Source organism: Phaenicophaeus curvirostris, assembly GCF_032191515.1.
Source record: "Phaenicophaeus curvirostris isolate KB17595 chromosome Z unlocalized genomic scaffold, BPBGC_Pcur_1.0 scaffold_52, whole genome shotgun sequence".
NCBI lineage: Eukaryota > Metazoa > Chordata > Aves > Cuculiformes > Cuculidae > Phaenicophaeus > Phaenicophaeus curvirostris.
The window spans coordinates 480,578-738,629 of NW_027206665.1; the positions used below are offsets into that span (position 1 = coordinate 480,578).

At 43.2% G+C, this 258,052-nt stretch overlaps 1 protein-coding gene across 1 annotated transcript; it reads left to right on the forward strand.

The window, feature by feature from the left end:
- The first annotated feature begins 3,807 nt into the window (after positions 1–3,807).
- On the forward strand, positions 3,808–221,288 carry LOC138733858 (transcription factor RFX3-like). The gene is made up of 17 exons (XM_069881364.1): positions 3,808–3,889; positions 97,522–97,646; positions 119,594–119,691; positions 143,133–143,388; positions 156,030–156,104; positions 162,712–162,893; positions 163,681–163,800; positions 184,963–185,084; positions 186,422–186,534; positions 187,354–187,469; positions 187,963–188,117; positions 213,559–213,656; positions 213,974–214,123; positions 215,978–216,186; positions 217,195–217,348; positions 220,252–220,294; positions 221,050–221,288. Exons 2-17 carry the CDS (start codon positions 97,530–97,532, stop codon positions 221,286–221,288), a joined length of 2,247 nt encoding a protein of 748 aa, XP_069737465.1. The 5' UTR covers positions 3,808–3,889; positions 97,522–97,529.
- The last annotated feature ends 36,764 nt before the right edge of the window (positions 221,289–258,052 follow it).

The following is a 258,052-nucleotide window of genomic DNA, read 5'->3' on the forward strand; positions in this document are numbered from 1 at the left end:
AGCTTGAAGATGAATGATGATTGAAAAAAAACTTGTTATAAAGGATTCTTAAGTCAGAAAACTAGCTAAGGGCTTTAATCAAAATCGCTTTTCTTGCATTAGTATACTTCTGTGTATCTGTAGTAACATATTTCTATGTTTAATCATGTGTCAATCATGTTTTCCATGAAAGGTACAACAAACAACTGATAGTTCAGGATGTGTATAAACAAAAGAAGGGGGAAATGCGGGCATAAAGATTCCAGTATTGCGTGTATGCTGGGGCAAGCGGCCAATGTCTTGGTGTACCTGCAATACTAGCGGCAAGCACAGAACAAAGAGCCAATGTTGTCACGCTTGCTAGCTTGTTGAGACCTTGGAATCTTTATTAAGACCCGTGGGTTAATAGGAAAGGAATGCACTAGGCGGAAAACATGAAGATAAGGGGCACATCTGTGGAAAACAGGGGGTTGCACTCTATCACTGTACTGCGGGATTCTCACGGGTGGAAATTCCCTGGGATAGCTGTTACTGGATACAGAGGCACTATATAAGGTTTGCACCCTCTCAATAAAGTTGATCTTGTTTGTTGCCTCATCGACAGGGTCCATGCCTTAATCACTACAACCAACCACTCCCTCTGTGAAGAACCTTTTCCTAATGTCCAATCTGAACTTCCCCTGATGTAGCTTCATGCCATTTCCTCGTATCCTATGACTGGTCACCAGAGAAAGACGAACAGCACCTTCCCTTACATTGATCTCCTTGAGGAAGTTGTAGACTGTGATGAAGGCACCTCTCAGCCTACTCTTCTCCAAGCTGAACAAACCAAGTTACCTCAGCCGCTCCTCATAAGTCTTGCCCTTGAGTACTTTCACCATTGTGGTCACTCTCCTCTGGACACACTCTAATAGTTCGATGTCCTCCTTATATTCATAGAATCATAGAATCACTAGGTTGGAAAGGACTCACCGGATCATCAAGTTCAACCATTCCCATCAATCACTAAACCATGTCCCTGAGCACCTCATCCACCCGCCTTTTGAACACCTCCAGGGAAGGTGACTCAACCACCTCCCTGGGCAGCCTGTTCCAGTGCCCAATGACCCTTTCGGTGACAAATTTTTTCCTGATGTCAAGCCTAAACCTCCCCTGGCGGAGCTTGAGGCCATTATCCCTCTTGTCCTGTCCCATCACTTGGGAGAAGAGGCCAGCACCCTCCTCTCCACAACTTCCTTTCAGGTAGTTGTAGAGAGCAATGAGGTCTCCCCTCAGCCTCCTCTTCTCCAGGCTAAACAACCCCAGCTCTCTTAGCCGCTCCTCATAAGACTTGTTCTCCAGCCCCTTCACCAGCTTTGTTGCTCTTCTCTGGACTCGCTCCAGAGCCTCAACATCCTTCTTGTGGTGAGGGGCCCAGAACTGAACACAGCATTCAAGGAGCGGTCTCGCCAGTGCCGAGTACAGAGGGAGAATAACCTCCCTGGACCTGCTGGTCACCCCGTTTCTGATACAAGCCAAGATGCCATTGGCCTTCTTGGCCACCTGGGCACACTGCTGGCTCATGTTCAGTCGGCTGTCAACCAGCACCCCCAGGTCCCTCTCCTCCAGGCAGCTTTCCAGCCAGACTTCTCCTAGTCTGTAGCACTGCATAGGGTTGTTGTGTCCCAAGTGCAGGACCCGGCACTTGGCCTAGTTAAACCTCATGCCATTGGACTCTGCCCAGTGGTCCAGCCTGTTCAGATCCCTTTGCAGAGCCTCCCTACCCTCCAGCAGACGCATCCAAAACTGCACATTGTACTTGAGGTGGGGCCACATCAGTGCAGTGTGGAGTAGGTCTTCCTTTACTGACTAGCTATGCTGTGCTTGATGCACCCCAGGACACAGATGGCACTTTTTGGCTGCCAGAGCACACTATTGACTCATACTAAACTTGACATCAACCCAAATCCCCGCATCTCTTTCAAACAGTTGGTGATTGTCCAGCTCTCTTGTCTATCCAGATCTCTGTACGGTCTTTCTACCCTCGAGGGAGTCCACAGCTCCTCCTAGTTTAGTATCATCGGCAAACTTACTTAAGGTACATTCAACTCCTGTGTCCAGTTATTTATAAAAACATTATAGACATTGGCCTTAAAACTGAGCCCTGGGGAACCGCACTGGTGGCCAGCCACCAGCTTGATGTAACCCTATTTCACTTTGAACCTGATCCATCAGCAAATTGTTCAGCCAGCGTATTATATACTTGTCTAGCTGTATGCTGGACATTTTGTCCAGAAGGATATTGTGAGAGACAGTATCAAAAGATTTGCTAAAATAAAAAAAAAAAAAAAAGAAACAAAGCCACATCTACTGGCTTCCCTTGGTCAAGTAGATGGGTGACCTTGGCATAAAAGGAAACTTAATTAGCTAAGCAGGACTTGCCCCTCATGAGCCCGTGCTGTCCATGACCAATATATGTATTACAGCCAAATGTTACTGGTAATGAAGATGGTAGAATGGACTGCATACAACTATATAGTGATTTTATAGGTGCAAAAGGCCTGAAGGTTTGTATCTATCTGAGTTACAGGGATATATGGGATCATAGTGTCCATTAGATGTGGATGCATTGCAGAAAAATAAGTATGATGCTGTGTAAATACTCACATTGTGTATTGCCTCCAATACACAACACCCCTTATATCCCTAAAACAAGCAGTCATCCGTAACACCTTGTAGCCCCATGGCCCTAGAGGAGCAATCACTGGTGATATGGGAGATTAAGGGGAAACAGAATGTGGAAAGAAAATTAAAGAGCATTTCCCTTGTGGCAGCATGCAGAATGAAATGTGTTCAGGGATGGAATAGAAGTGAAGCAGTTTGCATTCTAAGGAAAGGCATATATGGGGAAGGTGGGGAATGGTAGGGGTCTATGAGGAACATTGCTGGAGGCAGCTGGTAATGCACATGTTGGTTCTGCATGTGCCAACTCCAGCAGGCCAAGTATATATAGTAGTCACAGAAAATGTTCAGCTTTGCCAATGAGGCAAAGCTGCTGTCACAGTCTCATCTACTTTCAATGGCAGCAGTTAACAAATATTCCATCCCTCAGCAGCTCTTCACTGCTTTTTTTTCTGATGGAAAAAGGAGTGGAAACGTTGACAAGCAGTGAGCACAAAGCAGAACTTCCTGTTCACTCTAAACTGCTTCCAAGTAGCAGGAAGCAAGCAGGGTTAAAAAGCAAAGCAAACCACTGAACGGAGATCCCTGCACTCCTCCCACCCCCCTTTATCTTAGTTGCTAATCGGATGTGACGGATGTGACGTCAGGATGTCAGTAAGCTAGATCCACGCAGGAGACAGGTATGCAGATGACTACATTCCCCTCTTCTGCCTCCCACTTAGGTTTCGGCCCGGCGGTTGCTATCCATTCAAACAATCAGCCACCACTATAGATTCCCTCTCTTCTCTTTCCGATGTAGTGTGATCATACATCCATGTCATACTACTGCTACTTTTCTTGTTGGGAATAGAATGCGCCCTCACACGCCCTTAGCGAAGTGGAGGAGTTAATATGTCCCTCTCAACCTTCTCTTTCCCCCTTGAGGAAATGGATACCCTTCCCCTCCGGCCCTAGAAGCTGTCCGTCATATGGAAGGCCCTGCCTCTTCCGGGTCTCTTCGGCTGGGCCACTGCCTCCTCCTTTCCCGCTTGCTCTCTCTCTTTTGTGAGTTATAGCAACTGTTGCCTTGTGAATCAAGCGCCATAGTCACCGTAGTCCTGGTGATTGTTACTCATCAACAACAACTGCTTCCTTCAACAACAATTCCTTCAACACGACAACAATCCTTCCTTCCAACAACAATCTCCTTCCTCATCGTCACCTACAACAGCCACCACCAGCAAGAACAACACAGCTTTCCACAGTTCAGGTGAATGTAACTATTCTGTACATGCTTGCAATCCCGCCTTTCTATCTCTTTCTTCTCCTCCTCTACCCCAACCTTTAACTCCTCCCTCCTTGCAGCATCCAGTCTGGGACTGCTCTATTTGGCTTCGCTATTGATTGAGGGGGAGGGGAGAGCGAGAAGCCTCGAGTACTTTCTCTTCCTCAGCCTTTCTTCCCTCCCATTTTATAATGTGGTAAGAAATATTTCCAAAAGGGAAAGAAATGATGTAAATTGTCATGTGGTTGTTTGTTTTGAAGGATATTTATCTCTTTTTATTGGAAGTTGTTATCTGACATGCTGCAATGCTTGTAATGTTCCAAAGTACCTTGTATGTTAATAGGGAAAGGCCAGTGGGTGACACAGCAGAGGGATTAGAGATCCTTTAAAACTGCCTTCACGGTGTGGTTAGTAGTTAATAATAGAGGTTGAAAGGCTGATTGGTATTATTTAAAATCTTTTAGTGTGAATAGCTGTCATTTTCATAAACCAAGCTATCTGGTTGCAAGTGCAATTTAATTTTATAATTTAAGTTTATGGCTTCTGAATTGCCAGCTTTCTGTTTTCACTAACTAACATTTTCATTTTATTTTAAAAACATAGTTGTTCTACGTGGAATATTTGATTGAACTATTTTTCATACGCTGATTCAGAACATTTTTGAATTTTCCAGCTCATACTACTTGTAGAATTTAACCTATTGGTGTAGAAACCACTAAGTTTTCAGTAAACTCGAAGGAGTTGTGCATAGTTAGAGCACATAACGCTGTGTGTCTATCTTGCTTTTTTAGAAACACATTTGTTTCTGAAGAGATAAAGAAGTCTTTAATGTATAGTTCCATAGGAATGGGAACCATGTACCTGGGTATGCTTTCTTAATTAAGGTGGCCCAACCATACCATGTTGTTGATCCATATGGTTTCCTGTTGTCATTCAGTTTCTATATCAAGTTGTATTATTGCAGTAGATTTTCTAAAATAGTTTCATAGTCTATTAACCCTAGCTTATACAGTGTTAGGAAGTGCACCTCTTCTTATAAAAAAAGTACACACTATCTTTCTTATGAACATAGAGTCTTTCTGCTACCTAATAAAAGTGCTATCTAGAAAAACAATGACAATGTATTGTGAGTTTTAAACCTATTTTTAAATTAATTTTAAAGAAAAAAACACTGATACTGTGTAATTATCTAGTTGTTCATAATCCTTTAGCCAGTGGTTTTTTGGGTTTTTTTGTTTGTTTTCTTTTTTTTTTAACTGATTCTTAACAGAAATATTATATAATTGCTTTACTTGGATTTACTCTAGTTTCTCTATCTCTCTCTGTAACATTTAGTGCCATGGTGGAATGCTTAGTTGGAGACTTACGTGGCACAACACAGGGATATTTTTAACTTCAGTTATTCCTTTTTGTTTTGTTTTATCACATTATCAGTCCTTTTGAATTAAACCTATTTCTGAGCTAGCTATAAAGTAATGTTGTATTAGGAAAATAATGATTATTTTCTTTAGAATTGGTTTGCTAACATGCAGATACAAGCCTCTGAAATGGAAGACAAAATGCTAGATTTTTAAAGGGATATTTGGAATTCAGATAATGGGTAAGGCTAAAGAACATCTTTGGAACATTTTTCTCATCTTGCTTCTAGATAAGGAGTTAAACAATTTCAGTCTTTAAATCATTTTTTGTGTCAACATTTTCTTTGCTTTTGCAGTTTGTTTTAGTCCTACTTTGCTTTTTATTATTGCTGATAGTTTTGTCTATTAATGTACATTTTATAATTGTTTTCTGTATTTGCTGGCACTCAGTTTAAATCTTTATTAATCTCCTCAATATGATTCTTTTTTGTTTAATTATTTCCTATCTACTGTTCTCTCCTTTTCCTTGTTAGATGCTTTGTTTCCACATGGTTTAATGTTTCGCAGTTCATTTGAGGTAGCAGGATGTGGCAAAGATGGGGAAGCATTGTGTATCAGTCATCTCTGAAATATATTAAGTTGAGCTGCAGGGATAGCCTACAGTTACTCTTTTGTCAGTCTATTTTCTTTTTGGGGTGTAAATGTTACCTGCTTCATCTCAATATAAACAAAATTGATATTTAAAATTTATTTTGAAGAAGACTCCTTCAACCAATTGCAAATGAGTAGAAAGAATGCTTATTCAGCAGTTCAGGATCTATTTTTCACAGCAGCAACCTGAATATTGGTTAAAACATCTTCAAACGTAATGTAAAAATAATCATGTTGAGGAATTTGCCTTTCTTTCAAGTAGAAGAACCTGAGGAAGTTTTTAAATAATTTTTCCAGATAATTTCCAAATTATCTGTAAGCGTGCTCAGTTGACATCTGCTTAGGTTCTTGCAGAACATATTAATGCCTGCTCCCTTTGTGATATAGTAGTGTTTCTGTGCCTGGCTTGACATCTCTGTTGGTGTGATAACCTTTTACCACATTAAATTTACTATTAAAACAATTGGGGACTTACTAAAACTTAGTATTGGAGTAGCTGTTTTTTGGGGGGTAGTACCTATGTTAATGTATATATTATATATTTTATATATGTGTATCTATGTAGACATTTAAATACAAGTGACTTTTTTTTTTTTTTAACGTGTCCTATTTTTGGAATTGAAGAGAGGTTAATTTTCCTGAAAATTCTGTGTGATTGACACTATGTCTAGCTGTAAAAAGAATAAATTTAGGAAAGATACACCAAAATGAGAACATTTTTCTACTGGAAAATGTTCAAAAAAAATCTTAAGTGTAGATGGCAATATCCATCTCACTTCAGCTAGATCTTTATTGTGTATATGTGAAACAGCTGTTTAGAGAGAATGAGCATCTGTGTATGTGTCAAAGCCTGCTCCGTGTATTTGCATCGAGTACTTAAAAGTTTGATGCTGAGGAGTGATGGAGGGAGAAAGAATTTGAGTGGAAAAGACTAAAGGGAACATTGAACTTGGACAATTTCTACTGTAGAAGCATGCTAGTCTCACAGATGAAGGAGATATTCTGTAATAGTGGAAGGGGGTGTGCTGGTTTAATCTCAGTAGGGCCTGGTTCTGATTGAATTTCTTCATGTGAGGAATACTTATTCAACCAAACTGTCTCACCAAACTTAGATTGAAGCTCTGTCCTGTTTTATGTAAACAAACCTCTGTCTGCAGAAGTTTCATTTACTGTAGTTACATTAAAGGGACCATGTTATTGTATTAATAAAGGGTTACTTATGGAACAACTGAAGTTGGGCAGCAGTGCAACTGGTCTTTGCTAAAGTCCCTCCTGCCTCTAGTACATTTTTGAGCAACACTGAGAACAACACTTGCTCTCGGTAGAGACTAGATCTAACAAATTAAAACACTAAAATGTAGTCCAGATAATCATTAGCTAGTTTATAAGTACAATTACTTTTACAGTATAATATATCTAGATGTCCTTAACTGTAGCTGTATAGGTATAATAATTTTAGACTATTTTCCAAGCTGTTTTCTATCACTTTTGAGATCACAATCAATAGGCTAGCTTTTAACATTGCAGTGATCTGTCCTTGAAAGTATCAATTACTGTACTTAATAAGTCTCTGTATATATCTTTTTGCTTGTGTTGATGGAAAATGGTGCAAGTTTCTGGACTCGGAGTTGTTACTGTGTTTACAAGGCTAAATCCTAAAAATGCAGGAGATAAGGCAGCTTCTCTTTGTTTGTCTTATAAGCCCATTATCCTAATGTAAGCAAAATTTAAAAAAAACCTCTGATTTTTGCTTTAGAAAAAACATTGCAGGCTTATGAATTCTGGAGAAGAAACAAAATACCAGTTACTAAACAGTTGTCATTCATGAATGCTCTTGGGAAGAAATCCCCCCCCAACCTTTTACTTTCAGAGCAGTCTTTATTTGGTTATTATTTTTTGAGGTCCCTGTAGAAAACCTTGAGAAAGTAGTATGAAATGTTTTTAGGTGCACAAACTGGGTATCTAGACTAGTTATCATAGCCTTTCCACTTGCTTCTGAGACATCTTTTTATTCTTGTTTCTAAGGACATAGTTTCTGTAATAGAATAGAATGGTTTGGGTTGGAAGGGCCCTTAAAGACCATCCAGTCCTGACCATCCCTGCCGTGTGCAGGGACACTAGATCAAGTTGCTCAAAGCCCCACCCAACCTAGCCTTGAATGCTTCCAGGGATGGGGCATCCACAACTGCTCTGGGCAACCTGTGCCAGTGCCTAACCACCCTCAGATTAAAAAATTTCTTCCTAATACCTAATCTGAATCTCCCCTCTTTCATCTTAAAATTGTTACTCCTCATCCTAACACTGCATGCCCTGATAAAGAGCCCCTCCCCAACTTTCTTGTAAGCCTTCCAGTACTTAAAGGGGGCTGCTAGAAGGTCTCCCCAGAGCCTTCTCTTCTCTAGGCTGAACAACCCCAACCCTCTCAGCCTGCCCTCATGTGGGAGATGCTCTAGACCTCTGATAGTCTTCATGGCTCTCCTCTGGACTTGCTCTAACAGATCCATGTTCTTTCTGTGCTGAGGACTCCAGAATTGAACACAGGACTCCAGGTGAGGTCTCGCGAGAGCAGAGTAGAGGGGAAGAATTGCTTCTCTTGACCTGCTGACCACACTTCTTTTGATGCAGCCCAGGATATGGTTGGCTTTCTGGGCTGCAAGCGCACATTGCTGGCTCATGTTGAGCTTCTCATCCACCAGCATCTCCAAGTCCTTCTCTCCAGGGTTACTCTGAATCCATTAATTGATACTGCCCTCCATCTTATTTGAAAGAGGGGTAGAGGTTTCAAAAACAGATTTAATCAGAATAATTATCTGGAGAAAGGTAAGACTAAATTTATGCTACTATTGAAGAGAAGGCATTCGGTGCTCAGGTGTTAGATATTCCATTTGGCAGTAGACAGCTGGCAAATATTCACACCCTATACTCCATCTATTGTAATATGGATACATTTAAAGAGCAAAAGTCATAAGCCAGATTTCGTAGTTCCTACAGATGTCATTAATTGTGCTAATATAGAAAAACTTATAGGAGAAAAACCCCATTGTTTTTCTTCTGTGTGCCGTTTCTTAGCTCTTTTCCAATGGATTTGCTAAAATATTATTGAAAACACCAATCCTGTAGAGGTATTTGTAGATATCAAATTTGGCCTATATTTGTAGATATAAAACGTAAATATGAAGCATTATGCTGCCATTCTTAAGGTGTTTTTATTTTGAATTGTTAGTTTATGGTCCAAAATATAGAACTCGATATGTTGTTCTTTGGGAGCATAAAATAAAGTAGCTGCACAACATGCTCTATAGAGATGTTTTAGCTGTTGAAAGATTAACTTTGAGGTTTCTTGGTGTATAAGATTTTTTTAACTGTCCTCCTAAATTACAAATTAGATGAAAATTTTGTTATTTGCTTTCAGTTAGAATGCAGTGATTTATTTTTTTTTCTTTAATATTTATTAAATATTTGCTTGTGTGTACAAGGAAAAGTAAAATACGAAATTAATTCGCTACTTCCCATCTGCAGGCAGGTGTTCAGCCATTCCCAGGAAAGTGGGGCTTTATCATGCATAATGGTTACTTGCCATAACTTTGAACATTCCCCTGTACTCTTCCTTCCCCCACCTTTTGTTGCTGAACATGATGTCATAGGATATGGAGTATCCCATTGGTCAGCTGGGGTCAGCTGTCCCAGCTGTGTCCCCTCCCAACACCACATGCATCTCCAGCCTACTCACTGGTGGGGCAGTGTGAGGAGCAGAGAAGGCCTTGGCTCTGTGCAAGCACTGTTCAGCAATAGCCGAAATACTGGTGTTATCAATGCGGTTTTGGTCTCAATTCCAAAACACAGCCGTATACAAGCTACTATGAAGAAAATTAACTCTATCCCAGCCATAAACCAGTGCAACTGTTAAAATCTGTTAGTATAACTCTTAAAAACGATATCTGGAGGTGTGTGGTGACTATTTGAGAACAGTTTTAAGCGCTTTGAGCAAATTGGTCAGAAATGTGTAAGGAGGCCTACAGATTTATTAATGCTTCTTAACCTGAAAGTACCAGGTACCTTTTAGGTTGCATAGCAACTAACTCCTAGCAACAGTAGTAGATGGAATTTTTAAGAATGACCATGTTGGAAGTAATAATAAAACAAGAGTATAAACAGTTGTTATGGTTTTCTTTTCATAATCTAGTTTGAGGGACAAAAAGTGCCTTGAATTCAAAAATAGGAAGCCCCTTGTAAAACAAAGGTAAATCAGAATGCTTCTGGTACCCAAACTAATAAAGCTGTTTAGAATGATAATGGCTGTAATGTTTTGGGGGATCATAGAATAACCAGGTTGGAAGAGACCCACCGGATCATCGAGTCCAACCATTCCTATCAAACACAAAATCATACCCCTCAGCACCTTGTCCACCCATCCCTTAAACACCTCCAGGGAAGGTGAATCAACCACCTCCCTGGGCAGCCTGTTCCAGTGCCCAATGACCCTTTCTGTGAAAAATTTTTTCCTAACGTCTAGCCTAAACCTCCCCTGGCGGAGCTTGAGGCCATTCCCTCTTGTCCTGTCCCCTGTCACTTGGGAGAAGAGGCCAGCACCCTCCTCTCTACAACCTCCTTTCAGGTAGTTATAGAGAGCAATGAGGTCTCCCCTCAGCCTCCTCTTCTCCAGGCTAAACAACCTCAGCTCTCTCAGCCGCTCCTCATAAGGCCTGTTCTCCAGCCCCTTCACCAGCTTCATTGCTCTTCTCTGGACTCGTTCCAGAGCCTCAACATCCTTCTTGTGGTGAGGGTCCCAGAAATGAACACAGTACTTCTCCTAGTCTGTAGCACTGCATAGGGTTGTTGTGCCCCAAGTGCAGGATCCGGCATTTGGCCTTGTTAAACCTCATGCCATTGGACTCTGCCCAGCGGTCCAGCCTGTTCAGATCCCTTTGCAGAGCCTCCCTACCCTCCAGCAGACAGACACTTCCACCCAGCTTAGTGTCGTCTGCAAACTTGCTAAGGGTGCACTCAATGCCTTCATCCAGGTCATTGATGAAGACATTGAAGAGGGCTGGACCCAGCACTGAGCCCTGGGGAACCCCACTTGTCACTGGCCTCCAGCTGGATTTTGCACCATTTACCACCACTCTCTGGGCCCGGCCATCCAACCAGTTTTCCACCCAGGAGAGTGTGCGCCTGTCCAGGCCAGAGGCTGACAGTTTCTCAAGCAGAATGCAGTGAGAAACTGTGTCAAAGGCTTTACTGAAGTCCAAGAAGACCACATCCACAGCCTTTCCCTAGTCCAGTAGCTGAGTCACTTTGTCATAGAAGGCGATCAGGTTAGTTTGGCAAGACCTGCCTTTCCTGAACCCTTGTTGACTGGGCCTGATCACCCAGTTCTCTTGCATGTGCTTCATGGTAGCACTCAAGATCACCTGCTCCATGACTTTCCCTGGCACTGAGGTCAGACTGACAGGCCTGTAGTTGCCTGGATCCTCCCTGCGACCCTTCTTGTAGATGGGCACAACATCAGCCAGCCTCCAGTCCAGTGGAACTTCCCCAGTCTTCCAGGACTGCTGGAAGATGATGGAAAGGGGTTTGGCCAGCACATCCGCCAGCTCCTTCAATACCCTTGGATGAATCCCATCTGGCCCCATAGACTGAGGCAAAGAAGGCATTAAGTACCTCAGCCTTGTTCTTATCCCCTGTCACTGTTGTTCCTTCTGCGTCCAATAGGGACTGTATGGTCTCCCTAGTCTTCCTTTTATTATTTATATATTTATAGAAGGATTTTTTGTTATCTTTCACAGACTTTGCCATTCTGATTTCTACTTGGGCCTTAGCCCTTCTGATTTTTTCTCTACACAATCTCACTTCCCTCCTGTAGTCCACCCAAGAGGCCTGACCCCTCTTCCAGAGCCCATAAACGTTTCTCTTCTTCTTGATATCACTCAAGATCTCTCTGTTCAACCAAGCTGGCTTTCTCCCCTGCCAGCTTTTTTTCCGGAACATGGGATGGCTTTCTCCTGAGCTGCTAGGATTTCCTTTTTGAAGAGCTCCCAGCCCTCATGGGATCCCTTGCCCTTAAGGACTGTCTTCCATGAGACTTTGCCAACCAGCCTTCTGAAGAGTTCAAAGTCTGCCCTCTGGAAATTTAATGCTACTGTCCTGCTAACCACCCTCTTCACTTCACCTAGAACAGAAAACCCTATCATCTCATGATCACTTAGTCCTAGGCATCCTCCTGCTGCCACATCCCCCACAAGGCCTTCTCTGTTCACAAACAGCAGGTCCAGGAGGGCACCCTCCCTTGTTGGTTCATTCACCAGCTGTGCAAGGAAGTTGTCTTCCACACACTCCAGGAACCTCCTAGACTGCTTCCTTTCTGCTCTATTGTACTTCCAGCAGATATCAGGAAGATTGAAGTCTCCCACAAGAATGAGAGGCATTGATCTAGAGATTAACCCCAGCTGTTTATAGAAGAGCTCATCAGCTGCTTCTCCTTGGCTGGGTGGTCTGTAACAGACTCCCATCACAAAATCTACCTTCTGGTGGGCTCCTCTGATTTTAACCCACAGGCACTCAATCTCCTCATCACCACAATCCATCTCAATGGAGTCCAAGTCCTCCCTTACAAAGAGGGCTACCCCGCCTTCTCTCCTACCATTCCTGTCCCGCCTGAAGAGTTTGTACCCCACAATAGCTGCACTCCAGTTATATGAGTCGTCCCACCACGTTTCTGTGATGGCAATGACACCATAGGCTCCTTGCCCTACAACAGCTTCCAGCTCTTCCTTCTTATTCCCCATGCTGTGTGCATTGGTGTAAATGCACTTCAGCTGAGCTGGTGAGCCTTCAGCCCTCTTAGAGGGAACAGAGTTCATTCCCAATTGCCTGGTAACTGGAGTAGCTAGCTCCAGAGTGCCTGTATCTCCCTTAGCACCCCGAGGTGTGTTCTCCCCCACTTTCTGTGTGGTGAGGTACTGGTGGTCCTTACCAGCACACCCTCTCCGAATCACCAGCGCCCCGTGTCCAGGCTCGCTCCTGTCTAGCCTGGGCTCAACCCCCTCCCCCTTCACATCTAGTTTAAAGCTCGATTTATGAGCTTAGCTAGGTTTTTAGCAAGGGCTTTAGCTCCCCCTAGGAGACACACGTGTCCCATCCTTAGCAACAAAGCCTGGGGGTGCATGAGCCACCCCATGATCAAAGAAGCCAAAGCCCCTCTCCTCACACCAGGCTCGGAGCCAGGCATTAATCGAATTCTTCCTGACTTCCTGCTCCTCTTTATTTAGCCATGGGATGGAACAGAATACTATTTGTGCCCCAGAGCCCTCCATCATTTTCCCAATGGCCCTGAAGTCTTTCTTGATGGCTTTGGTCTTTCTGTTTACTAGATCATCGTTACCAGTTTGGACTACTATCAGAGGATAGTAGTCTGTCTCATGGACCAGGGAAGGAAGTTTTCTAGCTACCTCCTTCACTGATGCCCCCGGTAAGCAGCAGACCTCTCTGTGGAGCGGATCTGGGCTGCAAATGGGCCCCTCCGTTCCTTTTAGGAGGGAGTCCCCTACAACAATCACCCTCCTCTTCTTCTTAATGGAGGATGTTTTTATCTTTTTCTGAGGATGGTGTGGCCTAGGGAAAGATTCTAGGCTATGGGAGCCATCATCCTCATCCTTGGGGGTGGATTCCACCTGCAGTACATGGTATTTGCTCACCAGGGATATCTGGGGTTTTGGTGTCTGGTTGAGGGGAGCAGGGTTATGTTGGGCAAGGTTTTTTTTTTTCTTGTAATTTTTTGGGTTTGTTTTTTTTTGGGGTTTTTTTTTTTTTTGGAAGACATTTACTGCTTGTTTAAGGTCATTTGTAAATTTCAACTTACCTTGTGAATTGGTCCATTGTAGAACTTGCTAAAAGTCATCATCTAAACAGGTAAACAAATGTTTTTGAAGGAATTAAAATTCTTTCACTTTGAGATATAAGTCAAACTAATGGACTTAAAAAGAGACCCTCCCTGAAGAGAGTATTCCATAACTGCCTACTTGTAGGGGTTCTTGTGTCTGCATGAAGTTTGAAGTATCAGCTGATCTCGTTTAGAGAACTTTTATGTTCCAAAATATACATGGTCAGTGTTGCGTTATTTTTGTTTTCTTTTTTTCTTTCTGTTGTCTTCTCTTGATTCAACTCACAAATATTCTGAGGCAATTTTTCTAACTTATTTTGGAGATGGATGTTGGTATAAAATCACATATTTTAAATTTTATTTTTTAAATACAAGAAAATTGGCTATTTTAAATCAAACTCTAAAGTTTTTCAAAGAGGTTTGTGAAGTTCTTGAAGACTTGTATAAAACTGACAAATTTTCTCTGTCATACCAATCTGTCAGTATTTTATCTTTTAAATCTTTTGTGTTTAACATGTGAAAAAGGTAGAAAATTTGTGGGCAGGTAGCTGGTATGGAGGTAGAACGAGATATAGAAATTCTCTCAAATAGTAAAATGCATTACTTTGTGCAACTGCATTCAAGTTTAAAATTTCCCACCTGGCTAACTGACCTAAGAAATAGAGCTTTTTAAAAAAATGATAGTATAATCTAAGTATAAATGAATTAAATACCCAAGTAGTTTCTTGTTTCTGCTTTTAGAACAGTTAAAGCATAGTTCTGCTAAAGGCCAAAAACTATAATAAAAAGCCCAATTAAGTTTTATATTTCATTAAAATAGCGCTTTTTTTTCTGAGTAGTAAAGTGCTGTTCTAACAGCTTAAAGCATATGGTTTCAATTAGTAAAAATGATAGTTCTACCATCATAGTGTAGAACAAGAACGTTGTATGGAAATATAAACTATTTTAGTGTTACTCATTTGACTTGGAATGTTTTAGTGTTGCATTCTGAAGAAGTCTTTTTTTAAGTGGGTCTCTTGAGTCAGACTATGGGAACAGTACCTTCCAGCTCAAATAGTCCTTTTTGTAATGTTTTCTTCTGTGATATCACTAACAGTAGAATTCTTACTCCAAAGCGTATTAGTAGGTGAAGATGCTATATTTGGTGAAACAAATGGTTACATTTATATTTGAATAATCATATTTGTGTGGCTTATTTTTTCCAAACTGGGGTCTTAAAAAGCATTTATAAAACATATTTGAAGCAGGTATTTAGGTCTCTGTCTAGGGAAGTTATTAAGCAAGCACTTAATTTTAAGCATGGGAATTCAGTTAATTTAAGTGGGAGTTAAGCACTTTTGTATGAACCATCTTCTGAATTAGTATGATGTCATTAGACTATCAATTCATTTATCTTTGCAATATGGATGTATTAATGTAATAAGCTAATAACTACCACTAAAACTGGAGAGTTTAGAGGAAAGATGATGAAGCAGAGATGGAAGAGAGAAGATCTGAGACTCAAACTGAAGGTTTGAAATTTGGAAGTTAAAAATCTGTTTTGGTTGTGGTTTTGACTTTTTTTGAATAATGGAAAATAAGTACAAAGCAGAAATTTAAAAAAGACAAACTATAATGTATATATGTTTTATAATGTAGCTGTTCATATTCATAGCCCATGATGTCTTAAAGCTGTTTTTACTGTATAAGCAACCAACAGCTTCTACTTATAGTAGTGACATTTTCAGAGGAGAATTGGAAATTTTCATGTCTTCCCTTATAAAAAATGATAAGTATGAATTCTCAAATCATGTAGATTGCTTTGAGTTTCTGTAAGGATTTCATTTACTTTCCAGAACAATCTTCATTACCTTCATACAACTCCCCTCTCCACCTTCTCCCAAGTAGCTGATTTATGGTATATTCTATATATACTTAACTTCTTATGGACTGTCTTCTTCTAGAATAGCCATTCCCTAAGATAGGTCTTATAGGACAAACCTGAGTAACTGGGTTTGCAGGTTAATGTTTCAACTGTATCCAGAACTTATTATGATGATTCCTCTATGAATTTTTAACTAAATTAAGTTGTGGTGAGTTGACCTTAGCCAGATGCTCACCCAGCTGCTCTCACTACCCCTCCTCAACAGGATGTGGGCACAAAATAAGATGGGGAAGCTTGTTTGTGTATCAAGATAAAGACAGGGAGGTCACTCACCAGTTGCCATCACAGTCAAAACAGCCTCGATTTGGGGAAGATTAATTTAATAAACTGTCAATTAAAAAATAGATTTGGGTGATGATAAACCAAGACTTTCTTCTCTCCCCCCTTTTCCCAGGCTTAAATTCACTGCTTCATTCCCAATTCCTCTACCTCGTCCCACTTTCCCTAGTGGCGCAAGTGGGATGGGGAATGGGAGTTGCAGTCAGTTCGTAAAAGTTTCTCTCTGCTGTTCCTTCCTCCTCATGCTTTTCCCATGCTCTAGCGTGTGTCCTTCTCATGGACTGCAATCCTTCAAGGAAAGTACTGCTGTTGTAGGTTAACCCTGGTAGACACCTAAATACCACACAGTTGCTCACTCACTATCTCCACAATAGGATGAGGAAAGAAGAAGCAAAAGAAAGAAGAGCAAAAGTGAGAAAACTTGTGGGTTAAGATAAAGACAACTTAATGAGTAAAGCAAAGCTGCACGTACGAGCAAAGCAAAATATGGAGTTCATTTCCTACTTCCCATTGGCAGGCAGACATTTAGCCATTTCTGGGAAAGCAGGGCCTCAGCATGGGTAATGGTTGGTTACTTGAGCAGGTAAATGACATAACTCTGGATGCCTCTCCCCCTTTCCTCCAGTTTTTATTGCCGAGCACAACATCCTATAGGATGGTATATCCCTTTGGTCTGTTGGAGCCAGCTGTTCCATCTGTGTCCCCTTACAGCTTGTGGGGAGGGGACGCCAAAACATCCCTGTGTTATCAACACCATTTCCATCACAAATCCAAAGCATGGCACCATACAAGTTACTATGAAGACTATTAACTCTGTTCCAGTCAAAACTAGTACAAGTGTGTGTCTGCCATGGGCTACAGCTCCTGTCCAAAAATCTGTTTCTACATGAGCTCCTCTCCATGAGCTGCAGTTTCTGCCAAGAGCCTGCTCCAGCATGGGCTTTCTATGGGCTGCAGCTTTCTTCAGGATATATATCCCTGTTCTGGTGTGGCCCTCACCATGGGCTGCAGGGGAATCTCTGCTCTGGTGTACCTCCTCCCCCTCCTCCTTCACTGACCTTGGTGTCTGCAGGGTTGTGTCTCACACTTCCCCCCACCTTCTCTCTTGCTCTGCTGCGCAGTGTTTTACCCTTTCTTAAACGTTATCACAGAGGCACTACCAGTTTTGCTGATTGACACGGCTTTGGCCAGTGGGGGGTCTGTTAGGGGCAGCCCCTGATGTTCCTGTTACTTCACAAAGGCCATCCGTGCAACCCCCTGTAGTCTGAACGCTAATGGAGTCTGACAACATGTTATAAACCAAAGCTTTATTGAGGCAGTAAGAAAGATGAACAATGACATGCCCAAATGATGATTCACCCAATCAGTTAGCAAACACAGGATCATAAATGATTCCATGGCTCTGGCAGACTGCCAGGTACACTCGAGGGCTGGGTCATCTGGCAGCAACTGCCAATCATGCAAATATTTTTTCAGTGTGAGTGAGGGTTGTGTCTCCCCTTGGTTTCACCAATGGTAGTGTGATTTGAGAGAATCATATTTTACATGAACTATGTGAGCAGCATCCTCTCTATGCTGCTGTTATTGGTTAAGGGACACAGTGTAAGGAAATAGGGTGTTACCCCCACCCCCCAACTACCAAAACATTGCCACATAAATCCAGTGCTTAAGTTTTCTTTTAAACTGTGCTTTGTTAAATGTAATGAGGAAATCTCATTACTTCGTATGCCCTCAAAGAGGGCTAGTGATATAAATTAAACTAATGCCTTGCATGTCATAAAGCATTATTTTATGACATAAAAGCAAAATGAAAGGTGGGAATTTAAGATAATGGCTAAAAGCAGATGAGAAGAATCATCTATATGAAGAGTTATAACATGTGCTTGCTTTTTTTTTTTTCTTTTTAAATTTTTGGTGTTGTCTGTAGTGGGTTAACCTTGGCTGGCTCAGACACCTATCCAGCTGTTCTCTTACTCCCCCTTCTCAACAGTATTGGGGAGAAAATAAGATGGAAAAGCTCTTGGGTCAAGATAAAGACAGGGAAATTAACTTGGGTAAATTAAGTTAATTTATTGTAAATTAAAATTGATTTGGATAGAGAGAAACAAAGACAACCCCCCCCCCATCTCCTCCCTTTTTTTTTTCCCAGGATCAACTTCACTCCTTCATTCCCAGGTTCCCTGTTGTCCCATTTCCACACACACTCACCCCAGCAGAAAGGGCAGGGATAGAGAATGGGGTAGTTAAGATACATAATAACAGTTCTTCCTTACCACTCCTCCTTCCTCACACTTTTCTCCTGCTCCAATGTGGGTCCTCTATGTGGGCTGCAGTTCCTGTCAGGAAAATCTACTCTAGTGTGGGCTTTCTACAGGCTGCAGCTTGCTCAGTCATGGGGTCCTCCATGGTTTCTTCCATGGGCTGCAAGGGAATATCTGCTTCATCACCTGGAGTACCTCCTTCTCTGAACTTGACATTTGCAGTGTTGTTTCTTACTCCTTCAACTGACTACGCATCCTTTTGCCCTTTCTTAAATATATTATCACAGAGGTGTCACTAGCTTTGCTGATTGGCTCAGCTTTGGCCAGCAGTTGGTCCATTGCCAAATCAGCTGGAAATGGCTGTCCTCAGCACAGGGCAGCCTCCCGCCTCTTCTCACAGAGGCCAAACCTGTGCAGCCCATTGTGCTACTAAAACCTTGCCACGTACACCCAATACGCTGTCCAATGACAAAACTAATAAAAGGCATTTAACTGATGTTAGTGTAAGGTTAAATAATGTCACAAAGTTTAAGAAGGTAGTGTGTTTTGTGTATGAAGGCAATTTTAAAACACGGAAGGTTTATTAGTAAAAATCAACATTGGCACTAATGTAGTTCTGTAAATGAATACAAGATGATTTTCTGGGGCTCATCTGCTATTTCTATACTGCTGCAGTATATATGATAGCCACCCATCTCTTTCCTGGAGATGGCTAAACATCTGCCTGCTGATGGGAAGTAGTGAATAAATTCCTTATTTTGCTTTGCTTGTGTGTGCAGGTTTTGCTTTACCTATTAAACTGTCTTCATCTCAACCCACAAATTTTCCAATTCTCTTCCCCCATCACACTGGAGGTGGTGCTTAGCTGCCTACCTGGGTTAAACCACGACAGAATCACAGAATCACAGAATAACCAGGTTGGAAGAGACCCACCGGATCATCGAGTCCAACCATTCCTATCAAACACTAAACCATATCCCTCAGCACCTTGTCCACCCATCCCTTAAACACCTCCAGGGAAGTACTGTCTCCCATGAGACTTTGCCAACCAGCCTTCTGAAGAGATCAAAGTCTGCCCTCTGGAAATTTAATGCTACTGTCCTGCTAACCACCCTCTTCACTTCACCTAGAACAGAAAACCCTATCATCTCATGATCACTTAGTCCTAGGCGTCCTCCTGCTGCCACATCCCCCACAAGGCCTTCTCTGTTCACAAACAGCAGGTCCAGGAGGGCACCCTCCCTTGTTGGTTCATTCACCAGCTGTGCAAGGAAGTTGTCTTCCACACACTCCAGGAACCTCCTAGACTGCTTCCTTTCTGCTCTATTGTACTCCCAGCAGATATCAGGCAGATTGAAGTCTCCCACAAGAATGAGAGGCATTGATCTAGAGATTGACCGCAGCTGTTTATAGAAGAGCTCATCAGCTGCTTCTCCTTGGCTGGGTGGTCTGTAACAGACTCCCATCACAAACTCTACCTTCTGGTGGGCTCCTCTGATTTTAACCCACAGGCACTCAATCTCCTCATCACCACAATCCATCTCAATGGAGTCCAAGTCCTCCCTTACAAAGAGGGCTACCCCGCCTCCTCTCCTACCCTTCCTGTCCCGCCTGAAAAGCTTATACCCCACCATAGCCGTACTCCAGTTATATGAGTCGTCCCACCACGTTTCTGTGATGGCAACGACATCATAGGCTCCTTAACGACAGTATATTTTAACCTGTTCTTTCAACATAAGTAATAATTTGAACTTTTGGTCTGACTGTTTTAATATCTTTGAGAAAACATGCATTGATGGAAAAATATCATATATGAGGTAATAATGTTCTAAGACATTTCATGTCGACTCTTACATTCTTCATGATTTTTGTTGGTTTTCTTTTTGCCTTCATGTTGCAATTTTTCTAGACATATCAGTTTCATTCAGTATTTCTCCTTCAGTATGTAAGCTGCATGTGTCATAGAATCATAGAATAACCAGGTTGGAAGAGACCCACTGGATCATCGAGTCCAACCATTCCTATCAAACGCTAAACCATGCCCCTCAGCACCTCGTCCACCCATGCCTTAAACACCTCCAGGGAAGGTGAATCAATCACCTCCCTGGGCAGCCTGTACCAGCTCCCAATGACCCTTTCTGTGAAAAATTTTTTCCTAATGTCCAGCCTAAACCTCCCCTGGTGGAGCTTGAGGCCATTCCCTCTCATCCTGTCCCCTGTCACTTGGGAGAAGAGGCCATCACTCTCCTCTCTACAACCTCAGGTCTCCGCTCAGCCTCCTCTTCTCCAGGCTAAACAACCCCAGCTCTCTCAGCCGCTCCTCATAAGGCCTGTTCTCCAGCCCCTTCACCAGCTTTGTTGCTCTTCTCTGGACTCGCTCTTCTCTGGACTCGTTCCAGAGCCTCAACATCCTTCTTGTGGTGAGGGGCCCAGAAATGAACACAGTAGTCAAGGAGTGGTCTCACCAGGGCCGAGTACAGAGGGAGAATAACCTCCCTGGACCTGCTGGTCACCCCGTTTCTGATACAAGCCAAGATGCCATTGGCCTTTTTGGCCACCTGGGCACACTGCTGGCTCATGTTCAGTTGGCTGTCAACCAGCACCCCCAGGTCCCTCTCCTCCAGGCGGCTTTCTAGACAGACTTCTCCTAGTCTGTAGCGCTGCATAGGGTTGTTGTGCCCCAAGTGCAGGACCCGGCATTTGGCCTTGTTAAACCTCATGCCATTGGACTCTGCCCAGTGGTCCAGCCTGTTCAGATCCCTTTGCAGAGCTTCCCGACCCTCCAGCAGATCAACACTTCCACCCAGCTTAGTGTCGTCTGCAAACTTGCTAAGGGTGCACTCAATGCCTTCATCCAGGTCATTGATAAAGACATTGAACAGGGCTGGACCCAGCACTGAGCCCTGGGGAACCCCACTTGTCACTGGCCTCCAGCTGGATTTCACACCATTTACCACCACTCTCTGGGCCCGGCCATCCAACCAGTTTTCCACCCAGGAGAGTGTGCGCCAGTCCAGGCCAGAGGCTGACAGTTTCTCAAGCAGAATGCTGTGAGAAACTGTGTCAAAGGCTTTACTGAAGTCCAGGAAGACCACATCCACAGCCTTTCCCTCATCCAGCAGCCGAGTCACTTCGTCATAGAAGGCGATCAGGTTAGTTTGGCAAGACCTGCCTTTCCTGAACCCATGTTGACTGGGTCTGATGACCTGATTCTCTTCCATGTGCTTCATGATAGGGGTTTGGCCAGCACATCCGCCAGCTCCTTCAATACCCTTGGATGAATCCCATCCGGCCCCATAGACTTGTGGATGTCTAGTCAGGCTAGCAAGGCTCTGACCATCTCCTCTTGGATCATGGGAGCCTCATTTTGCTCCTCTAGCTCCTGGGTTTGTACACAGAGGGAACAACTTTCTTTACAATTAAAGACTGAGGCAAAGAAGGCATTAAGTACCTCAGCCTTGTTCTTATCCCGTCACTGTTGTTCCTTCTGCGTCCAATAGGGACTGTATGGTCTCCCTAGTCCTCCTTTTATTATTTATATATTTATAGAAGGATTTTTTATTATCTTTCACAGACTTTGCCAATCTGATTTCTAGTTGGGCCTTAGCCCTTCTGATTTTTTCTCTACACAATCTCACTTCCCTCCTGTAGTCCACCCAAGAGGCCTGACCCCTCTTCCAGAGCCCATAAACGTTTCTCTTGTTCTTGATATCACTCAAGATCTCTCTGTTCAACCAAGCTGGCTTTCTCCCCTGCCAGCTTTTTTTCCGGAACATGGGATGGCTTTCTCCTGAGCTGCTAGGATTTCCTTTTTGAAGAGCTCCCAGCCCTCATGGGCTCCCTTGCCCTTAAGGACTGTCTCCCATGAGACTTTGCCAACCAGCCTTCTGAAGAGTTCAAAGTCTGCCCTCTGGAAATTTAATGCTACTGTCCTGCTAACCACCCTCTTCACCTAGAACAGAAAACCCTATCATCTCATGATCACTTAGTCCTAGGCATCCTCCTGCTGCCACATCCCCCACAAGGCCTTCTCTGTTCACAAACAGCAGGTCCAGGAGGGCACCTTCCCTTGTTGGTTCATTCACCAGCTGTGCAAGGAAGTTGTCTTCCACGCACTCCAGGAACCTCCTAGACTGCTTCCTTTCTGCTCTATTGTACTTCCAGCAGATATCAGGAAGATTGAAGTCTCCCACAAGAATGAGAGGCATTGATCTAGAGATTAATCCCAGCTGTTTATAGAAGAGCTCTTCAGCTCGTTCTCCTTAAGTCAACTGATTTTGAGCTTAATAATCAAAGCATCCTTCAAATTGTTGCTCTCTTCAGACAATGAATTTAGTGTCATTAATTTGAGAAATGCAATTTACACTAGCTGTTTTAATAGAATTCCAGTACACTGTGGGACAGTTCTCAACTGTGTGAGAAACATTTGTGATATCATAATCTTATCCAACCATAAACTTGGTCACAAGGGGGGGCAGCATATTGTTATAAGGAATAAGTGAGCATAAACAGTCTCTTGATGAGCTGTTAATGGACTGCTTAAATACTGAAAAGTGTAAAGAGAAGAAAGAATGATATGCGTATTCAGTAATCAATGATTTTTTTTGAGTGTAATTTCTGCTTTGAAGAGGGGTGACACTGCTTTCTGCCTCTTTAAGGGTATGATGAGAGCTAAGTTCTACTTATATCTCCTGTATTTGCTCTCATGATGTATCTTTTAATTCTTCTTGAAGAGCTGTTTCTGTATCTATCTGTCTTGTTAGTTGTGCATTTTCAGAGCTGGAGATTGTCTTGCCCTGTTCTCTGCAGTAGACTTTTTCATGTATCTCCTTTCAGTCACTTGAGGAAGGGAGAGACAGGTGTTACTTGGACAGTTAGTCTTAGCCTCATATTTTTTCTGATTTCATACTAGGCATAGATAGAGCAATGTGTATCTGAAACTGAATAATAGTTGTATACTGAAAATAGATCTTTGCTGTAGTTGATTACTGCTGTTAGTTTGTTGTAAAATTAGGATAAATAAGCTCCTTTCTGTTTAACACAGAAGATTTTGAAGAATTTTAATTCCTTTGACATTGAAAGTTCTTATAGTATACACGAGGTCACTTGTCTTTGAAGTGCTCTCCACTTCCTCTATTTTCCTTCTGCTACAAGTGCACTGAGCTCTGTAGATCCTCAGTCTTTCGGTAAACAATACTGATTTTGGATCCTGTAACAGAAATTGGGTCTTCTTACCTCTTTATTAAAAGCAACAGAAGTAAATCCATGTCTCTTAGCAAGTAGAAAAGAAAATCCTTTCTTCTTGGGGAAGTATTCATAAAGTTTCCTCAAGGTGCAAGCATAACAATGCGGTGAACAAACGCCTACTGCTAGCAATACTCCTTACAAGATGTATTCTGATGTAGTCTTCATCACTACTGAGTCCCTTAGCATAAGAAAGAACCAGGTTGTTATTCAGTACTGAGGAACATCAATGCTGCCTTTTATGGTTTAACTTATTAAATGATCTACAGTTCAATAATGATTATTTCTGCTGAGTTAATCTAAAAATGGATACCTAAGCTTAAGTTTAGATAATTGCTATTAGTGTTTTGTATCTAATGTGAGACTGTTTGGGGTTAAGTGACAAGACAAATGGGGTTTGATTTATCACTCCTGTTAACCAGAGCATAGCAAGTTTGCGGACGACACTAAGCTGGGTGGAAGTGTCGATCTGCTGGAGGGTAGGGAGGCTCTGCAAAGGGATCTGAACATGCTGGACCACTGGGCAGAGTCCAATGGCATGAGGTTTAACAAGGCCAAATGCCGGGTCCTGCACTTGGGGCACAACAACCCTATGCAGTGCTACAGACTAGGAGAAGTCTGTCTAGAAAGCTGCCTGGAGGAGAGGGACCTGGGGGTGTTGGTTGACAGCCGACTGAATATGAGCCAGCAGCGTGCCCAGGTGGCCAAGAAGGCCAATGGCATCTTGGCTTGTATCAGAAACGGGGTGACCAGCAGGTCCAGGGAGGTTATTCTCCCTCTGTACTCGGCCCTGGTGAGACCACTCCTTGACTACTGTGTTCATTTCTGGGCCCCTCACCACAAGAAGGATGTTGAGGCTCTGGAGCGAGTCCAGAGAAGAGCAACAAAGCTGGTGAAGGGGCTGGAGAACAGGCCTTATGAGGAGCGGCTGAGAGAGCTGGGGTTGTTTAGCCTGGAGAAGAGGAGGCTGAGGGGTGACCTCATTGCTCTCTACAACTGCCTGAAAGGAGGTTGTAGAGAGGAGGGTGCTGGCCTCTTCTCCCAAGTGACAGGGGACAGGACAAGAGGGAATGGCCTCAAGCTCCACCAGGGGAGGTTTAGGCTGGGCTTTAGGAAAAAATTTTTCACAGAAAGGGTCATTGGGCCCTGGCAGAGGCTGCCCAGGGAGGTGGTTGATTCACCTTCCCTGGAGGTGTTTAAGGCACGGGTGGACGAGGTGCTAAGGGGCATGATTTAGTGTTTGATAGGAATGGTTGGACTCGATGTTCCAGTGGGTCTCTTCCAACCTGGTTATTCTATGATTCTATGATTCTATATGTGGATAGGTAATGAGTTCTGACAGTTTATTTGTTCCAGTTAGTGGTTTCACATATGGAAATCGGAGTACTAATCTGCTTAATGTACTGTATGCTATTATTCTTTTACCTTTGTACCTCAGCAGATCAGAGACTTCAGTGTAGTTCCTCTTATTCCTATAAGGCTGAGAATTAAAATTATCTTGATTTTATAGATTGGAAACTTGGGCAAGCAAAGTGACTTAATCAAGGTAATGAAAGGAAGACTGGGAAATCAGGGTGCTGAATTTAAATCTCCAGATTATTAGACAAGTATCTTCACTGCATAGACCAGTATTCCTCTTAAAAGTAAGATTTTTGGACTTCCTAGCACAAGGAATCTCAGAATTAAGGAATAAAATGTTTTATTTAGTTCGTGGATTTGTAATTCCTTTAAAAAAGGTGAAATTTGTAACATTAGCAGTTAAATATATATGGAAAGGAATATCAGTAGTTATTGTTTATACATTGGAGATTAGCACTTAAGAGTCCTTTCTATTGCAATTTGAATATTTGACCTCCTAGTAAATGATGTATGTTCCATATAGTGATGTTCTGTAAAATGATGAGAAAACGATGTTAATTCTATTAGTTGCGATCTGAACGAAGTGGTTAAAATAATCTGAATCTTTAAGTCAATTGGAACACAGAAAAGCTAAATATTCACAGCATACCCTTATGTTAATGATCCTCAGTCAGCTGGACCAGCAAATCTATGGAAGCAGGTAAACAGCCAGAAGTTGTCTTAACATGAAGTCAGTAAGCAGTCAGCATATATTCTGAAGGAACTAGGACTTGCAGGGCACGCTTAAGCTTGCAATGTATCTGCATTCTTAGAATCATAGAATAGTTAGGGTTGGAAGGGACCTTAAAGATCATCTAGGTCCAACACCTATGCCATGGGCAGGGACATCCCCCTAGATCAGGTTACCCAAGGCCCCATCCAACCTGGCCTTAAAAACCTCCAGGGATGGGGCATCCACAACCTCCCTTGGTAACCTATTCTAGTGTCTCACTACTCTCATGGTGAAGAAATTCTTCCTAATGTTGAGTCTAAATCTGCCCTTTTCCAGTTTATACCTGTTCCCCCTTGACCTATCACCACAAGCCTTTATGAATAGTCCATCTCCAGCTTTCTTGTAGGCCCCTTTGAGGTACTGGAAGGTCGCTATAAGATCACCTTGTAGCCTTCTCTTCTCCAGGCTGAACAACCCCAACTTCTCAGCCTGTCCTTATATGGAAGGTGCACCAGCCCTCCGGTCACCCTTGTAGTGCTCCTCTGGACCCATTCCAACAGCTTCATATCCTTCTTGTGTTGAGGATTCCAGAACTGGACACGGTACTCTAGATGAGGTCGCACAAGAGAGGAATAGATGGGCAGATTCACCTCCCTCGACCTGCTGGCTACGCTTCTTTTGATGCAGCCCAGGATACGGTTGGCCTTCTGGGCTGTGAGCGCACATTGTCGGCTCATGTCGAGCTTCTCATCTACCAGCACTCCCAAGTCCTTCTCTGCAGAGCAGCTCTCAATCACATCATCCCCCATCCTGTACTGAAAACCGGGATTGCCCTGGTCCAGGTGCCGGACCTTGCCCTTGGCCCTGTTGAACCTCATGAGGTTCTCACAGGCCCACTTCTCCAGCCTGTCCAGGCCCTCTGGATGACATCCCATCCTTCCAGTGTGGCAACTGCACCGCTCAGCTTGATGTCATCTGCAAACCTGCTGAGGGTGCACTCAATCTCACTGTCAATATCATTGATGAAGATATTAAACAGCACTGGTCCCAGTACGGACCCCTGAGGGACACCACTTGTCACGGATCTCCATCTGGACTTTGAGCCACTGACCACTACTCCTTGAATAAGACAATCAAACCAGTTTCTTTTCCACTGTACTGTCTACCCATCAAATACATATCTCTCCAATTTAGAGAGGAGGATGTTGTGGGAGACCGTGTCAAACGCTTTCTAGAATTTTTGATAGATCACATCCGTTGGTTTAGCTGTGTCTACTGTGGTTACCCCATCATAGAAAGCCACTAAGTTGGTCATACAGGATTTGCCCCTGGTGAAGCCATAGTGGCTGCCATTAATCACCTCCATGTCCTCCATGTGCTTTAGCATAGCTTCTAGGAGGATCTGTTCCCTGATCTTCCCAGGCACAGAGGTGAGGCTGACAGGTCGGTAGTTCCCAGGATTGTCTTTTCTACCCTTCTGCCAGTCACCAGGGACTTCTCCTGATTGCCATGACTTTTCAAATATCATGGAGAGTGGCTTGGCAACCACATCTGCCAATTCCCTCAGGACTCTGGGATGCATCTCATCAGGTCCCATAGACTTATAAATGTTCAGGTTCCTCAGGTGGTCACAAACCTGATCCTCCTCTACTGTGGGAGGGGGTTTATCCCCCTGGTCACCATCTCGTTGTCCCATAACCCAGGAGGGGTGAGGAGAGTGGTTATCGGTGAAGACTGAGGCAAAAAAGTTGTTACGTACCTTACTTTTCTCCTTATCTGTTGATACGTGACCACCATTTCCAACAATCAGTGGGGCACCTGTAGAAGCCCTTCTTGTTGGTCTTTACTTCCCTTGCCAAGTTCAGCTCTAGCTGTGCCTTGGCCATCCTGACTTCATCTCTACATAACCGGGCAGCATCCCTATACACGTCCCAGGTTACCCTACCTTACTTGCACTGCCTGTGTAGTTCCCTCTTCTTTAGTTTAACCAGCAGGTCTTGACTCAGCCACGCTGGTCTCTTCCCTTCCCTGCCTGATTTTCATATATGAGGACTGAGCGCTCTTGCGCTTTATGGAAAGCATCCTTGAATATTTTCCAGATATGTTCCGCTCCCTTGTCCCCGAGGAGCGTGTCCCAAGGGATCCTACCAAGTAATTCCTTGAAGAGCTGGAAGTCTGCTTTCCTAAAATTTAGGGTCCTGACTATACTCCTCACCTGTCCCATATCCCTCTGGACCTTGAACTCCACCAGTGCATGATCACTGCAGCCCAGGCTGCCTATGATCCTAATATCACTGATGAGTTTGCTCATATTGGTGACCATAAGGTCCAATATTGCTTCTCCTCAGGTGGGGGTCACTGGACTAAGAAGTTATCCTCAATGCACTCCAGAAGTCTCCTGGATTGCCTACAGCTCTCCATGCTACATTTCCAGCATATGTCTGGGTGGTTGAAGTCCCTGAGTAGGATGAGAGCTTGCGATCGTGAAGCTTCCTGTAGCTGGAGGAAGAAGACTTCGTTGGTTGGTTCTCCTTGATTGGGTAGCCTGTAGTACACACCAACCACAAGGTTCCCATTGGTTCTTCTGTCCTTTATTTTAACCCACAAGCTCTCAACCTCTTTGTGGCTACTCTTCAATGACAGCTCTTCACATTCTATTCCTTTCCTGAGACAGAGGGCAACGCCTCCACCCCTCCTTCCTGGTCTGTCCCTTCTGAACAGCCTGTAGCCGTTGATAGCCACATTCCAGTCATGGGATGCATCCCACCACATTTCTGTGATGGCAACTAGATCATAGCTTTCCAATAGCATGGTAGCCTCCAGACCCTCCTGCTTGTTACCCAAGCTTCATGCATTAGTGTAAAGGCACTTCAGCTGAGCTGCCAGATTCATCACCTTCCCAGTGGACCCTTTATTACCTACTAGGTGTTTAAGGGAAATGTCCTCTCTATCATCTGACCCCTGACATGCATCTTCCCACTGCTTGTTACAGGCTAACTTGAAGTTGCTCCCCTCCCCCTTCATGTTCTTGATGTATTTATGTCTATCATACGTCTTAAAACCTGTATGGAGCTACCCATACACCAGCTGTAAGACTGAGGAGAAAAAAGATGGGGAATGGCAGCAAGTTCCTGCCTGGAGCAGGAAGCGTGTTGTCCCCATTCACACAACAAACCCCCAGTTTCCCCTGCAGAATAAATATGAAGCCTTGCAAGTGGAATCAATCCCTGCAGACGAAGAGGATGACTCCCACAGACTAGAAACATTCCCTAGGCTGTGCCATCCTCAAATGAACATCAAAACAACTTCTGAGAAAGAAGAGTGATTGTCTTGGGGATTCCCTTCTGAAGGGAACAGAGGGCCCTATGTGCAGACCGGACCCACTGCACAGGGAGGTCTGCTGCCTGCCTGGAGCCTCAGTGAAAGATATCACTAGAGAACTTCCTTCCCTGGTGAAACCCACAGATTATTACCCTCTGCTAGTGTTACAAATAGGCAGCAATGACATACAGAGGAGGAAGCTGAGGGCAATTAAGAGGGACTTCAGGGCTCTGGGGCACAAGTAGTGTTTACCTCCATTCCAACAGTAAGGAACGAAGAGGGAGAGATCAAGAAAAATTATTCGATTAATACCTGGCTCCAAACCTGGTGAGAGTGGCAAAACTTTGGGTTTGTTGATCATGGACTGTCCCATGCATTTCCAGGCTTCCTTACCAGGGATGGGGCATGCTTGTCTCCTAGGGGTACAAAAATCTTCACCAAAAGTCTAGCAGGGCTCATAAATGGAGTTTTAAACTAGATGTGAAGCGGGAGGGGGATGAAGCCAGTCTAGTCAGGAGTAAGCCTGGAAGCGGAACTCCAGTGCCTGAGAGATGGTATGGTGGCAAGGACCGCGAGTATGTCACCACAGAGCAAGTGGGGCGAGTACATCTAGTGATGGAAAGGATGTAACTGGCACTGATGGATTAGATAATCCAAGTATCAGTCATTTGGGAATGAACACTATTCCCTTTATGAGGGCTGAGGGATTATCAGCCCAGCTGAAGTGCATTTACACCAATGTATGCAGCATGGGCAATAAGCAGGAGGAATTGGAAGGTATGATGATCAGCTAAGCTGATGAGCTCTTCTATAAACAACTGGGAGAAGTCTCAAGATTGCTACCTCTTGTCCATGTGGGAGACTTTAACCTACCAGATGTCTGCTGGAAGTACAATACAGCAGAGAGGAAGCAGTCTAGGAGGTTCCTGGAGTGTGTAGATGACAACTTCATCACACAACTGGTGAGTGGGCTGACAAGGGAAGGTGCCCTCCTGGACCTGCTGTTTGTGAACAGAGAAGGCCTTGTGGGGGATGTGACGGTAGGAGGACACCTGGGACAAAGCAATCATGAGATGGTAGAAATCTCAGTTCTAGGCAAGGTGAGGAGGGGGGTTAGAAAAATGGCCACTTTAAACTTCCAGAGAGCAGACTTTGGTCTGTTCAGAAGGCTGGTTGATAAAGTCCCATGGGAGACAGTCCTTAAGGGCAAGGGAGCCCATGAGGGCTTGGTATTCTTCAAGAAGGAAATCCTGGCGATGCAAGAGCAAGCTGTCCCCATGTTCCGGAAAATGAGCTGTTGGGGTAAAAAAAACCAGCTTGGTTGAGCAGGGAGATCTGGATGGACAACAAAAAGAAGAGGAATGTCTATGAACTTTGGAAGAAGGAACGGGCATCTTGGGTGGACTACAGGGATGAAGTGAGATTGTGCAGGGAAAAAATCAGGAGGGCTAAAGCCCAACTAGAGCTCAGATTGGCCAAGTCATTGAAAGATAACAAAAAATCTTTCTATTAATACATAAACAGTAAAAGGAGGACCGGGGAGAATATCTGGTCCTTATGGGATGCGAAGGGAACAACTGTGACAATGGATTAGGGCAAGGCTGAGGTGCTTAATGCTTCTTTGCCTTAGTCTTTAATAGTAAGGAAAGTTGTTCCCTGTGTGTACATACCCATGAGTTAGAGGAGCAGAACAAAGCTCCAATGTTCCAAGAGGAGGTGGTTAGAGGTTTGCTTGCCCAGCTAGACACCTACAAGTCTATGGGGCCAGATGGGATCAACCCAAGAGTATTGAGGGAGCTGGCAGATGTGCTTGCCCTTTCTATAATCTACCGGCAGTCTTGGCTGACTGGGGAAGTTCCACTGGACTTGGAGGCTGGCTGATGTTGTGCCCATTGAGTTGCAGGGAGGATCCAGGGAACTACAGGCCTGACAGTCACCTCAGTGCCAGGGAAAGTCATGGAGCAGGTGATCTTGAATACTGTCATGCAGCATATGGAAGATAACCGGGTGATCAGGCCCAATCAGCATGAGTTCACGAAAGTCCGGTCCTGCCAAACTAACCGGATCACCTTCTATGATAAAGTGACTTGCCTACAGGACAAGGGAAAGGCTGTGGATGTGGTCTTCCTGGACTTCAGTAAAGCCTTTGACACAGTTTCTCACAGCATTCTGCTTGAGAAACTGTCAGCCTCTGGCCTGGACTGGCGCACGCTCTCCTGGGTGGAAAACTGGTTGGATGGCCGGGCCCAGAGAGTGGTGGTAAATGGAGTTAACTCCAGCTGGAGGCCAGTTACAAGTGATGTTCCCCAGGTCTCAGTGCTGGGTCCAGCCCTGTTCAATGTCTTTATCAATGACTTGGATGAAGGCATCAAGTGCACCTTTAGCAAGTTTGCAGACGACACTAAGCTGGGTGGAAGTGTCAATCTGCTTGAGTGTAGGGAGGCTCTTCAAAGGGGTCTGAACAGGTTGAACTGACATTTATTTATAAGTAAAAGATCAAATTATTTCTGTAATATATTTAGTTAGTATCTCAGCTGTTTTATTTTTTTCTTATTTTTCAGCTTTTACAGCATAAATGATTGAGGGGCTATTTATTTAAATATCTGCTTTTCTTTCTGTGTGCTTCTCCTATAGTTGTAGCACTTAGGTACTATGATCATAGATGTTTTATATATGTGTATCTCTCTCTTTCTCTCTTTACAAATGTTTTATTTAATTTTGCTTGAAACAGACCCCAGTGATTTTAGATATTAGTAAAGTACTGCTAAATTATAGTATTGTATCATTGTTCATTTAAAAAAAAAATCAAACTAGTAGAGTTTAGTAATGGGTGTTACTTACTGTTTAAGGTAAATTAGTATAGAATTTTAAAAGTTATCTATTTTTTAAATAATTAAATTCATAATACTATGTAGAAAGTACACAGGAAATATTTTCAACTGCATGATTACTGTTTTAAATATATGAATAAATCCTAATAGAAAATTATAAGCATACAAAATGAGGTATAGTGGGTGAATTAGTACCTTTAAATGTATCTCTAAGTGTCTTTTGTCATGTTGCTGGGTGAATATTAGTTGGTTTTTTCTGTCTCTTTTCTGCCACCTTGTGGACTTACTTATTTTTATTCTAGAGTGAGTTCTTCCGATGTTTACTGAATACTCTTTTTTTCTTTTTTCATTTTTCTTATTTAACATGTTCTGCCGTGTTTTTCTATTCCCTTCTGTTTTCAGATCTGAAATGTAATTAAACTCTTCCTACTGTTTTAAATTTTGTGATATCCTTAATGGAAAGATTGATTAAGCTTTTTAGGCATTTGTTAACCTTGTCTCTTATGTCTCTGTCTGAATTGTCATATGAGATTCAGGAAGAGGAAAAGAGATAATCTTTAATTGCTATTCTTGCAGTATACATATAAAAATAACAAAATCTATTTTAATTAGTTTTTAGCAGGAACTGATCCATTTAGGAGGAGAAAAAGCATGAGTGTGTATTTCCAGCTACCTACCTATTTTGGAATCAGTATCATTTCCTGTAAAAGCACTGAAGTTCCATTTCAATATATAATTCATATGGACTCCGACTTCTGTACTTAGTATTTATTTGTTGCAAGTTAACTTGAATTTAAATCTGTCAATATAAACTAATATAATGTATGTTTAATACTCACCCAGTTGTTAATTTTAAGAGTATTTGATCATATTTTCTATGTGGATGTCTCAAAGTTTTAATTACCTTTCTGGGGTATTTTTAAATTTTCTGTACTAGCTTTAAGAAGTTTTACAACATTTTGTATATTTGTCATAAAAAATAGCTTTGAATTTGATGTCAGAATGTACATAACAATAGAAAGACAATTCACTATGATCTCACTGAGACTGCATTGATGAGATGGATGAAGAAAAGTAGAGTAGTAGTTAGTGAGAATTTTAGGTAGTTATGCTTCTATAAAAGGCCTTTAGTCAAAAATCTTTGAGTTAAGACCTAGTGGGTGCTAAAAGGGAAAACTTTAAACATGAAGTTCTTTACTTTTGCTGTATTTTTTTTTCACTGTGCATTGTATACCTACATCTGAGGTATTAATGATTTCAAAAGGCTGGAATTTCAAAGAATTCAAGCTCTGAGTTCTCTTCAGCTAACTCTGTAGCAAACAGTGCCAAAATAAAAGTTTTCAAAAGATTAACTGGCAAATTGGTTCATTATCCAGTACTAAGAAATTAATCTTACACTTCCTTTACTGAGCTTGAACAGGGAAGACATTTGTTAGAAAAATAAAATTTGTGTTGAAGAAAAACGGGTGGTGTGTGGAAGCAGATATCAGGGAGGGATAGGACCATCGGACTGACTTTGAATAGAGGGTGAAGATTTGAGTCCTGATAAATACATACCTCAGGTGAAAGTGGAAAAAGAAGAAAGGGAGACAACAGGATCAAAATCTTCAGAACAAGGTTAGGAGGCGGAAGGTACAAGAAATGTTAATTCTATGTAGTATAGAAAGATTATTGCCAAATATAGTAATTATTTTTATTTTTTTTTTACTAAAATGTTAAAAATTAATTTTTTTACATGAAATTTCCTTAATGTTTCTTTAAAACCAGGCATTTATCTCTTTTTTTTCAAGATCGTCATGATGTACAGTAGTTTATTTTTTATGGTTATCTCTAATGTTTCTCACTTTTCTTTTGAAAGGAAAGAAAGTCCAGAAACAAGTGTTAATCTGGAGACCTACAGTCAGTTCCATGCTGTGTTCTGGAGCAAATTATTTGGGTTCAGATAATCAAAGATATTTAGGGACCTATTTCCTCTCAGCTGCTCTTTGGTTGCAGTTTTTAAGTATATGAAAACATGCAAGGTTTTTTCTCTTTGTTAATACCCTTTATATGATTTCACGTTCTGGTTCATCCTCCGATAGCTACATTGGTCAATTTAAAAGGAAAATGACCGGGATTTATATGTATTTTGTCACATCACCTATCCTGTCTCCAACATGTGCAGGGGGAAAAGGATGTTGAGTTTTGTTGGCAATCTCACATTTGAAGAAAATAGTATGTTCATACTAAATTGACCATATTCTAATCAACAATAAATGAAGGATACTAAGTTGATGATTCAAGTCCTTTAGAGTGGATCAGTCTCTGAGAAAAGTTTTGGAACTCAGATGTTGATGTCTTCATCTTTACTTTCAATTCACAGTGATCCTTAACATTACTAATCAGTGCAAGAGAAGAAGTTTTGAACTTCATTGTGAAACCAAGTTGATTTTATCATTGTTTTTAGCACTACAGCCTAGATTTAGTGTGATGTATTAAGCCTGTATTGCATTTTTAGTATAATTCACCTTTTTCTATTGTGGAGATAATTTTTCACTGCTTAATAGCTGGTATTGTATCACCATGGAAAGGTAAATCCTAAAGGTAGTGCAAGAAGATTATTTGGTATATTTTAACCCTATTCTATTCATATCCCTCCCTCATTCTGGGGATCTTTCTCAGAAGAGTCAATTTAAAAAGACTTGCTTCCTGGTGTGGAAGAAGTGTTTAAGAAGTTCAGAGGAATTAACTTGATTCAAGTTGTTTTCTGATTACAAAGAGAGATGGTGGACTGCAGCTCATCTTGACACAATATAGTTCTTTTTCAAGGAGTTTGATTTCTGTAGGTTGACTTTAGTCAAGTCTGTCTCTTTTCTTAAATTGGTTCAGAGGAAAAAGATGCATGCTACAATATGCTTGTCAGTTCTGAGATGTGCACTTCCTGGTTGGAGAAGATGACAAGTAGTACAAGACCCACCTTCTGGTCTTTCTACTTCCCTGTGTGCGTTTACAAAGTGTCTATGACTTGCAGTATATATTTGAGGGTTTATATACCCTGGTTTGGATTGAATGAGTTATAGAAGTTGCATGGTAGACATACCTGCCAAATTCAAACAATATTTATGTTAAATTTGTTCTCATAATGAAATCTACTTATCTCCCAGTGGCAGTTATAGAATATTAGTCTAAAAAACCACCATCAAGGTTTTGCAGAAAAATTAAAGATTATAGCATCAGATACTTCAGGTTGATTTAGAAACTATTTCATAGAATGGTTTCGTTTGGAAGGGACTTTTACAGGTCATCTAGTCCAAACTGCCTGCAATGAGCAGGGACATCTTCAACTAGATCATGTTGCTCAAAGCCCCATCCAGCCTGACCTTGAATACCTCCAGGAATGGGGCATCTACCACCTCTCTGAGCAACCTGTTACAGTGTTTCACCACCCTCAGCATAAAAGAAGCAAAAAAAATTCTTTCTTATATTTAGTCTAAATCTATACTCTTTTATAAAACCACTACCCTTTGTCGTATCTCTACAGGCCCTATGAAAAAGTCTGTCCTCATCTTTCTTATAAACCCTCTTTAAGTATTGAAAGAAAGAAGAAATGTCAGTTGAAATAATTAGAAATATGAAAGTCACACTGGTATTTCTGACTGTTGTTCTCTAACCTGTATCAGAGAAATTATTAATCTTAAATACTAAAGGAAATCATTGTTATTATAGATCTCTGAAGCATCACATAGATCTTTATTCAAATTCATTCTTAAGATTTATAGACTAAATAATGTAATGCTGCTGTTCATTTATTTAGTCCATAGCTGAAAAATACTCTGGTCTCAATAAATTGATGGTACTGATCAATTGTCCTAGAAACTTGATCATAGAACTAGTCTTGAAGCTATTATTTTTTCAAGCTTTTGGCCTTCCCCTATACAAATGAGAGAAATTCCAGGTTCACTTCTGTATCCACCTGGTAGTCTAGAACAGTGGCCTCCAAACTTTTTGGTTGCGCACCCCCATCAGTACAGAAGTTTTTGAGCATGCATCCCCACTATGTGTGTATTTATTTGTTTATAAATTATATATATGTAGTACTCTGCTAATGTTATGTACATTATAAAACATACTATATTGGGTCTGGCTGAGATGGAGTTTGGTTTTTTTTTCACATAGCAACCTTCACAGTTCTGTGCTTCGTATTGATAGCTAGAAAGTTGTTGATAGCACACCAGTGGTTTGGGTACTGCTGAGCGGTGCTCCCACAGCATTAAGGCTGTCCCTCCAACATTCCGCTCCCCGCCAGTGAGCTGGGGGTATGCAAGATCTTAGGAGCATGGACATAGCCAGGGCGCCTGCCCCAAACTGACCAAAGGGATAGTCCATACCATATGATGTTATGCTCAGCAATAAAAGCTAAGAGAAAGTGGGGGGGGGGGCAGACAGGCATTCATTATTTATTATGTTTGTCTTCTGAAGCAACTGATATGTGTACCTGTGGGAGTGGGAGGCGGACCCCGAGTAACGATGAAATCTCAATGCGAGTATAGTCGTTCTCCCCTATTTATAAACACAACACTCCTTATATACTTATTCTAGCAGAGCACAAGCTAATAAAACAACTTACAATTGGTCCTACTGTACTGTCCATGCACCTTAAGTAGTTACAAGATTGGTTAAAAGATGTTAAGCACAGGAAGGGGGCTGGTACAATGGTCTTGAGTGTTTTAGGGACTTTCCAGTGCTGAGTTCTGTGCTTTTGTTATGCACTTTCTTCTATCAACATACCAAGGTCAGTTTTAAGGAGGAACGCCAGGCCGAATGCCAGGCCTAGTCACAAGTGTTAACCCTGGATTGTTCATTGCTATCAAATCATGTCCTCGGTCGTCGAGCCATCCTTTCACAATTCCCCCTTTTTGTTTTTGAACAAGCCAGGCTTCATTCATTATGCGCAACAGCATTTTTCTTACACATGACATTACACAACTAAAAAGTGCTATCCCTGTAACTACAATTATCAACATTAGTCCTGTCTTTAACACGCTTCTTACAAGACCTATAAAGAGGCAATATTTAGCGTTTAAAGAGTCCCCAAGCTCAAGTTCTTGTGGCTCAGGTCCAATTGGAAGTTTATCATCCCACAGGTCATATGAGTTAAATACGTGACTCATGTTACTCCAACTAAAAGGAATTGTGCTAGTAATGTTAAATTGTGATTTGTATCATTTGCATCGATTGATTAAAGTGTGAAATATTTCTCATGGGAACTCCTATGAGGCAGGTCACAAATGGTGAGCTAGGGGTTGCCAAGCTAGCACAAAAACTAGTGGTATTTAATGCCCGTGCAAGAGTAACCCAAACATTTTGTTGTAGATGGAATAAATTAGGGTGATAAACCGCAATGACCAAGTTTAAAAATCCCAAATACAGCCAAAATTGCCTCATTTTCGTTGTTGCTTCCAGTTATATTATTTCTGTTATACCCTACTACCTTTACGCACACACCTTTTTTTTATAAAACAATTAACAGATCAGTATTTTGCTAATGATACTCCTCGCTACAACTACTACAAATACACAAAACCCACGGGTCGCAGTTACTGCGATTGAGACAACAAACTTCTGATCTCTTCATTTATTCACTCGCATTGTCTTCTTGTGTTGACAATCGGTCACGTGCCAAAGATGATTCTTGATAGGGTCGAATACTTCTAGCTGGTATCCATTTAGGACCACCCTCTTGCGGATGCTGTGAATGTATTTTCCCTTCAAATCCTAATAGGGCTTCCTGTATTGTCGTTGCATTTCGTAACCACCATTCCAGGTCTATAGCATTAACTGGAATGCTAATATCTGCAGGCTCTTGTCCACTGAGCTCAATGATTCGAGATCTACCTTTTCGTACCAGTTCTGCTACAGCGTCAGGTCGGGTTTGAATACTTGTTTTTGGTTGCACTCTTAGAAATACCCATTCCAAGACGATAAATCCATCAAGCTTATCTTTGTCAGTGGCATTGCTGTCTAGTAAGTGCGATGATTCTATAGGCAAAGTAGAGAGTATCTCCCCCTTTTTGTTTTGCCACTGACAAATGACGGCATACGGTGATTCTAAACCATTACAGACCACAAGCGAAATAGGTATATCCAACACTTGCCGAGATGACCAAGACATTTGCAATTTGCAAACAATTTTTTGTAACAGTTTATGGTGTTCTGTAGTAAGTTCGATCTCATGAGCTGGATCCGCATTGCGTAATAATGCGGTCAGTGGGGCAATTTCGGTGTTTGAAATCCCCACACAGTTACGTATCCATTGAATATCACCTAACAATGTCTGTTCATCTTTTACTGTTTTTAAACAAGTTGTGAGCTGTATCTTTTGAGGCCGAATCTGAGCATCAGTGATATGCCAACCCAAATATTTCCAGGGGCTTGATCTTTGTACTTTGTCAGGTGCAATAACAAGTCCTCTTGCTGCTAACATGTCTATTAAAGTTTTTAATGCCATATCATCAAAAGGGGCCTCCTGACAACAAAGTATATCATCCATATAATGATAAATGATTGGTTTTGACCATTGTTGACGAATTGGTCGCAAGGCCCATGCAATGTATAGTTGACACAAGGTGAGTGAATTTTTCATACCCTGCAGTAAGACCACTCATAGGATTAAGAGCATCCATAATGTTAACGTCCTCCTCATTCTTGTCGACTGCTTTCATGGTTGGGGCTTAACAGTTGTCACACAGCAACGTGGGCTTGACCCACCTCGCAGGTGCCCAAACTGGTCCTTTATCTGTTAAAACACAAGCAGAACCTCGTTCCCGTGTTAGTAGCTTATATAGACCTGTCCATTGCCCATAATAACTGTTTTTCAATAGCACTTTCAAATTGTCTTATACTTGCTCTAATTTTGATGACATGGTTTGTATATGCTTCAGCTTCGGCACAATTTGATTATCTCCTGCTAATGGCAAAAAATTCATTACATTTTTCTCCTTGGTGTCTCTCCTGATTCCCCCCTTTTTTTTTTTGCTAACAATATTTTTACTACTTGATGGGTATGTTCAATAATGACATGACTTGGTAAATGGATATCAATACTTCCTGAATAATCTGTTAGATCTACTTGTAAATTCAAAATATTTGCCATGCAGCACTTAGCATATGCTTTTGTCATTGGGATATAAATGATTGTCGAGCCTTGGCCTAATAACTGAACACTTCTTTTTCTTCCCTCGGTGATTATCATTGTAATCATTTCAAATTTAGTGACTATGGTTTTTGAGGTAAAATATCCACTCAATAGTTCGTAATGAAGCTTTTGAATTTTCCTCTATCATTGCCTCAATTATCCCTAACGGCTGTCTGCACTAGGACCCAGCAATTGCTGACTAGTTCCAGTGAGACTGGAATGCAGAGTGTTCTCACAAATTGGCATTCCCCTAGAGAGATAACACCATTAACTCCTCTGGACTTCTTCAAAGCTGAAAGAAAAAAAAAACTTAGAAAGGAAGGAGAAGGGTGGGGGGGCGGGGGGTGGGGGGGCACTCACACACATACAGCTGCATGTTTTGCTAGGCATTTTAAAACTTTTCCTTCTGAAGCCTTTCATTCCAAAGATCCCCAGGTAAATCTACCTGTTTGCCGGCTTAGTGGACATTTGAGATTGAAAGGTCCCAGAGATATATTTTCAAGGTTAATCAAAACCAATTTCTGAGTCTTACAAACGTTTGAAGCGCTTCAAACACACACACACGACCACTCATTTCTCAGCTAGCCGAATACATTCATAACATGTTCGTTATCACTATTGGATCCACAATTTTTCCATGCTACGGATATTTAAACTACACACAGTACCGGGAACATACAACACTTAAAATACGTAGATGCATAGTCTAGAAAAGTCACATGAATAATGCCATTTTCCAGACTTCTTTTTTATCACAAATACAGGTGTGTTCCAAGGACTATTAAATAAGGCTGTATGCCCGTGATCTATTTGCTCTTCCAGTAAATTTTTCAATGTACCCAATTTTTCACTCATTCATAATTCCAATGCCTGTTCCCATTGCATTTAGCACATCTCTCCCCCACTAGATTAGTGGAACGTGCACAACTAAGGGTTACACTACACTTCAAGATAAGAGGCTGAGTTTGTAGGGACTAAGCCAAATGTATTTCAGGAATTCTTATGGTCTCAAGTCCTTGTGAGCCATGCTCTACAGAGTCAGCTTGGAACACAGCTGCCTTGGTACGTGCCTCTGAACCATGCTTTACTCCTGGTTTTCTGACAATACTGTCCCGTTCTTATCCCATTTTGATTTACACCAACTGGTAAAATGTTTGCCCTTTCCACACCGAGGGCAGATTTTAGGCCCTCTCTTCTGGTGTTGCGTGTGGCAGTCTCTTTTAAAATGTCTCTCCTTGCCGCATCTCTAAGAGAACGTATTTCTGTCCCAGATTACAGTCAGGGCAGCAGCTACCAGCTGTGCTTGATAGGTAAATGATCCCAGCTGTTGTTGTAGGTAATTGAGCCATTTCTTATTGTATCTGTTAACAGGCCCTTCTGTAATGCTGAAACTGCTTGGTTTGTGCGGCAGCAGTGGTAATGGAGAGCGGCACCCCCCCTCAGCCCAGGGCAGAGGCCCCTCTGCGGCGAGCCGCTCCGCGGGAGCTGGAGGGGTGGGGGGGTGGGGGTGCTGTCCTCGGCCAGGCGGCTTGGTTCTCTTTTTACAGTTTTTGGAATCTCCTTTATCGCTTCATCACTAATTAGTTCCCAGCGCAGACCGCCGTGCCGCGCATGGATCAAAGCTTGCAATATTTCAACTTCTCCCTGCTGCTGTGCCTCCCTCCTGGCTTGCGCCCGTTGGTCTGAGGGACAGTGAGGGGGTGGATTGGGCTCCTTGTCGGTGTCTCTCAGACCCGGATCAAAGAGATTGTTGGCCCTCCCATCGGGGGGTGCAAAGGCTAGCGCAGCCAGTTTAGGGGGGTGGGGAGTTAGTGCAGTTGTTGACGATCTTGCACTCGGCTCAGAATTATCGCTCTGGTTTTTAGAGCTGACATTTTTACAGACAGTTCCTTTCATGCCCTTCATCTCTTTTAATGTCTCTAAAACGAGACGCCAATACCTTATCAGCAGTTTTGCGGGTATATCATGCCCTCTGTTGGAGAGGATTTCCGCAAGTAGTGTGGCTGCAGCTTCTGTTTCCATAGCTGTGCCTAAGGGGTGAGGAGCGACCTCACACGAGTGTCTACCCTGCTTTTGCCCAGGCAGCGCTTCCCTTAGCCGCGGTTTCCCACTCCCCCTCCTCTAGCTGCCTTCACAGAATAACCAGGTTGGAAGAGACCCACCGGATCATCGAGTCCAACCGTTCCTATCAAACACTAAACCATATCCCTCAGCACCTCGTCCACCCGTGCCTTAAACACCTCCAGGGAAGGTGACTCAACCACCTCCCTGGGCAGCCTGTTCCAGTGCCCAATGACTGCCTTACCGCAGTCTCGGAGAAATTAAAAAAGCCGTTAACCATCCTCTGCTACCAGATGTGGGAGTGGGAGGCGGACCCCGAGTAACGATGAAATCTCAATGTGAATATAGTCGTTCTCCCCTATTCATAAACACAACACTCCTTATATACTTATTCTAGCAGAGCACAAGCTAATAAAACAACTTACAATTGGTCCTACTGTACTGTCCCTGCACCTTAAGTAGTTACAAGATTGGTTAAAAGATGTTAAGCACACGAAGGGGGCTGGTACAATGGTCTTGACGTGTTTTAGGGACTTTCCAGTGCTGAGTTCCGTGCTTTTGTTATGTACTTCTTCTATCAACATACCAAGGTCAGTTTTAAGGAGGAACGCCAGGCCTAGTCACAAGTGTTAACCCTGGATTGTTCATTGCTATCAAATCATGTCCTCGGTCGTCGAGCCATCCTTCCACATGTACCGAAGCCCTGCTTCCTAGGAAATGGTTTGATGTTGGCCTGTTCATGGGAAGTAGAAAATAAATCTTTTGGTTTCCTTTGCTTTGTACCTGGCCTTTGTTTTGCTTTATTAAACTGCCTTTATCTTGGCCCAGACAGGGTCAACCCACCGCGGCCCCTTTTTTTGATGCCCAACGTGGGACAGAGAAAAAAGCAGTTCTGAATTAAGCGTGCTATAGATATAGTAGTTATTAAATGGCAAGCTGCTGTGCAGGTCATGGAGTTTGGTGATTGCATTGTTTATCTCTTTATTTTGCAGAGCTTGGGAACATGTTCATGCAAACAATGGGTATGTGCTTTACCCTGGCATTGATGGCCTTTCTGTGCTGGGGGGAGCTGTCTTGTGGAGAAGATGAGGGAATAAACCTCCCTCTCCCTACTCAGGACTGATATGGATAGCTTTATTATGCAGGCTCCAGAGTTCCTTGTTCACCCTTACGTGAACCGTTTAATACTAATTAATACTTATCATATTATGGGGTTTGTGGAATCTGGTCTCATCCTGGTGTAAGAGAAGACAACTTATGGGTGATGCAATATTGAAACGTGCCACCCAAGACAGCCAGTCTGGCCAGACTGCCAGGTGGCAGGGTGTATGGAAGGATTTGGACAGATTTATCACCTCCCATATCCTGGACTTTATATCTGAACAGGCAAGTAATCCTGGCAAACTGATGCACCACTTGATAGAACTTGATAGATGCACCACTTGCCTTGCCCTAGCCCAGTGAAAACCAGCAGCTTCTAGCACTTTACTGGGGCCTGGCCTGTGCCTATCAGGCCACAGTTCAGTACTCTGAGACTGTGGTGGAGACAGGGACCCAAACTGCATTTGAAGACACCATACGTTGAGATAGGGACCCAAACAACAACTACTACAGTAATTGTCACAGTAGTGAAAAAGAAATGGTGGACAAGGAGAACAAGGAGTCCATATCATTGATTATTAAGGGAGGAGGAAAGATCTGATCAAGAAGCCGGTCCTTTGACAAAGAAATTGGAGGAAGGAGCAAGAGAATTTCGACAGGAAGTAGAAACTACTCAGTCCATGACCTCATCAGAACTTTGAGACGTGCAGAAAGATTACAGGTGCCAGCCAGGTGAGTGGATTACTGCTAGGATGACAGGGCTGACAGTAACTGGAAGGTAAGGAAGCCCAACAGCTGGCATCCCTTGCTAGGAACCGGGGAACTGAGAGAGGAAAAGAGGCAGTAGTTTGCGGTCTCTTGAAGTGGCTCCTCTCAAGTGTGAGTGCAAGATATCTATTTAAGGAAGATCTTGTGAACTACCCAGGAAAGTAGACTTCCGCAGATGAAGACATCTGGTACCTGAGAGAATTAACAGTGCTGGAAGTCATCTATAGTGATCTAGATGATTAGGAGACCTCCAAAGATCCAGAGGATGTCCTGTGCACACGGGCCATGTGGAAGAAGGTGATTCAAAATGCCCCAGCATTATATTCTAATTACTCATAGTGATGTATTGTCTGAATATGGATACACCAACTGCGGAGAGAGTTGGAGAGCTCCGAAACTCTGAAGAAAATCTCTGTCCCTCCTCATCCCTATGGGCCAATGCCTTGGTTGTCAGGGGCACCCCAAGAAATCAGTCCTCTCACGCCTCAGTCAGAGGGAAAGGGAGCCCCAAGCGCATGCTGTGTGGTGCACTCTGTTTTTTCCTGCATGACTGGAGGAGGACGTGAGGAAGTGGGATGGTGAGCTCACCTTTAAGCTGGAAGCCCGTGTGTGTGAAGTATATCAAAAAGAAAAGAAATGTCTATGAGCTTTGGAAGAAGGGACAGGTGTCTTGGGCGGACTACAGGAGGGAAGTGATATCGTGCAGGGAAAAAATCAGGAGGGCTAAGGCCCAACTAGAGATCAGATTGGCTAAGTCTGTGAAAGATAATAAAAAATCTTTCTATAAATTCATTAACAATAAAAGGAGGACTAAGGAAAATATACAGTCCCTATTGGATGCAGAAGGAACAAGAGTGACAGGGGATGAGGAAAAAAAGGCTGAGGTACTTAATGCCTTCTTTGCCTCCGTCTTTAATTGTAAAGAAAGTTGTTCCCTCTGTGTACAAACCCAGGAGCTAGAGGAGCAGAATGAGGCTCCCATGATCCATGAGGAGGTGGTTAGAGACTTGCTTGCCCAGCTAGACACCCACAAGTCTATGGGACTGGATGGGATCCACCCAAGAGTATAGCGGGAGCTGGCAGATGTACTTGCCAAACCCCTTTCCATCATCTTCCAACAGTCCTGGAAGACTGGGGAAATTCCACTGGACTTGGAGGCTGGCTGATATTGTGCCCATCTACAAGAAGGGTCGCAGGGAGGATCCAGGAAACTACAGGCCTGTCAGTCTGACCTCTGCCAGGGAAAGTCATGGAGCAGGTGATCTTGAGTGCTATCATGAAGCACATGCAAGAGAACCGGGTGATCAGACCCAGTCAACATGGGTTCACAAAAGGCAGGTCTTGCCAGACTAACCTGATCGCCCTCTATGACAAGGTGACCTGCCTACAGGATGAGGGAAAGGCTGTGGATGTGGTCTTCTTGGACTTCAGTAAAGCCTTTGACACAGTTTCTCACAGCATTCTGCTTAGAAACCTGTCAGCCTCTGGCCTGGACTGGCGCACACTCTCCTGGGTGGAAAACTGGTTGGATGGCCGGGCCCAGAGAGTGGTGGGAAATGGAGTTAACTCCAGCTGGAGGCCAGTGACAAGTGGGGTTCCCCAGGGCTCAGTGCTGTGTCCAGCCCTTTTCAATGTCTTTATCAATGACCTGGATGAAGGCATTGAGTGCACCCTTAGCTAGTTTGCAAACCACACTAAGCTGGGTGGAACTGTTGATCTGCTGGAGGGTCGGGAGGCTCTGCAAAGGGATCTGAACAGGCTGGACCGCTGGGCTGGACTAGGAGAAGTCTGGATGGAAAGCTGCCTGGAGGAGAAGGACCTGGGGTTGTTGGTTGACAGCCGACTGAACACGAGCCAGCAGAGTGCCCAGGTGGCCAAGAAGGCCAATAGCATCTTGGCTTTTATCAGAAACAGCGTGACCAGCAGGTCCAGGGAGGTTATTCTCCCTCTGTACTCGGCACTGGTGAGACCGCTCCTCGAATACTGTGTTCATTTCTGGGCCCCTCACCACAAGAAGGATGTTGAGGCTCTGGAGCGAGTCCAGAGAAGAGCGGCAAAGCTGGTGAAGGGGCTGGAGAACAGGCCTTATGAGGAGCGGCTGAGAGAGCTGGGGTTGTTTAGCCTGGAGAAGAGGAGGCTGAGGGGAGACTTCATTGCTCTCTACAACTACCTGAAAGGAAGTTGTGGGGAGGAGGGTGCTGGCCTCTTCTCCCAAGTGACATGGGACAGGACAAGAGACAATGGCCTCAAGCTCTGCCAGGGGAGGTTTAGTCTGGGCGTTAGGAAAAAAAATTGTCACTGAAGGGGTCACTGGGCCCTGGCAGAGGCTGCCCAGGGAGTTGGTTGAGTCACCTTCCCTGGAGGTGTTTAAGGCACGGGTGGACGAGGTGCTGAGGGGCATGGTTTAGTGTTTGATAGGAATGGTTGGACTCGATGATCCAGTGGGTCTTTTCCAACCTGGTGATTCTTTGATTCTATGAACTGAGAGGGAAGACAACTGTTAAGAAGGAGCCACCCAAGAAGGCTTTCAACATAGTTGCTGTAGAGACACAAGAAGGCAATCGGCAATCTCTCAGGGATAGAAGGACTGAGATCACCTTCCTTGAGGGGACCTCTGGTCTGGCACTGCAAAGGACAAGAACAGGAACCAACCAGAAACAGGGAAGGAGGATCCCTACTTCTGTCCAGGAGGAAGAAAGGGATGATCGAGTAGACTGTGTGGATTCGATGGCCTGGCACATCAGAGCCACAGAAGTATAAGGCTTTGGTAGACAGTGGTGCACCATCAGAGTATAGGGACACAGAACCCATCTGGATCTCTGGAGTGACAGGGGGATGCCAAGAACTGTCTATACTGGAGGCTGAGGTGAGCTTAACAGGGGACAAATGGGAGAAGCGTCCTATTGTGACCAGTCCAGAGGCCCCTTGTATCCTTAGCATAGGCTACCTCAGGACAGGATACTTCAAGGACCCAAAGGGGTACCAATGGGTTTTGGTGTAGTCACTGTGAATACAGAGAAGATCAAACAGCTGTCTATCCTGATTGGCCTCTTGAAAGATTCCTTTGTTGTGGGCTGGCTGTGAGTTGAAAACAGCAGGTGCCAATTACTACCAGGACAGTGCGCCGGCAGCAATATCGCATAAACCAAGGCTGTCTGGCTCCCACCCATGAGCTGATTCATCTACTGGAGAACTAAGGAGTGATTAGCAAGACTCACTCACCATTTAATAGTCCCATACAGTCGGTGCAAAATCTGATGGAGGATGGAGGTTAACAATAGACTGTTGTGGCCTGAACAAAGTCACTTCACCACTGAGTGCTGCTGTACCGGACATGTTAGAGCTCCAATACAAACTGGAGACAAAGGCAGCCAAGTAGTGTGCTACAACTGATATTATCAATGTCTTGTTCCCTTTGGCAGCAAAATATAGGCCACAGTTTGCTTTCACATGGAAAGGTGTCCAATACACCTGGAAACAACTGCCCCAGGGGTGGAAGCACAGCCCTGACATTTGTTGTGGACTGATCCAAACTGCACTGGAACAGAGTGATGCCCCTGAACATCTGCAATACATTGATGACATCATCATGTTTTCAGTAAGGCAGAAGAAGAGTTTGAGAAGGGAAAAAGAGTAATTTAGATTCTTCTGAAGGCCGGTTTCACCATGAAGAAAAGCAAGGTCAAGGGGCCTGCATAGGAGATTCAGTTCTTGGGAATGAAAAGACAGGATGGACATAGTCATGTGCCTATGGATGTCATCAACAAGGTAGCAACTATGTCTCCACTAGCTAACAAGAAGGAAATCCAAGCTTTCCTAGGCCTTGTGGGATTCTGGAGAATGCATACTTCAGGTTATAGTCAGCTTGTGAGCCTTTTTGAGTAACCCAAAAGAACTATTTTATGTGGGGCTTTGAACAACAATGAGCCTTTGAGCATATCAAACAGCAGACGGCTCATGCTGTAGCTCTTGGGTCTATCTGGACAAGAACAGCTGTGCAAAATGTACTCTACGCTGCAGCTGGGGAGCATGGACTTAGCCAGGGCAGCTGACCCGAACTGACCAAAGGGATATTCCATACCATATGATGTTGTGCTCGGCAATAAAATTTAAGAGATAGGAATAGGAAGCGGGGAGCATTTGGTATTTATAATGTTTGTTTTCTGGAGCAACTGCTACCCAGGAAATGGCTGGACATTGCCTGCTGATGGGAAGTAGGGAATAAATCTTTTGTTTTCCTTTGCTTCACGTATGGCCTTTGTTTTGCTTTATTAAAGTGCTTTATCTTGACCCACAATATTCTCCCCCTCAATATCCTGCTGAGGAGGCGAGTGATAGGGCAGCTTTGGTGGGCACCTGGCATCCAGGCAGGATCAACCCACCACACATAAAACCAAAATTTAAGAAGGATGAGAGAAAGATGAAAGGGCCAATATTTAAAACAAATGTTTTAATTTTATTTATTAGTGGCAGAAAAAAAACCTTTTTGCTCTTGCTAAAAAAAATTATTAATAATTTTTTTAGTGAGAGCAATGTGATTTGAATATGTTTCATTATTTTTTAAAGTCTTGGTTTAACACTTTGATGCAGCAGTTGGTCTGGTTCCAAGTTTACTTTATTTTGATACTTGGTTTTACTGGCTATCATAGCCGGAAAAAATACATGGATTTGAATGGAAGAAGTATATTGTTGCCTGCGCTTACTAAATCATGATATTAATTTTTTTCAATCCCATCTGCCAATTATGCAGTGGGATTTTTTTGAAATTCGGTGTTGTGGTTTAACCCTGGAAGACAGCTAAGCACCACACAGCTGCTCGCTCACTCCCCCTCCAGTGGAATGGTGGAAGAGAATAGGAAGGGTAAAAGTTGAGAAAACTTGTGGTTTGAATTAAGGGCAGTTTAATAAGTAATGCAAACAAGGAATTAATTCACTTTACTGCAGATGTTAAGCAGTCTGCAGGAAAGCAGGGATCCATCATGCCATCCCTCTGCCCATCCTCCCTTCCTCCTCCTTTCCCCCAGCTTTTTATTGTTGAGCATGATGTCATATGGTATGGAATATCCCTTTGGTCAGTTGGGGTTAGTTGTCCTGGCTGTATTCTCTTCCAACTTCTTGTGCACTCACAACTGATGTCAATCAGTTGTTCTTGCATATTGATAGTAAAGTGTTACAGTTTTATAGTTTCAACAAATGGGTTCAAAACCTATTGAAACTCTTGGAAGATTTTTTTAAACAGGTTAGAAAATTCTGTCTCCAGATTTTTTATGTGCTTAAATATGAGAGGCTTTATAGGTGCCACACTTGCACTGTTTTCATCAATGAAATCACATAACAATGGAAACATTTCCAAACATCTGTTTTCAAAATGCTCTCTACATAGCACAGGTTTCTTTTGAAAAGCAGTTACTTTCTTGCTCCTTGTTAAAACATCACCTTTATTTTGAAAGGACAGATTGTGTGCATTTGTTTTTGAAAATATCTGCATAAGCAAATAATAAGCCGCAAATGCACTTATTGTTAATTACCTGTATGCACTTATATATATATATTATTCAAAATAGTACTGGTACACTGCTCACCAAACCAGCTCCCAGGAGTGAGGCTTTAAAACTGCTCCCAAGAGTGGGGACTTGAAATCGACAATGAACAAAGTCTTACTTTAAAGATGATATACTTAATGGAGTCTGGAGTTGGCCCCTGCAGGAGTCCAATAACTTGTTTATGAGATATCATAGAAAAGTTCATGCAGGGGGAGTTCTTGGAGAGAGAGGCTCTGTTTTTGGTAGAAAATGAGTAATTTTTATATCCCTGTATGGGGTTTGCATGGGGATTTTGATAGCAGGGTTGGTGGGGTGTGTGTATGTGGGCCCCTACAAGGGTGGCTTTCATGAAAAGCTGATAGAAGATTCCCCCATGTCTGATAGAACCAGTTCCAGATGGCTCCAAGATGGACCTGCCACTGCCCAAAGCTGAGCCAATCAACAATGTTAATAGAGCCTCTGTGATGACATATTTAAGAAAAGGTAAAAGCTGCTGCGCAACAGCAGGTGGAAGAGGGGAGTGAGAATATGTGAGAGAAACAACCCTGCAGACACCAAGGTCAGTGAAGGAGGGGGGAGGAAGTGCTCCAGGCACCAGAACAGGGATTCCCCCCCAGCTCCTGGTAAAGATGAGGGTGACACAGATTGTCTCCCTGCAGCCCATGGAGGACCCCACATCAGAGCAGGTGCATGTGCCCTGAAGGAGGCTGTGACCCTGTGGAGAGCCTGTGCTGGAGCAGGCTCCTGATAGGAACCTGCATCCTGTGGAAAGGACCTACGCTGGAGCAGTTCTTGAACAACTGCAGCCTGTGGGAAGGACCCCCATTGGAGAGATTAATGAAGGAACTGCCTTCTGTGGGAGGGAGGGACCCCACACTGGAGCAGGGGAAGAGTTTGAGGAGGAAGGAGTGGCAGAGATAAAATTGTATGAACTGAATGCAACCTCCATTCCCTGTGCTGTTTAGGGGGAGGAGGTAGGTAAAAGTTGGGAGTGATTGGTCAGTAATTGCTGAGTGATCTCCCTATCCTTATCTCAACCCACAAGCTTTTATTTATATTTATTTTTTTCTCCTCCCTGTCTAGGTGATGATAGAGCTGCTTGGTGGGCACCTGTCAGCCAGCCAAGGTTAACCCACCACAATTGTTCAGACATAAAGGGGCATAGGACACCACCAATTGGAGCAGCCAATAGGTGTTCCTAATTTCTATTTTTCACCTGGGATGGTCAATAAATAATGATGTTTTCCTAATCTCTCATACCAATTTTTTTTTCAGACTGTTTTCCTGTTCTTGCAGTTAGAACAGCCAATGGCAGTTACCAGTTCCTTCTTTTTCAGGATGTTTTTCCTCTTTACCAGACTATTTTTTATCTTTCTAGAAAATAAGTTGTCGTTACATTTTCTTGGTTTTGTGCTTATTAATGGTATCCCAGGATGTCTCCAGTTTCTAGGTACACAGCTGCACTTCAAAGATGCCAGTTGTGCTTCTAAAGGATGCCTCTGGTTCACAGGCCTAAATCCCAGACTAGCATTTCCCAGGCTGGCAGGTATTTTCTCTGTTGATATTTCAGCAGACATCTTCTGTTCAGTGTTTTTCTCTTTATAACCAGATGTAGTATACGTTACACATGACCTGACATATGGACTGAGTGAGGGTACAAGTGTCAATTCATATATTAAGTATTAGTAAAGCTTAATGTTTTTTATTTTTTTTAAATATAAATATGAATTCTGGTATTTTCTTCCCCCACTTCAATGGATCATTTTGTGCACCCCCCCTTTGTAAACCATTGGTCTAGAACACAGGACATTGAATAGATGATATACTTTGTCTTTCCAATTTGAACAGATTTGGACCAACAGCATGGAGGTGAATGATTATGTTTATTACCTACTCTCTGAGTTCTCTTAGTTTGTTTGACACTTGACATCGTGGCACCCTTCACTCTCTGGGCACTCTGTATCTCAGCTCATTTGCTCCGTCTCTCAGCGTGTGCTTGCAATGTGCTCAACATTCTCACTGGACTTGCCTGCCCAGCTCTGCCACCCTCCCCCCCAGACTGATGGATTCTCACTCACAATTCCCCCCTCGCAATTCTCTCCCAGTTCTATCTCAGCCCATGTTCTTCTCTTAGTCCTCTCTCCTCTGTCAACTCTTTCTAGTCCCTCTCACCTCTGTCTCAACACTCTCTCAGTCCTTGACCCTCTCCCAGCTCTGTTGTCCCAAACTCCCCTCTTTGCTCTCTCTTGGCACTTGTTCCTCTCCCAGCTCTCTCATGGTTTTTCAGCCCTTGCCCCTCTATCAGCTCTCTCTCAGCTGTTGCACCCTGGCTCTCCTCTCCCTCTTGTCTCTCTGTCTCTCTAGCCCCTCCCCCCCGCTCCCTCTTGATGCTTGCTTTTCTCAGTACTCTAACCCTCTCTCTCGAAGACCTTGACCCTCTCTTGGCTCTTTTGGCTCTCACTTCTCTCCTGGTTGTCTCTTGGCCCTCTTGTGTTTCAGATGAGCCCCCACTCCTCTTTCCATGATCTTTCTTGGTCCTCACCCCTCTCCAGCTCTCACCTTGCTTTCTTTCAGCCCTGGCTCCTCTTTCATCTCTTTCTTGGCCATCGCTCTTCTTGGCCCTCACTCAGCTATTGACTCTGTCTCCCTCCCATTTGGGATTTCTTGGGTTACTCTCTGCTCGCTCTCAGGTCTCTCTTGTCTTTCTCATGCGTATTCTCACCCCTCATATCTCTCTGAGCCCATGTCCCTCTCTTGGTTCTCTCCCAGCCCTCACCCCTCTTTACCCTTACTCCTTTATGTGTTCTTGCTCCTTCGTATACACAGGGAGAAGACATGAAAGGCCAAAGCTCAATTAGAATTGAAACTGGCCAGTGTTGTGCAAGACAAGATGATCTTTTTAAAGTATGTTAATAGCAAAAGGAGTTGTAAAGAAAACATTGGACCGATACTTATTGAAGATGGTCTCCTGACTAATAGGGATGAAGAAAAAGCAGAGGCATTCAATGCATTGGAGCATCAGGCAATCTTTAATGAAGTAAAGTTTGACAAGAACAAATGGTGGATTCTGCACCTAGGCTGGAGTAAGGCTGAGCACAAATATAAATTGAGAGAGGAGTGGCTGGAGAGCAGCCCTGCAGAAAGGGATCTCGGGGTGCTAGATGACAGCAGGCTCAGTATGAGCCAGCAGTGTGCCCTGGCAGCCAAGAGGGCAAACCACATCCTGGGGTGCACTAAACACAGCATAACCAGCTGGTCAGAAGAGGCGATTATTCCTCTGTATTCAGCGTTGGTGCTGCCTCACTTTGAGTACTGTGTGCAGTTCTGGGCCCCACAATTTAAGAAGGATGTGAAGGTTCTTGAATGCATCCAGAGGAGGGCAGCAAAGCTGGTGAAAGAGTTGGAAGGCATGTCCTATGAGGAGTGGCTGAGGACTCTGGGTTTGTCTAGTTTGGACAGAAGGAGGTTGGGAGGTGACTTCATTGCTCTCTACAGTTTCCTGAGGAGGTGAAGTGGAGAGGGAGGTGCTGAGCTCTTCTTCCTGATCTCCTGTGACAGGATGCGTGAAAAAGGCTCAAAGCTGCACCAGGGGAGTTTTAGACTGGACATGAGGAAGCATTTCATTATCGAGAGAGTGGTCAAACACTAGGGCAGGCTTCTTAGAGAGGTGGTCAATGCCTCAAACTTGTCAGTGTTTCAGAGGCATTTGGACAATGCCCTTAATCATAGAATGGTTTGGATTGGAAGGAACCATGAAGGCCATCTAGTCCAACCCCCCTGCAGTGAACAGGGACATCTTCCACTAGATCAGGTTGGTCGGAGCCCTGTCCAAGCTGACCCTGAATATTTCCAGGGATGGGGCATCTACCACCTCTGGTCAACCTGTTCCAGTGTCTCACCACCCTCAGTGGACAAAATTTTTTCCTAATATCTAGTCTAAATTTCTCCTCTTTTAGTTTAAAACCATTACCCCTTTTCCTATTGCTACAGGCCCTGCTAAAAGTTTTTCCTCATCTTTCTTATAAACCCCCTTTATGTATCGAAAGGCTGCAATAAGACCTCCTTGGTGTTTTCTCTTCTCCAAGCTGAACAACCCCAACTCTCTCAGCCTCTCTTCGTAGGGTGTCACGGTCAGGGCGGCCAACAACACGTGAAAGTTGTGTGCAAAAGGACATCTTTATTGGTTTTACAAGACCTTTTATACCCTTTCTGGGACTGTGTGCCCATATATGATTGGTTTAGCCAAAGACCAACAGTTCATAATTGGATGACTCTTTCTCTGTTGTAACTTCATAATTGGATGATTCCACCTGCGGCCTGGCAGCTTCTTAATCTTGTTTACTCAGGTCTTCTTGGCACTTTCCAGCTTCATCAAGGGTACACGGGTATCTGTTCAAGGCCAATGTTAAGCTTGCATTCTGATCCCTCGGAGCAGCCAAGGTTTCCACAATTCCCCCTTTTTGTATTTGTGCTACTAAAATTGCCCATGCTGTCTGCTCTAGGGCCCTTGCAACAGAGACACAAGACATGGCAATGTTAATAACACAACTACAATGACGGACAAAAATCAACAATCCAGATTTTATCAAAGATAGCAACCCACTCAGCTCAATCGATGTAGCATTGGTTTGCTTACTCAACCTACATCCCAAGTTTGTCAGCTTTTTCAAGGCTGCTGCAGCAGCAACCCCAGGTGCCAATGCTGAGGCTGCTATAATTTCCCCAGGTCCCCAAAAGGTGACTGTATCCTCACAATTGGCCTCAAACTGATGGATATATCTTTTGGTTCGTTTTTTGTTATGAATCATAATAAGGTTGGGTGTTAGTAATGTAAGCCGCCCAAAGCTACATGGCCCACCATTAAGTTTCAATGGAATTCCACCCCCGTGCTCTATCCCCACAAATTAGAAAAATCCCTACAGGCAAAGCAGCTAGAACAGAAAAAGAGTGTGTTATATTAGAAGAGGTGTATCTGCTTCGGTTGTTGGACTATCCGTTCTTCACTTGCGTGAACGATCCATAACACTCCGAATAAGGTGAGCTGGAACTCACCGGGGGCCATCATCTGTAGAAACAAAAGCATATCCTCGACCCCATGTTATGACATGGTCCTTCCCATCGGCCCGATTCCAAAGATTTTAATAATACCTTGGCTCCTTCCTTGTTGAGCTACTGACCCTCTGTTTGTAAATACAAAAAACGCCTTACTATAGGCGATTGTTCTATTCCCTGTTTTTCTCGCTCATTTAAGTAATTCAATACATATAGTGCTTTCCTTAATCTGTTCTATGGTGTTTTACCCTTCATTCCTCCTTTTTATTTTAACAACATATTCTTCAGTGTCTGATAGGCTTGCTCTACTATCACCTGTCCTTGTGTAGAATGCAGTATGCCTGTGACGTGTTATTCCCTAGGTATGAAAAAACTTCTCAAGTTGGTCACTTATATATCCTGGCCCATTATCTGTTTCTACCTGTTTGAAAATTCCCAAGGCTGCAAATGCATTGACATGCTGTAAAAAGTTATTAATTGGGCTTTCCTTTGCTAAAACCCCATTCACAGTTGTCTTGCCAGAGCCCAGCAGTTGCTGATCTGATAAGGGACACTGGAATGTTCTCACAAATTGGCATTCCCCTAGAGAGATAACACAGTTAACTCCTCTGGACTTCGGGAAGAGCTGAAAAGAAAAAAAGTTCACATTCAGGGAGAAAGGAAGGAGGAGGGGGGCACTCACGCGCACAGCTGCAAGGCTGTGTTTTTTCCATTTTTTTTTCTCTCTCTCTTTTTATTTTTTTTCCTTTTTGTTTTGCTAGGTATTTTAAAATTCTACCCGCTGGGGCCTTTAATTACAAAAAGTCCCCAGGTAAATCTGCCTGTTTGCCAGCTTAGTGGACATTTGAGATTGAAAAGTCCCAGAGATGTATTTCTAAGATTAATCAAAACCAATTTGTAAGTCTTAAAAACATTTGAAGTGCTTCAAACACACACACACATGGCCACTCATTTCATAGCTAGCTGAATACATCCATATAATGTTGGTTATGACTAGTCGATAATAACAGCATGGGTTGTTCACTGTTGGATCCACAATTTTTTGATGCTATGGATATTTAAAGTACACACGGTACTGGGCACATACAACACTTAAAATATGCATTATCTAATGAGGCTTGTATCGATAGTCTAACAAGTGTTCCAATTCCAGTAAAATATTGTTTTTCATTGCACTGTGAGTATTGTACATTGCAGGTTAACGTTGGTCATGATTTTTATAGTTTCTGCATCCATAGAATCATGGACTGGTCAGTCGAACCAAAACCTCCATCTCCTCTTATGCGATTTCCTGCATGGGGTACAATTGCTGGAAAACAAAATAGCTGAATAATTCTAGTGCCCTTTGATATAAAGCAAGGAGGCATAGGCATCCAAGTCATTACTTGTATTGCTCTCATAAAGTCGGCATCAGTCAATTCTGGTAAAACAATCTTTGTGAGAGGTGATCGTGCAATTAACTGTGCACTAAGTCCATTTTTGCATTCTCTGAGGCTAATTGTTTAAGCAAAACTTCTCTAGCGGCGATATTGCCTGCCTGCTTATTTAAGGCCTCCTGTAGTTTGTCTAGAAAAGTCATGTAATAAACGCCATTTTCCAGATTTCTTTTTTATCACAAATACAGGTGTGTTCCAAGGACTATTCCTCCACTAACATTTGCAATGCACCCAATTTTCCACTCGTTCATGGTTTCAATGCCTATTCCCGTTGCATTTAGCACATCTCTCCCCCACAAGATTACGGGAACGTGCACAACAAAGGGTTGCACTACAGCCATTTTAAGATGTTCTGACTTTCCCCTTTTTTAAACTTAATGTGCACATCAACATAGTACGCTGAGTTTGTAAGGACTGAACCCAGTGTATTTCAGGGATTCTCGTGGACCCAAAACCTTGTGAGCCACGCTCTATAGAGTCAGCTTGAAACACAGCTGCTTTGAACAAGATTAATTGTGCTATCTGGCTATCCTTTGGTACTAACACTAGTGGAGACAGTGTCCATGCTATTGCTTGAATTATTCCAGTAAAGTCTGCTCTATGACCCCAGGTAAAACAAAGATTCCCAACCGAGTTATTGATGATCATCCTAATAACAAGGCACTAGAGCCACCCCTCAATGGTCCTTTTACATTCAGTGTTATTGTGTGAACTGCAGACGATTGCAGCCCTACTGCGATGGTGGTGGTCACGTCCATCCTGGCGCTGCCGCTGGTTCTTGCTCTGAGGTGAGAGCTGCTGTCGGCACGCGCCTCTGAACCATGCTTTGCTCCTGGTTTACAGTCAGAGCAGCAGCCATTAGCCATGTTTGATAGGTAAATGATCCCAGATGCTGTTGTAGGATTTTTCACACCGCACAATATCTTCCTACATTCGTCATTAGGATTTTCTATTGCTGATTGCAAAATTAAGCCCTCTAGCTGCTCGGTTGTCTACCTGCTTGTCGAGCGCATCCTTCAATCTGTCTATAAATGCCATATACGGGTCATGCCTGTTTCGACTTTCCAACATCTGGTATCTATAGAAGTGTTGGATAAGCAAATGCCACGCCTGTTGTAAAATCACGTTATTTAAACTGGCTTGATTCTTGAACTGCTACAAACATCGTTTAATTGTGTCATTTCTTATTGTGATCTGTTGCAGTCCCTTCGGTCACGAAGGACCATCCTGTGGGCACTGTAAATTACCAGGGGGTGCTCCAGCCACTCCAGGCGGGGCCACGGGAGCTGGGGGGGGGCGCCTCGGCCAGGTGGCTTGGTTCCAGAGCAGTTAGTAGTTTCTCTTTTGCAGCTTTTGGAATCTCCTTTATCACTTTGTAACAAATTGGTTCCCAGCGCGGACCGACGTCCCGCGCATAGATCACAGGAGAAGCTTGCAACAGTTCAAGGTCCCCCCGCTGCTGCGCCTCCCTCCTGGATGTGCCCATTGGTCTGAGAGACAGGGTGGAGATGGATCAGGCTCCTTCTCGGGGTCTCTCGGACCCGAATCGAAAGGGTTGTCAGCATCCCCGTCAGGGGGTGCAGAGGCAAGTGCAGCCAGTTTAGGGGGATGTAGGGTTGATGATCCTGCACTCAGCTCTGAATTATCGCTGTGCTCTTTGGAGCCGACATGCACCTTCAGCACTTCAAAAACATTTCACTAGGGATTGAGCAACTTAGTAGCCATTTTATCCGCCCGAGTTGCTTGATCCCATAGTCGAACTCTGATTTTATCCCAGGTTTCTTGCTCGAATGCTGAGCAAATGTCAAAAGGTGGCTCATGAATTTTAGGGCATACTCTGGAATCTACTTTCTTTTCACCTTCTAACTTTACTTTCTCCCTTGTTCCCTTAATGTCCATAACTTGTTTATTCCTCGGAGTCTGTTCCTCTGAAAGGAGCGGCACGTGAGGTGCGAAACGCTGCATGGTATTAGAAGCAGAGGCGATGCCCTCTGCCTGGTCTCGCTGCAGCTTAAAATCATTCAGAGTCTCATAAAGCAGACGCCATATCGTTAAAAGTGCTGCAGTGTCTTTGGCTCCCCATGTGGCACAGTCCTCTAACTTAAATCCCCGTTTTTGCAAGATCATTTTCCACATATTAATGATCAAGTCTATGGGGCCAGATGGGATTCATCCAAGGGTATTGAAAGAGCTGGTGGATGTGCTGGCCAAACCCCTTTCCATCATCTTCCAGCAGTCCTGGAAGACTGGGGAAGTTCCACTGGACTGGAGGCTGGCTGATGTTGTGCCCATCTACAAGAAGGGTCGCAGGGAGGATCCAGGAAACTACAGGCCTGTCAGTCTGACCTCAGTGCCAGGGAAAGTCATGGAGCAGGTGATCTTGAGTGCTATCATGAAGCACATGCAAGAGAACCGGGTGATCAGGCCCAGTCAACACGGGTTCACAAAAGGCAGGTCTTGCCAAACTAACCTGATCGCCTTCTATGACAAAGTGACTCGGCTGCTGGATGAGGGAAAGGCTGTGGATGTGGTCTTCCTGGACTTCAGTAAAGCCTTTGACACAGTTTCTCACAGCATTCTGCTTGAGAAACTGTCAGCCTCTGGGCTGGACAGGCGCACACTCTCCTGGGTGGAAAGCTGGTTGGATGGCCGGGCCCAGAGAGCGGTGGTAAATGGTGTTAAATCCAGCTGGAGGCCAGTGACAAGTGGGGTTCCCCAGGGCTCAGTGCTGGGTCCAGCCCTGTTCAATGTCTTTATCAATGACCTGGATGAAGGCATTAAGTGCACCCTTAGCAAGTTTGCGGACGACACTAAGCTGGGTGGAAGTGTCTGTCTGCTGGAGGGTAGGGAGGCTCTGCAAAGGGATCTGAACAGGCTGGACCACTGGGCAGAGTCCAATGGCATGAGGTTTAACAAGGCCAAATGCCGGGTCCTGCACTTGGGGCACAACAACCCTATGCAGTGCTACAGACTAGGAGAAGTCTGTCTAGAAAGCTGCCTGGAGGAGAGGGACCTGGGGGGACCTGTCTGATCATGAGCCAGCAGTGTGCCCAGGTGGCCAAGAAGGCCAATGGCATCTTGGCTTGTATCAGAAACGGCGTGACCAGCAGGTCCAGGGAGGTTATTCTCCCTCTGTACTCGGCACTGGCGAGACCGCTCCTCGAATCCTGTGTTCATTTCTGGGCCCCTCACCACAAGAAGGATGTTGAGGCTCTGGAGCGAGTCCAGAGAAGAGCAACAAAGCTGGTGAAGGGGCTGGAGAACAGGCCTTATGAGGAGCGGCTGAGTGAGCTGGGGTTGTTTAGCCTGGAGAAGAGGAGGCTGAGGGGAGACTTCATTGCTCTCTACAACTACCTGAAAGGAAGTTGTGGGGAGGAGGGTGCTGGCCTCTTCTCCCAAGTGACATGGGACAGGACAAGAGACAATGGCCTCTAGCTCTGCCAGGGGAGGTTTAGTCTGGGCGTTAGGAAAAAAAATTGTCACTGAAGGGGTCACTGGGCCCTGGCAGAGGCTGCCCAGGGAGTTGGTTGAGTCACCTTCCCTGGAGGTGTTTAAGGCACGGGTGGACGAGGTGCTAAGGGGCATGGTTTAGTGTTTGATAGGAATGGTTGGACTCGATGATCCGGTGGGTCTTTTCCAACCTGGTGATTCTATGATTCCTTACTTAAGGAAGTACCCATGTTCCCAGCGGCTCACCTTATCCAGGTGTCTCTTCAAAATAGCCGGCTCTGGCAGCTCTCTTACCTGCTGCTCTCTGCTTCACTTGGCGCCGTTTCCATGGCTCTTGAGCTCTGCTGTTCAAAGGTCCAGTTGCTGTGATCACATCGGTATCACGAGATGTCGTGGTTGGGGCAGCCAACGACACGTAAAAGTTGTGCGCAAAAGGACATCTTTATTGGTTTTACAAAACTTTTTATACCCTTTCTGGGACTGTGTGTCCATGTATGATTGGTTTAGCCAAAGACCAACAGTTCATAATTGGATGACTCTTTCTCTGTTGTAACTTTATAACTGGATGATTCCATTTGTGGCCTGGCAGCTTCTTAATCTTGTTTACTCAGGTCTTCTTGGCACTTTCCAGCTTCTTCAAGGATACACGGGTATCTGTTCAAGGCCAATGTTAAGCTTGCATTCTGATCCCTCAGAGCAGCCAAGGTTTCCCACAGTAGGGGAGTTGTTCCAGGCCTTTGATCATTTTGGTGGCCCTCCTCTGGATCTGGTCCAACAGGTCCATGTCCCTCCTGTGCATGAGAGCTCCAGAGTTGGACACAGTATTTCAGGTGTTGTTTCACCAGAGTAGAGGAGCAGAATCACCTCCCTCAATGTGCTGTCCCTTCACAGCCCGTAGCAGTTGTGTTAATTCTGCCACAGAAGCCTGTTGCAATATTGTTTTTGGAATACCTGCACTGACTGCCTGCTAATAAAGATAATTCCGTCCCACACCAGCTTTATTACCATAAGTAACTGCAGGGGCTCTGTGGTGCCACTCACGATTCCCTTGAAGGGATTGATTGGAGCCTCTAGCAACATTAGTATCCAGGAGTTGTATCCTCCGATAAGATTCCCTGGGCTCATGTGGTTGAGGATTAGTGATCGACCACCCCATTCTCCTACCATAATTATGATTTCCTGGATTGCCTCATTCCATGTAGGAATGGCCTGGGCTCGTCGTTGCTGAGCATTCCTACCAAACTCCCTAGCTTGCTTTGCCTGCCGTATCCGATCCTGAATGCCTGCCACGTATGATTTCAGACTATCCGGTAACCCTTTTACCAGTGGGGTCAGTCTATCTGGATCCACTGGGGCCAGCATGGGAGAATTATGTATTAGTCCCCGCTCATACATAGCCTGAATACATGCAGCCTTCTGTACGTATGATGATAAATCAGAGAAACACGGGGTTTTGATTACCAAGGAATCTCCACGTTCCTGTGGATCAATGCCTCCAGCCCAATAAGCTGCACGGGCTGTCAGAGACCTATTTTCCTGCCCTGGAATTAAATTTAGAAACACAACAGGTCCCCAGTATCCACCAACTTTAACCTGGGCACACTGCTGGCTCATGTTCAGTCGGCTGTCAACCAACAACCCCAGGTCCCTCTCCTCCAGGCAGCTTTCTAGACAGACTTCTCCTAGTCTGTAGCACTGCATAGGGTTGTTGTGCCCCAAGTGCAGGACCCGGCATTTGGCCTTGTTAAACCTCATGCCATTGGACTCTGCCCAGTGGTCCAACCTGTTCAGATCCCTTTGCAGAGCCTCCCTACCCTCCAGCAGATCGACACTTCCACCCAGCTTAGTGTCATCCGCAAACTTGCTAAGGGTGCACTCAATGCCTTCATCCAGGTCATTGATAAAAACATTGAACAGGGCTGGACCCAGCACTGAGACCTGGGGAACCCCACTTGTCACTGGCCTCCAGCTGGATTTCACACCATTTACCACCGCTCTCTGGGCCCGGCCATCCAACCAGTTTTCCACCCAGGAGAGTGTGCGCCTGTCCAGGCCAGAGGCTGACAGTTTCTCAAGCAGAATGCTGTGAGAAACTGTGTCAAAGGCTTTACTGAAGTCCAGGAAGACCACATCCACAGCCTTTCCCTCATCCAGCAGCCGAGTCACTTTGTCATAGAAGGCGATCAGGTTAGTCTGGCAAGACCTGCCTTTTGTGAACCCGTGTTGACTGGGCCTGATCACCCGGTTCTCTTGCATGTGCTTCATGATAGCACTCAAGATCACCTGCTCCATGACTTTCCCTGGCACTGAGGTCAGACTGACAGGCCTGTAGTTTCCTGGATCCTCCCTGCGACCCTTCTTGTAGATGGGCACAACATCAGCCAGCCTGCAGTCCAGTGGGACTTCCCCAGTCTTCCAGGACTGCTGGAAGATGATGGAAAGGGGTTTGGCCAGCACATCCGCCAGCTCCTTCAATACCCTTGGGTGAATCCCGTCCGGCCCCATAGACTTGTGGCTTTCAAGTTGGGCTAGCAAGGCTCTGACCACCTCCTCTTGGATCATGGGAGCCTCATTTTGCTCCTCTAGCTCCTGGGTTTGTACACAGACGGAACAACTTTCTTTACAATTAAAGACTGAGGCAAAGAAGGCATTAAGTACCTCAACCTTGTTCACATCCCCTGTCACTCTTGTTCCTTCTGCGTCCAATAGGGACTGTATGGTCTCCCTAGTCCTCCTTTTATCATTTATAGGTTTAAAGAAAGATTTTTTATTATCTTTCACAGACTTTGCCAATCTGATTTCTTGTTGGGCCTTAGCCCTTCTGATTTTTTTCTCTACACAATCTCACTTCCCTCCTGTAGTCCACCCAAGAGGCCTGTCCCCTCTTCCAGAGCCCATAAACGTTTCTCTTCTTCTTGATATCACTCAAGATCTCTCTGTTCAACCATGCTGGCTTTCTCCCCTGCCAGCTTTTTTTCCGGAACATGGGGATGGCTTTCTCCTGAGCTGCTAGGATTTCCTTTTTGAAGAGCTCCCAGCCCTCCTGGGCTCCCTTGCCCTGGAGTACTGTCTCCCATGAGACTTTGCCAACCAGCCTTCTGAAGAGTTCAAAGTCTGCCCTCTGGAAATTTAGTGCTACTGTCCTGCTAACCACCCTCTTCACTTCACCTAGAACAGAAAACCCTATCATCTCACGATCACTTAGTCCTAGGTGTCCACCTACTGCCACATCCCCCACAAGGCCTTCTCTGTTCACAAACAGCAGGTCCAGGAGGGCACCCTCCCTTGTTGGTTCATTCACCAGCTGTGCAAGGAAGTTGTCTTCCACACACTCCAGGAACCTCCTAGACTGCTTCCTTTCTGCTCTATTGTACTTCCAGCAGATATCAGGAAGATTAAAGTCTCCCACAAGAATGAGAGGCATTGATCTAGAGATTACCCCAGCTGTTTATAGAAGAGCTCATCAGCTGCTTCTCCTTGGCTGGGTGAATATGAATATGTAATAGGCATTTATGAATAGGCATGTCTTTACACTATAACTGTCTGCTTGTTAGACCGTTCGGTGTGCGAGTTAGGAGGATTACCCCTTCGCACCCGCTGGTGAATAAACGCATACCTACTTTATAACCCTTAACAGAGTTATAGAGTTTTATTCCGCAAAACAATTTGGTGACCCAGATGGGACACCCTCTCTATCTGGCTGCAGGACCGGTGGGGAGCAGGACGTTCTAGGCGCCACCGGACTGTTTCTCCAGAGAATCTCCCATCCTCATCGGATCGCTGCGGGGAGAGAGACAGCCCATCAGTGGGCGGACAAGGTATGTGACATGTAGTGAGGTGAGCTTTGGGGAGGGATTCCCTATAGCTTGCCAAAACCTTGTAAGGCGTCCGAGGCTGGGGATCGCTATCATCGTATTTCAAGTGTTGTATGTTCCCGGTACCATGTGTGGTTTGGATATCCATAACAAAAGAAATTGTGGATCCAATTCGACTGATTGTAACACTGTGTGAGTTGGGCTGGCTCTGAAATGAATGGCTGTGTGTTTGAGATGCAGCATCGCTGCAAAGCAAGTGAGGAGTTCTGGTTGTTGTGTGTTGTTAATTTGTTCTGTGCTCCGTGAATTGTTTAATGTATGATAGAGTGCTGGAGTTTGGCAGGAATTTAAAACTTTGGATACTGGTGGGGAGAGAAGCGGGTACGCCGGGGTGGGTTCAAGTAGCCGACCTGTGCCACCAAGGAGTTTCAAGTACTATGCAGGTAAAACTAGGCAGGACAGCTTGCTCACTCTGAAAAGCGAGGGGCGCTGCCAGAGACAAAGCGCTTGAAGCTTCAAATATTTATAAAACTTACAAATTAGTTTTGAAAATATCTAGCAGAAAGAAAAAGAAAAAATAAATGGAAAAACCCAGCCTTGTGGCTGGCTGTGTGTGTGTATGGGTGCCCCCTCTTCTGCTTGTTTGCTGAGTCTGCGGGAGTTAAACATGTTATCTCTGTAGGGAGATACTGGGTTTTGAACAATTCTATTTGCATAAGAATAATGAGCAAACCCGCTATTATAGGGATTCCTAAACAGGCTTTATTAAAAAATGGGAGAAATTATCCTTAAAATTTTAAGAGTGCCAACTATTGATTGATCCAAAATTTGTTGTGTGATTATTTCTGCGGACAGTTTTATTGTGTATAATTGGGGAACAATACTTTCAGGTTTGGTATATGTATGTGTATATTATGTTTATCAGTAATGTAAGTAAGGTTGAACTACTGCCTAATTGGCAAGGACAAAGCTTAATGTAATTAAACGGAAAGTATGATCCATAGTGGAAAAGAAAGTTTGGTTTCAGAAATCCGGGACCTTGAGGGGAAAGACCGGGAAGGGGTTAAAGAATAGTGTAAAGAAAGTTTTTGGTGAAATTTGAGAAAGAAAGAGGTGAAACTAAGGAAAAGGCAAACTAAAGAAACTGAAAATGGAAAACAAAAGAGCCCTCTGGGCTGTGTATTAACACATCGGAAGGATGTTGTTTGGAACTGGGAGCACTGAAAACAAAAAGACCTTTATTAAATATTGTAATCAATGGTGGCTGCTTTACAAATTAGATGATGGGGCAAAGTGGCCACTTAATGAGACAATAGATTGTAACACCCTCTTACAATTAATATTGGTTTTGAGGAGAGAAGGGAAGTCGGATGATGTGTCTTATGAGGATATGTTTTTAACCCTCCATAACAATCCGGAGTGATAAAGGGACTGTGGAATTGTGCCCGCACAGGACCCTCTGGCACTCGCCCTTGAGCGAGAAAATAACAAGGAATCTGGAGGTAAACTGAGGCGGTGTTGTTCAGCATGAAGCATCGGACAAAAGTGCACAAAGTTAAACAAAACTCACCAGGCACAATACCAGGATCTAACTGATCTGTTTAAGCCTCCCCCTCAATCACAGGAACAAGATGCGGACTCGGAAAGGACCCCCACTCCTCTGGATAGCCCAGTATCCTCCTGCATCAGAAAAGGTCTGCTCCAGTGGTCCTGCAGGCAGCTCTCTGGGAGGCAGTAGGACCTGATGGAGGGGCAATGCTAATCAAGGTACCTTTTCCACCGCCAATTTAGAAACATGGAAAGGGTTGCCTGAGACTACCGGAATGATCCGGTAAGTGCAGCCAAACATTTTCAGTTTATTATAAGACAGCACAACCCCAATAGGGGCGATCTACAGTTATTATTGGAGTGTTTGACAGAGACAGAGAAACAATGAAACAGTCTTAAAGACTGTGGGGGATTTGGCTGAAGATTATTATAAACAAGAAGGGGTGGATGTTAAAGATTATTTCCCTCTTCAAGACCCAAAGTGGGATGCGAACAGGAATGCACATAAGGAAAGGTTGCAAGCATATCAGGGGTGGATTCTGGAAGGGATAGAGAGCGCCATTCCTAAAACAATAAATTGGTCAGTATTATATGCAGTTAAGCAAGGTCCTTCCGAGTCACCATCTGAATTCCTGGATTGATTAAGGGATGCAATGTACCACAACACACCGCTGGATCCTGGGTCGGAGGTAGGAATACAACAACTAGTTTCTTTGTTCTTGGGTCACTCAGCAGGGGATATCAGGCGTAAATTTCAAAAGCTGAATTCCATAGGAGATAGGAACCTGCAAGTATTGCTGGATGAGGCGAAAAAGAAATGAAAGAGAGCGGAGTAATCAGAAAGGACAGATAGTGGCCCATGTGAAGGAGGATTGATGGACATCTGGGGAATCCACCCTAGCAGATCCTCTGATTATAATGAAGCTAGGGAAAGAGTAAAAGAAGGTAGAATTTTGATTGATGCCGGGGCAACATATTCAGCTTTAAACCAAGCTTTGATACCCCTGGGAAATGACTACATGCTGGTAAAGGGAGCAACTGGCCAAAGAGAAAAGGCATATTTTTGCAAACCTTTGAAATACAAATTGGGGAAACAATGGGGTATACACCAATTCCTGTACATGCCCCACTTCCCCGAAGGCACATTTGGGGAGAGATTTATTAGAACAATTAGGAGCTGTGATTAAATTTGAAAAAGGAGAAATTACTCTGGAGGCAAATGAACAATACATACAAATAATGAGCTTATCTCTAGCTAGTGTGCCCACAGGAGGAAAGGTTGACGAGGAAATTACAAACCAGGTATACCCTGGGGTATGGGCCACTGATGTGCCCAGAAAAGCAAAGAATGCTCCACCTGTTGAGGTCAAATCAAAGAAGGGCGGCAGCCAGTAAGAATTAAATAAGATCCCCTAAAGAGAGAAGGCAGGGAAGAAATTCAGACAATACCTGTCTGTAAGCCTGATGGATCATACCAAGTGGTCCAGGACTAATTCTTGTAAAATGGCAACCTTCTCTTCTGTTAGCGGCCACTGATCTACCCAAACTGGCTTTTCTGTTTTCCACTTCAGTTTGAGTATCGGTCGCCCCTCAGTGGCTGCCGCTACAAATTTTACTGAGTAGTAGCCAATGTACATCCCATTTGTCCCAAAATATCCCTTCCCATTAAATTCATAGGAAGGGGGGCAATGTATGGCCTGATTTGACAGGTAAACCCATCCTCTGTACTTATTTGAATTAGATATTTACTTTGCATAGTTTCTGATACACCCCCAACTCCCATTAGGCCTCCATGGGGGTTAGTCAGTTCCCATGTTTTTGGCCAAAATGTTGAAGAAATAACTGTGACATCTGCACCTGTATCTAACAACATATTCATTAACAAGTGCTGCTGTTCTTGCACATGTGTTACTGTTACTAACATTGTTGGTTTTTGAGCAGTTATTTGTGCCTCTCAAAAAATGTTTTTGTCATTCCCTGTAGAACCAAAACCTCCCTCTCCCCTGTGAACATTTTCTGCTTGATAAATTTGTGCCTTAAAAGGTATTAATTGGGCAATTTGGCTCCTCTTTTCAATAGTTACTGGAGGGCTGGGTGTCCACACCATGGCTTGAATTTGCCCTTCATAATCTGCATCAATCAGCCCTGGTAATAAAAAAATTCCCTGTAATGTGGTACTTGACTGCCCTAACAACAATGCACTCAGTCCAAATCCTAACAGCCCGTGGGCGTCAACTGGAACACGTTTTACACTGTTGTTCCACAAAGTCACTGTCTCTATTGTGGAGATATCCACTCTGGCACTTCCAGTTGCCCTTGCTCGGAGGTGGGCCAGGCACCCTGGAGCCTTGATCTTTGTCCTGGAGAAATTTGTGTCCAGGCGCGGCTCCTGGACGTGCTATGCAGCCCGTTTCCCTGCTGTTTTCTAGGCGGTAAGGGTTTCCCATCCTTGTCGTGCCAGGAACGACACTGATTAGCATAATGGGGTCCTCGCTGGCATCTCGGGCAAATATCAGGGGCTTGTGACTGGGCCGGCTGTTTTGACCCTTGCTCTTTACTTTTGCACTGATAGCTTAAATGACCCAGAGCCCCACAGGTATAACAACGACATTGATTGCTCCCTTCTCTAGGCTTCCAAGCTGTGGACATTGCCATGGCTTGTGTGTGGTATTCTATCATTTGCACTAAGGTTGCACCCCACGGCAGGCGCAGCAAAAGGTCTTTACATACCTCATTAGCATTTTCCACCACAAGTTTCATCATTAACACCTGTTTTGCAGCTTCATTATCTGTCTGTTTGTCAATAGCATCACGCAATCGATCAATTGCGTGATGCATCATGGATAGCATCATGCAATCAATCAATGACAAAGTGACTCGTCTGCTGGATGAGGGAAAGGCTGTGGATGTGGTCTTCCTGGACTTCAGTAAAGCCTTTGACACAATTTCTCACAGCATTCTGCTTGAGAAACTGTCAGCCTCTGGCCTGGACAGGCGCACACTCTCCTGGGTGGAAAACTGGTTGGATGGCCGGGCCCAGAGAGTGGTGGGAAATGGTGTGAAATCAAGCTGGAGGCCAGAGACAAGTGGGGCTCCCCAGGGCTCAGTGCTGGGTCCAGCCCTCTTCAATGTCTTTATCAATGACCTGGATGAAGGCATCGAGTGCACCCTTAGCAAATTTGCGGACGACACTAAGCTGGGTGGAAGTGTTGATCTGCTGGAGGGTCGGGAGGCTCTGCAAAGGGATCTGAACAGGCTGGACCGCTGGGCTGAGTCCAATGGCATGAGGTTTAACAAGGCCAAATGCCGGGTCCTGCACTTGGGGCACAACAACCCTGTGCAGTGCTACAGACTAGGAGAAGTCTGGCTAGAAAGCTGCCTGGAGGAGAGGGACCTGGGGTTGCTGGTTGACAGCCGACTGAACATGAGCCAGCAGTGTGCCCAGGTGGCCAAGAAGGCCAATGGCATCTTGGCTTGTATCAGAAACTGCGTGACCAGCAGGTCCAGGGAGGTTATTCTCCCGCTGTACTCGGCACTGGTGAGACCGCTCCTTGAATCCTGTGTTCACTTCTGGGCCCCTCACCACAAGAAGGATGTTGAGGCTCTGGAACGAGTCCAGAGAAGAGCAACAAAGCTGGTGAAGGGGCTGGAGAACAGGTCTTATGAGGAGTGGCTGAGAGAGCTGGGGTTGTTTAGCCTGGAGAAGAGGAGGCTGAGGGGAGACCTCATTGCTCTCTACAACTACCTGAAAGGAGGTTGTAGAGAGGAGGGTGCTGGCCTCTTCTCCCAAGTGACAGGGGACAGGACAAGAGAGAATGGCCTCAAGCTCCGCCAGGGGAGGTTTAGGCTGGGCATTAGGAAAAAATTCTTTACAGAAAGGGTCATTGGGCACTGGAACAGGCTGCCCAGGGAGGTGGTTGAGTCACCTTCCCTGGAGGTGTTTAAGGCACGGGTGGACGAGGTGCTGGGGGGAATGGTTTAGTGTTTGATAGGAATGGTTGGACTCGATGATCCGGTGGGTCTCTTCCAACCTGGTTATTCTATGATTCGATGATTCAATAAAGGTCATATATGGTTCAGTCATGCCTTGGCGAATACTAGTAAATGATTTCTCAGGCTACCCCGTCTCCAGGATTGTCAGCAAGGCTCTATATGCTGCTTGGGCTGAATCCCGTAAGACATCAGGATGTAAACGTGCTTGCACATTCGGGTCTGACCACTGACATTTTCCTGTTAGCTGTTCCATGGTTATAGCAAACCTGGGGTCTTCTTGCAGTCGCCCAATATTCTCTACCGCTATTTCCTCACAGATCTCTTCCCGCTTTGATGCCCATAACAACTTTTGGGTCGAGCTTAAGACCATAGTCGCTAGCTGATTACAATCCCAGGGGACAAATACTTGTCCTAAAAACACATTCTCCAGCAATGACTGTGTAAACGGGGCTCTCAAACCATTCATTTGTACTGTTTTTTGGACTTCCTTACTGAGGTCCCATTGAAAAGCTCCCCATTGAGGTGGTGCATTTTCACAGAGTTGAACTGGATAAGCCGCTTTAGGCGCACATTTCCCTTCTGCCGCCGTGTTTTTAAACACATCATCCCATCTATGTCTATAATCTTGCGATGAGTGATACCGTGACTCCGTCTCTTTCTCAAATAGGGGAGCAGATGGATGTACAATTATGGTTTCACAAGCAACTTTTTGAGCTTTAAGAGTGGGTCTCTTGGGTCTCACTACACTTTTCTTCTCTACTTCCGCTACTAATTTCTACTCTTCATCTTCCGACCAACTGAAGGAGCTTTCTTCAGAAATGTCCTGACCTTCTTGTTCTTCTGAATAATCATTTTGCATTCTTTCGCTGTCTAATGTTTGTTTTAGTGCCCCAGCTAAGGACTTCTCCGCTTTCAGTGCTTCTAAAGTCTCTAATACTAAGTGCCATGTGGTTGCTACATGCATGGCAATATCATCTCCATGGGAGACATTTCCAAATTAAGTCCCCTGCATGTTCCCAGCTTTTGAGATCAAATGCTTGAGAGGCTTCTGTCAGAGCTCCATGATCTTTGAGCCATCTCAATAATAGGTGCAGGATATTTTTATCATAGTTAACTCCTTGTTTTGCTAAAATATGTATTATCATCTTCACAATAGCTTTATCCTCTGCAGATAGCTGGGCCCCCATATCTACTACTATATCTTCAGTCGCTCACCTGAATTCATGATTTGGTGATTTGCCTGGGGGTAGGTTTGTCCTCTCAGTCCATCTGGCCAGAGATCGTTAGGCTGAAGTTTCACCCCCCCCACCCCCCCTCCAAAAACCTCCACAACATCCCATCCCTCAGGCATGTCAACTGCACCACTCAGCTTGGTGTCATCAACAAACTTTCTGAGGGTGCACTCAATCCCACTATGTCATCGATGGAGATATTAAAAAGTATTAGTCACAGTACAGACCCATGAGGGGGACTACTTTTCTCTCATCTCCATCCAGATATTGAACCGTTGACCACTACCCTCTGGATGCAATCATCCAACCAATTCCTCATCCACTGAACAGTTCACCCATCAAATCCATATCTCTCCAGTTTAGAGAGAAGGATGTTGTGAGGGACCGTGTCAAAGGCAATATAAACTTTTAGCACAGCCCCAAAAGCTAACAAAAAGCAAAAACTTCGGGTTTTTTTTCAAAAAATAACAAATAAATATTTTTCTAGGGTTGATATGATCAGTGTCTGCCTCTCAATTATACTTGACTGAATGTCATGGGTTGACCATGAGCAGCAGCAAAACACCCATTGTCCTTCTTCACAGAATCACAGAATCACAGAATAACCAGGTTGGAAGAGACCCACCGGATCATCGAGTCCAACCGTTCCTATCAAACACTAAACCATATCCCTCAGCACCTCGTCCACCCGTGCCTTAAACACCTCCAGGGAAGGTGACTCAACCACCTCCCTGGGCAGCCTGTTCCAGTGCCCAATGACCCTTTCTGTAAAGAATTTTTTCCTAAAGTCTAGCCTAAACCTCCCCTGGCAGAGCTTGAGGCCATTCCCTCTTGTCCTGTCCCCTGTCACTGGGGAGAAGAGGCCAGCACCCTCCTCTCTACAACCTCCTTTCAGGTAGTTGTAGAGAGCAATGAGGTCTCCCCTCAGCCTCCTCTTCTCCAGGCTAAACAACCCCAGCTCTCTCAGCCACTCCTCATAAGACCTGTTCTCCAGCCCCTTCACCAGCTTTGTTGCTCTTCTCTGGACTCGTTCCAGAGCCTCAACATCCTTCTTGTGGTGAGGGGCCCAGAAGTGAACACAGGATTCAAGGAGCGGTCTCACCAGTGCCGAGTACAGAGGGAGGATAACCTCCCTGGACCTGCTGGTCACGCCGTTTCTGATACAAGCCAAGATGCCACTGGCCTTCTTGGCCACCTGGGCACACTGCTGGCTCATATTCAGTCGGCTGTCAACCAACACACCCAGGTCCCTCTCCTCCAGGCAGCTTTCTAGCCAGACTTCTCCTAGTCTGTAGCACTGCACAGGGTTGTTGTGCCCCAAGTGCAGGACCCGGCATTTGGCCTTGTTAAACCTCATGCCATTGGACTCAGCCCAGCGGTCCAGCCTGTCCAGATCCCATTGCAGAGCCTCCCTACCCTCCAGCAGATCGACACTTCCACCCAGCTTAGTGTCGTCCGCAAACTTGCTAAGGGTGCACTCGATGCCTTCATCCAGGTCATTGATGAAGACATTGAACAGGGCTGGACCCAGCACTGAGACCTGGGGAACCCCACTTGTCACTGGCCTCCAGCTGGATTTCACACCATTTACCACCACTCTCTGGGCCCGGCCATCCAACCAGCTTTCCACCCAGGAGAGTGTGCGCCTGTCCAGGCCAGAGGCTGACAGTTTCTCAAGCAGAATGCTGTGAGAAACTGTGTCAAAGGCTTTACTGAAGTCCAGGAAGACCACATCCACAGCCTTTCCCTCATCCAGCAGCCGAGTCACTTTGTCATAGAAGGCGATCAGGTTAGTCTGGCAAGACCTGCCTTTTGTGAACCCATGTTGACTGGGCCTGATCACCCGGTTCTCTTGCATGTGCTTCATGATAGCACTCAAGATCACCTGCTCCATGACTTTCCCTGGCACTGAGGTCAGACTGACAGGCCTGTAGTTGCCTGGATCCTCCCTGCGACCCTTCTTGTAGATGGGCACAACATCAGCCAGCCTCCAGTCCAGTGGGACTTCCCCAGTCTTCCAGGACTGTTGGAAGATGATGGAAAGGGGTTTGGCCAGCACATCCGCCAGCTCCTTCAGTACCCTTGGGTGAATCCCGTCCGGCCCCATAGACTTGTGGCTTTCAAGTTGGGCTAGCAAGGCTCTGACCACCTCCTCTTGGATCATGGGAGCCTCATTTTGCTCCTCTAGCTCCTGGGTTTGTACACAGACGGAATGACCCTCCTTACAACTAAAGACTGAGGCAAAGAAGGCATTAAGTACCTCAGCCTTTTCCTCATCCCCTGTTACTGTTGTTCCTTCTGTGTCCAATAGGGACTGTATGGTCTCCCTAGTCCTCCTTTTATTATTTATATATTTGTAGAAAGATTTTTTGTTATCTTTCACAGACTTGGCCAATCCAATTTCTAGCTGAGCCTTAGCCCTCCTGATTTTTTCCCTACACAATCTCACTTCCCTCCTGTAGTCCACCCAAGAGGCCTGTCCCTTCTTCCAGAGCCCTTCTTGCTCACTACCTTCTCCCATGGGATGGGGATAAAACTGAAGGAAGGCGAAAGGACTTGTGAATCAAGGCAATGGCAGTTTAGGAAGTAAAACAAAAACTGTGTGTGAAAAAAATCAAAAATAGGAATTCATTCACTACTCCTCATTGTCTAGCCATTTCCTGGAAAGCAGAGCCTCAGCATGCTTAATGATTACTTGCTAAGACAAATGCCACAACCATGAGTGTCCCACCCCTTCCTCCTTGTTTCCATGATCTTTATTTTTTCTGTGCACTATGTCATATGGTATGCAATATCCCTTCGGTCAGTTGGGGTCGGCTGTCATGGCTATGTCCCCTCCCAGCCTCTTGCTTGACCCTTTCCCCTAGGGTGGGGAGTTGGAGAGAAAGCCTTCATGTTGTACAAGTACTGCTCAGTAACAGCCAAAACATTGGTCCGTTATCAATAATGTTCTAGTCACAAATGCAAAGCACAACACCATATGGGCAGCTATGAGGAAAGTTAACTCTATCCCAGACAGGTCCAGTACAAAATGCAATGCTGATTGATAGATGAATTGTCAACAAGAAAGGATTCTAAAAGTACAGAAACAGCAAAAGGAAGATTAGGGGAAATGTTGCCTGCTGCTGAATGGGATGGGAAAACTGGTGACAAATGACATGGATAAGGTTGAGGTACTTATTGCCTTCTTTGCCTCAGTCTTTACTGGTAAGACCAGCCTTTAGGATTCCCAGGTCCCTGAGGCTATAGAGAAAGTCTGGGGTGAGGAAGATTTACCCTTTGTGGAAGAGGACCATGTATAAGAGCAGTTATGCAAACTGAACATACGTATGGTGTCATTGCAAGGCCATTGCTGATTATCTTTGAATGGTTATGGTGATTGGAAGAGGTTCCTGACAAGTAGGAGAGAGCAAATATCACTTATCTTTCAGAAAAGCAAGAAAGAGGATCTGGGAAACTACAGGCTGGTCAGCCTCATCTGTATTCCTGGGAAGATGATGGAGAAAATAATCCTGGAAATTGATGGTGCTTGGTAGGAGTCAGTCCGGATCTATGAATAGGAATTCATGCCTGACTGTCACCGTTTAGCTCCCTTCCCAACTTGGTCGGCAGCTAAATGTAAGCAGTTGTGATCCCACCCACCCCCACCCCCAACAAACATAGGGAAAGGGAAATGAGAAAAACAGACTTGTGGGTTGGAAACTAATAACAACTTTAATGAAACAACAACAATAAAAAGGAAAATAATATTAAGAAGAAAATGATAATAAAATATATTCAAGTATACAAAATTGAACCCCCCAATGACTACACAACACCACTGATGATAAGTATGAGCATTGGTCTTTCTGCATACCAATGCACAGTGTTATTGGTTCTAGAGAAAAACTGTCTGAAAAACATGCAGTTAACTTCCAGAAAATGAAGTTACTTAGACAAGATTTAGCTGAAATCAGAAAACTGATTCTGCTTTAGCTCAAACTACAACATTCCACCACCTTTGCCCGAAGCAGGAGAAACCCAAACAGTTTTCCCCAGCAAATTCCTTTTATGCACAATAGGGACTTTATCCCCTTCTAACGTATATAAAAGGTCTGACTGAGCAGGACCAGCTCGATTAGTAGAGCCTCTGGTGTTGACTAACCAGGTGGCTTCTGCCAAAAGCTTATCCCAGTTTTTAAATGTGCCGCCCCCCATTGCTTTCAGGGTAGTTTTCAGCAGTCCATTGTATCGCTCAATCTTTCTTGAGGCTGGTGCATGGCAGGGAATATGATATATCCATTCAATACCATGTTCTTTGGCCCTGGGATCTATGAGACTGGTTTTGAAATGAGTCCCATTGTCTGACTCAATTCTTTCTGGAGTACCATGCCTCCATGAAACTTGCTTTTCAGGGCCCAGGATAGCGTTGTGGGCAGTGACATGAGGCACAGGATACGTTTCCAGCCATCCGGTGGCTGTTTCCACCACTGTAACCACATACCGCTTATTCTGGCCAGTTTGAGGGAGTGTGATGTAGTCAGTTTGCCAGGCTTCCTCATACTTATATTTCAACCATCATCCCCCATGCCATAAAGGCTTTAACCTTTTAGCTTGCTTTATTGCGATGCACATTTCACAATCGTGGATAACCTGCACAATAGTGTCCATGGTTCAATCCACCCCTCAGTCACACACCCATTTGTATGTTGCATCCCTTCCTTGATGACCTGAAGCGTCATGGGCCCACCGAGCTATAAACAGTTCACCTTTATGTTGCCAGTCCAAATCTGTTTGGAACACTTCAGCAGCCTTGACCACTTGCTGGTTGTTTTGCTGTTCCCGAGTGGCTCGACTCTTGCGTACGTCGCATCTACATGATGTACCTCTATGACTAGTTTCTCTAGCTGGGCTGCAATATCTCACCACGATGTGGCAGCCCAAATAGGGTTACCGCTACACTGCCGGTTGTTCCGTTTCCATTGCTTCGACCATCCCCACAAAGCATTTGCTACCATCCACGTGTCAGTATAAAGTCCTGGCGAGTGTTCTTGTTCAGCAATGTCTAAAGCCATCTGGATGGCTTTTGCTTCTGCAAATCGGCTCGATTCACATTTTCCTTCAGTCATTTCTGTGACTCATCATGTAGAGCTCCATACAGCAGCTTTCCATCATCAGTGATTTCCTGTAGCGATTAAGGCATGGACCCCATCGATGAGGCAACAAACGAGATCAACTTTATTGAGAGGGTGCAAACCTTATATAGTGCCTCTGTGTCCAGTAACAGCTATCCCAGGGAATTTCCACCCGTGAGAATCCCGCAGTACAGCAATAGAGTTCAACCCCCTGTTTTCCACAGATGTGCCCCTTATCTTCATGTTTTCCATCTAATGCATTCTTTTCTTATTAACTCATGGGTCTTAATAAAGATTCCAAGGTCTCAACAAGCTAGCAAGCATGAGAACATTGGCCGTTTGTTCTGTGCTTGCTGCTAATATTGCAGGTACACCAAGGCATCGGCCACTTGACCCAGCATACACGCAATACTGGAATCTTTATGCCCACAATTTCCTACAATACGACAGGATCCATCAGAGAACAGGGCATACTGTTTTTCATTTTTTGATAGCTGATTATATGGTGGGTCTTCTTCAGCATACGTTACTACCTCCTCTGGTGGCATTCCAAAGTTTTTGCTTTCCAGCCAGTCCATAACCACTTCTAAGACCCATGGATGATTAGGGCTTCCTGTACAGGGTTGCTGAGTGATGAATGCAATCCACTTACTCCATGTGGCATTGATGACATGATGAGTAGAAGAGACTTTACCCTTGAACATCCAGCCCAGTACTGGTAATCCGGGTGCTAGGAGGAGCTGTACTTCAGTGCCAATCACTTCTGAAGCAACTTTAACTCCTTCTTATGCTGTTGAGATCTCTTTTTCAGTTGGAGTAAAATTGACCTCTGAATCTTTGTATCCTTGACTCCAGAATCCTAGGGGTCAACCTTGTGTCTCCCCTGGTGCTTTCTTCCAAAGACTTCAAGTAGGACCACTGTCTCCAGCTGCAGTGTAGAGCACGTTTTTGATGGCTTGTCCTGTTTGGACTGGCCGCAGGGCTACTGCATGCACAATCTCTTGTTTAAATTGTTCAAAGGATTGTTGTTGCTCAGGACCCCAGTTAAAACTGGGTTTTTTAGTCATTTAATAGAGAGGTCTCACAATCTGATCATAACCAGGAGTATGCATTCTCCAGAGACTCACAACACCTAAGAAGGCTTATGTTTTGTTTTTGTTAGTTGGTGGAGACTGAAACAAAGAAATTTACGCTTAACAGTTTAATTTAACCATTAAGGCAGGTACACTTTATTCAGCGCTGGAGAAGACTCGGGATTTGTCCTCAGAGTGCTTGTACTGATCAGTGATTTCAGAGAACTTTATATACACAGAATTATTTCCATATCCATATTTTCCCTGAAATAACAAGCGCACATCATTCCTGGAACCGCATTGCATATCCAGGGGGAGATGTGGTCAAACCCACTCTGGGTTCTTAAGGTTTGGCCATATCTCAGTGGTCAATCTCAATGACTCTGGCCAACAAGGAGATAAGGGTCATTATCATTATCTTAGTTGTTAATTTTGTTTCTAACACATTACAGTTGATGTTCCATCCCACCATTTACAAATCACCATTTCAAGACATAGCTGTTATTTTGTTGATCCCTCACCACAAGAATGATGTTGAGGCTCTGGAGCAAGTCCAGAGAAGAGCAACAAAGCTGGTGAAGGGGCTGGAGAACAGGCCTTATGAGGAGCGGCTGAGAGAGCTGGGGTTGTTTAGCCTGGAGAAGAGGAGGCTGAGGGGAGACCTCATTGCTCTCTACAACTACCTGAAAGGAGGTTGTGGAGAGGAGGGTGCTGGCCTCTTCTCCCCAGTGACAGGGGACAGGACAAGAGGGAATGGCCTCAAGCTCCACCAGGGGAGGTTTAGGCTGGTCATTAGGATAAGATTTTTCACAGAAAGGGTCATTGGGCCCTGGCAGAGGCTGCCCAGGGAGGTGGTTGATTCACCTTCCCTGGAGGTGTTTAAGGCACGGGTGGATGAGGTGCTGAGGGACATGGTTTAGTGTTTGATAGGAATGGTTAGACTCGATGATCCGGTGGGTCTCTTCCAACCTGGTTATTCTATGATCCTATGATTCTATGATTCTAATGGGATTTGATGACGCCCATCTTGTCATTTAACTCCTACAAACTAGATCTCTCCTGCAGATCCCTTGACCTTGATTCTCATTATAGGAGAACCAGCTGACAAAAGAATGTGGATCATTTTCTCACCTTTCTCAAAAACTTCCTCTGCTGTGTTACCCCATACAATCATGTCATCAATGTACTGCATGTATTCTGGAGCTCCACCCTTCTCCAGTGCCGTCTGGATCAGTCCATGGCAAATGGTAGGGCTGTGTTTCCACCCCTGGAGCAGTCGATTCCAGGTGTATTGGATGCCCCTCCAGGAAAAGGCAGCCTGCACTCTGCTGCCAATTTCTTTGTTTTCTGTGCATAAACTTCTATCCATAATCTACAGTATCCAATCAAACCTAAAAATTTCCTTAACTCCTTCTTTGTTCTGGGAAGAGGGAATTGCGCAGTTCTCTGAGTTCTTTCAGGGTTAATTTTCCATTCACCCTCATAAATTAGGTGTCCTAGATGTGAAAAACAGGCTATTCAGTGTTTTGGCTTGAATAAAGTAACGTGGGGGAGGGTCATGGGAGGTGGAGATCCAAATGTATTGATCCTGATCACTGTACCTGAGTTTAGGACAAATGCATGGGGTGGAATGCCTTCTTTCTTTGGTGGCGCCGGCTTGTCTGTGGTGCTGGTTTCAGTGGAGGGGCAGTTCTGCAGCAGCAGGTGCTGCTCGCTCCCCCTTCCCCCAACTTCTTCCCGCCCCCCCTCGCCCCCCCTCGCCCCCCCTCCTCCTTTTTCTCCTCCCTCCTTCCTCCACTCGGACTGCCTGGGCCAACCCACATGACAAGAGCACCCCAACACCTGCTGATGGGGGTCGGAGGAGCAACTGCTTTCACGCCAAAAAGAAATGTATAAAACGGGAAGGGAGCCGGGACCAGGTGCGCCTCTGGCTAGACGAGGGCAGCCTCAGCCATGCGCCCAGCGCTGTATCCCAGCGCTGTATACCTTGCTTTTCTGACTTTATTCCATAATAAAAGACTCTCGGAATTTTAGTTTCTAGAGTGTGTTTATAACACTAGATATCTGACTTCTTTTTCCACCTGCTCTAATTTGTTCTTGGACACTTAACCCATGCTCTCCAAGGAAATTTAGGAGTCCGTTGGTGGTTTCTTTTACTTTTGACTTTTCTATTCCAGAAATTAGCACATCATCTACATATTGTAATAGCATTTACCCTTCTTGAGTCTGAAATGTTTCTAAAAGTTTTGACAGCACTTGTTTAAATAAGTTAGGTGAGTGTAAATCCTTGGGGCAAAATAGTCCATCTACATTTCTCTTTTTGTCTTGTTTCTGGGTCTTCCCATTCAAATGCAAAAAGATCCCTACTATCTGGATCCAGGGGGCAAGTCCAAAAGGCATCTTTTAAATCTGTTTCACTGAACTATTTATGTTCATGTGTAATGTTCCTGGTAAGAGTATAAGGATTAGGAACCACAGGGCAACACTTTATCACTATCTCATTAATCTTTCTCAGATCTTGCACTAACCATACGAGCCATCTGATTTCTGTACTGGTAAAATTAGGGTGTTGTATGGTGACATGCAAGGTTCTAAAAGACCGTCCTTAATCAGTGTTTGTACTACAGGCTTTAAACCCATTTTTACTTCTAAAGGGATGGGATATTGTTGCACTATTTCACTCCTCTCTTGAAAAATTATTTTTAAGGCAGTAACATTTCCTTCCCTCACCCACACTTATGGATTTCTTTTTCATCATCCTCTGTTAATAAGTTCTTCGACACTTTTCTTCCTTTTCACAAGTTTTCAATTGCAATCCTAATTCGACTATTAAATCTCTCCCTAACAAATTGCTCCCTGCCTCAGGCACATATAACAATTGTTCACTAACAAGTTTTAGTTTCCCACTTTGATTCAGCAGTTTCAAAAAGTGATGCCATCATTCCCGATCCTTCTACCCCCGTTATTTTTAGAGTATCACTAGTCAAATTAAGTCCTGGTATTTTATAAGCTAAGGATGATCTAGCTGCTCCTGTGTCCGCTAAAAACACTACTTGTACTTTATTAGGCCCCACCTCTAAATTTATCAAGGTCTCTTGGTGGGACCAATCCTCAAAGAACCCCTGACCCCCCTGTTTGGAATCAATAATTGTGAGCAGCCAGTCTTCCCTTTTTAACTCAGGTCATTCTCTTTTAAGGTGGCCCACTTCTCTGCATCAATAACATTTTTTCTGTATCTGTTTTTGTGGTGGTCTGGGAAAGGACCACGTTTTCCCATTTCATTCATTTGAAACAAAGAAATTTATGCCTAGCAGTTTAAGTTAACCATTAAGGCAGGTACACTTTATTCAGCGCTGGAGAAGACTCGGGATTTGTCCTCAGAGTGCTTCTGCCGAGCAGTGATTGCACAGAAAATTTATACACACAATTGTTTTCAAATTCATATTTTTTCCCTGAAATGACAAGTATACTTTGTTCCGGGAACCTCACTGCATATCCAGGGGGAGTGAAATCAGATCAGCTCTGAGTCGTTAAGGTGTGGCCATATCTGAGTGGTCAATCTCAACATCTCTGGGTGACAAGAAGATAAGGGTCGTTGTTTTAGTTATCTTAGTTGTTAATCTTGTTTCTAACACATTACAGTTGATGTTCCATCCCACCATTTACAAATCACCATTTCAATCCCCCCTTTTTCAAGGCCTTTGCAAATTCTTTTGCAAAAGAGTCACAAGAGGTCTTATTGTTTAAAGTTCTCTTAAAATATTTTCCTGACTCTACTGCATGTCTGATCTGATTTCTTTTCCATGTCTAATAACCTTCTACTGTTCACTGACAACACCAAAATGCACATTGAAACACTATACGGGTTAACAAAACTGATAGTCCCAAAGCTATAACACTGAGAAAAGATTGTTTCAACCAGGGCAAGTTTAGGAGCTAGGAATTTAACTAAGAAATATCTATACCCTTCCACTCTTGTATGGAGTTAAGAAGGCCATACTAATTTTTTATAGAAGTTCCTACAGTCTGAGACTGATTGGTCAAATTGGAACAACTCATGCCCTCAAAATCAGAGCATCCTTCATGGTATCTTAATAATAGATAATCAATTGCAGTTTTATTTTCTAAAACTGATGCTGAAGTTGTCTAGTTTCAAGATTTGAGGCCTCCAAGGCTTGGGGTATAATTGAGGTTCCTTGCATACTTACAAATAAATCTCTTTAAAGTATTATAATTCATGGGCACGGTTACTCCTGGTGTTAAAAAGAAGCCAGTGTAGTTTCAGCTTTATACGACAGTTTTGACAACCATGTATAGTTTCCAAAGGTTTGAATGCTTGTGGGGATTCCCAAAATACAAATACAAATAAGGCTTCTCCTAATGGACACATTAACAATAATATTAACAATTTTCCATCTTTCCAGTTCACTTTAGTTAGCCTTAATTTTTAAAGGTGTTAAGCATCCTGTTGTCCACTGGCTGGTAGGTGATTTCTTAACTTGATCCAAGTTCTTTCATCTTGATTGCTGCAAAGGCTGTTAACAGTACTTGACTCGGTCCATTCCACTGTTCTCCCAGTGGTTTTCCTGTAAGATCTTTAACAGAAAACTCATCCCCAGGTGTAAAAGGATGTACAAGTTGATCTTAAACCTCTAGGCTGTGCAGCTTGGTTGTTGTGGGGTTTTTTTTAAAATTTTGTTTTTTGTTTGTTTGGTTGGTTTCTTTTTAGTTTTGCCTTCTGTTGGGTTTTTGTTTGTTTCTCAAGCAAGATCAGCTGGTTTTGTTAGCTGATTAGACAAATTCTCACCTAATTCTGTGAGATCTTCTCCTGTATACTGCAACTGGTATACAGGGCTAATGCTTTCATTGGACCTTGCTTTTGTTCAAAACCTAAGCAAGGCCAAAGGAAGGGCTTGATGCCAATATAGATTGGCTTCTTGACAAATTTTAGCTGATTGCTGTTTTATCAGCAACAATCTGATGATTCATTTTCTCCACCTGGCCACTAGCCTGTGGTCAGTATGGAGAATGTAACTGCCAATCAGTTCTTAAAATTTCACTAATCTTTTTACCAGTTTAGCACAAATGTGTACCTCTACCTGACAATATTACTGCAGGCACTCCAAACGAGGTATAATTTCATTCAACAACACTCTTGTGACTTCTGCTTTATTTGTCCTGCAAGGAAAAGCTTCTGGCCAACCTGAGAAAGTATCTGTTAATGCTAATGAATACCAGTGTGCCCCCATCTTTTTATTGGGAGTTCAGAGAGATCTATTTGCATTCCTATTATTTATACAGAATACCTGTGCCCCAATGGGTTTGTTTTATTTGTTTTGGTTTTATTTGTTATATATCCATATATATCCATAAACGACACCAACCTGTCATTCCCAGAAAGGTTCTGAGCTCCTTTACCATTCCTGGCATGAGTGTGCAGCAAATAGCTTCCTTTTGGGCTGTCTGTGTCCTCTGGAGATCTCGAATCCAAGGTAAGTAAGTCGTCGCTGCATAGGCTGGGCCTGCTGCTGAAAGACCTGATACCTGCTCAGTCCAAAAGTTCAATAGACTTATGGTCTGTTGCTCACAGTTCTCCTCTATTTGTATTATCTCTTCTAATAGCAGAGGGTATTACCTGACATGGGCCAAATTTACCTTTGCATGCTTCACATTTCTAGCCTTCCAGATATCTCAGAAGCCAACATGCCTGGATAAACCTGTTCCAAAATCTCTACTGGTACCGGTGTTTTTTCCACTTGTTTTAAAGACAAGCTCAATACTTTGATTAGTTGATGATCTCTCACTTTGAATTTTGTACCTCCTGCCCCAAATATTATTTCTGTCTCTAACTGCTTTAGTAAATCTCCTCTCATTAACGGTCTAGGGGCTCCTAGCAAACAAATTCATGTGTACCCACTTGTTTTCCAATTCATATTTAGCAGACTGCACAAAGAATGCTTTTTTGGTTTGGCCGGTAGCTCCTATTACAATCACAATATTTTATTTTGATCTGCAGGAATCAGTTGCTGGTTTACACAGAGGCTCCCCTATCTATCAAGAATATAACCTTTTCACTCGTATTCCCCAACTTTATTTTAACCAGTGGATCCTACAGGGTAATTTCCCCATGTCCCAGTCATTCAATCTCAGCTAGAACACCTGGTTCTGATTCCTCTACAGTATGCACATCGACTATTTCTTAATTCCAGACCCCGTTCTCATGCCACGTTCTCTTGCTGCTCCAGGTGATTTTGCAAACTGGAAAACATATCTGCGCACATTGCTTCTCCCAATTCTCCTCACACCTCAAGAACAACATTAAATTGCAACAAGGTGTTATGGCCACTTTTCCCCATAATCGAGCTTATACACCAGCCACCACCGATTATAGCTTTTATTAGGGTTTATCTGTTTGTCCACCACTCGGTGGACCACTGATCCCCTTATGATCTAAGATCTTAATGATCTAAAATATATCCCAGCTGGCTCTTCTTTAAAGCGCAGCCACTCTGCCAGCCTCCCATCTTATGGGTTCTGCATTCTGGCTCCCCAACCACAAATCACTTGCACCGCATAGGTGGATGTTTCCTTGTTGTCCTGGATCTTGCATTCAGGACAACTCATAACCCAACCATATGTTACCCACAATTTCTTGTTACACCACATGCATTATGCCAGGGTGCAATAAACACCCGTCAGTAATCCATATACAATCTGGACAAAATTCATCATTATTTCTACAACAAAACAAATACAATTTTGTACAAATATCTCATTTCACTGAAAGAAGGAATAAATCATGTTAAGGAAATGAATTAGATAGTTTAGCTTGTTTACTAATTGAAAACAAGGACAGTTCCACAGCAGGGACAAAGGACAGGCCTGAAGGCACAAGAAGTGGGGGAGATAAGATAAAGGCCACCAGAGGCAAACAGAAGACACAAAGAAACTGTGATGTGGGTATGCTAATAAGTTCTGGAAAACAATGGACATGTAACTTGTAACTGTTAAAACAGTATTTCTTGGAACCCACACAAACATGTATGTTTAACCTGTATAGAAGTCATGCAGCCAGTGGGGACTCATTAGTGGGACACATTAGGTGGACTTAACCCATGTGTGCCCCGGCATTGTTTATTAAAACCATTCCTGCTTAATAATCGAATTGGTATTGATAATTGGGATTGGCGTTCCACATTATCACCACAAAAATAACACACGCACACAACAACATTAACTTATTCACTTCAAAACATACAGAGACTACACATTCACTTCAAAACGACATATAGTGCCATAGTTCCAGTTTCTGTGAATAATGTCACTCTACAACCAGGACCTCCTAACCACAGAAACAAAAATCAGAAACCAGGTATTAGTTAATACTCCTTTACAACCAAGGTCTCCTGAGAAAAAATGCTCCTGTTACAGCTGAGAGCTCCGAAAAATATAAAATACTCCTTTGCAATCAAGACCGAAAAATACAAAATACTCCTTACACCCAAGGCCTACGCTCTACTCAGCATTATACAATAACGAGTTATGAGGAGCCAAACCAAATGGACTGATCCCCAAATCCAAGGGAAAAAAAAATGTTTAAGTGTACCTTTTTTTATCTGATGGTCCTTGTCTGTCCCTGCAGAGATCCAGTTGAGAAGAGGAGTCTCTCCAGAGAAATCCCCAGGGGTACCCAAGAGAGTCCTGATCTCAAATGGGTCCTGCAGCCGAGCAGAGAGGGTCCCATCTGGGGTGCCAAATCTGAAACAAAGAAACTTACACTTAATAATTTAATTTAACCATTCACAGAAAATTTATACACAGAATTGTTTTCAAATTCATACCTCCCCCCCCCCCCCAATGACAAGTATACTTTGTTCCCAGAACCTCATTGCATATCCAGGGGGTATGAAATCACATCAGCTCACAGTCGTTAAGGTGTGGCCATATCTGAGTGGTCAATCTCAGGGACTCTGGGTGACAAGAAGATAAGGGTTGGGTTACTGTTATCTTAGTTGTTAATCTAACACATTACAGTTGACCATTTACAAATCACTACTTCAAATCCCAACAGCAGAAGGGTCCTCTGTAAAACCAGGCAAGGTAGACAGCTGTTTAATGGTCTCAGTCTCTGCAGCTTCAATACCACGGATACACGGTGCATTAGGACCAGTTGCAATGGGGTGCTTTTCCCATTTATTCCTGGTTAGGGTCACTTCAGCCTGCTCTACAGTCAGTTCTCGAGATCTCCCTGTCACTCCAGAAATAGTGATGGAGTCTGTCCCTGTATGATTCAATGGCAGTAGGGTGCACTGTGCACCAGTATCTACAAGGGCTTTAAACTTTTGTGGTTCTCTTGTTCCAGACCATTGAATTCACACAGTCCAATAAACTCATTTGTCCCTTTCCTTCATCTGGCTGGAGGCAGAACACCCCCAATCTGGAACATTAGTACCTATCAAGGAATGGGCTTGTATGAATCACAGGGGTTGAGGCCAATCCTGCTTACCCACACCTTGTAGATAGGAATTAAGTTCCCATCCACTGGAGCAACATTTCTCCTGAAAGAAAGTTTACGTTTTTTTTCTTTTAACTCACGAACTCGTGACTCGAGGGCAGCAGTAGTTTGCCCATCCCATCTCCTCATGTCCTCTCCATGGTCACATAGGAAAAACCTATGTGGGTTTTTCGAGCTGTTTCTGTAGGAGGACGTGTTTTCTTAATGACTGAGATGTGACTCTGTGAGAAGTAGGATCCATCCTCCCTATGAGACAATTTATCAAACAGTTTGTTGAATTCTTCAGACATTTTTTCAGATAATTTCTCCAGAGCTGAGATGCAGGCCTGTAAAGGCCGAGAGTGTCTTCATGTTGTCAGTGTTTGTCAATCACTTCACCTACCATAGGTTTACCAGCCATTTCTCCCCAAGCCATTGTTGACAACATGTGGGAATATGTCGGTGGGGCACTCTGCACAAACTTCCCCAACAAAGCTTGGTGACGTGGCACTTCACGATCTATATTTGAACATCATGTGCTATAGATCAACTCGAGCATAGCCAGTTCTTTCAAGTACTTAATACCTTTCTCCATAGTGTTCCACCTGACTGGGCGGCATTCGATGTCATCTCTATAGGGATATCTGGCTTTTTCCAAAGTGCCTTGTTAATTCCTCTATCTCAAGCTAGGAGTCCCATCTGTTTGGCTTCTTTACAATCTAAGTCTATGATATCAGCTCCATTGTCCCAGCACTGGAGCAACCAGGAAAGAATTGGCTCACGCTTATAGAATCATAGAATCATAAAATCATAGAATAACCAGGTTGGAAGAGACCCACCGGATCATCGAGTCCAACCATTCCTATCAAACACTAAACCATGCCCCCCAGCACCTCGTCCACCCGTGCCTTAAGAACCTCCAGGGAAGGTGAATCAACCACCTCCCTGAGCAGCCTCTGCCAGGGCCCAATGACCCTTTCTGTGAAAAATCTTATCCTAATGTCCAGCCTAAATCTCCCCTGGCGGAGCTTGAGGCCATTCCCTCTTGTCCTGTCCCCTGTCACTTGGGAGAAGAGGCCATCACCCTCCTCTCCACAACCTCCTTTCAGGTAGTTGTAGAGAGCAATGAGGTCACCCCTCAGCCTCCTCTTCTCCAGGCTAAACAACCCCAGCTCTCTCAGCCGCTCCTCATAAGGCCTGTTCTCCAGTCCCTTCACCAGCTTTGTTGCTCTTCTCTGGACTCGCTCCACAGCCTCAACATCCTTCTTGTGGTGAGGGGCCCAGAAGTGAACACAGGATTCGAGGAGCAGTCTCACCAGTGCCGAGTACAGAGGGAGAATAACCTCCCTGGACCTGCTGGTCACGCCGTTTCTGATCCAAGCCAAGATGCCATTGGCCTTCTTGGCCACCTGGGCACACTGCTGGCTCATGTTCAGTCGGCTGTCACCCAATACACCCAGGTCCCTCTCCTCCAGGCAGCTTTCTAGACAGACTTCTCCCAGTCTGTAGCACTGCATAGGGTTGTTGTGCCCCAAGTGCAGGACCCGGCATTTGGCCTTGTCAAACCTCATGCCATTGGACTCAGCCCAGCGGTCCAGCCTGTTCAGATCCCTTTGCAGAGCCTCCCTACCCTCCAGCAGATCGACACTTCCACCCAGCTTAGTGTCATCTGCAAATTTGCTAAGGGTGCACTCAATGCCTTCATCCAGGTCATTGATAAAGACATTGAACAGGGCTGGACCCAGCACTGAGCCCTGGGGAACCCCACTTGTCACTGGCCTCCAGCTGGATTTAACACCATTTCCCACCACTCTCTGGGCCCGGCCATCCAACCAGTTTTCCACCCAGGAGAGTGTGCGCCTGTCCAGGCCAGAGGCTGACAGTTTCTCAAGCAGAATGCTGTGAGAAACTGTGTCAAAGGCTTTACTGAAGTCCAGGAAGACCACATCCACAGCCTTTCCCTCATCCAGCAGCCGAGTCACTTTGTCATAGAAGGCGATCAGGTTAGTCTGGCAAGACCTGCCTTTTGTGAACCCGTGTTGACTGGGCCTGATCACCCAGTTCTCTTGCATGTGCTTCATGGTAGCACTCAAGATCACCTGCTCCATGTCTTTCCCTGGCACTGAGGTCAGACTGACAGGCCTGTAGTTTCCTGGATCCTCCCTGCGACCCTTCTTGTAGATGGGCACAACATCAGCCAGCCTGCAGTCCAGTGGAACTTCCCCAGTCTTCCAGGACTGTTGGAAGATGAGGGAACCAGGACTGTTGGAAGATGATGGCTTGTGACAGCTAAAGTATTTTCTTCGAAGTCTCAATTCCTTCATGGATAAGGTCTGATGATTATGTCTGGACCTGATTGTCCAAAATTATTCTTCTGCTGATCCTCTGGTGGCACTGATTTCAAAGGACTTTTTTGTTGTCAAGGACTCACCATTTGTAGAGGACCTGGTGATCGATTGTGAAGGGCTCCAAAATCATAAAGGACTCGATGATCGTGAAGGATTCTTTGGTTGCTGTGAAAGACCCTCTTCTGGTTCTTTCCCTTACACTGGAATAAGAGCTGTTTCTTCTTCATCCTCATCACCATCCTCATCCTTGCTAACAGCCTTTTCAGGCTGTTTCTCCTCCTCTCCTGAGGTTTGTTTGTTTTTCCTCTTCCTCACAGGAGTAGCTGGCACCAGAACAGATTCAGTAGGAGTGTCTTTAGTCTGCATAGCCGTAGTACTTGTGACCACTGAAATCGGTATGGATTCAGTAGGTGTATTCATAATAGCTGTCAAAGTACTTGTCACAACTGAATCTGGTTCATATCGAGTGGCTGATTCCCTGATAGCTCTCAGCATAGCTATGGTGTTTGTGGCTATTGGCATGGGTTTGGGTCGAGTAGCTGTCTGCGTAGCTGCTGGGCTTCCGACAACTGGTGCTGTCTGAGTAGTCACAGTGCTCATTAGGGCTGGTGCTGTGTGGCTACAGTTCTTATTTTCTGAGATACAGTGGCACCCATCTTAGATTTTTGTTTTGCAGGGCCTGTTATCAAAGCAGTATGCTTGGTGGAAACTGAAGCGATTGCAGAACTCCTATAGGAGTACCTTACTAATCTAATCACATACCCCACCCGAAACATACTAAATAAATTCAGTAATAAATTCAGAAGCATTTTATTAATAACATAATGCTATTTTGTTTGAAATATAATGTGTGGGCCAGGTGGTGATTTGTTAACTGAAACCAATAAATATTGCCCTAGTATGCAGGAGACCGTGGGATACAGAAGGGAGGAGACTGCAGGACCCTGATTGTTGCTAAGAGCTGTAGATAATTGGGCTAAAAACAGACTTTTCAAGGTTGGAAAACAAGCAAGCATAATTGACCTATTTGGGCAAGTGGAAAAGCACTGCCTCAATGCGGCAGGGATATAAAAGGGATTGCTTGTGCTTAATAAAGTGATCTCGTTTGTCACCTCAAAACGGGGTCTGTGCCTCAATCGCTACAATGTAGTGGTTGCAGTTCAGTATAGTACGAGGAAGTGTAGTTCCCCCAGTTTAGCTTCTCTGGCTGGCAGCCAAACTGTGTGTCCTTATCCCAGACAAGGCCCAAAGTGTAATTAAAACCAAAGTTGGCTAAGTGATGCCCTATATTCTCAGGTGAGGTCACAGCTACACATATTGCAAGGTATATTACCATGAGGCCACAAATAATGCATATCACTTTCATCAAGTGCTTAAAATTGATAACTGCCAAAATGATGCAGAGAGCAAGTAAGAAATAACGTATCCTGTCTCACATGGCACATTGAGACAACCAGCTGTAAACAGAATTCCATGAAGGCATCATACGGTATTGTGAAATCATAATTCTCAGCAAGTAGATCACGCTTAGGCCATCATTGATGTTACATGCCTTTTCCCAGCACCACCAATCGATAAAATACAAAGTAAAACTGAGGGCCCCTATGCAGATGACCACCACAAGTGTCATGATCCATTTGTCGGCCATTAACACCTGCATCATTGCTGATTCAGAGAGGCAATTGGGAAGCCACGTGGTTCATCCACTTGTGAGTGAGATCTCCCCACTCTTGCTGTGAGGGACTTAGCTTTTATACCATTGAATAAACAACTTGCATCACCCCAAAAATGTGGAGTCTTTAGCCTTAGCTCCTTACTGCCTTTCTTTCTCATGCTTTCTTGCACCAGCACAGTCTACTGATAATAGCAATGTGAGAAGTTACAGGCTGAACAATAATGCGATACGAATCATCCATGGATCTCCCACATTGCTCTAGGCCTCTCGATCAGGCCCTGTCACTTCATTCGGTCCTCTGACCCATGGAGGATTCATATCCTGAATAATTAATTCATTTACAATCTAAATGTGACATAAAAATAATCTAATTGGTTTTAAAATTAGGCACACAGGTATTGCCCTCTGCCCCCTTATTTTCCCAACTTATGATCTGGTTACAATGATAAGACAAAATTAACAATATTGGTAAGTCTCATTGTCAACAGATTCTCTTCTGTTTGTGAAAAACAGTTGATGTTCATGTTGATCTTCATATCCATACGAGGTTTTGTGGGTAGTATCCTCTCTCTTTTCTTCCAAAGGTGCTGTCTTTGGCTTTCTTTGTCCCCTTTTCTTCTGCTTAAGGAGTCTTAAATTACACAGAAACAGCTTCTTCATGCAGCGTTTGGGGATGGGAGGTTCAAAGACAAGTTACTTATTCTAATTCTTGCTTTTTATTGTGAGGGTGATCAAACACTGGAACAAGTTTGCCCAGAGAGGTTGTAGAGTCTCTATCTGCGGAAGTACTCAAAACCCAACTGGACACAATCCTGGGCAATCTGCTCTAGGTGACCCTGATTGAGCAGGGGTTTTGGACTAGATCAAGCTCCACCAGGGGAGGTTTAGGCTGGACATTAGGAAAAAATTTTTCACAGAAAGGGTCATTGGGCACTGGAACAGGCTGCCCAGGGAGGTGGTCGAGTCACCTTCCCTGGAGGTGTTTAAGGCACGGGTGGATGAGGTGCTAAGGGGCATGGTTTAGTGTTTGATAGGAATGGTTAGACTCGATGATCCAGTGGGTCTCTTCCAACCTGGTTATTCTATGATTCTATGATTCTATGATTCTATGAGTCAGGAGGTCCTTTCCAACCTCAGCCATTCTGTGATTCATGTTAACCACAGGCTTGGCCTGCCGTCTCCTCCTGGATGGCTTTCTTGTAACAGAGGAGGCCATCCCTCACATCAAGGTCTGGTATGGCATATGTCTCTACCAATCAACGCCTACTGGGTTGCAGCCAATAGTGGAGCTAAAAGTTCTATTTGGTGGCAAACGCAGAGGCCAACCCAGTCTTGCCCTTGACTATGTTAGGAGGTGCTTGGCCAGCCCCAGTCCTTTCACCTGGTTGTCAATGCAGCATTTCACCTGCCTCATCCTGTAGCAAGTTGCTACCATGGCAAAACACAAGCAAATTTGCATTAGCAGAACAATTACAATAAGGTGCAGAAGCGCACTGGAGATGCCAGTGACCATGGTGGTGAATAAGTAGATCCGATCACACAGGATCCGCAAAATAAAATTCTACACCATCTAGTTATTTTCTCATATAGCACCTGGTTGCAGGGACATTCTGTCTAACTTTCAAAAGTATACATTTACTTAGATGAAACTTAACTCTACTTTAGCTTAAATCAAACATTCCACTTGTGTAATAGTAACTACTTCTTGTATCAAATCCCTCCTTTTCTTTTTGAACTTTTCAATCCTCATCTAAAGGTCCACACTACCCTTTCCCCCACAGGATAACAAGTGTATTAGGTTTGTCTATAGATCCCAGTGTGCAAAGACAAGACCACTAAATCAAGGTTAAATCAAATATGTTTTATTGTTCAAATAACCTATTACACCTGGCTACAATAAAAAACTTATCATCTTACTGACCTATGGATTGGTGTCATTCCAATGAGCAGGAGAAGGAGATGGAGCATGGTGCTCAGATGGTCAGAGTCCATAGGTCCTGCACCTTCAGGGCATCCCCTGGTAAAAGGCGTGCATGTATTCCTTCTCAACTCCTACCCATCCAGCCCAGCTCCTTTTATCTTCCTTGGGGACTGGCAAAGGGTTAGCAGCATCACCTGCCCTTCACTGTGAGCTCCTGAGTAGCTGAGTGCCAACTTGTTTGTCCCAGCTAACAGCATTAGGACACCAGGCCCTATCTCCATAACAACTACAAAGGTATTTATACCGCAATGAATACTTCTCAGAATTCATTTACACACATTCCCTCCTCTTAGCATACATGCACTGTCCTCTGGTGGTCTTTAGGTGAAGGCTCTGAGTCTCGATTGATGTTGAACTTTCCACCTTTCCTGGCTACTCATGCTCTTTTGGGCTCTGCTTCAAGGTCTTGTAAATACCAGGCAGTTCCAACGCTTTTCTACTTTTTTTTATCTGATTCCCTGCCTGTTATCTGCCTAGTTAAATACAAACAGTCACATGCTTTCTCACTGCAAGTTGGCTAAGAATTGTTGCTTAAGCTAATTCACTAATTTAAAATTTGAATGTACAATACTTTATATATATATAATTTTTCTATATATATCATGTCCCACAACAGACCATTATTTATTATCTCTGATACATGCCACCACATGGTCCGTTGTTGGGACATGATGATATTCAACTACTCTAAACTTATCTAACGTAAAATTTTAGTATACAATACTTTACCAACTTATATGTATATAATTTCTCTCTATCATGTCCCACAACAGACCATTATTTATTATCTCTGATACAGCAAGGCAGAATAACACCAACATTGTTAATCTACCTCTGTTCTAGAAATATGATCCTTTTCAAAACTATGCATTTTAAATGACTTAATACCAAAAAGATGATCCCTATTATGACAGCGATTAACATTAAGGTTTGCAACAAGGAAACAAGCCACCTGGTCAGCTATAGTCCACTTATATGACTTAAAAATTTATTCAGCCAATTGTTTTCTGCATCCTCTCTAAGATCCTGAGCTTGCTGGGCAACAGCCTGAATTTGTTCTATCTGCTTATTAAGATCTTCCATTACATTTGGGATATGGATGCAACAATGATCTGTGTCCAGATTCAGATCCCCACAGACTCCATGCTCTTGGCCAGCAATAAATCTAAAACCAGGTGGTGTTGCAATACTGCCTTAGCATTTTCTAACAGCTGCTGTAAATTCACATTCAGTAACATTTCTTTTATAAGTGACAAATCCATATTCATGGGGGTTGGGGTTATACTATGATAGAAGGTATGGTCTCTGATTAGCACCTGGCTAGTTAACATGGGCAGTTTATACACAAAATCACAGCCTCTGATAATAGCTACATTGCAAGCACACATTAGACATGGTCTGATTATAAATTTCATTAATTTGGACATATTTGCACATAGTCCTAAAACATCCCTTCTTTGGTGTAAAAGCAAGCATCACTCATCTTAAGGACATCATCTTTGTATATGAATCCCAGCCCCCTTTCCAAACTGCGGGCTTTCAAATCTACCAATTGCCATTTCCCATCAGACACCCACATGTGATTGTCCAGGGAGTAGAGCATGAATCTGTTTGTGTTTACCCCCAGGGCTACAATGGGGTAAACCTTTTCAATGTGAGCCTCAACCATGGTCGGGACATGGGTGATGCCAGCATTGAGGACCTGGTCATGGGTGAAGTTGACAGGCCTCCACCAGTCTTGGAGCTACCGCTCCTTCCCTGTGGCTGCATCCCACACAATCTTTTGGATCTCGGTGAGGAGGACGCTGTTGTCACTGTCTCTCAGGACACTGCACTCACATCTAGGCCTGGATGCAACTAAGAGCAAGAGAGACATGATTTTGTTCTATGCCTAGCGCTCACAACAGCACCTGGTGGTCTTTTCCACCTAGGAGTTAATGGTTCCGAGTCCCAGGACTTGATATACACTCAATCTCCAGGGTGGAACGGATGTGCTGGTGTATCAAGCTCTAGGGATTTGTTAACAGTCACAAATTTCTGCAGTTCCAGGAGAGTCTTTCCTAAAGATATCAAAGAGTTATTAATGTCCAAATTCCCTTTAACAGTGTTATCCCTGGGACATCAGGTTTCTTGATTAAAATTGTGTTGTCTTTCCCTTTGGCTATTACTTCAGCCTGTTCAGGAGGGCCATTTGGCTTTTGACCCCATACTTTGGCCCCTTCATCAAACCCTTTATCTCTACAAATGGTGGTGTCCTGAGGTGGATCCCCCCTTTTTCTCTCTCTTTTTTTTTTTTCCTTTTTATTTATCACTAATTGTACTATTCTGTCATGGGGTTAAATAATCAAACCTTGTTCACCATTGTTTAACAGTATTACTTTGATTTCTCCTTGATAATCTGCGTTAATAAGTCCTCATATAATTTAGAGAGGTAGCATTTTGTCTTTTCGTATACATCAAATTTTGTATCAACTAGAAATTGCTTTCCTACATATCCAATAATGTCATCGTTGCTGAGGTTCTTTTTACTTTTTTGATCTCGCTCTCTATTAAATCCTTATATTATTGATACACATAGAGCACACACATATTAAACTTGTAGATATCCCACAATTACACACACACAATAATAAATCTGTGTGTCTGTTTTAAAAATTTGGTTGCCAGTTTACAATCATTAACACAAATAAAATAACCACACAAAAAAGACATCAAATTTTCTCCCTACCCTTTTTTTTTTCCAAATATCCAGGAATGCCTGATCCACAAACACATTGATGGTCAGTGCTCCATTATTTTGAAGAGTCATCCCTCCATATTTTAATAAAGCCTGTTTGAGTCTTCCACAATAATCACTGAGGTGCTCATTTTCATCCAAATTAAATTACACATAGCATTAGGATTTAGCATCGCTTGCAAAGATACAGGGCTAATTCCTGCAGTTCGTATAAAAAAAAAACCAAACCAAAACTGGCAGAGCCGCGTGAAGAACCCTCCCTCCCAAAAAAAAACCAGCTGCATTTTGAAATAAAGGAGTGGCATTCCCACACACACAGTGCCTGCTGGCTTCAGTGCAGGAAGATGACAAAGCAACAGAGAGAATTAATTTACTCAAATAGTTGCGACTTTCTCCTCATAAATTTGATAGCTGATTTATCCCAAACATTCTCGAGATTAGAAACTCAGCAGTAGCCACTGCTTTTTGTTGAAATTAGCAGAACTTCTTGACATAGTTTAACTGCGCACTTTGTAACTTTTCCTAATACCCCAGCTAAGGACATCCTTCTTTTTTTATATTGGCTATTTTAAAATCTTGCTGTCTGCAGCCTTCCCGTTCAAAGTTCCCAGGTAAATTCACCTGTTTGCTGGCTAAATGGACGTTTGAGGTGGAAGGATTCAGAAAGATGTCCTGAAGTTTTCCATATATCAGGGAGAACTTTGCTCCAGCATCAACTAAGGTTCTTCAAAATATCTGAAGCCCTTGGCTGTCATTTCATTCTCATTTATTACACTGGACTATCTTCCTAGTCTCTTTCCATGGGTATAAGCCAGAATATGACTTAAAATCCTCCCTTTCCCCTGGAACATCTGGTCCACCCAAAGGGGCCCACCGCGCACAGATAGGGAGCCCCGTTGAAGTTCAGGAGGAGGTGCCATGGGCTGAGTTACCCCTGGATCTTTGGGTTTAGAATTTTTGCACTTACCAATCATTTTCAGCGGGATACTTAGTATTACACCCTCGAGCTGCAAAAGCTGATAAATTTGTGTTCTGAATGTCAGTTTGGAATGCACCTTGCATAAAAGAATGTGAACTCAGAATTAAAACATTTCTTAGAGTTGTCCTCTCCTTTTCCTGTATTTATACTGCACAACCCATATTGCAGCTCTTTCGAACTTATTGGCAAGGAACGTATTCTGACACTGTAACATTGTGATTTGATTCTGCAAATCAAACAGCTGTTGCTCCATGTGGAAGCACTCTGACAACAACCATTCTCTTTGTTGGTGCTGTCTCTGATATGCCGTTAACAAGAACCATGCTTACACTATCTTTCCTTTTTCGTTATGTAGTTTCTGCATATATTTTAACACATCTAATGGTTTAACCTTTTTTAACTGTTCTTTACAATATTTGCATGGTCCTCCCACTCAAGCCCACTCAAGCGCTAAAGAGCTATATGGGAGGACTTTCCATCTGGGAATCTCAGAAGGGGCGTCTTCCCCTCACAGAATCACAGAATCACAGAATCACAGAATAACCAGGTTGGAAGAGACCCACCGGATCACCAAGTCCAACCGTTCCTACCAAACACTAAACCATATCCCTCAGCACCTCGTCCACCCGTGCCTTAAACACCTCCAGGGAAGGTGACTCAACCACCTCCCTGGGCAGCCTGTTCCAGTGCCCAATGACCCTTTCTGTAAAGAATTTTTTCCTAACGTCTAGCCTAAACCTCCCCTGGCGGAGCTTGAGGCCATTCCCTCTCGTCCTGTCCCCTGTCACTTGGGAGAAGAGGCCAGCACCCTCCTCTCTACAACGTCCTTTCAGGTAGTTGTAGAGAGCAATGAGGTCACCCCTCAGCCTCCTCTTCTCCAGGCTAAACAACCCCAGCTCTCTCAGCCGCTCCTCATAAGGCCTGTTCTCCAGCCCCTTCACCAGCTTTGTTGCTCTTCTCTGGACTCTCTCCAGAGCCTCAACATCCTTCTTGTGGTGAGGGGCCCAGAAATGAACACAGTATTCGAGGAGTGGTCTCACCAGTGCCGAGTACAGAGGGAGGATAACCTCCCTGGGCCTGCTGGTCACGCCGTTTCTGATACAAGCCAAGATGCCATTGGCCTTCTTGGCCACCTGGGCACACTGCTGGCTCATATTCAGTCGGCTGTCAACCAACACCCCCAGGTCCCTCTCCTCCAGGCAGCTTTCTAGACAGACTTCTCCCAGTCTGTAGCACTGCATAGGGTTGTTGTGCCCCAAGTGCAGGACCCTCTCACTTATCCTCTCACTTAGATTTAAACAAAACCAGCATTTTATTCTGTCACTTGTCTGACTACACCAAATGTTTTACCACAAAGAGGAGCTTTTAGCAAAAATCATCATAAAAGCCCAGATTCTCAAATACTCAGTGAAATCAAGTTTTACTCAAGTTATTACAGCAAGAAAGAAAATAAATTATTAGTAGTGATCAACCACAAGTTAACAGTAACGGCTTGTCTCCCCACCCTTGCTGCAAGGGGCTTAGCTTTTATACCATTGAACAAACAATTTACATCACCCCCAAAAAATGGAGTCTCTGGCTCCAGCTGCTCACTGCCTCTCTTTCTCACCCTTTCTTGCACTAAGAATAGCACAGCACAATCACACTGATAATAGCAGTGTGGAAAGTTACAGACTGAACAGTGCGCATAGCAATGTAATACAACTCATCCATGGGTCACCCATATCATTTCAGGCCTGTCGATCAGGCCCTGCCACTTAAAATAATTTTCTCAAAGGCAGCAAAAACCAGCTGCTTGCTTTAATTTCCAACCCTTCAGCTCTCAAGGAAAAAAAAACTATAGCACTTTCTAGTTGCACTTTGCAAATCTCACCCTGATAAGCTTTGAAAAAGGAGCTTCAGGCTTTCAGTGCTGCCACTCTGCCAAGTGAACCTTATCAGCAGAGCTGGCCAAAGCTGCTGGCTGAGCTGCTACCTGCACTGAGCCTCACAGCACAGACTTTTTTTTCCTGCATTCCCGGCTGAGCAACTATCTGAGCAAGTTAGGTGGGCAAACGATCTGGAGTGATTCAGAGGGGTCTGGTTCAGTTTGGTTTGGCCCGATTCACCTCCTCACCTTGGGCACCAAGAAACAGAATGCTTGATAAGCCTTCTACAGTAAGGCAAGTAGCTTGGTGTATAAGGGGAAAACAGTGGATGTTGTTTAATGGGCAGTGAGGTAGACTGGAACTGACTGGATGGCCAGGCCCAGAGGATCAAAATTCAGTTGAAAGCTAGTCACTAATGATGTCCCCCAGGATTCTATACTGGGACTAATAATTTTTGCTGTCTTCATTAATGACCTGGAAAATAGGACAGAGTTCATCCTCAGCAAGTTTACAGATAATACAAAACTGACACGTGTGGCTGATATACCAGATGTTTTGCTACCATTCAGAGAGACCTTGACAGGCTGGAGAACTGGGTAGAGAAGAATCTCATGAAATTCAACAAGTGGAAACACATAGTCCTGCATTTGGGGAGTACTTGCTCCAGGTGACAGTACAGTCTGCAGGCTGACTAGCTAGAAAGTAGCTTTGCAGAGAAGGAAATGGATGTACTGGTGGACAAGAAGCTGAACGTGAGCCAGCAATGCACCCTCATGGCAAAAAAGGCCAACAGTGTGCCTGGATATATTAGGAAGAGCACTGCTAGGAGGTTGAGGTTGATCCTTCCTCTCTACTTGGACTGTACCAGGTTGTTTAAATATGTTATGGAGTCTCTATCCTTGGATATATTAAGAACCTAACTGGACATGGCCCTGAGCAACTTGCTGTAGGTGACCCTATTTTGCGCTTGGACCATTTCTGTGCTCCATCTAGATTGTGAATATTCCTCTTAAAATGTCAGTGCCACAACCTTATGTACTTTTCCAGTGTGTGTCTCTGTATTTTAATAGGGATAAAATCCCTGTTTATAACTCCAGTGATTACATTAAAACTTTCTGCTAAAGCAAGCTTACTTGAGTCACTTTTTCACCATGACCTTAAAAATGATTTTCAGGGTCTTCTTTTCAGGTTGCAGCCCCTCATTTTATCACCTGCTAGAGCTTTAAATCAGCATTTGAATATGAAGAACTCATAGTGCAACTCAGTAAATCAGAAAAAAGAGAGCTTTGAAGAATGGGTAGTCATTTACAAGCTGATGGGAGGTCTTTGACTTATTTCTGATTTTTATGAGTGTTTCCTGAAGTCACATAAAGAAGTGAGAAAAGTTTCTGTTCATTTACATTATTAAATAAGATATTTTGAGTGCAAGTAAGGTAAGAGAAAACTATGAATATTTCAGTACATAAGGATTTGAAGTGTTTCAGGGAAGAAAACGAAGAGAAATTTTTTTCTGGCATTGCATATTTCACCCATTGTGTTCTTACAGTACACTTTATTCAGTGTATGTTAGTTCTTTCTGAAAGCTGACAATATTGGAGGTACTGTAATTTGCCTCTGTTGTGATTACTATAGAAATTACTTTTAGTTCTTTAGAATTGTGATGAGTTGGTATGAAATGTTTTCAGTGTTCAGTTTAATTGCAAGATTATTGCAAGTATTCAGATTATTGCAAGTCTTTTTGTGAAGGCATGCTTAATTAAGAACTAAACATTTATATGTGCAGCTTCCAGAATTATGTTTGTGTATATAGGTAGCTTAAAGTGTGTTGTCTTAATATGGTATAAGGTTTTGAGTCTCCTCTCAAAATTTGACAATAGTTGCGCCTAATGTATGCAACTGTAGTTAGAGAAGAATCAGGTCCGTGAATGGATTTTTTTCTAAAAGTTCTTTACCTCAAAGCAGTAAGTAGGTTCGTGTGCATATTGCTTCTGGCTCGATAAGTGTATTTGCTGTTGCAAAGCAGACTGTAAACTGTTAGAAAAAAATTCATTAATTTCAAAGCTTATAGTATTCTCTTCTTGATGTCCTGCAAGCTCTAAGCAGACCTTAGATTAGTCAAAGCAATAATATATAAAATGATTTTTTAAAATAATTTAGGCCAAAGCAGCATTTTAAAAAAGGAAAAATAAATGAAGTATGTCCATGTACTCATGTAATAGTATGTGAAAAAATCTTCAGCTATTCCCCAGATTCAATTTGAGTGAATATTTTTCTTTTAAGATCTGAATAAGGATAAGTGACAAAAAGCAAAGAAGTTTCTGCTGAACTTTTAATTTTACATTTTAATTTTATTCAGAGACCACGATGCAGACATCAGAGACTGGGTCGGACACAGGTTCGACTGTGACTTTACAGGCATCTGTGGCTGGCCAGGAAGCAGTGCCCACACAGGTAGTACAGCAGGTACCAGTTCAGCAACAGGTAGGTGTCTGTTAATTTTGGGAAAACAAAAAACCCTGGCAAGACAGAATGATGCATTTCAACAGACGTAGTGAAGAAATGACTTTGTACAAGGCTGCAAATGCAACTGTTTTACACTGTTTTATTCAATTTTAATTTGCTGTAACTAAAATAGCTACATAAGCATGCAGTTTTCAGGGTTCATTTCTTGACCTAGAATATCTGGCAACCACCAGAAATGCATATGCATGATTCTAAAAGCAGATTACTATGAAATGTGTGCAATATCTCATTAAAAATTGCATTCGTTTAAGTAACTGAATTGTCACATTTATTCCTTCAAAATGTCAATAAGGAATATGGAATTTTTTTAAACTAAATACAATATAGATGTAAAATACAAAAGCAATGTCATTTTGTACCTATAAGCAGTTCTTGCCAACTGCAGAAAGGTATTTGAAGTAAAATCATATGTAATGCATAATTTGGATTTGCCAGAGAATTAAATGGGCTTCTGAAGCAGCCAGCTCAGCACACACTTCTGTGACATCATTAATCACCTATGCAACTGCACCAATATTAGAGGGAGTGGTGCATGGGAAGGTTAAGGAGGGAAGTACAGTTAGAAAACAGGAACTGAATGTGAAAAGCTATGACTTTTGTCCAAGACTCCTTTAATATGCGTAACTTATCTTATTTAAAAAAAAAGTTATTTCTTCCAGTTGGAAGGGACCTACAATGGTCATCTAGTCCAATTGCCTGACCATTTCAGGGCTGATGGAAAGCATTGTCCAAATGCCGCTTAAACACTGACAGGTCTGAGGCATTGAACATCTCTCTAGGAAGCCTGTTCCGGTGTTTGATCATCCTCCCAATAAAGAAATGTTTCCTAATATCTAGTCTGAACGTCCCCGATGCAGCTTTGAATTATTCCCACTCATCCTGTCACAGGATACCAGGGAAAAGAGATCAGCACCTCCCTCTCCACTTCTCCTCCATTCCACTGTCACTGTTTTAGGTTCTTTGGGTGAAATCTGATGTTCTTTTTCAACAAAATTCGGCTTTACAGTCATTTCAAAATCAACACTATTAAACCTGAGACTTACTTGTTAAATTATCCAAGTCTTTTTCTGTGCTAGTGAAATACTGTTATCCAAACTAAAATTTCTAGCATTTTGTTAAGTTTAGTTTTAAAATTTAAGGTGACTAATTTTTCTTCATTTCTTGGCAATGCTGTTTAACTGCTTCATATGTTTCACTAATAATTTTTCCTGGTATACAGACTCAGTTTATAATGTCTCATATTTCCATTCATATCACTTTTACGTATATATATACCTCAGAATGAATTTGCTTCTTTGTTTATAACCACCCCCCCAAAAAAAAACGACAAAACCCCAAAAACATTTTGTCAAAACCTTTAAGCATTGGGTACTTAATATGAATTTAAATGCTTAGCTTTGTGTACTCGCTCAAAGTACATCCCTACTAATTTAAGAATTGGCTGAAATCACTGAATCACAGAATGCTGTGCAGCAGACTACACAGCATCAGAGATGATGAGAAAGAGATCAACTGGTTCTCCTCTGAAATCCTGTAGCTTCAAGAGCCTGAACCCCCAGCTGTACTGAAGGAGGAGCAGGAGCAGTTTGCGCTTATTGGGTTGTGAAGTGGAGACTCCCATGATGGTGGAGGGTGGAAGCTTGTGACTTCTGGCACTGGGAGGAAGGCTCCTTTTCCACCTGAAGATTTGCAACTACAAAATAGAAGCACCGTATTCATAGCAGATGAGGAGCTGGGAGATCTGTCAATAAAACCATCCATGCTGGTGGAACCCAAGTCATGCAGTAGTGAGGACTCATTGCTGAGGGGGATGGAGACTCCCATGTGCTGAACTGACCAATTGTTTAGGGAGGTTTGCTTGCTGGGGTCTTGGATGTGGGACACTGTTGAAAACCTGCTAAGGCTTCTCTGGCTCTCAAGCTATTAATCTCTGCCGCTCTTCCATGTGGGCACCAATGATACTGCCAAGGGAGACCTATCTGGAAAGCATCAGGTGTGGTGATATGACTGTGGGGGCAATGGTCAAGGACATAGGGGCCTTGGAGATATTCTTCTTGATCTTACTGGTGAGGGGAAAGAGCTTGAGGATGAGGGGATGGATCCTGCAGGTCAACAATAGGGTGCGTGGCTGGTGTTGGCAGCGAGGTTTTCATTTTTTACAGAATCACAGAATGGTTGTGGTTGAAAGGGACCTCTGGAGGTCATCTTGTCCAAGTCCCTGCTCAAGGAGGGCCACCTAGAGACGGTTGCCCAGGACCGCGTCCAGATGGCTTTTGAATATCTCCAAGGAGGGAGACTCCACAATCTCTCTGGGTAACCTGCTCCAGTGCTCAGTCACTGTCACAGTAAAAAAGTGCTTCCTTATGTTCAGATGGAACCTCTGGTGTTTCCATTTGTGCCCGTTGTCTCTCGTCCTGTCGCTGGGCACCACTGAAAAGAGCCTGGCTCCACCTTCTATATACCTTCTCTTCATGTATTTATATATGCTGATAAGATTCTTCTTGCCCCAAGCCTTCTCTTGTCTAGGCTAAACAGTCCCAGCTGGGAGCCCAGAACTGGACACAGGACTCCAGGTACACAGTACTCAACTGGTGCTGAATAAAGAGGAAGGATCACCTACCTGGACCTACAGGCAATACTTTGCCTGATGCAGCCCAAGGATACCATTAGCCCTCTTTGTGGCAAGGGCACACTGCTGGCTCATGTTCAGCTTGGTGTCTACCAGGACCCACAGGTCCTTTTCTGCAAAGCTGCTTTCCAGCTGGCTACTTCCCCAGCATGTACAGGTTGTCATATCCTCCCCCCACCCCAGAAGCTGATGAAGAGGGCTGCTGCTTTGCTGAGTCGGTGTGGAGAGGGGCCAGACGGAGGTCTGGTGGCCACTCCACATCAGCGGCCATATCAAAGCCCATCTGTGCAGCAAGGATAAGTAGGGGAGAATGGGCAATTATGTCTCTGCTACTTGTTTTCCTATCAGGATGACCAAACTGGCCCATGGTCACCCCCACACACACACATACCAACAAAGGTATGTGGAGGTACATCATAACTGTGAAACAAAACAAGACTCAGAGGTGATGCTCAAAACAAAAGTATTACTATGAGTTTTCTGTTTATGGAAACATCCTGATCTAGGACCCTGGAGTTCTCTGGATTCCTACACACTGGTGGGGGTTGGGCCCCTACCATTGGTGCCACCGATAAGATTGGGCTGACTGGCACCCCAGATGTTATCACTACAGAACGGACTATAATAGAATGAGAGGAGCAAGCATAAATTGGAGCTCCCTCTCAGCTGGTCTGAGACCCCCCATCGACGTCATCAACAATCCACAAGCACCTGAATGTTTGCAGAAACTTCACTCGCAGCAGCTTTGAGGAAACTCTAAAGACTCTATCACTGAACTCCGTACAGGTCGTATAGCCCTTTCCAAACCCTTATAGGATGCTAATATTGGTCTAGACTTAAGCTTATATTCTTGACTTAGAATTGTAACATTATAGGTAATAAACTAAATGTTTAAATACAATTCTGGGTCCTACTCTCTCTGCCTCAGGGTGTGACAGAAAAATTGGCGCGGAGAGCAGGGTCACTAATTAGTAGCACAGTATTTTATATTTTAGGCACACCTTCCTGCAGGGGTGGTTGCTCAATGCTTACCAGATGGATTTTGTCACAACCGATCATTGTGCATCTATTTGAGGGTGGTAAATTTTACTGCCTGACCTTCGGGTCTTATGGACTGATCATGGTTTTGGGCTTTACCAGATAAGTAAATACGGTCCCTTATCCGCACCCATTTTCCAGTCTGTCTAGACTAGCGGACTTTGTGTTCGTTAAAAGGGGAAAAATACCCCAATTCTACTGTGTTGCTTTGTTGAGACTGTACTTGTTTAATTGGGCATCACTCTAAGTTCAATTTCAGCCGCCCCCAGCACCCCAGGCTAACCCCTGAGGGTTGTTGGATCGCAAGGGGGATTGCACCTAGCCAAATTAGTCTGGCCAAACCTGTTAAAACAGAGTTTTCCTCAGCAAATCCTGGGAGACCAGCCTTCTAAGTGTTATGGTTGAATTGAAACAACCAGAGTCCAAAAGTGGATCAATTGATTATTTATTCAGATAGGAAAACAAAAGCAGCGCTGGGCGGCCGGGGAGTCGCAGCTCCACCAAGGCTCGCAAATTCAGGTAAATTGAGCAGCCCCTTTTATCCCCCCCGCCCCAAGTTAGAAAGCGCCCCTTGGTTTCTTCTGTGTAGGTGGCTTTCCTCACTTGTTTGCTTCAGGCGATTTCAAAGGGCTTGGTTGCAAAATCAGTAGATACAAGGCACACATTGTCATGGAAACCTTTAGCCTTTGTTTAGGATAGCTTTGTGGTTTCGCCTTTCTTGTCAAACAAAAAGACCACCGTTGCTCGTTTAGTCGGCCTGATCGGCAAATTACTCTCTATTACCCATTACAATCCCCCCTTTCTTTTGTTTACCCGTAATTTGCCGATCAAACCTGGATAATACTTCACGAGCGGCATCCAGGTCATGATTTTCGTTGGGTGAAATTGTCATTTCGAGTTCTGACTGCTTCATCACCATTAATTGTACCTTCTCCAACCTGCTTTTAACAAAGGTTACAAGTTTATTAATAACACAAGGTCCAAAGGTGAGAGCCAATAGCAACATAATGAGAGGTCCTGCCAAGGTAGAAATCAAGGTGGTTAGCCATGGTGATTGATTAAACCAAGACTCATACCAGGTGGATTGGGCCTCTCGTTCTCGTTTTCTCTTTTCTAATCCTTCTCTTAATTTAGCCATCCGAATCTCTGACTACTCCAGTATGGTCAGCATAAAAGCAACATTCTTCACCTAAGGCAGCACACAATCCTCCCTGTTGTAAAAACAAAAGTTCCAACCCCCTTCGATTTTGCAAGACTACCTCCGATAATGAGGTTAGTGATTTCTCTAGGTAAGAAATAGATTTCTGTATTCGGGCTAGGTCCTCATCTACCGCAGCTCTTAGGGAAGTTAGGCCTTGATGTTGTTGGACCAACGAGGTTATCCCAGTGGCAGTCCCCGCAACCCCCCAACCAAATAGGGTAGCCAGAGTGATTGCTGTTATTGGCTCTCTTTTACTAATTTTATGTCCCAAATGGTTCCAGTGTAAATACATGGATTCTTCTTCATGTAGGAGGATTCTAGGTATCACAGTAACCTGCACACAGAATTCTGTTCCTTTGAGGACAGCAATAGATAAACACGGTGTCAATCCAGTTATGGAACATACCCACCAGGCTCCCGGACTTGGTAAAACCCATTTGACATCATGTGTAAAATTTTGCGTATGGTTGGCACATAGTGCATTCCACTTTATTTTTCTCACACACCAACCCCTTCCTTTAACTTGTTGGAGGGTTATCCCAACTTTTAGTTACATTCGGGAGGATTGTCCTCTATAGAGGTATTAAAAGGAGATGTTATGGCCATCCCTTCATAAAAAGGGGTTTTATGTCATAGCATAACCAACAAGAATTTGTAAAGGTGGGATTGGTGGTGTTCAGAGCCTGATAGGCCGCTCGCATCACAGACCATAAAGGTTCACTTTCTTCTATTTTACTGGAAACCTTTAGAGGTGCCGGGGCCGTGAAATTCTCCTGCCCATTAGTTGGTGTGATCGTACTTGTGGCAGTGTTGGCTCGTTGGCTCTTCAGGGAAGTCTTAGGTTGGCTCGTTGGCTCTTCAGGGAAGTCTTAGGTTGTCTCTTTAATCCTCCTGTATTTACGGTGCCATGTGGACTCAACGCAATCCTCCGCCTTGACCTGCTTAAAGGATCCCTGGTTCTTATTGAATTATTTCAAAATTCATTTGTTTCGCTACAAAGCCTTTTCCAAGCAAACCTCACAGCACACCTTTTTACACTTTATGCCAATCAGCCTCATATACTTCCCAAAGTTCGGGTATCAACTGTTCCCACCTACAAAATATTGTACAGATCTCTGCCTGTATTCCTTCTTCAACATATATGGTATTACTGCGACATTTCATGCAATAAGACTGTCTTTTAAATGAGACACAGAGACACTTCTTATCACACCTTAGACATTTGCAAATCACCCAAGCCCAATGTCCCGAGAGAGGGGTGGTTTCAGACACGGTATTCCAAAAAAGGTTCTCAATCCTAGGAGTCTCGGGTATTTCAATTTCTTTCGTGAGGAGTTTTGAGGAGACACCTGGAACCACTGACACAGGCTGTGTCTTACTTCTCCCTGGGGTAACTCATTCATCAGTATTTTGATTCCTCCTTTGAATCTTCAATCGAAGATCCCCTGGTTCAGATGCCACAGTCCATTTTTCTGGGTACACAGGTCCCTTGACTCTACTGGCATGCATCCATCCTTTTTCTGCGGTCCGTACAGCAGTATCTGTAGTGAGTAAAACAACGAAAGGCCCTTCCCAATGGGGTGTTAGGGAGGTTTCTTTCCAAGTTTTAATTAAAACCTGATCCCCAGGCTTTATTCAGTGTATGGAAATGTCCAAAGGAGGTCTCTGTGCTACCAGACCGTTTCTTCTAAGCTCGTGTCTTCTTTTTGAAAGTTCCAAAATATATTCTGTTAAAATTTTATCTTCAACTTTTGGATGTTCTATTAACATTCCAAAGTCATAAGGCATTCCATATAACATGTCAAAAGGGGATATACCAGTATCAGTTCTTGGTTGAGTTCTAATATGGAGTAAGGCTAGTGGTAAGCACTTAACCCAACTCATTTTTGTCTCTACCATTAATTTAGTTAAATGCTTTTTAATTTCTCCATTCATCCTTTCCACTTTTCCAGAACTTTGTGGATGCCAGGGTGTGTGGTCCGAATAATTCGGTTGTTTCTTTTATTATTTTGGAAATAAAATGTGGGCCTCAGTCTGAGTCAATAACAGCAATGGTTCCATATCTAGGAATAATTTATTTTAATCACTGTTTTTGCTGTAGCCCTAATTACGGGGAAGGCTTCCACAAAATAAGTAAGGTGATCCACCAGAACCAATAAATACTGGTATCTCCCGACCTTTGGTAGTTCAGTAAAATCTATTTGTACTTTTTCAAAGGGCCTTTTAGCCAATTCATGCCCTCCTTGAATATTCTCTCTGAGTTGTCATTTATTTACTTTATGACACGTTAGGCATCCTTCTAAAATCTTTTTAGCCACACAGTGTAGTCCGATACAAGTATAATGTGTTTCAAATTGGTCTACCAAGGCTTGGACTCCCCAGTGAGTTTTAAGATGTAGTTTATGTAATATTCCTCTTGCTAGTCCTTTTGGAAGGACCTCTCGGCTGTCAGGTAATAGTCATTTATCACCATTTCTTTTGGCCCCAATTAGTTTCAATTTCTCTAGTTCCTGGAGAGTAAATGTCTTACCTACTCTTAGCTTCTCAGGTTCTTCTCCTACAGTTTGTGTCTGTACCACTAATAGTGCAGCCCATTTAGCTTCTGCGTCTGCTAAGTTATTTCCCCTGACGGTAGGGCTTAATCCCCTTTGGTGTCCTTTTACATGGACTACTGCTATCTTGAGGGGGGTCCTTAATGCTTTTAAAACTTCTAGAATTAGTTTTTCATGAACTAGTCCTTTTCCCTGGGTATTAATCAAACCCCTCTCTTCCCAGATTTTCCCAAAAGTATGTACCACCCCAAAAGCACATTTTGAATCTGTGTATATAGTTCCAATCTTGTTCCCTATTAGCCTTAAAGCTCTCAACAAGGCATATAATTCACATGGCTGTGTGGACCAAGTTCTATTTAATGGTCCTGATTCTTTTATCTGAAAGGTGTGCCCATCTATAACAGCATACCCAGATTTCCATTGTCCCTCAATCACCCTTGAGGAGCCGTCTACAAACAGTTTCTCTCCCTCATTTAATTCTTCTTCCTCCAAATCCTCCCTTATTTTAGTCTGTAGGTTTATTACCTGGAGGCAATCATGTGTTAAATCTTCTCTGGGTTCCCCATAGAGATATTGAGCTGGGTTCTGGATAGAGGTGGTCTCTATCTCTAGTTTAGGGGAATTAATCAAAATCCCTTCATATTTTAACAGTTGGCTGTCAGTAAGCCATTTATCGGCTCATTGTTGCAGTACTCCGTGTATGTTATGGGGCGTATATACCTTTAATTCAACTCCCAGGGTGACTTTTCTGACTTCTTCTACTAATAATGCTGTGGCCACTATTGCTTGTAAACAGGTGGGCCACCCTCGGCTGACAGGGTCCAGTATCTTTGAATAATACCCCACAGGTTTTCTCTGCCCTGCCCATCCTTGGGTTAAAACCCCATACGCTGTCCCATTATCTACACTGATAAAAAGTTGAAAGGGTTTACGAATATCGGGGTAAACTAAGGACAGGTGCCTCTATTAAATCTCTTTGTATCGCTTCCCAATGACTTTCATCTTCGGGAGTCCATTTTACCAACCCATCTTTGGTCAGTTTTTCATACAAAAATTTTACCTTGCTACTATAGTTCTCTATCCACTGTCGACAATACCCCAATAATCCTAATAATTGTCTTATCTGTCCCTTGTTACTGGGTGTAGTTAGAGATAATATTCCTTTTATTCTTTCGGGATCCAGTTTCTTGTATCCCTTCGTAAGCCAGTGTCCCAAATATTTTACCTCTTCTTCTGTAAATTGTAATTTAGATTTTGAAACTTTCAACCCCTTAAGGCCTAAAAATAATTCAACAATTTGATACTTTCGGCTCTAACCTCTTCTTGGGCCTTCCCGGCAACCAACAAGTCATCTACATACTGGATCAAAATCAGGCCTTCAGTTAATTCATAAGATTCTAAGAGTTGTTCCAAGGCCTGCCCAAATAAGTTTGGGGATTCTGTAAATCCCTGGGGCAATACAGTCCATCGTAATTGTTGTTTTCTATGTGTTTTAGGGTCCTCCCATTCGAATGCAAAATAATCTCTACATTTTTCTTGTAAGGGACAAGCCCAAAAGGCGTCCTTTAAGTCTATAACACTATACCATTTATAGTCTGGACTTAATTGGTTTAGTATAGTGTGGGGGTTGGCCACTACAGGAAACCGGGTAATCGTTTGCTCGTTTACAGCTCTCAAATCTTGTACTAAGCGATAGGACCCGTCCAATTTCTTCACCGGTAATATAGGAGCATTATGAGGAGACATACAGGGTTCCAAAAGCCCTTGGGCCAAAAGTCTCTCAATTATTGGCTGTAACCCTTCTCTTCCATCTCTAGAAATCGGGTATTGTCTAATCCTAATTGGTTGGTCCGGATCCTTCATAGAGATTGTGATCGGTTTGATATTTAATCTTCCCACCAATCCTGGACTATACCGAGTGTCCGGATTAATTTTGGCTTCATCTTCCGCGGTCAAAAAACATAATTTTACCTTCAATTTCTCTTGGTCTGCTTCTAAACTGATTCCCAATTCTACCATTAAATCTCGTCCCTAAAGGTTGTATTCGGCTTCCAGGACCAAGAGGAATGTTCCCACCCCATATTTATTGGGAGTTTCTATGGCTACATTCCTTATCAGGGGTACCTTGAAAGGTTCCCCCTTTGCACCAATTACTTGGAGTTTGTCTTTAGATTCGACACATCCAGAGGGCAACCTCTGAACAGTTGATCTTTTGGCACCCGAGTCCACAAGGAACTCACTCATGCTGAGGACCCAATTTCAATTTTATCAAGGGCTCTGAAACTTTAGGAGTCCCCAGCAAATAGACCCCCTGACTCCTCTAATCTTCTTTAAAGATTTCCTCATCCTGCAGCCTCTTACGACAATTTTTCTGCAGGTGTCCTTTTTTGTGGCAATAGAAACATTCTATTGCCGGGGGGCCATTTTATATCTCCAGCAGGACCGTGTTGGTGTCTCTGGTCCCAGTGCCTCATACCTGCGGTTCTGATCATTCCTCGCTCTTCATTAGTAAACAAAATCTTTAAGATGGACTCCATCTCATCCCAGGTGTAAATATTGGGATGAGAAATTGGTCAAAACGTTCAGCAATCCCTAGTGGGTCTTCTAATAAGCACCCCATTTCCTTTTCTCTTTTAATGGGAACAAATTTGCTGTCTGAGTTCTACTCAAGATTCATAAAAAGGCATATTCACTCTCCTCTTCACTAAAGAGTTGTTTGCTGTTAACATATATATTTAATTGCTGACATATCCAATCCTCAGAGGATCCATAAATTGGCCAATATAAGCCTGTTCTTATCTGCTTACCTCCCCATACTTCCATACAATAATGAATCATTTTCTCTTTGGACTTCCCTCTTCGAGAGCGAAAACTATCCCAATGTTTAATCATTAATCCTAATGGGCTATCTAGGGGTATATCAGGAAGCCCACCCCCACCCCTTTTCTCCTGCATGGAACCAGAGGCTTTACTCTTCTTCTGGCCCATCTTCCGAAAGTGCCTTCTCACACACAATCCTCTCACTTCCCTCCGTTCGTGGCCCACGTCCTCGCGGACAATGGGAACCGCACTATTTGGAGGTCCACACTCACTTCGTCCGGTGGACTCCTAAGTCCGTTGGACGTCTCACTCACTCGCACTCCGGGTACCCAAAATCCCTGACCAAGCGGTATCCCAATATACTTACTCCTTTTCCGAGTCTTCGCTTGGCTCTTTGTGCACAAAAATTACGGGGAACTGCAGTATTTCTTTTTTTTTGTTTGTTTTCCTATCTCCGTTCAGAAAATCCAGCTGAGTTAGATCGGAGCTCTCCTCCGGGACCATCCGAAGATGGGGCGTCCTCCCAGAGTCGAAGCCCGAACCAACTGTCTGGATCCGAGTCACGGCACCAAAATTGTTATGGTTGAATTGAAACAACCAGAGTCCAAAAGTGGATCAATTGATTATTTATTCAGATAGGAAAACAAAAGCAGCGCTGGGCGGCCGGGGAGTCGCAGCTCCACCAAGGCTCGCAAATTCAGGTAAATTGAGCAGCCCCTTTTATCCCCCCCTCCCCAAGTTAGAAAGCGCCCCTTGGTTTCTTCTGTGTACATGGCTTTCCTCACTTGTTTGCTTCAGGCGATTTCGAAGGGCTTGGTTGCAAAATCAGTAGATACAAGGCACACATTGTCATGGAAACCTTTAGCCTTTGTTTAGGATAGCTTTGTGGTTTCGCCTTTCTTGTCAAACAAAAAGACCACCGTTGCTCGTTTAGTCGGCCTGATCGGCAAATTACTCTCTGTTACCCATTACATAAGCAGTCTGCAATGTCACTAGACACGCTCTTGGAAAAATTTAAATGTAAACCCTCCCTACAAGGGATAGATTGGACAAAACATAACTGGAAAGATGAAGGCAAAATTGTCTCACGCATTGAGCAACTTTGCCTGGAAAATAAAGCTAGGAAAGGAAAAGGTAAAAGGGTTATTTGTGCAGTGTTAGGAGCTTATTTGTCTTGTGCTCAGAAGGAGGCTCAACCCAACCTCCTCATATAAGGATTTACAAGAGGAACTGGACAAAACAGTGTTGAATCGTTTAAAAAGGAGGAACTAGAATTGCAAAAGCAGACAGCTGCGAATTATAAACAGGAATCTGAGAATTTAAGGCAGCAAGCTACTAGCTTGGAAAGTACTCTCAGAGCCTGTAATTGGGAGCTTGTGAGTGTCGAGCAGGAGAAGGGGAAGTTAGCAGAGGATCTGAGGCAAGTTGAGCTTAGAGAACAAGCCTTAAAAACTAAGTTGAATTTGTTGTTATCCCAACTACTGCTCTCTAATGCCTCTAAGAAAATACAGAAGTTGGTGGTGGCAGCTGATCCTGAAACATGGGATGGACATATCTGGAACTCAGATAGTGAGGACGATCATGGTTATGTGACTAACAGCACAGTGACCCTGAGGCCTATTATCAAAACGGAGACTACTACTGAACAGGCAGCAGATGGCGTCGGGGAGGAAACTGTGGTTAGGGTCAGAACAGCCCCTTGGTCACCGGCTGAATTAGCCAATTTACAGGAAAAGTTTGCAAGGAAACCCCAAGAATCAGAGTCTGAGTATGTGTGGAGTTGCTGAACTGGGAGGAGATCGTATTATGTTGAGTGATCAGGAAGCTGGTGGATACCTGTTGTGTTTCTAAATTTAATTCCAGGGCAGGAAAATAGGTCTCTGACAGCCCGTGCAGCTTATTGGGCTGGAGGCATTGATCCACAGGAACGTGGAGATTCCTTGGTAATCAAAACCCCGTGTTTCTCTGATTTATCATCATACATACAGAAGGCTGCATGTATTCAGGCTATGTATGAGCGGGGACTAATACATAATTCTCCCATGCTGGCCCCAGTGGATCCAGATAGACTGACCCCACTGGTAAAAGGGTTACCGGATAGTCTGAAATCATACGTGGCAGGCATTCAGGATCGGATACGGCAGGCAAAGAAAGCTAGGGAGTTTGGTAGGAATGCTCAGCAACAACGAGCCCAGGCCATTCCTACATGGAATGAGGTAATCCAGGAAATCATAAGTTATGGTAGTGTAATGAGTAACAGAAAGTAATTTGCTGATCAAGCCAACTAAACGAGCAGCGATCTTTCTGTTTCAAAGCACAGGAACATCTTGTTTGGTAAGAAAGATGAAGCCACAATGCTATCTTAATTAAAAGCTAAAGGTTACCATGACCATATACGTTTTGTATATAGATAGTATCTACTGAATTTACAACCAAGCCTTCTGAAACCTCCTGAAGCAAGAGTCAAGAGCAACAAATCACCTCGGGCCTCAGCAGATGTGGATTAGCCAGCTCAAAGAATGCGGCCTTGTGGAGAAAGGAACAAATTGCCCAGAGATAAGGAGAAAGGGAGGAAGGGGAGTTAGGAACTGTTTGATGAGAAACAGGACTGCAACCTTGAAGACTGCTGAACTGAGACAACTCTGTAAACTTAGCTGATTTATTATCTGGCCATATGGAGATTGCATGTACCCTAAAGGAACGGGGGGGGGCATCTTCAAAGATGTGAAACGAACTCGGAGGGGTATAAAAGGGGTTGCTCAGCTTACCTAACTTTGCGAGCCTTGGTGGAGCTGCGACTTCCCGGCCGCCCAGCGCTGCTTTTGCTTTCCAACTAAAATAAATAGTAAATTGATCCACGTTTGGACTTTGTGTTGTTAACTCAATTATAACAGTAGGAGAATGGGGTGGTCGATCACTAATCCTCAGCCACATGAGCCCAGGGAATCTTATCAGAGAGTACGATTCCTGGATACTAATGTTGCTAGAGGCTCCGATCGATCCCTTCAAGGGAATCGTGAGTGGCACCACAGAGCCCCTGCAGTTACTTATGGTAATAAAGCTGGTGTGGGATGGAATTATCCTTATCAGCAGGCAGTCAGTGCAGGCATATCAAAATCTATGTTGCAACAGGCTTCTGTGGCAGAATTAACACAACTGCTACGGGCTGTGAAGGGACAGTATCCCAAACCCCCTGACCTACCCTCTGTTCACACTGCTCCTTCTCCCTCAAGCGAAGCAGAAGAACTAGGGAATTTCCAGCTGGAGGACTCTAATCAAAAAACCTCCATTTCCCGGGCCATGCAGTGAGCCATCCTGAAGCTCGGGTTCTGGCCATACAATGGCTCACAAAACCATTATGTGGTGCTAAGACTCTGTTAAATACTCCTTCCCCCACTATTGTTCTCCCTGTTGGCAAGCAGAAAACTTGTGTTGAATTTCTGATAGATACTGGTGCACAAGTATCAGTGTTGTCACAAAAGACAGCTAAATTATTAGGCATAAAAGGTGGCCAACCTTACATTGAAGTTATGGGAATTGATAATATAAAACACCGATGTCCCACGGTGCTTGTTAGAATTGGCTTACCAGGACAAATGAAACAGTGCCTTACACGAGTTTTGATTGGTGCCACCCATGTAAACATTTTAGGTTTTGATTTGTTACAGGGAAGGCGGTGGAAACTCCCTGACGGTACAGTCTGGAGTTTTGCTCATAACACAAATCCATTAGAATTTTCCCCTGAACCACAGATGAATCAGGCATCTGTGAAACATATTTCCTTATTGGAGGTTTCAATTCCTCTTCCCCATTCTAAATTAACTAATGTAAAGCAGTATCCACTTCCAGCTGCAGTGATAAAAGGAATTGACGGGGTGGTGCAGGATTTGGAAAACCAAGGCATAATATCACAAACACACTCCCCGTACAATTCACCTATTTGGCCAGGAAAAAGGCCAAATGGGGATTGGAGATTGACAGTTGATTTTAGATGGCTATAACATAATATCCTAAACAACTGGTCTTGGTAAAATTGCCTCATATTGGCAATGTCCCAATGATACTGACCAAACCCAAAAACATTTATACGTGGGAGGCTCAGGATTACTCTGAGAAAACACATCGAATCTTAACCAGATGGATCTTCCCGTCCTTTTAATAGGACAGAGAAAGTTTTCTTTTGTTTTACAGGCAATGTATTGCACCTGGCACAGAGGACTTGACTGGATCGAGATTGACTGTCCAGCAGGACAACTTCTGGCTATATTACTTATAATTATCATCTTAATTGTAATTGTAGTGTGGAAACACAAGTTTTAACTTGCTAAGAACAACAGACATTGTTTATATATGTTTTATGATAATTATGTGAATAGTTTTATGGTTAAGGATAAGTGTTGATAGACCTGAGTGAATTAAGAATTAAGCAATCTCTGCTTATTAATTATGTATAAAAATTTTGTATTAGTGCTAGCAACTATATTTTCTGTGCTGTATTTACGTGACATGCCATTTAAGGTGAATCAGAAAAAGCGAACTGATGAGGTAATAACCGATAATTTAGCTTTTGATATGGTTAAGGGGTTTATCCATTTGATAAATTTGACTGGTGGAGGGTTGTGCATAGAGTTGCCCGAGAGTGCAGGCAAGGGAATACCATTTGGAACATTCGATATAGACTTAAGATCAATATATGATTCATTTAGACTGACAAGCAACACCCAAATGTTGTGGGAGACTGGGAAAACTTATGGAATGAATCCACAGCAACAGAGCTCAGAATGGATTATTCGAGCCAGGGTAGCCAATTTATCAGGTAATTTACAGTGTATCAAAGAGGATATATATACCAAACACCTTCGCAATGGCACGTCAATAACAGTGGGGGAAAATATCAATGAAATGTGTGAAGTTTTTCCTTGGTGGCCTCCCAGTGAACAGTTTACGCCACTTAGACATGCGTACACCATACGGACTAACTTGACCTCGTGTTTTGATTTCCCACGTACATTGGGAAAGGATTGTAGCTGGCCAGGTAGGAGTCGTTGGTACAGTTATAATGTGTCAGCTGATCGTGTCTGGTCATTATATTTTTGGGCAGGGTTAAGACCACAACAAGGACATCATCCTTTTGACCCTCTTAACCCTAAATCAACGGGGGTTAATGTATCGCATCCACTTTTTCCTTGTCAGACTGTTCTAAACTGTTCCAATTTTGGGAACTATCTTAAACCCATATGGAAAACAAGTGCATTAGTCACTGTGTTCCAACAAGCTTGTTTATGTTATAATCATACCATACCATTACCCAAGAAGCTGGATTGCTTGTCCCTATGTAACATGACTTTAGGTCCTGCGGGAATGAATAAGAATGTATTTGAGTGGAATAATCTGACAGATATGTGTAAGATCCCTCAGAAACCTTTTATGACAAATCCAGATGGGACCATCCATCGATGATCCACTGGAACAGACGAATCTAATTGTGACACAGCTCTTTTCCCAAGCCCAAAGGGAACATTGTGGGTTTGTTCTGACGGAAATCTGTACTCTCACATAAACCCCAATGAACACTCTGGACTCCGTTGCGGAGTTGAGCTCCCAACAATGTGTCCCTCTAGAATGTTATCGCATCTACCATCACCCCTATCAAAAAGACACAAACGAGAGGCGGGACTCTCTTATTTGGATTGATAGGCAATGCCCAATTATTACTCATTTGGACAAAAAATTTCTTTGGCCTTTAGATCAATCTTTATGCCAGGAGGTTTGATCCGGGCACATCAGTTTGCCATTGAGAACATCACTTGGCAGGTGTCACTATTAAGTAACTGGTCACAGGTAACCTTTGGGTCCATGAACTGTCAAATACAGGCTGTTTCTAAAATGGCTTTACAAAACCGATTAGCATTAGATATGATTTTGTTAAAGAAAAAGGGTGTATGTGGTTTATTGAATTATTCTATTGATGACTGTTGTATTGCTATACCAAACGTATCATCCACAGTGGAAGAAGCTCAAAAGGCTTTAGCAACTATTGGAGCCCAGACTAGTGAATTGTTCCTGAGAGTACAACCTGGAACTGATGACCCTATTGGATGGGTTGTGGGGTTGTTAGAAAAATTTGGTTAGCTTCACTGATAGAATATATGGTAGGACTGGTTATTATCATTGTGGTAATAATAATCGTATTAGCTAGTGTTAAGCAATTGTTTGTGAATCTAGTAGTCAAACGTGTGAATGCTTTGATGATCACTTCTGAATATGACATGATTGCGATTATCGAGGATAATTCTCATGATGTTTGCTGTGATACACCTCAACATTTTGGTGTGCTCTGATTAAATTTCATAGGCATACAAGTGACAAAGCCACGAGTGGAAATGACATATCCTCCCCCCACCCCAGAAGCCGCTGAAGAGGGCTGCTGCTTTGCTGAGTCGGTGTGGAGAGGGGCCAGACGGAGGTCTGGTGGCCACTCCACATCAGCGGCCATATCAAAGCCCATCTGTGCAGCAAGGATAAGTAGGGGAGAATGGGCAATTATGTCTCTGCCACTCGTTTTCCTATCAGGATGACCAAACTGGCCCATGGTCACCCCCACACACACACATACCAACAAAGGTATGTGGAGGTACATCATAACTGTGAAACAAAACAAGACTCAGAGGTGATGCTCAAAACAAAAGTATTACTATGAGTTTCCTGTTTATGGAAACATCCTGATCTAGGACCCTGGAGTTCTCTGGATTCCTACACACTGGTGGGGGTTGGGCCCCTACCATTGGTGCCACCGATAAGATTGGGCCGACTGGCACCCCAGATGTTATCACTACAGAACGGACTATAATAGAATGAAAGGAGCAAGCATAAACTGGAGCTTCCTCTCAGCTGGTCTGAGACCCCCCACCGACGTCATCAACAATCCACAAGCACCTGAGTGTTTGCAGAAACTTCACTCGCAGCAGCTTTGAGGAAACATCTAAAGACTCTGTCACTGAACTTTCTAAAGACTCTATCACTGAACTCCGTACAGGTCGTATAGCCCTTTCCAAACCCTTATAGGATGCTAATATTGGTCTAGACTTAAGCTTATATTCTTGACTTAGAATTGTAACATTACAGGTAATAAACTAAATGTTTAAATACAATTCTGGGTCCTACTCTGTCTGCCTCGGGGTGTGACACAGATACACAGACTTGTTCCTCCCTCGGGGCAGGACTTGGCATTCTTCCTTGTATAAGTACATGAGGACTTTTATATAGATCTCTCTCTTAAATCTTTATTACAGAATCATGGAATGGTTGCGGTTGGAAAGGACCACTGGTGGTCATCCCCCCTGCTCAAGGAGGGTCACCTAGAGCTGTTTCCCTAAGAACATGTCATGAGGGCTTTTGAGTATCTCCAAAGGTGGAAAAATCTACAACCTCCCTGGGAAACCTGTTCCAGTGCTTAGTCACCCTCACAGTGAAAAAGTGTTTCTTGATGTTCAGATGGAACCTATTGTGTTTTAGTTTGTGCCTATTGCCTCTTTTCCTTTCACTGAGCACAACTGAAAAGAGCCTGGCTCTATCTTCTTTGCACCTTCCCTTCAGGTATTTGTACACACAATGAGTCTCCCCCTTGAGACTCTGGGCTAAACAGCCCCAACTCTCTTGTCCAACTAGACTTTGTGCTACTGATCACCACCCTCTGGGCCTGGACATTCAGCCAGTTTTCAGTCCACCTCACTGTCTGCTCATCCAGCCCATATTTCAACAGCTTCTCTATGAGGACCTTATGGGAGTGTCAAAGGCCTTCCTGAAGTCTAGGTAGACCGCATCCACTGCTCTCCCCTGGTCTACCAGGCCAGTTATTTCATTCTAAAAGGTTATTAAGCTTGTCAGCATCACTTTCCCTTGGTGAATCCATGATGACTACTCCTGATTATTGTCATTCATGTGCCATGAAATGGTTCACAGGATTAGTTGCTCCATCACCTTCCCAGGGATTGAGGTGTAGCTGACCAGCCTGTAGTTCCCTGAGTCCTGTTTCTTGAAGACAGGAGTGTTTTTTGCTTTCCTTCAGTCCTCCGCCACCTATCCTAAACATCATGATTATTCAAAGATTATTGAGAGTGGCTTGACAATGACATCAGACAGCTCCCTCAGCATTCATAGGTGCTTCTTATCAGGGCCCGTTAAGGTCTTTCTAATACACTAACTTTGTAAATGAAGCTTCTGTGATGCTTGGACTTAGTTAAGCTTTCTAGGAGGCTTAGTGTGGTTAACTCTTTTTAAGCTGTGCTTAAAACTTTTACTAACTAGTTATAGTTTATATCAGCATATATTTTCAATAAGATATTACTTATCTTTCAGTGTTGCTATTTCCAATAATTTTGTTTCACTATTTCATCTGTATTTTGGACTAATTTGTGATTATTCTGGACTGTATTTTTTCAGTTGAGTCTTATTTTGAAAGTATAAGTCATGTAAGGTTTCAGAAAGGAAAGTTAGGGGATCAGCCTGGCCAAGGAAGAGGAGTTTGCTGCAATATTTTGTGTAGACTGAAGGGGTGGTGGATATGCTTTGAAAGCAGATGCAGATGATTCTGCAGTGATTGAGACAGTATACGAAGGAGATACTGGTTTAGAGAGAGGAGAGAAGAGTAGATGATGAAAGAGTTGAGAAAAGGAATTGAACGTGCAGGGTAAGGAAAAGGAAGAATAAAGATGTGAATCTAGTATACTACTAGGAAATGTGATGAAGAATGTGGGTAAGATAGGTGCTTTTCCGCTATAGGAAAAGAAAGGGCTAGCCGGCATGAAAACATTCTCTCGATGAAGAGTGGTTTTGCTCTGAACAATTAAATGTACATATTATACGTTTGATTAAATTTGAATTTATGTGCACATGCTTTAGGAGCAGACTACTTCAGGTGAAGATGAAAAATTCAGAAGAAATAAGTTATTTTTAAAAAATCCTTTCCTGTAGTTATGGGTGGGATAATTTTTCAATGACTAAATTACTTTCTGTCTAAATAAATCTTTTTGCGCACTGACAATATAACTATGGCTTTCATAAAAGTCTGATATGTTGCTCCAAATGAATTAAAAAAAAATCCTTAATGAAAATCTAATATTCCCTTCTTAGTGTAGTGGCAGTGGTTTCACAGGTGTTTTCAAGCAACACAGCAATTGTCATTTTTGGCACCTTGAATGGTGAAGGGAGAAATTGATCCATGTACAAATAAAAAGTAGCAAAAGTAAGGCCTAAAAGTGAGTAGCATAATTAAATACCATTTAACATCCTGCAGAATTTTTCTTAGTCTTATGTTTCCTCAAATATGATTTTCAACTTACATGGATTTTCCATTCCTGGTTTAGCATGCACTCTTAGAGCATGAGGTAGCAAGCTTGTAAGGCTTTTAATTTCATCTCACTGACCTTATGGTTTATGTCATGCAATACAGAAGAATTTGAAGAGAGACATTAAAAACAAGTGTTTAATCAATTTTAGAAAGTGTATCCATGCATCAAAAGTTACACAAAACAAAACTTCCTATTCGGCATAGACTATGACCATAGCATTCAGAAATAATTGTGTCATTAAACTGAATGTACACACTTTTGCTAATCAAAATTGGAGCTTAATGTAAAATCAGATTTAACATATGAAAAACAGTCATGAACTTATTTTGGTTATTTATCTAAATATCAACATTACAGTTTGCACTACTTTCCAAAAGTCTTTTAGACGAATTAATGTATTAAGATGACATTTTTTTCTGAGAACAGAAAGCCTTGCATATCCAACTCTTTTTTTCTTTTTTTTTTTTTTTAAGGCACTGCACTTGATCATATTGTTTTATTTTAAGTGGGGTTCATAAATCCTTACTTATTTTACCCTGTTATTTTTCTCTTAACCTTCTTAGTTCTTTTAATGCGAACACTTTTATCTAAAATCAAAATTCTGTACATAGTTTTATCTTCCTCTAATGATGAGAGATGTGGTTTTTGAATTTGGGAAATTATAGTTCAGGAACGCTGTTAAGGGATAGCAGGCCAATGTCCATTTATGTAAAGGTTCACATGGGAAACCAGCAAACTGCTGATTTTTCTATTTAACCATCAAAAAGGGTGCATCTCATTACTGATGACTGACAGAAACATCTGGTTTTCTCTCATCTTTGAACAGTCTTATTCAAAGTAACGTGTTTTGGGTTTTTTTTTTCTGAATTAAGGTTTTTATATAATTTTTTTCTTAGACGTTGTGGTTTAACCCCAGCCAGCAACTAAGCCCCACACAGCCACTCCCTCCCTCCCCCTCAGCAGGATGGGGGAAGAGAATTGGAAGGGTAAGGGTGAAAAAACTCATGGGTTGACATAAAAATAGTTTAATAATTAAAACTAGTAGTAATAAAAAATAATAAATTGTAAGGAAAAGAGAAAAAAAAATAACAAAGATAATTATATTTCACAGAAAGGGTCATTGGGCACTGGAACAGGCTGCCTAGGGAGGTGGTTGAGTCACCTTCCCTGGAGGTGTTTAAGGCACAGGTGGATGAGGTGCTAAGGGGCGTGGTTTAGTATTTGATAGGAATGGTTGGACTCGATGATCCGGTGGGTCACTTCCAACCTCGTTATTCTGTGATTCTATGATAAACCTCAAGGAAGACAAGTGATGCAAATGAAAGCAATCGCTCGCCACCAGCTGACCGATGCCTAGCCCAGTCCCAGAGCAGCAGCGCGCCCCCCACCCCCACCGCCAACCTTGCCCCTAGTTTTGTTGCTGAGCATGATGTCATATGGTACGGCATATCCCTTTGGTCAGTTGAGGTCAGATTTCCCCACTGTGTCCCCTCCCAAATCCTTGTGCACCCCCAGACTACTTGCTGGCAGGGCGATATGAGTAGTAGAGAAGGCCTTGACTCTGTGTCAGCACTGCTCAGCAGTAACTAAAACATCCCTGTGTTATCAGCACCGTTTCCAGCACAAATACAAAACATAGCCCCAAAGGGGCTACTATGAAGAAATTTAACTCTATCCCAGACAAACCCAGTATATTAGGTTAACAATGAAGTTTAGAATCTCATTTTGAAGTATATGAGTTAATGGTGGAAAATGAGGAGTAGGAATCTTACAGAACGTAGTGAGGATGATGAAGGTCTTCTCAATAAAGTGTTCTTAAAGAGCTCGTGTAGATGATGCATCGCATGCATGAGAATCAGACTCTTCTAGGATTACAGTGAATTTTTTAGGACCTACTCTGACAGATTAAAGGTTGCCTGTTAACAGCACATGTAAATTGTGATTTAGAGGCTTGTATTGTGTAGAGTTAAATTGGAGTAAAAAAATCCAGAAAAGCAGCATATAGATAACCAAATGAAGTTTTCTTCCTTACTAAATATAGTTCCTAAGCTTGGTGGGAAGCATACAGTTCTTGTGCTTTCCAGATAGTTCTGTCTTTGGCATATTCTCAAGGGCATGCATTTCCAATGTTAGGACTCCACTTAGCATATTACAGACTTGCATCACAATATTACATTGTGTGTTATTTAATAATTGTGAGAACAGGGATGTCCCATGACTGAGAATGTTGTTTAGAAACCATTAGATGCACTGAAGCACTAGTCATTCTTTTTATAAGGTTAACTACCCTATATTTCTGGTGTTCTTGTTTACAGGTACAGCAAGTACAGACTGTGCAACAGGTACAGCATGTCTACCCAGCCCAGGTTCAGTATGTGGAGGGAAGTGACACAGTCTACACAAATGGAACTATGTGAGTTGGTTATTGATCAAACTTAGAATGCTTGCTAAGATATGAAGTTAAATGCACATTCTTTTAATGACATCATATGGGCTACTGTATTTTAAGTAGCAAAGGAAATTTTTGAACAAAACCTTTATTTTTTGACATTTTAAATCATTATTTGGGTGAAAACAAGTTGAATTTACATCACTTGAATTAATCTAAAATGAATTCAGGTAATTGTTACAGTTGGACATAGTGGGAAGTTATATATGCAGCATCTTGTTGTTTGGGGAAAAAACTTAAGTTTATGGACAAGTTTTAAGTTATGTTGATAGGAAGGATTATCTTAAATTGTCATGATATGATCATTTGTGTAGTAAAGAAGTCTTCATGTGGGCCTCCTATACTTCTAGTTGAAATTCTACTGGAAAGTTCCTAAGTTGCTGAGGCAGCTGCAGTCATTACTTGCAGAAACCAATTATGTAATTTTTTTACCATGTTTAGTGCAATGACTTCCATATTGAATTTTTTTTCCAAAGGAAGAGAGGGAGAGGAATGAGATTATGTACTTTTGTTTCTCTCTCAGACTCTTCTGTTTCCTGTGCTTTTCTTGCTTCAATGAACATGCTTTTCTGTCATGAAATTCCTTTCTCCCATGTGCAAAATTAAAATCTAGTTAAGTTCTTAGGTTCTAGTATCTAATCTATGAACAAAGAGTCTATTCTATTCCGTATACAAGGGCCTAGGATATATGGCTGAAGGAAGCTGCCCTATTCAGAGAAAGGAGCAAGTACTAAGCCTGTGGTGGGAATGGAAAATGTTCTATGACTATTAACATGGATATTCTTTCATTCTCCTTTTATGGTCATATGCTAGCTGGATTCTAAGACAACCCTCAAGCCCTCCCAAGAGATCATTTACACATGAAAACAGCAACTAGGGCTAGTCAGTGAGCAGGAAAAGAAAACATGAGTTGGCTGGTTAAGATGACTGGGACTGTGATCCAGTAAGCAGGAAAGGATTCTGGTCTTAGATAAAGAGCTGGTGGAAGTGACTGGAAAGGCAAGAGCCAAGAACCAGTGGGCGGAAAGAAGAAAGTATGGTGGCAGAAATAAAAAACTAACAAAGATCCAAAATGTATGGTTGTCTGGGAAAAAGAACTTTAATTATAGAATGGTTTGGGTTGGAAGGGACCTTAAAGATTATCTAGTTCCGACCCCCCTGCCATGGGCAGGAACACCTCCCACTAGACCAGGCTGCTCGTAGCCTCATCCAACCTGGTCTTGAACACCTCCAAGGATGGGGCATCCATGACTTCCTCTGGGCAACCTCTTCCAGTGCCTCACCACCCTCACAAGTAAAAAATTTCTTCCTAATATCCAATCTAAATCTCCCCTCTTCCAGCTTAAAACCATCGCCCCTCGTCTAGTCCTATTCAATATCTTTATCAACAACCTGGGTGAGGTGATCGAGTGCACCCTTAGCAAGTTTGCGGACGAGACTAAACTGGGAGGAAGTGTCGACCTGCTGGAGGGTAGGGAGGCTCTACAGAGGGATCTGAACAGGCTGGCTGGAATGGCTGAGGCCAATGGGATGAGATTTAACAAGGCCAAGTGCCGAGTCCTTAACTCGGGACACAACAACCCCGTGCAGAGCTACAGGCCTGGGGAAGAGTGGCTGGAAAGCTACCTGGCGGAGAAGGACATGGGAGTGTTGGTCAACAGCTGGCTGAACATGAGGCAGCAGTGTGCCCAGGTGGCCAAGAAGGCCAATAGCATCTTGGGTTGTATCAGAAATGGTGTGGCCAGCAGGACCAGGGAAGTGATTGTGCCCCTATACTCGACACTGGTGAGGCCGCACCTTGAATCCTGTGTTCACTTTTGGGCCTCTCACTATAAGAAAGAAGTTGAGGTCCTGGAGTGTGTCCAGAGAAGAGCAACGAAGCTGGTGAAGGGGCTGGAGAACAAGTCTTACGAGGAGCGGCTGAGAGAGCTGGGGTTGTTTAGCCTGGAGAAGAGGAGGCTGAGGGGAGACCTCATTGCTCTCTACAACTCTCTAAAAGGAGGTTGCAGAGAGGTGGGTGTTGGTCTCTTCTCCCAAGTGATAAGTGATAGGACAAGAGGGAATGGCCTTAAGCTGCGTCAGGGGAAGTTTAGATTGGACAGTAGGAAAAGTTTCTTCACTGAAAGGATTATCAAGCACTGGAACAGGCTGCCCAGGGAGGTGGTTGAGTCACCTTCCCTGGAGGTGTTTAAAAGTTGGGTAGATGAGGTGCTTGGGGACATGATTTAGTAGTAGGCAGGTACAGTTGGAGTTGATGTTCTCAAAGGTCTTTTCCAACTTAATGATTCTATGATTCTATCACTGTACTCCCTGATAAAGGGTACCTCCCCAGGTCTCCTGTAGGCCCCCTTTGAATACCGGAAGGCTGCTATAAGGGGACAGAACAAAACAAAAATAAAAACACTGACCAGATAAACAGCCCAGAAAAGTTGTCTTCATACAGGAGATGATGCCTGTATGTTTTTCCCAATATAACTGCTAACAATTTCATTTGTAGGTAGTACCTTAAAAGGAGATGGAAGGAGGAGCTGGCTGACACAGCATAACTTGTGCTATTTCATCCACCCACCAATAAACTATATTTTAGTATGGTTGATAATTTACCATAGAAAAATCTAGGTTGTAAGGGACCTCCAGAGGTGATCTAGTCCAACCCTCTGCTCGAAGCGGGTCTAATCAGATCAGGTTGCTCAGGGACTTGTCCCATTGAGTTGTGTTCCACACCCTTTCTGGGCAACCTGTTCCTGTATTTGACCACCCTCATGGAAAAAAAAGTATTTTCCTCATATCTAATCAGATCTTCCCATATTACAACTTGCGTACATTGCCTCCTGTCCTATTGCTGTGCACCTCTGAGCAGCGTCTGGCTCTATCTTCTCTGTATCCTCCCATCAGGTAGTTGTAGAGAGCAAAAAAAAGTATCTCCTGAACCTTCTCTTTTCCAAGCTGAACAGGCCTAGTTCTCTCAGCCTCTCCTCATATGTCATGTTCTCTCAGCCCCCTGACCATCTTGGTGCTCCTCTGCTGGAGTTTGCACCACAGACCACAAGTCCTTGAGCCCAGCAGTCTAGGCGATTTTCCACCCATCTTATCGTTCACTTATCTAGCCCATATCTCAACAACTTGGTGATAAGGAGAGTATGGGAGACTGTGTCAAAGTTCTTTCTTCAGCTAAGGTATACAACATCCACTGCCTCCCCTTGTCCACAGTGCCAGTCACATTGTTATAGAAAGCAATGAGTTCGGTCAGGCATGATTTGCCTTGGTAAATCCCTGTTGGCTGCTCCCAATCACCTTCTTGTCCTTCATGTATTTACAAATAGCTTCCAGGAGGATTTATTTCATAACCTTTCTGGGGACTGAGGTGAGGCTGGCTTGCCTGCAGTTCCTGGTATCCTCCTTTTTGTCCTTGAAGATGGGTGCAATATGACTTTTTTTTCCAGTCATCATGAGCTTCCCCCAGTTGCTGTGACCTTTTGAGGATGATAGAGAGCTGCCTTTAATGGCATCAGTCAGCTCCTTCAGCATCCTTGTATGCATCCCACCTGGTCCCATGGGCTTGTGTACATCTAAAAGGCTTAAGTCCTCCTTAAATTTGCATTTTCCTACCTACAGGAGACAGTGATTTCTATCAAGCTCTAGCAGTTCTAACAGGCTCTGTCAGCTGTTTTTGATTAAAGAGGGCATTGAGCTTTTGTTCCAGCTGACTCCTGATTAGGCAGTCAAGCATCCTTTCAGCAAATACTACCGAGTGGCCTATATAACTGCCAGCCTAGAGCACAATGAATAGTCTCAGCAGTTTGTAATGGGGAGTGTGTATGGGTGAGTGTGTGCATGCGTGCACACATGCGTGCACGTGTCTGTCTGTCTCTAGTAATTACTTAGGACAGTGTCTGTATGGTCTTCAGCAGCTGTTAGAGCAACTGTCCCTGGAATGTCAGAGGCCTTGGCCTATGTAGAGGTCCAGAAGAAGGATGCAGTTCTGTAGGTCTCAGGCTGTTTGATCTGCTTGGGGTTTTCCTGATGCTGGGGCAGCAGAAGATATTCTTATCGTCTATAGGTGGTGTTGCTTGTTGAAGATCTGCATTGCCAAGTAAAGGAGCTATGGGAAGAGGTCAGCAGACTGCACAGCATCAGAGATGATGAGAAAGAGATCAACTGGTTCTCCTCTGAAATCCTGTAGCTTCAAGAGCCTGAACCCCCAGCTGTACTGAAGGAGGAGCAGGAGCAGTTTGCGCTTATTGGGTTGTGAAGTGGAGACTCCCATGATGGTGGAGGGTGGAAGCTTGTGACTTCTGGCACTGGGAGGAAGGCTCCTTTTCCACCTGAAGATTTGCAACTACAAAATAGAAGCACCGTATTCATAGCAGATGAGGAGCTGGGAGATCTGTCAATAAAACCATCCATGCTGGTGGAACCCAAGTCATGCAGTAGTGAGGACTCATTGCTGAGGGGGATGGAGACTCCCATGTGCTGAACTGACCAATTGTTTAGGGAGGTTTGCTTGCTGGGGTCTTGGATGTGGGACACTGTTGAAAACCTGCTAAGGCTTCTCTGGCTCTCAAGCTATTAATCTCTGCCGCTCTTCCATGTGGGCACCAATGATACTGCCAAGGGAGACCTATCTGGAAAGCATCAGGTGTGGTGATATGACTGTGGGGGCAATGGTCAAGGACATAGGGGCCTTGGAGATATTCTTCTTGATCTTACTGGTGAGGGGAAAGAGCTTGAGGATGAGGGGATGGATCCTGCAGGTCAACAATAGGGTGCGTGGCTGGTGTTGGCAGCGAGGTTTTCATTTTTTACAGAATCACAGAATGGTTGTGGTTGAAAGGGACCTCTGGAGGTCATCTTGTCCAAGTCCCTGCTCAAGGAGGGCCACCTAGAGACGGTTGCCCAGGACCGCGTCCAGATGGCTTTTGAATATCTCCAAGGAGGGAGACTCCACAATCTCTCTGGGTAACCTGCTCCAGTGCTCAGTCACTGTCACAGTAAAAAAGTGCTTCCTTATGTTCAGATGGAACCTCTGGTGTTTCCATTTGTGCCCGTTGTCTCTCGTCCTGTCGCTGGGCACCACTGAAAAGAGCCTGGCTCCACCTTCTATATACCTTCTCTTCATGTATTTATATATGCTGATAAGATTCTTCTTGCCCCAAGCCTTCTCTTGTCTAGGCTAAACAGTCCCAGCTGGGAGCCCAGAACTGGACACAGGACTCCAGGTACACAGTACTCAACTGGTGCTGAATAAAGAGGAAGGATCACCTACCTGGACCTACAGGCAATACTTTGCCTGATGCAGCCCAAGGATACCATTAGCCCTCTTTGTGGCAAGGGCACACTGCTGGCTCATGTTCAGCTTGGTGTCTACCAGGACCCACAGGTCCTTTTCTGCAAAGCTGCTTTCCAGCTGGCTGCTTCCCTGGCATGTACAGGTACACAGACTTGTTCCTCCCTCGGGGCAGGACTTGGTACTCCTCCTTGTTAAAGTACATGAGGTTCCTGTGAGCCTGTTTCTCCATCTTGTCGAGGTCCCTCTGGACAGCAGCACAACCCTGTGATGTATCAGCCGCTCTTCCCAGTTTTGTGTCATCAGCCAACTTGCTCTGCCCCATTATTTAGATCACTAATGAAGACGTTGAACAGTATTGGACCCAGTACTGAGCTCTGGGGTACACTGCTATTTACTGGCCTCCAACTAGACCTCGCGTAAAGACAATACAGGTCTTCTTCAGCCAAATGGAATAAGTCTCATGTTCACAGGCTCTGGTTCTCGTAAGAGACTTGAACAGTCCCAATATCTGCTAGAGGGTCAACAAAACAACGGCAAAGCAACCCAGGAAGACAGTTAAGCAGTGCAATTGATTGCCTGGAGAGGTTTGTGTAGTTCCTGTCCTTAGATGTTTTCAAGACTCGACTGGGTAAAGCCCTGAGCAAACTGGTCTGAACACAACATTGAGCGACCATGCTTTAAACAGGAGCTTGGTTTGTGGATGACACTAAGCTGGGTGGAAGTGTCGATCTGCTGGAGGGTAGGGAGGCTCTGCAAAGGGATCTGAACAGGCTGGACCACTAGACTGAGACCAATGGGATGAGGTTTAACAAGGCCAAATGCCGGGTCCTGCACTTGTGGCACAACAACCCTGTGCAGTGCTACAGACTAGGAGAAGTCTGGCTGGAAAGCTGCCTGGAGGAGAAGGACCTGGGGGTGTTGGTTGACAGCCGACTGAACATGAGCCAGCAGTGTGCCCAGGTGGCCAAGAAGGCCAATGGCATCTTGACTTGTATCAGAAACGGCGTGGCCAGCAGGTCCAGGGAGGTTATTCTCCCCTTCTACTCGACACTGTTGAGACTGCACCTCAAATCCTGTGTTCACTTCTGGGCCCCTCACCACAGGCAGGATGTTGAGGCTCTGGAGCGTGTCCAGAGAAGAGCAACGAAGCTGGTGAAGGGGCTGGAGAACAAGTCTTACGAGGTGCGGCTGAGGGAGCTGGGGTTGTTTAGCCTGGAGAAGAGGAGGCTGAGGGGAGACTTTATTGCTCTCTACAACTACCTGAAAGGAGGTTGTGGAGAGGAGGGTGCTGGTGAGGTGAAGAAGGGGATAAGCAGAACCGTGACATTAAACTTCCGGAGGGCAGACTTTGGACTGTTCAGAAGGCTGGTTGGCAAAGTCCCATGGGAAACAGTCCTTAAGGGCAAGGGAGCCCACGAGGGCTGGGCGCTCTTCAAAAAGGAAATCCTAGCAGCTCAGGAGAAAGCCGTCCCCCCATTCCGGAAAAGGAGCCATCAGGGGAAAAAAACCATCTTGGTGGAGTAGGGAGACCTTGAGAGGCATCAAAAAGAAGACGAATGTCTATGAGGTTTGGAGGAAGGGACAGGACTATGGGGAGGAAGTGAGATCGTGCAGGGAAAAAATCAGGAGGGCTAAGACCCAACTAGAAATCAGATTGGCCAAGTCTGTGAAAAATAATAAAAAAACTTTCTATAAATACATTAACAATAAAAGGAGGACTAGGGAGAATGTTCAGTCCCTATTGGATGCAGAAGGAACAACAGTGACAGGGGATGAGGACAAGGCTGAGGTACTTAAAGCCTTCTTTGCCTCAGTCTTTAATAGTAAGGGAAGTTGTTCCCTCTGTGTACAAACCCAGGAGTTAGAGGAGCAAAATGAGGCTCCCAGGATCCAAGAGGAGGTGGTTAGAGACTTGTTAGCCCGACTAGACACCCACAAGTCTACGGGTCCAGATGGGATCAACCCAAGAGTATTGAAGGAGCTGGCAGATGTACTTGCCAAACCCCTTTCCATCATCTTCCAGCAGTCCTGGCTGACTGGGGAAGTTCCACTGGACTGGAGGCTGGCTGATATTGTGCCCATCTACAAGAAGGGTCGCAGGGAGGATCCAGGCAACTACAGGCCTGTCAGTCTGACCTCAGTGCCAGGGAAAGTCATGGAAGAGGTGATCTTGAGTGCTATCATGAAGCACATGCAAGAGAACCGGGTGATCAGACCCAGTCAACATGGGTTCAAGAAAGGCAGGTCTTGCCAAACTAATCGGATCGCCTTCTATGACAAAGTGACTCGCCTACAGGATGAGGGAAAGGCTGTGGATGTGGTCTTCTTGGACTTCAGTAAAGCCTTTGACACAGTTTCTCACTGCATTCTGCTTAGGAAACTGTCAGCCTCTGGCCTGGACAGGCGCACCCTCTCCTGGGTGGAAAACTGGTTGGATGGCCGGGCCCAGAGAGTGGTGGGAAATGGAGTTAACTCCAGCTGGAGGCCAGTTACAAGTTTGGTTCCTCAGGACTCAGTGCTGGGTCCAGCCCTGTTCAATGTCTTTATCAATGACCTGGATGAAGGCATTGAGTGCACCCTTAGCAAGTTTCCCAAGTGACAGGGGACATGTCAAGAGGGAATGGCCTCAAGCTCTGCCAGGGGAGGTTCAGGCTTGACATCAGGAAAAAAAAATTTATGGGAAGGGTCATTGGGCACTGGAATAGGCTGCCCAGGAAGGTGGTTGAGTCACCTTCCCTGGAGGTGTTTAAAAGACGGGTGGATGAGGTGCTGAGGTGCAGAGGATAGGGACATCACACGACCAATATGATCAAGTGAAGCCGTTTTATTGAGATTTTACACTACATTTATACCCCTCTTCAGCAGGGGCGAGCCATGGTGTTACAAGCTGATTTGTCAGTTCTCTTTTAGCAGTAAACAATCATTGTTTACCTACAGTATTATGCTTTCCCATGAGAAACGGCTATGTGAGCACTCTGGTCTACAAAATAACAAGTCAAGGACTACTGAGGAAAACTTCCCGTGAGAAGTGAGAGGAGTACAAGGCAGAACAACTTTCTTATAATACAGAGAGAAACCTTAAAGGCAACGTGTCCTCTACAGTGACTAATTCTTTTACAAGGCTAACTTTATTCAGGTGCAGAAGCTGGGTTGTGCACGTCTAAATATCCGTGCCCATTTTGATCTAAGAACTCCTCAACACTGAGGGGCATGGTTTAGTGATTGATGGGAATGGTTGGACTCGATGATCCAGTGGGTCCTTTATAAACTAGTGATTCTATGATTCTATTCTATGATTCTGTATTATCTTTAAGTATTTTTTTTCCCTCTACATGTTTAGAAGAAACTGGATTTTGTTTGTGAGGCAAAACACCATATTTGGTAGAGTAGTAAGTGTTAATGGTTAATTATTAGTCACCTAATGAGAGAAATGCCCCTTTTCAAGTTGAGTAATCGATGAATCCTGTAATTAAGAACAACTGCTAGCAAAGTTAGCCAATTTGCTTAAAAAGAAAGAAATATTTTATTTTTCAAGGCTTCCTTTATTTCAAATTTGTAGTGATAAGTAGCTTATGTAACTGCCCCTCAAATGTGGATACTCATCTGTAATTTATTTTGGATTTATAAAACTTCTGTATTAGTTCTATGGAACAGGCTTTTTTTGTCTTTTATTTTTTGATTTTTTTTTCTTGAGGTTACCAGGTAAAGAACAAGCGCTCTTTTGCACTGTCAGTTATCTAACTCACTTATGCTTCTACATAAACATTTTTTGTATGCACTTACTGATTAACTAAGCGTTCCCTCATGTTAATTTATTACCTGCAGAATAAGAAAAAGTCAAAGTATAAGGAATAACGTAAACAACGTGTCAGTGATATTTAAGGAAAACATTTTTTTTTCTCGACAAATGCTATGTAAAACACCTAACATAAGTTCTTTTTCACCCCACTGTATTACAGGATGATCTGTTTTAGAAAATAAGTGCGTGCAGAAGCAGCTCAGTGTCATCCTGGTTTGAAGAAAAAAGGGTCTTCTGAAAAACGACATCTGAAATCTCTTTCCTACACAAATCTCACAAATAACAAGATTTGTAGTCTTTCTGGTACTTGTCATTAATGAAATTGAGAAATACAATGTGAAAAATGTGTTAAACAACTTCTCTGCCTGGAATAGGAACTCCCTAAGGAGTTTGTTACTGTCCATCCTGTCACTTGTGAAGAGACAAAAAGGCCATCCTTAGGGGAAAGGATCTATTGCCAGAGTGTTTGACTTCTTTTTAAACAAAGAAATTTGGCTTTTTCTTACACAGTAGTTTTCATTCTTTTTGTGGGCACTACAAAGATTTCAACTGACCAAATTTTACTTAGAGCTTGTTTTTCAAAATGTTTTTCCTCAGTGTTATTTTATTTTATGGTAATATTTATTAGTATCAGTTTGCATCCTTACTAAATTAAACACGGTTTCCCTTTTTTTTATTGGCCAACTGCTGTTGGCACCTTTCCAGTTATCCAGAATAAAAGAAACCTGCCTATGATGGGGTATTTCTACAAAGCAGTACTTGCAAATATTTTCCTGAGTTGCTTCTTACGGCATAGCTAACAGAGGCAGCCAACAGATGCAGCACTGTACTCAGAAGGGGGCCAGAAACTTTGCAGAGAACAGCATCCATGTCCTGAGTTAACGTGTCACAGGGCACTACCTCCAGCCATCGGAGCAACTATCTCTATAATGTCAGAGGCCTCAATCCAGACTGAACTCCTGAAGGAGGATGCAGCTCTTGGAGTACAGTGAGTGCCTGGGGTCTCTCACTGAGGCTGGGGCAGAGGGAGGCAGTTTCCTTGCCTGCAGAAAGTGTGCAGTGGTACAGGATCTGTGTTGCCAACGAGAGAGATGAGATCCACCTGACCAAGTAGGGCAAAAGCATCTTTACCAACAGATTGGCTGACCTGGTGAGGAGAACTTGAAACTAGAAATGACAGGGGAGGGAGATGACGTCCCATAATCAAGTGAGGGAGTGGTGGAATGGGTTGGCAAGCAAAGGGTGCAGGGTGTTATGGAAAAGAGAGAGCTTGTAATCAGCAAAACGGGGCTGAAGGGGAGACACTCCGCTGGATGCAATTCTTACAGACAAGGAAGCTTTTCTTACAATTCTTGCAAACTGGTTGGTGGTGTGAAGGTTGGGGGGCAGCCTGGGCTGCATTAACCATGAGATGGTGGAGTTGAGAGTCCTGAGAGGAGCAAATGAGGCAAATGGCAGGATCACAACTCCAAACTTCAGGAGAGCAGACTTTGGCCTATGCAGGAACCTGCTTGGAAGAATCCCATGGGAGACATTCCTGGAGAGCAGAGGGGATCTAGGAGACCTGTTTTATATTCAAGGATCACCTCCTCCAAATTCAGGAGTGGTCCATCGCGATGAGCAGGAAATCAAGCAGAGGTGACGTGTCTGCGTGGATGAGCAAGGAGCTCCCAACTAAACTCAAATATGAAAAGAAAGTATACAGGATCTGGAAAAGAAGGGGCAAGTGACCCAGGAGGAATGTAGCGACACTGTCCAAGCGTGCAAAGATGAGGTTAGGAGAGCTAAAGCCCACCTGGGATGTAAAGGGCAGCATTAAGGGTTTCTACAGGTACACCAGTAGCAAAATGAAGACCAGAGAAAATGTGGACCTGCTGCTGAATGGGGCAGGAAGCCTGATGACGAAGGACATGGGAAAGGCTGAGGTACTGAAAGCCGCCTGTGCCTGAGTCTTTACTGGTAAGGATTGCCTTCAGGAATCCCAGGCCTCTGAGATTCTGCAAGGAAGGAAGAACCTGACTGCAGCAAGGAAGAATAGCGGAGGACCGAGTCAGGGAAATATTTAAACAAATTGGAGATACACAAGTCCATGGGTCCTGATGGGATGCACCCATGAGTGCTGAGGGAGCTGGCTGACGTCATTGTGAGACCACTCTCAATTACCTTTGAACAATCGTGCCGATTGGGGGAGGTTCCTGAGGACTGGAAGAAAGCAAATGACACTCCAGTCTTCAAGAAGGGCAAGAAGGAGGATCTGGGGAACTACAGGCTGGTCAGCCTCACCTCTATTCCAGGGAAGATGATGGAGAAAATAATCCTGGAAGCCATTTCCAAAGAAGGAGTCACCATGGATTTATGGGAGATCATGCCTGACAAGTATTGCCTTCTACAATGAGTTAACTAGCTTGGTGGATGAGGGGAGAGCAGCGGATGCTGTTTATCTTGACTTTAGCAAGGCTTTCGACGCTAACTCCCATAACATCATCGTAGACAAGCTGACAAAGTACAGTTTAGATAAGTGGACAGTGAGGTGGACTGAAAACTGACTGAATCGCCAGGCCCAGACAACTGTAATCAGAAGCAGAAAATCTACCTGGAGGCTGGCCTCTTACTGGTGTCCCTCCGGGTTGATCCTCAGGCCAATACTGTTTAACAACTTCATTAATGACCTGGACGATGTAACAGAGTGTACCCTCGGCAAGTTTGCAGATGATACAGAATTGGGAGGAACGGTTGATAGACCAGATGGCTATTGTGCCATTCAGAGGGGCCTCGACAGGTGATCAGGCCCAGTCAACACGGCTTCATAAAAGGCAGGTCTTGCCAAACAAATCTGATCGCCTTCTATGACAAAGAAGTGACTCGCCTACAGGATGAGGGAAAGGCTGTGGATGTGGTCTTCTTGGACTTCAGTAAAGCCTTTGACACAGTTTCTCACTGCATTCTGCTTAGGAAACTGTCAGCCTCTGGCCTGGACAGGCGCACACTCTCCTGGGTGGAAAACTGGTTGGATGGCCAGGCCCAGAGAGTGGTGGTAAATGGAGTTAACTCCAGCTGGAGGCCAGTGACAAGTGGGGTTCCCCAGGGCTCAGTGCTGGGTCCAGCCCTGTTCAATGTCTTTATCAATGACCTGGACGAAGGCATTGAGTGCACCCTTAGCAAGTTTGCAGACGATACTAAGCTGGGTGGAAGTGTCAATCTGCTGGAGGGTAGGGAGGCTCTGCAAAGGGATCTGAACAGTCTGGACCGCTGGGCAGAGTCCAATGGCATGAGGTTTATCAAGGCCAAATGCCGGGTCCTGCACTTGGGGCACAACAACCCTATGCAGTGCTACAGACTAGGAGAAGTCTGTCTAGAAAGCTGCCTGGAGGAGAAAGACCTGGGGGTGTTGACTGACAGCCGACTGAACATGAGCCAGCAGTGTGCCCAGGTGGCCAAGAAGGCCAATGGCATCTTGGCTTGTATCAGAAACGGTGTGACCAGCAGGCCCAGGGAGGTTATTCTCCCTCTGTACTCGGCACTGGTGAGACCGCTCCTTGAATCCTGTGTTGAGTTCTGGGCCCCTCACCACAAGAAGGATGTTGAGGCTCTGGAGCGAGTCCAGAGAAGAGCGACAAAGCTGGTGAGGGGGCTGGAGAACAGGCTTTATGAGGAACGGCTGAGGGAACGGGGGTTGTTTAGCCAGGAGAAGAGGAGGCTGAGGGGAGACCTTATTGCTCTCTAACACTACCTAAAAGGAAGTTGTGGAGAGGAGGGTGCTGGCCTCTTCTCCCAAGTGACAGGGGACAGGACAAGAGGGAACGGCCTCAAGCTCTGCCAGGGGAGGTTCAGGCTGAACATTGGGAAAAAAATTTTTACAGAAAGGGTGATTGGGCACTGGAACAGGCTGCCCAGGGAGGTGGTTGAGTCACCTTCCCTGGAGGTGTTTAAGGCACGGGTGGACAAAGTGCTAAGGGGCGTGGTTTAGTGATTGATCAGAATGGTTGGACTCGATGATCCGGTGGGTCTTTTCCAACCTGGTGATTCTATGATTCTATGACAGTCTGGAGAAATGGGCAGACAGGAACCTCATGCAGTCCGACAAAGGGAAATGTTAAGTCCTGCCCCTGGGGCGGAATAACATGAGGCACTAGTACAGGCTAGGGGCTGACTGGCTGGAAAGCCGATTTGCAGAGAAGGACATGGGAGTCCTGGTGTAAAACCAAGGTGAATGTGAGCCAATAATATGTCCTTGCTGTAAAGGAGGCCGATGGTATTGTGAGCTGCATTAGGAACAGTGTTGACAGGAGGTCGGGGGAGGTGATCCTTTCCTTCTGCCCAGCACTCGTGAGGCTGCACCTGGAGTACTGTGTCCAGTTCTGGGCTCTCCAGTACAAGAAAGACATGGAGATACTGTAGCAAGTTCAGCAAAGAGCCACTGCAGTGATGAAGGGATTGGAGCATCTCCCATAGGAGGAGATGCTGAGAGAGCTGGGATTGTTTAGCCTGGAAGAGAAGGCGCGGGGGGGATCTTATCTATGTGTCTAAATACCTGATGGGAGGGTGTATTGAAGATGGAGCCAAACTCTTCTCAGCCGTGCCCAGTGACAAGACAAGAGGGAATGGGCACAGATTGAGACATAGGAAGTACCATTTAAACTTAAGTAAAGTCTTTTTTTGCTGTGAGGGTGGTCAAACACTGGACCAGGTTGCCCAGAGAGGTTGTGGAGTCTCCATCCTCGGAGGTATTAAAAACCTGACTGGACAACGTCCTGAGCAACTTGCTCTGGTTGATCCTGCTTTGAGCAGGGGTCGGGAGGGGATTTGGACTAGACAGTCTCCAGAGAACCCTTCCAACCTCAACTACTCAACTGTTCTATGGTTCTGTGATTATAGTTGAAGTCACCATGGCGGAAAGAAGGTGTCATTTGTAGTATCAAAAATAGCTTTGCTAGCTACAAGGATAGCTGAGGCCCTATGTCTTAAAATATTAATTCAACTTTATAAAGTGATTATCATTTGGTCCACAGAAAGGATATAAAACTTAGTATTTGTGAGGATTATACTGGACTGTAAATAGGACATTTCTTTTTAATTTTTAACACAACATACATAGCATGCAATAAATGTTTTAGGAAGGAATTTAAACTACAGGCACCACTTCCAGGAAGTTCAACCTCAGCTTTGCAACTGATAAGATGTTAAACAAGGGGACACCCAGACACCAAACTGAGAGGGATGTGGGAATTGAAAGAACTGTACAAATGGATGAAGGGACTTGCAGGGGGAAGGGGAAGCAGGTAGAAACAAAGAGGGGCATACAATGGGCCAGTCATGGGTAAAATGGGGCCGGTCAGTATGCTTGTCTGGCTGAGCCCTGCAGTCTGTCCAATTTTCTTCTATTTTCTTTAAAAATAGCTTCTTAACTATCGCTCTGCTTAATCTCACTCTCTGTCCCCTGTGTATGTGTGCTGCAAATAACAGGTGTCAGCTGTGAGTGAGACCTGTATGTGTGTGAGTGAAATTTGGTGCCTGGCTACTGGAGTCAGACTGTGGGGTGTAGGCACCCTGGGGCCTCTAATGTCAGCTACGGGAGTGAGTGAGGGTCCTAGCATCAGCAGTTGGAGGGGCCATAGCTCTCTGGATCATCATCATAGAATCATCATATGGTTTTGGTTGGAAGGGACCTTTAAAGGCCCAACTTCCCTGCCACGAGCAGGGATGCCTTTCACTAGATCAGGCTGCTCAAGGCCCCATCCAACCTGGCCTTGAACACTTCCAGGGAGGGGACATCCACAACTTCCCTGGGCAAACTGTTCCAGTGCCTCACCACCCTCATGGTGAAGAATTTCTTCCTAATGTCTAGCCTAAATCTACCCCTCTCCAATTTAAAGCCATTCCCCCTCGTCCTGTCAGTACATGCCTTTGTAAACAGTCCCTCCCCAGCTTTCTTGCAGGCCCCCTTCAGGTACTGGAAGGTTGCTACAAGGTCTCCTTGGAGCCTTCTCTTCTCCAGGCTGAACAAGCCCAACTCTCTCAGCCTGTCCTCATATGGGAGGTGCTCCATTCTTCTGATCATCTTTGTAGCCCTCCCCTGGACCCCTTACAACAGTTCCATATCCTTCTTATGTTGAGGATTCCAGAACTGGACACAATACTCCAGATGAGGTCTCACAAGAGAGGAATGGAGGGGCAGAATCCCCTCCCTCCACCTGCTGGCCACGCTTCTTTTGATGCAGCCCAATATACGCTTGGCCTTCTGGGCTGTGAGCGTACATTGCCGGTTCATGTTGAGCTTCTCATCAACCAGCATCCCCAAGTCCTACTCTGCAGGGCAGCTCTCAATCACGTAACTCCCCATCATGTACTGAAAATGGGGATTGCCCCGACCCAGGTGTAGGACCTTGCACTTGGCCTTGTTGAACTTAGTTTCCTAGGTCTTCCCTCATGCCCTTGTGGATTGGAATACCATTGGCTAGCTTCCAGTCAGTGGGGACCTCCCCAGACTCCCAAGATCTTTGGCAGATGATCGAGAGGGGTCCTGCCGTAACATTCGCTAGCTCCTTCAGTACTCTGGGATGAATCCCATCAGGCCCCATGGACTTGTGAACATTCAGCTGATACAGCTGGTCCCTTACAGCGCACACAGCAGTGTCCACAAACGGAAAGTCACTGTTCCTCCGACTCAGAGGACCAGGCAGCCCAAGGTCTATCAGTATTATTAAATGCTGAGGGAAAAAAAGCATTGAATGCCTCTGCCTTTTCTTCATCCCTATTACTCAGGTGACCATTTTCAACAAGTATCGGTCCAATGTTTTCCTTAGACCTCCTCTTGCTATTATGCTATGTTAAAAAGCCTTTCTTGTTGTCTGACACAACCCTGGCTGGTTTCAACTCTAGTTCAGCTTTGACCTTTTGTGTCTTCCCCCTGTCTATACGAGCCACAGCTCTGCAGTCTTCCTGCGAAGCCTGACTTTGCTTCCAGGGATCATGCGGTTTCTTTTTCCTCTTGAGCTCCTTGAGGAGTCCCCTGTTCAACAAAGTTGGTCTTCCGTCCCACTTGCTTGAATTACAACACACTGGAACTGCCTGATCCTGTGCTTCTAACAGGTGGTTCTTAGAGACTGACCAGCACTCATGGACTCCTAAGCCCTCAAAGGCAGATTCCCAGAGGACACTGCTAAATAGCTCTCTGAACAGCTTAAAGTTTGTTCTCTTGAAATCCAAGGTAGCAACTTTGTTGTCCTTTTTCCTCATTACAGTGAAGATTTTAATCTCAACCATTTTGTGATCCCTGTGGCCAAGGCAGTCACCTACCATCACATCTCCCACGAGTCCTTCTCTGTTCACAAACGACAAGTCCAGGAGGGCAACTTTCCTATTTGGCTCTCAGAGTACTTGTGACAAGAAGTTATCATCTCCCGCAAACTTCAGGAATTTCCCAGACTTGCTCATCTCAGCAGTATGGTATTCCCAGTTGGTGGCTGGGAAGTCGAAGTCTCCCATAAGTACAAGGGCTACCGATTCAGAGATTTCTCCTAATTGCCTATAGAATAACTCATCGATGTTATCATCCTGGCTGGGCGATCGGCAGTAGACACCCACTACATCATCTCCTTTGTTTTCTTTCCCCGTAATGCTCACTCAGAGGTTCTCAACCACATCACCACTAACCGTAAGGACTGTACAATCAAACCTCTTCCTTACACATAGTGCAACTCTTCCACCTCATCTACCCTGCCTATTCCTCCTGATCAGCCTGTAGCCCTCTATCCCAGCACTCCAATTGTGGAACTCATTCCACCAAGTCTCGCTAATACCGACAATATCATCAGGTGCAGGACTCGGCACTTGGCCTTGTTGAACTTCATGAAATCCACGTGAGCCCACTCCTCAAGCCTCTCAAGGACCCTCTGGATGGCATCCCTTCCCTCTAGCAAATCAACTGCATCACTTGGCCTGGTGTCATCTGCAAACTTGATGAGGGTGCACTCAGTCCCGCTGTCTGTGTCGTTGATGAAGATATTAAACAGTACTGGTCCCAGTATGGACCCCTGAGGGACACCGCTCATCATTGGTTTCCACTTGGGACATTGAGCCGTTGATCATAACTCTTTGGACGTGGCCATACAGCCAACTCCTTATCCATCTAACATCCTGTCCGTTAAACCCATCTCTCTCCAATTTAGACGTAAGAATATTGTGGGGGACCGTGTCAAAGGCCTTACAGAAGTCCCAGTAGATGACAACCGTAGCTCTTCCCTTGTCCACCAGTGTGGTCACTCCATCATAGAAGGGCACCAGATTAGTCAGGCACAATCTGTCCTTGGTGAAGCCATGTTGGCTGTCTCTAGTCACCTCCCTGTCATCCGTATGCCTCAACATATCTTCCAGGAGGATCTGCTCCATGATCTTACTGGGCATGGAGGTGAAACTGACTGTTTGGTACTCCCCAGGGTCCTCCTTTTTACCATTTTTAAAAATGGGTTCAATGTTTCCCTTTTCCCAGTCACCGGGGACTTCATCTGACTGCCATGACTTCTCCAACATCATGGAGAGTGACTTGGCAACTACATCAGCCAATTCCCTCAGGACCCTGGGACGCATCTCATTGGGTCCCGTAGACTTGTGTATTCTCAGGTTCCTCAGGTGGTCTCGAACCTGATCTTCGCCTATGATGGGAGGAACTTCTTTCCCCTAGTCCCTGCCTTGAGGTTCAGGGGCTTGAAGAGATGTGGAAAGAGAGATTGCCGGTGTCAGGGTGAAGTCCCCCGGGAGGATCAGAGCCTGCGAGCGTGATGTTTCCTGTAGTTGGAGTAAGAATGCTTCATCGACATCCTCCCCTTGATCGGGTGACCTGTAGTAAACACCAGCCACGAGGTTTCCTTTGTTGGCTTTTCCCTTATTTTTACCCATAAGCTCTCAACCTGTTCATCGCTGTTTTTCAAAGACAGATGTGTGCAGTCAGTCCATCTTACATAGAGGGCGGACACCCCCTCCCTTCCTTGCCTGTGCTTTCTGAACAGTTTATAGATATCGATTGCAGCCTTGCCTCATTTCAGTAACAGCAATTAGATCATAGCTTTCTAGCTGCAGTGGCTTCTAGCCCCTCCTGCTTGTTACCCATGCTGCATGCATTGCTATTGAGGCACTTTAGTGGGGGACTATCAACAGGACGATAGGGAATGGCCTCAAGCTCCCCCAGGGGAGGTTTAGGCTGGACATTAGGAAAGGGTCATTGGGCACTGGAACAGGCTGCCCAGGGAGTTGGTTGATTCACCTTCCCTGGAGGTGTTTAAGGCACGGGTGGACGAGGCGCTGAGGGACATCATTTAGTATTTGATAGGAATGGTTGGACTCGATGATCCGATGGGTCTTCTCCAACCTGGTGATTCTATGATTCTATGATTCTATGAAAAGAGGACTCAGGAAACTATTGGCCCATTAGTCTTGTTTCAGCCTCTGGGAAAGTAATGGAACAAGTCCTCCTGGAAACTATCACAAACCTAATGAAGCAGGTGACTGGGAAAAGCCAACAGAGATTTACTAAAGGCAAATCATGCCAGACTAACCTGATCACCTTCTACAACAAAGTAACACTTCCTGTCAAAGTGGGAATAGCGGTGGATGTTGTTTACCTGGACTTCAGCAAAGTATTCAACACTGTTTCCCACAGCGTTCTTCTGGACAAACTGGCAAGATACAGACTGGGTGGGTGGTCTGCGAGATGGGTAGGAAATTGGCTAACAGGCTGCCCTAAATCATAAATGATCTGAACAATAGGATTGACAACACTCTCAAAAAGTTTGATGATGACCCCAAACTGAGTGGTGAGGTGAACATGTCAGAATGGAGAGCCATCTTACAGAGAGACCTGGACAGACTTGAAGAGAGGGATAGCAAGGACAGTAACACAGAATCAATAGAATGGCTTGGGTTGGAAGGGACCCTTAAAAGTCATCTAGTCAAGCCCCCCTGCAGTGATCAGGGACATCTTCAACTAGATGAGGTTGCTCAGAGCCCCATCCAACCTGACCTTGAATACTTCCAGACCTGACCTGTTCTAGTATTTTACCATCTGCATTGTAAAAAATTTCTTCTTATACCTAGTCTTAATCTACCCTCTTTTAGTTTAAAACCATTACCTCTTGTTCTATCACTACAGTCCCTTTTTAAAAGTCTGTCATCATCTTTCTTAGAAGCCCCCTTAAATTACTGTAAGGCCTCAATAAGGTGTCCCCGAAGCCTTCCCTTAAACAGGCTGAACAGCCTCAACTCTCTCAATCTTTCCTCATAGGAGAGGTCTTGCATCCCTCTGATCATTTTTGTCCATGTCTTTCTTGTGCTGGGAACCCCAGAGCTGGATGCAGTACTCCAGGTGGGGTCTCACCAGAGCAGAGTAGAGGGTGAGAATCACCTCCCTTGCCCTGCTGACAATGCTTCTTCTGATGCAACCCAGGATATGGTTGGCCTTCTGGGCTGCAAGCATGCATTGCCGGCTCATGTCGTTTTTCATCCACCAGTATCCCCAAGTCCTTCTCCCCAGGGCTGCTCTCAATCCCTTCATCCCCCAGCCTGTATTGATACCAGTGGTTGCCCCAACCCATGTGTAGAACCTTGCCCTTAGCCTTGTTGTACTTCGTGAGGTTCCCATGGACCCACTTTTCAAGCCTGTCCAGGTCTCTCTGGATGACATCCCATCCCTCAGGCATGTTAACTGCAGCACTTGGCTTGGTGTAATCTGCAAATTTGTTGGGGGTGCACTCAATCCCACTGCCTGTGTCGTTGATGAAGATATTAAAAAATATTGGTCCCAGTACGGACACCACTTGTCACCAATCTCCATCTGGACATTGAGCCATTGACCACTACTCTCTGAATGTGATCATTCAACCAATTCCTCATCCACTGAACAGTCCACCCATCAAATCCATAGCTCTCCACTTTAGAGAGAACAATGTTGTGGGGTACTGTGTCAAAGGCCTTACAGACGTCCAGGTAGATCATATCCGTAGCTCTTCCCTTGTCCACTGATGCAGTCACTATATCACAGAAGGCCACTAGATTAGTCAGGGAAGACTTGCCCTTTGTGAAGCCATGTTGGCTGTCTCTAAACACCTCCCTGTCTTCCATATGCTTCAACATATCTTCCAGGAGGATCTGCTCCATGATCTTCCCAGGCACAGAGGTGAGGCTGACCGGCCAGTAGTTCCCAGGCTCTGCCTTTTTACCCTTTTTAAAAATGGATGCAATGTTTCCCTTCTTCCAGTCACCAAGGACTTCTCCTGACTGCTATGACTTGGCAACTGCATCAGCCAATTCCCTCAGGACCCTGGGATGTATCTTGTCACGTCCCATAGACTTATGTATGTCCAGGTTCCTCAGGTGGTATTGAACCTGATCTTCTCTTGTAGTGGAATAGATTTTGGTCCCCCAGTCCCTGCCTTGAGGTCCATCCACTCCAGAGGTGTGGGAAGTGAAACTGCCACTTTGAAATTTGAAAGGTGTGCAACTTGTGGCGACATAAACAAAGAGCCCAGTATAGACTAGGAACTCTGTGGCTGGGGAGTAGTGTCACTGAAAGGGACCTGAGGGTCCTGGTGGATAATAAGCTGAATATGAGTCAGCAGTGCACCACTGGATTTTTTTCAAGATGTGATTGGACAGGATGCTAGATAATCTTATCTATACTCCCTTTACCGGAAAAGGTTGGACTAGGTGATCTTTTGAGGTCCCTTCCAACCTAGACTGTTCTATGATTCTATAATTCTCTGCTTGCCGTTCTACTCATTCTGTGCTTGCCTTTCTACTCATTGGACTGGACCATCTTGCTTTCTGAGGAGGCTGTCCTCAAAGATCAGCTAGCTCTCCTGGGACCCTTTTCCCTACAGGACAGTTTCCCATGGGATCCTGCCAAACAAGACCCTGTACAGACCAGAATCTGCTCTTCTCAAGCCCAGGGTTGTAATTATACTGTTTTGATTTTCGAAAGTTATACCATTAAACAAATTAGCGAAGTTTTGATTAGTTAAGATTTTATGTGGAGAAAAATTTTTAAAGAGTTATTAAGTTCTAAGATTTCATCTTTCCTGCATATCACCCTCAGATAAAGGATAATTTGACATCTAATCTATTTTATGAAATGCGTCATGAAATCTGGAAACATGAATAAAAGTTAAAAATATTTTGGAAGAGTTAGGAATCTAAGTAGAATTGGCACTCCCTGTCAGTTGGACAGAGTAATTTCAGTTTTGTTAGTTGTTAGCCTATTGGAGAGGGGAGAAATGAACTGAAGAAATGAGGGCATTCTCTAGGATTTGCATCAATCTTTTGGGATTCTAAGATCCACCTCTTGGACTCTGCCTCTTCAAGTGAGATTTGTCTTGCAGACATCATTTGTACCATTTCCTCTGGTCAGGGCTATTTTTACTGTTAACAATGGTCTCATGCCTTTATTCTTTCCCTTATCTTACTAATATCTAGTTTTTTCTTTGCCCAAAGGGGGAAATTTCATTGTTCCATACCCCTGGCATACACTTGTTGAACTATTTCTCCTGTTTCCATCATCACGTACTCCTCAAGTACCCTCTATTAAATAGGACTGTTTATTAAATTGCCTAATTCTAAGAAAGGTAGAACATCTGGTCTAGTAGTAGATGTTTGACTTGCCATCCATTGGAGGCATTCAGCGATGCCCCATTGCGATAAAATCAGCCAGGTATATCCAAGGAGACTTATCCAAACCATCTTGCCTGCGCTCATGTTATTGCAATGTAAAAGATGGATTGATTCTAGCTCTAAAAAGAAAGTGCTACCATAAAGGTTCCGGAGCCTTTCTGCTCCCTCTCCTCCTTTTTTTAAAAATTTTTTTTGTTTTATTAGACTGCAGTCCCTCTAGATTAACTGTGAATTTCTCACAGTTACTCTTAAAACTTTTGAAATACCAAGACTAAAACAATTAAAATCAGCTTAAGTAACTGCAAAAATGTGAAAAACTTTGAGGATATTAAAATTAAGTTTTAGAGCTTTTAGCTGCCTCTGAAGAACAAGGGAGAATCTATGTTGGACATAGTTAATACCATAGAAGTTCTGACTTGATTGTTGTTATGGGTTCAAAATGTTGCTACCAGTTGATTTTAGGAATTATTATAGGATTTTATGATTAAATGTCAAAATTATCATCTGGGTAAATAAACTAATTATTATCATTTGACTAATTTATTATAAAATATGACATGATATAAAGCTTGTTTGTCTTGAAACGTTGGCTAAAATTTGTTAATTACTACAAAATCCAGATTTGTCATTTTAAAAAAGCTAATGAGAACTATTTACTTGTGTATTTTGAGCTATATCAATTTGAAAGTCCAAGTTATTACACAGGGCCAAATATCTACTATGTTCAATAGCTAATAAAAGTTTATAACCTGTTAAAGGGTAATGATCCAAGTCATTATGAACATGAGGTGAATAATAACATAAGGTTCAAAGTTAAAAGTTTAATGAAGCCCAAATGTTTAATGGTTTGAACGAACTGAGTTAAATTACTGCTTTTCATTTTTTTAATCCCTTCACAAATTGTAATTCTGTTTTAGTGTTATTACTTATTCATCATAACACTGTACATATTTTTGTACATATTTTTGTACATTTTTTAAGGCACGGGTGGACGAGGTGCTAAGGGGCATGGTTTAGTGTTTGATAGGAATGGTTGGACTCAATGATCCAGTGGGTCTCTTCCAACCTGGTTATTCTATGATTCTATGATTCTATATTGTCGTCCAATTTAAAATTTTACTCTGCTGAAGTAACTGCATGTCTTAAAATACAAATAGGCTCAGATTTTCAAGCTTCAAACCAGAGAGTTTCAACATTTATAGGACTCTTGTATATAGGACCATCTTGGCTGATTTCTTTTTATTTTTACAGTTCTGTAGCATACACAGTATACAAAATAAATGGAATCTAAATAAAAATCCAGCTTTGACTGTAGGATTTTAAAAGTTACAACAGTTTTATATATTACTATATCATGTATTAATACTTGAATGAGATCTTCCTCTCATCTCTTCAATTCTTGTCATAATTTTCTCTATCCCTCTTCAGATGGGTCTGAAAATATTGTGAAGTTTAGTGATTGCTTATTTTAACAGTGAGTCCAAGTTAATTACTCAGTACTTTGACATAATGAAATGTTATTTTGTGCAGTGGCAGTTTTTTTTGTCAATCCTTTTTACTCTGTTTATAGCAACTGTACACTCTTTTCTACAATGATATGTTTCCTTCACTTAAACAATCCAAATTAACTATTACTTTTTTTGTTTTCTTTTCCTGAAGTCGAACAACTTATCCTTACACAGAAACCCAGATGTATAGCCAAAACACTGGGGGAAATTACTTCGATACTCAAGGAAGTTCTGCACAGGCAACAACAGTGGTCTCCTCTCATAGTATGGTGGGCACTGGAGGGATTCAAATGGGTGTTGCAGGAGGACAGCTCATTAGCAGTTCAGGAGGGACCTATCTGATTGGCAATTCAATGGAAAATTCTGGTCATTCAGTGACTCATACAACGCGGGCTTCCCCAGCTACAGTAAGTACTTCAGAACTATGTTAAATCTTTGGGAATAGTTTCTTAGCCACTATGATGTTTCTGTGTGCTGACATGTTTCTGTAGCAAAAAGCATATTATGTTGGCAGAATCAGTAATACATGGCTTTGTATTGAAAATATTTACATTTAGTTTAACTTAGTGCATGTGAATAGTATTAAGTGAGTGCTGTCGTGGTCCTCAGCCGGCAACTAAGCACCATGCAGCCATTGGCTCGCTCCCACCCTGGTGGGATGGGGGAGAGAATTGGAGGGGCAAAAGTAAGAAAACTTGTGGATTGAGATAAAAACAGTTTGATGGTGATGATAATAATATTAATATTGTAAGGAATAGGAAACAAATAACAAGAGAGAAAAATAAAACCCAAGAAAGACAAATGATGCAAATGCAAACAACTGCTCACCACCAGCTGACCGATGCCCAGCCAGTCCCCAAGCAGTACCCTCCCTAACCCACCAACCTCCCCCTCTAGTTTTATTGCTGAGCATGATGTCATATGGCATGGAATATCCCTTTCGTCAGTTGAGGTCAGCTGTCCCAACTGTGTCCCCTACTGACTTCCTGCACACCCCTAGCCTACTCACTGGCAAGGTGGTACGAGGAGCTGAGAAGACCTTGACTCTGTGTCAGCACTGCTCAGCAGTAACTAAAACATCCCTGTGTTATCAACACCATTTCCAGCACAAATCCAAAACATAGTACCATACGGGCTACTATGAAGAAAATTAACTCTATCCCAGCCAAACCCAGCACAGTGCACTGGGGGTGCTCACATGCATAAGAATGTGGATGAGACTGAAAATTTGTAGCACTGGGGCTTGAAATAGCTTCTTTAGACACTTCATCTTTCTTTCTGGAAAAGAAAAAAATGTTATTAAGACTATTTATATCTAATATAAAATTTGAAATAAATAGCTCATCATAGAGATGTTTGACTTCATTTATGGTTTGGCTCCATATTATTTTTGGATTTGTAGCTTATTTCAAGATATTAGTTACTTGTTCAGAATACTGAGAATATATTATCTTAGTTCATTGTTATTACTTATTTATGGTAGTTCTCAATTCCTTTTCAAGATCAGCTCATTGTGGAAATGTCTTAAGGAATGAAAAAATGCCTTCTGTTACAGCCATGATAGTTAATACTAGAAAAACCTAACCATGAGAACAAATACATTCCTTTCCCTGATGGGTTTCCAGGGATGTAAATGTATTTATGCTTATTCTAGCTTTGCTGATAGCCTTAATGATCACTTAGCAAACCTTTGATGATGTTCTGACCTGGGTTTAGAGAATTGGAAATAATATGCAAGAGAACTTGTGACACTTGCAGTAACAAGACTTGAAAATTGTCATGATAGCGAGATATAGGACACCTAAATGGTATTTATTTTTTAACAAGTTTTGTTAGCAGGATTTTTTTTTCTTAAAAAAGCTACTAAAATTAAAGAATTTTCTTTTTGGAAGCCAGTGTGATGAGTAAAAACTCATCAGAAAAATAACAGATAGCAAAAGCAACAGTTCATCTTATTTCTTGATTTTGTATAATCAGGTAAAAAAAAAGTTTTTTTAGGACATGATTACAAAGCACAAGCAGAATGAGAGTGGCTTCATCTAAGCAAAAGCAATGAATCTTCTGAAGTGACGTAAATTTGATAAGAACTGTTTCTTTAAAATATTTAAATGATCAAAAGATTCATGTGTCATTTTAGTTATTATGAATTGCTTTATATTTGAATAAAAAAGTCCTGTTAGACATAATAAATTTTCTTCTCCATTGAATCAGAACATCATCTACAGATGACAACCTTTTGTTGTCAAGCAAAATATCAAGTGATCGGTTTAGTATTACAAATATGTAATAGAATTCAGTAAGTGGAAACAATTCATTTAGTGTAGGATCAAAGAGTAGATTACATGCAGTCAGCAAACACAAGCAAATTTCAAGCCATTCAGGAAGAGTAGTAGACTTGGAAATTAGCTATCCTAGAATCATTTGAATGGTATCAAAACTCCATATCAAGTTTTGCAAATGAAAAGATGATAAATTCTTTTCGGCCAAAATTAGAAGCCAGATTTTAATTTTCCAAAATTAAAACTTTTTATGTTTACAAGGCATTGTATCTTAATACATAGTCTGAAATTTAACAGAGTAATTACTAACTTGTACCTTATACTAACACATAAGTCAAGTCCATTCTGTGCTCATTCTAAAAATCATGCCTTACACAAACAAAATTTAAGGTATCTATCTTTCACTAACTGCACTTGCTTCATGTGTAAAAGAAACCTATTAATTAGAATGTTTTGAATTATTTTTACTTTACTATACCGAGTTTTTAAGGAACACAAATAAAAATTAAATTACAATTCTAAAATTGTATTTCTACTGTTAGTTTTCCTCCCATTTTTAGGTATTATATATAGTGTATAATAACATATATGAGGCTTTAGAATACATTAAAGTGCATTTCTTGTTGATAAGTTATTTGTGGGAGTGGGAGTCGGACCCCGAGTAACGATGAAATCTCAATGTGAGTATAGTCGTTCTCCTTTATTCATAAACACAACACTCCTTATATACTTTTCTAGCAGAGCACGCGCTAATAAACAACTTACAATTGGTCCTACTATACTGTCCACGCGCCTTAAAAGTTACAAGATTGGTTCAAGAGGGTTGAGCACGCGAAGGGGGCTGGTACAATACTCCGGACGTTTCAGGGACTTTCCGGCGCTGAGTTCCGGGCTTTTGTTATGCCCTTCTTCCGGTCAACATACCGAGGTCAGCTTAAAGGGGAACGCCAGGTTTAATCCTGAATGTTGAACCCTGGATTGTTCATGGCTATCAAAACATGTCCTCGGTCGTCGAGCCATCCTTCCACAGTTATTAAGCAGGAAAGCACAAAATTACTTTCATTATTTTTATTTCATAGAATCATAGAATGGTTTGAGTCAGAATAGATGTTGAAACATCATCTAGTCCAACACTTCTGCCATGTGCAGGGACATCTCTTGCTAGATCAGGTTGCTCAAGGCCCCATCAGACCTGACCTTGAATGCTTCCAATGATGGGATATCCCTGATTTCTCTGGGCAATCTCTTCCAGTGTCTCACCACCCTCAGCATAAAAAATTTCTTCCTAATGTCCAATCTAAATCTACTCTATTTCACTTTAAAAATGTTGCCCCTTGTACTGTCACAACAGGCCCTGGTAAAAAGTCTCTCTCCATCTTTCATAGAAGCCCCCTTTATATATTGAAAGGCTACAATAAGGTCTTCCCAGAGCCTTCTCCAAGCTGAACAACTCCAACTCTCTCAGCCTTTCCTCATAAGAGACATGATCCAGCCCTTTGATCATTCTTGTGGCCCTCCTCTGGACCCACTAACAGGCCAATGCCTTTCTTATACTGGCAACTCCAAAGCCAGGAGCAGTACAGAGTGGGGTCTCACCAGAGCAGAGTAGAGGGGCAGAATCACATCCCTTGACCTGCTGGCCACACTTCCTTTGATGCAGCCCAGGATATTGTTGGCTTTCTGGACTGCAAGCACACATTGCTGGCTCATGTCCAGTTTTTCATCCATCAGTATCACCAAGTCCTTCTCTACATGGCTGCTTTCAATCCCTTCATCCCCCAGGCTTTATTGATACCAGGGATTGCCCATGTGCAGGACCCAGCACTTGGCCTTGTTGATGTTCATGAAGTTCCCATGGGCCCACTCCTCAAGCCTGTCCAGGTCCCTCTGGATGACATCCCATCCCTCAGGCATGTTAACTGCATCACTCGGCTTGGTGTCATCTGCAAATTTGCTGGGGATGCACTCAATCTCACTGCCTGTGTCATTGATGAAGATATTAAACAATATTGTTCCCAATACGGACCTCTGATGGACACCACTCATTATGGGTTTCCACTTGGACATTGAGCTGTTGACCAACTCTTAGGCCTTACAGAAGACCCAGTAGATAACATCTATAGCTCTTCCCTTGTCCACCAATGCAATCATTCCATCTTAGAAGGCCACTAGATTAGTCAGGGAAGACTTGCCCTTAGTGAAGCCATGTTGGCTGTCTAATCATCTCCCTGTCATCCATATAACTCAACATATTCTCCAGGAGACTCTATCTGTTCCACGATCTTACCAGGCACAGAGGTGAGGCTGACAGGTTGGTACTTCCCAGGGTCCTCCTTTTTACCATTTTTAAAAATGGGTGCAATGTTTCCCTTTTTCCAGTCACCAGGGACTTCACCTCACTGCCATGACTTCTCCAATATCATGGAGAGTGTCTTGTCAACTACATCAGCCAATTCCCTCAGGACCCTGGGACGCATCTCATCAGGTGCCATAGACTTGTGCATTCTCAGATTCCTCATGTGGTCTTGAACCTGATCTTCTCCTATGATGGGAGAGACTTCTTTCCCCTAGTCTTTGACTTGAGGTTCAAGGTCTTGAGAGATTTGGGAAGAGACATTTTCATTGAAAACTGAGGCAAAGAAAATGTTGAGTACCTAAGCCTTTTCCATGTTGGTTGTCACCATTTGTCCTGACCTATTTATTGAGGCAGAGGGGGGGATACATTTACTTTAATCTTTCTTTTCTGGCCATCGTACCTGAAGAAGCCCTTATTTTTCTTAACACCCTTTTGCCAAATTGAGTTCCAGCTATGCCTTGGCTTTCCTGATTCCATCTGTACACCTCTGAGAAGTGTCCCTATATTCTTCCCAGGATATATGTCCCTGGTTCCACTGCCTGTGCATTTCCTTCTTGCACTTTAGTTTGACCAGGAGGTCTTTACTCAGCCATGTTGGTTTCCTGTCTTCCTTGCCTGATTTCTTACATCTGGTCATTGAGACCTCCTGTGCCTGTGCACTAAGAAAAATGTCCTTAAAGAGCTACCAGCTCTGTTCATCTCCTTTATTCCTTAGGTCAGCTTCCCAGGGGGTCCTATCCACTAATTCCTAATGAAGTTTGCTCTCTTAGAATTCAGACTCTAGACTCTAATTTTCTCCTGGCCTATATCCCTCAAGATTGTGAATTCCACCAGGGCATGATGACTGCAGCTCTGGCTGCCACCAGTCCTGAGATCTCTAATCATTTCTTGACTTTGCTAATTAAGGCTGTTAATATATAGGGCTCAACATGTACAAGCAAGAGTCCATTGAAATCAAAACAGTTCAACTTAAGCTGTGATGTCATATATATACACTCAGTTGTAAATTTACTAGAATATAAATAAACCAGGAAAACTAGAGCAACACAGAAGTTCAATTTTAATTTGCTTTGTACCCAATATATCTAGAGCTCATTTCACTTGTAATCCTTACCCTACCTGCACCATCATAATATTTTTCGTACTTTATATAAAAAATTTAGGAGGTCACAACAATATGTAGCCAGGCCTACTTTCTAATACTATACTAAGCAAATGTATCAGATCTTTTGAATTAAAGTACTGAGCCCTGGGGAACTCCACTTGTAACTGGCCTCCAGCTGGAGTTAACTCCATTTACCACCCCTCTCTGGGCCTGGCCATCCAACCAGTTTTCCACCCAGGAGAGGGTGCGCCTGTCCAGGCCAGAGGCTGACAGTTTCCTAAGCAGAATGCTGTGAGAAACTGTGTCAAAGGCTTTACTGAAGTCCAAGACATCCACAGCCTTTCCCTCGTCCTGTAGGCAAGTCACATTGTCATAGAAGGCGATCAGGTTGGTTTGGCAAGACCTGCCTTTTGTGAACCCGTGTTGACTGGGCCTGATCACCCGGTTCTCTTGCATGTGCTTCATGATAGCACTCAAGATCACCTCTTCCATGACTTTCCCTGGCACTGAGGTCAGACTGACAGGCCTGTAGTTTCCTGGATCCTCCCTGCGACCCTTCTTGTAGATGGGCACCACATCAGCCAGCCTCCAGTGAAGTGGAACTTCCCCAGTCAACCAGGATCGCTGGAAGATAATGGAAAGGGGTTTGGCAAGCACGTCCACCAGCTCCCTCAATACTCTTGGGTGGATCCCATCTGGACCCATAGACTTGTGGGTGTCTAGCTGGGCAAGCAAGTCTCTAACCACCTCCTCTTGGATCCTGGGAGCCTCATTCTACTCCTCTAACTCCTGGGTTTGTATACAGAGGGAACAACTGTCTTTACAATTAAAGACTAAGGCAAGAAGGCATTAGGTACCTCAGCCTTGTCCTCATCCCCTGTCACTATTGTTCCTTCTGCATCCAATAGGGACTATATATTCTCCCTATTATTAATAGAAAGATTTTTTGGTTATCTTTCACAGACTTGGCCAATCTGATTTCTAGTTGGGCCTTAGCCCTCCTGATTTTTCTCTCTGCACAATCTCACTTCCTCCCTGCAGTCCACCCAAGATGCCTGTCCCTTCTTCCAAATTCATAGACATTCCTCTTCTTTTTGATGTCTCTCAAGATCTCCCTACTCAACCAAGATGGTTTTTCCCCCGCTGGATCCTTTTCCAGAACATGGGGACGGCTTGCACCTTATCTGCTAGGATTTCCTTTTTGAGGAGCTCCCAGTCCTCGTGGCCTCCCTTGCCCTTAAGGACTGTCTCCCATGGGACTTTGCCAACCAGCCTTCTGAACAGTCCAAAGTCTGCCCTCTGGAAGTTTAATGTGACTGTTCTGCTAATCCTCCTCTTCACCTCACCTAGAACTGAAAAGCCTATCATATCATGATCGCTTTGTCCCAGGCATCCTCCAACCGTCACATGCCCCACAAGGCCTTCTCTGTTCACGAACAGCAGATCCAGGAGGGCGCCTTCCCTTGTCTGTTCGCTCACCAGTTGTGCGAGGAAGTTGTCTTCCACGCACTCCAGGAACCTCCTACACTGCTTCCTTTCTGCTGTATTGTACTTCTAGCAGATATCCGGAAGATTGAAGTCTCCCACGAGGACAAGAGGTAGTGATCTGGAGACTACTCCCACTTGTTTACAGAAGAGCTCGTCACCTGCTTCTTCTTGGCTGGGTGGTCTATAACAGACTCCCATCACAATATCTGCCTTCTTTTGGGCTCCTCTGATTTTAACCCACAGGCACTCAATCCCATTATCACCATAATCGAGCTCGAGGGTATCAAAGTGCTCTCTTACATAGAGGGCTACCCCACCTCCTCTGCTGTCCTGTCTGAAGAGTTTATACCTCGCCATAGCTGCACTTCAATTATACGAGTCATCCCACCACGGTTCCGTGATGGCAACGACATTGTAGTCTCCTTGCCCTACAACAGCTTCCAGCTCCTCCTGCTTATTGCCCATGCTGTGTGCATTGGTGTAAATGCACTTCAGCTGGGCTGGCAAACCTTCAGCCCTCATAAAGGGAATAGTGTTCATTCCTAATTGACTGGTCCTTGGAATATTCTCACTCCTCTCTCCCAGCCGCTGTTGTGTGGCATTTTTTGCCCCTTTTAAAATATATATTCACATAGATGCTACCAGTGTTGTGGATTGACTCAGCTTTGGTCAGCAGCGGGCCCATTTTGGGGCTGTCTAGAACTGGCTCTATCTGATATGAGGGCAGTTTCTGCACTCCTGATGTCTACTAGAACCTTGCCACTTAAACCCCATACACTCTGATGCAATTGATTTAATCATTTTCAGTAGAGAAATATAACAGAAATCAAGTTAAAATGTTGTTGGAATTAAAATACATTTGAGTGTATTGTTCTTATTGTTAAAAATTGGCCGAAGGAACACAATGACTTTTTGTTTCTGAAGTATTTAAAATCTGATATTTGAGATGCCTCTAAATCCCTGAAGCTAATTTCTTTCTGTTGCTTTTCTTTTTTTTCTGTAAAAATGTGTAAAGTAGGTCAAACATGACTAGCCACTAACTGCTATCATAACAGTCCAATTCAAAGTGACATGGTGTTAGCACATTTCTAGAAGAGTGGATTACTGTGTGTCTGGCAGTTGAACTCTTGACAACTCTGCCTTGTCATATTTTTTTTATTATTTTTAAAAAATAATTATCTGAGCTTTCTGTTTTGTTTCTCAGTCCTAATTTTCTGATGAGACTAACTTTTGTGGAAGTGTATGGCTTTTGCTATGTGTTTTTGAAGGAGTTCAATGGAGTATGCTTGTTCTAGAAATACTAAGTAAAGCCTGAGAAGGTTTTGGGGAGTTTTTTGAGTCTGTACCATATCTGGCAGATCAGCAACAGGGCAACTCAGTGATTTAGAATCTCAAGAGTATGAGAAATGTGAGGTATACAAACTACTGCTTGATTTATAAAAAGAGGTTGAATCCAAGAGAAAGAGTGGAACTGATAATTTGACCAGCCATTTGAAACACCCAGCAAGGAAGATAAAAATGGAGAGTAATCTTGTATAAATTCCAGTTACCAAACATTTTGAATTTTTACCAAGTCAAGGATGTTACGTGTGCTTCTGCTCCATATGTTGGCCCCACGTGTTGTTTTCTGATCATAAGAAAGATTTTCATTCATCAGTCGATATGCATATTCTAAGTACATGCAGTCAGATAACTGTGATGTATTTATTTTATAATGAAATGTAGTGGATGCTCATAACATCTGAAATATTCTCACATTGACATCAGAAAACAAACAAAATTATTAGGGCCCCCATTCCTATCTTATTAGGAACAGAAAAGAAGCCCTCAGACTAATTAAATATTCCAGCTCGGAAACATGTGAATTTTGCTGGGAAACATGTGAAGTTTGGAGGCTATTATTTTCTTGAACTTGTCTGTCTCCTCCTTAATTATTATAAATATATTAGTTACAATATTTTGTTTTGGAAGGTAAACAGAAATAAAGCATTATGAAAAGTGATACAGTAGCAGAGACCATAACTATGTCTAACTCTGTGGATCCCCATAAATGTCAATATTTTCATTAGATGACTGGTGTTCTTACTGAAGTGTCCAGCATTGTTCTGGTAATTAATTATTTTATCTCTGTTCTCCTTTGGATATGAACTACCTCCTGTTGTTTGTACATCTAGTCCAACGCAAACACTTCTAAAGCTTTTCTGAGTTCTTTTAAAAATTGGCATATATAAAATATCAGACATATTTTGCATTTTTTATGATCTTTTTGTGTATATGTACAAAATTTTTTTTTCTCCCCCAAATTTTAAAACAATTGCTTTTTTTTCTTCTGTCTTTCAATTGCTTTTTCTTTCTCTTGAGCAAAATTCTATAAAAGCTCTACTACAGTTGCTTAGTCTGTGAGGACCTTCAAGAGAATTTTTCATGTTCTTCTGTGTGTCAAAGTTGGACCTGTGAGTTATGGTCACTGATGGTTCATTTTAAAGTCTCTGCTTCTAGGCAAGTTCGTCTGCTCAATTCAACCCTCTGGTATGAGTACCTCTTCAGAGGACAGGAGCATTTGAATGAATACACTGTTTTGAAATATAAGTGGAAAGCACTCTGGAGTTCATATACATTTATCATATACCACTTTATTATTATAGTGATGTATACAGACCTTGTTTTGGGATTGCCAATGAGAAAGTAACAATTCTTACAAGGAAAAATTGTAACAGCAAACACAGTTATCACTAGTACCCAAGGATTAATTATCTGTGCTGAATTTAATTTTTCTAATATACATTTGATGAATTAGTAATTTCTTCACAATGATGAAGAATTTCTTCACTTGATGAAAACTTCTTTAGTATTGCACTTGGTTTAAAGCCTACAGTGGCAACATTTTTTAAGCAGATAAAGTTAAATGGTGCTAAAGATATAGCAGATAAAAAATTAAAAAAGCATATATACATATTTGTATATAGTATAATGGCACCTGAGACATTAATGTATATGTTCACCTGATAAAATATTAATGGACAATAAGACTTAAACTAACAGGAACAGTTAATAAGATTACATAAAGACTGATCATTGTAGGATGTAGTTGATGTGTATAATAATCACAGTTTTGAATTTATTATCCACAGAAAAGTTACACCCTTCTTAACCATTAATGACCATGGCAGATAATAAATTAGCATTTTAGGTGGCAAACTGAACTGATGGAGAAGCCTAAAATCACACTCCCTATAATTATCATGCTGTAATTTCTCCCTACATGTTTATATGTACACTGACAATTATATGCATTAGTAATTAGTTATGCAGATAGTTTTAAAATGGTTTGGTTGGGATTGCTGTGAGAATAACTTTTTCAGTTACTGGTCAAAACATTTTAATTAATTATGTCTTTCCATAAGAAGAAATTTATGATTGATCAAACATTCAAACAGATGGATGGAGGTTTTTTTTGTCCTTTAGCACTCATGCTTGTAACTTCTGACTGTTCATCCTTAGAAATGTAAGGAATGCAATTAATGTTAAATTTATTTTCATATTTTTTCCCAAAATGTCAAAGCTAGAATTTTTTAAAAAACCCAACACTATTCAGGATAATCCCTATTTAATTTGGGACATATGCTTAAATGCTACTCTGAATAAAGCTGAACTTAAGTTCATGCTCATTTTTTTTCCAGAACCAAAGTCTAAGTTCCTGACCCTAACTTTGAACTTAAAAGCTTAAAGGAACAGATTCTGCACATGAATAACTTGCCATTAAGGTAGCTGGCACTTTCCTCACATGCAGGGATCTATTTCAGAAAGAACATTTTGAAAGCCTGAGGACCCAAGCCTACCAGAAGCTTGAGATCTTAAAAAATAAAATACATTGAAATGAGAGAGAATCCACAAGTAGCTGCAAGTTTTCAAAATTAGCAAGACAAATGATTCACCGTCAAGAAAATCTGACGTCAAGTTAAGCCTATTTTATTTATATGCTAGGGAAGGTTAAGAGATGCTTTGTTTATGGTTAGGTGCCTGCATGGGAGAAAGTTTTCTAATAGTGCAGAGATACTTCAGTAGCAGGTAAAGCTCAAAATGCAACTCATCAAAATTTAGGCAAGGAATAATGTACAAAAAATTTAATAATGAAAATAATTACTATTGAAACAGGTTACACTAGAATACGGTGAATACTTTTCATTTTAAATATAGATTAGATGTCTTTCTGAAAGACCTACTCTACTTCAATAATACTTCATAAGATTCATGAACTAATGCTGAATTTTAGCAGTAATGAATGCTTCTTGACCTTCAAAAAATAAGAAAATCTGATCATACTAATCATTAATATCTCTGGTTTAAAAATCTATGTATCTGTGACCACGAATATAATGTCTTCAGCGACAATATTGGTGAACATATATCCACATATATTCTCCAGTGCCTTGCTCCCTCAACTGTTGGTAGTACTGTGTTGTTGCCAAAGCAGGGAAGTGTTTATATACATATAAAAAACATCAATTTACAGTGTTAAAGGATTGGTTCCTTGAACTGGCCACCAAAACTTGTCTCGGTGAAGTGAGAGGGTAGTACTTCAGTCCTGTAGTACTGCTGTAGACAAGGTATTGTCAAACAGTGGAGTAAGATTCAGAATTATGATTCATATTATGCATCATGTTATAATATCATGTTAAGATTGGGACAGTCTATGATTGCAGTATACAGTAAGTTGATGCTAGAATGATGAAATCTTAACCTTTTAATTTTTAGCATACTGTATCCTTTTAAATTTGATCTTTTCTGTCTGATTGAATATTTTAATCTAATAGCATTTTCCACTGAAGCAAGAAAAAAAATATGGATTTAAACATTACTTTTGTAATATTGAAGTATATTTTTTTGCTTTTGTGTTTTTTTTCCATTTCATGTGGCTAATTGCGTGCCTTCTTTTACTGTGCATCCCATTGTCACTATCACTTTCAATTTTTTTGCTATTCTAGCTCTGCAGCTAAACTACAGTTAGTTTGTAATTTTATTTTTAATGCTGTCATTATAGAATTAATCAAGAGATGCATTAATATGGGGGGAAGGAATGGGAATGGATATGGTTATCTTTACACATTTTTATTAAGAATAATACTGCTGTATAATTAATGGTATATAATACTTTCTCTTTTAAAAGTATTTTTCTGAACTCATCTGATTTTTTTTTTTTTCATTTTTTAAGGATGGACATTACTGCCTGTGTAAACCTCAATTTTCATTTACTCAGAGAGCTCTGGCTATTCAAAGACTGCTCTGGCAGGTTGTAGAGGTGATAACCTGTCCAATGAAACTAATGTCAGAAAACTCACTGAATGATTGAGATTTTGCTCCATGGTTGCAGAGGCAGAAATTTTGTTTCTAATTCACATTCAAAGTGTGCACAGGTCTCTCTCAAATACTGGGAGGAAGAAACGTTGAGGCCTTTCTTAGGATTTCATTATGCAATTTTTTTCTTTTATTGAAAACATTGATAGTTCAGTAAATTTTAGTGTTTGTAATGCAGCTTGCTGGTAAATCCACTTCTCTTATTTCATGAGCAGGGAGGAAGGCAAATTGAGCTTTGAAAGTGGGATCCTGCAGTATATATGCAAGCAAAACACCTCCCTGATTTCACTGGGGAGGTTTGCATTCACGGGGACTTTGGGATGAGACCTTTAAGTAGAAAATATCCCTTAGCTGTGACTGAACTAGATATTTCTGTTGAACTTAAGGCAGTCTATCAGAATTTTTCTGATCAGTCTTTTCTACTGTCTTATCTTGAGTCATTTTTTTAATGACATCTATTATCAGATTGAAATGGCGATTGAGACCCTGCAAAAGTCTGATGGTCTTTCTACTCACAGAAGCTCTCTTCTCAACAGCCATGTAAGTTGTCTCCTCTTTCATGAAAGCTAATCACTTGCTTGTTCTGCATGCTTAGCCTGCCTCTAAATGTTTGGTTTAAGTTATTGCTACTTTTTACTTTTAATCTTTTTATTTTAGTTGCTTGTAATCTACATCTTCTTTCACTATATTTTGTCAGGTTAAATGCCATGACATATCATAGAATGCATTTCTTTTTCTAAGTTTTGTATTGTGCTTACACAGCTTAATGTATTTGCCTGCTCTGCAGGTCCAAATGTAAGTGTAAAAATAATAATCAAATAATTCTTAAGTAGTCTCGGTTTTCTATAATTTGTGTACCCGATAAAACAATTCAGGAGCAGATGAAGGGGGAAAAAAGCAGCACACACTTTGAATAAAAAATATTTGCTAGATTTCTTTTTAAATATTTCTGTTATTCTGTACAAGTTTATTATAAGGTAAGAATTCTGAAGATCCATTTGATGAGAAAAATAATTAAAACAATCTGTTAGCGTCTAATATGTTTTATTTTTCTGCCTCTAACTAGGAATTTTCCATAAGAGAAAGCTGAAGATGTTTGCATTAAAAGATGGTTGGAAGGTTGCAAATATAGTGATAAAGCCATTAAAAATAACTTTTAGGTAACGGAGAAAGACTAAAAGTCTTTTTTCTTCAGTTGGTATAAATAATTCTGTGTTTTTTAATGCTGCTAGATGTCTATATATACTGCATCCTTTCTTGCTTCTCAGCCTTACTAACCAAAATAAATTTACATATTTTTTTCAGATTCTTGTATTCCTTTACCAGAGAAATGTAAATATTGAATGTTATATGAATGTATGAGTATATTGGATAGAGGCTATAAGCTTATTTTGATTTGTTGACACCACACCCCTGCCCTCCCGAAATGTGGTAATATGGAGGGGAAAACCAAAATTGTTTTGTCAAAGTATATCATCATGGTAGAAAAATACAGCAGGAACCAGTACAATGTCTTGGAAAAGTATTTCCTTTTCTTAGAAAATGCTAAAATTGGGTGAGGAAAAACTGAATTCTGTGAACTGTGAAGAAGGACTTTTAGATCATTTTGGATGTTTTTCAAAATAATTGTTTCAATGTTAAGACAATCTAGAAATATGCTAAAATTGTTTTAATAACATAATTAAACAGACGGTAATTTTATTTTCAAAATGCCAAAAATCTGTCTGAAAACTTAGATATGCAAAGAATTGATATGTCTGTCTTGAATCTGACAAGAAAGTCCAGAATCTTCACACTCAAAACAATAAGAATTAAAGGACAAACTTTTCTACATGAGAAAACTGTATTCCCCTATTCCCTGTGTCATGCCCTAGTGAATAGATCATGGAACAGACCCTCCTGGAAGATATGTCGAGGCATATGGAAGAGAGGGAGATGTTTAGAGACAGCCAACCTGGCTTCACCAAGGGCATATCATACCTGACTAATCTAGTGGCCTTCTACAATGGAGTGAGTGCATCGGTGGACAAGGGAAGACCTACAAATATAGAGCTACTGGGGCTTCTGTAAGGACTTTGATACAGTCTCCCACACCATTCTTGCTGCTAAATTGGAGAGAGATGGATTTGATGGATAGACTGTTAGATGGATAAGGAACTGGCTGGAATGCCACGTCCAAAGAGTTGCAGTCAACAGTTCAGTATCCAAATAGAGATCAGCAATGAATGGTGTCCCTCAAGGGTCCGTACTAGGTTAAATGCTATATAATATCTTCATCAATGACAGGTATTAGGATAGAGCGGGTCCAAAAATGATCAGAGGGCTGGAACACCTTTCCTCTGAAGAAAGATGGAGAGAGTTGACGTGGTTCAGACTGGAGAAGAGAAAGCTCTGGGGAGACTGTATTGTGGCCTTTCAGTACTTAAAGGGAACTTAGAAGAAAGACAGAGAGAGACTTTTACCAGGGCCTGTAGTAACAGGACAAGAGGAAATGGTTTAACACTGGAAGAGGGTAGATGTGGTAATATAACAGAAGATTATCAAGGAGGAATTGTAAAACATGCTCAAGTGACCTTGCAGCTGAGGTATAGAAACACACAGAAATCATGGTAATCATTGCTTAGTCTGGTGTGCTTAACAAGTAGAACCTTTGTGTTTAGGTAACACAGGCCTGTGATAAACTGAGGGACATCTTAGAAAACATGCTTGAGATTCCTGCCCTGCTGTGAGAAAGATCAAAGCACAGTGGAAAAAACTACTGTGCCATTTCCCTAATATATACAGGCAAAAGCAGCAGGTCTGGTATTCATACCTTCTAGCAAAGACCAAGCTCCGTGGTGCCTACATTCCCTCTTGCATTTCCTCTGCCTGGGTGATGTTTCAGAGACTGCCCAGTTTGCAAGGTAACTCTTTGCATTTCATCTGTGGCTTTGTGGTTCCTGAGTCCTGCCTGTGTTGGCTCACACAGTAGATTTAGAATGGACATAAGGAAGAAAGTTCATTGCGATGAGGGTGGTGAGGCACTGGAACAGGTCGCCCAGAGAAGTTGTGGATGCCCCATCCCTGGAAGTGTTCAAGGTCAGGTCGGATGGGGCTTTAAGTGACTGATCTAGTGAAAGGTGTCCCCTGTCCACTGCAGGAAGTTGGACTAGATGATCTTAAAAGATCCCTTCCAACCCAATTCGTTCTATGATTCTATGAAAATATCTTCCTAATAATGAGATTTGCATCTGTCTCTTATGGTAGTCTTATCCTGCTGTTTCGTAACTGTTTTGGGGTATTTTCAAAACTACTGAAAGACAAATAGAGGAATCTATTGTTGATGCTGTAAAAAACCAAACCAAAACAAAAAAAAACCAAAAACCAGTACATCTTGCCGTAATGATTGTTCTTTCCTCAGTCGTTTTGGAAGAAATTAATAGACTCATAGAATGGTTTGAGTTAGAAGGGAGTTTAAAGATCATCCAGTTCCAACCCCCCTGCCATGGGCAGGGACATCTTCCACCAAACCAGGCTGCTCAAGGCCCCATCCAGCCTGGCCTTGAACACTTCCAGGGAGGGGACACAATGGAACCCAGATCAAACTTCCTGGATGTTTTCCCTATTTTTAAAATATTTATTGAATGATGATTCAAATAAGGACAATAAATATGGTTTTAGTCCTACCTTCTTCCTTAAGCTGGTGTTTTGTTGCCTAAGTTAATACCTATTCATTTTAATGAATTTTTTCATTTTCCTCTATTTTATTTCCTGTCCTGATTTCTTTCTGCATGTTATTGACTTAACTGATTTATAAACTAATGCTTTCTAAATATGGAAGTTTCACTGAAGCTGGAGTCAATTTACCCGTTCTGTGTAATCCATTTCATTCCATTCCAATGTTACTACTATTATAAATCAACAAGTCAGAAATCAAAATCTGATGTGGATCTGCTGGAGGCTCAGGAGGCTCTGCAAAGGGATCTGAACAGTCTGGACCGCTGGGCTGAGACCAATGGCATGAGGTTTAACAAGGCCAAATGCCGGGTCCTGCACCTGGGGCACAACAACCCTATGCAGTGCTACAGACTAGGAGAAGTCTGGCTGGAAAGCTGCCTGGAGGAGAAAGACCTGGGGGTGTTGGTTGACAGCTGACTGAACGTGAGCCAGCAGTGTGCCCAGGTGGCCAAGAAGGCCAATGGCATCTTGGCTTGGATCAGAAACGGCGTGACCAGCAGGTCCAGGGAGGTTATTATCCCTCTGTACTTGGCACTGGTGAGACTGCTCCTCAAATCCTGTGTTCACTTCTGGGCCCCTCACCACAAGAAGGATGTTGAGGCTCTGGAGCGTGTCCAGAGAAGAGCGACGAAGCTGGTGAAGGGGCTGGAGAACAGGCCTTATGAGGAACGGCTGAGAGAGCTGGGGTTGTTTAGCCTGGAGAAGAGGGGGCTGAGGGGAGACCTCATTGCTCTCTAACACTACCTAAAAGGAAGTTGTGGAGAGGAGGGTGCTGGCCTCTTCTCCCAAGTGACGGGGGACAGGACAAGAGGGAATGGCCTCAAGCTCCGCCAGGGGAGGTTCAGGCTGGACATCAGAAAAAAATTTTTTATGGAAAGGGTGTTTGGGCACTGGAACAGGCTGCCCAGGGAGGTGATTGAGTCCCCTTCCCTGGAGGTGTTTAAGGCACGGGTGGACAAGATGCTGAGGGGCATCATTTAGTGTTTGATAGGAATGGTTGGACTCGATGATCCGATGGGTCTTTTTCAACCTGGTGATTCTATGATTCTATGAGTCTAAAATCTGGACATTTCAATTTTAAAATTAATTTTCTGCAAATACAAAAATATGATTAAGGTTGTTTGCAATAACTTTATCATGTCTGCAGATTATTTACCTTTTTATGTGGTATTCAGCTGTTGGCAGTCTTCTTTCCATGCTGTAACCTCCAAGTAATCACTTCAAGGTTTTGTTACTGAAATCTCTTCACTCTAGAGCAAAAGTCCTTATTTTATACTTGTCTTGGGTTTTGTTTTGCCATTGTTGGCTAATGCCAAGCTATGTTTGAAGGAATATCTGTCAAATAGAGTTCATTAGAAAATGCACTTAAATGAATCCTAATAAATTCCAATTCATCTGTAAAAAAATCGAATGCCTTACTTAGAAGTTAATTGGAAAATAATTTGTTTGTCAATCATTTTTTTCTTTTTGAGGTAAAATAGGAATAGCTCCTTTTCCATAATCTAATTAATGTAGATTAAATGGAAAGTGTGAAAGATATAATTAAAATATACTTAGGTGATTAGTGGAACTGTTTTGTTAATATACTCAAGCAAGGGTAAAAGTTTACAGTAATATTTCTCCTAGGCTTTATTTCAGAACTGTAAATGCTCAAGATAAAATACATTTGTGAATGCTAAGAATACTTTAATAATGTGTTTATATCTACAAATTGATATAAGGATAATGAACTTCATTTTTTTGTTATGTTTATTTAAAGTCCAACATTATCTGCATCCATCTTGGATTCTGCTTCTCCTGCATCTTTACATAGAGCTCTTGTTTAGAAATCTGAACATGATAGTTCTGGTGGTGATTCCTGTAAGAAAGTAAACATGAAGATGGCCTTTGAAAGGTCTGGAGTAAATGTTTTCCTAACTTTTTGTTTTTCTTTTTTTGTGTATTGTAACTGTTAAATTGTTCACAACTGACTTAAACAGAACTGTATTTCCAAAATATACATTCTAATCAAAATTTTACTAGTAGTTCTGCAATAAAGAAGAGTCAGAGTGGGAACATGTTTCATGAGTAATGGGCATTAAAATATTGATATTCATGTTCCTTTAATGACGAGTTATATTGAACATCAGTAGAACAGAATTTGTTCACTTAGTAAATAGCCCTGCAGAGTAGCATAATAAATGTCACACAGCCTTTGTGTATATTTTACTGTATTTTAAACATATATCTTGGTTGTATTAATTGCTTTGGTGGACTAAATTGTAATGGATTGTGCAAACGTGAAGTTCCAGCATATTGGAATAAAATTTTGTTCCAAATGCCAAAAAAAATATCCACGGCTTGGGGATTTATTGGATGCTCAAACTAAGCCCAGTAAGTATTGTGAACCTGGAAAATTTGGAAGTTCATGCTGATTCATTTTGGTAATATTACTTTCTTAAGTAATTAAGTAGTAAATGCAAGCAGAAGACAACATTTGGGAATTATTCAAGCTGAAATTAAAGGGGAATTCCAAGGGTATGAAACCATGGGGAGTAGGGGAGAATTTTCATATTACCACTATAAAAATATTTCCATTTTATTCTGTTGTTCTCCTATACTGTTAAATGTCATGGAAGTGGCCATTGTACTTGGGGTTTGTGTGTATGTTAGTTACTATTAGCTCTATACAAAGGTACAATGAAATTAGAAAGTGTTCACCTACATGCTTACAAAATTACTCAATAAAATTCTACATTAAATTACATGGGGGAAAAAAAATACTAATTCTTTGTAGTTAAAGGTAAAACAGACTACAACAGAAAGGTATTGAGCCCATAACTTTTTATAGATGTATCAGTTACTTTTCGTGTAATCTAGATTGCTTGCTACCTTATGTTTGATAACTTCTTTGCATTTGGAAGAAAATACACCATATTCAGTTAAATAAGTACTTGGGGTGTGTATGTGGGTGTGTGGGTGTGTTTGTATTTTTTTTTAATTTCAAATGAAGAGAATAGTATAACATACCAGAATTAAAAAAGTATTAACTTATTCCTTTTAGGTTTTTTCTGCAATTAATATAAACTACATGAATTATTTTATTTCCTTGGATTTCCAACAATTTGTCTCCAAAGCACAAATAACTTCATAAAAAGTTAATGCATGGTACTGAATCTGAACCATTTTTAGAAGTGCAGCTACCTGAGGTCACAAGTGCAATGAGTTTTGTTATTTCCTTGTAATTCTAAAAGATACTAAGGCATCATGGCATATCTAGCACTGAAAGAGATTTAAAGAGATGATATTTGCTTGAAGAAAAAAGTCACTATATTAAACAGGCCTTAAGGGTGGCCTAAAACATATCAGAGGTCTGTGTTGTACAATGAAGATTTTTTTTAGTAAAGTAATACTGAATTTACATATGTTCACTTTTTCATATTTGATATAGCTCCAATGGCTTTTAGACAACTATGAAACCGCAGAAGGAGTGAGTCTTCCCAGAAGTACCCTTTACAACCATTACTTACGTCATTGTCAGGAGCACAAGTTAGATCCAGTCAATGCTGCCTCCTTTGGAAAACTTATACGGTCAATCTTCATGGGATTACGGACCAGAAGACTCGGAACGAGGTTTGCGTTAATGAAATCTTAAAGTCTAATTGAAAATATCAATATTAGTTGTGAATGTGAAGCTTTTACGTTACAAACAAGCAAACAAACAAACAAATAAAAAATATTTTAAACCTTACTGTTAAGGGAGTTGCCAAATCCAGTGGACTCCAGGACCCAGGAGACTCCCAGTCTGCAACAGCCAGATTCTGTGTACTCTTAAGTCCCAGATATCTTCCATCTCAGTCCAGTGGGTGGAGCAACTGTTGTTCCCATTTGCAGGGCCACTGAGACTAAACATATTCCAGAGATGCAGATAAGCACACACATGACACTAACACATGACACTGACACAGGTAACCACACAAGCTAACACAGAGCAATGCCTTTACCGGCACCCACATAGACACCAATAGCACTCACATAAACATGAATGCATATAGCCCGATTCTGTTCTTCCTCTCCAGTTGATCGGGATTGAAGTTGACTAGTAAAAGATGCACAAACACTCGCTCACTCACAAGCATGCCCCATTTATGGAACTGTTCTATTCACCATGACTGCCTAAGTAATTTATTTGTTTTTTACTTTCTTTATTCTTTTAAATGAAGTCCAACGGCAAGGTGCTGGAAAATATAGTTTAAGTGAAGTGATTTCCAGAAGCTGGTGGAGTTATACCAATTTTATACTAGAGTGAGAGGAAGCTCAAGCCTAACATTTACAAACTGCTTTCCAGACAAGGCAAATTGTGAAGTGAGTATGATGTATATGCATAAAACTAATGTTATTTTTGGTTTTTTTCATAAAGGGGGAACTCCAAATACCATTATTATGGGATTCGTGTCAAACCAGATTCTCCCCTTAATCGGCTACAAGAGGACATGCAATATATGGCTATGAGACAGCAACCCATGCAGCAGAAACAGAGGTACAGTGTTAAATGAAGCTACTTTTTCATATTTCTAGTTCTTGGAGACTTACCTCTCATTTATGTGACAGAGTTGTACCTCTAATGAAAATTGTTCAACTTCTCTTGTGAAAAAGAAAGGTTTGTCAGATCTGCAGTCGATATCACTGGAGTCTGATATCAGTAGACATGAGAGAGCCCATACCTAAAAACTTGTACATTTTTAAAAAGTGATAATAAAAGTAAATTATGATGCAATTCTTCTGATTTGACACTTCTTGGCAGTCCTGGGTTATTTTCCCACAAGCTAGGAAAAAAAAAAAAAGTATTAGGAGCTTTGAATTTCAAATGCTGTTGTTCATTTTCATTACTTTAAGTGGCACACATATAAAATGATAGAAGAGCTCATGATTAGGTTCAGCTTTGTGTTGATTTCCTCCTCCTGGCAAGAACTGATGTATCAAAACCCTGGACCTGAGGAGAGAAGACTTGGGCCTCTTCTGGGCTCTGCTTGGAATAATCCCATGATCCCATGGGACACAGTCCTACAGGGCAAAGGGATCCAGGAGAGCCAGTTGATTTTTCAGGGATCACCTCCTTGAACCTAAAGAACGGTCCTTCCCAACATGCAGAAAATGAAGCAAAGGTGACAGGAGGCCTGCGTGGATGAACAAGGAGCTCCTGACAAAGCTCAAACATGAAAGGAAAGTATACAAGAGGTGGAAGCAGGGGCGGGGAACCCAAGAGGAATACAGAGAGACTGTCTGAGTGTGCAGGGATGGTGTTAAGAAAGCCAAAGTCCACCCGTGAAGGACAAAAAGATGTTTGGGAGTTGTCAGCATGGACTTATGAAGGGGAAATCATGCTTGACCAACTCAGTAGCCTTCTACAATAAGGTGACTGGCTCAGTGGATGAGGGGAAAGCAATGCATGTGGTCTATGTTGACTTTAACAAGGCTTTCAACACTGTCTTCCTGTCAGGGAGCAGCACATGCTCCTCAAGGGACGAGGAACTGGGAGTTGAGTACCATGATACACATGGCAGGGGCCTCACCAGCCTGGGCCCAGTCCTGCAGCATCCAAGTGAGGCAAGCAGGGCAGACCTGGAGATAGTAGTCCAATTCAATCAAGAGTCTAGATCATCAGACAAATTTGTGATGATGAGGCAGGTCAATACAGGAAGTCAGTCCACAAATCAGATTCAGGTCTGGTGAGGATACCCAAGGTCAGACACAGTCCATTGACCACTGGGCAGGTCCCTAGTGGCAAGACAGGTCCAAGGTCAAGCCAGAAAGCCAATCTGTGGGTTGGGGTCCAGATCAATGGGATCCATAACCAGCCATAGGCATGGCTGTGGTTGTGCTACAGATCAGCACTCCTATAGCATAGGAATCTTATCAATGTGTATAAATACCTGATGGGAGGGAGTAAAAGACTGAACCAGACTCTCTGCAGCAGTGCCCAGTGGCAAGATAATGGGAAATCAGCACAAATTGAAAAATAAGAAATGTCATTTGGTTGGAAGGCACCCCTGGAGATTGGCTTGTCCAATGCCCCTCAGCTCAAACCAAAATCATCTAGAGCAGATTGCCCAACACTGTGTACAGTTGGGTTTTGAATATCTCTAAAGATGGACACTCCACAATCTTCCCGGACAAACTGTTTTGGTGTTCAACCACCCCTAGAGTAAAAAAAAATAAAAGCATTTTCTTAATGTTTAAGCAAAATTTCCTGTATTTCAATGTTCCTATTGTCTTTTGTCCTTTCACTGAATACTAATGAAAATAGTGTGGATCTGCTTTATTTATTCCATCCCAACAGTATCTGCATAAAGTAGCTTTGTATAAAGATCTTTGTTTATACCCTAAACTAGATTAAACAGAGATTTCAGTAAAATAAATGTCCGAATCCCAGGTATTCTAAATAAAAGAAATGCACAGTCCAGGGAGCTAGATTGACTAAGCGTCACTGTTTAGCCCCAGCCCGACCTAATTTTGGCAGCTAAAACCAAGCAGTTGGGATCTCAATTCCCTTCTTCCTACCTCCAAGGAAAGGGGAAAGGGAAAAGAGAGGAAAAGACTTGTGAGTTGGAAAGTAAAACTAAAGCAGCTTTAATGAAATCATAATAATAATGAAAATAATAAGAAAATAATAAAATATATACAAATATATGAAATTGTGTCCCCACTCCTCGATGACTACATCACCACAAATGCTGCAGAGCAAGCACAGGGAAGAAGATGAGTGGCAGGAGCGAACTGGGCTCAGGAACTGGATTCCGGAATGCACGGATCTGGGATCAGGGACAAACAGACAGATGGGGTCCTCACTGGACATCGGTCAACAAAGAAGAGAGTGAGACCCATGTGATCTCTCAGTTTTATACTGAGTATGATGTATACAGGATGGAATGCTCTGTTGGTCAGTTTGGGGTCACCTGTCCTGTCCACCCCTCTCTGCAAGTGTGACCCTTTTTTGCTTCTTTGCCTTATGGCATTTCACCAGCTCGAGAATGGCCTTGGTTTCTATAGGAATAAGTATAAGCAGTGACCTTTCTGCATACCAGTGCCCCGTGTTGTTGCTGCTAGAGAGAAACATTGTCTGAGAAACATGCAGTTAACTTTCAGAAAACGAAGTTACTCAGATGAGACTTAGCTGGAGTTAGAAAACTGATTCTGCTTTGGGTCAAACCAGAACACTAAATGAAAAACAGTACTGTCTCTTTTCTGTGCAAAATCAGATATGCCAGTCAACTCACAGCAATCCAGGAGCTTCCTGGAAAATGCATTGATGACAACTTCCTTCTCCAAGTGATGGAGGAGCCAACGAGGAGAGGTGCTACGCTGCACCTTGTTCTCAACCAACAAGGAGGGGCTGGTGGGGAATGTGAAGCTCAAGGGAAGCCTTGGCTGCAGTGACCATGAAATAGTGGAGTTCAAAATCCTTTGGGCAGTGAGGAGGACGTGCAGCAAGCTCACTACGCTGGATTTCAGGAGAGCAGACCTTGGCCTCTTCAGGGATCTGCTTGGTAGCGTACCATGGGTTAAAGCCCTGGAGGGGAGAGGGGTCCAAGAAAGCTGGTTGATATTCAAGGATCACCTCCTCCAAGCTCAGGAGCGATGCATTCCAGCAAAGAGGAGAGGAAGTCAGGCAAAACCGCCAGGAAGCCTGCATGAATGAAAAAGGAGCTCCTGGGCCAACTTAAACACAAAAAAGAAGCCTACAGAGGGTGGAAGCAAGGACAGGTAGCCTGAGAGTAATACAGAGAAATTGTCCGAGCAGACTCAGTCTTCACTGGCAAGTGCTCTAGCCACACCACCCAAGGCACAGAAGACAAAGGCAAGAATTGGGAGGATGAAGAACCGCCCACTGTAGGAGAATATCAGATTTGAGACCATCTAAGGAACCTGAAGGTGCAGAAGTTCATGGGACCTGATGCATCCGCAAATGTCTGTTAAGAGTACGAGTCTGACATGTGGCAGAGAGGAGGCCCTTCTGTTCAGTCATGAGGTTCAGAAAGAACCTTCTTGCTTTCTGAACACCTTCTCAGAGTGGAACCTAGGTGTGACTGGACCCAGTCTTAGTCTCAGACTTGGTAAACAGTTTATGCCTAAGGGTTCTGTGTATAGCCGCTTATCAGAGTAAAAGTTTGCCTGTCGGAGCCTTCCCAAGGAATTGCACTGAAACATTTTCACAAAGTTGGAACAATAAGTAATTTATTAAAGTGACAGAAGCAAAGATCCAGAATAGCTGTTGATAAATTCACTTTCTGCAATTGCTATCTTTCATTAAGAAATCAGCACTTTAGTAAACAATATGTTCCTGGGTAACATCTGACAAAGCTGGAGACACAAGTCTTACCAAAGAGGAGTCCCTGTTTGGGGAGGAGAGATAGATTCAGGCTTGTGGACCCATTCTGTAATTGGAGTTTCCATCCTCAAAATAGAGGATTCTTAATGCTAGGTTTATACTCTTGGTGATTCTTACTGAGGTGAGACAAAGTCAATTAATCAGGTGTCAACTGGCCCTTAGCAAAGTTTATCATGTTGTCACCAGACTCAGCAGGCCCCTCTGGACAAAGGAGTTTCAGTCACAGATAGGAGGCGGGGAGGGGGAGCGGTGGTCTTATCTGATTGTACTGCAGCAGCCTCTGGCTGTGAAACTGCCCTATCCTATCGTCCAAACGCCACTGATTAGAGTAAGTGTTGGATCACAATATCCGCGTCATCTGCCTTGCAAGATAAGCATGTTATCTAACCTTGCTGCTTCCCACTGTTGGCGCCAAAAGGTCTGAATAAGTCTGGCATTCCACGGTGAGTCCTGAGAGAACTGGCTAAAAAAGTTGCTAGTGATCCATCACATTTGAGAAGTTGTGGCAGTCCAGGAGAAACATAACCCCCATTTTTAAAAAGGGAAATAAGGAAGATCCAGGGAACTACAGTCTGGTTGGTTTCATCTCTGTGCTTGGCAAGATCATGGAGCATATTCTCCTGGAACTATGCTGAGGCACATGTGAAATAAGGAGGTGATTGGTGACAGCCAACATAGTTTCACTAAGGGGTAATCATGCCTGACAGATTTGGTGACCTTCTATGACAGGGTTACAGAGCTGGTACATAAAGGAAGAGCAACTGACATCAACTACCTGGACTTGTGCAAAGCATTCAACACTGTCCCGCACGACATCCTTGTCTCTAAATTGGAGAGATGCATTTGATGGATGGATCACTCAGTGGATAAGGAACTGTCTGGACGGTCACACTCAAAGAGTTGTGGTCAACATCTCAAGGTCCAAATGGAGACCGGTGATGAGTGGTGTTCCTCAGGGGTCAGTATTGTGACTAGTGCTGTTTAACATCTTTGTTGCAGACGTGGACAGTGGGATCAAGTGCACCCTCAGCAAATTTGCTGATGACACCAAGCTCTTTGGTGCAGTCAACACGTTGGAGGGAAGAGATGCTTGAGAGAAGAGGCTTGAGAAGTGGGCCTGTGTGAACCTCATGAAGTTCAGCAAGGCCAAGTGCAAGGTCCTGCAATCTCAAGCACAACTACAGGCTGGACAGAGAATGGATTGAGAGCAACCCTGAAGAGAAGGACTTGGGGGTGCTGGTGGATGAGGGGGTGCTGGTGGATGAGAAGCTCAACATGAGCTGGCAGAGTGCACTCACAGCCCAGAAAGCCAACCATATCTTTGGGCTGCATCAAAAGAAGCATGGCCAGCAGGTCGAGGGAGGTGATTCTTCCCCTCTACTCTGCTCTCATGAGATGTCACCTGGATTCCTGTGTTCAATTCTGGAGTCCTCAGCACAGGAAGGACATGGATCTGTCAGAGTGAGTCCAGAGGAGGGCCACGAAGATGATCAGAAGGCTGGAGCGCCTCTCCTATGAGCACAGGCTGGGAGAGTTGGGCTAGTTTAGCCTGGAGAAGAGAACGCTCCCGGAAGCCTTCCAGTACCTAGAAGGGGCCTACAAAAAAGCTGGAGAGGGACTTTTTACAAGGGCATGCAGTGACAGGACAAGGGTTAATGGCTTTAAACTGAAAGAGGGTAGATTTAGATTAGACATTTGGAAGAAATTCTACACTATGAGAATAGTGAGGCACTGGAACAGATTGTCCAGGGAAGTTGTGGATGTCCCTTCCCTGGAAGTGTTCAAGGTCAGGTTACTTGGGGCTTTGAGCAACCTGGTCTAGTGGAAGGTGTCCCTGCCCATGGCAGAGGAGTTGGAACTAGATGATCTTTAAAGTCTCTTCTAACCCAAATCATTCTATGGTTCCATTATTTTCTCAGAGGCCACCACTGCAGGCCCTGCACTAACAAAACTTTGCCACATAAACACAATACAAGAGAATGGAGAGGTGAGAGAGTGATGACAGAGAAAACAGAGATGAGAGGCAAATAAAAAGAGGTGAGAGAGATGACAGAGACTATGGAGATGAAAGAGGTCAAAGAGATAGATGAAAGAGATGAGAGAGGAATGAGAGAGACTCAAGAGTCGAGATCACTGGCCCTCTTACCCACTTCACTGGTCTCCTACTCACTAGCTAGTCCAGACTGATGCTCACTAGAAAACACACATGCGCTCCGACATTTGTCCCCCTGGGCATACCAGCACAGACTCTTGCCTGCCTGATACCCTGGCCCAGACCTGAGGCCCCTGCTACCTAACAACTAGTCTAGTTTGAAGTTTGATAGTGAATACACATGCACACCCTCATGGACACCTGTCATGTTCAAAAGGTGAGATTCTGGCAGGTGGCTAAGGAGGGCCTCCTGTAGAGTCATGAGGTTGAAAATGGACCCCCTTGCTTTCTCAGCATCCCCTCAGAGAGGAGCCCAGGTGTGGCTGGATCCATTTCTAGTCCCAGACTTGATCGACGGTTTATGACTAAAGGATTATGTGTGTGTGCTTAAATGTGGTTTTGCCACAAGTCAGAATCCAGTTACCTGTGCGAGTCTCCTTAGAGACTGGTACACACAGGGTTAATATGCATGGTTCACAGTCCAAACAGGACCCAGCAGTCGCTTGCAGCAAAGTCCCTCAGAGACACAATTTTGCAGTGCTGGAGGCAGTAAGTAGTTTAATTCAAGTGACAGATTAAAACAAATTTGGAATTGCCTTGATAAATTCACTGCTGTGTTAGCATTTAAACACTTATAAACGGTTAACAATTAGATATAAAGCAAGTAACGAGTTAGTAGTTATTTTCCCTGGGAAACATCTGACAGAGTCAAGAGGCACAATTTCTTCTTGGTGGAGGAAGAAAGGTCCAGGCCCATTGACCCACCATCAGGTAAGGTGGTCATTTTTTCTTCCCCAAAGAAAAGGGGTTTCAGGTATCAATTTTATACCTTTTGGAAACCTTTTGGTGCCTCAGGAACTGACTCAATTAGTATGTGTTGATTTGCCCTTGGCAAGGTCACCTGTGTAGTCAGAAAAAGCCACGCCTTAGAGGTGGGGAGCTCCGTATGTGCTTTTGGGGGTGTCTTTTTTTTTTATCTGAAGGAACATCAGGCTGTGAGGCCTCCAACTCACCCCAGGTATCACTTAGTTGATATGAATGTGAGCCCACCACCCAATCTATCTGTTTTACCAGATGCATTGTCCTTTGCCAGCCACTCCTTTTGCCAACCGCTCTATTTTGCAAAAATCGAGATTATTTTGTCATTCACAGGGCGTAATAAATCTATTACACCACAACACCAAGTTTGGGGAAAGTGCAGACACTTGCTTTCCCCCAGCAGCCAGCACCAACCACACAGACTGTGATGCACGGTCCTGCTCAACATGAGCTTGCACTGAGGGCCTTGGTCACCTAACTCAAACCAGTGCACTTTCCCAGTAGCTCTTTTTCGGGAGCCACAGTGTTCCCACCCCAGTAGCTAGAGGTTAAAGACTCCCACTCACTCCAGTACCTGGAACTGAGAGCCCTCCATTTGCTCCACTAGCAGATACTACAGGCCAGGCACGCTTACAACTCTGGTCAGACTCTAGTAGTTGGCACTAAATTCACTCATGCCCCCAGTAGCTGGTAGTCTGGGCACAAAGTCTGTAGCACCCTCCCTAGATCCTGAAGATTATCATGTGCTCCTTGTAGGGTCTAATGATACTGTACGAGGCAATTTAGAACTATCAAAAGAGATTGCATATGTGGACCTTGGAGCAATGTTAAAAGGATCTGGAGCACAGGTTTTAGTCTCCTCCATCCTCTAAGTCAGAGGAAGTGGTCCAGGAAGGATGAGGCAAATTGAACAGGTGAATGCCTGATTCTGTAGCTGGTGCCATACTGAAGGTTTTGGCTTCTGTGGTCATGGTTCTACCTTTGAGAAGCCAAGTCTGCTGGGAGGTGATGGGTTTCACCTGACCAAGCCGGGCAAGAGGGTCTTCACCAACAATCTGGCTGGACTATAAGGAGGCCTTTAAACTAGATATAGCAGGGGAAGGTGTGTTGGGTTTGTGTAGCAAGGGTTTTTGGTAGCAGGGGAGTCTACAAGGCTAGTCTACTACTAGAAGCCAGGGCCAGCTGGCTCTGGGGCAGACCTGCCACCAGCCAAGGCCAAGCTGATGCGGGGCTAGGCGCCAGTGAAATACATACCTACTTTATAACTCTTAATTGAGTTGTAGAGTTTGATTCCACAAAACAAAGCAAATCAGCAATGGTGGTAGCGTCTTTGTGATAACAAATTTAAGGAGTGGGGGGAAGAAAAACAACTGAAAAAACAGCAAGTGGAAGCATTGGTGGGGATTCTAGCATGCAGAAATCTTTACTTTTAGTTTTGATTTCTGTTAATATCCTTATTTTGCAGTTTTTAGGATACAGATGCTCTTAAATGTGCATCGGGGAAAAAGCTTGAATATATCTATATATTTGCCTGTTCATTTTAATGCAAAAGAATGTTCTCATGTATGTACTAGACCTCAGATGTTAGGGTTTGAGGGGTGGGGTTGAGGATAAAAGAGCCACATGTACGAAAAACAACCAATGTGTCAAGCTGCATTGCATTTTTTTAAACACTGTATTTCCAAACTAAGATTTCTGCCTCAGTTATCAAGCATGCTTAGTATATATTTGAGAATTTTGGTATATATCTGTATATTTGTATAAAATTTATCTTACAGTATTCAGAAATCTAGTATGTTTTAACAAGGGGTAAGGAAAATACTGTAGATTGGCTGCCCGGGGAGGTGGTTGAATCACCATCCCTGGAGGAATTTAAAAGACAAGTGGATAAGGTACTCAGGGACATGGTTTAATGGTTGATAGGAATGGTTGGACTCAATGATCCTGGAGGTCTTTTCCAACCTAGTGATTCTGTGATTAGGAGTAATCTTTCTTATTTTCGTGTTTTATTAATGTTTCTAATTTTATTTAAAAACTGAAAAAAATGTTTTAACATCTGTGCAATAATACTTTTATAAGACATTCAGAACAAAGATAATCTAAGAATCACAATTGTTTCCTACTTACTTCTGATTACTCAAATTGGGAAATGTTTTTTATCTTTTGGCCTTTAGAATCAGCTGTCAACTGTGTTAGCTTTTTCTGTTCAGTTGTATCAATTTTACACACACTCCCCCATCAATCATATCTAATTCATAGAATCATAGAATCATTTGGTTGGAAAAGAGTTTTGAGATCATTGAATCAAACCATACCTGACCACTACTAAGCCACATCCCTGAGCACCTCATCTACCTGTCTTTTAAATACCTCCAGAGACTGTGACACAACCACTTCCCTGGGCGGCCTGATAACTCTTTCAGTAATGAAATTTTTCCTGATGTCTAATCTGAACCTCCCGTGGTGCAACTTGAGGCCATTTCCTCTCATCAAGTTGCAGAGGCAATTGAACAGACCCTTCTAGTCCTTGATTTCTTGACAAACAGGCTGAATTTATGCTACAGATCTCTTTTCTTCATTCTTTCTTAATTTGAAAGATCTTGCAACTTTCCTACTTGTGTCACATTGTATCGGGTATATGTAGCAAGGTTTTGGTAGTGGGTAAGGGGCTATCCTGTCCCGGACACAGCTGGTTCCAGCTGTCTTGTCAATGGACCCACTGCAGGCCAAAGCTGAGCCAGTCAGTGAAGTTTGTGGTGCCTCTGTGAAAACATACATAGGGCAAAAAACACCAGACATGCAGAGGAGGGAGGGGGGAAAAGAGTGAGAAACGGCAGTATGAACACCAAGGTCAGAGAAGGAGGAGGGGGAGGAGGTATTTCATGGTGCCAGAACCAGTTTTCACATAGCAGCTTGTGGAACAGACCATACTAAAGTAGTTGAATATTTTGTTAAAGAACTGCAGCCTGTGTAGAACCCATGTCAGAGCAGAGAAGTGTGAAAAGGAGGAAGTGGCAGAGTCACTGTTATTTACTGACCATGACACCCTCCCATCTGCTCCTTGAGCTGCTTATTGCTTCACTGAAGGAACTTCCCTCTGAACCTTCTCCTCTCCAGGCTAAACGCTACCAGCTACCTCAGTCTTTCCTCATACGAGAGATACTCCAGTCCCTTAATCTTCGTGGCCCTTTGCTGGGCTCTCTCTAGTATGTCCATGTCTCCCTTGTATTGGGGAGCCCATAACTGGACACAGTACTCTAGGCGTGGCCTCATCAGTGCTGAGTAGAGGGAAAGTATCATGTCTCTCCACCTGTTGGCAATGATTTGCCTAATGCAGCCAAGGATACTGTTGGCCTTCTTTGCAGCAAAGGCACACTGCTGGTTCATGTTCAACTTGCTGTCCACAATGACCCTCAGGACCTTTTCTGGAAGCAGCACAACCATCTGGAGTATCAGTTATTCTTCCCAGTTTTGGTGCTGTCTGCAAAGTTGATGAGGATACACTCTACCCCATCATCCAGATCATTAAAGAAGATGTTAAACAGGACTGGACCAACCATTGATCCCTGGCATACACTGCTAGTCACTAGAGTTTTTGCCACTGATCTCCACCCTCTGGTCCCAGCCATTGTGGTGGGTTTACCTTGGGTGTCTGCCAAGTGCCCACCAAGCCACTCAGCAGAAGGGGGGTTATGACAAAATGCTCATGGGTCAAGATAAGGACAGGGAGATCATTCAGCAATTACCATCACAGACAAAACAGAATTGGCTTGGGGAAATTAATTTAATTTATTGTCAATCAATCAGAGTAGGATAATGAGAAATAAGAACAAATCTATAAAAAACATTTCCTCCCAACCCTTGCTTCTTCCCAGGCTCAACTGCAGTCCCAGCTCTTCTACCTTCTTCCCCTAAGTGGTGCAGGGGGATGAAGAATGGAGGTTGCAGTCAGTTCATTATGTGTTGTCCCTGCCTCTCCTTCCTTCTCACGTTCCAGCATAGGGTTCCACCCATGGGAGACAGTCCTTCACAAACTTCTCCAATGTGGGGCCTTCTCATGGACTGCAGTCCTTCAGGAACAGACTACTCCAGCATGGATCTCCATGGGCTGCAGAGGGACAACCTGATTCACCGTTGTCTTCACCACAGGCTGCAGGGGAATCTCTGCTCCGGCTCCTGGAGCACCTCCTCCATCTCCTTCTTCACTGACCTTGGTGTCTGCATAGTTGTTTCTCTCGCATGTTCTCACTTGCCTGTCCTAGCTGTTGCACAGTTTTATTACCCTTTCTTAAATATATTATCACAGAGGTGACATGATTGTCACTGATTGTCTCAGCCATGGCCAGTGGTAGGTCCGTCTTGGAGCCAGCTGGAACTGTCTCTGTCTGACATAGGGGCAGCTTCTGGTGTCTTCTCTCAAAAGCCACCTCTGTAGCTCCTTCGCTACCAAAACCTTGCCACGTAAATCCAATACAGCCATTCAGCCAGTTCTCAGTCGACTTCATTATCTACTTATCCAGCCCATATTTCATCAGCTTTTCCCCTCATCTACCAGGTCAGTCATTTAATTGTAGAAGTTTATCAAGTTGGTCAAGCATGACTTCTCTTTGGTGAATCTATGCTGAACTACTCCAAATCACCTTCTTGTCCTTCATGTGATTGGAAATGGTTCCCAGGATTAGCTGCTCCATCACCTTCTCAGACCGAGGTGAGGCTGACTGGCCTGTAGTTCCCTGAAGTTATCTATTAGTACTGGGTCAAACACAGGTGTGATGTTTAATAGTAAATGGATCTCACAAAAAAAAGATGATTATGAATATAATCAAGTAATATCAAAACCAAATATTGTGGTGAATAAAAGTCAAAGAAAAAATCCCCTAATGCATTATTAGAGTTTAGTTTGTTTTCTGTTTCTAAAGCATTTCAAGTTTATTTTTCAGCAAGCGGGAACGGTATAAGCCTTTCTTTTTAATGAAAACTGAGACTATCATTAAATTACATTAGTGCATGAATTGGATTTTTGAGGTAATACTAAATATTGAGACTCTTAGTAAATATTTGAATATTGTCAACACTGCAACTACAAGGAAGCAACAAAATTTGCAGAAAAACTTAGGCTTTTTTTCTTGTGAGTTAGTCAATACATTTTTACTTCTTTTTTAATAGTTTCTACATGTTTCTTATTGATTTGCTTACTTTTGTGTTCATTTAATACCAAACAGGAAGTTTGGCATGTACCTCTATTTTTCCTGTTTCTGCTTTATCTTATCGATGACTATTGAATGTTTGCTGTTTTCAAATTTTAGTCAAAAATTTCTTAAACTCTTCTGAGGAGTGAGTGAGAATTTCAGTTTAATTACAGTGTGTAGGATTGGCTTATGAGAATCAATGAAGTTCTACTGTAAATTATCTTAATAATGAGAAAAGCACATAATTTTCTATTGTTTTTTGAATTAACTAAATTCATGTTCATATTTCAGTGGTCTAGTTCTGTTAGATTTCAATAGCTTTTTGTTTGTTGTTAGCTAAAGACTCTCTAAACATTTATTGTGCTTATTTTAAATTACATAAAAATATATAAAATTAAATGAAACTACACAAAAATGTGCTTAGATAAAAGTAAAGTTCTATTCTTCTTGAGTAAATCTAGGTATCTTTTGAAAGCTGTTATATTTATAAAAGCTTGATTATTTTTTTCAGTGCCTTTTCTCTTAGTTAATTTTTTAAAAAATGGAAAAATCAGAGTTGAAACAGGAAAAAGAGTCAGATAATTTTAGAAAATGTAAATTCTCCCAGTAAGCAGTTGTCTGTAATTAAAAACACAAAGAGTAACTGGGATATAAACAGAGGATTTTGCCAAGAAATCTGTAAGCCTCTCATTGCCTGAACAGCAAAAACATAACCCTCTGCTGTCCATAAAAGACAGGAGATACAAAAATGTTAACAACTCTGCACAAGTTTAATCTGAAACACCTGAAGAACCTTTTCTCTTTTTTCATTTCTTCATTGCGTTTCAAAGTTATTTTCTAATGCTGTTAAAATTGTTTGATTCCTATAATGTCACCTGTATTAATGCCAGAATTAATACTTTCCCCCAATTTTTTTTACGTAAAGCACATTGGAGCAAGCAATAGGATAATCCCGATTCCTAGTACCGGGATATTAAGTTGTGTGGTTTTTTTTTTTTTTTGTTAAAGTTCTTTCAAAACCCCGGAAACTCAAAGGACTGTTGCTTTTATGCATTGAAGGCATTTTGGATTCTACATCACAAGCTGAAAAGTCTGTGAAATAATACATTTTGTGGAAACTAGTGGAACTATGTGAATATACTGATTTTGATTTGCAAATATTTATAGAAACTGTTCTTCTGCCAGGTATTTTTAAAGTATAATGCAAATAAAGTTAAAAATTCTTACAAAATGAGGTTTTCGGACTGCAAATAGATCTATCAAGTGATGAAAAGTCTATCTATAAGAGTTCAACGCTACTGTGATACTAGAGATGAAATTTATGTCTTCTTTAAGTTGATCAGAGTTGTGCTGTTGATTTCACCAGTAACTGAAAGTAGTGCAAGTAGAGTTTAGCTCCATTCCAATGTTAAGGAATGAGGAGCAAGAGGTCAAAAAAATAACTTGATTAACACCTGGGTCCAAACCTGGTGTGAGCAGAGAAGCTTTGGGTTCTTTGATCATGGGGTAGCCCATGCACCCCCAGGCTTCCTTACTAGGGATGGGGCACACTTGTCTCCTAGGGAGACTAAAGTCCTTACTAAAAATCCAGCTAAGCTCATAAAGAGAGCTTTAAACTAGATGTGAAGGGGGAGGGGGACGAGGCCAGGTCAGTCAGGAGTGAGCCTGGAAGTGGAACTCCGGTGCCTGAGAGATGGTGTGCTGGCAAGGACTGCCAGTATGTCACCAAAGAGAGAGTAGGAGCGAGTACATCTGGTGACGGTAAGGATGAATGTAACACTGAGGGGTTAGACATTCCAAGGACCGGTCAATTGGGAATGAACACTATTCCCTTTATGAGGGCTGAAGGTTCGACAGCCCAGCTGAAGTGCATTTACACCAATGCACACAGCATGGGCAATAAGAAGGAGGAGCTGGAAGCTGTTGTAGGGCAAGGAGACTACAATGTCGTTGCCATCACGGAACCATGGTGGGATGACTCGTATAATTGAAGTGCAGCTATGGCGAGGTATAAACTCTTCAAATGGGACGGGAAAGGTAGGAGAGGAGGCGGGGTAGCCCTCTATGTTAGAGAGTGCTTTGATACCCTTGAGCTCGATTATGGTGATGATGGGATTGAGTGCCTGTGGGTTAAAATCAGAGGAGCCCACAAGAAGGTAGCTATTGTGATGGGAGTCTGTTATAGACCACCCAGCCAAGAAGAAGCAGGTGATGAGCTCTTCTATAGTCTCAAGATCGCTACCTCTTGTCCTCGTGTGAGACTTCTATCTTCCGGATATCCGCTAGAAGTACAATACAGCAGAAAGGAAGCAGTCTAGGAGGTTCCTGGAGTGTGTGGAAGACAACTTCCTCACGCAACTGGTGAGTGAACTAAAAAGGGAAGGCGCCCTCCTGGACCTGCTGTATGTCAACAGAGAAGGCTTTGTGGGGGATGTGATGGTTGGAGGACGTCTGGGACAAAGTGATCATCAGATGTTAGGTTTTTCAGTTCTAGGTGAGGTGAAGAAGGGGATTAGCAGAACAGTCACATTAAACTTCTAAAAGGTAGACTTTGGACTATTCAGAAGACTGGTTTACAAAGTCCCATGGGAGACAGTCCTTAAGGGCAAAGGAGCCCACGAGGGCTGGGAGCTCTTCAAAAAGGAAATCCTAGCAGCTCAGGAGAAAGCCGTCACCACGTTCTGGAAAAGGAGCTGGTAGGGGAAAAAACAGCTTGATTGAGTTGGGAGATCTTGAGAAATATCAAAAAGAAGAAAAATGTCTATGAGCTTTGGAAGAAGGGACAGGAGTCTTGGGTGGACTGCAGGTAGGAAGTGAGATCGTGCAGGGAAAAAATCAGGAGGGCTAAGGCCCAACAAGAAATTAGATTGCCCAAGCCTGTGAACAACAACAAAAAATCTTTCTATAAATACATTAACAATAAATGGAGGACTAGGGTGAATATTCAGTCCCTATTGGATGCAGAAGGAACAACTGTGACAGGGGATGAGAACAAGGCTGAGGTACTTAATGCCTTCTTTGCCTCAGTCTTTAATAGTAAGGGAAGTTGTTCCCTCTGTGTACAAACCCAGGAGTTAGAGGAGCAGAACGAGGCTCCCATGATTCAAGAGGAAGTGGTTAGTGACTTGCCTGCCCAGCTAGACACCCACAAGTCTATGGGTCCAGATGGGATCCACCCAAGAGTATTGAAGGAGCTGGCAGACGTGCTTGCCAAACCCCTTTCCATCATCTTGCAGTGGTCCTGGAAGACTGGGGAAGTTCCACTAGACTGGAGGCTGGCTGATGTTGTGCCATCTACAAGAAGGGTCGCAGGGAGGATCCAGGGAACTACAGGCCTGTCAGTCTGACCTCAGTGCCCGGGAAAGTCATGAAGCACATGCAAGAGAACCGGGTGATCAGGCCCACTCAGCATGAGTTCATGAAAGGCAGGTCTTGCCAAACTAACCTGATCTTCTTCTGTGACAAAGTGACTCGCCTACAGGATGAGGGAAAGGCTGTGGACAGCCTTTGACACAGTTTCTCACAGCATTCTGCTTCAGAAACTGTCAGCCTCTGGCCTGGACTGGCGCACACTCTCGTGGGTGGAAAACTGGTTGGATGGTCGGGTGGTGGTAAATGGTGTTAAATCCAGCTGGAGGCCAGTGACAAGTGGGGTTCCCCAGGGCTCAGTGCTGGGTCCAGCCCTGTTAAATGTCTTTATCAATGACCTGGATGAAGGCATTGAGCGCACCCTTAGCAAGTTTGCGGACGACACTAAGCTGGAAGGAAGTGTCGATCTGCTGGAGGGTCAGGAGGCTCTGCAAAGGGATCTGAACAGGCTGGACCGCTGGGCTGAGACCAATGGCATGAAGTTTGACAAGGCCAAATGCCGGGTCCTGCACTTGGGGCACAACAACCCTATGCAGTGCTACAGACTAGAAGTCTAGCTGGAAAGCTGCCTGGAGGAGAAGGACCCAGTTGTGTTGGCTGACAGCCGACTGAACATGAGCCAGCAGTGTGCCCAGGTGGCCAAGAAGGCCAATGGCATCTTGGCTTGTATCAGAAATGGTGTGGCCAGCAGCCCCAGGGAGGTTATTCTCCTTCTGTATTCGTAACTGGTGAGACCGCTTCTCAAATACTGTGTTCAGTTCAGGCCCCTCAACACAAGAAGGATGTTGAGGCTCTGGAGCGTGTCCAGAGAAGAGCAATGAAGCTGGTGAAAGGGTTGGAGAACAAGTCTTATGAGGAGTGGCTGAGAGAGCTGGGGTTGTTTAGCCTGGAGAAAAGGAGGCTGAGGGGAAACCTCATTGCTCTCTACAACCACCTGAAAGGAGGTTGTGGAGTGGAGGGAGCTGGCCTCTTCTCCCAAGTGACAGGGGACAGGACAAGAGGGAATGGCCTCAAGCTCCGCAAGGGGAGGTTCAGGCCTGACATCAGGAAATTTTTTTTTATGGAAAGGGTCATTGGGCACTGGAACAGGCTGCCCAGGGAGGTGGTTGAATCATCTTCCCTGGAGGTGTTTAAGGGACGGGTGGATGAGGTGCTGAGGGGCATGGTTTAGTGGTTGATAGGAATGGTTGGACTCGATGATCCTGTGGGTCTTTTCTAACCTTGTGATTCTGTGATTCTCCAGGCCTGGGATTTTACCCCAGGCCTTTACAGCTGAACTTCATGTAAAAGGCCTAGAGATTAACATGAGGATAGAAGTTTTTGTGTCCAGGTATTAATATTCTTAAAGCTATCATACTTTATGTTAATCAGGCCAAGACACCTTCTCTGGAAAAGTGTATTTCTTGTATATCCCGTGGCCTATGTTATTGCATAGTTAAGTATGTCTTGGATACTGGAATCTTGGATGCTTGTTTCTTATGGGAGCTTTCTCATAAACTAAAATCTAAGTAGTTACATAAGGCATTCCTACTATCTGCTTAATAAGATTAAAATGAGAACAAGTTCATATCTGACTCAACTGCTTCTTAAGAGGAGATTTTTCAGAGTGGAATTTGTTTTCATTTATAAAGTTTATACAAAGCTTTGTAATCTGCACTGTGCAATTGCAGACTTGAGTGACAGTTCACATGCATTGAATTCTGCCCCATGGTTTCTCTAGTTTTCTTCTGGCTACAAGGCTATTCTAGAAGGGCAAAGCTTCCAAGTTATTATCACTAAGAGCTGGGGCAAAATCAATTTTCAGTCGTGTTGGAGATGGCAGGCAGAATCTTCAGCCTGTTAGGCTGATGGTCTTAACAGCTGACCATCCAAAACAGGATTCCTAGTTGTGTCTTGGTCCTTTTTATCCTTTATAAAAACTTTTGTGACTTGACTGATGGAGAGTTTAGAATAGGATAGGATAGGATAGGATAGGATAGGATAATTTCATTTGGAAGGGACCTACAATGACCATCCAGTCCAACTGCTGACCAATTCAGGGCTGACCAAAAATTAAAACATTGTCCAAATGCCTCTGAAACACTTACAGGCATGGGGAATTGACCACCTCTATAGGAAGCCTGTCCCTGTGTTTGACTCCTCTTTCTGTAAAGAAATGCTTCCAAATATCAAGTCTGAACCTGCCCTGGTTTGGGTACTTAGTTTAAGTCTAAATAGCCTTCTCAAAACTGAGCTCATGAGAAGTTTGTTACATTTTAAAATTATTTAAATACCTTTGACTCCAAACCGATACATGGCCCTTCTTCTACCCGTTACTACTGTTCCATGTGGGAGGTAATGAAGCTGCAGTACGCAGCCCAAGGGCGATTAAAAGAGATTTTAGGGCCCTGGGATGGCTAGTGAGGGAATCTGGGGCCCAGGTAATTTTTTCCTCCCTCCTTCCAGTTACAGGTGGTGACACTGTAAGGATCAGATGGGTCCAGACTGCTGGTGTCACCGCAATAATTTTGGGGTTTTTGAAAACGGGATGGCCTACACAGCACCAGGTTTACAGGTATCAGATGGGAACCAGCTTTCTCAAAGGGGGAGAGTATTTGCAAAGAAGCTTTCAGGGCTCATTGATAGGGCTTTAAACCAGATGTGAACGGGGCGGCGGGATAATATCAGGCTTGCCTATGACAAGTGGTGGGAGGACACACAATTGTTGGAGGGATGGGAGGCAGCTTGCAAGCTCTCATCCTACTAGGGGACTTCAACCACCCTGACATATGCTGGAAAAGTAGCACGGCAAGCTGTAGTCAATACAGGAGACTCCTGGAGTGCATTGAAGATAATTTCTTAGTCCAGCTGATAGAGACCCCCACCTGAGGGGATGCAATACTGGACCTGATGGTAACTAATACAAGTGAGCTCATCAGTGGCATCAAGTTTGGAGGCAGCCTCGGCTGCAGTGATCAGGCCCTGGTGGAGTTCAAGGTCCTGAGGGATATGAGGCAAGTGAGGAGTATAGTCAGGACCCTAAATTTCAGGAACGCAGACTTCCAGCTCTTCAAGGAATTACTCAGTAGTCCCCCCCGGCACACGGTCATCCGGGAAAAGGAAGAGAGCAGCATGGCTTAGTCGAGACCTGCTGGTTAAACTCAAAAAGAAGAGAGAGCTGCACACTCACTGCAAGCAGGGAAAGGGAAGCTGGGAAGAGTATAGGGACGCTGCCTGGCTGTGTAGGGATGAGGTCAGGAAGGCCAAGGTGCAGCTGGAGCTGAACTTGGCAAGGGAAGTGAAGACTAACAGGAAGGGCTTCTACAGGTACGTCATTCAGAGAAGGAAGGTTAAAGAGAACGCGCCCCCACTGATGGATGAAAATGGTGATTTCATCTCATAGAATCATATAGAATCATAGAATAACCAGGTTGGAAGAGACCCACTGGACCATCGAGTCCAACCATTCCTATCAAACACTAAACCATGCCCCTCAGCAACTCGTCCACTCGTGCCTTAAACACCTCCAGGGAAGGGGACTCAACCAACTCCCTGGGCAGCCTGTTCCAGTGCCCAATGCCACTTTCTGTGAAAAATTTTTTCCTAACGTCCAGCCTAAACCTCCCCTGGTGGAGCTTGAGGCCATTCCCTCTTGTCCTGTCCCCTGTCACTTGGGAGAAGAGGCCATCACCCTCCTCTCCACAACCTCCTTTCAGGTAGTTGTAGAGAGCAATGAGGAGAAGGCTGAAGTACTCAACAACTTTTTTGCCTCAGTCTTCACTGATAACCACTCTCCTCACCCCTCCTGGGTCAATGGATAGCAAGATGGTGACCAGGGGGGTAAAGCCCCTCCCACAGTAGAAGAGGATCAGGTTCATGACCACCTGAGGAACCTGAACATATATAAGTCTATGGGACCTGATGAGCTGCATCCCAGAGTCCTGAGGGAATTGGCAGATGTAGTTGCCAAGCCACTCTCCATGATATTTGAAAAGTCATGGCAATCAGGAGAAGTCCTGTGTGACTGGAAGAAGGGCACCATTGTTCCCAAATCTAAAAGGGGTCGAAAAGATGACCCTGGGAACTACCAACCTGTCAGCCTCACCTCGGTGCCTGGGAAGATCATGGAACAGATCCTCCTAGAAGACATGCTAAAGCACGTGGAGCACAGGGAGGTGATTAGAAGCAGCCACCATGGCTTCACCAGGGGCAAGTCCTGTATGACCAACTCAGTGGCTTTTTATGATGGGGTAACCACAGCAGTGGACACAGGAAAACCAATGGATGTGATCTATCTGGACTTCTGTAAAGCCTTTGACATGGTCCCCCACAACATCCTTCTCCCTGAACTGGAGAGGTATGGATTTGATGGGTAGACCATTCAGTGGATAAGAAACTGGTTGGATGGTCATGTTCAGAGAGTAGTGGTCAATGGCTCGAAATCCAGAAGGAGATCCGTGACAAGTGGTGTCCCTCAGGGGTCCATACTGGGACCAGTGCTGTTTAATATCTTCAACAATGATATTGACAGTGAGATCGAGTCCACCCTCAGCAGGTTTGCAGATGACACCAAGCTGAGTGGTGCAGTTGCCACAGTGGAAGGACAGGATGTCATCCAGAGGCACCTTGACAGGCTGGAGAATTCGGCCTGTGAGAATCACTTGCGGTTCAACAAGGCCAAGTGCAAGGTCCTACACCTGGGTCAGAGCAATCCACAGTTTCAATACAGGATGGGGGATGATGTGTTTGAGAGCTGCCCTGTGGAGAAGGACTTGGGGGCGCTAGTTGATGAGAAGCTCAACATGAACCGGCAATGTATGCTCACAGCTCAGAAGGCCAACCGTATCCTGGGCTGCATCAAAAGAAGTGTGGCCAGCAGGTGGAGGGAGGGGATTCTGCCCCTCCATTCCTCTCTTGTGAGACCTCATCTGGAGTATTGTGTCCATTTCTGGAATCCCCAACATAAGAAGGATACGGAACTGTTGTAAGGGGTCCAGGGGAGGGCTACAAAGATGATCAGAAGAATGGAGCACCTCCCATATGAGGACAGGCTGAGAGAGTTGGGTTTGTTCAGTCTGGAGAAGAGAAGGCTCCGAGGAGACCTTATAGCTGCCTTCCTTCCAGTACCTGAAGGGGGCCTGCAAGAAAGCTGGGGAGGAACTTTTTACTAAGGCATGATAGAATGAGGGGGAATGGATATAAATACGAGAGCGGCAGTTTTAGACATTAGGAAGAAATTCTTCACAATGAGGGTAGTGAGACACTGGAACAGGTTGCCAAGGGGAGTTGTGGATGCCCTGTCCCTGGAGGTGTTCAAGGCCAGGTTGGATGGAGCCTTGGGTAGACTGATCTAGTGGGAGTTGTCCCTGCCCATTGCAGGGGGGTTTGAACTGGATGAACTTTAAGGTCCCTTCCAACTCAAACTCTTCTATGATTCTATGATTCTTAAGGTGATTAAACATTATATTTTGTGGTACTCGATTTTTGGGAAAGCAAGTCCTTTAGAAAAGGAAAGAACATTTACTCTTTAATGTAAATGAGCTTTAGGTATTAGTGGTACAATTTTTAAACTAAATTTGTAATGAAATTGGTAGTTGCACTCTTATATCAGCCTTTTGAATTTTATAATGCATTGCCAAGGTTCTACCTTTTACAATTTTTTCTACCTTTTACAATTATCCTGAAGTTGCTTTTTTCTTGTGTGTGAAATAGCAAAGCTGTATATTGAGACTGAGAAATCCGACAGACCAAACTGACATTGCACTAACAAAATAAAGATAGATTTTTTATTTGATAATTTTGCAGGTACAAGCCTGTGCAGAAAGTGGATGGAGTTGCAGATGGTTTCACAGGAAGTGGTCAACAGTCAGTCACATCTGCTGAACAAACTATAATTGCCCAAAGTCAACATCACCAACAGTTCTTAGGTATGAAAAGATATGTTATACTGTTGTATAAACAAAATAAAACCCACTATCACCATGAACATTGTCATACAAGTACAATAACTATTTTAGTTTTGTTGCCCTGTTTAAAACTCTCATTGATAACAGAACAAAAAGATATTCATAGAATCAATATGTTGTATATCGTACGACTTTTGCAATATTTAATATGCATCATACAGATATAAAAGAAAAAATGCACAAAATCTACTTGCAAGGTAGATTTAGAATATATTGCAGTGCAATTGTGATGAGGCATTTTATATAAAAATGTATACAGAAAATCTTGCCCTAAAAACTCAATTATTTCCAATGGCTTCCCAAGTTTTTGAATATGCACATAAATTGGGATTTTTTTTTGGCACTGCAGTTGTGTTGACCATTGACAAGAAGGTGTATTGAGTTTCTGCTGCAACATTATAAATGGAAAGAGGCAAAGAGTTAAAACCAGAAATCAAAGGTTCATGTTTAAAAATGTGTATTTTGTGTATTCATTGATGTAGCTAAGCATATTGATTTCTCAGTTGTGGAAGCAAATGGAAAAACACTTATTAAATTCATTTTTTCGATAATTGTACTCTTACTTTTGTGTTAATATATTGGGATTTTGAAGCATCACATTATTTGGCCTAACCTTGAGGGGTATGGTTTAATGACTGATGGGAATGGTTGGACTCGATGATCCAGTGGGTCCTTTCCAACCTAGTGATTCTATGATTCTACTGAAATTATTGGGAACCTTGTTCGTGTGTTTTTGAACTTTCCCTTCCACTGCCCCATCGGTTGACAGTGCATTTACCCCCCCATACTGATGTATCTCTTGGAAATATTTATGAGAAATAGTAAAAGCACATGTTGGCTACAGTTGAAAGTCTTGTAAATTTCAAATAAATATATGCTGCTGAGTGTACTAAACCTTAACATGCAGGACAATGTAAGAACTATTCAGTTGATCAAACCAAAACCTATTAAATTATATTAATCTCTTATGGACTGACATGAATATTTGGCTTCATCCTGTCATATTCTGAAAATGTGTCTTAGTTTTTTTTATATACAGATACAATATATATGTGAAATCATTTTTATGTGCTGTCTGTCAAGAATAATTTAACATCACCTTTTGCTTTAAAAAATAGCTAGCTGTTTTCACAATTTTATTTCTACTTTAAAATATATTAAATATAAAAGACGCTCCTTTTGGGGCATTATGACCTTCTAGACTTTATTTCTTTACATCATCCTTAAATATTTTCTAATCGAACTGTAGTTGGCACCATTCACAATAGCTTTCCTCTGTTATGTTATCATGGAAACAGATGCATCTCGAGTGCTTCCAGAGTTTGGAGAAGTTGAAATATCTTCTCTACCAGATGGTACTACCCTTGAGGACATAAAATCACTGCAAAGTCTTTATAGAGAGCACTGTGAGGTAAGAGAAAAGAGGCATTTCACACAAATCATAATTCTTTGAAAATTAATTTCTTCTATTGAGAATCAGTATAACAGGATGACTGACACAAAACACATTACAGGCAACCTACTTGTATCTGATGTGCTCCCAAAATATTTTGCTTATTTCATCAGAAAGGACATTTGCAAACAGACTACTCTGGAATTTCTCTCTTTACAGGGAAAGAAAATGACATGTAATAGAATACCGATCCTTGAATGTAATCATGTGTAGATTTTGAAAATTTTAAGTAAATCGTACTTTAGATAATATGTATATAGAGTTATGCTTTTGTTTATAGGAGTTGAAATAAGATTAAATTGTTATCGCTAATGTCTATTTAAAAAAAACTCATTTTTTTCTTCCAGTTTTAAAGAAGCAGGCTGTTTAAGAACTTTAAGTCCACATTTCATACTGAATAACACGTTTTAAAATTATTGTTGAAGGCGCTTTAAAACCTGTAGTAAGTAAAAAAATTCAGGAAACAGTAGGCTTACTTTGTGTTTTTAATAATGTTAAAAGTTCTGTTTAGGTGAATTCACCTGATATGTATGCTTAGGCTCTTTTCTGGGGAAGCTTCCTTGTAGTCACACTTGGCCTGATATGAGTCTCTGTTCACACTAGTATGGACAACTGTAAAACTTGTTCCTAAGAAGGGTATTGTATGCTTAATTATAAACACGTATTTTACTATTTTTTCTGCAAAATTATGAGGGGGGAGCTATACCCCTGGGGTATAGTTGGGGTAGGGGAGGGATGAGATGGAGGACTACCTGCACTTGTTTTATATTTTATCAGGCAATAGTGGATGTTGTTGTGAATCTTCAGTTTAGCCTGATAGAAAAGTTGTGGCAAACTTTCTGGCGCTATTCTCCTTCTGCTCCAGCTGACGACACAGCTATTATTGAACTGAGGTCAGTAAATGTCTCTTTTTGCTTACTGTTCACCATCATAATATAACAGCAGGAATCAAATCAAAGGAAGTCTTAGTTTTACATAGAGGCTAAGAACCATTTCTGATATCAGCAGTTTTTCAGGTTAAAATTGTGTTGCCTGCTTTTTGACATATAGGCTGTTGGTATATGTCAAATTGCAGTCCTGAAATTATTGTATACATCTTCTATTTTTAACTTTGTTTGGATGACTAGAGTCAAAGTATCTTTCCACAATATACTGTCCAGTTAATTTAAATGACAAGGACTATTTCTATCAAACCTTTGCATAATTTAGGGGTTGGAGCAGAACTTTAGAGGTTTTTTTCCCTAGTTCCATAGGAAGCAGTTAAAGAATTTTAATTTGATGTAACAGAGACATTTATAAAGGTTTTATTAAATTGTCAATTTCAAAGTCCATTGTACTTTATCTGTATGTAAATGCACTTTCATTTGTTGCATTTATTTACAACAGCACTCTGAGTGAAATAGAAAGTCGACTTCCAAAAGGAAAACTGATTATTCTGTGCAAAAATGAGTCTATTCTGAAATGGATGGGTAATTGTGACCATGTGATGTACCAGGCTTTGGTGGAGATTCTCATTCCTGATGTCCTTAGACCTATTCCAAGTAAGTTAAACACAGATATCTCATAAGACTGTTTTGTTTTGGATTGAGTAATGTGGTGATTTTTTTGTGCCTTACGTGAAACATTTGGGAATGATTTGGAAGGATGTAAATGTAGTGTGCATCATCTTTCCTTAATTCTGTTGATTAGGAAGGTGTATTGGAGTTGAGGTAATCATTGTATTCAAAGAAAAGGAGAGTGGATATTTCACTGCATTTAGGAAAGTCTCTAGAAGCTTTGTCACTTCAAATTATAAGTTTTTATTAATTTTAAGATAAAAATGGGTTCTTTTACATACTGGATCTAATCTACCTGACACCTATGAATGCACTATGGCCCTGAGCCTGAGTCCATTAATGTCAGACAGTCTTTCCTCTGACTTCAGTTGGGTTTAATTTAAGTTTTATATATAAAAGTGCTAGTTGATGAAAAAGAAAAATGTATATACTATGTCATTTCATTTTTATGATAATTAAACATTTATGTATTATCAGTAGCTGCTAACACCTTATAAGTTTTGATAACTATTAAAACAATATAACCTTGTCAAACACTTTAATTCTTGTTTATTAATCCAGTCTACTATACTTTCTATTCTATTTCCAGTATGAAAAACTCATCAATCGTTTCTAGTATTATGGCCAACTGACCATTATCAGGAATAGAGCTTTCTTTTCAAAGTTGATTTTATACAATACATAATTGTTTGAGCGTGGCAGGTTTTTATGGCTCCTTTTGGTAGTTAATGATTATAAATTGGTTTCTGGGAATTTGAAATGCCTTCCTAAAACCTACTGCATCTTTTGTATGTCGTGTTAAATAATAAAAAGAAAAGTAATACTACAAACTAATAGGGAAATGCCACAAAGAAATTAGGATGTGTTCCTCCAAAATTCTCATAAGGTTGATAGACCCCCACTAAAGTGGGGCTTCTAAGAAAGATGATGACAGACTTTTAAAAAGGGCCTGTAGTGATAGAACAAGACACACTTCCCACACCTCTGGAGTGGATGGACCTCAAGGCATTAACTTTTATTCATGTTTCCAGATTTCATGACGCATTTCATAAAATAGATTAGATGTCAAATTATCCTTTATCTGAGGGTGATATGCAGGAAAGATGAAATCTTAGAACTTAATAACTCTTTAAAAATTTTTCTCCACATAAAATCTTAACTAATCAAAACTTCGCTAATTTGTTTAATGGTATAACTTTCGAAAATCAAAACAGTATAATTACAACCCTGGGCTTGAGAAGAGCAGATTCTGGTCTGTACAGGGTCTTGTTTGGCAGGATCCCATGGGAAACTGTCCTGTAGGGAAAAGGGTCCCAGGAGAGCTAGCTGATCTTTGAGGACAGCCTCCTCAGAAAGCAAGATGGTCCAGTCCAATGAGTAGAAAGGCAAGCACAGAATGAGTAGAACGGCAAGCAGAGAATTATAGAATCATAGAACAGTCTAGGTTGGAAGGGACCTCAAAAGATCACCTAGTCCAACCTTTTCCGGTAAAGGGAGTATAGATAAGATTATCTAGCATCCTGTCCAATCACATCTTGAAAAAAATCCAGTGGTGCACTGCTGACTCATATTCAGCTTATTATCCACCAGGACCCTCAGGTCCCTTTCAGTGACACTACTCCCCAGCCACAGAGTTCCTAGTCTATACTGGGCTCTTTGTTTATGTCGCCACAAGTTGCACACCTTTCAAATTTCAAAGTGGCAGTTTCACTTCCCACACCTCTGGAGTGGATGGACCTCAAGGCAGGGACTGGGGGACCAAAATCTATTCCACTACAAGAGAAGATCAGGTTCAATACCACCTGAGGAACCTGGACATACATAAGTCTATGGGACGTGACAAGATACATCCCAGGGTCCTGAGGGAATTGGCTGATGCAGTTGCCAAGTCATAGCAGTCAGGAGAAGTCCTTGGTGACTGGAAGAAGGGAAACATTGCATCCATTTTTAAAAAGGGTAAAAAGGCAGAGCCTGGGAACTACTGGCCGGTCAGCCTCACCTCTGTGCCTGGGAAGATCATGGAGCAGATCCTCCTGGAAGATATGTTGAAGCATATGGAAGACAGGGAGGTGTTTAGAGACAGCCAACATGGCTTCACAAAGGGCAAGTCTTCCCTGACTAATCTAGTGGCCTTCTGTGATATAGTGACTGCATCAGTGGACAAGGGAAGAGCTACGGATATGATCTACCTGGACGTCTGTAAGGCCTTTGACACAGTACCCCACAACATTGTTCTCTCTAAAGTGGAGAGCTATGGATTTGATGGGTGGACTGTTCAGTGGATGAGGAATTGGTTGAATGATCACATTCAGAGAGTAGTGGTCAATGGCTCAATGTCCAGATGGAGATTGGTGACAAGTGGTGTCCGTACTGGGACCAATATTTTTTAATATCTTCATCAACGACACAGGCAGTGGGATTGAGTGCACCCCCAACAAATTTGCAGATTACACCAAGCCAAGTGCTGCAGTTAACATGCCTGAGGGATGGGATGTCATCCAGAGAGACCTGGACAGGCTTGAAAAGTGGGTCCATGGGAACCTCACGAAGTACAACAAGGCTAAGGGCAAGGTTCTACACATGGGTTGGGGCAACCACTGGTATCAATACAGGCTGGGGGATGAAGGGATTGAGAGCAGCCCTGGGGAGAAGGACTTGGGGATACTGGTGGATGAAAAACGACATGAGCCGGCAATGCATGCTTGCAGCCCAGAAGGCCAACCATATCCTGGGTTGCATCAGAAGAAGCATTGTCAGCAGGGCAAGGGAGGTGATTCTCACCCTCTACTCTGCTCTGGTGAGACCCCACCTGGAGTACTGCATCCAGCTCTGGGGTTCCCAGCACAAGAAAGACATGGACAAAAATGATCAGAGGGATGCAAGACCTCTCCTATGAGGAAAGATTGAGAGAGTTGAGGCTGTTCAGCCTGTTTAAGGGAAGGCTTCGGGGACACCTTATTGAGGCCTTACAGTAATTTAAGGGGGCTTCTAAGAAAGATGATGACAGACTTTTAAAAAGGGACTGTAGTGATAGAACAAGAGGTAATGGTTTTAAACTAAAAGAGGGTAGATTAAGACTAGGTATAAGAAGAAATTTTTTACAATGCAGATGGTAAAATACTAGAACAGGTCAGGTCTGGAAGTATGTTTGGTAGGAACGGTTGGACTCGGTGATCCGGTGGGTCTCTTCCAACCTGGTTATTCTGTGATTCTGTGTGATTCTGTGATATTCAAGGTCAGGTTGGATGGGGCTCTGAGCAACCTCATCTAGTTGAAGATGTCCCTGATCACTGCAGGGGGGCTTGACTAGATGACTTTTAAGGGTCCCTTCCAACCCAAGCCATTCTATTGATTCTGTGTTACTGTCCTTGCTATCCCTCTCTTCAAGTCTGTCCAGGTCTCTCTGTAAGATGGCTCTCCATTCTGACATGTTCACCTCACCACTCAGTTTGGGGTCATCATCAAACTTTTTGAGAGTGTTGTCAATCCTATTGTTCAGATCATTTATGATTTAGGGCAGCCTGTTAGCCAATTTCCTACCCATCTCGCAGACCACCCACCCAGTCTGTATCTTGCCAGTTTGTCCAGAAGAACGCTGTGGGAAACAGTGTTGAATACTTTGCTGAAGTCCAGGTAAACAACATCCACCGCTATTCCCACTTTGACAGGAAGTGTTACTTTGTTGTAGAAGGTGATCAGGTTAGTCTGGCATGATTTGCCTTTAGTAAATCTCTGTTGGCTTTTCCCAGTCACCTGCTTCATTAGGTTTGTGATAGTTTCCAGGAGGACTTGTTCCATTACTTTCCCAGAGGCTGAAACAAGACTAATGGGCCAATAGTTTCCTGAGTCCTCTTTTCATAGAATCATAGAATCATAGAATCACCAGGTTGGAGAAGACCCATCGGATCATCGAGTCCAACCATTCCTATCAAATACTAAATGATGTCCCTCAGCGCCTCGTCCACCCGTGCCTTAAACACCTCCAGGGAAGGTGAATCAACCAACTCCCTGGGCAGCCTGTTCCAGTGCCCAATGACCCTTTCCTAATGTCCAGCCTAAACCTCCCCTGGGGGAGCTTGAGGCCATTCCCTATCGTCCTGTTGATAGTCCCCCACTAAAGTGCCTCAATAGCAATGCATGCAGCATGGGTAACAAGCAGGAGGGGCTAGAAGCCACTGCAGCTAGAAAGCTATGATCTAATTGCTGTTACTGAAATGAGGCAAGGCTGCAATCGATATCTATAAACTGTTCAGAAAGCACAGGCAAGGAAGGGAGGGGGTGTCCGCCCTCTATGTAAGATGGACTGACTGCACACATCTGTCTTTGAAAAACAGCGATGAACAGGTTGAGAGCTTATGGGTAAAAATAAGGGAAAAGCCAACAAAGGAAACCTCGTGGCTGGTGTTTACTACAGGTCACCCGATCAAGGGGAGGATGTCGATGAAGCATTCTTACTCCAACTACAGGAAACATCACGCTCGCAGGCTCTGATCCTCCCGGGGGACTTCACCCTGACACCGGCAATCTCTCTTTCCACATCTCTTCAAGCCCCTGAACCTCAAGGCAGGGACTAGGGGAAAGAAGTTCCTCCCATCATAGGCGAAGATCAGGTTCGAGACCACCTGAGGAACCTGAGAATACACAAGTCTACGGGACCCAATGAGATGCGTCCCAGGGTCCTGAGGGAATTGGCTGATGTAGTTGCCAAGTCACTCTCCATGATGTTGGAGAAGTCATGGCAGTCAGATGAAGTCCCCGGTGACTGGGAAAAGGGAAACATTGAACCCATTTTTAAAAATGGTAAAAAGGAGGACCCTGGGGAGTACCAAACAGTCAGTTTCACCTCCATGCCCAGTAAGATCATGGAGCAGATCCTCCTGGAAGATATGTTGAGGCATACGGATGACAGGGAGGTGACTAGAGACAGCCAACATGGCTTCACCAAGGACAGATTGTGCCTGACTAATCTGGTGCCCTTCTATGATGGAGTGACCACACTGGTGGACAAGGGAAGAGCTACGGTTGTCATCTACTGGGACTTCTGTAAGGCCTTTGACACGGTCCCCCACAATATTCTTACGTCTAAATTGGAGAGAGATGGGTTTAACGGACAGGATGTTAGATGGATAAGGAGTTGGCTGTATGGCCACGTCCAAAGAGTTATGATCAACGGCTCAATGTCCCAAGTGGAAACCAATGATGAGCGGTGTCCCTCAGGGGTCCATACTGGGACCAGTACTGTTTAATATCTTCATCAACGACACAGACAGCGGGACTGAGTGCACCCTCATCAAGTTTGCAGATGACACCAGGCCAAGTGATGCAGTTGATTTGCTAGAGGGAAGGGATGCCATCCAGAGGGTCCTTGAGAGGCTTGAGGAGTGGGCTCACGTGGATTTCATGAAGTTCAACAAGGCCAAGTGCCGAGTCCTGCACCTGATGATATTGTCGGTATTAGCGAGACTTGGTGGAATGAGTTCCACAATTGGAGTGCTGGGATAGAGGGCTACAGGCTGATCAGGAGGAATAGGCAGGGTAGATGAGGTGGAAGAGTTGCACTATGTGTAAGGAAGAGGTTTGATTGTACAGTCCTTACGGTTAGTGGTGATGTGGTTGAGAACCTCTGAGTGAGCATTACGGGGAAAGAAAACAAAGGAGATGATGTAGTGGGTGTCTACTGCCGATCGCCCAGCCAGGATGATAACATCGATGAGTTATTCTATAGGCAATTAGGAGAAATCTCTGAATCGGTAGCCCTTGTACTTATGGGAGACTTCGACTTCCCAGCCACCAACTGGGAATACCATACTGCTGAGATGAGCAAGTCTGGGAAATTCCTGAAGTTTGCGGGAGATGATAACTTCTTGTCACAAGTACTCTGAGAGCCAAATAGGAAAGTTGCCCTCCTGGACTTGTCGTTTGTGAACAGAGAAGGACTCGTGGGAGATGTGATGGTAGGTGACTGCCTTGGCCACAGGGATCACAAAATGGTTGAGATTAAAATCTTCACTGTAATGAGGAAAAAGGACAACAAAGTTGCTACCTTGGATTTCAAGAGAACAAACTTTAAGCTGTTCAGAGAGCTATTTAGCAGTGTCCTCTGGGAATCTGCCTTTGAGGGCTTAGGAGTCCATGAGTGCTGGTCAGTCTCTAAGAACCACCTGTTAGAAGCACAGGATCAGGCAGTTCCAGTGTGTTGTAATTCAAGCAAGTGGGACGGAAGACCAACTTTGTTGAACAGGGGACTCCTCAAGGAGCTCAAGAGGAAAAAGAAACCGCATGATCCCTGGAAGCAAAGTCAGGCTTCGCAGGAAGACTGCAGAGCTGTGGCTCGTATAGACAGGGGGAAGACACAAAAGGTCAAAGCTGAACTAGAGTTGAAACCAGCCAGGGTTGTGTCAGACAACAAGAAAGGCTTTTTAACATAGCATAATAGCAAGAGGAGGTCTAAGGAAAACATTGGACCGATACTTGTTGAAAATGGTCACCTGAGTAATAGGGATGAAGAAAAGGCAGAGGCATTCAATGCTTTTTTTCCCTCAGCATTTAATAATACTGATAGACCTTGGGCTGCCTGGTCCTCTGAGTCGGAGGAACAGTGACTTTCCGTTTGTGGACACTGCTGTGTGCGCTGTAAGGGACCAGCTGTATCAGCTGAATGTTCACAAGTCCATGGGGCCTGATGGGATTCATCCCAGAGTACTGAAGGAGCTAGCGAATGTTACGGCAGGACCCCTCTCGATCATCTGCCAAAGATCTTGGGAGTCTGGGGAGGTCCCCACTGACTGGAAGCTAGCCAATGGTATTCCAATCCACAAGGGCATGAGGGAAGACCTAGGAAACTAAGTTCAACAAGGCCAAGTGCAAGGTCCTACACCTGGGTCGGGGCAATCCCCATTTTCAGTACATGATGGGGAGTTACGTGATTGAGAGCTGCCCTGCAGAGTAGGACTTGGGGATGCTGGTTGATGAGAAGCTCAACATGAACCGGCAATGTACGCTCACAGCCCAGAAGGCCAAGCGTATATTGGGCTGCATCAAAAGAAGCGTGGCCAGCAGGTGGAGGGAGGGGATTCTGCCCCTCCATTCCTCTCTTGTGAGACCTCATCTGGAGTATTGTGTCCAGTTCTGGAATCCTCAACATAAGAAGGATATGGAACTGTTGTAAGGGGTCCAGGGGAGGGCTACAAAGATGATCAGAAGAATGGAGCACCTCCCATATGAGGACAGGCTGAGAGAGTTGGGCTTGTTCAGCCTGGAGAAGAGAAGGCTCCAAGGAGACCTTGTAGCAACCTTCCAGTACCTGAAGGGGGCCTGCAAGAAAGCTGGGGAGGGACTGTTTACAAAGGCATGTACTGACAGGACGAGGGGGAATGGCTTTAAATTGGAGAGGGGTAGATTTAGGCTAGACATTAGGAAGAAATTCTTCACCATGAGGGTGGTGAGGCACTGGAACAGTTTGCCCAGGGAAGTTGTGGATGTCCTCTCCCTGGAAGTGTTCAAGGCCAGGTTGGATGGGGCCTTGAGCAGCCTGATCTAGTGAAAGGCATCCCTGCTCGTGGCAGGGAAGTTGGGCCTTTAAAGGTCCCTTCCAACCAAAACCATATGATGATTCTATGATGATGATCCAGAGAGCTATGGCCCCTCCAACTGCTGATGCTAGGACCCTCACTCACTCCCGTAGCTGACATTAGAGGCCCCAGGGTGCCTACACCCCACAGTCTGACTCCAGTAGCCAGGCACCAAATTTCACTCACACACATACAGGTCTCACTCACAGCTGACACCTGTTATTTGCAGCACACATACACAGGGGACAGAGAGTGAGATTAAGCAGAGCGATAGTTAAGAAGCTATTTTTAAAGAAAATAGAAGAAAATTGGACAGACTGCAGGGCTCAGCCAGACAAGCATACTGACCGGCCCCATTTTACCCATGACTGGCCCATTGTATGCCCCTCTTTGTTTCTACCTGCTTCTCCTTCCCCCTGCAAGTCCCTTCATCCATTTGTACAGTTCTTTCAATTCCCACATCCCTCTCAGTTTGGTGTCTGGGTGTCCCCTTGTTTAACATCTTATCAGTTGCAAAGCTGAGGTTGAACTTCCTGGAAGTGGTGCCTGTAGTTTAAATTCCTTCCTAAAACATTTATTGCATGCTATGTATGTTGTGTTAAAAATTAAAAAGAAATGTCCTATTTACAGTCCAGTATAATCCTCACAAATACTAAGTTTTATATCCTTTCTGTGGACCAAATGATAATCACTTTATAAAGTTGAATTAATATTTTAAGACATAGGGCCTCAGCTATCCTTGTAGCTAGCAAAGCTATTTTTGATACTACAAATGACACCTTCTTTCCGCCATGGTGACTTCAACTATAATCACAGAACCATAGAACAGTTGAGTAGTTGAGGTTGGAAGGGTTCTCTGGAGACTGTCTAGTCCAAATCCCCTCCCGACCCCTGCTCAAAGCAGGATCAACCAGAGCAAGTTGCTCAGGACGTTGTCCAGTCAGGTTTTTAATACCTCCGAGGATGGAGACTCCACAACCTCTCTGGGCAACCTGGTCCAGTGTTTGACCACCCTCACAGCAAAAAAAGACTTTACTTAAGTTTAAATGGTACTTCCTATGTCTCAATCTGTGCCCATTCCCTCTTGTCTTGTCACTGGGCACGGCTGAGAAGAGTTTGGCTCCATCTTCAATACACCCTCCCATCAGGTATTTAGACACATAGATAAGATCCCCCCCGCGCCTTCTCTTCCAGGCTAAACAATCCCAGCTCTCTCAGCATCTCCTCCTATGGGAGATGCTCCAATCCCTTCATCACTGCAGTGGCTCTTTGCTGAACTTGCTACAGTATCTCCATGTCTTTCTTGTACTGGAGAGCCCAGAACTGGACACAGTACTCCAGGTGCAGCCTCACGAGTGCTGGGCAGAAGGAAAGGATCACCTCCCCCGACCTCCTGTCAACACTGTTCCTAATGCAGCTCACAATACCATCGGCCTCCTTTACAGCAAGGACATATTATTGGCTCACATTCACCTTGGTTTTACACCAGGACTCCCATGTCCTTCTCTGCAAATCGGCTTTCCAGCCAGTCAGCCCCTAGCCTGTACTAGTGCCTCATGTTATTCCGCCCCAGGGGCAGGACTTAACATTTCCCTTTGTCGGACTGCATGAGGTTCCTGTCTGCCCATTTCTCCAGACTGTCATAGAATCATAGAATCACCAGGTTGGAAAAGACCCACCGGATCATCGAGTCCAACCATTCTGATCAATCACTAAACCACGCCCCTTAGCACTTTGTCCACCCGTGCCTTAAACACCTCCAGGGAAGGTGACTCAACCACCTCCCTGGGCAGCCTGTTCCAGTGCCCAATCACCCTTTCTGTAAAAATTTTTTTCCCAATGTTCAGCCTGAACCTCCCCTGGCAGAGCTTGAGGCCGTTCCCTCTTGTCCTGTCCCCTGTCACTTGGGAGAAGAGGCCAGCACCCTCCTCTCCACAACTTCCTTTTAGGTAGTGTTAGAGAGCAATAAGGTCTCCCCTCAGCCTCCTCTTCTCCTGGCTAAACAACCCCCGTTCCCTCAGCCGTTCCTCATAAAGCCTGTTCTCCAGCCCCCTCACCAGCTTTGTCGCTCTTCTCTGGACTCGCTCCAGAGCCTCAACATCCTTCTTGTGGTGAGGGGCCCAGAACTCAACACAGGATTCAAGGAGCAGTCTCACCAGTGCCGAGTACAGAGGGAGAATAACCTCCCTGGGCCTGCTGGTCACACCGTTTCTGATACAAGCCAAGATGCCATTGGCCTTCTTGGCCACCTGGGCACACTGCTGGCTCATGTTCAGTCGGCTGTCAGTCAACACCCCCAGGTCTTTCTCCTCCAGGCAGCTTTCTAGACAGACTTCTCCTAGTCTGTAGCACTGCATAGGGTTGTTGTGCCCCAAGTGCAGGACCCGGCATTTGGCCTTGATAAACCTCATGCCATTGGACTCTGCCCAGCGGTCCAGACTGTTCAGATCCCTTTGCAGAGCCTCCCTACCCTCCAGCAGATTGACACTTCCACCCAGCTTAGTATCGTCTGCAAACTTGCTAAGGGTGCACTCAATGCCTTCGTCCAGGTCATTGATAAAGACATTGAACAGGGCTGGACCCAGCACTGAGCCCTGGGGAACCCCACTTGTCACTGGCCTCCAGCTGGAGTTAACTCCATTTACCACCACTCTCTGGGCCCGGCCATCCAACCAGTTTTCCACCCAGGAGAGTGTGCGCCTGTCCAGGCCAGAGGCTGACAGTTTCCTAAGCAGAATGCAGTGAGAAACTGTGTCAAAGGCTTTACTGAAGTCCAAGAAGACCACATCCACAGCCTTTCCCTCATCCTGTAGGCGAGTCACTTCTTTGTCATAGAAGGCGATCAGATTTGTTTGGCAAGACCTGCCTTTTATGAAGCCGTGTTGACTGGGCCTGATCACCTGTCGAGGCCCCTCTGAATGGCACAATAGCCATCTGGTCTATCAACCGTTCCTCCCAATTCTGTATCATCTGCAAACTTGCCGAGGGTACACTCTGTTACATAGTCCAGGTCATTAATGAAGTTGTTAAACAGTATTGGCCTGAGGATCAACCCGGAGGGACACCAGTAAGAGGCCAGCCTCCAGGTAGATTTTCTGCTTCTGATTACAGTTGTCTGGGCCTGGCGATTCAGTCAGTTTTCAGTCCACCTCACTGTCCACTTATCTAAACTGTACTTTGTCAGCTTGTCTACGATGATGTTATGGGAGTTAGCGTCGAAAGCCTTGCTAAAGTCAAGATAAACAGCATCCGCTGCTCTCCCCTCATCCACCAAGCTAGTTAACTCATTGTAGAAGGCAATACTTGTCAGGCATGATCTCCCATAAATCCATGGTGACTCCTTCTTTGGAAATGGCTTCCAGGATTATTTTCTCCATCATCTTCCCTGGAATAGAGGTGAGGCTGACCAGCCTGTAGTTCCCCAGATCCTCCTTCTTGCCCTTCTTGAAGACTGGAGTGTCATTTGCTTTCTTCCAGTCCTCAGGAACCTCCCCCAATCGGCACGATTGTTCAAAGGTAATTGAGAGTGGTCTCACAATGACGTCAGCCAGCTCCCTCAGCACTCATGGGTGCATCCCATCAGGACCCATGGACTTGTGTATCTCCAATTTGTTTAAATATTTCCCTGACTCGGTCCTCCGCTATTCTTCCTTGCTGCAGTCAGGTTCTTCCTTCCTTGCAGAATCTCAGAGGCCTGGGATTCCTGAAGGCAATCCTTACCAGTAAAGACTCAGGCACAGGCGGCTTTCAGTACCTCAGCCTTTCCCATGTCCTTCGTCATCAGGCTTCCTGCCCCATTCAGCAGCAGGTCCACATTTTCTCTGGTCTTCATTTTGCTACTGGTGTACCTGTAGAAACCCTTAATGCTGCCCTTTACATCCCAGGTGGGCTTTAGCTCTCCTAACCTCATCTTTGCACGCTTGGACAGTGTCGCTACATTCCTCCTGGGTCACTTGCCCCTTCTTTTCCAGATCCTGTATACTTTCTTTTCATATTTGAGTTTAGTTGGGAGCTCCTTGCTCATCCACGCAGACACGTCACCTCTGCTTGATTTCCTGCTCATCGCGATGGACCACTCCTGAATTTGGAGGAGGTGATCCTTGAATATAAAACAGGTCTCCTAGATCCCCTCTGCTCTCCAGGAATGTCTCCCATGGGATTCTTCCAAGCAGGTTCCTGCATAGGCCAAAGTCTGCTCTCCTGAAGTTTGGAGTTGTGATCCTGCCATTTGCCTCATTTGCTCCTCTCAGGACTCTCAACTCCACCATCTCATGGTTAATGCAGCCCAGGCTGCCCCCCAACCTTCACACCACCAACCAGTTTGCAAGAATTGTAAGAAAAGCTTCCTTGTCTGTAAGAATTGCATCCAGCGGAGTGTCTCCCCTTCAGCCCCGTTTTGCTGATTACAAGCTCTCTCTTTTCCATAACACCCTGCACCCTTTGCTTGCCAACCCATTCCACCACTCCCTCACTTGATTATGGGACGTCATCTCCCTCCCCTGTCATTTCTAGTTTCAAGTTCTCCTCACCAGGTCAGCCAATCTGTTGGTAAAGATGCTTTTGCCCTACTTGGTCAGGTGGATCTCATCTCTCTCGTTGGCAACACAGATCCTGTACCACTGCACACTTTCTGCAGGCAAGGAAACTGCCTCCCTCTGCCCCAGCCTCAGTGAGAGACCCCAGGCACTCACTGTACTCCAAGAGCTGCATCCTCCTTCAGGAGTTCAGTCTGGATTGAGGCCTCTGACATTATAGAGATAGTTGCTCCGATGGCTGGAGGTAGTGCCCTGTGACACGTTAACTCAGGACATGGATGCTGTTCTCTGCAAAGTTTCTGGCCCCCTTCTGAGTACAGTGCTGCATCTGTTGGCTGCCTCTGTTAGCTATGCCGTAAGAAGCAACTCAGGAAAATATTTGCAAGTACTGCTTTGTAGAAATACCCCATCATAGGCAGGTTTCTTTTATTCTGGATAACTGGAAAGGTGCCAACAGCAGTTGGCCAATAAAAAAAAGGGAAACCGTGTTTAATTTAGTAAGGATGCAAACTGATACTAATAAATATTACCATAAAATAAAATAACACTGAGGAAAAACATTTTGAAAAACAAGCTCTAAGTAAAATTTGGTCAGTTGAAATCTTTGTAGTGCCCACAAAAAGAATGAAAACTACTGTGTAAGAAAAAGCCAAATTTCTTTGTTTAAAAAGAAGTCAAACACTCTGGCAATAGATCCTTTCCCCTAAGGATGGCCTTTTTGTCTCTTCACAAGTGACAGGATGGACAGTAACAAACTCCTTAGGGAGTTCCTATTCCAGGCAGAGAAGTTGTTTAACACATTTTTCACATTGTATTTCTCAATTTCATTAATGACAAGTACCAGAAAGACTACAAATCTTGTTATTTGTGAGATTTGTGTAGGAAAGAGATTTCAGATGTCGTTTTTCAGAAGACCCTTTTTTCTTCAAACCAGGATGACACTGAGCTGCTTCTGCACGCACTTATTTTCTAAAACAGATCATCCTGTAATACAGTGGGGTGAAAAAGAACTTATGTTAGGTGTTTTACATAGCATTTGTCGAGAAAAAAAAATGTTTTCCTTAAATATCACTGACACGTTGTTTACGTTATTCCTTATACTTTGACTTTTTCTTATTCTGCAGGTAATAAATTAACATGAGGGAACGCTTAGTTAATCAGTAAGTGCATACAAAAAATGTTTATGTAGAAGCATAAGTGAGTTAGATAACTGACAGTGCAAAAGAGCGCTTGTTCTTTACCTGGTAACCTCAAGAAAAAAAAATCAAAAAATAAAAGACAAAAAAAGCCTGTTCCATAGAACTAATACAGAAGTTTTATAAATCCAAAATAAATTACAGATGAGTATCCACATTTGAGGGGCAGTTACATAAGCTACTTATCACTACAAATTTGAAATAAAGGAAGCCTTGAAAAATAAAATATTTCTTTCTTTTTAAGCAAATTGGCTAACTTTGCTAGCAGTTGTTCTTAATTACAGGATTCATCGATTACTCAACTTGAAAAGGGGCATTTCTCTCATTAGGTGACTAATAATTAACCATTAACACTTACTACTCTACCAAATATGGTGTTTTGCCTCACAAACAAAATCCAGTTTCTTCTAAACATGTAGAGGGAAAAAAAATACTTAAAGATAATACAGAATCATAGAATAGAATCATAGAATCACTAGTTTATAAAGGACCCACTGGATCATCGAGTCCAACCATTCCCATCAATCACTAAACCATGCCCCTCAGTGTTGAGGAGTTCTTAGATCAAAATGGGCACGGATATTTAGACGTGCACAACCCAGCTTCTGCACCTGAATAAAGTTAGCCTTGTAAAAGAATTAGTCACTGTAGAGGACACGTTGCCTTTAAGGTTTCTCTCTGTATTATAAGAAAGTTGTTCTGCCTTGTACTCCTCTCACTTCTCACGGGAAGTTTTCCTCAGTAGTCCTTGACTTGTTATTTTGTAGACCAGAGTGCTCACATAGCCGTTTCTCATGGGAAAGCATAATACTGTAGGTAAACAATGATTGTTTACTGCTAAAAGAGAACTGACAAATCAGCTTGTAACACCATGGCTCGCCCCTGCTGAAGAGGGGTATAAATGTAGTGTAAAATCTCAATAAAACGGCTTCACTTGATCATATTGGTCGTGTGATGTCCCTATCCTCTGCACCTCAGCACCTCATCCACCCGTCTTTTAAACACCTCCAGGGAAGGTGACTCAACCACCTTCCTGGGCAGCCTATTCCAGTGCCCAATGACCCTTCCCATAAATTTTTTTTTCCTGATGTCAAGCCTGAACCTCCCCTGGCAGAGCTTGAGGCCATTCCCTCTTGACATGTCCCCTGTCACTTGGGAAACTTGCTAAGGGTGCACTCAATGCCTTCATCCAGGTCATTGATAAAGACATTGAACAGGGCTGGACCCAGCACTGAGTCCTGAGGAACCAAACTTGTAACTGGCCTCCAGCTGGAGTTAACTCCATTTCCCACCACTCTCTGGGCCCGGCCATCCAACCAGTTTTCCACCCAGGAGAGGGTGCGCCTGTCCAGGCCAGAGGCTGACAGTTTCCTAAGCAGAATGCAGTGAGAAACTGTGTCAAAGGCTTTACTGAAGTCCAAGAAGACCACATCCACAGCCTTTCCCTCATCCTGTAGGCGAGTCACTTTGTCATAGAAGGCGATCCGATTAGTTTGGCAAGACCTGCCTTTCTTGAACCCATGTTGACTGGGTCTGATCACCCGGTTCTCTTGCATGTGCTTCATGATAGCACTCAAGATCACCTCTTCCATGACTTTCCCTGGCACTGAGGTCAGACTGACAGGCCTGTAGTTGCCTGGATCCTCCCTGCGACCCTTCTTGTAGATGGGCACAATATCAGCCAGCCTCCAGTCCAGTGGAACTTCCCCAGTCAGCCAGGACTGCTGGAAGATGATGGAAAGGGGTTTGGCAAGTACATCTGCCAGCTCCTTCAATACTCTTGGGTTGATCCCATCTGGACCCGTAGACTTGTGGGTGTCTAGTCGGGCTAACAAGTCTCTAACCACCTCCTCTTGGATCCTGGGAGCCTCATTTTGCTCCTCTAACTCCTGGGTTTGTACACAGAGGGAACAACTTCCCTTACTATTAAAGACTGAGGCAAAGAAGGCTTTAAGTACCTCAGCCTTGTCCTCATCCCCTGTCACTGTTGTACCTTCTGCATCCAATAGGGACTGAACATTCTCCCTAGTCCTCCTTTTATTGTTAATGTATTTATAGAAAGTTTTTTTATTATTTTTCACAGACTTGGCCAATCTGATTTCTAGTTGGGTCTTAGCCCTCCTGATTTTTTCCCTGCACGATCTCACTTCCTCCCCATAGTCCTGTCCCTTCCTCCAAACCTCATAGACATTCGTCTTCTTTTTGATGCCTCTCAAGGTCTCCCTACTCCACCAAGATGGTTTTTTTCCCCTGATGGCTCCTTTTCCGGAATGGGGGGACGGCTTTCTCCTGAGCTGCTAGGATTTCCTTTTTGAAGAGCGCCCAGCCCTCGTGGGCTCCCTTGCCCTTAAGGACTGTTTCCCATGGGACTTTGCCAACCAGCCTTCTGAACAGTCCAAAGTCTGCCCTCCGGAAGTTTAATGTCACGGTTCTGCTTATCCCCTTCTTCACCTCACCAGCACCCTCCTCTCCACAACCTCCTTTCAGGTAGTTGTAGAGAGCAATAAAGTCTCCCCTCAGCCTCCTCTTCTCCAGGCTAAACAACCCCAGCTCCCTCAGCCGCACCTCGTAAGACTTGTTCTCCAGCCCCTTCACCAGCTTCGTTGCTCTTCTCTGGACACGCTCCAGAGCCTCAACATCCTGCCTGTGGTGAGGGGCCCAGAAGTGAACACAGGATTTGAGGTGCAGTCTCAACAGTGTCGAGTAGAAGGGGAGAATAACCTCCCTGGACCTGCTGGCCACGCCGTTTCTGATACAAGTCAAGATGCCATTGGCCTTCTTGGCCACCTGGGCACACTGCTGGCTCATGTTCAGTCGGCTGTCAACCAACACCCCCAGGTCCTTCTCCTCCAGGCAGCTTTCCAGCCAGACTTCTCCTAGTCTGTAGCACTGCACAGGGTTGTTGTGCCACAAGTGCAGGACCCGGCATTTGGCCTTGTTAAACCTCATCCCATTGGTCTCAGTCTAGTGGTCCAGCCTGTTCAGATCCCTTTGCAGAGCCTCCCTACCCTCCAGCAGATCGACACTTCCACCCAGCTTAGTGTCATCCGCAAACCAAGCTCCTGTTTAAAGCATGGTCGCTCAATGTTGTGTTCAGACCAGTTTGCTCAGGGCTTTACCCAGTCGAGTCTTGAAAACATCTAAGGACAGGAACTACACAAACCTCTCCAGGCAATCAATTGCACTGCTTAACTGTCTTCCTGGGTTGCTTTGCCGTTGTTTTGTTGACCCTCTAGCAGATATTGGGACTGTTCAAGTCTCTTACGAGAACCAGAGCCTGTGAACATGAGACTTATTCCATTTGGCTGAAGAAGACCTGTATTGTCTTTACGCGAGGTCTAGTTGGAGGCCAGTAAATAGCAGTGTACCCCAGAGCTCAGTACTGGGTCCAATACTGTTCAACGTCTTCATTAGTGATCTAAATAATGGGGCAGAGCAAGTTGGCTGATGACACAAAACTGGGAAGAGCGGCTGATACATCACAGGGTTGTGCTGCTGTCCAGAGGGACCTCGACAAGATGGAGAAACAGGCTCACAGGAACCTCATGTACTTTAACAAGGAGGAGTACCAAGTCCTGCCCCGAGGGAGGAACAAGTCTGTGTACCTGTACATGCCAGGGAAGCAGCCAGCTGGAAAGCAGCTTTGCAGAAAAGGACCTGTGGGTCCTGGTAGACACCAAGCTGAACATGAGCCAGCAGTGTGCCCTTGCCACAAAGAGGGCTAATGGTATCCTTGGGCTGCATCAGGCAAAGTATTGCCTGTAGGTCCAGGTAGGTGATCCTTCCTCTTTATTCAGCACCAGTTGAGTACTGTGTACCTGGAGTCCTGTGTCCAGTTCTGGGCTCCCAGCTGGGACTGTTTAGCCTAGACAAGAGAAGGCTTGGGGCAAGAAGAATCTTATCAGCATATATAAATACATGAAGAGAAGGTATATAGAAGGTGGAGCCAGGCTCTTTTCAGTGGTGCCCAGCGACAGGACGAGAGACAACGGGCACAAATGGAAACACCAGAGGTTCCATCTGAACATAAGGAAGCACTTTTTTACTGTGACAGTGACTGAGCACTGGAGCAGGTTACCCAGAGAGATTGTGGAGTCTCCCTCCTTGGAGATATTCAAAAGCCATCTGGACGCGGTCCTGGGCAACCGTCTCTAGGTGGCCCTCCTTGAGCAGGGACTTGGACAAGATGACCTCCAGAGGTCCCTTTCAACCACAACCATTCTGTGATTCTGTAAAAAATGAAAACCTCGCTGCCAACACCAGCCACGCACCCTATTGTTGACCTGCAGGATCCATCCCCTCATCCTCAAGCTCTTTCCCCTCACCAGTAAGATCAAGAAGAATATCTCCAAGGCCCCTATGTCCTTGACCATTGCCCCCACAGTCATATCACCACACCTGATGCTTTCCAGATAGGTCTCCCTTGGCAGTATCATTGGTGCCCACATGGAAGAGCGGCAGAGATTAATAGCTTGAGAGCCAGAGAAGCCTTAGCAGGTTTTCAACAGTGTCCCACATCCAAGACCCCAGCAAGCAAACCTCCCTAAACAATTGGTCAGTTCAGCACATGGGAGTCTCCATCCCCCTCAGCAATGAGTCCTCACTACTGCATGACTTGGGTTCCACCAGCATGGATGGTTTTATTGACAGATCTCCCAGCTCCTCATCTGCTATGAATACGGTGCTTCTATTTTGTAGTTGCAAATCTTCAGGTGGAAAAGGAGCCTTCCTCCCAGTGCCAGAAGTCACAAGCTTCCACCCTCCACCATCATGGGAGTCTCCACTTCACAACCCAATAAGCGCAAACTGCTCCTGCTCCTCCTTCAGTACAGCTGGGGGTTCAGGCTCTTGAAGCTACAGGATTTCAGAGGAGAACCAGTTGATCTCTTTCTCATCATCTCTGATGCTGTGCAGTCTGCTGACCTCTTCCCATAGCTCCTTTACTTGGCAATGCAGATCTTCAACAAGCAACACCACCTATAGACGATAAGAATATCTTCTGCTGCCCCAGCATCAGGAAAACCCCAAGCAGATCAAACAGCCTGAGACCTACAGAACTGCATCCTTCTTCTGGACCTCTACATAGGCCAAGGCCTCTGACATTCCAGGGACAGTTGCTCTAACAGCTGCTGAAGACCATACAGACACTGTCCTAAGTAATTACTAGAGACAGACAGACACGTGCACGCATGTGTGCACGCATGCACACACTCACCCATACACACTCCCCATTACAAACTGCTGAGACTATTCATTGTGCTCTAGGCTGGCAGTTATATAGGCCACTCGGTAGTATTTGCTGAAAGGATGCTTGACTGCCTAATCAGGAGTCAGCTGGAACAAAAGCTCAATGCCCTCTTTAATCAAAAACAGCTGACAGAGCCTGTTAGAACTGCTAGAGCTTGATAGAAATCACTGTCTCCTGTAGGTAGGAAAATGCAAATTTAAGGAGGACTTAAGCCTTTTAGATGTACACAAGCCCATGGGACCAGGTGGGATGCATACAAGGATGCTGAAGGAGCTGACTGATGCCATTAAAGGCAGCTCTCTATCATCCTCAAAAGGTCACAGCAACTGGGGGAAGCTCATGATGACTGGAAAAAAAAGTCATATTGCACCCATCTTCAAGGACAAAAAGGAGGATACCAGGAACTGCAGGCAAGCCAGCCTCACCTCAGTCCCCAGAAAGGTTATGAAATAAATCCTCCTGGAAGCTATTTGTAAATACATGAAGGACAAGAAGGTGATTGGGAGCAGCCAACAGGGATTTACCAAGGCAAATCATGCCTGACCGAACTCATTGCTTTCTATAACAATGTGACTGGCACTGTGGACAAGGGGAGGCAGTGGATGTTGTATACCTTAGCTGAAGAAAGAACTTTGACACAGTCTCCCATACTCTCCTTATCACCAAGTTGTTGAGATATGGGCTAGATAAGTGAACGATAAGATGGGTGGAAAATCGCCTAGACTGCTGGGCTCAAGGACTTGTGGTCTGTGGTGCAAACTCCAGCAGAGGAGCACCAAGATGGTCAGGGGGCTGAGAGAACATGACATATGAGGAGAGGCTGAGAGAACTAGGCCTGTTCAGCTTGGAAAAGAGAAGGTTCAGGAGATACTTTTTTTTGCTCTCTACAACTACCTGATGGGAGGATACAGAGAAGATAGAGCCAGACGCTGCTCAGAGGTGCACAGCAATAGGACAGGAGGCAATGTACGCAAGTTGTAATATGGGAAGATCTGATTAGATATGAGGAAAATACTTTTTTTTCCATGAGGGTGGTCAAATACAGGAACAGGTTGCCCAGAAAGGGTGTGGAACACAACTCAATGGGACAAGTCCCTGAGCAACCTGATCTGATTAGACCCGCTTCGAGCAGAGGGTTGGACTAGATCACCTCTGGAGGTCCCTTACAACCTAGATTTTTCTATGGTAAATTATCAACCATACTAAAATATAGTTTATTGGTGGGTGGATGAAATAGCACAAGTTATGCTGTGTCAGCCAGCTCCTCCTTCCATCTCCTTTTAAGGTACTACCTACAAATGAAATTGTTAGCAGTTATATTGGGAAAAACATACAGGCATCATCTCCTGTATGAAGACAACTTTTCTGGGCTGTTTATCTGGTCAGTGTTTTTATTTTTGTTTTGTTCTGTCCCCTTATAGCAGCCTTCCGGTATTCAAAGGGGGCCTACAGGAGACCTGGGGAGGTACCCTTTATCAGGGAGTACAGTGATAGAATCATAGAATCATTAAGTTGGAAAAGACCTTTGAGAACATCAACTCCAACTGTACCTGCCTACTACTAAATCATGTCCCCAAGCACCTCATCTACCCAACTTTTAAACACCTCCAGGGAAGGTGACTCAACCACCTCCCTGGGCAGCCTGTTCCAGTGCTTGATAATCCTTTCAGTGAAGAAACTTTTCCTACTGTCCAATCTAAACTTCCCCTGACGCAGCTTAAGGCCATTCCCTCTTGTCCTATCACTTATCACTTGGGAGAAGAGACCAACACCCACCTCTCTGCAACCTCCTTTTAGAGAGTTGTAGAGAGCAATGAGGTCTCCCCTCAGCCTCCTCTTCTCCAGGCTAAACAACCCCAGCTCTCTCAGCCGCTCCTCGTAAGACTTGTTCTCCAGCCCCTTCACCAGCTTCGTTGCTCTTCTCTGGACACACTCCAGGACCTCAACTTCTTTCTTATAGTGAGAGGCCCAAAAGTGAACACAGGATTCAAGGTGCGGCCTCACCAGTGTCGAGTATAGGGGCACAATCACTTCCCTGGTCCTGCTGGCCACACCATTTCTGATACAACCCAAGATGCTATTGGCCTTCTTGGCCACCTGGGCACACTGCTGCCTCATGTTCAGCCAGCTGTTGACCAACACTCCCATGTCCTTCTCCGCCAGGTAGCTTTCCAGCCACTCTTCCCCAGGCCTGTAGCTCTGCACGGGGTTGTTGTGTCCCGAGTTAAGGACTCGGCACTTGGCCTTGTTAAATCTCATCCCATTGGCCTCAGCCATTCCAGCCAGCCTGTTCAGATCCCTCTGTAGAGCCTCCCTACCCTCCAGCAGGTCGACACTTCCTCCCAGTTTAGTCTCGTCCGCAAACTTGCTAAGGGTGCACTCGATCACCTCACCCAGGTTGTTGATAAAGATATTGAATAGGACTAGACGAGGGGCGATGGTTTTAAGCTGGAAGAGGGGAGATTTAGATTGGATATTAGGAAGAAATTTTTTACTTGTGAGGGTGGTGAGGCACTGGAAGAGGTTGCCCAGAGGAAGTCATGGATGCCCCATCCTTGGAGGTGTTCAAGACCAGGTTGGATGAGGCTACGAGCAGCCTGGTCTAGTGGGAGGTGTTCCTGCCCATGGCAGGGGGGTCGGAACTAGATAATCTTTAAGGTCCCTTCCAACCCAAACCATTCTATAATTAAAGTTCTTTTTCCCAGACAACCATACATTTTGGATCTTTGTTAGTTTTTTATTTCTGCCACCATACTTTCTTCTTTCCGCCCACTGGTTCTTGGCTCTTGCCTTTCCAGTCACTTCCACCAGCTCTTTATCTAAGACCAGAATCCTTTCCTGCTTACTGGATCACAGTCCCAGTCATCTTAACCAGCCAACTCATGTTTTCTTTTCCTGCTCACTGACTAGCCCTAGTTGCTGTTTTCATGTGTAAATGATCTCTTGGGAGGGCTTGAGGGTTGTCTTAGAATCCAGCTAGCATATGACCATAAAAGGAGAATGAAAGAATATCCATGTTAATAGTCATAGAACATTTTCCATTCCCACCACAGGCTTAGTACTTGCTCCTTTCTCTGAATAGGGCAGCTTCCTTCAGCCATATATCCTAGGCCCTTGTATACGGAATAGAATAGACTCTTTGTTCATAGATTAGATACTAGAACCTAAGAACTTAACTAGATTTTAATTTTGCACATGGGAGAAAGGAATTTCATGACAGAAAAGCATGTTCATTGAAGCAAGAAAAGCACAGGAAACAGAAGAGTCTGAGAGAGAAACAAAAGTACATAATCTCATTCCTCTCCCTCTCTTCCTTTGGAAAAAAAATTCAATATGGAAGTCATTGCACTAAACATGGTAAAAAAATTACATAATTGGTTTCTGCAAGTAATGACTGCAGCTGCCTCAGCAACTTAGGAACTTTCCAGTAGAATTTCAACTAGAAGTATAGGAGGCCCACATGAAGACTTCTTTACTACACAAATGATCATATCATGACAATTTAAGATAATCCTTCCTATCAACATAACTTAAAACTTGTCCATAAACTTAAGTTTTTTCCCCAAACAACAAGATGCTGCATATATAACTTCCCACTATGTCCAACTGTAACAATTACCTGAATTCATTTTAGATTAATTCAAGTGATGTAAATTCAACTTGTTTTCACCCAAATAATGATTTAAAATGTCAAAAAATAAAGGTTTTGTTCAAAAATTTCCTTTGCTACTTAAAATACAGTAGCCCATATGATGTCATTAAAAGAATGTGCATTTAACTTCATATCTTAGCAAGCATTCTAAGTTTGATCAATAACCAACTCACATAGTTCCATTTGTGTAGACTGTGTCACTTCCCTCCACATACTGAACCTGGGCTGGGTAGACATGCTGTACCTGTTGCACAGTCTGTACTTGCTGTACCTGTAAACAAGAACACCAGAAATATAGGGTAGTTAACCTTATAAAAAGAATGACTAGTGCTTCAGTGCATCTAATGGTTTCTAAACAACATTCTCAGTCATGGGACATCCCTGTTCTCACAATTATTAAATAACACACAATGTAATATTGTGATGCAAGTCTGTAATATGCTAAGTGGAGTCCTAACATTGGAAATGCATGCCCTTGAGAATATGCCAAAGACAGAACTATCTGGAAAGCACAAGAACTGTATGCTTCCCACCAAGCTTAGGAACTATATTTAGTAAGGAAGAAAACTTCATTTGGTTATCTATATGCTGCTTTTCTGGATTTTTTTACTCCAATTTAACTCTACACAATACAAGCCTCTAAATCACAATTTACATGTGCTGTTAACAGGCAACCTTTAATCTGTCAGAGTAGGTCCTAAAAAATTCACTGTAATCCTAGAAGAGTCTGATTCTCATGCATGCGATGCATCATCTACACGAGCTCTTTAAGAACACTTTATTGAGAAGACCTTCATCATCCTCACTACGTTCTGTAAGATTCCTACTCCTCATTTTCCACCATTAACTCATATACTTCAAAATGAGATTCTAAACTTCATTGTTAACCTAATATACTGGGTTTGTCTGGGATAGAGTTAAATTTCTTCATAGTAGCCCCTTTGGGGCTATGTTTTGTATTTGTGCTGGAAACGGTGCTGATAACACAGGGATGTTTTAGTTACTGCTGAGCAGTGCTGACACAGAGTCAAGGCCTTCTCTACTACTCATATCGCCCTGCCAGCAAGTAGTCTGGGGGTGCACAAGGATTTGGGAGGGGACACAGTGGGGAAATCTGACCTCAACTGACCAAAGGGATATGCCGTACCATATGACATCATGCTCAGCAACAAAACTAGGGGCAAGGTTGGCGGTGGGGGTGGGGGGCGCGCTGCTGCTCTGGGACTGGGCTAGGCATCGGTCAGCTGGTGGCGAGCGATTGCTTTCATTTGCATCACTTGTCTTCCTTGAGGTTTATCATAGAATCACAGAATAACGAGGTTGGAAGTGACCCACCGGATCATCGAGTCCAACCATTCCTATCAAATACTAAACCACGCCCCTTAGCACCTCATCCACCTGTGCCTTAAACACCTCCAGGGAAGGTGACTCAACCACCTCCCGGGAAGGTGACTCAACCACCTCCCTAGGCAGCCTGTTCCAGTGCCCAATGACCCTTTCCGTGAAATATAATTATCTTTGTTATTTTTTTTTCTCTTTTCCTTACAATTTATTATTTTTTATTACTACTAGTTTTAATTATTAAACTATTTTTATGTCAACCCATGAGTTTTTTCACCCTTACCCTTCCAATTCTCTTCCCCCATCCTGCTGAGGGGGAGGGAGGGAGTGGCTGTGTGGGGCTTAGTTGCTGGCTGGGGTTAAACCACAACGTCTAAGAAAAAAATTATATAAAAACCTTAATTCAGAAAAAAAAACCCCAAAACACGTTACTTTGAATAAGACTGTTCAAAGATGAGAGAAAACCAGATGTTTCTGTCAGTCATCAGTAATGAGATGCACCCTTTTTGATGGTTAAATAGAAAAATCAGCAGTTTGCTGGTTTCCCATGTGAACCTTTACATAAATGGACATTGGCCTGCTATCCCTTAACAGCGTTCCTGAACTATAATTTCCCAAATTCAAAAACCACATCTCTCATCATTAGAGGAAGATAAAACTATGTACAGAATTTTGATTTTAGATAAAAGTGTTCGCATTAAAAGAACTAAGAAGGTTAAGAGAAAAATAACAGGGTAAAATAAGTAAGGATTTATGAACCCCACTTAAAATAAAACAATATGATCAAGTGCAGTGCCTTAAAAAAAAAAAAAAAAGAAAAAAAGAGTTGGATATGCAAGGCTTTCTGTTCTCAGAAAAAAATGTCATCTTAATACATTAATTCGTCTAAAAGACTTTTGGAAAGTAGTGCAAACTGTAATGTTGATATTTAGATAAATAACCAAAATAAGTTCATGACTGTTTTTCATATGTTAAATCTGATTTTACATTAAGCTCCAATTTTGATTAGCAAAAGTGTGTACATTCAGTTTAATGACACAATTATTTCTGAATGCTATGGTCATAGTCTATGCCGAATAGGAAGTTTTGTTTTGTGTAACTTTTGATGCATGGATACACTTTCTAAAATTGATTAAACACTTGTTTTTAATGTCTCTCTTCAAATTCTTCTGTATTGCATGACATAAACCATAAGGTCAGTGAGATGAAATTAAAAGCCTTACAAGCTTGCTACCTCATGCTCTAAGAGTGCATGCTAAACCAGGAATGGAAAATCCATGTAAGTTGAAAATCATATTTGAGGAAACATAAGACTAAGAAAAATTCTGCAGGATGTTAAATGGTATTTAATTATGCTACTCACTTTTAGGCCTTACTTTTGCTACTTTTTATTTGTACATGGATCAATTTCTCCCTTCACCATTCAAGGTGCCAAAAATGACAATTGCTGTGTTGCTTGAAAACACCTGTGAAACCACTGCCACTACACTAAGAAGGGAATATTAGATTTTCATTAAGGATTTTTTTTTAATTCATTTGGAGCAACATATCAGACTTTTATGAAAGCCATAGTTATATTGTCAGTGCGCAAAAAGATTTATTTAGACAGAAAGTAATTTAGTCATTAAAAATTATCCCACCCATAACTACAGGAAAGGATTTTTTAAAAATAACTTATTTCTTCTGAATTTTTCATCTTCACCTGAAGTAGTCTGCTCCTAAAGCATGTGCACATAAATTCAAATTTAATCAAACGTATAATATGTACATTTAATTGTTCAGAGCAAAACCACTCTTCATCGAGAGATTGTTTTCATGCCGGCTAGCCCTTTCACAGAGACACCTTGCTGTCTTTAATTTTATTTTTATTCTTCAATCTTTAGGTGCCTTAACCCAAGCCATTCGCAATTTTGCAAAAAGCCTTGAAGGTTGGCTTTCCAGTGCTATGAACAATATTCCACAGAGAATGATACAAACCAAGGTAAACAAAGTTTACTGCAGTTTTCTTCACTTTATGCAATTGTACATTAGATATCATTTAAGATCTAAAAGTAGCAGCATTTTAACTTTTATGCTAAATGTCATATTTAGGTTGAACATCAAACATGAAACCTGTGATTGGAAATAACTTTTTTTTGCCAAAAAACATTACTTGGAAAAACTGTATTTGTTCCATTATACGTTAATTACAATAACTTAGGCCTCATAAATTAATACAGCAATTTTAAAATTAAAGTAGACAAAACAAAAGACATGTTGATGAGTACAATGTTTTAAGATAAATGGATTTCTTCATAGGTTGCTGCTGTAAGTGCCTTTGCCCAGACTTTGAGAAGATACACATCTCTCAATCACCTGGCTCAGGCTGCTCGGGCTGTGCTTCAGAACACTTCTCAGATCAACCAGATGCTCAGTGATCTCAACCGTGTTGATTTTGCCAATGTACAGGTAAACTGTGGCTTTAAAAAACAGACTTTTAAAAGAATTGTGATTTCCCCCAAAATTTATTTTTATTGTTAGTTCTTATTATTTCATCAAGAAAGCAAAGTGGAACCATTTTACTGTTTTTTTTATATGCAGTGATTCAGTTGAAACTTTCCAGCTTACACTTTGACCACAAGGAAAATAAAACCTCAGAACCATTATCAATTTCTGTTTTCTCTGAAGGCTTCTTATCTTTCAGACTATGCATTCTGCCAATTTTTATTTAATGCAGATGAAAGTGTAGAGTACATGTGTTCTTATAATGAACGGCATGAACAATTCCTGAAGATGAAATCTTGGATAGTAGCATAGCTTCTGATCTTCCAGAAAAAAAATTGATCATACAGCACTATCTCTAGTACAGATTGTTTAATTTATTTTTATTTCAAAGACAATATCATTAGTATACTTTCTTTAACTGTATGTATTTACATTTCTAGCATTTCCTAAGTGACTGGTTAGAACTAGTTTCCAGTTATCATTAGAACATCAATTTATTGTTTTTCCTTAAAGTTTTCCCTTTTATCTCTTTCTTCTTGTTAGAAGAAACATCATCTTTTTTTTTCTCCTGTTGCTCAACTAACTGACATGCATCAGATTACTGGTAGTCATACATTTATTATCTTTCATGAACAAACTTTTTAACACATTTATCTTTGTAGAAGTTCACTAGCAACAGTTAAATTCTTTTTGCTTGTTGCAAAGACCTTTGAATAAATAAAATTTAACACAGATATTGTTATATCATAGAATAGTTTGGGTTGGAAGGGACCTTAAAGATCATCCAGTTCCAATCCCCCTGCCATAGGCAGGGACACCTCCCACCAGACCAGGCTGCCCAAGGCCCCATGCAACGTGATCTTGAACACCTCCAGGGATGGGGCATCTACAACTTCCCTGGGCAACCTGTTCCAGTACCTCACCACTCTCATAGCGAAGAAATTCTTCCTTATGTCTAGTCATATTGCATAATGGTGTGCAAACTACTTAGTATATCGTATGTGACCAAAAATATGGTATATTAAATTTTGTTCTGTGATAAGATACAGGGTCTATGAATGTTGATATGTTAACTTGGCATGTGATAGCTAGAGTTTAAGACTATAGTCTATATTAAATTGATATTGGTTTTCTTGAATTTCCTTTTAACAGAAGTGTCCTATTGGTCTTATTTAAACTTAAAAATACTGCTAATACTGTGAATTGCTTATTATTGTACACGGACTGTGTTTGTCCAGTTGTGTGCTATTTATATTGTTCTTTAAACAATGCACAATATACTGCTGCTGACTATGGATAAATGTAACAACCCTTTTTTGCCTATAAAACAAACCTTTTCTTAAATGAGGTGATTAAAAAAATGTAACAAAAATTGTATTTGGTCTTAAGTAAAATAGGAATAGGAACCATAGTACTTTGGTTTCTTGGTTCCTCTTTATTTCTTACTCTCTCAACTTCCACTTGACTGCCATTTTCACTCCTTGTTTCTGTAGTCCCAAGCCTGACAATTCCTGAAATTTTTACAGATGAATTATGAATGAGGGAAGTTGAAAATTCTTTCATGAAAATTAATATGGAACATTGCAATGTATTTGTAGGTTTTCCATTGTATTTCTGTGTGTGTATGTGCTTTATTTTTTGCCCATTTTTGTACTTACTCTCATTTTCTTTCAACATAATTGAAAGAGACATAAAAATAAAAATACTCATTAGTTTGCCCAATAAGGGTATTTAATCCTTTTCATTTAATTGTTCAGTCTTTAAGAATAATTTACATTTTTTCTGTTTGGCTTTCATGTTTGCCATGTATTGTAACAGGAACAGGCTTCCTGGGTGTGTCAATGTGATGACAGTATGGTTCAAAGACTAGAAACGGATTTCAAGATGACTCTTCAGCAGCAGAGCACTCTGGAACAGTGGGCTACCTGGCTTGATAATGTAATGATGCAAGCATTGAAACCATATGAAGGAAGACCCAGCTTTCCTAAAGCAGCACGGCAATTTCTTTTAAAATGGTCTTTCTACAGGTAGTTCTTAATAGTCTTCTAAATTATGTCAATTATTTTATTATTTACTGAACTGTATGCTGCAGTAATTTTGACAAAATTAGTATCAGACAATAGTTCCCAAGAGATAAAGACCCCTCCACCCCCTGAAAGTGTTGTTAATATCAAACACGGGAATATGTGCAACTCAGCAGTGGATGAAATTATGTTTGTATATTATTTTAAAAGCCCTGTGCAAGTTTAATGAATGTGGTTAGAATTTTGATATGGAATCATGCTGTGAAACATTTTGGATTGAATAGCTATACAATTTTAAAGCAAATGTTCTTAATACTATTTATTAAAATACCATGGCTTTTATTTTTATTATGTAGGGAAAACAAAATATTTCTTTATGTGTAAGAACATCAAGACAAATATTCCATGTCATCTGCTACCGTATTAGCTATCATAGTAAAGCTAGGTTTTATCCAAAATGGTACACTGTAGCATCTACTTTCTGAGGGTATCATATGAATGCTTTCATCCCCAATCTGCATTTTCCTATTATAAGGTATACACAAGCTTAATTGAATTTTAAAAGTTTAAAAAACATACCAATTAAAACCTTTGAACTAGCAACATAAGCACAACAGACGATATTTTGATGGACTACTTCATTTAAAATTGAATAATCTTAATATAATTTTATTATTTTAAATTGTAACAAAGAGCTTACTTCTACTAGGTAATTTTTTACATGAGTTCACATATTGGTAGTTGTGCATATAGGAAAACAAAACTATTCTGGTCTTTTTGAAAATTTAGCTTCTAGTTGTGAAATGTGGTCTCCAACCATGCTTTCAGAAAAAGAGGAGAGGCAAATAACTGCCTTTCCCAGACATTTCTTTCTGAAGACACCATATATCAACTGTTTGTGGATAGCATTACTTTAAAAAATATTAGTCATGAAGTGCATGTTCCATATGAATAAATTATTAAAGAACTGCGTTATTTATTTCATAATTTTTTTTCCTCATATTTAAATAGCTCAATGGTGATTCGAGATTTAACCTTACGCAGTGCTGCTAGCTTTGGCTCTTTTCATCTGATCCGCTTGCTTTATGATGAGTACATGTTTTACTTAGTAGAACATCGTGTTGCTCAGGCAACAGGAGAGACGCCTATCGCAATTATGGGAGAGGTAAGATAATATGCAAGACAATGGATTGGTGGATTTAGTGACCAATTTAGATATGCATCTACAATTTTTTTTAACCTTTACATGGAGCTATGGGACATTCTGTAATATAACTGTTGCAGACTGAGTTGCAATTACATTGGCATCTTCAAATTTGGGTTATATACCTTAATCCATGTTCCTTGGATGATTGTTTTTCAGAGCACTGAAAAAAAAAAAAGCAGATCAACCTACTAGGTAGAAACCTTTTTTGAGTTCCAGAATAATAAATTATATTAAAGTAACAGAGGAACAGAATAATAGGAAAATTGCTTTCAGGGATCTATTTACATATATGTGCACATACTTAAAATTCCAACGCAAATATTTACACAAATGAATAGTCCCATTGAATCCAGAAGAGTGGCTCATGTGCAGAAGTTAGTTTTACTTCAGTGGTACTGTTCATGTGTATAGATTGTACGTGGCAAGGCTTAGTGGGGGGGATTACAGGGCGGGGGGGCTGTAGGGGTAGCCTTTGTGAGAAGAGGTAAGGGACTGCCCTGTGCTGGGAAAAGCCAGTTCTAGACAGCTTGGCAATGGACCCACCACAGGCCGAAGCTGAGCCAATCACCAAAATTTTGTATGACTCTGTGAAAACATATTTAAGAAAGGTCAGAAAAGACCAGACAGGCAAGGAGGAGGGAATAAAAGAGAATGAGAAACAGCAGAGGGAACATCTAAGTCAGCAGTAGGAAATACTCCATGGCAGAGCAGATATTCCCTGCAGTCTGTGGAGAACCTCGAGAGCAGAGGGATATTCCCAAAGGAACTGCAATCTGTGGAGAATCCATGTGGGAACAGAGGAAAAGTGTGAGAAGGAAGGAATGGCAGTGAAAAAATGCTATGTACTGACCAAAAGGCCCCCTGTACCACCCATTGCCTCACTGAAGGGATTGCGTGTAACTTGTGACAGTAACAAAGAGGGAAGAGAGGTGCCTGGAGTGAAATTGAGCCTGGGAAAGGGGGAAGAAAGCTATTTTCCTTAAGTGTTTAAATGTTTTGTTCTTTTTTGGCTGTTAACCAGGACCCAACCAACGACAAAAACATGCATGAAATGATAGTGGCACAGAAGTACTTGTAGAATTGGAAAATGGCATATTTTCATGCCTATATTTCCATGTATTTTGTTTAAAATAAACAGAGCAAAAGTCTCAATTCAGAACCACTGTCTTATATGTGCCCATGGCATTTGCAAACTGAAGTTTACCTCAGATCTTTTTTTTTCAGTAACTCACCTAGCTGTTTATTTTGTGTGAGTTGCTTAAGAACTTAGATTATCCTAGGAGTTATCATCAAGGAACTGTACTTTTAAAGTGCTAGAAAATGGATAGATATTGACATAGGATAGATAGTTCACCAGACTGAAGCTTAATGTGTTTATACTTGACGATCACTATATCATGTTTTATGTTACTATTAAGTTGTAAGACACCTTGCATGACTTGGTATATCATTCTTCCCTCAGGATATATTAAATAGTGTCATTAAATATTATAAAAAATATAATTTTTCATAAAGATGGAGAGTCAGCATAATTTGTAGTTTGATTGATATGACCTGTTTTAGAAAAAATAAATGGCTATTTCTAATTAGATATTTTATTAAACTCTGCCATTAGCAAAGTATTGAAAAAGTGTAGCATTGCTACATTCTTTTCTTGACAGATATGGTATATGCTAAACATGATGGTTTTGGTGTACTGTGGAATTTCATATAATATTTTGGTAAACATAATATGGATATGATCTTAGAGAGAAAACATGTAATCTAAAGCTTTTAGAGGTGAGAGGGGAACAGGGAAGATGATGTAAATATGCTTGACTTCTTGTATTTCTCTGCATTTACTGGCTATGATTGAAATAAAATGGGAAAGACTAAGGCTAGTTTGACAAACACTTAAAGCCAGTATAAATGGGCTTTTCAGCTGAGAAAAACAGTGTCTCCTCCTCTCCCAATCCCTTAGCTTTGGACACTGATGCTGGCACAAGTACTCAGGCAGTCCTGTGGTTAACTGGAACAGAGAATTCATCCTGTGCAAAATAATCCCATTAAAATTGTGAGGGTTTTTTTTCTTGTGTCAGTTCTGTCATGGTTCTTTGCATGGCCATGGGAACCTAGAAAGATAGAGCTGCTGCTGCTTATGCTGGTTTAGTGTTCACTGAAGTTTTATTTTTGTGTATTTCTGAAAAGGACTGAATCAGATATGGTTAGAAATATATTTATCTAAATATTGTACTCCTTTCATTTGAGTCTCACTCATCAAATTATGCTCTACTGCTTCTCATTTAAAAGAAGGACAAGGAAAGGGAAGAAGGAAGATTGCATTTTTTACTTGTGAACAACTTATCGCTTTGCTCTTTGTATAAGTAAACTAGTTAGCAGAACACACGGTAATAACCATAATTCCTATTTTCAGCGGTGCCATTTATTTACCTTACATATAGTTTTGCTGCACTATAACTGGCTTTAGTGACACGCCTTCTCAAGGGAACTTTTAAAAGAGCTTTTGATTAAAATATTGTAGTTTAAAAATGGACACCAGTCATATTTTCTGGCATTCTACATCAGAAATATCTCACTCAAAGCAACAGAGGCCTTGACATAAGTCACCCTAAAGAAGCAAAAACATATACTTAAGTTTATATTCCATTGTTTCAATTGCTGAGGATTTTTTATTTTAATGTTAATTTACTTAATACGACATGAATATGATGGAATGGAAAATGAATTAGTGGAAGTGACTGCAGTCACATGCATACACTTTCATACTAGCCACAAGCCTTTGGAGCATAGTACTGGCTTCATCATAGATAGGTCATATTTTTGTAGGACTGCGTCCACACTTTTTATTGTTTATTTTGCAGTTTGGTGATTTAAATGCTATATCCCCTGGAAATATGGATAAAGGTAAGCAGTCAAATCTCTCAAATGTATAATTTTATATAGAATTAATGTATCTCTTGGAGCAAAACAACTTATTTTTTAAAATATAGTAAAACAGACTCTAAAGCTGTATCATAATTACGCATATATTACTATTATATGGGCATAATCTATAGTATATAATAATGACTAGAATGCCCTAGATTCTTCATAGGATTTTTTAAGATGTTTATTATTTATACAAGAAATTTTCAAAATTTCACACGGATTTTTGCTGTGTATCCTGATGAGAGAGTTGAAGGGGATGGACAGTTGGAAAAAAGAAGATATGATGAGCATGTACATGTACCTACATTTGTAGTGAATGATGGATTTGATAACTGTAGATGGCAACATTGGGTCCAAGCACTTGCCAAATAACTTTTTGATTGTTACTGAAGGATATAGTAAGAAATGAGTTTATGTCCTCTTTGTACATTCAAGGCTTAATTTGTTCTCCGTTCTTGCACTGATTGTATGATTTGGAGCAAGTCAACCTCTCTTCTGTTCAGTTTCCTTATAAGTAATATGAGATAACATTAGAGAGATTTCATTACCCTATTTATCTGTAGTATTTATTGACTTTTCCCAATAAAAAATATTAAGCTTTCAATTTCTACTTTATCAGGTTGCTACATTTCCCTGTGTTTTCACATTTCACGTTATTTGCAAAATAAAAGACCTTGTATTTAGATTTTTTTCCCTTTGTGCTATTTTTTCTTGGTTGTTTTTCTGTGCAGATGAGGGCAGTGAAGTTGAAAGCGAAATAGAAGAGTTGGATGAAAATGGAGAGCCACAAGCCAAGAGGGAGAAAACAGAACTAAACCAGGCATTTCAGGTGGGCTGCATGCAGCAGCCAGTGCTTGAGAGTGGAGTAGAGCAGAGCCTCCTGAACCCACTTCATAATGAGCACAGTGTTACAAATACTCAGACTATCAGACAATGCAGTGCTACTGGAAATACATATACTGCAGTCTAATATTGAAGCATCCTCCCAACTACGTTAGCCCTGTTGATGCTGGACTTAACTTGGGGAGGAGGGGAAAACAGGTCTGAAAGTTAACTTATCAAACTTTTAGCTGTGATGAACATTACCTTTTATTGGAGTTGTGAAATGAAATGGGTGTATGCATTTTGCCAGATGTTTAAAAAAAAATCGTAAGTGAAATCATTTTACATTGGTTGCTCAATATTATGAGTTTTCCTAGTTTCAAGTGTCTAGAAAAATTTTTGCCAAGCTTTTAATGTTAATGCTTTTTTCCTCTTAGAATAACTTTTTTTTCATAGTTTAAAAATATTTTAATGTTATTTGTCATAATGATTTCATATGCATAGGTTTATAATTAGATGCACTTCTGTGAAATATTAAAAGAAATGCTTTCTTTGACTTATACTGGAGGTATGCTCATTTGACAGCATATGCATCAAATTTGTTGTAAAAGGTGCTTTTCATTGAGCAGAACTAGAAGACTATTTTGATGAAATTGTGAGCATTCGGGGTATTTTTATCATAATGTTGGAAGGATGGGAAGATTACTGTTTCTGTAAGGAAGAAGTGGTTTTGTTTCATTTACAAATGTATAATGAGTGAATTGTAAAAATGTGGTAATGTGTACACTTGTAGGCATAACTAATTATCTGATCACCACGAAAACAATATAAGCTTCCTTTAAAATTAACAGCTCCAGATTTTATTTGCATGCCAGTTCCTCTGGTTTTGGAGACTACTGATTATATATTTGAGATCACTACACAGATACTTTTGGTTGTTGAGTGGTACTGTAGCAGAGAGAAACTGAACAGGAAAAGAAGTGACTTGATTTTTTTAAGTGTATGTGTTACTTATGCTGAACTGGTCATACAGGAAAACATTCCTTTTGGATTACTTTCTTCTGTTCCAAGTCTTTTCCTACTACTAGTTCAATCTGCTGCTTTCATAAATGATAATTTATAGAATGCAAGGAATGTAGCAACCTGCATAATTTTCTTTTCAAAATATATTTCCTGATTATTAAAGTGAATTTAAACTTTTACAAAAATTTAATAAGGTAGTGTAACTGGCACACCTCACTTGTACTTATTCCCCATTGCATTGAATTCGAATAGGTAGCTAGATGGACCATTGCCATTTAAGAATGTACATCAGGGATCATTGTACCTCGGCTACTACATGGTGCCTTAAACAGAACTGAAGCTAAGATTCAGTACTTTTTGTTATTCTTAATAACTCTTATAAATTATTCAACAAGGTGTGCCTGTCACTTTCAAATTTCCTAGGTATTAAGGGCAAATTACATAGTCTTCAAAGAAATAAAAGGGAGGGTTATTATTAAGTGATTTTAATATCCCTTTTAAAATTGATAATAAAAATATTTTTCTTGTTTCAAACTGAATTTCGCTTTATTACAAATAAAATTTACTTGGGAACTTGAAAAGCAAAACTAGCTTTAATATCAACTTAAATGCTGTTAACAAAGTAAATGGACCCTTGTCATAAGCATGAATATATTTTTAAACCCTTGTCAGATTTTAATCTTAAAAACTCAGAATAAATAAATGAGCAGGTACATAATGCAGCACATATTTTCAATTTGTATTTGTGGTAGGGTGTCAGCCTGATGCTATGTTTTAATGATTACGTCTTTGAGTGATAGTTTATACAGTCCATATTAATTGACATTAAGCATCTCTGATTTTGTCTGATTATTTTAAGCATTTTCATTATTTTTAAAGCAGACACATGGATTTGCTAAGCTAAAATAGTGAAAATAAATAAATAAAAGCAAAAAAGCAAAGGAGATAATGAAAAACATAATTTTGTAGAAAGGACTGTATGAAAAATTTAGGGAGTCCCTTATTTTATCTAGTGTGACTGTGGATTGATTTTTTTTTTTTAAGTCATATATACCAAATGGGTGAACAGCACGTGAAATGAACAGAGTATTTTTAGCAAAGAAATTTGTTGCTAGAGTTTTCATATGCTCCAAGGACAGTTACAGATCAACTAAGATGCCCGAACATTTTCTGATGTACAAAGTTATTTGTAAACTGCTTAGTAGAAATTGGAGGCCAATTCATCCTGCTCTATTCTATGTAAGCACAATTCCTACTGATGTCAGTAGATGTTTTTTGTCTTGGCAAAAACTGCAAATGAAGCATATGTTTGTTTATCTCTAAATTCACCTGTGTACTGAATCCTCATCAATTTTGTTCTCCCAAATACCACTACATCCTGTTTTTTCCTTTAGAAATCAGCACCCTTCACCAAAATTCCTAAAAACTAACCCCGTGATAAATATTTACTCCCTTTTATTTTCCATTATAAGATTTGAACAAGTAAAATAAAATGAACAGTGCAAAAAGAAAACAAAATATATGCATAAAAAGATAGAATAAGTATCATGGATTCTAACAATAGTTATCAAAATCAATTGGGACTACCTCTGATTCAGATAACAGAACGGAGATATGCTTATCAACAGATTAATCTTTCAAATTTTTGAGTAACATTTTCCCAACTTTAACAAACATTTAAAATAATTAAGTTGCTGTAAGCTGCTGTGTATACATACAGGTTTGAGATTTTTGTTCTTTGCTTTTAAATTTACTGTAATTTTGATCAAACATAAACAAATGAAACAATTACACACTTGATGTTAATAGATGGATACTGTAAATGATTTAAGAACAGAGATATGGATACTTCAGTCCAAATTATACAGTGTGTAGCATGTGGCTGAATTGCTACTCTGAAGCCTGCTTAACTCTTTTAGAGCTCTAAAGAGCTGTAGCAAGCATCCACTGGGTAGACCATCCACTGGGTAGACATTTTAAGATAAGGGCTCATATGATTTCTGGATTTTACCCAATCTTGATGTGAATTTCAAAATAATTATTTTAGAGACACTTCCACAATTAGCACAAATAACCTAGTGAACACTGTGGTGGAATGGATATTGCTGAATTACTTTTTCAAAACACGGGGCCCAATTTTCACAAGTTTTATATTTATGAAAAAGTTGTTGGCACATTTCCATATTTCTCATTGTAAATCAGGGGTTTTTTTACATCTCTCTTTTTAGTTATCTATTTCTGTGTTTTATTATTGTACTGTAGCATACTTTGTGCACTTTTTTTAAAATGTTCCATTAAAAGAATTGGAGAATAATCTTTAAATTGTTTACTTACAAAATGATGATGTAAAGCATTTCTGCCTTTAATTCACAAATGTGTAAAATAATGTGCTGGTATACTGTCACTGAGGAATGTATAGGTCTATAAAGCATTTTAATTTAAACTAAAGGATTTTTAAATGTCTGAAACACTGCTTCTGTTCAAAATATTTTCCACAGGGGATCTGACCTGATATATTTGTGTTTCTCACCAAATTATATCAACATTGTTTAGAAAAACATTTATATTAGTTAAAGCTACATTGCAATCTAACTTAATTTATAGAGTGGTTTTACAAAAGAAAATAAACTTTTATACTCATGAAAAAAATTGGTGAAAAATTAACTTTTTTAATAATGTAAGTATTTTTGGTACTTCATGTGACAGTGATTCCAGATTTTAAAACATTCATTTGAGAGATCAGTATAAATTTCTGAAAATTGCATCCTTGTCTCCATAGAACAGGAAAATTATCATGTCTGTGGTTTAAAAACAGATCAATGACTGGTATTATAGTATCTTTGCTACTTTGGTGATAAAAGGGAAAAAACCCATGAATAGAAGCATAAATGCAAAGTGCTTAGTTTTAGCCTTATAAAATTAATTTAATACAATGCCTTGCATTAACCCTTTGAGCATTGTAAGGATACACTTTTTAGGTAATTTAATTAGACCACTGGAAATATTCTATACATTTAAGTAGCTGATTGTCTTCTTGATTTTTTTTTAATTTCTAAATTAAATACTTGCATACTAGACAGAAATGGTTTTGTTACAGAAGGCTCAATAGATTTAAGTTAAATTATTCACTGCTATCAATGTGCTATCTGGTGCAAAACACTACTTCTGCTACTTTGTTTTCATAATTGCATCAATATCTGGAGAAATCAAATATTTGACTCTACAGACAAGTTGTTTACTTTAAGATTACTTTACAAAACGGAGGTTTAGGAAAAAAATATTTGTAATATTTTGAAAATCTCTTTAGGGTAATATTAAAATACTTTAATAATATGAATTTAAATCTTTAAATATAAACACAAAACTGCTTAGTTAACGAGAGAGTAAATTTTGCGGAACCCTTGGTATGTTTGCAGTCAAATTTTCTGTAGTCTATCTGATAAATTGACAAAAAGGAATCTGTTGTATTCATATTACTTTTGGCATTCATTCACTGTGATGTGAACTAATGGAAAGACAGAGGTACTAGATTCAACTTCCTCTGCAGGGATGCGGTTTGGATGACTTATTGAATGTCAGAATTTACAAAGTAAAAAAAAACATCTAGCAATTGCACCTGCCTTCTGCTGTGTCAAAAAAGTCCTTTGTTCTTACAAGTAGTACTCACCAGAACAAGGGAACAAGTTCAGAAGCAAGTAGAGCGTTATTGAAAATTATGGATAGAAATACGATGTTACTGTGCTTGTTTTTTTGGTTTGTTTTTTTTTCTACTGGTTCCTTGTAGTAGCAATCATCAACACTAGGTGCAGATTTAAATTCACTAGATTCAAATCTACCTGAGTGAAAAAAAGTCTCGATTACATTGTTTAGTGAAATTACATCAATAGTATAGTGCAAGTAACTTGTAAAGAATTTTAGTCGATTGATGCAAATACATGTATAAGTAAAATGCAATACTCAAAGGGTTTCAATTTAACAATATTTTATTCCTAATTAATTGTAAATGCTTCCCAGTTTGCATGCCTTGAACACTGCTGCTAGTGATTTTATATGCCAGCAGACCCAAGTTTAATTTATCCGTTTTACTTAAGAAATAGTAAAAGCCACTTACAAAGTGACTGCCTAGTTTTCGTTTGAGGAAAATATGTCTCAGTTTGATAATTTAAACTCTCTTGGTTTATTCTGTTTTTTTTTTCTTTTAAAAAAAGAAACCCAGCAATTAAAATGTTGGGACTGGAAGCCCTGAGTAATTAAACATTTGGTAAAAATTGTTATTGTAAATTGATCATAAAGGCTCAGAGTTATTGTAGAGAAGAGAGTCCATAACAAGACTATGAGCATCAAAATGACACAGGGAAATGCTCTAATTTTCTCAAAAGCTTCCCTAGTTGTGATGCAAATGTCTTGCAAGAACTTTCAGCACCAGGGAACTTGAAAATAATAAACATTTTAAAAGCATTAAGACTCTGGAGGGAAAAATTCACCTTAAATGGTGTTTACCAGGGACCTAATCCAGTATCTTTTGACTCACTGATATCAAGTTGCTTCATTTTATTTTCTTGTTTTTACACAAATAATGCTAAAGGGTTCCCAAATACATTATTAAAGTGATTGTTTTGTATTTAAACATTAAATATTGTATTAAAATAACTAAAAAACAGCAAATTACAATATAATTTTGTACCAAAGCAAGTTTTTCATCTTCACTGGAAATTTGGATTTACAGTAATAACCAATGAGGCTATTGAATAAACTTTGAGTGCCTTTCAAACACTTGGGAAATTTTGCCTCAGGTGGTAAACTGTAATTAGGTTAATTCTAGAGCTTGCCAATCAATAATTCTGTCATCACTCAGGGCTTTCTTACCTTCTAGGAAACTTACTTGGTTCCATTTATTTTCTACTGCATTTTTTTTAAAGTGCCATCATTTTAATTTCACTTAGTAAGTGGCAGATAACATTATTCAGTCCCACAGGCACAGAAACGTAATAACACTAGGAGAAACTGAACTTTTGTTTTCCTATTTACTGCATAGATTATGTAAATTTAAAAAGCAACTTTTTGTAGACTGTACATGTGACATAATGTAATGTTGTTTTGCAGGTTTTTAATTAGTTGAACACATTTTTTAATTATTTAAGGAAAACATCTTTATGGAATAATTTGATAGGGTTTTTTGTATAATGCATTTGATTTTGTAAATATGTATTTTCTGATGTGATTTTTCTTTTTTTTTGTGAGAAATGCTAAATCTTTTAGTATCTCATGTCCTCTCAAAATTGGAAGGAGCTAAGTAATAGTTTGTGGGCAATTTGTATTGTGTACTGTATAATAACTAGGAAACTTTTATAATTATAAAAATATATATTAACTTTTAGTGTGTTGTTTAAAAATAATGACTGGAACATACTAAAGATGGTAGGATTTTTTCTGAATATTTCAGAAATGAACTCAGGCTTGTTTTCTTGTGTTTTTCAAAATAAAAATGTGTATTGTCTTCTGAAATAAATAAATTTGTTTTCCTGTTACATACATTTGACATTTGAATTGTTTTGGGGTTTATATAATTAAATATTTTAAATTATGATACTGTTGATTCTGATAGAAAAATTATTTTGACTTCTTCCTTTTAAATAGACAGTTGATATTTATGTAGTGGTGTTAGGAGTAAAAAACCAACATTGACTGTTTCTCAGACTGCAAAAGAGATTACTATTTGAGCTGTCAACTTAATTAAATAATTGTTCATGCTTCCAACAACTGCAGAACATAATATCTTAATTTAAATATGAAGAATAATTTTCCATTCTAAATTTAGCTAACTAAAACGGGGTTGTTAGGAGCAAGAAGACTTTGGCATATGGATTTCATTGCTGTTAATGTATGACCCCCAAAGCCTATTACTGCAAGTTTTGATTTAGTAAAATTGTGAAAATATTTGCAGCATTAACTTATTTCAGTGTACTTAATCTGAATACAAAGAATAAAATCTCTATCGTATGAAGCCATGTCTCTCATGGATCTCTAATGTTCCTGCATTCTGTTACTTGGTGGGTCTTCCCTGATTAAAACAGCATTCTTTATTTTTAGATGAAAAACACGCTGTTTGGAACACACATTAAAGTGAGCTTGGAATACCAGGATCAAAATAGGTATTTCATACAAAGCTTAGAAAAAAAAGATAGGAAAGCTGCCTCCTAGAGCTTGAATTTATTTTCATAGAATCATAGAATAACCAGGTTGGAAGAGACCCACCGGATCATTGAGTCCAACCATTCCTATCAAACACTAAACCATGCCCCTTAGCATCTCATCCACCCGTGCCTTAAACACCTCCAGGGAAGGTGAATCAACCACCTCCCTGGGCAGCCTGTTCCAGTTCCCAATCACCCTTTCTGTGAAAAATTTTTTCCTAATGTTCAGCCTGAACCTCCCCTGGCAGAGCTTGAGGCCATTCCCTCTTGTCCTGTCCCCTGTCATTTGGGAGAAGAGGCCAGCATCCTCCTCTCCACAACTTCCTTTCAGGTAGTTGTAGAGAGCAATGAGGTCTCCCCTCAGCCTCCTCTTCTCCAGGCTAAACAACCCCAGCTCTCTCAGCCGTTCCTCATAAGGCCTGTTCTCCAGCCCCTTCACCAGCTTCGTTGCTCTTCTCTGGACTCGCTCCAGAGCCTCAACATCCTTCTTGTGGTGAGGGGCCCAGAAGTGAACACAGGATTCAAGGAGCGGTCTCACCAGTGCCGAGTACAGAGGGAGAATAACCTCCCTGGACCTGCTGGTCACCCCGTTTCTGATACAAGCCAAGATGCCATTGGCCTTCTTGGCCACCTGGGCACACTGCTGGCTCATGTTCAGTCAGCTGTCAACCAACACCCCCAGGTCCCTCTCCTCCAGGCAGCTTTCTAGCCAGACTTCTCCTAGTCTGTAGCACTGCATAGGGTTGTTGTGCCCCAAGTGCAGGACCCGGCATTTGGCCTTGTCCAACCTCATGCCATTGGACTCAGCCCAGCTGTCCAGCCTGTTCAGATCCCTTTGCAGAGCCTCCCTACCCTCCAGCAGATCGACACTTCCTTCCAGCTTAGTGTCGTCTGCAAACTCGCTAAGGGTGCACTCAATGCCTTCATCCAGGTCGTTCATAAAGATATTGAACAGGGCTGGACCCGGCACTGAGCCCTGGGGAACCCCACTTGTAACTGGCCTCCAGCCAGTTGTCCGGGAAGTTCAATTTATGAGCATTTTAATCCACAGCTGCCTATCTCATACAGTTTATTTCAACTAAGGTCCAAAAGCTTATTACAAATACAATACTGGCTCCTGCAATCAATCATAGCAGACACGTCTTTAAATCTCTATACCCTGATGACAAGCCAGATTTTTGTTTACAGAATCCTCCTAATTAGTTTGAAGACTGAAACTTCCTGTCCTGGTTGGTGCTTTGGTTGAGACTGAGCTGGTTTAGTTCCATGACACATCTGGCAGAGAAGGAGCTGCAAAAGACATCTTGTTTCATCCTGACAGTATTTAGTCATATTATTAGATTTTTTCAGCAATAGTGTTATCAGAAAGAATATTCAGGATTCAGCCTCTGTTATTGTTAATATTAATTAAAATAGCTAAATCATTTAAATAATTAATGGAAGTTTAGTTCAATATCCCCACAGCGCTGTAATATAGACCCTATAGTATATGATATGGCAGAAATTGTAGAAATTCAGGGAAATGCAAGGTATTGTAAGAATACAGCGGATTAGGATAGATTACACATCAAACTACCATTTTTATTACTTCTGCAAGGTGATTTTTCTGCAGTGCTGTTGTCAAGTAAGTTTGATTCTATATCAAGTTATTTTAAATTTATTTAATTTGCCTCACCTCAGGCAATCACTTCTAATGTGTAAAAAGTCATATAGCACACAACAATCTAAACTGTGCCAAAAGCCATCACAGATATAAAACCAATTATTCCACAAAGGAACCAAGGCAGTCAAACCTTTATCCATTTCTGACACTGTTAATGTTATGTGATATAGGGTTGCTATGCTGATGCTGTTATTCCAGATTTTATTCCAGATTTCACTAAATACCATTGTATGTATTCTTCCCCAATAACTGGATTAGCCTAACAGTATTAAAAAAGAAAACAACAACCAAAAAAAATCTTGACTAAAATGTGCTATTAACAGTTTATTCTGAACAATTTTATGAACAGAACTGCTTTCCCAAGGACATACTATGCACTCAAAATCTGGAGCTGTTTTCATTGCTGAAGTTTAGGGCATAGTCAGACGTAATTTCACAGATCTAGTTGGAGTGGTGTTTAAAGATGTTGTCCCAAGCTATTCTCTCTTTCCAGCTGGAAGGTGTGGGTCCCCACAGCAGGTGAGATGTCAGTACAGATGATCTGAGTACAACTAGCATATTTCTGAGACAAAACCCTTTCACTTACAGCATTCCATCAGCTCAGGAATAGCCTTGGTTTCTATAGGAATAAATATAAGCAATGGCCTTTCTGCATATCAATGCCCTGTGTTATCAGATCTAGAGAAAAAGACTTCCTGAAAAAACATTCAGTTAACTTTCAGAAAATGAAGTTACTTAGATGAGACTTGGCTAAAGTTAGAAATTGAGTCTAATTTAGCTCAAACCAGAATATTCCAGCCCTTATTCCATACCATTTACATAATTCTCTGGTCAATACTACTTATATCTTCAAATACATATATACACAGACACACATACAGATTGCTAATTCTCAGCTTCTCCTACACCTGTATCAGATATCTCAAACTTTGACATGCCCTCCAAAAGGTCCCCTCCTGGGATACTTTGCACATTGCAGCACAGGGGCCTAGGGGAGGATCAGCACACCTGATTTGAGACATTTTAAGTCATGCCACCATGCCAGATGGTACCAGGATTCTACATATACACCTCATGGCTCAAAAAAGTGTGCCTATTTCCCCTCATGGGTTGATATGCACATAGCCATTCTCTTCAATGATGAGTTGCATATAGCGAACAGAAGGAGAAAAGAGAGAATCATAAAATCATAGAATAGTTTGGGTTGGAAGGGACTTTTAAGATCATCTAGTTCTAACCCCCCTACCGTGAGCAGGGACACCTCCCACTAGATCAGGCTGCCCAAGGCCCCATCCAACCTGGCCTTGAACACCTCGAGGGATAGGGCATCTACAACTTCCCCGGGCAACCTGTTCCAGTGCCTCACCGCTCATCGTGAAGAAATTCCTCCTTATATCTAGTCTAAATCTGCACATCTCCAGTTTATATCCATTGCCCCTAGTCCTATCACTACAAGCCTTTGTGAACAGTCCTTCCCCAGCTTTCTTGTAGGCCCCCTTCAGGAACTGGAAGGTGGCTATGAGGTCTCCTCGGAGCCTTCTCTTCTCCAGGCTGAACAAGCCCAACTCTCTCAGCCTGTCCTCATAGGGAAGGTGCTCCAGCCCTCGGATCATCTTTGTAGCTCTCCTCTGGACCCGTTTCAACAATCCTTCTTATGTTGAGGATTCCAGAACTGGACACAGTACTCCAAATGAGGTCTCACAAGAGAGGGATAGAGGGGCAGAATCCCCTCCCTCGACCTGCTGGCCACACTTCTTTTGTATGCGGCCCAGGATACGGTTGGCCTTCTGGGCTGTGAGCGCACATTGCTGGCTCATGTCAAGCTTCTCATCAGTCAGCACCCCCAAGTCCTTCTCTGCAGGTTTGCTCTCGGTCACATCATCCTGTACTGAAACTGAAGATTGCCCTGACCCAGGTGTAGGACCTTGCACTTGTTGAACCTCATGAGGTTCTCACAGGCCCAGTTCTCCAGCTTGTCCATGTCCCTTTGGATGACATCCCATCCTTCTGGTATGGCAACTGCACCACTCAGCTTGGTGTCACCTGCAAACCTGCTGAGGGTGGACTCGATCTCAGTGTCAATATCATTGATGAAGATATTAAACAGCACTGGTCCCAGTATGGACCCCTGAGGGACACCACTTGTCACGGATCTCCTTCTGGACTTTGAGCCATTGACCACTACTCTCCGAACACGACCATCCAACCAATTTCCTATCCACCGAACAGTCTACCCAACAAATCCATATCTCTCCAATTTAGAGAGAAGGACGTTGTGGGGGACCATGTCAAAGGCTTTACAGAAGTCCAGATAGATCACATCCATTGGTTTTCCTGTGTCCACTGCTGTGGTTACCCCATCATAAAAAGCCACTGAGTTGGTCATACAGGACTTGCCCCTGGTGAAGCCATGGTGGCTGCTTCTAATCACCTCCCTGTGCTCCACGTGCTTTAGCATGTCTTCTAGGAGGATCTGTTCCATGATCTTCCCAGGCACAGAGGTGAGGCTGACAGGTTGGTAGTTCCCAGGGTCATCTTTTCGACCCCTTTTAGATTTGGGAACAATGTTGCCCTTCTTCCAGTCACACAGGACTTCTCCTGATTGCCATGACTTTTCAAATATCATGGAGAGTGGCTTGGCAACTACATTTGCCAATTCCCTCAGGACTCTGGGATGCAGCTCATCAGGTCCCATAGACTTATAAATGTTCAGGTTCCTCAGGTGGTCATGAACCTGATCCTCTTCTACTGTGGGAGGGGCTTTACCCCCTGGTCACCATCTTGTTGTCCCATAACCCAGGAGGGGTGAGGAGAGTGGTTATCAGTGAAGACTGAGGCAAAAAATTTGTTGAGTACCTCAGCCTTCTCCTCATCTGTTGATACGAAATCACCATTTTCATCCATCAGTGGGGGCACGTTCTCTTTAACCTTCCTTCTCTGAATGACGTACCTGTAGAAGCCCTTCCTGTTAGTCTTCACTTCCCTTGCCAAGTTCAGCTCCAGCTGCGCCTTGGCCTTCCTGACCTTATCCCTACACAGCCAGGCAGCGTCCCTATACTCTTCCCAGCTTCCCTTTCCCTGCTTGCACTGAATGTGCAGCTCTCTCTTCTTCTTGAGTTTAACCAGCAGGTCTCGACTCAGCCATGCTGGTCTCTTCCCTTTCCTGCCTGATTTCCTACATTTGGGGACTGAGCACTTCTGTGCTTCATGGAAAGCATTCTTAAATATTTGCCAGCTCTGTTCTACTCCCTTGTCCCGGAGGACCGTGTCCCAGGGGGGACTACTGAGTAATTCCTTGAAGAGCTGGAAGTCTGCATTCCTGAAATTTAGGGCCCTGACTATACTCCTTGCCTTTCCTATATCCCTCAGGACACTGAACTCCACCAGCACGTGATAAATGCAGCCCAGGCTGCCTCCAGTCTTGATGTCACTGATGAGCTCACTTGTATTGGTGACCATCAGGTCCAGTATTGCATCCCCTCAGGTGGGGGTCTCTATCAGCTGGACTAAGAAATTATCTTCAATGCACTCCAGGAGTCTCCTGTATTGACTACAGCTTGCCGTGCTACTTTTCCAGCATATGTCAGGGTGGTTGAAGTCCCCTAGTAGGATGAGAGCTTGCAAGCGTGAAGCCTCCTGTAGCTGGAGGAAGAAAGCTTCATTGCTTGGCTCTCCTTGATCAGGTGGCCTGTAGTATACACCAACCCCAAGGTTCCTGTTGTTTCCTTGGTCTTTTATTCTGACCCACAAGCTTTCAGCCTGTTCACAGCTACTCTTCATTGACAGCTCTTCACATTTTTTCCCTTTCCTGAGATACAAGGCAATGCCTCCATCCCTACTTCCCTGTCTGTCCCTTCTGAACAGCCTGTAGCCATCGATAGCCACGCTCCAGTCATGGGATTCGTCCCACCAAGTTTCTGTGACAGCAACTAGATCATAGCTTTCTAGTAGCACGGTAACTTCCAGCTCCTCCTGTTTGTTGCCCAAGGTCCGTGTGTTTGTATAGAGGCACTTCAGCTGGGCTGTTGGTTGTATTGCCTTCTTAGTGGAAGATGCTTTATTTCCTATAAGGTGTTTTGGAGAAGCTTCCTTCCTGGCACCTGCTAACTCAGGAGACTCCTGCCTGTCTCCACAGGACTTCAACTGTGCCGTGGCATCCACAGCATGCCCCTGGACAGCAGGTGGAGGGCCCATACCTGCATCCCATCCCTCCAACCATTGTGTGTCCTCCTACTGCTTGTCATAGGCAAGCCTGATATTATCCCGCTCGCCCTTCACATCTAGTTACAAGTCCTATCAATGAGCTCTGAAAGCTCCTGAGCAAAGACTCTCCTCCCGCTTTGAGAAAGGTGGCTCCTATCTGATACCTATAAACCTGGTGCCATGTAGGCCATCCTGTTGTCAAAACACCGAAAGTTATTACGGTGAAGAGAAAGAAGAGCATGCATGGTTAATCATGCAGTGGACAATCGTTAGGCCAGCTATCAAAAATATAAATGCAGCAATTAACTTCAGTCCTATTTTCTTCAACCATACCCCTCGCCCTGTGAGTCTCAAAGATCGCAGGATGGAGTGTAACCATGAGTTTGGTGCCCTTGAACTAGTCCATAGGCTGCATCAATTGAAACAGTTCAGCAGTCTGGTCCACTACTTGTTTCATACTGTTTTGAGTTTTTTTTATTGAGGTAGTAGCGTTATGGATGGTGACAAAGCATACTCCATCGGCAGTGTTCATGCCAGAGACCACATTCTCTTTTAGAAGGAGCATATCCAAGGCTAGACAGTTTTGTAGAGACATTTTTTGAGGCCTGTTGCACCTGTAGGTTCAATTCCCCGAATGCATATTTAGTCAAATTGGATGATACAAGGACTTCCCAGGCTAAGTTTTCCAATAGAGATTGATGTTTCTGGTGCGGTAAAACAGAGGAGAAAAATGCCTCCAGTCTTAAGGACACCTTACATCCCCTGATATAACAATTAGGGATTTGGATGCCATGAATTACCTTTTGGGTGTCTCTCAGATCATCAAGACCTTTAAAACATCTCTTGGTTAGTCCCTGGAATTTGGAAAAACTAAAAACTCGGTACAGGTAGAGTGAAAGTAACACCACTCCACACTTTATTCCCACATCTTTAGCCTCACCTCTGTGCCTGGGAAGATCATGGAACAGATCCTCCTAGAAGCTATGCTAAAGCACATGGAGCACAAGGAGGTGATTAGAGGCAGCCACCATGGCTTCACCAGGGGAAAGCCCTGTATGACCAACTCAGTGGCTTTCTATTATGGGGCAACCACAGCAGTGGACAAAGGAAAACCAAATGATGTGATCTATCTGGACTTCTGTAAAGCCTTTGACATGGTCCCCCACAACATCCTTCTCTCTAAATTGGAAAGATATGGAGTTGGTGGGTGGATGATTCGGTGGATAAGAAACTGGTTGGATGGTCACATTCAAAGAGTAGTGGTCAATGGCTCAACATCCAGATGGAGATCCATGACAAGTGGTGTCCCTCAGGGGACCATTCATGGGACTGGTGCTGTTTAATATCTTCATCAATGATATTGAAGGCGAGATCGAGTGCACGCTTAGCAATTTTGCAGATGACACCAAGCTGAGTGATGCAGTTGCCACACTGGAAGGACAGGGAGACAGTACTTAAGGGCAAGGGAGCCCATGAGGGCTGGGAGCTCTTCAAAAAGGAAATCCTAGCAGCTCAGGAGAAAGCCATCCCCATGTTCCGGAAAAAAAAGCCAGAAGGGGAGAAAACCAGCTTTGTTGAACAGAGAGATCTTGAGTGATATCAAGAAGAGAAACGTTTATGGGCTCTGGAAGAGGGGACAGGCCTCTTGGGTGGACTACAGGAGGGAAGTGAGATTGTGTAGAGAAAAAATCAGAAGGGCTAAGGCTCAACTAGAAATCAGATTGGCAAAGTCTGTGAAAGATAACAAAAAATCCTTCTATGAATATATAAATAATAAAAGGAGGACTAGGGAGACCATACAGTCCCTATTGGACGCAGAAGGAACAACAGTGACAGGGGATGAGAACAAGGCTGAGGTACTTAATGCCTTCTTTGTCTCAGTCTTTAATTGTAAGGAAAGTTGTTCCATCTGTGTACAAGCCCAGGAGTTAGAGGAGCAAAATGAGGCTCCCATGATCCAAGAGGAGGTGGTCAGAGCCTTGCTAGCCCGACTAGACACCCACAAGTCTATGGGGCCGGATGGGATTCATCCAAGGGTATTGAAGGAGCTGGCGGATGTGCTGGCCAAACCCCTTTCCATCATCTTCCAGCAGTCCTGGAAGACTGGGGGAGTCCCACTGGACTGGAGGCTGGCTGATGTTGTGCCCATCTACAAAAAGGGCCGCAGGGAGGACCCAGGAAACTACAGGCCTGTCAGTCTGACCTCAGTGCCAGGGAAAGTCATGGAAGAGGTGATCTTGAGTGCCATCATAAAGCACATGCAAGAGAACTGGGTGATCAGGCCCAGTCAACATGGGTTCACAAAAGGCAGGTCTTGCCAAACTAACCTGATCGCCTTCTATGACAAAGTGACTCGGCTGCTGGATGAGGGAAAGGCTGTGGATGTTGTCTTCCTGGACTTCAGTAAAGCCTTTGACACAGTTTCTCACTGCATTCTGAAACTGTCAGCCTCTGGCCTGGACAGGCACACCATCTCCTGGGTGGAAAACCGGTTGGATGGCCGGGCCCAGAGAGTGGTGGGAAATGGTGTTAAATCCAGCTGGAGGCCAGTGACAAGTGGGGTTCCCCAGGGCTCAGTGCTGGGTCCAGCCCTGTTCAATGTCTTTATGAATGACCTGGATGAAGGCATTGAGTGCACCCTTAGCAAGTTTGCGGACGACGCTAAACTGGGTGGAAGTGTTGATCTGCTGGAGGGTAGGGAGGCTCTGCAAAGGGATCTGAACAGGCTAGACCGCTGGGATGAGACCAATGGGATGAGGTTTAACAAGGCCAAATGCCGGGTCCTGCACTTGTGGCCCAACAACCCTATGCAGTGCTACAGACTAGGAGAAGTCTGTCTAGAAAGCTGCCTGGAGGAGAAGGACCTGGGGGTGTTGGTTGACAGCTGACTGAACATGAGCCAGCAGTGTGCCCAGGTGGCCAAGAAGGCCAATGGCATCTTGACTTGTATCAGAAACGGCGTGGCCAGCAGGTCCAGGGAGGTTATTCTCCCCCCGTACTCAGCACTGGTGAGACCGCTCTTTGAATACTGTGTTGACTTCTGGGCCCCTCACCACAAGAAGGATGTTGAGGCTCTGGAACGAGTCCAGAGAAGAGCAATGAAGCTGGTGAAGGGGCTGGAAAGCAGGCCTTATGAGGAGCGGCTGAGAGAGCTGGGGTTGTTTAGCCTGGAGAAGAGGGGGCTGAGGGGAGACCTCATTGCTCTCTACAACTACCTGAAAGGAAGTTGTGGAGAGGAGGATGCTGGCCTCTTCTCCCAAGTGACAGGGGACAGGACAAGAGGGAATGGCCTCAAGCTCTGCCAGGGGAGGTTCAGGCTGAACATTAGGAAAAAATTTTTCACAGAAAGAGTGATTGGGAACTGGAACAGGCTACCCAGGGAGGTGGTTGATTCACCTTCCCTGGAGGTGTTTAAGGCACGGGTGGATGAGATGCTAAGGGGCATGGTTTAGTGTTTGATAGGAATGGTTGGACTCAATGATCCGGTGGGTCTCTTCCAACCTGGTTATTCTATGATTCTATGAACTCCTTCAGGAAAGGGGAAAAAGCTTGTCCTGCAGGATCATTTAGTCATACGCATGTTTAAAAACAACTTTCTCAAGACTACACCGGTATTTTCACAAGTTGGGTTATACTCGGCACATACATTTAATAAAGCAATAGTTTTTAAATAGGCAACCACAAAACAGACAGACAAATCGACAAAACAGTCCCCTGCACACACACACACAGACTGAAGAAAAGGGAGAAATACGCATTGGCGCCTGGATTAGATTATAACTGCTGCAGCTAGAATTCTTTGTATCTCTGAAAAACAAACAAAGTATTAATTTTGTGATTCTTCCCATGGGTACCAGTGATCAGATGGTTCAAACTGGAAAATAAACAAGATAATCGAATTACCAGAGGAGCAGTTCACAAAGTTATTGCAGCTGGGTAAATGTACTATTCCACTGTGCTTCAGCAACATTCAACATAAAATTTTTTCTAGTTGTTGTGATACCACTTTAAGAGCCAATTGTCTCTCAAGTATTCTGTTTGCCTGGTGGTAATAGGGAGTGTGGAATACCCACTGTATCCCTTCCCGTTTTGCCCATTCCTGCACCACCTCGGCAGTAAAGTGATTGCCATTGTCAGATTGAAGAGTTTTGAGTTTAGGGAGAAAACTGAACCATAGTTTTAAGCCCTTCACTGCTCTCTCTCCTGTCGCCTGGGCAAACGCCTCAGCCTGTACATGCCCTGATACAATTTCCACTCCCACCAACATGTCTTTTACTTTCTGATAGCCTAAAAAGCCAAATATAATCAACATGCCAGGCCTCCCATAGTCCCTTTCCATCTCATATATGAAGCAGAGGGTCCTGTAGGGGGTGTTTCTCAAATCAAGTTTGGCAAACATCGCACGTGGAAATTATGGTGGAGTAAATTTCCTGGATCACTGGCCATCCCTTTCCTATTGCCTCTCATAGGAGATCTTTAATCCCACTGCGCCATCATTTAACATGTAGCCATTCAAGTAAAAATACCCATCTGCTTGTCCCTCCTATTTCCATTTGCCCCATTAGACAAATGAGGGGATGGACTTGGTAATTCCGTACATGTGCAGGATGGTCCCCTTTCTGGTGGGCAGCCAACCATCCTACCATTACCGGCTTTTGTTTGGCTACATCCATTATTTCTTTCCATTTCTCTCTCTGCCATACTGGGACTCTATTCACCTCCCAATGGTTCTGCTCCAAAAAAGGCAACCACTCAGTGCATCCCTTAAACACAGCATAAGAATCCATATAGATGTATATGGAGTCTAAGTCCTCTTATTGCCTATCCAATGCACTCCACATTGCTACTAATTCTCCCACTTGGGCACCATCTTCTCCTTCTGTTATGATCTGCTCCCATGAATCAACATGGACAGTCACTGTCTGAAATTTCCATTTCTTTCCTTCATGTTGGGAGGAAGCATCAGTGAATCACACATACTCAGTCTCTGTCTCTCTTGTCTGCCAGCTGCAGTTTAGCTATCTCCATAGCCAAGTAGGGTATTTCCTTTACAAGCACAACAAAAGGCAGTCAGGCATTCTGGTCCCCACCACCTTCACCCTTTGGCTTGTGGGTTGTCTCTTTTTTAACCAGGGGGTGCAGTTTGGCTGCACCAGTGACCATGGGTGATATGTCATATCCTCATTGTGATTCCCGTAGATTGTCCCAAGAGTAGATGAAACCACCCTCCTTAGTCATGCGATCCTCCTCCTTTAATATCACTGAGTGCTTTGACTCACTCATTATCCTCTGGTGGCATTCCAAAGTCTTTGCCTTCTGGCCAGTCCATAATCACTTCTAATATTCCTGGATGATTAGGGCTTCCTATACAGGGTCGCTGAGTGATTAATGCAATGCACTTACTCCATGTAGCATCAATGACATGATGAGTATAAGAGAATTTACTGTTGAACATCCAGACCAGTACTGGTAATCGAGGTGCTAGGAGGAGAGGAAGAGCTGCGCTTCGGTACCAATCACCTCCGAAGCAGATCTAACTCCTTCATGTGTTGCTAATTTCCTTTTCAGTTGGAGTATGATTGGCCTCAGAGCTTTTGCATCCTCAATTCCAGAATCCTAGGGGTCGATCTTGTGTCTCTCCTGGTACTTTCAGCTAAAGGCTTCAGGTAGGACCATTGTCCCTGGCTGCAGTATAGAGAATATTTTTGATGTCTTGTCCTCTTCGGATTGGCCCCAGGACTACTGCTTGCATAATCATTTGTTTAATTTGTTTAAAGGCTTGTTGCTCAGGACCTCAGTTAATACTGTTTTCCTTTCAGGTCACTTGATAGAGAGGTCTCACAATCTGACCATAACCAGGAATGTGCATTCTCCAGTAACCCACAACACCTAATAAGGTTTCTTTTTGTTAGTTGGTGGAGACATCACTGTTATTTTGTTGATAACATTTAATGGGATTTGGCGATGCCCATTTTGTCATTAAATTCCTAAGACCTGGATTTGTCATGCAGGTCCCTTGACCTTGCTTCTCTTTATAGCAGAACCATCTGAGAAAAGAATTTTGATTATTTTCTCACCTTTCGAACCTTCTCAAAAACTTCCTCTGCTGTGTTACCCCATACAATGATGTCATCAATGTATTGCATGTGTTCTGTAGCTCCACCCTTCTCCAGTGCTGTCTGGATCAGTCCATGGCAAATGGTAGGGCTGTGTTTCCACCCCTGGGGCAGTCGATCCCAGGTGTCTTGGATGCCCCTCCAGGAAAAAGCAGCCTACACTCTGCTGCTAAAGAAATAGAGAAAAAAGCATTAGCAATATCAGTGATGGCAGGCCACCTGGCTGCCTTTGATTGCAGTTCTAACATGTCTGGTATGGCAGCACTAAGCAGTGGCGTAACCTCGTTCAGGCCATGATAGTACCCGGTAATCTCCATTTCACAGAATCACAGAATCACAGAATAACCAGGTTGGAAGAGACCCACCGGATCATCGAGTCCAACCGTTCCTATCAAACACTAAACCATGCCCCTCAGCACCTCGTCCACCCATGCCTTAAACACCTCCAGGGAAGGTGATTCAACCACCTCCCTGGGCAGCCTGTTCCAGTGCCCAATGAACCTTTCTGTGAAGAATTTTTTCCTAATGTCCAGCCTAAACCTCCCCTGGCAGAGCTTGAGGCCATTCCCTCTTGTCCTGTCCCCTGTCAAGGATGGGGTATACCTGTCCCCAAGGGGCAAAAGGAAACTCACCAAGAAGCTATCAGGGCTCATCGATAGAGCTTTAAACTACATGTGTAGGGGGACGTAACCAGGCTTGATTGAAAAAGCCTCGGAATGGCACTCCAGTTTCAGAGGGATGGTGTGCTGGCAAGGACCCTCGGTCTGCCACCTCACAGAAAGTGAGGAATAGGACCTCAAATGGCTCTACAGGGGACAGGACAAGAGAGAATGGCCTCAAGCTCCGCCAGGGGAGGTTTAGGCTGGACATTAGGAAAAAAATCTTCACAGAAAGGGTCATTGGGAACTGGAACAGGCTGCCCAGGGAGGTGGTTGAGTCACCTTCCCTGGAGGTGCTTAAGGCACGGGTGGACGAGGTGCTAAAGGGAATGGTTTAGTGTTTGATAGGAATGGTTGGACTCGATGATCCGGTGGGTCTCTTCCAACCTGGTTATTCTATGATTCTACAGAAGGGTTAGATTAATTCAGTGAGTAGTTGCTTAGGAATTAAGACTGTTCCCCTTAGGAGTGTAGCAGGATCAAAAGCCCAGCTGAAGTGCGTCTACACCAATGCACACAGCGCAGGCAATAAACAAGAGGAGCTAGAAGTTATTGTAAGGCAGGAGGACTATGATATAATTTCTCTCTCGGAAACGTGGTTTGGTGGGATGACTCACATAACTGGAGTGCTGCTATGGAAGGCTACAGACTCTTCAGGTGGGATAGGCAAGGAAGGAGAGGCAGTGGGGTAGCCCTCTATGTTAGAGAGAGTTTTGATGGCTTCAAACTCATTGACGGTGATGAGAGGGTTGAACATCTATGGGTGAAAATCAGAGGTGCACCTAATAAGGCAGATATCGTGGTGAGAATCTGCTATAGGCCACCCGGCCAGGATGAGGAGGATGACGAGTTATTCTATAAGCAACTGGGAGAAGTCTCATGATCCCTAGACCTGGTCCTTGTGGGAGACTTCAACTTACCAGATGTCTGCTGGAAGTATAATACAGCAGAGAGGAAACAGTCTAGGAGGTTCCTGGAGTGTGTGGAAGACAATTTCCTAACACAATTGGTGAGCAAGCCAACTAGGGAAGGTACCCCACTGGACCTGCTGTTCATGACAAGAGAAGGACTTGCGGAAGATGTGACAGTTGGAGGACATCTGGGTCACCATCTTGGACTTCCAGAGGGCAGACTTTGGACTATTCAGAAGGCTGGCTGATAAAATTCCATGGGAGATAGTCCTTTAGGGCAAAGGAGCTCACGAGGGCTGGATGCTCTTTAAGAAGGAATTCCTGGCGGTACAAGCCATTCCTGTGTGCCAGAAAAAGAGCCGTCAGGGAAGAAAACCAGCCTGGTTGAGTAAAGAGCCCTGGATGGAAATCAGGAAAAAGAGGAAAATATACAAAGTCCGGAAGAAGGGGCAGGCAACTCTGTACTCGGCACTGGTGTTACTGCTCCTTGACTACTGTGTTCAGTTCTGGGCCCCTCACCACAAGAAGGATGTTGAGGCTCTGCAGAGTGTCCAGAGAACAGCAACGAAGCTGGTGAAGGGGCTGGAGAAGAAGTCTTACAAGGAGTGGCAGAGGGAACTGGGGTTGTGTAGAGAACAGGAGAAGAGGAGGCTGAGGGGAGACCTCATTGCTCTCTACAACTACCTGAAAGGAGGTTGTAGAGAGGAGGGAGCTGGCCTCCTCTCCCAAGTTTAAGGTGATAGAACAAGGAGGAATGGCCTCAAGCTGCGCCAGAGGTGGTTCAGACTGGATATCAGGAAAAAATCATTCACAGAAAGGGTCATCGGGCACTGGAACAGGCTGCCCAGGGATGTGGTTGAGTCACCATCCCTGGAGGTAGTTAAAATATGGGTGGACGAGGTGCTCAGAGACATGGTTTAGTGGCAGATAGGAATGGTTGGACTTGATGATCCAAGAGGTCTTTTCCATCCCGGTGATTCTATGATTCTGTGATGCAATGCTGGATCTGATGGTCACTAATACAAGTAAACTCATCAGTGATGTTAGAAATGGAGGCAATGTGGGCTGCAGTGATCACGCGCTGGTGGAGTTCAAGGCCTGAGGGATGTGAGACAAGTGAGGAGCACAGTCAGGACCCTAAATTTCAGGAAAGCAGACTTGCAGTTCTTCAAGGAGTTACTCGGCGGGACCCCTTAGGACATGGTCCTTGGGGACAAGGGAGCGGTACAGAGCTGACAAATATTTACGGATGCTTTCTATAAAGCACAAGAACACTGATTCCCCATATGTAGAAAATCAGGCAGGAAAGGGAAGAGACCGGCGCGGCTGAGTTGAGAACTGCTGGTTAAACTAAAGAAGATGAAGGAACTGCACAGGCAGTGCAAGCAGGGATGGGTAACCTGGGAAGCGTATACGGACGCTGCCTGGTTTGGTAGGGATGAGGTCAGGAAGGCCAAAGTGCAGCTGGAGCTGAACTTGGCAAGGGAAGTGAAAACCAACAAGAAGGGCTTCTACAGGTATGTGAATCAGAAGGGGAAGGTCAGAGAGGGACTCCAGGGACTGCACCTGAGGGAAGGTGCTCCAGCTCCATCTTTGTAGCCCTCCTCTGGACCCCTTCCAACAGTTCCATATCCTTCTTATGTTGAGGATTCCAGAAATGGACACAATACTCCAGATGAGGTCTCACAAGAGAGGAATAGAGGGGCAGAATCCCCTCCCTCCACCCGCTGGCCACACTTCTTTTGTATGCGGCCCAGGATACGGTTGGCCTTCTGGGCTGCGAGTGCACGCTGCTGGCTAATGTCAAGCTTCTCATCAACCAGCACCCCCAAGTCCTTCTCTGCCGGGTCACTCTCAATCACGTCATTCCTCATCCTGTACTGAAATCGGGGATTGCCCTGACCCAGGTGCAGGTCTTTGCCCTTGGCCTTGTTGAACCTCATGAGGTTCTCACAGGCCCACTTCTCACGCCCGGCCAGGTCCCTCTGGATGACATCCTCTCCTTCCACTGTGGCAACTGCACCACTCAGCTTGGTGTCATCTGCAAACTTGCTGAGGGTGCACTTGATCTCGCTGTCAATATCACTGATATCAAAGATATTAAAAAGCACTGGTCCCAGTACGGATCCCTGAGGGACACCACTTGTCACGGATCTCCATCTGGACTTTGAGCCATTGACCACTACTCTTTGAATGTGACCATCCAACCAGTTTCTTATCCACCGTACCGTGCACCCATCAAATCCATGTCTCTCCAATTTGGAGAGGAGGATGTTGTGGGGGACCATGTCAAAGGCTTTACAGAAGCCCAGATAGATCACATCCATTGGTTTACCCCCTGTTCCTCCCTGAGGACAGGCTGAGAGTGTTGGGCTTGTTCAGCCTGGAGAAGAGAAGGCTCTGAGGAGATCTTATAGCGACCTTCCAGTACCTGAAAGGGGCCTACAAGAAAGCTGGAGAGGGACTGTTCATAAAGGCTTGTGGTGCTAGGATGAGGGGGAACGTGTATAAACTGGAGAGGGGCAGATTTAGACGAGACATAAGGAAGAATTTTTTCGCCATCCCTCGAGGTGTTCAAGGCCAGGTTGGATGGGTCCTTGGGAAGCCTTATGTGGTGAGACATGCCCCTGCCCATGGCCGGGGGGGGTTGGAACTAGATGATGTTTAAGGTCTTTTCCAACGCAAACTAGTGTATGTTTTTATGGTTCTATGGTTCGTCCCCAGAGGCTGCAGGTTAGAGATGTCAACCTTGAGAAGGTCACTGGACGCCACTTAATGAATGTTGACGGGAGCATGGAATCAAAACGCAGAGATCAATGTGATCAGTGAATGTTCACTTTATTGAGCTTAGCTGTTTCTTTATAAACCCTTTTCGGTTACATAACTGGGTGCCCATGAGGGTATCTACAGTGTATTATTGGTTAAAGGTAACTGTCCATAAAGCTATTACTAACATATTATTGGCTAAACTACTGCACATGCTAAGAAACCAAGTGACACTACAATTAACTATGTTGATAGTTCTCTCTAATTGTTTTTCTTTCAGCTGGTACTCGTTCCCACTGAACTAGCTGCTGCATTCCTCCCAGCTGGCCCCTGTTTATCTTTCTGCTCTCTGTTTCAAGGCCTTGTTAGAGTTGTTCAGTATTAAACAATCTCACAGCATCCAGGCCTTGTTCTCTGTAGAATGTTCCCACAATTCCCCCTTTTTGTTTTTCGATGACTAAGGCATTCAGGTGAAACATATGATTGACCTGACATTGTATACACTGTAACACACAGGATAATTGTCAAAGCAATTAACACCATCAAAAATAACATTCCTCCTTTGACCAACAGTTCTCATACCCATCCTGTTATCCACCCATTTTTCGAGAATCCATCACCCAGGGACATCCTTTAACTACCACCCATAGGATTAAGAGCATCCATAATGTTAACGTCCTCCTCATTCTTGTCAACTGCTTTTGTGGTTGGGGCTTAACAGTTGTCACACAGCAACATGGGCTTGATCCACCTTGCAGGTGCCCAAACTGGTCCTTTATCTGTTAAAACACAAGCATAACCTCATCCCCATGTTAGTAGCTTATACAGACCTGTCCATTGCCCATAATAACTGTTTTTCAATAGCATTTTCACATTGTCTTATACTTGCTCTAATTTTGATGACATGGTTTGTATATGCTTCACCTTCGGCACAATTTGATCATCTCTTGCTAATCGCAAAAAATTCATTACATATTGCACCTTCATCAATCTATTTTGCAGTGTCTCTCCTGATTCCCCCCCTTTTTTTTTTATTTGTTTGTTTGTTTGTTTGTTATGTTAACAATGTTTTTACTACTTGATGGGTATGTTCAATAATGACATGACTTGGTAAATGGATATCAATACTTCCTGGATAATCCGTTAGATCTACTTGTAAATTCAAAATATTTGCCATGCACCACTTAGCATACTCTTTTATCATTGGGATATAAATGATTGTCGGGTCTTGGTCTAATAATTGAACACTATTTTTTTTTTCCCTCGGTGATTATCATTGTAATCATTTCAAATTTAGTGACTATGTTTTTTGGGGTTAGCGTGGCAAAATATCCACTCAATAATTCGTAATGAATCTTTTGAATTTTCCTCTATCATTGCCTCAATTATCCCTAAAGGTTGTCTGCACTAGGACCCAGCAGTTGCTGATGAGTGACACTGGAATGCAGAGTGTTCTCACAAATTGGCATTCCCCTAGAGAGATAACACTGTTAACTCCTCTGGACTTCTGCAAAGCTGAAAGAAAAAAAAAACTTAGAAAGGAAAGAGAAGGGCGGGAGGGTGAGGGGGGCACTCACACACATACAGCTGTATGTTTTGCTAGGTATTTTAAAACTTTTCCTTCTGAAGCCTTTCATTCCAAAGATCCCCAGGTAAATCTACCTGTTTGCCGGCTTAGCGGACATTTGAGATTGAAAGGTCCCAGAGATGTATTTCTAAGATTAATCTAAACCGATTTGTAAGTCTTACAAACATTTGAAGTACTTCAAACACACACATGGCCACTCATTTCCCAGCTAGCTGAATACATTCATACAATGTTGGTTATCACTATTGGATCCACAATTTTTCCATGCTACGGATATTTAAACTACACACGGTACTGGGAACATACAACACTTAAAATATGTACATGCATTATCTAATAAGGCTTATATTGATTTATATATATTTATATTTTATAGGAAGGAAACCTACTCCCCTCACCCATACAGCAAAGCCCCAGATCCCCCTGGTGAACAAGTACCAGGTGCTGCAGGTGGAATCCAGCCCTGAGGATGAGGATGGTGGCTCCCACAGCCTAGAATCCTTCCCTAGGCTGCACCATTCTCAGAAAAAGATAAAAACATCCTCCATCAAGAAGAAGAGGAGGGTGATTGTTGTAGGGGACTCCCTCCTAAAAGGAACGGAGGGACCCATCTGCAGACCGGACCCGCTCCACAGAGAGGTCTGCTGCTTGCCAGGTGCATCAGGGAAGGAGGTAGCTAGAAAACTTCCTTCCCTGGTTCACGAGACGGACTACTATCCTTTGATAGTAGTCCAAACTGGTAATGATGACCTAACAAACAAAAAGGCCAAAGCCATCAAGAATGGCTTCAGGGCAATTGGGAAAGTGATGGAGGGCTCTGGGGCACAAGTAGTATTCTGCTCCATCCCAATGCTAAATAGAGAGGAGGGGGAAGCCAGGAGGAAGAATTCGATTAATACCTGGCTCCGAGCCTGGTGCGAGGAGAGGGGCTTTGGTTTTTTTGATCATGGGGGGGCTCATGCACCCCCAGGCTTTCTCGCTAAGGGCGGGACACATGGGTCTCCTAGGGGGGCTAAAGCCCTTGCCAGAAACCTAGCCAAGCTCATAAATCGAGCTTTAAACTAGATGTGAAGGGGGAGGGGGTTGAGCCCAGGCTAGACAGGAATGAGCCTGGACGTGGGGAATTGGTGATTGGGAGAGGGTGCGCGGGCGAGGACCACCAGTACCTCACCGCACAAAAAGTGGGGGAGAACACACCTCGGGGTGTTAAGGGAGATGCAGGCACTCTGGTGTCAACTGATCCAGTTACCAGGCAGTTGGGAACGAACCCTGTTCCCTCTAGGAGGGCTGAAGGCTCGGCAGCTCAGCTGAAGTGCATTTACACCAATGCACGCAGCATGGGAAATAAGAAGGAAGAGCTGGAAGCTGTCGTAGGGCAAGGGGCCTATGATGTTGTTGCCATCACGGAAACGTGGTGGGACGACTCATATAACTGGAGTACGACTATGGTGGGGTATAAGCTTTTCAGGCGGGACAGGAAGGGTAGGAGAGGAGGTGGGGTAGCCCTCTTTGTAAGGGAGGACTTGGACATCACTGAGATGGATTGTGGAGATGAGGAGGTTGAGTGCCTGTGGGTCAAAATCAGAGGAGCCCACCAGAAGGTAGATTTTGTGATGGGAGTCTGTTACAGACCACCCAACCAAGGAGAAGCAGCTGATGAGCTCTTCTATAAACAGCTGGGGTTAATCTCTAGATCAATGCCTCTCGTTCTGGTGGGAGACTTCAATCTGCCTGATATCTGCTGGGTGTACAACACAGCAGAAAGGAAGCAGTCTAGGAGGTTCCTGGAGTGCGTGGGAGATAACTTCCTTGCACAGTTGGTGAATGAACCAACCAGGGAAGGTGCCCTCCTGGACCTCCTGTTGGTGAACAGAGAAGGCCTTGTAGGGGATGTGGCGGTAGGTGGACGCCTAGGACTAAGCGACCATGAGATTATAAAATTTTCTGTTCTAGGTGAAGTGAAGAGGGTGGTTAGCAAGACGGTAACATTAAATTTCCAGAGGGCTGACTTTGATCTCTTCAGCAGGCTGGTTGGTGAAGTCTCATGGGAGACAGTACTCAAGGGCAAGGGAGCCCAGGAGGGCTGGGAGCTCTTCAAAGGGGTGGTCCTAGCAGCTCAGGAGAAAGCCATCCCCGTGGTCCGGAAAAAAAGCCGGCAGGGGAGAAAGCCAGCTTGGTTGAATAGAGAGATCTTGAGGGATATCAAGAAGAAAAGAAATGTTTATGGCCTCTGGAAGAAGGGACAGGCCTCTTGGGTGGACTACAGGAGGGAAGTGAGATTGTGTAGGGAAAAAATCAGAAGGGCTAAGGCTCAGCTAGAAATTGGATTGGCCAAGTCAGTGAAAGATAACAAAAAATCTTTCTACAAATATATAAATAATAAAAGGCGGACTAGGGAGACCATACAGTCCCTATTGGACACAGAAGGGACAACAGTAACAGGGGATGAGGAAAAGGCTGAGGTACTTAATGCCTTCTTTGCCTCAGTCTTTAGTCGTAAGGAGGGTCGTTCCGCCTGTGTACAAACCCAGGAGCTAGAGGAGCAAAATGAGGCTCCCATGATCCAAGAGGAGGTGGTCAGAGCCTTGCTAGCCCGACTGGACAGTCACAAGTCTATGGGGCCGGACGGGATTCACCCTAGGGTACTGAAGGAGCTGGCGGATGTGCTGGCCAAACCCCTTTCCATCATCTTCCAACAGTCCTGGAAGACTGGGGAAGTCCCACTGGACTGGAGGCTGGCTGATGTTGTGCCCATCTACAAAAAGGGCCGCAGGGAGGACCCAGGAAACTACAGGCCTGTCAGTCTGACCTCAGTGCCAGGGAAAGTCATGGAAGAGGTGATCTTGAGTGCTATCATGAAGCACATGCAAGAGAACCGGGTGATCAGGCCCAGTCAACATGGGTTCACAAAAGGCAGGTCTTGCCAGACTAACCTGATCGCCTTCTATGACAAAGTGACCCGGCTACTGGATGAGGGAAAGGCTGTGGATGTGGTCTTCCTGGACTTCAGCAAAGCCTTTGACACAGTTTCTCACAGCGTTCTGCTTGAGAAACTGTCAGCCTCTGGGCTGGACAGGCGCACACTCTCCTGGGTGGAAAACTGGTTGGATGGCCGGGCCCAGAGAGTGGTGGTAAATGGTGTGAAATCCAGCTGGAGGCCAGTGACAAGTGGGGTTCCCCAGGGCTCAGTGCTGGGTCCAGCCCTGTTCAATGTCTTCATCAATGACCTGGATGAAGGCATCGAATGCACCCTTAGCAAGTTTGCGGATGACACTAAGCTGGGTGGAAGTGTCGATCTGCTGGAGGGTCGGGAGGCTCTGCAAAGGGATCTGAACAGGCTGGACCGCTGGGCAGAGTCCAATGGCATGAGGTTTAACAAGGCCAAATGCCGGGTCCTGCACTTGGGGCACAACAACCCTATGCAGTGCTACAGACTGGGAGAAGTCTGTCTAGAAAGCTGCCTGGAGGAGAGGGACCTGGGGGTGTTGGTTGACAGCCGACTGAATATGAGCCAGCAGTGTGCCCAGGTGGCCAAGAAGGCCAATGGCATCTTGGCTTGTATCAGAAACGGCGTGACCAGCAGGTCCAGGGAGGTTATCCTCCCTCTGTACTCGGCACTGGTGAGACCGCTCCTCGAATACTGTGTTCAGTTCTGGGCCCCTCACCACAAGAAGGATGTTGAGGCTCTGGAGGGAGTACAGAGAAGAGCAACAAAGCTGGTGAAAGGGCTGGAGAACAGGCCTTATGAGGAGCGGCTGAGAGAGCTGGGGTTGTTTAGCCTGGAGAAGAGGAGGCTGAGGGGTGACCTCATTGCTCTCTACAACTACCTGAAAGGACGTTGTAGAGAGGAGGGTGCTGGCCTCTTCTCCCAAGTGACAGGGGACAGGACAAGAGGGAATGGCCTCAAGCTCCGACAGGGGAGGTTTAGGCTAGACGTTAGGAAAAAATTCTTTACAGAAAGGGTCATTGGGCACTGGAACAGGCTGCCCAGGGAGGTGGTTGAGTCACCTTCCCTGGAGGTGTTTAAGGCACGGGTGGACGAGGTGCTGAGGGATATGGTTTAGTGTTTGGTAGGAACGGTTGGACTCGGTGATCCGGTGGGTCTCTTCCAACCTGGTTATTCTGTGATTCTGGTTATTCTGTGATTCTGTGATTGTCTAACAAATATTTCACTTATGGTAGTTTTTTTTGGTTGGTTGGTTGGTTGGTGTTGGGTTTTTTTTTCAGTTTCTGTATTGATAGAATCGCAGACTGGTCAGTTGAAAAACAGCCTCTGTCTCCCCATATGCAATTTCCTTCATGGGGTACAATTGCTGAAAAACAAATCAGCTGAGTGGTTCTAGTGCCCTTTGATACAAAGTCAGGAGGCACAGGCATCCAAGCTATTACTTTCATCTCTCTCATAAAGACGGCATCAGTCAATTGTGGTAAAACAAACAATCTTTGTAACAGGTGATCATGCAATTAACAGTGCACTAAGTCCATTTTTGCATTCTTTAAGGCTAATTGTTTAAGCAACACTTATCTAGCAGCGATATTGTCTGCCTGCTTATTTAAGGCCTCTTGTAGTTTGTCTAGGAAAGTCATGTAAATAACACCATTTTCCAGATTTCTTTTTTATCACAAATACAGGTGCGTTCCAAGGACTATTAAATGGGACTGTATGCCCGTGATCGATTTGCTCTTCCACTAAATTTTGCAATGTACCCAATTTTTCACTCGTTCATAGTTCCAATGCCTATTCCTAACCAAATTATTGATAATCATTCTAATTACAAGTTAGTAAAGCCACCCTCCAATGGTCCTTTTATGTTCCATGGTATTGTGTGAAGTGCAGACGATTGCAGCACTACTGCGATGGTGGTGATCACATCTATCTCGGTGCTGCCTCTGGTTCTTGCTCTGAGGTGAGAGCTGCTGCTTGCTGCGGAGGTGTCTGTGTTGGTACGTGCCTCTGAACCACGCTTTGCTCCTGGTTTTCTGACAATACTGTCCCATTCTTATCCCATTTTGATTTACACCAACTGGTAAAACGTTTGCCCTTTCCACACCAAGGGCAGATTTTAGGCCCTCTCTCCTGGCGTTGTGTGTGGCAGTCTCTTTTAAAATGTCTCTCTTTGCCGCGTCTCTGACAGAACGTATTTCTGTCCCAGATTAGAGTCAGGGCAGCAGCTACCAGCTGTGCTTGATAGGTAAATGATCCCAGCTGTTGTTGTAGGAGTTTTCAGACTGCACCATATCTTTCTACATTCATCATTAGGATTTTTTGTCACTGATTGCAAAATTAAGGCTTCTGTAACTGCTCAGTTGTCTACCTGCTTGTCGAGCGCATCCTTTGATCTATCTATAAACACCATATACGGGTCACGCCTGTTTCAACTTTCCAACATCCGGTATCTTTATAAGTGTTTATAACTGTCTTGATTCTTGAACTGCTACCAACGTTGTTTAATTGAGCCATTTCTTATTGTATCTGTTAACAGGCCCTTCTGTAACGCTGAAACTGTCTGGGTTTTGCGGTGGCGGCAGTGGTGGTGGCAAGCGGCCCTACCCTCAGCCCAGGGCAGTGGCCGCTCCACGGGAGCTGGAGGGGTGGGGGAGCGGCCCTCGGCCGGGCAGCTTGGTTCTCTTTTTACAGTTTTTGGAATCTCCTTTATCGCTCATCGCTAATTAGTTCCCAGCGCAGACTGCAGTGCCGCGCACAGATCAAAGCTTGCAATATTTCAACTTCTCCCTGCTGCTGTGCCTCCCCCCTGGCTTGCGCCCGTTGGTCTGAGGGACAGGGTGGGGTGGATCGGGCTCCTTGTCGGTGTCTATCGGACCCGGATCAAAGGGATTGTCGGCCCTCCCGTCGGGGGGTGCAGAGGCAAGCACAGCCAGTTTAGGGGGGTGGGGGGGTTAGTGCAGTTGTTGACGATCCTGCACTCGGCTCGGGATTATCGCTCTGCTGTTTAGAGCCAACATGCGCCTTTAACGCTTCAAAAACTTTCCACCAGGGACCAAGCAACTTAGTAGCTAATTTCAATAGTTCAATTAGACAAATCTTGTCATATTTAATCCCTCTCTTGGAGAGGATAGGTTGGAGGAGTTTCACCACTGCCTCTTTATTATCTTTAAAAAGTGTGGAACCCATTCCTCCCCGACCGCCGCTACTTGCCTGTAGCGGATCTTTGACTCCGGAGTCTTCTTTATTTGGACGCGCGTCTTACTCCAATCTTCAGCAGTGCCGGAAAATCTTCAGCAGTGCCGGAAAAATCTTCAGCACCGGGTCAGTGCCAGAAAGTTTTCGGCCGGTCCTTCCACCCTTTACCGCATCTTCAGTCGTTTTGAGCAACTTCGGCAGGCAATCCGAGGGTCCCTGTTCGGGCGCCACTTGTTGACAGGAGCATGGAATCAAAACGCAGAGATCAATGTGATCAGCGAATGTTCACTTTATTGAGCTTAGCTGTTTCTTTATAAACCCTTTTTGGTTACATAACTGGGTGCCCACGAGGGTATCTACAGTGTATTATTGGTTAAAGGTAACTGTCCATAAAGCTATTACTAACATATTATTGGCTAAACTACTGCACATGCTAAGAAACCAAGTGACACTACAATTAACTATGTTGATAGTTCTCTCTAATTGTTTTTCTTTCAGCTGGTACTTGTTCCCACTGAACTAGCTGCTGCATTCCTCCCAGCTGGCCCCTGTTTATCTTTCTGCTCTCTGTTTCAAGGCCTTGTTAGAGTTGTTCAGTATTAAACAATCTCACAGCATCCAGGCCTTGCTCTCTGTAGAACGTTCCCACAAATGAAGCTAGCTCATTATCCTGAAAAAACACTTAACTAACACTGTTAGTAATGCAGTTTAAGGCTGAGCTTAGGACAGGCTGAGAGAGTTGGTCTTGCTTAGCCTAGAGAGGAGAAGGCACCTGGGAGATCTTACAGCAGCCTTCCAGTGCTTAATAGGGGCCTACAGGAAAGATGGGGAGGGGCTCTTTATCAGGGAGTGGAGTGATAGGACGAGGGGTAATGGTTTTAAAATGAAAGAGAGGAGATTCAGATTAGACATTAGGAAGAAGTTCTACATTGTGAGAATGGTGAGGCACTGGCACAGGTTACCCTGGAGGTGTTCAGGGTTGGATTGGATGGGGCTTTGAGCAACCTGGTCTGGTGGAAGGTGTCCCTGCCCATGGCAGGGGGGTTGGAAATGGATGATCTTTAAGGTCCCTTCCAACCCAAACCATTCTATGATTCTATGAACTTCTGTTTTTCCAGAGGCCATTTTGCCATTCACATTTCTGTGTTTGAACTTGATGCAAAGTAGGGAGCTGCCATCTTCTCCTGGTTTAGTGTGAATAAGAAATGTTAAGGAATAAATTGTTTTCAAATCACTAAAAAAATAATCTCTTTTGACCCTCCCCTAACATTTCTGCAACGTGTTCATAATGCCAAATCAAACACTTGAAATACTGTCCCTTTTCATGAGGCTATGCTTGTGTAGTCACATTAGTGCAGTATAAATCCAGCCTTCTCCTGAAAGCAGTGGTCCCAGCTGCTTGCACTTCTTGTGCAAGTATTAATGCTCACGTAGTCAGACAGAAAGCCAGATCGGGGAGTTGATCTAGAATAAAGTGAGATAAAGTCTAATTTTAAGTTGAAGCCATTTCCTGATTCAACTTGCTTGCGTTAGTGCTGGCAGCAGAAATGAGTAGGAGAGTACATCCATGGCCTTAGTGTGCTCTGCCATGAATCATTAGCATACTGAATATCAGAAAGATGTAACATTTGTATGTCCTTATGAGAATTACTTCATTTTTTAGAAAAAAAAATGAATTTAAATAATATCTTATTAAAAATCCAGTCTCCAACCTGGGATGCTGAGGAGCCAAAAGATTGTGTGGGTGGGATTTTTTTTTAACTTCCCAAAGGGACAAAAACCTCTCAGATGACACTCAGAAAGAGAGATCTCATTCTTGAACTTTTTAAACATTCAAGCTTTCTGGTTCTTTGACCTCAAAATGGCTTACAGGACCAAGATGATTTTCACTGTCAGGCACGTGCAGCTCTGGTCAGATGAAAAAGGTGCTTGAAAACTTCTCTCATAAGTTCTTTAAAATTAATTAAAATTTTTCTTTTGAAGTCTGAACCTGACCTTATTCATATAAAACTGGACTAATAGCATCCATCCCCACGTCAGTAGTATGAATTAGAACTAGTTTTGATACTTTTAGTACTAACAAGGGTACAAGCACGTGTAGTGGACAAAGATGTAGAAAGGGGGACATTTTCTTCAATCTTCTTTTTCTGTCCAACATACCTATAAGTGTGTGTATTAGTCAAGTTTGTCTCTGTATGTTCTTGTTTATGTCTCCTTTGACCAGATACCCTTAAAGGAGCAGATGCTCCTTCCACATACCCTTACAAAGACATGCAGTTAACTGCTCACGCCAACACAAGTGTTCAGTCAAGTCCTCTTGTCAACTACACTTGCTGTTTGCAGCCCGTTCTTGTGTTATAAGACAAGAGTTTTGGTTACAAGAGTTTTGAACTGTGAAAAGAATGGGCTGTAGAGGGGAAGTGTGGGCAGGTAGGAGAATTTGGCTGTGAATATTATATTGTGTTGACACGGGCAGTGTCTGCAGGTCCTTGCACAGTCAGGAGAACAGCATGTTGGTAAAAATGCGTTTTGGCTGGTGAGTGAGGAGAGTGCCCAGAGCGCCAACAAGAATTAGCTGCAGAAGGCAGTTGTAGGCAGGAAAGAGAAAATGGCTGTGAGCACTTGTGTTGGCGTGGGCAGTGGCTGTGTGTCCTTCTCAAGTGAGATGAGTGCTTAGTGGTAGACACAAGTTTCAGCTGTCAAATAAGGGGAAGCAAGGTGCTTGACTGCAGTTGAGAGTGCAACAGAATGGGCTGTAGAAAGCAAGACGTATGCAGGAAAAAGAATTTACCTCTGAGGACTTATGTTGGTGTGGGCAATGTCTGCATGCCCTTAAGAAGTGCACAGTTCAGATGAGAGCTTAGCGGTAGAAGTGAGTTTTGGCTGGTGGGGGGGGGGGGGGAAGCCCAGAGCTTGAGTCACAGTGTGACAAGAATTTACTGCAAAAGGTGTTGTAGGCACTCAAGAGAATTTGACTGCAAGATTGTGTTGGAGTGGGCAAGGACTGGCAAGGAGGATAAGGGTTGAACATAAGAGGGGTGGGCTGGTAGGGTAGAGTTTTGGCTTGGAGGAGTTGGTGTGCAGAGTGAGGGTTGGTCTTAGAGGAGTTGCTGGTAGATTATGAGTTGGGGTTGGTGAGCAGGGAAAGGATTGGGCTTGGAGGGATGGGTGGGCAGGAGAAGGGTTGGAGCTGGAGGGATTGGATAGAATGTGGATTGGACTTGAAGGGGCTGGTCTTGGAGAGGTTTGGCTTGCTTTGTGGGGTTGGATGTGGAATGGTTAATGGGCTTGGAGGGGTTGGTGGGAAGGGTAAGGGTTGGGCTATTTGGGTTTGGTCTTGGAGGGTTTGGTGGTCAGGATAAGGGCTGTACTTGGAAGGGGTAGGGTCAAAGGAGTTGGCGGGCATAGAAAAGGTTGGGCTTGGAGTGCTTGGGGTTAGGGAAAAGGTTGGGCTTTGACAGGTTGACAGGCAGGGTGAGGGGTTGGCGGACAGGGTAACGGTTAGACTTGGAAGGATTGGAAACAGAGCTTGGAACCATTTGTCTTGGAAGGTTTGGTGGTTAGGGGAAGGGTCAGGGTAAGAGGGGTTGACATTTGAGTTGGGTAAAGTGTTGGTGTTTAAGGAGTTGGGGGGATCAGGCTGAGAGTTGGTGGTTAAGGTAAGGGGTTTGATTAGAGGGGTGCACTTAGGTTAGACTGTTGGTGTTAAGTGAGTTCGGTGGTTAGACGAGGCCATGTGTTTAGAGGGGTTGGGGGTTAATCTGGGGGCTGGGTTTGAGCTGCTTTCAGTTGGTGTTAGAGTGGTTGGATTTTAGGCTAAGGGTATGGGTTGGGCTTGGAGGAGTTGGCAGGAAGGGTAAAAGCTGGGGTCGGTGGGTTGGCTAGGCCTTGGGCATACAAGGGTTGGTGGTTGGGGATGTTGGCTGTTAGAGGAGTTGGGGTTTAAGCTAGAGGTTGGGCTGAGAGGGGGTTGATGGCTAGGGTGAGGTTTGGGCTTAGCATGCTTGGTACTTAGGGTTAAGGGATGGGCCTGGAGGGGGTGGGCTTAGAGGAGTGAGCAGATAGGTTTAAGGGTAGATCTTTGAGGGCTTAACCGTCTGGATATGGATTGAGCTTGGAGGGCTTGGTGGATAGGGTAGGGGTTGAGACTGGAGGGATGGGGAGACGGGGTAAGAGTTGGGCTTTTGAGGGTTTGAGTTTGGAGGGGTTGGCAGGCAAAGTAAGGATTGGATTTGAAGGAGTTTACTGGCAAGGTAAGAGTTAGGCTTAGAGATGAGCTTTCATGGCTTGGGCCTTGATGTCCTTCACGGGTAGGGGGAGGATTAGAGCCAGAGGGGTTGGCAGTTAGGGGATGTGTCAGGGCTTGGAAGAGGTTGGTGGGTAGAGGAAGAGTTGGGGTTGGCCATTAGTGGAAGTTCTGGGCTTGGATGGCTTGATGGTTGGGGTATGTTTGGGGGTTAAAGGACTTGGAGGTTAGGCTAAGGGTTGGGCTTGGAGGGGCTGGTGGGTAGGGTAAGGGGGGCTTGGAGGATTTGGGGTTGGGGAGAGGGTTGGGATTGGAGGGGATAGCACATGGGGGAAAGGTTGGAGAGATGTATCAGACGTAACTGGCCAAGTTTTGGAAGCGGGGGCAGGCTGCAGGGATGACCTGTGTAGGAGGAGGTCATGGACTGCCCTGTGCAGGTCTTACCCAGTTCCAGATGGCTTAGCGACAGACAAAATGGACCAACTACGCACCAATACTGAACCGCTCAGATGACTTTGTAGTGCCTCTGCGAAAACATATTTAAGGATGGTAGATGCTGAGAAAACAATGCCAGAGCAGGATGACCGGCCCGTGGGGAACCCCTGATGGGGTAGTCTGTTCCTGTACCCTGAGGAAAGGATCCATGCTAGAGCAAGGGAAAAGCGTGAGGAAGATGTGGCAGAGATGAACTGTTATGAACTGACTGCAACTCCCCATTCCCCACCCTCTCCCTGTACTGCTCGTGGGGGCAGGAGGTAGAAGAGTCAGGAAAAAGAAGTGAAGATGAGTCTGGGAAGAAGAGGTGGGAGAAGGTGGTTTTAGTTTCGTCTTTGTTTCTCACCATCCTGCTCTATTTTTAATTGGCAGCAAATTGAATCAAATTTTTCCCCAAGTTGAGTCTGTTTTGCCCATCATGGTAATTGGTGAATGATCTTCCTGTCCTTATCTCGACCCACGAGCATTTCTATCTTATTTTCTCCCCCTGTCCTGCTAAGGAGAGGGAGTGAGAGAGTGGCTGGGTGGGGGTTTGGCAGCCAGCCCAGGTCAATCCACCACAGTGTGTATATTTATTTGTATTGTATACCTCTGTTTGTTCGTGTGCCTACTGGGAATACATGCTTAGCCTTGCTACTGGTTGGACCTGGGGACATGGAGCTTTGGCAGCCTCGCTTCTCTCAGGCTGTCGGATTCAGGAACCCCTAACATCAGGGACAGAGAGAGAGGGAAAGCAGAGAGAGGGGGAGAGAGAAGGCGAAGACAGAGACAGGGCAAAAGGAGGGGCAGAGAAAGAGAGGCAGTGTCATGGTTTAGGTCAGGACAGACTAAATGCACGCATTAATTACTATGCAATAATTGTATCTACGTGAAGGAGTTTGGCAATTTATTGCCTCTGTGAAAGAG

Excerpts from the sequence above, each read along its gene's own strand:
- LOC138733858 (XM_069881364.1), top strand. The coding sequence starts at position 97,530 with ATGCAGACATCAGAGACTGGGTCGGACACAGGTTCGACTGTGACTTTA. Across the intron at positions 119,692-143,132 it reads GTCTACACAAATGGAACTAT|TCGAACAACTTATCCTTACA; the intron begins GTGAGTTGGTTA and ends CTTTTCCTGAAG. Across the intron at positions 216,187-217,194 it reads TTAAAATGGTCTTTCTACAG|CTCAATGGTGATTCGAGATT; the intron begins GTAGTTCTTAAT and ends ATATTTAAATAG.